At 42.0% G+C, this 288,358-nt stretch overlaps 6 protein-coding genes across 9 annotated transcripts in view; 2 read left to right on the top strand and 4 right to left on the bottom strand.

The window, feature by feature from the left end:
- Nucleotides 1–33,026: 33,026 nt before the first annotated feature.
- Nucleotides 33,027–175,948, bottom strand: birc6 (baculoviral IAP repeat containing 6). 3 transcript variants are annotated; one of them, XM_083922527.1, is made up of 73 exons: nt 175,559–175,948; nt 170,095–170,276; nt 166,794–166,931; nt 165,271–165,464; nt 162,643–162,754; nt 160,450–160,532; nt 160,149–160,374; nt 159,888–160,057; nt 157,726–157,784; nt 155,910–157,562; nt 152,765–152,914; nt 152,404–152,629; nt 150,462–150,622; nt 150,201–150,332; nt 149,194–149,325; nt 148,911–149,077; nt 146,904–147,037; nt 146,559–146,720; nt 146,349–146,480; nt 144,524–144,621; nt 144,286–144,433; nt 143,971–144,104; nt 142,102–142,248; nt 141,832–142,019; nt 140,909–141,220; nt 140,307–140,406; nt 139,628–139,842; nt 139,310–139,518; nt 138,425–138,777; nt 138,041–138,260; nt 135,532–135,668; nt 135,169–135,306; nt 131,746–131,873; nt 131,422–131,550; nt 130,095–130,310; nt 129,824–130,007; nt 128,336–128,539; nt 127,678–127,811; nt 126,327–126,480; nt 126,127–126,243; nt 124,354–124,514; nt 123,836–123,962; nt 123,598–123,708; nt 122,511–122,769; nt 121,793–122,364; nt 121,321–121,496; nt 121,126–121,222; nt 119,643–119,837; nt 119,200–119,400; nt 118,763–119,042; nt 117,648–117,904; nt 116,684–116,792; nt 116,214–116,450; nt 114,343–115,198; nt 113,078–113,221; nt 109,677–109,806; nt 108,634–108,765; nt 107,725–107,886; nt 107,419–107,592; nt 102,120–102,319; nt 100,313–100,646; nt 99,602–99,819; nt 97,476–97,640; nt 95,922–96,093; nt 68,621–68,843; nt 63,839–63,984; nt 58,629–58,739; nt 57,324–57,541; nt 55,017–55,178; nt 52,687–52,764; nt 50,807–50,995; nt 36,846–36,980; nt 33,027–34,106 (listed from the first exon to the last, which is right to left on the bottom strand). In XM_083922527.1, exons 1-73 carry the CDS (start codon nt 175,767–175,769, stop codon nt 33,927–33,929), a joined length of 15,000 nt encoding a protein of 4,999 aa, XP_083778653.1. In that variant the 5' UTR covers nt 175,770–175,948; the 3' UTR covers nt 33,027–33,926. The 3 variants fall into 3 exon arrangements, with proteins under 3 accessions (XP_083778653.1, XP_083778654.1, XP_083778652.1); XM_083922528.1 differs by having other exon boundaries at nt 128,366–128,539; nt 131,422–131,553; XM_083922526.1 differs by having other exon boundaries at nt 131,422–131,553.
- Nucleotides 175,949–199,636: 23,688 nt separating this feature from the next.
- On the bottom strand, nt 199,637–205,185 carry LOC310953451 (excitatory amino acid transporter 3-like; the record flags this gene model as incomplete). Its single annotated transcript, XM_083922489.1, has 11 exons — nt 199,637–199,757; nt 199,863–199,997; nt 201,436–201,627; nt 201,744–201,866; nt 202,455–202,565; nt 202,912–203,093; nt 203,198–203,260; nt 203,347–203,389; nt 203,507–203,612; nt 204,672–204,764; nt 205,059–205,185. The coding sequence occupies 11 exons, from the start codon at nt 205,183–205,185 to the stop codon at nt 199,637–199,639; spliced, it is 1,296 nt and encodes a 431-aa protein (XP_083778615.1).
- Nucleotides 205,186–213,922: 8,737 nt separating this feature from the next.
- Nucleotides 213,923–222,954, bottom strand: yipf4 (Yip1 domain family, member 4). Of its 2 annotated transcripts, none has more exons than XM_083922989.1 (6): nt 220,266–220,555; nt 219,603–219,756; nt 219,150–219,321; nt 217,718–217,795; nt 217,501–217,614; nt 213,923–214,796 (listed from the first exon to the last, which is right to left on the bottom strand). In XM_083922989.1, exons 2-6 carry the CDS (start codon nt 219,713–219,715, stop codon nt 214,659–214,661), a joined length of 615 nt encoding a protein of 204 aa, XP_083779115.1. In that variant the 5' UTR covers nt 219,716–219,756; nt 220,266–220,555; the 3' UTR covers nt 213,923–214,658. The 2 variants fall into 2 exon arrangements, with proteins under 2 accessions (XP_083779115.1, XP_083779114.1); XM_083922988.1 differs by lacking the exon at nt 220,266–220,555 and adding an exon at nt 222,740–222,954 and having other exon boundaries at nt 213,924–214,796.
- Nucleotides 222,955–234,171: 11,217 nt separating this feature from the next.
- exo1 (exonuclease 1) lies at nt 234,172–262,462 on the top strand (the record flags this gene model as incomplete). The annotated part of the gene is made up of 13 exons (XM_083922679.1): nt 234,172–234,332; nt 235,263–235,382; nt 237,269–237,392; nt 239,305–239,442; nt 248,012–248,224; nt 251,993–252,180; nt 253,976–254,078; nt 254,157–254,370; nt 255,008–255,194; nt 256,997–257,549; nt 257,712–257,801; nt 259,852–260,048; nt 262,351–262,462. 13 exons carry the CDS (start codon nt 234,172–234,174, stop codon nt 262,460–262,462), a joined length of 2,400 nt encoding a protein of 799 aa, XP_083778805.1.
- Nucleotides 262,463–278,971: 16,509 nt separating this feature from the next.
- On the top strand, nt 278,972–286,931 carry LOC310953379 (uncharacterized protein). The gene is made up of 5 exons (XM_083922403.1): nt 278,972–279,063; nt 281,132–281,194; nt 282,028–282,148; nt 282,291–282,466; nt 282,786–286,931. Exons 2-5 carry the CDS (start codon nt 281,189–281,191, stop codon nt 286,557–286,559), a joined length of 4,077 nt encoding a protein of 1,358 aa, XP_083778529.1. The 5' UTR covers nt 278,972–279,063; nt 281,132–281,188; the 3' UTR covers nt 286,560–286,931.
- Nucleotides 286,932–288,324: 1,393 nt separating this feature from the next.
- edaradd (EDAR-associated death domain) overlaps nt 288,325–288,358 on the bottom strand; it is a 32,454-nt gene continuing 32,420 nt past the window's right edge. Inside the window, exon 6 of the mRNA XM_083923319.1 lies at nt 288,325–288,358. This exon is cut by the window's right edge and continues 2,250 nt beyond it. The gene's annotated coding sequence lies outside the window, so the exon portion shown is untranslated.

Below are 288,358 nucleotides of genomic sequence, written 5' to 3' on the forward strand. Positions count from 1 at the left end.
ACTTGATTTATTATGTTTAATTGTTATTCAGATTAGGAGATTGGAACCTGTTTTCCATTCCTGTATAAATATTTGAGGCACTTAGATTCCTGAAGTAACTAACTTGCTCTTTTTTATTGCAATCGGTTTGCATGGTTTTAGCAAGTAAGTCACATCACTGTTCTAGTAAATATAACTTAGAAATGCTAAGTTGATAAGTGTGTTATATTGACTAAACACGGAGTAAATTTCACTTGCAATGATTTAGTAGATTAAAATAGAAATTCTGAGTAGTCTTTACTAAGTTGTGAGTACATCTAAAGTAAGTTATCAAGTACACTCTACTTGATTGTTTTAGTTGCTTAAACTCATTTATTAGTGTACTCTACGAAGGAAGCACTAGTTGGTACAACTTAAAACACCCAGTTCTCTGTACTTGTTTTTTTAAGTGCAACCGGATGATAAGAAATTGGATTTTACAGTGTATATTTACGGTTATATATCTAATGTGTATACAGTATAGATGTGCTACAATGGATGTCTATATGTTGGCCTACAAATTATATTATGTTACTTTATACGGTATATATTATATGTTATTTATAAAATTGTATAATAGTTATTATTGTATGGTTAGATTTACAAATTGTACATATAGTGGATGTGTGAAAAGTCTGTTTTCCCCCCTTTTCACCTGGTGCTGTTCCCAGCTGTAACAGTGTTTGGTGTCTATTTGGTCATCATGTTTCTTTTTATTTTGATGGGTGATAATTGATTTGTATAGGTTATACAGTCCTATAGTTATTTATGGGTTTATAGTTGGTCATTCAGTTCTGTGGGGTTAGATCAACTGCTCACTAGTTGCTAATCAAGTTGAGTGCAGGCAGGTTTGTCTGATTAAGTTCTTCAGCAGGGAGGGGCTGGGCACTCCAAATGTGAATGGAGGTGACAGGAGGGGAAAATAGTTCTGCTATTTCACATTCTTGTAAGATTTGGGTTGCTTATGGTTTGATGTGCCCATAAAATGTGTGGATATATATATACACATATGATAGCAGTAATTGATCTGGGTGGATAACTTTAGTCTTCCAATTAAAATGCTAATTGTGATTGTCAGCTTAGCTCACCCTTTACTTACCTGGGTAGGTGGTAGAAGAAGAAGAAGAAGAATTACTTTATTTTTATCCCACACGGGGAAATTCAATTTTCACTCTTATTATTATACATGTTACACACACAGGCCCGAAATACACACATGCACAACCAGGACCTATACATGCAATTAAGGAGAGATGTTAGAGCGAGGGGGCTGCCAGTGACCAGCGCCCCGAGCAGTTGAGGGTTTGGTGCCTTGCTCAACAGCACCTCGGCAGTGCCCAGGAGATGAACTGGCACCTCTCCAGCCACCAGTCCACGCTCCATAATTATATTATGTTACTTTACACAGGGACTTGAACCAGCGACCCTACGGTTCCCAGCCAAGTCACCTATGGACTGAGCTACTGCCGCCCAGAGAGGAGGTTGCAGCAGTTTTTTGCAGTTTATTTTTTTAAGCTATTAATTTCCTTAGCTGCATTTTGTGTTTTTTGGTAAATAAATCACCTTTTTTAGCACGCATCCTGTTTTCAGTTTGGCTTATTAAAGATCCTTTTTTCATGCTTTGACTGAGGTGGCTACACCACATTTGGTGGCAGTGGTGGGATCTTTTTTTCCCCCGTCTCTGACACTGGAGAAGCCAAGTCACCCCAGAAGCGTGAAGAGGGCCATGCAGCGTAAGCAGGAGAAAGCCTTACGGTATACCGTCCCAGAGGCTCTGGTAAGCAACTGTGGAGTCATAGAGGACAAGCCCCTGGGTGGAGATGATGATGATGGTGGTCACCGAGGTCCAGACCATGAAGGCTTCAGCCAGCTTTATGCCTTGATTCAGAGACAGATGCAAGTGCAGGAGAGAGGCCTTCAAATAGGAGCAGTGAGGAGGGAGTGTCCAGGTTAAGCTGAACCAGGTGCGGGATGAGATGGAGGCAGAAAGACAAGGGGCCGGAGCCCAGTGACCCACAAGAGGGGGGTGCATCATTGGGGCTTGAAGCTGCTGGTGGTCTGCCTTCTTCAGTCAGCAATCCTCAGCTCGTGGTAGGGCCAGCAACCTGGAGCAGAGCCACCATCCCAAAATTGAAAGACGGCGATGACTTTGAAAAATATTTAACAACATTTGAGCAATTAGCTACTGCCTACAGATGGCCCAGAGCAGAGTGGGCTGTGCAGCTGGTTCCCTGTGTGACTGGTAAGGCCAGAAGGGCCTATTTTGCTGTGAACAAATCAATGGAATATGACAAGGTTAAAGAGACTATTCTAGTGAAATACAAGATAAATGAATTAATTGTAACGCCAGAGGTTTCAGGAGACTCCCCGAGAACTTTATCATCGCCTTAAAGACCTTTACGAGAAATGGGTGAAGCCCGCTCGGAAGACAGTGAAAGAAGTAGAAGTCCTGATCTTGGAGCAGTTTCTTCGCACCCTGTCTCCTTAAGTTAGAGTGGGTGAAAGAACGTAATCCTAAAAATGTCCAGAGAGCTGCCCTACTTGTGGAGGCCTATCTATCTGCGCGGAGGGGACCGAAAATCTTCTGTTGTAAGTCTGTGGGGTTTGGTGGGGGTGGTCCCAACTTTCGTGAGGAAAGCAGACGTGTAGGCGTAAGATTTCTAGAGGGTACAGCAGGAAAGAAAAACAGAGATCCCCCTATTTGTTACTTTTGTGGAAAGGAGGGTCACATAAAGCCTGAATGTCCAGCCCTTAAAGCTTAAGGTGCCCGCACTATGTGCTGTGTTCCCAGACCCCCTCCACAGGAAGTAGCTGTTATGAAGGGTAAGGGTTAAAATGCAAACTTTCATTGCCTCTATTAGCGGCATACCTGGCACTGCATTGTTGGATTCAGGCAGCACACAAACTTTAGTCATGCCCTACCTGGTTCAGCAGCAGCAGATTGGGGATGGGAGGTAGATGTTTGGTGCGTTCATGGTGATAAACATCCTTACCCTACAGCACAGGAGTTTCTTGAAGACCAAGGTCAGTCATACTTCATGGAAGTAAGGGTAGTCCCAGGTTTGAGTCATCCAGTACTGATAGGCCAAGATTTACCTATTCTTCACCAATAACTGCAGGAGAGTAGACCAGTTAATAACATGGTTGTAACTCGAGCAAAAGCCAGGGAGGTTACCAGCCATTCTCCAGAGGCTAGAGGCCACTCTGACTAGTTAGAACAGCTCCCCTTTAGTCAGGCAGAGCTCCTGGGGGAAAGTAATGGCAAGGTTCAGAAGAGTAAGCAGAAAAAAAAGGAGGAAAAAGTTAATGGGGACAGTCAGGGAGCAGCAGAGGCCTCAGAGCCAGAGCAGCATGCTGAAAACAGTTGGTGGGAGGTTCCTGGGGATTTCAGTCAGCTCCAGAGAGAGGATTCCACTCTAGAGACTCCCTTTAACAAGGTCACAGAGATAGATGGGGTGAGCACAGGTGTAGCCCCCTCCTTAACAGGGGAGAGTTGTGTTACAGAAAGGGGTGTTATGCCATCGGCAAGAAGGGGGTGCCAGAGATTAGCTTGAGACAATGTTTTAACTTTGGGCCATAGCATACCTTGGGCGGGACAGCTGGGCAGGGTTAAAACCTTAAACTGTATTGCCAGCAATTTTTTTTTTGGCCAGGTTTGTACACTGATGTCCAAAGATTTTGTAAAAAATGTGCAGAGTACCAGTTAGCCAGTCATCAGAAAGTCCGGCAGTTCCCATTGCAGCCTATGCCAATAATTGATGTACCCTTGTGAAAGAAATTCTCTAGAGTCCACTGTGTTTCGCAAATCATGTCTTTACTAAGCTGCATGCATACAGGAGAGAAGCTACCAACAACACGGTCAAAATGTTCTCTCCCTTTCTCCAGATAGCTTCAGCATATATACAGTCACATCAAAGCACCTTACAAACACAAGAACATCAAAGTAACAATAACAAACCCAATGTTTGTGACCCCAGTAGACGTTTTACGGCCAACAAATGTCACCATTTGCAACCATCATGTTGACCCTTCTCCACAATCCCCCCAGCACTTATTCACTGCTTGACTGTTAGTTAATTGTTATCTTAACATACAGAAAACCCAAGGCATTTCACACCATAGACTAAGAACATTACAAAGAGAGAAGGAAAAACTGGTTATTTCCCACATTTCCTCCCTTTTGTGTCAACATAGTTTTTTGGAAATAACATGGTATCAACTAACTCTTTCTATGACTACACACTACAAACATTAGTATAGGTTAACTTTTAACTCTCAAAATATAACGAGAGAAAATAAAACAAGAAAAACATTAAAACAAAACAGTTCTATTCATACCATTTCTTCATCTGAACCACTCTCACTATATGGGTTCCCAGGGGCCCATTCTGAAATGTGACACAAATTCGATTCCCAATACTTACTTGGTTCACACGATACTTTCACATACAATGTTGTTCCTTCACCTCCAAGTACTCCCCCTATCCAACTATACACAAAAGCTTGCATACAAGTGAGTGCGCAAGTACAAAAATACAGTTATACCAAATGCGACTAATACAGGAATACACACATGGACAATCATTACACCCCAGGGACCAAATTGTTCAGTTAACCATTTGTTGAAACTAAAACCTGCTGATTCAGATGGACCAAATGCATCACAAATCGTCTCCATTGCTGTAATCACACTAGTAATATCTGAGTTATCAGGGACTACTGTAACACGAGGCATGTGTTAAATCTAAAGTCAGACACAGACCTACAGTTTTTGCCAAAATATAATCAAGAGCCATTTCTTGTTTTAACAAAGTTAACCTATGGGACTTGTCATTTGCCGCTAAGTATTGAAAACCTTTAGTTTCATTAGCAAAAGACATTGAATATGTAATATTATCAATATGTGAGAAATCAGCAAGAAATGTAACACCAATGCCCCATTTTTCTCTGATGAAATATGCCAATGATATGATGAAAGGGTGGAAAACTGGGCCATCTCTTGTTTGGGAATGTGCATTGGGTTTGAATTTTGATTCATAGTAATTGGAAGTATTGCTAAATTAGTTGGCAAAATAACAACACCCAGACCATTCTGGTGGTAAGAACAAAGATGCTTTATTACCACAAAGCCAGTAAAAAATTCCAATAGGAGGTATACCTTTTATATGCCGTAGCATGAAGAGATTCATTAACTAGCACAGTTTCTTTATTTCTAAAAGTTATTTTGATGGGACCGGATTTAAATTGATATGTGCTTAAACTAATAACAGGGTTTGAACAATGTGAGACTCCCATGAACTGACATGGACCGTTTGAACATAAACAAATAGTTCTGCATAGGTTGAGTTTGAAGGGTTGTGGAACCATGTTCTCGCAAAACCAATTTACACAAGATAAATACATATTTGCTTGAGATGATGTATGATTGTAAAATTTCTTCCTCTCTGTATACCATACATAGTGAGAAACCTTACACAATTTCCGATTTGCATTGTCCATGTGGGGACAACCAGCGTAATACTGCACTAAACTAATGACAGGATCTAAACAAAGGACCCAATACTTGTACCCTTTGCATAGAGTGAGCTCATTAAAATCCATCATCAAATTTTCAAAGGGACCTTGAGGTTTGGGATGTGCTGATAGAGGCATTTGCACACTTCTGCCAACATTGTTAGTATCACAAATCACACATTTTTTACAAAAGTTTTCAGTAAACGTTGAAAGCTCTGGCTCATACCCTAGTCTATTTACAATATCTAACATTCCTTCTTTTGACGCATGGTCAGACCATGGGTTAATTTAGCCAGAAAAGGGAATATAGATTTTGGAAGAACTGAAAGACTGTTAACGTCTACATAGACTTCAGATGGGAGTTTTGTGCACCCTTTTTTCTTCCAGAAGGCTTTTTTCCCCCAAGCATCAGCTCAAGCATCTGCATTTGCAACATTGGGGAGGCAGGAGCAAAAGCAGGTCCTTTAGCAGCTGCATCAGCTGTTGCATTTCCCTGTGACACAGAGTCGTTGAAACCGGTGTGGGCTCTTCATTTACATACTGCTACTGAGGCATGCAGGAGTAATGCAGACAAAAGGTTGAGGATTAGTGGTCTGTGAGCAAAAGGTTTTCATGTAGAAGTAAAAAACACATGGTTTTCCCACAGAGTATTAAAGTTATGGCAAACAGTGAAAGCATATTGTGAATCTGTGTATACTATAATGTTCTGTCCATTCAGCATAAGACACACAAGAGGAACCATCAGCTGTATTTCTCATGGCACACCCATCTACAAAGAAAACAGAATCAGCATTAGACAGAGGTGTATCAAACACTGTGCATCCCGTGGTTTTGATACAAATCAACCACTTCCAGACAAGAATGTGGTTCTCCATCTGTAGGAAGCAGAGTTGCAGGGTTAAGAACAGTACATCGTTTCAAGGTAACATGTGACATAGTAAGACATTCTGCCAATTCAGTAGTCGTGCCGGAGTCAGATGAGCTGTTTTAGCCTGTAGAATTAGAGAATGAACAGCATGCGGGACATGAACAGTCAAAGGACACATAGCTACAAAGTCGGCTGTGGCTAAAACTGCTTCTGTAGCTAAAGAACAGCCACTACAGCCCTGAAACATGTTACCATTGCTCTTTCTGTAGTAGGGAGGTACTTTGAATAGTATCCAATTGGTCGTTGTTTGTCCCCATGGGACTGAGTGAGAACTGCTGACATAAATCCATTACATTCAGAAACAAAAGATTAAAAGGTTTGGTCGGGTCTGGAAGTCCTAAACAAGGTGAGCTAGAGAGAGCTTGTTTCAAGTCAGTAAATGCTGTCTCTGCCTTAAGAGTCCAAGTCAACAAGTCAGTCATCGCCAAATGTTTTCCCCCATGTGTCCTGGTCCGGTCAGGTTGGGAGATCTCCGCAAAATTTCTAATCCATGGATGTCAATAACCTGATAAGCCCAAAAAGGAAATCTTTTGTTTTTTTGTTTGTGGTTTTGGAACAGCCAAAATTGCTTGAATGCGGTCAGGACCCAATTTACGACCTTCTGGAGGGATTATATGACCATGATATTGCACTGATTTTGAGACAAGTTGCAGCTTGTCTTTTGAAACCTTGTGACCATTTTCTGCCAAAAACAAAGTAGAGACACTGTGACATTTTTACAACCCTCCCTTGTGGTTGAACACACAAGGAGGTTGTCAACATACTGTACAAGTGTGCTCCGACACGGTGGCTGCGAGATCCTTAGTGTCACATCTTTCGATTGACTGCTCCTCTCATGTTTACAGGATAAGATGTGATTTTCATTGATGGGGTAACAACTACCATTTGGTCTAGTTTGTCAGTCTGACGCCTGTAAAGCTGCCTTAACCCAGGGTCTCATTTAAGTCCGTTCAACATCTGATTTTTTTTTTTCAGTGGAATGTGAGGGAAAGACCCAGGTATTGAAAACAAGGTCAACTGAGATTTAGACAGATTTACTGGCGCATCTGCAAACTCTAAACCCCCAAAAAACTGTATCTATACTTATTACATCATTATCCCCTCCCACATTCCAGGTATCTTCACAAGTGTAATCTTTAGTTATTTGTGAGAAATGTGACACAGTGAGGATACTTAGGTGTCTCTGTAATCTGTGGTAGCATGGACAACAGTTTGTCTATATCGCTTAAATTTAAAAGGCCCCAAGAATACTGATAATCACTCCCAGGAATACAGACAGGATATAGACCAGCTGTGGCACATGTTACTTTGATTTCTGTAGACTCTCAATTTAACATCAATGCCTAGAGCACACATAAGGTCACATGCTAACAAATTAACAGGACTTACATCAGAGAGAAGATGCTCACCTCTGTAATCTCCAATACATACAGTCAGTGGCTCAGACAATGGCTCAAAGCCTGGAACCCTTGAAGCACCTATTGTCTTTAGGAATTTAATTGTTTTAGGTGCCTCAGGGAGTAATTTGGATTGGATTACAGAGACCTGTGCTCCTGACTCTACAAGGAATGTCACATTAATACCTTGTACATTTTAGAATCAACGTAGGGGGTGTTGGTGTTAAGTGTACATATTGTTGATATGTGACAACTGGTTTGTCACTCTCCTCGATAGTTTCTACTTGTGTGTATGTGTCTATGTGCTGAATGCTCAGACCTGCCTCTGCTGTCCCTATGGTCGCGCTACCTGTAGCCCCGGAGACTGCACAGAGAGACCTCTTGGTGGTGTGTGTTGCCATGATTCCTCTTGACTTTGTCCTCCTAGCTGGTTGGATGCCATTGTAGGACAATCGTATGACAAATGTCCATAGCCCCCGCAATTGTAGCACCACATCTTGTATTTGCCTTGGCTGTTGGCGTGCCCCTGGAAGTTCTGGCGTGGACCCAGTCTATGTCTCCCTCTGGTGTTAGGTTGATGAGGCTTCCATTTCTTTTCAGGATTCTGTGCCCCACCCTGCTGGTAATACATCAGTTGAGCAGTTTGAAGTTTTCATGTCTGTTTAGAGTCCAAATCTACCTTATTTTGTTAAGCGTGCTGAACGTGTGTCCAAACATTCGCTATGGTCCCAGTCTCCCATCCGACACATGTAGCCATGACACGATCCTTGAGGCTGGGATGGAGTCCATTAATCAAAGCTGTTTTCAGCAAGTCATTGTATGCCACATTGTCTGCATCAATGCCGGAGTGAGCTGTGAAAACAGATTCCGTGCGATAGTCAGCTGCTAACTCACCCTCCTTTTGTTTTGTGTTTGTGCACACTCTTAAGGGGAAAGCAGCACAGACAGCTTCAGCCAGGCTGATAATCATGTCATTGAAACGCATTGATCTAACAGCTGGGGATGTCGACCAGTTGGCCGGTCGGATATTGGCCCATCTGAGTTTAAGACACCTCCGACACACAGCTTCTACCTCCTCTAGTTCTCCTGCAATCTCCTTCAGTTCATGTGGCTGCAATGGCCTGTAAACCAACACTTCTGAATCCCAGTGGGCATGTGCCTCTTTACCCGTTGTCCGTGGCTGTGGATTTGGGAACATCAGCATAGGCATCTGGTGCACATTCTCTGTCTCTGTGACCCCTGAGCCAGTAATCGAAAGAAGCTGCTAATGAAGAGACAATTCTGGGAGAGGCAGTGTTAGAAAGTTGATTCGCAATTAGTGTGTTTGTTGTCACTCATTGGTGTTGAAAGAGTTGACAGATCAGGGTACAGCTCTGGTTTCTCCTCCTCCTCCCCTTCAGCGCCCTTTGGGCATAGTCAGCTTTAGGGGATTGTCCTGCTGTTTGTGTCTCTGAAGGAGGGGCTGCAGACATGGGGACAACATATGATGGAGGCAGATTCCATTCTCTGGCCCTGCGTCTGTTTTTCCTTTTTATTTCCTGTTTTAACATTAAACCTGCAACAGATTTTGCTTAACTAAAAACTGCTTCTCTTTCCCATTTTTCAAAACTTGCCAATCTTCCTTCTTACTTTCTTTCTCTCTTCTAACAACCATCTACACCTTTTCAAACAGTCAATGCTCAATGTGCCTATTATAGGAAAAACTTCTTCAGTCAAATGGTGCCACAGTGGAACATAAACAACACTTTTACCCCATTTCTCTGCCATCAATTTAGAAGGAACCGTAAGAGGATCAGATACTGACTTGAGTTTTCCAGTTTTGTTCCCTATGTTGCCTATTGATTCACTTAAACGGACTTGCTTTTTACTTTCAATGGGCTTATTGTTCACTCAGACTATTTCACACATGCTGATCGTTCCATACGAACATGGTTATATCTCATCGCACATACACTACCTTTGGATAACCTTTAAGCCAGGTGGTTTGTACGATACCTTCGTTCCGAGCAACGCACCCTTTAATATCAAAAAAAGGATAATGAGACACTGAAATAAAGTCACCAAAAAGTTTTTTTTCATTACCATATCATATGCCCATTGTAGTTGGGAATCTCTACACTCATGCAAACTATATTTGAATTTCAAATTTTGTTACTCCCCTATATAATTGATTCAGAAATCATTCATATTCACCCTAAATGCCTATGTATTTTCCAAAAACACCTCATTTGTTAGGTTGCACCAACCTCTCACACCCCACAGTATATGCATTTCTGTCTAGTTTAAGACATCACTTAAATACCTAAAGTACATAGTTTATGATTTTATATTTTATGGGTTTTGAGCTTCAAAACCACAAAGGAAAATTAAGCTAGTCTCCACATAGGAAACATAAGGACGGTCACAGTACCCACAAAGGAATCACCAGACCTCGATATTCAAACCGCAAGGATTTATTGAAACTCTTGACAGCCAATCCACAAAGGCATTTAGGACTGTCTACCTAGGTTTCACCCCTTTACACAAGATATGATTAAAAAAACACTGCACTCACGTTTAAAATAGATGGAGCGGAACTTTCCTTACCGGTTATAACCTTCAGTCAGGACTCAGGCCTGATCAGCAGAGCGTCCGTCCCATCCTCATCGCCAAATTGTGAAAGAAATTCTCTAGAGTCCACAGCGTTTCTCAAATCATGTCTTTACTAAGCTGCATGCATACAGGAGAGAAGCTACCAACAATGCAGTCGAAATGTTCTCTGCCTTTCTCCAGATAGCACATACATACATACATACAGTCACATCAAAGCACATTACAAACACACTATCCAATGTTTATGACCCCAGTAGATGTTATCAATGTTTTACGACCAACAAATGTCACCATTTTCAACCCTCATGTTAACCATTCTCCAAAATTCCCCCAGCACTTATTCGCAGCTAGGAGACCAGGGTACTGCTTTTCTATCCCAGACCTTCAAGAAAGTGTATAGCTTGTTAGGGATTAAAGGTATTAGGACCACTCCTTACCACCCCCAGACTGATGGGTTAGTGGAGAGGTACAACCAAACCCTAAAGGCAATGCTAAGGAAGTTTGTAGCTGAGGATGGAAAAGACTGGGACTGTTGGCTGCCGTATCTGCTCTTTTCTAGTAGAGAGGTCCCTCAAGCATTGACAGGCTACTCACCGTTTGAACTTTTGTACGGGAGGCGAGTGAGAGGACCTCTTGCTGTTCTCCGAGACACCTGGGGCAGATGACAACGCTGGTACTGGCCAACATGGAGGAAGCACAGAAAAGGCAAAGACACTGGAAAACTCTGGCCTTTGCCTTATCAGCCAGAGCAAGGTGTCCTGCTGCTTCTTCCCACAACAAAGAACAAGCTGCTAGCCAAGTGGCAGGGGCCTTTTAAGATTCTACGGAAGATCGGTCCAGCAACCTATGAGCTGGACATGCCCCACTGTTATGGCCACCAAGTCAAAATGCCACAAAGGCTAATAATATAACAACAAAACCAGGTTCAAATGCAAAAATGATTTATTGTTTCCTAACAAAGAGAACTAAACCTGAACCAAAAGAACAAAAATGTCAGATGGGCTGGTCAAAATAACAATAACAGGTGCTCTGGCCAACCACGCAATGGGCTGTCGGACCAGAGACTCTGAACTACCCAAATAATGACCTAAACTTGAACCAAAACCACAAAAACAGTAAGGCCAGCCTATCCTTCCCAAGCTAAGTAAAATTAAATGACAAATGAAAACTACATAAAGAATATTATGAAATGAATCAAACCAAGACACCAGGCTGCTGCTGCCACCAGTCTGAGTGGAGAGACACTGAGAGAGAGGGAACAGCTCTCTTTATAGGCTGAGGCCTCATTAGGCCAAAATATTGCAGCTTGGGCCAGTCTTCAATCAGCCAATTAGGGTTCAGGAACAGCAAGGCAGCCTGAGGTACTACAGGGGCAGAGAGACCGGTTAATACAATACTAACAATACTAGCAGAGGGAGCGCATAACACCAACCAACGAAAGAAGAAGCAGAACTATCACGTAAATCTCCTCAAAGAGTGGCAGCAGAGAGCCCCTCAAGCCAGCCAGCAGCTGTTGGTCAGGGCTGTAAAGTCTGAGGATGATTGAACTTATCCTGCTTTGCCTGGAGACGGAGGTGAGTCTTTCATCCATGTGAACTTATCTCATCTGTTCCAAGGGAATGCAGCTTGAGCTGTTTGCTAATATTCTGAATTTGTTCCAAGACAAACCAGGTTACACCACTTTGGTGGAACACAACATCCTTCTCCTGTCCGCCAAAAGATGTATCTGGTCCCGGAACAGATGCTGCCAGCCCTAAAGAGTGAACTGGAGGTGATGATGTCACTGGGGTTCATTGGAAGGTCTGACTGTTGTGCTTGTGCTTAATAAAAGATGGGACAATAAGATTTTGTGTTGGCTTTCGTAAACTTAACTCTCAAAGTTTGATGCTTATCCCACTCCCAGGCTGGATGACTTCATTGAGCGGGTTGGCTGCTCTGGACTCATGCAAAGGTTATTGGTGCCCCTCGCTCAGGAAGCCCGGCAGTACTGAGCTTTTAGAACACCTCAGGGCCTGTTTCAGTTTATTGTCATGCCATTTGTTCTGCAGGGTGCACCAGCGGCTCATGGACCAGGTCCTAGAGGGGGCGGAGTCCTTCACAGCTGCTTACCTGGATGACATCGTCATCTTCGGTCTTACCAGGGAGGACCATATGCATCAACTGAGAGAGATTCTTCAGCGGCCAGTTTGACTGTTCATGCCAAAAAGTGTTCCCTGGCCCAACAGGAAGCCAAGTATCCAGGCTATGTGCTGGGCCGTAGAGTGACTGAACTGGAGTGCAGTGATTGAACTGGAGTGTCTGGCAATAAAGTGGGCCTTGGGAACTCTCAAATATTATTTTCTAGGCAAAAACTTTATCCTTGAAAAAGATCACCTGAGTCTGCATTGGCTCTACAAGATGAGAGACTCAAACAACCGGATCTCCAGATGGGTACTGGAGATGCAACCTTATAGGTTTAGGGTTCGATACCGGCCTGGGATCTCCAACGTTGTGGCCGACTTTCTGTTCTTCTGCTTCCGAAGAAGGGGGAAATGTGAAAAGTGTGTGTGTGTGCATGTGTGCATGTGTGCGTGTGCGTGTGCGTGTGCGTGCGTGTGTGTGAGTGCGTGCGTGCGTGCGTCCCAGAAAGGTACGCAGTTCTGCTTCTCTTTGTATTTTCATTGTTTGTTCTAAAAGTGAATGTAGGTTGTTTAATAAAAGATACTTTTAAAGCTGGGTTAGTCACAGTGTTAACTTGTAGAACTGTTGTGTTATTTAATTTCAAGCATAAATTCGCTAATAAGTGGAGAAGTTGTCGCAGCTTGTGTGTGATGCAAGACTGCTACGAGTGTACTGTTGAGACTGGTTGTTAACAGGAGACGTATTGATTTTTCTCTCATGGGATTACAGAGCACAGAGAGCATATGTGAAAATCTGTGAATGTTTCTGCTCCATAATGCAGGTATGTGAGTTTATGCAAGTTAATATTTTTATTTATTTTGTCAGAAATTCATTTAAGTTGTATTTTATTTATTTGTGTTAATGTTTTTGTGCATAACGCTCTCTTTTGTCCGTGATTGTCCCAGAAAGAACACAGAGAGCGTATATGTGAAAACCTGTCAACATCTGTGAATGTTTCTGCTCCATAATGCAGGTACAAAGGTATACCCAGGAATAAACTGTTGAAATCATCCGGGAGTGTCTTTGTCTACTAAATAACACAACGCAGAGTTAGACCCACTACATATATATATATATATTATACAAAATATAGCAGTAACTGATCTGAGTGGATAACTTTATTCTTCCAATTAAAATGTTAATTGTGATTGTCAGCTTAGCTCACCCTTAGGTAGGTTCCAGAGAGGGTGTCCACGTGTGAAAAGAGAGGCTAGAAGGTGGCATCTTGGTTTTTTTGTGTTGCAGTTTATTTTATTAGCTGTATTTTGTGTTTTTTGGTAAATAAATTACCTAATTTGCATGCATCCTGTTTTCAGTCTGGCTTACTAAAGATCCTTTTTATTTCAAAGTTTTGGTGCGCCACCTTTTTCATGCTTTGACTGAGGGGGCTACACCACAGGATAAAAGATACAGATTACTGCAATCACTGAATTGTTAAAAACGGGTAGTATTACATAAGTGAAAACTTCTTCCTACTCGTTTTCAGGCAGAGTTAATTGTATATATGTTGTTACAGGGGTTTTTTTCTCATTTGTTGAACGAATTTAATTTTGTATACTTTCGTATTTTTGACATATCTGAAACAAATTCATAAATTCAATTCAAGAGTGAAATCAGTTCCACTGTGCTTTGCTGCTCTGTAGGCCATGACAGCATTGGGGATCATGAGGTTCCACTCCCAGTGACAGCTTTCAGCTTTTGTAGCCAGAGGTTGGGATTCAACCTTTCAACTTGGCCATTAGACTGAGGTTGGAAAGGTGTAGTGTGTGTTTTCTCAATGCCGAACAGTGGGCACATCTTCTGGAAACTTTTGACTCAATGTTTTGGCCCTGGTCGCTGTGCAATCGCTGTGCTCCATAATGACCTGCCCATTCTGAGGCAAGTACTTTGCAACAGTAACAGCTTTGTCATTGGCTAGGGGGAAGGCTTCCACCCATTTTGTGAAATAGTTCTGTATAATGAGTACTGTCTTGTTCATTGGCCCCATGATAGCCAAAGTAATGCACTTTATTGGTCACCTGACTCTCGCCAGAAGAATTTTGTTCCGCCTTGCTTCACTCATACATCTGGGATCGCTCCACAGCAAAGCGATTTCAGGAGGCTGGGCCTTATAGAAAAACCTTGCATAGGATTGGATAAACCACTTGTCCGTCATCTTAACTGACGTGCTACTTCAACCACTCATATCAAAACCAACCTGTGATGCTGATGAGTGATGCAGGAAAAAGCCAAACAGAACAGTCGACAGTTTTCACCAACAAAAGCCCAGGGAGCCGTTCTCTGGTGTTCTTTTAAAGAAGAACACAGATGAAATAGCAGCATCGATCTTGACGCCTGCTTTCTTGATGCGAGTTGTCTGAATCACAACAGTCGTTTCTCTGCTACATCACATCTATAAAACCTCGCCCGGCGCTCCTGACCGGCTCGACCATTTTTCAAAGACCCTGAAATCCCTCTGCTCTGGAGCGATCCCAGATGGTTGAGTTGAGCTAGGCGGAGTCAAGATGGAAGCAAGGCGGAACAAAAGTTATCTGGCGTTAGTCAGGTTACTTTATTGGGGTGTCTTATGAGGTCTGGCTCTAGATTCACAGCTGGTTCAGTTACTGAACCATAGGATGATGTCCTCTCTCATCCAGTACAAGAAGTATTGGGTCTGCATTGTGTTACAGTGCATTTTGATCCCAAAATGCCCACCAACTTGCCCTTCATGCATCATGATGGCAGGCCATAAGGCACACGGCAGCACAACTTGTGGGTACAACTGTGTCGCCCAGGCAGTAGAACGGTCTAACCAGTATTCTACTTCAGATGTAGAGTCACTTCCACTGGCTCCAGTTTGTTCTTGTGGCAGGACTGCATGGTGAGACCCCCACTAGACTCACTGTTTCAGATGCTGGGCATCCTTCTACCCCCACTGGACTCAGTATCGCACTGCACAGTCTGGTGACAACAGCTTGCATGGACAGAACTGGTGGCGTGGTCTCCTGAAGAGGCTGTCTGCGTCGTTGTGCAGCCGGCCAGAGTGATGGTTAATCTCAAAGTTGTACTCGCCAGCTGTCTCTCAGGTTCCTTCAACTTTGTTAGCCACAGAAGGCTGCTGTGGTCACTGCTCATGATGAAAGGCGACTAGACACTGAAATGTGATGCGAACTCCACCAGAATGAGACATTAGAACAGCCTATAGCTTCAAACACTGTCATGCACTGACCTGATGTCAAGTGGACCGGGTTGAATCCACTGCAGGTCTCCTGAAAATGTACAGACTAAAAGACATCACTGCTCTGATGGAAGAGAATGTGTACCTGTCCTTGTGAATGCCTCTATGTTTAGTTTTTCATTACAGTGTTAAACATAACGTCACCTACCTGATCAGTCTTTATAGTTAACTATGTTGGATGTTTTATTTATTTCCAAAATCAAAAGTGGTGTAAAGTAATTTACTCAATCTTGAGGTACTTGTACTACTTGATTAATTCCATTTATGCAACTTTGTACTTCTACTTCACTACATTCATTTTGGTAACTTTAGTTACAAGTTACTTGTCATGATCTGGCTCTGTCAGTGCCCTCCTCTTCTTTGTCTTGTGTGTATTTGTCTCCCTCTGTCTACGTTTCCCTGCATGTGCTTCCCCCTGTCTGTCTGTAGGTCCGGTAGGCGTTCCCCAAAGCTGCTGCCTGTTTAGTTGATCACACCACCACCTTAAAAGCCTGAGGCTGGCAGGCATGCAGTGCCGGACCGTCGTCGACCCAACCTTGGTAAAACTATTCCCCCCGGACTGGCATCCCCTTTCTCGTAGTGATTTTCACGCTCCCCGTTGTAAGCTTACTAATAGTGTTTTGTGTTCTGTTTTCTCTCCGTAGTTTCCCGTGTTCCCGTTTTCCCGTCCGTCTCCCGATCTCCCGTCGTCTCCCCGTTCTTGTATTTCCGTGTTTGTTTAGTTAGTCTTTTGTTTGATTATCTGTAGTGTGTTTCCGTTTGTTTTATTAAACGTTTAATTTGTAACTTTCTTTTGTCCGTGTCTGCATTGAGTCCATCTTTGTGTTATCCCTGTACCGTTCATGACATTACTTTTCAGATGCAGATTATTAATACAAAATAATGTTACATTTATATAAATATCAATGATTATACTTTTGTACTTTTACTTAAGTAACATTTTGAATGCAGGACTTTTACTTTTAACAAGTATTTCTACATTGTATTGCTACTTACTAAGCCCTGGTACTTCATCCACCATTGCAGTGAACCAAATTGAAATTATGGGCATTTTTCACTGTTTTCTAATGTTTTATGGGCTAAACAAAACAAGTGATTTGTTGAGAAAATCTGCAGATTAATCAGTGATGAAAAGAATTCTTTAATGCAGCCCAACTTCACTTAGACTACCAAGAACCTTTAGTACTTAGTACTCAGCTGCATGCACAGACCTATCATAGGGCATTGCACAACCCAGGAACTTCTGTTGTGTTGGGATTCCCTGAACAACACTGCTGCACAATGTGGCCAGGTACCCAACATTTAAAAAAAATAGGCTAACCATTGGCATCAAACATTGACCGCTCTCCTCAAACCCCTGGCCAACTTACCCCCACAAAAGACAAATTTAGGCCTGATGTGGCTTTACCGTAATAATAGAATAGTTTAGTCTCAACAACTCCTGTCCCCATCTCTCATGAGCTTGCCCCCTGTTGACTCTGCCCCCCCCCCGTCCGCATCTTTCTACATCAACGCCTCCTGACATAAACCAAAAAAGACATTTTTGTCAGGGTTCTGAGGAGGACCCAGAAGCAGATCGGACAAAAGGCAGTGTTTAAACAGTTTATTAGATAAAGTGTGAGGTGGTGAAGAACGGAGAAGCTGGCAGGCGAGGTTTGGATCCCAGAGGTGTGGAAGGTCCAGAGAGTGGCTGGCTCACAGGCGGCGGGGCTAAGCGGACTGGGCTCCCGGGCTGACTTCCTGGAATGATTCCTGAGGCAGAGAGACATGGTTAGTTGCAGATACGGATTCCAAGAGGCCAGCTCCAGCAGGCTGAGGCAGACAGACAAGCAACAGTAGCAACGACAAAAAGTGGCTGGAAAATGCGGTATCATACACAATACTTCACAACGATCCGGCGTTCACTGCATGTGTGGCTGCTCCTTAAGTACTGCAGGGGATTGATGAGGAGCAGGTGTATGGGTGACCTCAGCCAGGTGTGTGAGCAGCCAAAGAAGGACACGCCCCCGAGCACTGTCAGGAAAGTGACAAACACCACAAGACATAACAAAACACCCAAACAGACCTCATGGCCGGGGATTCGTGACAATTTTTGGATTTTGCCAAATAACACTCATTTAGCCTCTTTTTTTTAGATTTTTTTTTGTGGCAGTTTTCAAGCCTTTATTAGATAGGAGAGACAGGAAATGGGGTGAGAGGAGGAGACATGCAGCAAAGGGCCGCAGGTCAGAGTCGAACCTGCAGCCGCTGCCTTGAGGACCTGTCTCTTTACATGGGGCGACTGCTCAAACCACTCAGTCACCAGCCACCCCTCTTTAACCTCTTTTAACCTTTGAATGCAATGACTCTTATTGCACAAAAGCGCATATAAGCTTCTAAAAACATACCAACTTTAAAAGTGAATGACAACTATAGCAGTGCATATAGGATTCTCAAACTCACTCAGCAATGGTTAACGCAAATTGGTCACCGCAGCCAGCTAGGCCTCCTCTCTGGCCAGTGTGGATGCAAACCATTTATTAATGGCCTGAAAGATATATTAAATATAAAGGGGGCTTAGCAAAATCAAAGTGTTAGATTTCCCAGCGTTGGTGTTGTGTGTTAAACATACCATGTCAATTCAACACACGCAGCGTCTATTTAATACTTTCTATGCAGTGGTATTTTATGTGTCGATAATGTCTCACAGAGTCCTGTCTGCATCGTGACCATGAACTGTGATCATGACATGCTCCCATGTTAAGGTTAACATGATTGTTGTATGCTATGTTCTGATGGGTGCATTAATGTCCCTTTTGTACAAAAGTGTTGATGAATATACTGAACATAATTTGCTCAACTTAAGTATACATGTTTGGATAACAGTAGTATTTTTAAAATGAACTTCACTATAAAAGATTTCTATGTTGTGTATATAACACTACACAGTGTTAATATTATTTGAGCCTGATTCAGTGTTAATAACACACTGATAGTGTTCACTTTTGACACTACACACTAGTGTTAGGTAAATTCAACACTAATGTGTGTTAAATCTCAACTATTGAGAGTGTTGTTCCAACTATGTCACAGTGTGAACTGTTTAACACTTTCAAAAGTGTTGTTTTAACTCGATCTAGAGTGGACCAATATAGACACTTCGAAAGTGTTGAATTTAACTCCCACGGAGTTCAATTAACACTTCCAAATTTGCTGTGTAGCCAACAACACAACACAAAAAATAAATAATAAATAAAATACATGATATGACTAATATTGTTGAACTGTTTCAGGACCATGGGCAGCACTGTTTGTTGTGTGTAGGTAAAGTGCAGTGCTGTCACTGAAACAGTGGGGATGTTTTGATTGAGATTGCTATTGCATTGTCAATTTAATGGGTTTTATTTTAATTGCCCCTCACATTTTTTACTAGTGCCCACACTGCTTAGCATAACTAAATAAAAAAACAAGGGTTAGGAATGTGACAACAGTTCTATGAATCCTGGATGAACGCCAGAGGCAGTGCTTAAATCTGAATTCGGTCTTCTGCGCATGTGCAGGTTCAGTATAATCAACAAAGTCACATGAGACTTCAGATGACCCCCTGCTCAGGCATAAGGTTCCGCAAGATCATTTCCTACAAAATCTTCTCAAAGTTCATAGGATTCTAAGTGACCTGGAATTCTGGCGGTCATCCAGGATACATGGAACTGTAGTTACATTCGTAACCCTTGTTCTATTTTATTACTTACTGCTTCACACTGGATGATTCATAACAGAGTCACGAGGAATCCTGAATACCCACCTCATAAAGGAAGTCTGCTGAAGAACCACGCCTAATGGGGCTACAGCCCATGAGGCTACAGCACATATGACTTCCAGTATTGTGCCTGAACGACTTCATTGAATGATAGATCATGAACTCACAACAGCAACGTGTAGGGGACAAAGCAGCAGGAAGCCTACCTTAATTTCCTACATCAGCCTGTTTTTTACTATTTTACTATTCATGTAACTTGTTTGTTGAACCTGGTATATTCTTGCCAGGATTCCAGTATTCCTTTTTAGCAAGTACTGAAATAGAAAATTATTAAAATTGAAAAACATATGCACCTTAAGGATTACTGTCATGTTTTTCTCTTTATAATTCCTCATTAAAAAAGACCATTACAGCAGAAAGTTTTTCCTCATGGTTTTGAGAATATACTGTAGTGGTGAACGCTGCAGCTGCTCGTGTGTGGACTGAATGGACAGCAACAATGGGGAAATACTGTCCCCTCAATTCTAATGCAGGATTCAAAGTCTGATATGAAGATGAAACCTGACGCACAGTTTAAGTGTTAAAACTGTTGTGGAAATAATTTAAAAAAATAATAGTTTGCCGCAAAATATTGGAAAAAAATAACGATGAACTAGCTCATTTTTGGAACTGTGAACTTAGTTCATAATGTTGAATTATGAACTATGAACTGAAGTAGTTCATTTCAAAATTTGTGAACTGAACTTTGAACTAGTTCACGTAGAAAGTGAACTTTCCCAACACTGATGACCTCCAAGGGCACTCCTCTCAGGATGACCCATACTGTGGACACAATCCAGGCATTTTACTCCAGATGGTCTACAGAGGCTTTAAGGCATAACAGCCCCGAGTTATCGTCCTCCTCTCCTAATGGGGGATCAAATTGTGCCGGTTGGATGGGCTGACGTGCGTCCATGCCAACACCTTTTAAAGAAAAGCCGTATTTGGCCATCGAGTACCACCTGAGTCACCTGAGTTCCACCTCAAGCATGAATTGCTCACAGATAAGGCATGCAGCTTACATACAAGCTTTGTTGAAGTGATGGCAAGCAGAAATTAAGTTTTGGCAGACAACCATCTCAGCTCTGCCTGTGCCAAGGGTTCAAAAGGCAGCATGAATAGAGCGTCCAACAACAGGGGAAGGTCCCACGCAGGAATCCTTGGGGTGCTGGGAGGACGCAATCTCAGAGCCCCTTTCAAGGCAAGGGACACAGCCTGGCATGCTGCAAAGAAATAGCAGCCACATACACCCTTAGTGTAGAGAGAGACCGATCGCCATCTAGAAGAGATTACTGAAACCTAAGGATGGTAGGCACAGAGCAATGTACTGGATCTTCGTAAAAACAGCTTCCACCTGTTCACATCCCTCTTCCCTGAGTACTGTTGTCTGGTCTGATTAGCTTGGAGCTTGAGAACCCGTTGAGCATCTGAGCCAAACATCTCCCCCAGTTCCTGCAGAACCTTACGAAGGGTCCTCCTACATGTTTCCGACAAGGGCAACTGCACCAGCCAAACCTGACAGCAAGTCTGTACAAGATTGGACATCAGATGCCCCAGTTCCCTTGACATAAAAGCAAAAGCCTGCAGTGAATCATCACTGAGGCTGGTGGTTGATGAGTCAGCTTCAGCCTGCTGCAGGGAAGCTGAGAGGGCAAGCATAAGACGAGAGAGAGAATTGCCGATACAACCTATATGCGCGGACGTGCCAAAAGCCTCATTAAGAAGGTCATCTGTGACACAACATTGGGTCGAGGGCACCTGGCACCTGGCCTCAGGGCCACATGCTGCATCACTGCCAGAGTCCTGCCATCAGATGTAAGGCGGGAATGAGCCTTAGTGTCCCTCCAGCATGCATGGAACTCCCTCAGAAATTCATCAAAGACAGTGGCAGTCACTTTCCCGCTTAGGCCATATGATGTCTGCTCGATCAGTCGTGTTGTATGTGTGCAATCGTCTTACTCGCCTGCATCCAGTGCACTGTCATTTCTATGAAGCTCTTACTGTGTGCTGTCCACAAGTTGGCTGAAGTGGAAAAGGTCTGGCTGCAGGCGACAATCTCAGGACAGTTCCGATTAAGCAACCTTTTTACGTATGCAGATTTATATTAAATTAACAAGTCATGTACCACACACATTTATTTCACATTCCTTTGTGTACCACATAATATTGGTATGCCAGTGCAGCAACATAATTATAGCCTGCTATCAGTACTTTATTTTAATGCGTTTTATTTGCGTTAAATGGCCCTAATCAGCCTCATAGTTATGGGTAAGAAGATTCCTGCTACACCTCCCAGCAGCTGTTATCATCTATTCACATGATTACGGTCGCTGTTAGGACCCCTTGGCGCCACTTTTTAATAGTCTGGGTCACGTTATGAATTTCAACAAAACAAATGTTATTTGGTTAGGTTTAGGCAATAGAATAAGGGTTTGGAGTAATTCAATTAAATTCAATTTTATTTAATTCACTTCAATTAAATTTTATTTACAGTGCCATATCATAACAAAAGTTACCTCAGGATTCTTTACAGTGTAGGTAAAGACCACACAATTAACAGGTCAAATGCAATGCACATATACATGATTGAAACCCTTAAGGCGTAACAGTAAAGAGCAGCACATCATTCCTCACAACCTAACAGTACTGCCTTGAGCCTGCATAATATAAACAAAACCAAAAAAAATACATACATCCCCACAGGCATTAATCAAACTGCACATACCGATAAGCCCTTAGCTCTTGAAACAGAAACCCAACAAGCATGAGAACCCACCAAGAAAACACAACCCTGACTCAGTGCACAAGACTCACCCACAAATTATGCATACATTGTCATTCACAGATCAGTAACAAAGTCCTTGAAATGAACAGGCTCCTCACAGCTTTCCCAAACCGAGACTGCCGTGTAGGAGGCTCACTCGAACCCGTAACAATATCTGTCCATAGACCGCCAGCGAGGAGTGGTTCCTCAGCCACCCCAACCCCATGTAACAGTCCATCGTCCAGCCGTGAGATGACCGAAGGAGAGGAAGAGCTGCTGGAGGAACCAGGACGAGATAGGTCCTGTGGGAAAGGCAGTAGTAATCATTAACATTAAAGACTTCTATCAGTGTAGTCAAATTATATGGTCATCTGACAATGATCTGGCATGTACTGGTGTAATTGTAACTCTTCTCATCTCGAATATCCTTTGCCTTTGTTGCTTTGTATCGCCCACCCTCCTCCAACAAAGGATTCTATGAACATCTGAAAATCTTGCTAAAAGAATGTGAGTCACGAAAAGAGGTCATAGTAATGGGCAATTATAATATCAATTGGGACGATAAGACAAATAGGAAGGCTCTCAAACAAACAACAGACCAGTTGGATCTAACACAATTAATGGGCCTACCAGAATAACAACCTCTATGGAGCTTAAATTGGTTTAAAATTCCATTGCACGAAATGACTCACGAGCGATGTATTTGATTTCATACGCACAGATATTACCCATCGCGAGCAGATTTGAATCCGTAGAGCTCAACAGGATCTGTTCTCACTCGCGGGAGAGGCAGTTTTGCTTCGCTAGAGGAGTGCAATCTACGCCAGTGGAGAAAGATTTTGACACTTTGGGGGCAGGGCCACTGGACTTTGATTGACAGCTCTAAGGGAGCCTGGGGGGGTTGCCAGGTTGGTGAGTGTCACCATTAGGATACAGGCAACAGACTGCTGTGGTCAAGCCGGCCACGCTTTTAATCTGTTGAGCATCTATTCCTTGACCTATGGTACGGGTGCCTGAAGTTACCAAAATGGTAACAAATCTCAAACCAGACCATTTGCCAACTTCTGGATGTGTGCCTGAACACCACATATTTCCAGTTTAATGGCACTTTTTACAGACAGAAACACGGCTGTGCCATGGATTCACCAGTATCCCCTATTGTGGCAAATGGAGGAGGTAGAGGACAAGGCTTTGAACTCCTTCAAAGGAATAACACCAAGTCATTGGTTCAGATATGTGAACCACACATGGGTTAAAGTCAAATCCAAAGAGGTGCAAACTTTTACCGAACATATAAACTCAGTGGACAGAAACATCAAGTTCACCAGAGAAGAGGTCAAGGACAACAGTTTGCCTTTCTTAGACTGTGACGTCCATATGGAGAATGACAGGAGCCTCCACATTGGGGTATACAGAAAACCCACCCACACAGATCAATATCTACTTTTTGACTCGCTCCACCCTGGAACACAAGCTTGGAGTTATCAGAACAATACAGAGCTGATAACGTACCCACCAGCTCACAGGCCGAAGAGGAAGAACGCAAGCACCTGAGAGGCACCCTCACAACTTGTGGTTACCCCAGCTGGACCTTTGTGAAAATGACAGCTGCTTCCAGAAAGAAAACCAAAGTGGTTGAGAAAGAAAAAGAAAACAAGAGGAACAACATAGTCATTCCGTATGTGGCTTGGGTATCAGAGAAACTCAGGAGGATCTTCAACAAACACTGCATCCCTGTGTATTTCAAACCCAGTAACACACTCAGACAGAGACTTGTACATCCCAAGGACAGAACTCCACACATCCACAAAAGCAATCTGGTTTATGCTGTCCAACGCAATGAGGAATGCAAAGATCTCTACATTGGAGGAACAAAACCACCACTGCATAAACGCATGGCCAAACACAGGAGAGGTTACTCCTCAGGCCTGGACTCTGCTGTCCACTTACATCTCAAGGAGAAAGCCCACTCCTTTGATGACAACAATGTTCACATCCTGGACAGAGAGGACAGATGGTTTGAAAGAAGAGTAAAAGAAGCATTCACATTTTAAAAAGATCCAATATTGTGTTTTGAGTTTTGGTGGTGCAGGTAACTTTAAGTTTACATTTGTATTGCAGAATGTTTCTAACTGTTTTAACTGCAGTTCCTGAATAGAAGAATACATTTATAGTTTGTATATTTTGGAATGTTGGTTCATAGTTTTGTAACTTCTGTATGCAGGCCTAACCATTAATGTAGTAACTGATCTTAACTGCATAAAATGTTTTACAGTAAGACACTTTGTGATTGGTTTTGTAGAATGTCACCCAAATGAGATCATTCATAATCTAAATTCCTCCTCCTTCTGGAAACTGTTTGCTGATGATGGACACAGGTGATGGTAATGGCTTTGTAATGTGCCTGCCACAGGCTGAGCAAATGACCTGCATCTTAGCTGTGTGATGATAGTGCCTGGTGATAGGGACACAATATCTACAGCTAATTATATTAACATCAAAAAGAAGATGTAGGTAGTGATGATGTAATACTTACAGAAAATAACCCAGCTTTAATACTGTCTACAATTGACTATTGTATTTATAGGATGCATTTTTTAAAAACAATCTATTTAGCTGTAGTATTTGCAAGTTGAAATAGGTCAAGTAGTCAACCTTTCATATAAAAGACACCATTCTGGGGTTTAAAAACTACTGAACACTCATCATCAGTGTTTACTAAAGATGAACTTGGTCTAGAAAATGTGGTAACTGAAAGAAGTAAATAGAGTAATAAATGATTTCACTCTCAGTCAACTTCTCTGTGCTCGCTCTCTCATGTGGTTCATTACAGCTCCATAAACCTAGTTGGAAATTATATAATGAAATTCTAGATATGACTTATAACAATCACATGCACATTTGTTTGTGTTATTGGTAAGGATTAATACTCCTGCCTGTGCTATTATTACAATAATATTTTATTTAATGCCCGGTGTAACAAGAATGTTTTGATGACGGCCACTGTCTCTCCTCTTGCCGGTTTCATATGCGTGAAACTCCCCAACCTGGCAAGCCCGGGCTCCCTAAGAGCTGTCAATCAAAATACAGTGGCTCCGCCCCCAAAGTGTCAAAATCTTACTCATCATAGAAAGCACTCCACGAGCGAGCTCAAAGCATTCCACGAGCGAGCGAAGGCTGCCTCTCTGGCAAGTGTATAATGTGCACCACAAGGGCAGAAATAGGCCTCGAGCAGCAAAACTGCCTCTCTCGTGAGGGACAGTAGATCCTGTTGAGCTATACAGATTCAAATTAGCTCGCAATGGTTAATATCTGTGCGTGTGAAATCAAATACATCGCTTGTGAGTCGTTGTTTTGGGCACTGGAATTTTGAACCAATTTAAGCTCCATAACCTGTTCCCAAACCCTGATTGACCTGATCTTTAGTAACTAACCTGAAAGAGTAATTAAGTCATTTAACGTCATTACTGGCCTTTCGGATCATAATCTTACACTGATATGTAGAAAACTAACTAAGAAATGGTTCCAAAGTGGTGGTACAAGGTTTGAGCAATTCAGGATCCCAAAAAATGAGCATGCTAACTTTAAAAGGGCTGTGCATCAAATTCATTGGTCTAACTTAATGCCAGGGTAAATGTGGAAAAAGATAGTAGAATTTTTACAAATGAAATTGAGAATATAGTACATCATTTCACACAAAAAAGGTCAAATGCAAAACAAATCAAAATTCAATTCAATTCAATTCAATTTTATTTATAGTGCCAAATCATAACAAAAGTTATCTCAGGACACTTTACAGAGTAGGCATAGACCCAACAATTCCCCCGTAGAGTACGGTGGCAACAAAAAACCTTCCCTATAACAGACAGGAACGTCGGACAGACCCAGCTCTATGGAGGACGGCCAACTGTCTTGACCGGTTGGGGAGGAAGAGAAGGAGAGAGAAAGAGAGAAAGACAAAGACAGACAAAAGACAGAGAGACTGACACACTTCCAGGTATGCAAGCAGCCAACGAGTAACAGTAACTATAACAATATCTATAGTAATGTGAACATAACATGTTACATTACCACACATGTTATGGCAGTCTACACAGCAGAACAGCAGGAACACGCACATCTAAGGCGACAGAACATGAAAATGATAATAATTATGACAGACATGATCAATGATGAGCAGGGGCAATAGCAGCTATGATACAGCAAGACATACCACTGATGGTGTTTGTATGGCTACAAATTTTATAAGACTAGTGACAGTATAAATGACCGATAGTTATAGAAGTAGCAGGAAGCATCATGCAGGACCCTGGCAGCAGGCACCACCACGATCAGCCGAGACCTGCGCACAGGACCAGGGCAGCAGGCACCACCAACATCAGCAGAGACCTGCACACAGGACCACGGCAGCAGGCACCACCACCATCAGCAGGGACCTGTTCACAGGACCAAGGCAGCAGGCACCACCACCATCAGCAGAGACCTGCACAGGACCACGGTAGCAGGCACCACCACCATCAGCAGAGACCTACACACAGGACCACGGCAGTAGGCACACCCACGATCAGCAGAGACCTGCTAGATGACAAAGCACAAACAACTCAGGAGAAGAAGTTTGAATTAATAACATGCATTGATGAGACATGAATGACACAGAGGAGAGAAGGTCAGAGTATTAGGAAAAGTATTATCCCCCGGCAGACTAGGCTTATAGCAGCATCATTAAGCTGAACAAACTCAGTTTTAAGAATAACAACATAGCTAAGGGCTCGTAAGCCCTAGCTGTAAGCTTGCTCAAAAAGGAAAGTTTTAAGTTTATTCTTAAATATGGGGACAGTGTCTGCCTCCCAAATAACACTTGGGAGTTGGTTCCACAAGAGTGGAGCTTGGTAGCTGAAGGCTCTGCCTCCCCTTTTATTTTTGGAGACTCTAGGAACGACAAGTAGCCCTGCATTCTCAGAGCGCAGCGATCTAGTCGGGTAATACGGTACTAGGAGCCTGACCAATAAGAGCTTTATAGGTAAGAAGAAGGATTTTAAATTCTATTCTAGATTTTACAGGTAGCCAGTGCAAAGAGGCTGATACAGGAGAAATATGTTCTCTTCGGTTTGTTTTAGTTAGTACACGAGCTACAGCATTTTGGACCAGCCTGATAATAAGGAGTTGCAGTAGTCCAGCCTAGAAGTAACAAATGCATGGACTAGTTTTTCTGCATCTTTCTGAGACACAATGTTCCTTATTTTCGCTTACGCAGGTGAAAATATGCAGTCCTGGTCAAAAATAACACCCAGATTTGAAGTTTATCTAACTGATTAGTGTCTTCTGGTTTGATCGATAAATATAATTGTGTATCATCAGCATAACAATGAAAGTTTATGGAGTGCTTCCTTATAATATTTCCTAAGGGAAGCATATATAAGGTGAATAGAATTGGTCTAAGGACAGAACCCTGTGGGACTCCGTGACTAACTTTAGTGTGAATGGAGGATTTGTCATTAACATGTACAAACTGAGATCTATCTGATAAATAAGACTTAAACCAGCTCAGTGCGGTTCCTTTAATGCTGATCAGATGCTCTAGTCCCTGTAGCAGGATGTGATGGTCAATAGTGTCGAAGGCACGCTAAGATCTAGTAAAACAATTACAGAGACAAGTCCTTTGTCTGAAGCTATTAGAAGGTCGTTAGTAATTTTTACCAGTGCTGTCTCAGTGCTATGATTTGCTCTAAATCCTGACTGGAAGTTCTCAAATAACTCATTATTATGTAAAAAGTCGCACAGCTGATTGGCGACTAATTTCTCGAGGATCTTAGAGAGAAAAGGAAGGTTAGATATAGGTCTATAGTTGGCTAGTACCTCAGGATCAAGACTGGGCTTTTTAAGAAGAGGTTTAATTACAGCTACTTTAAAAGACTGTGGTACATAACCTGCTGATAAAGACATATTAATCAAATCTAAAACAGGAGTGCTAACTAAAGGTAACACTTCTTTAAGTAACCTAGTTGGAATAGAGTCTAGGAGACAAGTAGAAGGCTTTTATGATGAAATAGTAGATGTTAATTTGTTAAGGTCAACTGTAGAAAAGCAATCCAAGAATATATCAGGTCGTACAGTTTCTAAGGTTCCTGGGATTGAAGAAAAATTTGTGCCAAGCGAGTTGATTTTGTCTCTAATAGTTATAATTTTGTCATTAAAGAAGGTCATGAAGTCGTTACTACTGAGGGTTATAGGAATACATGGCTCAATAGAGCTGTGGCTCTCTGTCAGCCTGGCTACAGTGCTGAAAAGAAATCTAGGATTGTTCTTATTCTCCTCTATTAAAGAGGAGTAATAGGCTGCTCTGGCATTACGGAGGGCCTTCCTATATGTTTTTAGACTTTCATGCCAAGCTAAGCGAGATTCCTCCAATTTAGTAGAGCGCCATTTACTTTCTAATTTTCGCGATATTTGTTTTAGTTCACGGGTTTGTGAGTTATACCACGGAGCTAACTTCCTCTGTTTCATTATCTTCTTTTTTAACGGAGCAACAGAGTCGAGTGTTGTTCTTAGAGAGCCTGCAACACTGTCAACAAAATGATCAATTTCAGAGAGACAAACGTTAGTGCAGGAATCTTGAATATTAGGATAAGGCATTCAATTAAATGCAGATGGAATCGCTTCCTTAAATTTAGTTACAGCACTATCAGATAAACATCTAGTGTAGAAACTTTTGCCCAGAGGTGAGTAGTCCTGTAATATGAATTCAAAAGTTATTAAGTAATGGTCTGATAAAATAGTATTCTGTGGAAAGTCTATTAAGTCATTGATTTCCACACCATAAGCCAAAACAAGGTCGAGGGTGTGATTAAAACAGTGAGTAGGTTTATGTACACTCTGACTAAAACCAATTGAATCTAGTAGAGAGATAAATGCAATACTAAGGCTATTATTATCAACGTCCAAGTGAATATTAAAATCTCCTACAATGATTACTTTATCAGATTTAAGGACTAAATTTGACAGAAACTCTGAGAATTCAGACAGAAATTCAGAGTACGGACCAGGAGCACGGTACACTATAACGTAGTATTGGCTGCACAGTTTTCCAGGTTGAATGTGAAAGACAAAGAACAAAACTTTCAAATGAATTATAATTTAGTTTAGGTTTATAGTTTATTAATAGGCCTGAGTCATAAATAGCTGCAACGCCTCCTCCTCGACCACTGCCTCGAGGAATATGAGTATTAATATGACTGGGAGGAGTGGATTCATTTAGGCTAACATATTCTTCAGGACACAGCCAGGTTTCAGTCAGACAGAGTAAATCAATATGGTTATCTGATATCAAATAATTTATTAATACAGCTTTAGATGACAGAGATCTGATGTTTAAAAGTCCACATTTTATTTTCTGATTTTTCTGCATTATTGCAGATTTGGTGTTGATTTGTATCAAGTTTTTCTGTATAGCTCCTCTTCTGTTCATTTTTGATTTAATTAATGTAGATCGTGGGGCACACAGTGTTTGTATGGGATACTGAGCTGTAAAGTGATCCACAGAGCGCACGGAGAGTTCTGTAAGACTGCAGCTATGCTGCTGTGCGTCTGTGGTAAGGGCAGCGCAGAGAGGTGTGTTAAACTGTGACTCTGCATCCTGATCCCAACAAAAAGAGGTTGCTACCATGGTTGAACTCTGACATATTGGAGAAAAGTTACAAGTTGTCCCTGAGTTTAAGTACCTAGGCCCTCTGATACAACCAGAAGCTCATCCAGAGGAGACTGTGATGTACCATTTAGAAAAAGTGCCTTTAGCCACTCAGCATTCTCAGTCACAGCATCTCAGGAATGGAATTCAGTACCAGGTGACATCAGAAACATTAGTTCTTACCGTTCCTTTTCAGGACAGCTGAAAATGTGGCTCATTGATAAACAGTTATGTGGACATTAGGACTGCAAATGCTTCCCCTGAAGACTACTTGGTTACAGTCATGTCCTGCCTGTTTCTTATATGATCATGTCCTGTCTTGAGCTGTGCATGTTAGTGTGTAAATCAATGTGTTGGTGGTGCGTTTTTGTACTTTATGCTGCTATACGACACCAAGGGCAGCTCAGTCGATGAAATAGCAGAGACTGTCTTGACCGGAGCATGTGTGAGTGGCACAATCTCTGATTCGTCCCCAGAGAACCACTCTCTCAACAAAATGTACTGATGTTTGGGATTTAACACATGGGCCAGTGTAACCTGTTTCTTCACAGAAGTTACTGCATGAGCCACCTCACACTCACATTTTTTCTGGATGTTGGGGTTTAAATAGCCCACAAAGTCAGGAGACTGGTCTGCGGTGACACGCAGACCGGCACTGAATTTCACTGAGGGGAGGCAGTGTCGTGGCAGTGGTTATAGAAACATTACAACTGCACTATATCATGTCAAAATGTATATATGTCTATTTTCCATTTCTTCCTTTTTTAAATTTAACTTTATTGTTTATTTTTGCTATTTTTTATCTTATTTTGTCATACTCTGTTGCTGCTGTAACAAAAGAATTTCCCCGTCTGCGGGACATTAAAGGTTTTCTGATTCTGAACAATCTGGAATTAAGTCCTTTCCACACAGGAGCGGGATGATCGTGCCCATAGCTGCAGTGTGCCATGAGCATTATCCAGAAGGGCATGGTTTGGAACCAGAAAGTCCAGGCCCAGTAGTGCTGTCTGTGTGGATCCTTCGCAGCATGTGGAACACAAGATGTAAAGTAACCGTTATGGTCCCCAAGGTATCCAGCATCCATCCATTCACACCCCGTGCAGCAACAAAGTCAGCTCTTAGGGGGTGCTTGTGCAGTGTTGGAACTGATTCGCAAAAGTCAGCACTTATAAATGACTCTGTTGTACCTGAGTCCACCGGGATGTTGACTTCAGTCCCTTCAATGCTCCCCCTCACGTAGGAAGTGTGCTGCTGCCCTTTAGTATCCTGTGTCAGTATGTTAATCGTGGGGAAAGTAACTGTTTATTCCCCCCGGGGGCCTATAGGGGATATAGCTGATGTCTGGGCCGCGACACCAGCTACATCTCTTTTCCGGCTGATTGGAGGTGTCCTCCCTTCTGGGCGAGAGGAACCGGCGTCCCTGTGTGTCAACATTAAAGGGGCCCCTGGAAGATCGAGGACCACGGCAGGTTGGAGAGGGCGCTCTATCATCATAGGTAGCCCAGGGAGGCGGTCTGTCCCCGGGGCCCCTTCTGCTCTCTGCTCAGGCCTTTTAGCCTCTGGATATGGGACGCCTGCTCTAACCACCACCAGGCGCCCCACATGTGAGGAGTTTGACAGTTTTTTGTTTCTTTCAATAACCGTACACACTTATGGACTGGGCCAGTGCTTCGGGGGCAGATCCCCAGGAATGTACTAAGGGATTGATAGCACAGCTGACTCAGTATGAACAACATTAAAACAGCAGGTTTGGAGTTAATGAGTTATCATACTTGGCTTCCAGTTGGACGCAGCCTCGAGTGGATCTTGAAACTGCTCAGACTTGGTCTTATCATGACGTGTTTCCCATTTATACCTTGTAACAATGTTATGCATCATTTTTTAAACATAATTATGGGTAATTTATGTAGTATTTAAAAGCAGGAGAGTAAGTGACATGACACCTGAGCAAACTTTAGCAACTAAGACTGTGAGATACTGTTGAAAGCTCCAGAAGCAGCTAGTAAGTTGACCACGAGTGAAGAATTTCTTCTTAAACAGATCCCATCAACTTCAGTCTTCTCAGCTGCAGATGTTTGTGTTTTTCCACCTTGGTAGCTGAAATGCATGTTCAGGAACGATGTATTACCAACTTTTAACTTCACACAAAAAACTGCTGGATCCATGTGCGATCAGTGCAACATTACAGGTATTCATTTATAGGAGCAGAGTTAAAAACTATCACGGTCTTTCAAACTTTGTCTGCTCTCAATAGTGTTTAATCTCTTTATAATGTTTAAAAGGCACATCTTATTTGCATTAATTTCAGTGAACAATTTAGAGTTAAGCAAAAATCTGAGCTTTTCAAAAAAAGATTTGAATATCATGTGGGTCTGGGGATGACTCTTTGTAAAATGAAAGGCTATTAAATGACCTCATCAGCTGTTTTATATCAGTGATGTGTGCCAACATGAGGCGTTTCCATCAGGGTAAAAAGTGTCCACTCGGAAAGTTTCAGGCCACGCCCTCTGTATTCAAGTTTGAAGTTCTTAGGGTCTTTTAAACTAACCGCTGAATTTTACAAGTTGGAAAGACATTCTGAAACTAAACTTGCATCTCTTTTTGAAACAGCAGATGAATACGCCTGAAAGATGAATCCTAATACTTTCATAAAAACTAGAAAGCACTGACAATGAGGAAGTATTCCCTCTATATCCCCATTTGACACACGACACTGACGTCATTATTGCAACAACTTGTTTTCAAAGGGACATGTCTGCTCAGATTCTCTCTCTTTGTCCCAACACACAAAGCGTTCGCATAATCAATCCAGACTTTCAAGCTCCATTTAATGTCCTAGCAAAAGGAGTATGTGACTGTTCTAAGGAGTGAGTAAAATAGAAAGTGCATTTTTTGTTCACTGAAAATCAACATAATAAAAAAGGATCAAAGCCGATTGTTTTATGTCAGAGAGCAGAATTATTAATTTTGTAGAAATAGCAAAGGAATCAGTAAAGGTACTCTGTTGGAGTATTTGGTGGTATGGTGTAGATCAAAGGCACATCACAGCTTTGTATCTCACTGGAGATTGTTGCACACGCACAGAAAACACACACATGCACAAGCCTTCAAAATACATTTGCCACGTGGCTATGACAGTCTTATGATCTACGGTCATGGTCGATGGAAAACGGTCATGGAGAAGTTCTTAGAGGCAACAAATGTTTATCCAGAGCATGGTGCTTTTAATTTGGAGCCTGTAAAAGGGGTAACATAGCATTTAAGAATGTCCATCTCAGCGTTTATTCAAGTGGATATGATTGAAGAGAAATCAAATGAAGCAATGGATGACCAGAGGGGCTTTTTATCTCAGATTCTGTTACGTGTGTGTTTTCTTTTTCTCCCCTTTTTAAATAGTATCCTTAAAGAATGACCAATATCCTTGGTTACAACCGCTCTAACAGTCAAAAGAAAAAAAAAAAAGGAAATTAACATTCAGTAAACATTCTTCTGTTAAGGTACTTTCCCTTATATAATCTGTATTTTTTCTCTGCCATTATGTATACATAAACAAGTTTAATAACATACCAATCAGTGGTTATTTCACAATTGGAAAAAAGCACAAAATGTTTACACTCTTTTACAGGTAAATAAAAATTTTTGTCGACTGTTTTCAATAAGGGCGTAGCATACTTCATAGTTCATCTCATGGCGTTTTGGCTCCCCATACCCCCTGCTATTCTGCTATTAGATCTTTACATACAAATATTGACAAAGTGGTGGCTTGTGCTCTGAAGCCATCAAGTCTTTCCGGGAGTAATAATCATCATAAGGAGGAAGGAGAAGAGGGGAGGGTCGGAGATGCTGGGAAGGAAGGGGTTGGGAGGGTGGGGACTCATAGCTGGCCCTCACTGCAGTGGCTGTCCTGACTGCCACCAGGCTTCTCTGCGTCCTGACTGGGCAGCTCTTTGAGGATGAGGGCTGCGCTCCTCTCGGAGAACTCGTCGCTGTCGGGTTCCAGACCGTCGGGGCAGGGCAGCTTCAGAAGCTCCTCTCTGAGCTGAGCCGTGTGTCTCTGCAGGGACAACACACAAAAACAAACACACTGTTATTAACATGGCCAACTGTTAAATGAAAAATTTGGCCTTTCTATATTGGACCTAAACCAAAGTCGCCAATTATTGAGACTGTGGCTCAGCCCTAAAAGCTACTTAAAAGGGCCAATTCTTACATTCAGACAAAATGGCAAAAAAAGAAAATCTTTACTCCTATAAAAAACCTCTCGGCTGACACGCAGCATCGATTGGAGTAAATGCAGAATGGAGAAACATTCTTTTATTGTCAAACATAGAAGAGTCTAGAGAGTTATCTTCAGTGATGAGCACCTGGCTGTTGTCATTATTCACAGAGGATTCATTGTGCTTATCTGCCAGAGGGAGGAGAGATGAGAGCTGCCAGAGAGACAGGACACACATTGGAAGTGGGTGGAGGTTATTTTGTTTGAGTGTTTGTATCCGTGTATGCTACGAGCTCTTATGTGTGTCACGGTGGGAACTGGGCTGGGGACATGACACAAGGCGACCTGTCAAGAGCCTGCTGTCCCCTGCAGCCGATTCACTCTGAATTAGCAGGACATGAGGGCTCAAACACAAAGTGTGTATACAGTCTGCTTTCTGTATCAACCTTTCTTTAACAGCACGGAAACAGCAAACCTGGCTTCAGTCTTTACTTTATAGGCGGTCCAGCGGGAGGGGGGACTGGATCCAAAAAGAAGTCTGATTGTATAGAAGTCAATGAGAAAATGAGCCTACTTCTCACTGGATTTATTACCTCAGTAAACATTTCCTAATGAGTTTATGGTCTCAATCGCAAGTTTCAAGGCTTCTTCTGTTGATTCATCAGTGCATTGAGATATAATATTTCCCAGTTCAATATCAATTCAGAAAATCCTGAAATCAGCAGCAGCAGGACTTTCAATCGGGAGAGCAGAGTTAATTTCCCGGGTGGTGGCCGTTCATGTCCCAGTGCCGCTCATTCATGGACGTACTACACTGAACCACAGCCTTTTTTTCTAATCCTTACCAAGCGGTTTTCATGCCCGACCCTAACTGTCACCTTTTGTTGTCTAAAATTGGTCGGTACGGAGGTGTTTACCGGTACCTCACTGTCTTACGTCCAGCAGAATCTCTGGAAAATAGTGTGAACTAGTGGAAGTGAACTGTGGAAGAGACTGAGTCAGAATGGACGCAGATCAAACCAGAGCAGTGTGAGAAACTAGTGATGTCCTGTGGGTGCAGACGTGCTGAAGTCATTCAAAGCTGTGGCCTCTACACTTCCTGTTCATTTTTGAATCCTAGAGAAGAAAACATTGTTGAAATCTTCTCTTCTGACACAGTGGTAACTGTTCTCTCATTTTGATCACTTTTTTTTTCTCCACTAAATAAAGGTTTTGTTGAAGACAAACATGCTAGTACAGCAGTGGTATCGCCACAGTTGATATTTTATCAAATTTTGAACAATTCCGAATAAATCAAGTATTAATATTTTGTTCTCCAATTTCGATCTCCAGTGTATATTAACAACATCCAAATGTTTGAACGAGTTAATGTTTTCTTTTTTCATCTGTCATACTGAAATACATGTTACATGATGTTTGGATGGCTCGTGGAAAAATCCTTTGCAATAATGCTGTTTCTTATGTAGCATACGTAGGTTTAACATTAGCCTGTACCTCATAGTAATGCAGCCCTTGGCTAATCAGTTAGCATGACTCTTTACAATTCAGTGGGTCTTATAAACTAAATACCTTTGCAAATCTTTGGATCTTGAAAAATCCATTTTTTAGTTCTCACTTCATCAAAGTTAAGTGTATTGTTTGGGTCGCCTTAAAAATGTCTTGATCAGTGTTTGATGTTGCACCTTGCTTGTACCAGCTCTGTTTCACTGCTGTTCATTCAGATGAACTCACCTGCCGGCAAAAGTCCACTGGATGACTCATATCAGCTAGTTGAAAACTGGTAAAAGGTTCCCTCTTTAGGGTTTAGCTTAGCATCATTCAGTGCGTTTACATGGACATCAGTAACCTGAAAATGGTTTTACCCCGGTTAGGGTAATAATCTGATAATTGAAGTTCCCCACGTATACATGAGAGGGGGTTGAATGGGAAAATGACGGAGTAACTCTTCCTCCGGTACAGTAGGTGGAGCTCTGCCAACATACAGCTGGACTGAATATGGCTTTTTCCCCTGTTCACCTTTGGTAGTGATGTTCCTTTGCATGGTGAATTTCTCTCTCGGTTTAAAGGATAACGCTCTATTGTTGTTGTTTTTTCACATTGTTTTCGGCGCTGTTGCTTCCTGGTTTATTCTATTTTAGGGTCAGAAGCCACTGCCTCAGAGTGGGGAGCATGCGAAGACACGCACGCATGAATAATCAGGGAACAGAAAGAGTTCTCTAGGTCTGTTAGCCGGGTATGAGAACTCTGATTTTACCCGGGGTACTGTGTTTACATGGTGTTTAAGAAACCGGAGTATGCCCTTAACCCGAATATAATAAGGTTTTTAAACTGCTTGTGAATGCACTCACAGCGACTTATGGCTCCTCCCCAGCCCCACTCTCTTGTACAAATATGGTCACTTCTGGCTCCAAAATAACAAGATGGCAATGGCCAAATGCTTCAAAACAGTAGTCCACCAACCAAGGGATGACATTATGGGGGCTACATCTATCATTTTTTATATTCAGTTTTGAAGTCTAAGAGCCCATAATAGCGACCCTGCATTTTCAATACAGTGAGTATATTTAAAAACATTACCTTTAGTGCAGCAGCATGATGAGACATGGTACGGCCAACCCTCTTGTCGCTGCTGTACTGCTGGATGTCAGCGATCCACTCCTCACATTGAGACATGATCTCTGTTCGCTTCAGGTAGAAATGTTTGTGGATTACCTGAAAACACATGACAACAGTGGTCAACCACCAGGCAACAAAACCAAGGCAGCCTTCTATCCTGTAAATTGAAAAAAGTTTTAGTTAATGAGGACAACTTCTATAGTCTTTGGAGTGCAGTTGTGACATTTAGAGCTTGACAAGCCTGAAATGTAGAGCATAATTTACTTACAGCTTATTTTAATCTAATTATTATCCATTATTGGTAGGATTCACCCCAGCGGGTCAAAATGTTCAATAATCCACTAACATTTCTCAACATCTTTTTGAAAGAGTGGTTCAGATATTCATGTTCCTAGATTATAAATCCTAATGACTTTGATGATCCCCTGACTCTTCAAGAAGTTGACGATTTTTAATGATCTCAACAACTACTGGATGGATTGCCATGAAATTTGGTTAAGACATTGGTTCAGTCCCCCTTTGGCAGCGATGGAATACCTTTGATGATCCTCTGATGTTACAATCAGGTCAGAGTTTCAATTTGTTTAATTTGGTTTGGTTTATAATTATATACTATACCTGTATGACTTATAACATTCACATCAGTGTTTGCTGTACTTTGTGTTAACAGTGCTAACATGCTAAACTAAGATGGTAAACACGGCAAACATTACACCCGCTAAACATCAGCATATAAGCATTGTCATTGTGAGCATGCCAACGTTAGCATTTAGCACAAAGCAATGCTGCGCATAAAAACTAGCATGGCTGTAGACTTCAACGCAACACCATTGCGTTTGAAAACCAACAGAACACCAGCAAGGTGTTGCAATCGCCAGTGTTACTTTCATAAGGCCATGTATCCAAAAAAGCATGGAAAGCCAGCTGAAAATGTCAGGCGGACTTCTGAAAAGGCCCAACAGAAACGTCCAGAATGCTTTGGAGGGGAGGAGTTTTTTCCAAAAGGCTGAGATCCCTTGATCCCGCATTATTTGGCGATAACACAAGAATCCCGCTGCTGTGCTGTGATACTGGAATATCTGCGGATGTAAAAACATACGGTGCAGCAGGATTCATTTCTCTGCCGTTATTGCTCAGCCCTTGTACATGCAGGATGTGATGGTTTTTCTTGTGTTAACATATCTATCCTGCCCCTCCTCCACTGTGATTGGATGGCTGGGTAAGAACAGTGACCGTGAAAAGCGCAGTGTTTTAAGTTGGTGCTTGTAGTAGGGTGTAAATACGCAGCTCTTCCATTGAAAATAATATAAAAAGAAAACACTTTTCATGGAGACACAATGCTACCAGGTAAAGTGCTCTCAGTGCACTGTGGATGGTTTAGTTCATCTAGAGATAACGTGCAGATTATTTGAGTCAACGTTTTCTATCTGTATGATGTGTTTAATGCATAGGATGTTAAATTGGGCAACGCCACTGCACTGCAGTCTTGTTCCTCCACAGGGTGTTTGAGTATTTGCCGTATAAAAAGCAATCCGACCAAACGTCCATGTCATCACTGTTCTTTTAGTTAAAAAAAAACATTTTGCAGATGATAATCATTTTATATCTGTTTACCATGAATGTAGCAACAACATGAGAAGACTTTTCACTATCTGTGTAGGAACGCTGATTAGTGGGCCATCCTGTGACAGCTCATGTCTTTTATCAGTGTCTCTGTGACGACTCTATCCACTCCCTCTGTGATGTTTCTAATGAAGCATGTGCTAAACACAGCATATAAATTCCTCTTTTAAAATGACAATGATTAACTTCTCTCTTCATCTCTCCATTACTGAGGGGCTGTTTATTATCAAGGGTGCTTAAGTAACTCTGACATCATATGTAACACACACTGCTCAGAGGCTGATGCCAATCATCTACACTCAAAGCCCCCGCTTCCTGCCCTGTCCAGTCAATTTCCTAGCAACAGTCGCCAGGGCTGGGCAATCAGTATGCAGCAAGTGCTGTAGTGGATGTGTCTGTAGTTGCTGCTCTGCTGGTGGAGGGAGTGGATTAGTTATTTTGGTGACTGTTGATATGTGTTTACCCGTGGAGGAGAAGCAGAGAGGCAGCAGAAAGAATTTGGGGACTGCTTTAATCTCTCTCTCCCTTCTGCATATCCCTCTGTTCTCCTCATCTTCATTCCATTTTTGTCGCTGCTTCCATCCCCCCCCCCACACCAGCTTCCTCTACCTCTCAAGAGACAGTCAGTGAGGTGGGCGATGGTCCTCAGCTGAGAGGGAATGTTTCAAGGTCACTGATGTATGGAAATCATGGTGAGATCAGCTGCTGATTTCTTGAGAAAGAGACAAAGTACAGGAATGGAGACACTGCATACAACCCATAAGAACCAACGACAGAAGCAGATGCCTGACCTTACGCATGGATATGATCAGACGTGGTTTGAAGGGGGCTCCATGTGGCGAGGGCCAGCAGCCGTTTAACTTTAGGTATTTAGACGTGTCCATCGATCACAGCATGGAAGGAAGCTCCATGAGCAACGTGATCATGAAGAAAACATTAGATGAGGGCGGAGAGTGTTTAGACAAATGACCTTTCAGGAAATACATACTCACACACACACACACACACAGACACTGAAATGTACATTCAAGTACATTCAGCTCAAATGTGCAGTCGGAGATGAGGTTCTCTAAAGGAGAGCCCCAGCTGGCAGATAAACCTAGTGACCTTTGAGGTAATGCTGCCCACTCATTATTCCACAGGGCAACTGAGGGAGGAAGAGCAGCCGAGGAATGAATATGTGGAATCGCTCGACACATGAAGGGTCAAGGACGAGACTAAATCATGCGGCCATTAAAAAGTTCCTAATTCTTATTTTTTTTAGTATCCCATGACTAGAGTGCTGAGGCTTTAGGTACCTGCCTTACTGGCACTGACCTAAGCCCTGAAACTCTCACATACTGGAAAGAAAACAGCACAGACTCAATGGCTTGTACGCAACAAACTGTCATCTATTTGGTACAATACTATGTTATCTCCTTGAAACAGCAACCGAGCCTTATGACACCATCCTGATCTCTGAGGTCCGTTGTATTTCTCTCAGATCAGTCTGGTAATGTCCAACAGAGAAAATCTGGAGAAGTTTGCCTAAGCAACCGAACCAATCAGCGTTGTTTTTGAGGTGGATTTAAGTGACGAAACGAGAAGAGAACAACATGGAGGACCGGGCACCTGAAAATTGGGCCGTTTATCTGTAAATTCAAGTTACACAAACGGAACACATGTTTACTGTCTGAGCTTTGCCTCCACGCTGTTAGTATGTCAGAAGCATTCGTCGGTAGCAACTAAGTACAGCTGAGGCTGATGGGAATGTGATTAGTCATATGGTGAAGAAGAAGAAGAAGAAATTTTAGCGGTTATTGCAAAGCGTGTCTTGGTGTGGACGGCCCCTCAGTCAAGATCCCAGGATAGTATGCTTCTGCTCCCGCAACAGAAGATGTGTCATTTTTGGAAACGTACTAACCCTAATGCACACGCTTTCAGAAGAGGTAGAGTGAGTTTGGCAAAGATGTGTCTCTAAAACCAATCAATAATGCAGCCATAAAGAGTACTCATCGGAACAGTCCTATTCGATGTCAGGAAAGCTTCCTACCACTTTGTGCTGCGTGTGAGAGTGTCATGTGTGATACTGTATGCAGTGAATGGGAAGGATTAGTGTGAGAATCAAGGTGTTTCTGCACACATTTCCTTGTTCTGCTCAGCTGTTAACTGTTCATTGAGTGCAGCTCTAAATCCATATGAGCATGGCCTCCAGACATCACGTTGAGGATGATCACCTAGTCAGTGAATATTGCCAAGCTGCGCGCGCACACACACACACACACACACACACACACACACACACACACACACACACACACACACACACACACACACACACACACACACACACACACACACACACACACACACACACACACACACACACACACACACACACACACACACACACACACACACACACACACACACACACACACACACACACACACACACACACACACACACACACACACACACACACAGTATCTACGCAACTGGATCCCACTAATCAATGTAAACATAACCTTTTTTTGTGCAGTTGAAGGAAATCTGTGAGTAAACCCAAAATGGAAACATGCATGGTAAATGGAATTGTACTTATATATTCACCCATTCACACAGATGGCAGAGGACATCTACATAGCATCTAATCTAAGAATTCACACCACATCACACCCATTTACACATGATTGGGGTACAGTGTCTTGCTCAAGGACACTTTGACATTCGGACCGGGGAAAGCTGGGGATCGAACCGCCAATCTCTCGAATAGAGGACGACCCACTTTTCCACTGACATTTCCTATGAATCACCAAATAATCCCAGTTGAGTTTTTAAGGAAGGTCTGCTCTGTTAGTCATCAAAAACAAGCCGCTGGCAGAGCAAAGGTTGACATGGAGGCTTCTGACGAAGCCGTACAGAAAATCAGACACCTACAGCAGGAGAGAGGCCAACTGGTTCATATTGAAGGTTTCTTTTAGGACAGGCTGAGCAACTATTGATTTTCAGTCCTTCTGAAAGACAGCCTTCAAAGACCTAGAGGGACAGCAGTAGGGAACCATACATATCACGATGTACTGGATTTTCAGACAGAAACAACAGTGGGAGCCAAAGAATGGAGAGCTGCTCATGTGGTACATATTAGGCATGGCAATGATTTTCAAACTGTCATTACATGTCACATAAGGGCTTTTTCTACAGAGCTGTGAGATGGGCTTGATACTATGGTACATGTGAAACTGGAAAACGAAGTGAAGTACAAAAGTCAACATCGACTATTGAAAATATCTTTGGTTGAAATACACATCAAATATCTGCACTCGACCATCAAGACAGGTAACTGAGAGGATGCCTCTCACTCCCACTCATACAACTGCCACATTTTAGTGTCAAGTGCTAAAGATGCTGCCTCATCAAGTGTGACGGGATGTACTTGGGCAAGTGAGAGACTTGACAGCATCAGTCTAGAGACACATCAGCTGAGCTGCAGCGGGGACCACCGTGTCAGCAGACATGACTGCATCTTTAGCACCAAGGACAGCAGATGTAAGCCAAATAATAATAATAATAATGTATGTTCAACAAGCATACATGCATTCAGGAAAAGTCTCCTGTCTGACTGTATGTTTGAGCTGTCTGATAGTTTATCACTGCCCTCTGTGAGGGACCTTTGGAAAACATCGTTGTGTGAGGACACGGAAGCAGTCTATTAGGGCTTCAGCTATCAAATCTTTTTGTAATCGAGTATTCTACCGATTATTCCATCGATTAATCGAAAAAAAATATATATATAATTTTGCGAAAAAATATATTATGTCTGGGGTAGGCCTATTTGGTGTGGTAACCTAACAGAGGGGTGTGTGTGTGTGTGTGCGTTTGTTTGAGCTTGAACGTATGCATGAGAGGGGGGGGGGGGGGGGGGGGGAGAGAGAGACAGAGAGAGAGAGAGGGAGAGAGAGAGACAGAGAGAGAGAGAGACAGAGAGAGAGAGAGAGAGAGAGAGAGAGACGACTTGTGTTGAAGGCAACAAACTCGCAATATACCATGAATAAGTTACTATTTAAACAATTTGAAGAGGTGAATAAAATTCTACCTCACGCAAGTGTTTACTTAAACAGGTTATAAAGATAAATAGTTTAGAAAATGAATTAGAGAAAGATATTATCAGGAAGAACACACCCTCTTCCTGTTTACTGCAACAACAAGCAACGAACAAAACTCCACTGACACATTTACTCAAACAAAATTATAAAGACTGATCAGGGAGGTCACGTTATGTTTAACATTGTAATGAAAAACTAAACAGAGGCATTCATGAGGACAGCTAATGTTACCCATTCTCTTCCTGTTTATCCGTCACTACGGCAACTGCCCTCCTTAAACCGGAACAGTGCTCGGCGAAGTGGCGTTAATAACAGGTTGCTTTCAACTCAGACGCTGAATCATGGATGTTGTGCTGTTGTGGTAAGACAGTTCTAGTTAACAATGGACACATTGCACCATATTGGCTTCTCTTTAGGTGTGAAATGATCCCAAACTTATCCTCTGCTTTTTCCGGATGTAGTGGTGTGCATCTGCAAAAACAGTCCTTGTGGAACAATGATCCCTGCGCTGAACAGGCCGCATAACGCGTGCGATAGGAATTAAACGAATTATTGAGGCCTTGATGCATTTTTTTAATCGAGTAACTCGATTAATTGTTTGTCATCGACATCCCCTCCAAACAGAAATGGACCAACATGAACACAGTATCAGTCTGAACGAATGACATGAAAAGGTGCTTCAGTGTGATTCTCATGATAACCCATCGAAAAAGAGAACTACCAAAAGAATACCAAAGCAGTAAGCATTCCCTGTGTGGAATACTAATGATAAAAACTGTCATATGATTTTCCAATAAATATCATACGTCAACATCAATGTCCAAGTTACACTAGAAACAGACTTGATTGGACGTTGTGCACTTCTAACATTTTCACTGCTCTGGATTCATGTTTGGAATGAATGCTCACATAAGCAAAGAGGCTACAGGATGCACCGATTGGATTTGTAAATGTGCCTCTTGATTGGCCTTCTTAAGACAGAACTGTTATTTTACTACTTCCTTAGGCTATGTCCACACGATTCAAAACAACCTTTTTTTTCTCCGTCATTCTTAAGTTTTCCGTCCACACGGCCTCGACTCAAGAAATCTCTGGGTCCACTGGAAACCAGGTGCAGCGACTCCAAATGCTGTAGTTCACATGTCAGGCCTGGATGTGGAGCTGTAACTGCCACAGAAATACACCAACAACGGAGAAGAAGAGACAAATCTGGAGACTTCCCAAATCCTCCTCCTTCCTAGAGAGAAATGTGTCACTGTTTCTGGTGTGAGTGGAGACTTTTGTGCTGTTTTGGACTCTGATGCACCAATCACTCTGCAGTTAGTGTCCTCAACAAGCAGAGGGTGCTGCTGGGAGGCGCCACTTTCTCACTACATTTTGAGATTTTTCACACCTTCTTAGACCTTTATTTATAAAAAGAGACTAGAGAGCAGTTTAGCTTCTTATTCAGAGAATCAGGGAAAAGGAGAAATCTGTGCTCGGCCTCATTCATTCCCATGTATGTAGCTCAGAGTCCAGTTCAGTAAACAGTCTATGGGTCCGTCTCTCTCCTCTCACGTAGCAGCAATGTTGTTATGTGACACCGAGGGGTTAGAGGTCGGAAGTGGAGCGATGCCGGTATCGTTTAACAAAGTATGACGTTTCACCGTCCAGACCACAAGGCCATGGGGGGCGTTTTACTTGGTTTCTAAAGTGTCATTTTCAGGCTCCATTAACGCTGACTGCGCGTTGATGGTCGGCCAAAGCGATACTAATGTCGTGTGCTTATAGGAAAACGCGTTTCTGTGTGGATGGGCCCTCAATGAGCTCTTAACACTGTTCAGGAGACTATTTGAACTTATAGACATGTTTTCCTCACATTAGGTGACATCAGTTTTGAAGTTTTCACAGTGGATTTCCCTTTCTTTTGTTTTCATTCATATAAACATCAAGCATTAGCATTTAAGAAAATGTAGGAATGAAATACCACAACCTTGAACTGGATTAAACAGAATTCTATATGGTTATGCGCAAGGAGGCAACAACTACTAAATCAATTGCTCATGGCTGGTTGACTTCCTCTCTTAGTCCATGCCAAAGCTGAGGACTTAAAGGTGCTAAAAGGCCAGAAGTGAGAAAAGCACGAGAGTATCTCACCAAGCTTAATTGAATTTGTGTGTGTGTGTGTATGTAATGCTCAGCCGGGTGGCATTGCCATGTCCTCCATATCTCTCGGTCCAACGGTCCATTTCACACACTGGCTGGGTAATGACATTGACCCATTTTTAATTTTTTTTCCTTTAATTCCAGCATTGCCTGGTGTGCAAAGGCCAGATAGAGTTATAATATTTCACCTTAAAATCCCACAGAAATACAAGCAGCAATGGTGGTGGTAGCATGAAGAGAATAATGTTTACTATGTATAATAATACTCCAACTCAGAACATTTGACCCATATCCTGAACAAAATCTTTAAAAATTACAATGCATCTGAAAACCTGTGGTTCTGCTTAATTCCTTGATAAATGAAAGAAATCCAAGATCACGTCTGCTTTTACCTTTGTCCAAGTGACTTCATTGCTGTGTGGATATGCAGTGCATATTTCTAAAATTCCATTAAAATAGGGGTACAAGACTCAAGGGGCTACATAGAAAATGCAGAGCAGTACTGACAATCACATGGGAGTTATAGCAAATGGAATGAAACAGACAACTATGCATGTCTACCATATACCTGTCTGTTCTTGTATCTATGGTTGTACTAGCTGTAAATGAAGAGTCCAATTTTCATTATTCATCATCATTATTGTCTAAATAAGCTTTAAAAAGTTTGATGGTGACTGTTGATTTTGCCTGCCATAATGACAAATGTCACCAGCTAAGTCGTAATTTAGCCGTAGCTTACTTGAAGGCCAAACTACCACATTAAATGCTTGGCTGCTGGCTGGTTAGGCCTTCTGCATGCCATGATCTTTATTCTTAACCAAAGATTTATCCTCCTCAAACAAGGAACATCAAATTTGTATCATTTTGACATTTGAAAAGACTGGTTCTGTGGAGTGGTGAGTCCCTCTACATTATTACATACTAGTTTGCTGTTAGCTTGAGGGCTGTTCAGGGAGTGACTAACCTTCCAGTTAAACTTGTTATTTTGGGTCTATCAACTTAAAGGTTATCAGTCGGTACCTTCTGGATTCAGGCTTGTGATAAATCTGTCAACAGTATAATTACACTTGATGCCGGCAGTTATTATTCATTATAGTCATTATTTCCGTAGGGGGGCATCAACACACGTTATCAATACAATATTCTATTTTTTTTTTTTTTTTACCAGAGGGGGTTTTGAGTGTCTGCGGACAGATTTTGTCAACACGATAGTGTCACAAGCAAAACTATACAGGTGTGTAGTTGAGACAGAAATGAAGGTCAACTTCAAAGATGGGTGTGATCAGATAGATGGCGTCACAGTGATCCCACCGTAAGATGGTCTCTAGTTCGTTTTTTCTCTTAAAGATTTTTTGGGCTTTTTGCCTTGAATTGCCAGGACTTGTGTAGTACGATAGGAAAGGGGGGAGAGAGAGGGGGGATGACATTCAGCCAAGGGAAGCTGGTCAGATTCAGCCTACCCTTGGTGCACATCTACCAGGTGAGCTAGAGACCGCCCTGAGATTTTCTAGTTAGCTGAGATAACTTATACCATCATTATCTATTAATTATATTCTGTTTTGTAAATTTGAATCTGCAAAGTTATTAAATCTGTCAGATAAATTGGGGAGTAAAGTATTTAATCTGCTCACACTGCAGATAAAAAAATTTGACTCACAGCAAACTCATCATTCTCACGTACTTCACTGTAGCCTGAGCAGAGTACTGCACTGTAGCCCCTCTCGTGTTGCCTGTTTGTTGCCGAGCTGTTGCACCTTTTTTTACACCCAGCCTTATGTGTGAAAGGCATGGCAGCAGAATGGTTGGTCAGATCTGTTGCGCCTCTGAGCCGGCAGCGGACGTAGTCACAGAGTCCCAACAGCATGTGTGAATGTGAAAGCAGGCACGGAGAAACAACACACAGTAGATGACCCAGAGAATGGTCAAAAAAGTGACAAAGCAGAGTCCAGGATAGCCTAAGTCATTTATAATTAACAGAAAAATTGCGTGCAATAGACCACTATTTCTTCTCCTCTCTCCCTCTTTCGAACATACACATTGGTGCGCAAGTGCCGCAGCACATGTCCGTCTCTTCCTTCTCTCTAATGACAGCTGTGCTAATATAACATACAAAGTTGGCAGTTTGTGGGTCAGGTCGTGTTCGAGTGGTTGATTAACGGAGAGGACTGGCTTATAAACACTAGATTGTTTTTTTGCAAATCATTTTGAATTTGATGCCTGAAACACGTTCCCAAAAAGCTGGGACAGAGGCAAGAAAAGACTGGGAAAGTTGAGGAATCTTAAAAAACACCTGTTTGGAACATTCCACAGGTGAACAGGTTAAAATCAGGTGAGTGTCATGATTGGGTATAAAAGGCGCATCTCTGAAAGGCTCAGTCGTTCAAGAGCAAGGATGGAGCGAGGTTCACCACTTTGAGAACATAAAAAATAAATAACATTTCTCAATGTACAATTGCAAGGAATTTAGGGATTTCATCATGAACAGTCCATAATATCATCAAAGGATTCAGAGAAACTGGAGAAATCTCTGCATGTAAGCAGCAAGGCTGAAAACCAACATTGAATGACCGTGACCTTCGCTCCCTCAGACAGCACTGCATTAAAAACCAACATCATTCTGTAAAGATATTACCATGTGGACTCATAAACACTTCAGAAAACTATTGTTAGTTAACACAGTTCATCTACGTCTACATGGGCAAGTTGAAACTCTACCAGGCAAAGAGAAAGCCGTATATCAAGACTCAGAAACACCGCCAGCTTCTCTGGACCTAAGCTCTTCTGAGATGGACTGACACAAAGTAGAAAAGCGTGCTGTGGTCTGAAGAGTCCGTATTTACAATTGTTTTTGGAAATCATGGAGGTCGTGTCCTCTGGGCTAAAAAGAAAGAAAAAGGACCATCCAGACCAGCATCAATGATTGTTTGGGGGTGTGTTAGTGCCCATGGCATCATGGATAACTTGCACATCTGTGAAGGCCCCATTAATGCTGAAAGGTTCATACAGGTTTTGGAGCAACATCTGCTGCCAGGAGCAACATCTTTTTCAGGGACATCCCTGCTTATTTCAGCAAGACAAAGCCAAGACACATTCTGCACGTGTGAGTGCTGGTACTGGACTGGGCTGCTGCAGTCCACACCAGCTTTATGGCGCTCAAAATACGACAACGAAGACCCCGGACTGTTAAAAAACGGAAGCCGTATATCAAGCATGAGCTCTACAAAGCCTCAACAATTAGTGTCCTCAGTTCCCAAACACTTATCAGAATCAGAAATACTCTAATAATGAAAGGTGGAACGGTTCACAAAATCCACTGTTCGGTTCTTATCACGGTTTCTTTTAGATTCTAAAAATACCATGTATCAGATCTATATCCTAATAATTAGATTAATTATTTATCAGATATTCTTAAGGACATGTCATGCAATCATGCAAAAACTGAAATAATGAGGCAGCTTGTTTAGGGATTACTGTAACAATCTTAAATGAAAGTGAAGTGAAATTTTTTGAAACAGTAGGAGAGACATTGCTGCATTTAGGCGTTTATATATTTATTTGGCAAAAAGGTAAACAATTGTTTGCCTTCTAGGTAAGAATATAAACACTTTTACATTATCAAATCTTCGAAAAATTGAAGAAAAAAGGTTTTCTTTCACTAAAATACGCACAAACAGCAAAACAGCAATCACTGAACTGACTGAATAAAGGCTACATCAGGGGCCGTAAAAACATGAGCATCGCATTAATGGATATTGTAAAACAATTCAGTGACATAGGAGTGCATATATTGTCTTTATTTTATCAATGTAAATATTAGTCATGACCTCAAAGTGCAACAAGCTTGTCAAAAACAATCCTTGTTAAATGAACATACCTGTGAACAAGAGGTTTTCACTCAGTCTCTTGTCCTTTACTTGAGTATTTTATTTACTTTATTCTTCTACTCCTCTACAAATCAGTGGAAATATTCTACTTTTTACTGCACTGCATTTACGTGATTACTTCAGTTACTAGTTACTTTACCAGGCTTACAACTACTACTACATACTTTGTATGAAACATTAGTTTATTCATCAAAAACTGGACTGACACAAATGAACGTAACATAAATGCAGAGTAGCATGATTTTTATTAAAATGCCTTCTCAGCTTATCCTCTTTACACTCAGACATGGCTGCAGAGTAAACTCAGGCTTCACAGTGACAGAAACTAAAACTTCTGTCCATTCTCTGGTGAACTGACGGTTTTCTGTGTCACCTTTTCTTTTTTTCCAGAGTAGGAAGAGACATTGATGTGGGGATTAACCATGTATTTAACCAGACAGAAACGATTGAGAACAACAAAAGAGCGGAGCTCAGCGAACAGTTGCCAAGAGGATTCAAAAAACCCACGAAGAAGAGCGAAGAGGAGCATGCGTAGCGTTGTGGCTGTGTGCCTACAGGGAGCGCTTGGAGCAAGTCTCGCTGAGATGTGTACATAGGTTAAAAAGGATTTTCAAAATCAGTGTATTGTTTTTTTTTTTATACCTTTTACAGAACGTACCAACTTCATTGGATTTGGGGTTGTAGAAACATGATTGTGATTATACTTGGTAAATATTTCACATTCAATAGCATCTACACCATTCACATAGGTTTGGAGAGTAATAAATAGAAAGTAATTTAAATACTGCTCAGATAAATCACAATACATACATCTTTTCTTCAAGTCATTCAATATTTGGAATGTTAGGCCTTAATAACCCATGCATGATATCACCCTATTTCTGTGTTTCTACAGTCAATGTTTGTCTCATGATATCCTGTCAAGATGATTGGATAACTTTTTTTCTCACTGTCTGTTCGCCCCCTCCCCTCTCTAATTTCCTCTCCAAGGTGCTCCTCTTCCTTCGTTCCTTTTTCTTGACATTTCTGGATGAGCAGGTTGAAAGACTATCTTCCCCGGCACATCCATCTCACCGCAGACCATTTAAAGGATCACATTATATCAAAAAACTGTGAGGAAAAGAGGGGGGAGGAGGGATAGGATAACCCCCAGAAGATGTCATCTACTAAGGAATTAATAAGAAGGAGATTTATTATCAGATAGCGTGCCCCAACAACTCTCCAGGAGGAGAGGCTGCTTTTCGTTCCTCTTTTGGTTTCTTGACTAAAGAGGTGGAAATATGAAATATGTATAATAAGAAGGGCAGAGGTGTGTAGCTAATACATTATGCGAATGATTCTTTGTAATATTGAAACTTTGTACGCTATTGAGAGTGGAAGTGAAAGACAATAAAATAAAAGAGTATTGCCTAAAACATAGACTGTCTCTTCAAAGGACCAAAAGCAGTGACTCATTTACTAGCTTGTAGTGAAGACAGGGGCTCATACTTTCTTTTGCTAACTAATCGATATACGGGTGATCCAGTTTGCTTTTATTAAAGAGGACCTTTGATGCTAGTTTTCAGAATCATATTTGTATTTTCCAGGTCAACTTCTATGGGTTTAAATGCTTTTAACTTGCATTCAAAAAATACATTATATTTCTCATATTGTCCATTGCTGCAGCACCTCTGTGTGGCAGGCTTTGTTTGAGCTAACGTTAGCTTTAACAGGTTAACCTCCAAAATAAACAACAAAAAAGCAGAAAAGTGGCTGAACTTACAGCTTACAGTTTGAGCCTCTGTGTAGCAGCATGACCAATAGGGAAGTCAGAATTCTTCTACAAATGCCGGAAATTCGAAGAAATCTCTAATAGCGAGCGACACCCCAGCGTTCAGAGGGCTCACGTCTAAATGCAAGTACTTCATTATTTGACGCTTTGGTTTTATTAAACATGACTATAAAACATTATAACTACATTCATAGGTCAGAAAAGAGCATAATAGGTCCTCTTTAAGCATTTTGTGTGAGGAAATAAAACACGTGTTTTGTTAGTTACATTGTACTGCTCAGTGAATGAATGAATGAATCCATGCCAGTGCAGTACCTCTGTTTTCACAAACAACGGCATCTGAAAGGTCTGAACAAGTATCCTAATATCCTTTTAAACACAAAGAAAATCACCTCGCACTATAGTGACTCCTACCTCTTTGAAGCATGGTGAGGGGTTGCGCATCTGCTCCAGCATAGCCCATTTGACAGTGGCCTGCCGGATGTTGCCATCATATTCCCGTGAGCTCTGAGTGCCACTGGGAGTCCCACGGGAGCGTTCGTACCCTGGCTCATTGAAGTAGGGCTCAGCCACCAGAATGAGGGACTGCACCGACACTAGCACCTACAGCAGATTGACACATTTAAAAAGAGGCAGGGGGAAATGGAATTATGTTATGAAAAGATTCCTAGTTTGGTCCAAATAGAAAATCCCTTTGTGAACAGTTCAATGATATTAAAGAAAGTCTGGTCTGGTTTCCAGAAGGGTTGAGATAAAGAAGACATTCTAATACAATTCATGTGTCCAACTAGTTAGGTATACTCCATCTATTGGTGAATTACACTGTCATCCTCTCAGTGTCCTCAACGTCTGAAGCCTCTTACATAATCTTGGCAGTGGTGGATACTTAGAAGAGAGTGACAAAAGCAAAGAATATTTTGGACCCATAAAGAGATATCCTTCAATATATCTGTATTAACAGCTCGATTAATGCCTTGGTCTATCTCAAGGAGACTCAGGACATCCTCCTGCATCGTTCCGTCCATTCCAAGCCACTACATTACCAACAATGACGATCAGACTTGGAGGCCTGCCTGCTGGCCCCAGCCACACGGGAGCTGGGTGATGTGCACTTGAAATGCTCCATCAAGTGGATACCAATGACCTTCAACTGTTGTGATGTGTCTGTCTTAAACTGGGTTGCCAGGTTCAGAGCCGATATCCACCCCGGTTGATTAGCACTTGATCCAGGCCTACTCCCCTGTCTCCCATTCACCAACCCCCTTATTTTCCATTATTGATCCACAGCAAGCTAACTGGAATGATAATCAATGGAGACATCTCTATGCACTGTCCAACCCTGCAAATGAGGGAATTATAAAAAAAAAAGTAGGAGGGGTCCATTTCCTACAGATGCAGCTCACTTGAATGCAAATGTGTGCATACAAACCACCCAATAATGCTGTGACATCGCGCCTTGTTCAACAGTTTGTGAGTTTATCTAAGCCTATAGCCCCATGTTGGACACCTTGTAGTCCCATAGTGCTATACATTATATATTGCTATACAGTCCTAGAATATCTATTACTAGGGCTGTATCAAATGTTTTTGAATGAAGTTTCAAATGTCTGCAGTTAGATTCTATTTTTATTTAAAAGGCTTTGTGAGCAAACATATTCCCCTACCCATAATTAACATTAGGAAAACAATTGAGTTCTTTAAATCTGTAGCTCTACAACAACTCAGCCTATACACAGCAGAAATGCAGCTGATGGAGCAGGCAAAAAATATTGGCTTACAGTGTAAAACCACAAATATCAATAAAAACTCTTCTAAGCAGATTACCTGACAGAAAGTGCACAATGGTAAACATATGCTTCATCACACATGACATACCCTCCTCCTTTTGCCAAGCCAGTCTCAAAATGTCCCCTTTCCTTTACAGTTTAGCTACAATAGATCTTGGTAAAGCATAATAAAGAAGTAAAAATATTAGAATGTTCAGTGTTCAGGCTTGTCTTAGAAATACACGGTCTAAAAAAAAAAGGGAATTCATTTTTTATTAATTAAATTCAGATTACAGACTTTAAATCAGGGCCAAGTAAATAAACAAGATTTTCAGATTAACACCCACACACTGTCACCAAAGCAAAGAAATAACTTGGCTTTCAAAGAGATCCTTCATGTCAGCTGTTAAAACACAATACCAAGCCCCTGGCAGTGTAATGACAGTGCAGCCATGAACTATAGCCTGTGACAACAGCCCTGTTGATCCATTCAGACAGGTGACTTGAAGTGATTGATCTTCACCTCACCTGTAAAAAACTTGAGGTCTGAGGGTTCCATTTCTCCTCTGGTCTTCCATGCCATGTGTTGAGGATACTTAAACATACCTGGTTGAAACATACAGAAGAAAAACAATGAGATGTTGATTTAAGTCCATTTTTGGGTTGGACTTAATCACATGCGTTGAAATTAAGCAGTTTCTCTTTGTTCCTATTTAAATGGTTGAATATGGGGATTTTTTTTATCAAAAGCTATATTAAAAAAAAAAAATACACCTATGGGGCGTTTTGAGGGGTACAAAATGAAAGTATTACTTTTCCATAGAAAATATATTTATTCTGAATTAATATTTAATTTTTTTTTGACTGGTTTGACAATGACTTTCTGTCATGTTCTGTTTCCATGGTAGCAGCCAATAGCGTTGGGCGTTGCTGGTTGCCAGGGTTGTCTGTTGTTGGGTGCAGCTACTGTAGGCTGGCACTGGTTGAAATGGAGTTTGCCAATCCTGCAGCTACTTCGGAGCCTCAGTGAAGGGGGCGTTATTTGTCCCAGCAGCTGAGTGAGCGGAGACGGGCAAAAACCAGAGTCAATATAGGGCGAGCATTCACTCCATGGACTGAGAGAAAGGAGAGAAACGCCATTCAAACGCATGCCCAAATGGCTACGCTTCTCCTTGATCGCTAACATCACTTACATCTTTACTTAGCTGGAACGGCTAACAGCTAACAGTAACTGTCAGTCAAACTCCACTGCAATACTTGCAATTTGCCGGAGGGGATGGGTACAAACAGGCTCAAACAGACTCTGGTCTCCTGTACGCTACAGGGCCGGATCTGACCAACCTGGCAACCCGACTGCTGGAATTATTTTTTGTTGTTGCGACTGTGATCTTGAGACACTAGAAGGCGCTGTTCTGCTCATTCTACATATTCAACCTTTAACTTTATTGAATAACCCTTTTGTTTGTTAATGAGAACTGTTGCCATAGTTGATTTGACGGTTTACCACGCTGCGGCTGCATCACATTGATGTACTGATGCAATTCAAACCTGTTGCATGGTTGACAGCTGGGTAAGACCAGAAGGCCGCCACTTCAATTTAAACACCCCTCAACAATAAGCTTTTTATGATGCATATAACTTTTTATTCCTCCATTTAATCATCATCTATCTATCCATAGCATGCTGAATGACAGCTTGCTTCCCCCTAGATGAACCCCAGCCCCATGTATGTGTAATAGCATCTGTCTGAGCCAATTATTAAAATACATGTGGACTGGCTGTCTAATGAGGTGCCACAGATGGGTTTGAGCTTTGGCACCTTGACCCCAACTCCTCAGCTGAAGGAAGCCAGGACCACAAAGCGAGAGCTTTACATATTCTAACATATCCTCGAGGGATGTCCACTTCTAAATGTCAAATTTAATTAAAATCTGACAATAAATGTCTTCAGATACACTGGGTTAGTTTGACACTTCAACACCATACTGGGTTCTTGATGGACAGCCAGAGCTCCCTCTATAGTCAGAGGAAATCAAGCCTTCCAGCCTGAGGCAGTTTTTTGTAGATTTTCACTCCATTTGAAGTAACCACATGTCTTAGCTATAAAGCGTTGTGATAGTTTCATCAACAATTGCACTGTACATCATGTAGGGTGATGTCGTCATCAATGTTCAGTATGGTCACAGGAGAGACAGAAACCTTCGCTTTGTGCTGCAGGAAGAGTTGATCTTTATCCATTATATTTTCTATTTTAGATTATTTTATAGAGCATCATGTAAACAGGAAGTTCTTCTGCGGCCATTACGCAGTTAATACTCTATCATCGCCGCAAGTTGCCAGCCTGTTTTCTGCCGTGTGTCACGTAACATGATGACATCGTCAAAAGTGTACAACATGACGCCGCTAAAGACAGAAGCCTGAGCTTTCGGCCGCAAAAAAGAATGAATGTTCCAGCTATTATACCTTTTATTTTAGATTGTTTTTTGGAGCATCATGTAGACAACGATCTGCTGCGGCATTTGTGCGAGTTGCCAGCCTGTTTTCCGTCATGCGTCACGTAACATGATGACATCGTCAAACGCGTACAACTTCAAATATCTAAGCCTTAGCTTTCTGCTGCGAAAAAGAATGAATGCTGTAGTAGTAATGGTTTTTATTCTAGATCATCAGTGCCAATCCATGCATGTCTAATATGCACAGTATGTATTTTTCTGTCAAAGTAGATAGTCATGTCACTTATTATTCAGAGTCTTAGTTCTTAAAGGTTTAAAGGGATCAAAAAGATCAAAGCCTCCATTAGTTTACATTTCCTTAACTGAAGACTAACATTAACAGACTTTGAGTCTTTTGCAACTCACTTTGCCATCATTGTAGAGGTTAGGGTTAAAGCGCACACTGTGTCCACCGGTTGTCTCCAGGTTGACCAGCGGAGGTGAGTTGGGATAGTCTTGGGGAAAATACACATCAAACTCAAAGCAGCCGTTGGCATATGGGGTATCGGCTGGGCCTGTGATGAGAACCTGTAAACACAAAGAGGGGAGAGGCTTTGGTAACAACAGGCCAAGGAAGGGTTATTAATCACACACACTGAAAGAACGTTAATTAAAGAAAGTTGGACCCACTGATAACAGTAAATATGGATTAAACAAAGGGCAAACCGCAAAATATCATGGTGAAATGGTTCTGACTCTCTTTCAGGCTTTTCCACAGCCACAACAATGTAATTAACAACAAGGCTAAAGGGTGAAATTAGCAGAGAGAAAGGAATCAGTCCTATCTACAGTAAGGCATTTGAAGCAAAAAAAACAATTTACTTGTTGAAGAAATGAGATTAGCTCATTAATCAAAGAAACAATCTAATAGCAGGCACCAACAACTTAATACCTTTTTTGATATTAAAATATTCGGCGCTAATGAAATGCGAATATTTGTTGTGGGGGTGGGCTGGGGGGGGGGTCCAGCCCTAGTTGGGATATAAAACTTTGAGAACACATTGCAAGCCCTTTGAAGGTGCAACAAGAGATGTAGGACTACAACTATTCACCAGGACGAGTGGCCGCAGCCTCACAACCATTTCAGTGAAAGTCTGTTCACAGCCAGTAAACACTCTTATTGACATTTGGAAGTGGACCTGTAGATTTCTCAAAGACGTTTGGTCTGTCCTGGATTGATTTTCTTCAGACAAAGAAACCACTAAACATGTGCAAGACTAAACATCTGGAGACAGCCTCTCCTGTAGTGGCTGACTTCAACACTGTGATTTTCTGACCAATGAGAATTTGATAGGACAATTGCATATTAACTCACCAATCAACTAGAAGATTAATTAAATAATGAAACCACATTTATAGCAAAACTGTTTAATCCCGACATCCCTAATCCAGACCCTTGTCAAAACCACCACATCAGTCTTGAGTAATGCTGTCAGGGTTTGTAACACTGAGATGACACTGCAACTACATTTGCAATATTTTTGGAGGCTGTTGAGCGCCGTTCATGCATGAAATTTATTTTGAGATGAACCAAAGTCTGGTGCGGAAGCATTTCAAGACTGAAACACGGTGTGCCTCTGTGACAAGGTTGAATAAATGAAACAAAGCTGTTTTGGTACTAATGTAAGGATGTTGGAGTGAGGTACAAGGATCCACTGACCCTTAACAGATCATTCCACCTCATCAGCCACAGTCACTTTCTGCTGATGCTGCTTCTGAGTCCATGCTATTCTCTGGGAAAAAGTTAATTTTTCTAGCTTTGTATTAAAATGTTTGCATAACAACAAAGTCCACTGCTGTGACGGGATGTTTGGGGTGTAAAGAACAGATCTTCAGGTCCATAGACAATGTGTGGTAACAGCCAGTTCAAAATATATTATGGTTGTTCTGCTTTGTGTCAGAAAATGATACCTTCCTTCTGTGCTTCAAGGTCTTTAGTGATACTTAAAAATGCAGAATTTGACTACTTCTGTCTACATCTATGGCCAATCCAACAGTAGAGAAACTTTTCCCTCACAAGCCGAAAGTTTTTTTCACTTGTTTCCATTCTTTGTGCATCAAACACTCTCTACTAGGGTTGCAGTGATATACCGGTCTTGCAGTATACTGTGTTAGTTTAATTGAAAGTTATCAATATGTGCATTTGCTCCGAAAAGTTGACTTTTTACCCTTACTTACATTTTAAAAAAGGTTTCAAGTGTTCAACCCAAAAAAACCTTGGTTGTAACTGATAATGATTCTGTAAAACTGTAGACAGTGATACCATGAAACTGTGATATATTCTCCGATGGTCATCGTGCTGTGGAAATGTCACTCCTACTTTTACCCCACGTTTCTGACAGACTGTACAAAAAAGGTCTCTGACTGTTGTTGGTATGCTGCTGCATACTGTATCTTTACACTGTTCTTTTGCTGAAACTGAGCTTAACATATGAGGATTTTGACATTTAGCAAAGGGGACTTTGCCATTAATCAACTTCTGAGGTGACAGCCATTTATTAAATGTCACAGGGGGAATGAGAAAGAGCTGCCATGAGTTGTATGGTAGACATACCCAACGCAGTACACAACACACAAATGTTCTATCAGTCTGACTCAGTTCTCAAACTAGTGGTCCCCAAACAATACTGAGACACTTTGAAGAGATCATAACACGTTGAAGGGCTTCTTTACCTTCATGATGTCCAGTCTCTCCTCATCACAGCGGACAAACACACTTGAGGAGGATGACAGGGGCAAAGATGTGGACAAGGTGACGGCCTCTTGGGCAAGGCGGCGGGATCGGGCGGCGCTATTTGTATCGTTGGCGTTCTTCACCTGAGACATGTAGTGGTAGTTAACCTTGAACATCACTTTTCCATCCTCATCTTCCGAGACCATTTCGAAGGTGTCTTGAAAGAGAGGAGACCAAAGTGAGGAAGAGGAGTGAGAGTATCACTGCCCTGTGCCCATTCTCAAATCAACTACAAAAAAACACATAAAACATAAAACTAACAAGTATTGACTGGATCTCCGTGTGCTCCAGCCGTTTTTTTTATAAAGAATTTTTTTTCTTTCCTATTGATCATTTTGCTTACACTTGGAACTGTTTTTGAAAATGACACTTGTGTGATTTTACTGGATTAACTAGAAGTTTAGCATCCGCTAACACACTAGCTAGTCAGTACTGTTCTTAAACATAATCAGTCATCCTTCTGTAATAAAACTTGTTTTGCCTATCCCTAGTCCAATTGCTCTCTAGTAATGCCAATATTCTTTTTTTTTTTAAATATCCAATAACCCTTATTATTACCTTCACAAAACATACACACTTATCCCATGAAGTGTAAATGAAAAGTCCTGTGTAGCCCTCACTCTTGAGTTTTCTATTTTATTCTGCCTGCACATAAAATGACAGCGTTTACAGTCACTTGCAATTACTCTGCAAAACTGGTTTAATAAGTTATGACATGGCTGAATGGAGAGTGATGGTTAGACAAAAGGGATGAGCAGGATGTGAACATAGTCTTAGTCTGCTTCCCTTTCAGAGTCCTGGCATGGGACTGACGTTACAAAGCATTAGGAGCACCATATGCAATGTTATAGAATTAAAAAATAAATAATTAAATGAATAAATGTTAGGGGTGCCCCTGGATGACTCAATCTAAGGAGCCCGCTTCTACTGCGTATCTCACAGTTGAATCGTCGCTGTGACAGAAAATGTGGTTATGAAACAATGGATTGTTCCATTCAGGCTATATGGGGACATGATTGTCTGATTTTAAATAGAGTTGCTTGGTTTCTCCCATTAAGTCATTATATTCATTAATTGGAGCACTCCAATCAAAAATCAATCAATGATCAGTCGACTGTAGTAAAGACTTGACCAATCAGGTTTGACAATTTGAATTCTCTGTTTGGGACACCCCTACAAAGTGTACATATGAATTTGCATACACACGCACATCCATCCATCCCACAGCAAATATGTCAGCTCACCAAACTGCAGTTTCTTCATGGCAGCTACATATTTTTCCTCTAGAGAGCGTAGAATGGACAGGGGCTTGGGCCGACTTGAAACCTTCCTCGAAGACTCCACCAGCTTCCTCTCTGGTTTGGGGCGTGAACAAAAATCATGAATACAAGTGTGAAAAAGAGCATGGTGGACGCATTTAGTGAGTAACCGTGGCAGAGAACTGTCAGCTTCAGAACATCTTTTCTTGTAAAAACCTGCAAGACAAGCCTGCCAAGGGGCTAGCTATCAGAAAACACACTTTATGCCAAGTTCCCATGCCAAGACTTTAGCCCTGACTATACAAACAATGGTCAGAGCTGTGCAAATAAAGGTAATTTCAGGAACCACCTGATGTCATCTGTGTTCAGGTCACAGCTTCGATTCTGCAATTGTTGGCTGTGTCAGTGAGGGGAAGGAGGAGGAGTACAGGGGCGTTGTGGACTCCTTTGTCGACTGGTGTGCAGCTAATCACCTGATTCTAAACGCCACCAAGACTAAGGAGCTAGTGGTGGATTTCCGCAGGAGTAAATCTGCCCCCACACCCATCTCCATCAACGGCGTGACTGTGGATGTTGTCCAGGATTACAAATATCTTGGAGTATACCTGGACAACAAACTGGACTTTTCCAAGAACACTGAGGCTGTTTACAAGAAGGGCCAGAGTCGTCTCTATTTCCTGAGGAGGCTCCGGTCATTCAATGTTTGTAACACCATGCTGAGGATGTTCTACCAGTCAGTGGTAGCCAGTGCCATCTTCTTTGCTGTTGTGTGCTGGGGCAGCAGACGCAAAGAGGATCAGTAAGATCATCAGGAAGGCTGGCTCTGTCCTGGGGGTCAAACTGGACTCTTTGGTGGCAGTGTCTGAGAGGCGGATGCTGTCTAAACTGCACAGCATCCTGGACAATAACTCTCACCCTCTCCACCAGCTGCTGACCTCCAGCAGAAGCACATTCAGCCATAGACTCATTCTCCCACGGTGTAATACTGAACGCCGGAGGAAGTCTTTTCTTCCGGCGGCCATCACACTTTATAATTCATCTCCCCCCAGTCAGGTAAGGAACAGTGGAGACACTGTATCCTGAAAATGTCACTTTGTCACTTTATACCATCACTGCACCACTTTATTCAGTTGTACTTTATTCAGTTGTACTGTCACTTACTTCAGTAAGTAATGCTGCTATTCGCCACTGTCACTTTATACCACCACTACATCACTTTATTTATTTATTAATGGTACTGTAACTATCTGCTGATACACTTACTGTGCTTTAGGACATGCTGCTACATTTCACTGTGGTTTACTGTAACTGACTTAAGTACGAAATGCTGCTACACTCCACTGTGCCATACTGTCACTTAGTTCTGTAGGACATGCTGCTACATTTTTAACATTTTTAACACTTATAACTTATCGCTCCTTCTCACTTATCTAGTTTGTACTTATTTTATTTCAATCTGCTGCTAAACTGCACGCTGCGTATTGTTGTATATTGTATATACCTACGCATAACCACGATGTCTGTTGCACACTGTCACACTTGGTTCATTGCTTGATTTATCTGACGTTAGCTTTATTTTGATTTGATTTATGTTTAGGCTTATTGTTACTCTGATCCTTTTCCACCTTTGTATCGAAACTGTTGCACAATAATTTCCCTCGGGATAAATAAAGCTTCTTGAATCTTGAATCTTGAATCTTGAAGCTTCATCTGAACCTACTAACAACCTGTGTTATAGGATACAGGCTGCTGCTTTCCACCGAATATAATCTCACCACAAGATTCCAATGTAATAATAATAATAATAATAAGTAATAATACCTAAGTATATCACCTTTTACAAAGTGCTCAACATGATAAAATTGTTAAAACAAGACCCAAAGAGTAAAAGGAGCAAGCAAAAATAAATACAACTGGAAATAGATTAAAAAAGATAAAAAACAGCAAATTACAAACATGAGACAAATGTTAGTTCAAACTAGTACAAGTATATAGTAATCTGGGTTCTCTGTTCTTATGTATTCATCATGATTTGAGAAAACTCTATAGCTGTCTTAGAAGCTTTCAACCACATCTTGCCGTCTTCATCAGCACGTGGAGTTTGCCTGTTTATGAAGACTGAGATGTGTTTAAATACTAAGAATTAACATGTTAATATTTTCCATAAAAGCACATTTAAAGAACAGAACTACAATCTAAACTTGGAAGAACAAGAGATTGACAATATTTGGTCTGTTCAGTTGGCAAAGATACATCGATGCTGCAGAGGAATATTTCCTCTCCTCAGTCAACACTGCCATGCTCTGATCGGGGCTTCTCTCTGAGATATTTCTTAAAGCCTTGGTACTGATTAAATGATTATACATCTGTCAAGGCCCTAATGCCGCACACCACACATCTATGTGTGATTCCTCAGGCCTTTCTCATATGGATTTCTTTATGTGAAGGAGTGTACGGTATAAATGGTATAGGACGGTAGGAATTTGGCTACGGTATTGATTTAGACTCTACCGTGTGACCGGCAGAGCAGATCTGACGTAACCACACAATGCGAACAGATCCCGCCCGTGATGGAATAATTCCTGGCCCTTTGAGTAGAAGCCTATGTGAAAAGTAATTCTTGGCCGCAGTTGACTGCTGTCCTCTCTTGCATCTCAGCACAACTGTCTCAGGGCGTCAATACCGGCGTGCTGGGAGACTTGCTCAACGTGCTTCCTGTAGGCCACAACACAGACATCGTGTGCTTCTTCATTGCTCTTCTCTGCACCTGTTGTTGTTGTTCTTGTAATAATTTCAGTCTGGTTAAATCCGTGGTTAAATCACCACCACAATGTCTCTTTTTACTTTGAAAAAACAAAAGGTTGGTACAGAAAACCAGCATTATATTTGTTTATAACTTTCACTGTAAAGCCTGTGTGTTTACTCAGCAACCAGTGTTTATGGTTGAGAAGCAAAAATATAAATTGGTAAAGTAACTAGTAACCTAAAGGTTGAATATGTGGAATCTTTATTAAAAGCAATATTTAAAAAAAAAACACACATCCATGGGGTGTTTTGCTTTTCCATAAAATATATATTTAGTCTGAATTAATATTTCAAAAAACATTTTTGACGGGTTTCACAATGACTTTCTGTCACGTTCTGCTTCCATGGTAGTAGCCAATAGCATGGGGCGTTGCTGGTTGCCAGGGTTGTCCGTCGTTGGGTGCAGCTACTGTAGGCTGGCACTGGGTGAAATGGAGTTTGCCAATCCTGCAGCTGCTTCGGAGCCTCAGTGAAGGGGACGTTATTTGTCCCAGCAGCTGAGTGAGCGGAGACGGGCAAAAACCAGAGTCAATATAGGCCGAGCATTCACTCCATGGACTGAGAGAAAGGAGAGAAACGCCATTCAAACGCACGCCCACATGGCTACGCTTCTCCTTGATCGCTAACATCACTTTCATCTTTACTTAGGTGGAACGGCTAACGCTAACTGTCAGTCAAACTCCTCTGCAATACTTGCGATTCGCCGGAGGGGATAGGCTCAAACAGACTCCGGTCTCCTGTAGGATACTTGGCCGTGTCTGACAAACATGACAACCTCACTGCTGGAATTACTTTTTGTTGTTACAACTACGATCTTGAAACACTAGATGGCGGTGTTCTGTTCATTCTCCATATCCAATCTTTAAATGACCAGATAAAAAGTAGAATATTTCCACTGAATTGTAGTGGAGTAGAAGTATAATGTAGCATGAAAAGAAAAAACTCAAGTCGAAAACAAGAGCCTCAAACTTGTACTTCACAGTACTGTAATTGTACAGTAATTCCGAAGCTTTTATAATTTGAAGATGAATCAATACACCGTGGTATAAATTTTAGACTATAATGTACAGCCCTAATGTGAAGTAAAATGACACTCATCTTTATCCGTTCCGCCACATACACACTTCTACTACATCTAATGGCACTCCCCCACCTACTGTAAGTGATCAGTTAGGCTGTTTATGTGGCCTGAACATGACAATTCGCTGGAGGGAACTGAATGAAACGGGCGGTCATTTGTATTGTATACTGTGTAGCAACAAGGTAATGGGGGAGGTGAAATGCGTTAGACAGTTTATGATGGAGCTGCTTTAAGTAATGTGTCAGAAATCAGTTGTCCTTACTTTAAAGCTGAAGTTGAGCTGAGTTGATTGAAAATAAAAGTGTGCCACAGGCGGGAGCCAGTGAAAGAATCAAAAACAAAGATGGAGGACAGCAGTGAAGCAGGCGGCCAGTGGAGGGAGAGGGAAGGTTTAGATCTCATCAGTATTTGGGATGACACTTCTGTGCACACTGTTTTTAGCTTTAAGCCAGTCCCACAACACCAGTTGCCGTTGCCATGTTTGCTTCCGTAAACACCGCTGTGGTGCAATGTCATCAATGATCAACTGCGCATGCAGGTCACTTCAGGAGCCTCTGATTGTTTTTTGGACTCAAGTACAGCCGACAATCCCATCCCAATCCACATTATCAGTCTCCCCTCTCTGGGCCATTTGCCCTCGGGCTCTTTCGTGAGCTCTTTCCATTAAAGCTTCTGTGTGTGGAGGTGAGCTCAAGCCTCAGATTTCCTGTGTGTGTTTGCTATAAACCTGGTATACAATACCTGTGGATCTGTACATGAAGGAGAAGATGTCTTTAAATGGAAAAGGGTGAGGTCAGAAAGTGATTGATTTATGACAGGTTATTCCCATGAATCTCATTTCTTCCTTTATTTCTCAATGTACAAAACAAGTTAAGACTTGTGAACTTTGTCCAAAGTCTGTGATCAGACAAAGTTCCTGTGTTATGAAACATTTTGATGTCACAGTGAAGTCAACCTTTGACCTTTTGGATAGAAAATGTCAGAATTAGAGAATTAATTCTTGAGTTATGGTCAAAAATGTGTTGTGTGAGGTCCCAGCGACTTTGACCTTTGACCTCGAAGAGGACAAAAAAAGAAGACCTGAAACCATAATACATGATATAATATAAGAGTTAAAATCCCAAACTCAATATCCATGTAACTTGAGAGCGTATTTGTGTTGGCCATGAGTTAACTATAGATGTAAATATGTTGTTATCCAAGTGTTTTTAGGCTGTGATTTAAATCAAACAGTAAAGAGAGCTGTGAAGCTGTGAAGTCAGCTGCCACAGTGTTTGGCAATAAAGTCACACATGTGTTTTATACGTACCCTGGTTGGCCTGTCGTAGGCTGGTAGTAGCAGCATACACTATCTCTGCTGTCCTCTGGATGTCGGGCACCAACAGAGTCAAACCCTCAGGCTCTGGATCTGAGCTATCTGGCTTCACCACACCTTTACTCTTATCTTTCTTTGACCTGAAACACACACATACATTCAGCCATAATGTTATATTGGGTCCTGTTTGATCATTTTGATTCTAGAGAACCAATTAGGTAATAAGGTAAAGTTAAAGGTTTAATATGTAGAACCTTTATTAAAAGCTATATTTAAAAATAAATAAATAATAATAATACACCCACGGGGCGTTTTGAGGCGTATAGAATGAAAGTATTGCTTGTCCATAAAAATATATATTTAGTTTGAATTAATATTAAAAAAGAATGTTGACGGGTTTAACAATGACTTTCTGTCACATTCTGTTTCCATTGTAGCAGCCAATAGTGTTTGTCATTGCCGTTGCCATGGTTGTCTGTTGTTGCTACAGAAACAAGAATCATTCTGAGTTGAGAGCTAGCTAATAGATTCCACAGCACTCAAAGAAAGACTTCCAGCCGAAGACTGGCTGACGTTAAATACTGTTGTAAATTAACCGATTAGTCCAAATGAGTGGTTATCCTGTATGATTCATCACTGACATGGAGCAGGCTGATCACTGACCCACTCAGCAACCAACCTGGCAACCCAACTGCTGGAATTATTTTTTGTTGTTGAGACTATGATCTTAGGACACTAGATGGAGGTGTTCTGCTAATTCTCCATATTCAACCTTTAATCATTTTTTTATTAAAGTCATAATCCGTAAGAATTTAAATATGTTGTTTCTAGCGGCCTCTCTGGCATTGAGATGTAACTGCAGGTCAGCCTGTTATTTCAGAGCCCCAATCTTGTCCTGTCTACGGTCACTATGTATGTTGACTTTCTTTTTTTTTTTTTTTTGCTCTTTTGGAAACTTTATTGAAACACATACACTTCTCTACTTCTGATACGTCCCCTATATGTCCCCCCCCTTAAATCCATATACACACAGGGCAGGAGTGTAATAGGAACACTATTACACTTCTGCCCCTAAAACAAGCCTGACTCAGAAATTGGAAGTTCCCGATTTCTGATTTCAAGTGAACGCAGCATAACCATTAGTTACGATTTGGGTCACTCACTAACATGGCGGCTTATTTACATCTAGAGAGGGAATGTCTCCACAGACACACAGATGTGAATACTGAGCAAAGATGCATCAAGTGCTTTCATTAGTGGGTCATATGATCAATCACCATTGTTCTAACTCACTCTGTGATAGATGTGACTTTGTTGCATTTCCTTTTTAGTGAAATGCCAACATTTCACCTCAGCCATGCATAAAAACATGTTCTCACATTTCTGGCATTATGACTCAGGTTTTTATGTGCAAATTAAAAATGTGTATAAACAAGAGGATGAAAACCCACATGGTCCTGAGTCTGCTCTGATTGTTTTTTGGACTCAAGTAAAGCTGACAATCCCATCACAATTCATATTATCAGCTTCCCCTCTCTTGGCCAATTGCCCTCAGGCTCTTTCCATTAAAGCTTCTGTGTGTGGAGGTGAGATACAGTACAAGTGTGTGTGTTCAGGATTTCCTAAGCCTCAGATGCCCTGTGTTTTTGTGTGTATATATATATCACATGAAGTAACTATAGGAGATAAAGTACAACAGAACACCATTAAAGAAAAGGTAATGCAGAGCTATTCATCTGTCAACTGTCTTCAGTGATTTTTATTTAAGCCTACGATAGGTATTATTTATGTGTAACATAACAGCTTAACAGCTGTATCATGAAGGAAATTGCAGCTCATTGTTCGATAAGGCTGACAAATTACACACAAGTGCCATTGGAAATATGATTCTGTAATGTTCCACTTTTACAGACCTTTTTAAGCAACGTATTAAGTGTTTCCCCTAGGTTAACAGCGTTGAGGGGCGTGTAAAAATCACCAGACAGAACGATCACAATTATACAGCAATGATCAGAGCCACAATGCAAACTCAGTTTAAATCAATGTATTGCACAATGAGCTACACTCAGCATCAGAAAATGTCTTTTAAATAATTGTCCAAAGGGTCCAAATAATGTTCTCCGACAGAACCAGAACAAAGTTAAATCAAAAATCACTTTTAAGTTTCAAGCACAACAAAATAAAGAAAGAATTTCAGTTTGTTTAATTCTGTTTTAGTTGTTTTTTTTGTAGGAGTGAATCATCTTCTCAAACTAAATAGTAAAGCACCTCTGATAAGTTTCAGTTTCATTTTTACCATTAGGAGTGGAGCATCTTCCCAAACAACAACGATCTTTGAAGTGAATCTCCAACGCTTTCTGAGAATAATAATGTAGAGCCATGTAGGAAAGCTGGAGGTAAAAAACAGGAAGCGGTCGTGTCAGTTGTGCCGTGTATGCACATTTTAGCTTCAGTAAACGCCAAACACTGAACATGTGTAATTAGAAAGATCTAGTGTGATTTGATGTACAGAGGTACATTTAACAATTAGGCTTCACGTTCCCACTGCAGTTCCAAGGGACCTTAATGTGATTTTCTTGCTCACATGTGACCCGTATCTGATTTGCTTTCGATAGTGCGAACAGCACAAGGCCCATTGAATCTGCCATTTTCCCTTGAGCAGGACAACCTCATGGCAGTTGGGGACCATAATTTGTCAGGGATTTAATTAATTCACTGGATTAACCAGAAACAGACATTCTTCTTGATTTTTTTATATTGTGATACCAATGTAAACACACATAAACCAGACTATTTTATACCTGTTCTTTTCCATTACACATTTATCCTAACCCTTTGAAAATATCCAAATCCTGAAATCTGCTCCATTTAACATCATATTTCACTTGTATGAACTAGTAGCTACAAACAGCTAATCATATAGTAAGGGCCCGTCTAGACAAAGACCCGTTTTTTTGTAAAAAAACACGACTTGAGTCTGGTTTAGTCGACCATCCACAAGCAGCCGGTGTTATCGGAGCCTGAAAACAGGATCTTTTGAAACCGAGTGCCAGAGTGGGAAGAACTGAAAGCTCAAACCAAATAACAACAGTGCTGCTGCGTGAGAGGAGAGAGACAGACCCAGAGACTGAACTGGACTCTGAGCCACATGCATGGGAATGAATTAGGCCGACCACAGATTTCTCCCTTTTCCCTGCTCTCTAGTCTCTTTTTCTAAATCCAGTTCTAAGAAGGTGTGAAAAGTCTCTAAATGTAGTGAGAAAGTGCCCATCTGTGAGTGCTTTGGGACGGGGAAGGGGCTCCCAGCAGCGCCCTCTGCTCGTTGAGGACACTAACTGCAGAGTGATTGGTGCATCAGAGTCCAAAACAGCACAAAAGTCTACACTAACACCAGAAACAGGGACACATTTCTCTCTAGGATGGAGGAGGATTTGGGAAGTCTCCAGATTTGGAGAGAAACTCTCCGGTGTTTGGATTCGGTCTCTTCTTCTCCCCTTTGGTGTATTTCTGTGGCAGTTACAGCGCCACATCCAGGTCTGGCAAGTGTACTACAGCATTTTTAGTCAGTTTCACTGATTTGTGAATCTTTAAGATTGATGGAGAATAAAAAAGGTCGTTTTCGATCGTGTGGACGTTCCCTAAGGTTGCACGCACACTGTCCATCCGTACCGTGCTCAAACAGGTTTTACGAGTAAAGCCTAGTTCGTTTGACCAGTGTGGAGCGACTGCACCGCGGCTAACTCCGGAACGCTTGCCGGCCACTGCCCGTTTGGGAGAGGTGAGCTTTTGTAAAGCACGTTTACAAATGTACGAGCACGAGCACAAGGCCTACGCCAATTTATGTGCGACTGTTCGGACCATGCGAGAACATTTAAAACAATGGCGGCGAAAGGTTCACGTTAGTGTGATGCGAACATGGAGTGTTTACTGCAGATTTGGTCGGATGAAAATATTCAAAGATAGACAAGACAAGACGCACAAAAACTCAGAGGTCTGTGGAAAGATTTGTAAACAAAGCGACGCAATGACGTCGATCAATGCGTGTGACGTGTTACAGCGGGATGGCGTATAGACAGCAAGAAGCATTCTCCGAGGCCCAGGTAGTGTGAGTACAAACTGGCCTGGCCCGCGGGGGGAGAGGGAGCAAGTACTCTAAAGCCTGGGGCACGGTACGGACAGACAGTGTGAGTGCGCCCCAAGTTTAGAGCTTTCATTGATCTTAAACGTCGCCTGGACCGTGTGTGACAGCTTCAGTAATCCTCTGTCTCTGCAGTCTCATTGACTGATAAGGAAGGTATAGCACTTTACGCAATGTGTTTTCCTCCAGAATATTGAATTTTTATAGTGAGACTAATACCTTTTCCTGCCATAATAAAACACACAACACATTTCTAGACATTCCTGTGACCACCTCCAAAAGCAGCTGAATCTCAATGCGTCCCTGATGCCTCCTGGGGTACATTCACATCACCCAGGGTGCATTTTAATGTGAATATAGGGCTGTAGATGGAGAGACTTGATCAGTATTGCAGAGGAGGAGAGTGAATGATACTGGTCCTACGAGTCCATTTTTTCTGGACTGATGGGGTTATGGCCGGATCAAAGTATGATTCAAATAGTATTCCATATGCATGAAGTCTGTCTCAGCCCAAGAAAATTATAGATATGTGTCAGTATACTCCCTTCAGTTCTGTGTAACATTTGGGTTTGAAATGTAAAAACCTGAGAAAACAAATAAATTAAACCAGTAAGTTTGATGGATTTGGACCCTCTCACCTGAGGCGATTAGTGTATGTGTCCACACATGTCTTCATCTTGGCCAGCAGCATTCCTACAGAGGTCTGTCCCTCGGAGTGTTCTTCATCCTCCTCCTCCTCGTCCTGTCCTGGGTCCCCAGTGAGGGGAAGCAGCAGAGGAACCAGAGCTGTGCAGGTGGAGATGGCTCTCAGCAGCTCCAGTAGTGCCCGATATAGAGGAACATGACGTGCCATGTCAAGAACTGTAGAGATACCAGAAGGAACAAGGGAAAAACCTGTTAGAGACTCCAAAGATAGATGAATAAAAACTCCCTTATAGATATGTCTTAACCTATGGGCTGCCAGATGCCCCTGCATAGCGCTTCTTATGGTTGGGTGAAAACACCAATGGAAGTCCCAGGGATTGGCCCTGGAAATTGGCTGTGAAACCATCACAATCCCAAGATCTCAATCCAACATTTCAGATCCAGAGTTGAATGAGAATATGTTCTACCCTTGCCAATAACAGCAACATAACTAAAAGCAACTCTGTGTGCTGCATTAAGAAATGAGTCAGTTACAATCCAATGAGAAAACATTACAAGAGTGTTTATCTTGTTGATGCTTATGAAAATAAATGGTTTCTAAAATCCAACTTCTTAGGTTAAATTCTGACTATGTATGCCATTAGGTTGCCAAGTAATTACAAGACATTTTTACATACGTAGCTCATATAAGTGAATGAACTCTAAACTGAGACATGTTTAATGCAAAGCATTTTATTCAAACTAAATGCTAAAAGAGTGAAACTAATAACTATGTAACAGTAGGGATGGACACTTAACCAGGAACTACAAAAGAAAACCCAAGTCTGTGCTTTACTGGCTTTAGATGGAGTAAACAGACTGTACATAAATAAAATGATAAAATGTAGGCGACACGTATGGAAAAAATTCAATGCAAATGAACGGTAACCATGGTAACCCGACACCATCTACAGACTACTGTATGTTGCAGTAGTAAACTTGTTTTGGTTTGTATATTGTAAATAAAATATATATTAATATATTTTATTTTATAAATTGAGATAATAGTTTGGAAACAACACAAACATATTTCAAAACTCTTTTCCCTTTTTCCATACTTAGCCAGACCTGGAAATTACTCAAATTAAATTCACTACTTTTTTTTTTATATATATATATATAATGACCACAGACCTTTTTTTAATAACAGAATATTGAATAGTACAATCAAACCATCTTTGTTGACCAGTGTCACAATGCAGCAGAAGGAGGTAGATCGTCTTTAGAAGTTTGTTATAAAAATATCTCCAGGTGCTGTACTAGGGTATACCATACAACAGACACAAGAGGCTGTTTGAATGCAAAGAAAGAACTAGGTAGTCAGTATGAGCAAGGTAATCTACAATGTGCATCAACAGATAGAAAACAAAGAAAAACACCAATAGAAAGTGAAACTTCAAGAGAAAATCCAAGAGAAAGCACTCCAGGGGGGTGCCACACTGGTTGTCAAGTGTTTTCAAGAATATGTAAAGTAGGACAAAAAACAAACTAAATAATAAATGGGATAATATATCGAAAGAACAAGACGAAGAGTCTACAGCTGTGCTGGCAGTTCTGCAAAGTTGTATTTGGGAGCAGTGGTGCTTTGACCTCATTGTTAAAGAAGGGATAGATTATATGACTAGATGATAGCCCTAAATGAAAGTTATTCCAAAAAATTGTGTGTGCCTGTACCAGATTTTGTTATGAGTGTAGTTATGCCGAACCTTCATCACATGTAGGTTCACATTTGTAGCCTCGTGAGCCGATCCTGATCTCAGAGCCTCATTGTAATTTACTGTCAGATCATTATGGTAACGTGCGGTGGAGAAAACTCGGAGAAGTAGGCCCAATCAACCGAACCAATCAGCGTTGGTTTTGAGGTGGATGTAAGTGTGATGCAACAAGAGGAGACTGTTCAGTGTAAACAACATGGCGGCTGCACGGATGAGATGAGCAGCTATGGAGCAAGCAGCTCACTAACACTTTTTTCTCTGGGACCCTTCTGTTGAATATGGATCGGGCTCCTGAAATTGGGCCTTTTATCCGTAAATTCAAGTTACACAAATGGAAAACATCCATTACCAACATGTTGTTTACTTTCTTAGCTTTGCCTCGTCTTACGCTTCATTGATCTGATTGGTTGATTTGGCCCGTATGTTGGTGATAGACAGGTGGTTTATCCAATCAGCCCCTTCACATATCTATAATATCTCCAAACAAGAGTTCCCAGATAGATATGCTGAGAAAATGAGAATCAATCCATCTGGAGGAGTCAGGTTAATACATTTGTGGTTTGGGGTCAACGTAAAGGCATTAATATTCATTGGTACCATATATTGTGTCTAATGATCTGTAGACGTTGAGCTGGTTAAGTAAAACAACAAGATAAGAAGTAAGAGGATCACCAAGGTCATTAGGATTCATCCTACGGAGACCATGAATGCCTGTAAAACTATTGATACCATTCCATCCAATAGTTAGAAATTCCAAACAGAGTCCAGTACAGACAAAAGGTAATGAACTGACAGTCCTGACATTGCCATCCCTAGACCCATGACACTATACACACTAGCTTGGTCTAGAGGTGTTCTGTAACAAATTTGGCATATGGATTTGGAGGAGCAGCGAAAAAATAGGGGTGGTTTTTGTTTTAATTTTGTCTCTGAGACTTATGGTTCAACCGTCACAGGATAAAACTTAAAGTTTGTTGTTAAAGTGCCCCCATCTGGCCAAACTGCACCAAATTCAACAGTGCACTATCCTGGGTACCCAGCAACACACCTTCAAATGTGAAGTAGAACAGAGCGAGGGTTCTCAAGATGTGCGAGTTACAGACATACTCACAAATGGACGGACTCAAAGAGACTGCTTGCTTTATAGTTAATAATAATAATAATAATAATTCAGAGCAGAACACAAACAGGACCAATATTTGGCAAAGTGGTAACAAGGAAACCAATAAGTCAGACTTAATACTGTCCATTTTTTTTTTTTCAAGGAGTAGATGTGATGAATGCAAACGTTTGTTTTACAAAGCAGCAATCAGTTTTTTAGCCTGACCTGAATGATGAGCCTATTCAGATCATGACTTACATCGGGTTCTCAGTGATGTCACTAATGTATGCGTTCACATTGAAATGGCAATTTTGATACAATATATTGTTCAGGCCAAGTTGCCACTTGTGTAGCTGAAAAAAAACCTGTGGAATATGTAATAAAGTCACATTCTTGGAGCAATCCTAGCAAAGCCTGAAGATAGCAAGTTCCATGAGAAGGAGCAAGGGCTTTAGAAACGTGCTAGAGAGAGATTGACTTGTGTCAATGCTAAAACAGTTAGGCAAATGTTATCCAAGACTCCGTGTTGGGTTACTTTGTCAGTTGGCAAGCAGCACTTGAACAGAATCCAATCAAACACAAGGATCTGTTGAGAGAGTGAAGTAAGCACCAACAGGCTGACCATGTAAGCTGTATCAATGTCTGAGAGGGGCTCTCTGGTGTGCGTTGAGGTACTTGTGTGTCCATGTGCTTGACTTGAAGTGTCAGCCTCTAAATAAACAGCTATCGTTCGTGGCTCCCAGACTGTTTTACATTTATATTGAAATTCCCAGCTCCAAACTGTCCTTATCCCAGCATCTGCACAACACTGACCCCCCAGGTCTTTAATCTGCTCTCAAATCCCTTAACCAGTTTCTCTGGATGACACCTAGCATAGAACCCAATCCCATCTAGCCACATCTATGTAATTACTCTGAGCATTGGTGTGCAACTCATCAGAATTCCTCGTCCAACTCTGTGTCAATGTCACACTGTTTTCTCCCCAAACTGTGGGTTATACATGCCAAACAGACTCTAATGGAAAGGTAAAGAATAAGAAGGATGGTGCACTTCAAAAAACACTTAGTAGTTGTCGGCTCTCCATGGGGAAATAGTCTACTATGGGCAGGGGGTGAGGCAGAGAAATCATGGCCACCAGCCTGCTGTGACCAGTGGAAGGGTGGCTATAAACCAATCAAATAGACCATGTTTCTCCTGTATTAGCCTCTTTGCATAGGTTTCCTGTAAAATCCAGCTTCTTACCTACAAAGCTCTTATTGGTCAGGCTCCGTCATATTATAAAGAACTCATAGTACTATATTACCTGTCAAGAACGCTGCGCTCTGAAAATGCAGGGCTACTTGTCGTTCCTAGAGTCTCCAAAAGTAGAATGGAAGGCAGAGCCTTCAGCTATCAAGCTCCTCTCCTGTGGAACAGACTGAAGTGTTGTTCAGGAAACAAACACTGTCCCCATATTTAAAAGTAAACTTAAAACTTTCCTCTTTGATAAAGCTCATAGCTAGGGTTTATTAATTAATGACGCTGCTTTAGACCTAGTCTGCTGGGGGATAATACTTTTCCTGATACTCTGAGCTTCTCTCCTCTCTGTTTGTATCATTCATGTCTCATCAATGCATGTTACTAATTCAACCTCTTCCCCGGAGTTGTTTGTGCTTTGTCGTCTCTCAGGTCTCTGCTGATTGTGGTGGTGCCTGCTGCCGTGGTCCTGCATGACGCTTCCTCTGCTGCGATATATACCATCATTAGTTTTATAAATTACAATATTCATAGGCTTAAAAATTAGTCGTATTTCTTTTAGCGTCACAGCCAGGGCTTGACATTAACAGCCGCCCACCCGCCAAGTGCGGGTGAATTTCAGCTGTGGCGGGTAACAAAGTTGCAAACTTCAATTTAATTGTTGTCTTCTCAAAGGTCATCTGAATTAATAAGCAGTTGGCAAAGTGATACAATGACACTACAACTCCCACGAGCACTCGTGACGGACGACACTTCCGTGTTGGGTGGATAAAAAAAACCCAAAACCAGTTAAGTTGAGAAACAGCTACAACTAGAGAAGTAGATCCAGACATGACTAGCAATTATCTATGTGGTGGAAAAAGAAGAGTCTTCAACAACAAGTTGAAGGCAGAGAGGGGCTAACGAATGACGCCGTTAGGAAAATAAAGTACTGCACAGAAAAGCCAAAAGGGGTTTTGTCTGTGATTTATAAGACAAACTTCAAATGTGAAACTGTAAAAGAACAAAGTTTTAGTAACTCGTCTAATATATGGGGGGGGGGGGGAAATGTCATGGTCTAATGTTTTAAAATGCACCTGTATGTGATTGCTGCTTAGATATCCTGTATGTCATTACTAAGGCTTTTAATTAAAAATATTTAAATGTTCTATGTTTGATGAATTGTATGTATTTGAATAGCATTAGACTTCAGTTTTTACTGTTGTTATCGCTCTAATTAACTTAGAGAGATAACTACATCTACATCCCTGCACCATTTGTTTTGACATGGATAAGAAGCTGCTCTTTATATTTTTTCTTAATATACTATATATACAAATGTGTGGCTAGTAAGAATGCCGAATAGCTAGTAACTTTTGAAAACCACTAGCCAAAGTAGCTGGTGAGCAAAAGGGTTAGTGCCAAGCCCTGATCCCAGCTATTATTAGTACTATGATCATATGACCATATTAACCACTATTATTCATATTTCTATCACCTTAATGTGTAACTCCAGCGAAAAACAAACTCAAAGTCTTTCTCAGCATGAATATACACATCAAATAAGCCATCGAGAAAAGTTTTTGGGTGATCACCTATAAACAGAGTAATCCCGGACAGTCTGCTCGGGGTGGAGGGCTAAACCATGCAAACCGTCTTTTTTAACCACTAATACTGCTCAAAATAATACCAAACCTCTGCAGTAGCATGAGAAGAGTCTTTACACATAAAACAAAGCACCATCAACGTAGTTAGCGAACTAGGAGTTTATTAAAAAAAGACAATACAATGCTACGAGTCTTAGCATCCAACTACGTCCATATTGAGAGGCAGCCCAAACTAGTCGAACAACTTCAATGAACTCCAGCGCATTCGGTATGGGCTTGTATGGACTGCTTCTCATTATGAACAGAGCCGACTGCTATGATTGTAGCATTATGCTCTGAATAGACAAGGACAATGGGATTTATTATTATAAGAACAGGTGCAAACAGTTCTGTAGAATAGTCATGAATCTGACAGACTTTTCCTAGGCTCTTTCTCAAGAACAAATGGATAAAACGTTATATTATTATTTTGGTGAATGACAGTATTTTTCATGATATCCCAAAATCTGGCAACACAGTTCCACGAATGAGTGTTTCTTTTTATCCTATGATAAGAATAACTGTTGTATGGTTTACAACAACACTTGCAGTGAAATTGCAGGGAATTTCAACAACTCCTTGGAATTAAACTTAAAAAAAAACAAAAAACATTAATAGGCTAATGGCTTTCACTATAGCCACAGGACAAACTGCAGCCCAAACAGGCTGGATGTCCATCACATCTATGACCATCTTGGTAGTGCTGACCTGCAGTCATCACAGTGCTACGAACAGCGAGCCACCACTTGCTGTAATTTAGGGCCTTCTGGGGGTCGTACCGAGATGGGTTTCGCGAGCAGCCGCCTTGGATGCTCAGGCTGATAAATAGCTAATGGGGGCTCCTACACCTGAATGCGAACGTCTGTGACGAGTTAGCGTGGCATATTGAAGGGCTGTTTGAAATAAAGGCACTACTGCTGGATTTGAAGGTCTCCCTGGACGCTCCTGCAGCCTTACCTCATATCAATTGCCTCACAAAAGGGAAGGAAGGTGCATCTGAAATCGGGTTATGATTCATCCAGAGATGCATTAAAAGGGAGAAGCTAAGATCAAGCTTTGCACACATAAAAACTCTGAGTAACGTACAGAATAGTGAGATCACTGACGGATCAAAGTAATGCATGAAAGTATCAGATACAATGTGGCTCAAACAGTACACAAGTTGTTCTGGGAAAGTAGCTGTCTGCAGCTGTCCAGGACGGGTGAACTAGTTCTCATTTGCCTGCTTGTCTGTTAACAGTTAACGGTCAATTTACAAGGGTCAGCTATCGGTTAGAAAATGAGCATACCTAAAGGGCAGAGTATACCATTTATTCAGTTAATCGCCATCTACCAAAGTGTTTCTGGACATTTGTCCACAGAACATCGTGTTGCAAGCCTTCCTCTGGAGGGAAATATGAAACGCAATAGATCAGAAATCAAAAGAAATCAGTGGGAGCCTCAAGTACTGTATTTCCTCATGTTGGTTTATGGATGTAAACTAGTCACATTTCTTCATGACTGGAAACATGAACATTACTTTGTAGAATCACTGCTCCTGTCGTGCACCAACAAACATCCAGGGGGATAAGAGTCTCTGAAGTGTGTCAGGCAGCCAGCCTGTGGCTGACAGCTAAGTGTTGGCACTGAAGCACTGAGCTTTGAGATCAGTCTGGCAGTATAAGTTGATGCTACGGGAACTGGTCAAACAGTGGGCTCACATGGTGCTGTACTAAATACAATAACTATAAAAAGAGGAACAAAGTAAAAACAGAATCATCAGGCCAGTGGTTATCTAGAAGTTTGTGGTATACTGTCGGTGAAAAATGACAGCCTTAACGTTACAAACATATTTGATTTGCAGTTATGTCCCAATAATCCTTCTGAATCTGAGTATCTTCTTCATGATGAAATTACAATGTCAGTTCTAGTTTGTTATAATGTCCATAGAAATTGTTTCAGCGCTGTCTGTAGCATTATGGGTGGCTTGTTTTTCCAGTAGTAGAAGTTTAAATTAAATGGTAACTGCACCTTTCTAGTCCTCTGACTACACAATGCACTTTCACAATACTTGTCACATTCACCCCAATCTAACAATTCACACCACATTTACACACCCATGTGCAGCACAGGGAGCAATTTGGGGTTCAGTTCCTTTCCCAAGGACACTTCGACATGCGGACCGAACCATTGATCTCTTGAATGGAGGACAACCAGCCCCCTGCTGACTGATACAAGTGCAGTCAATTTTATTGCAAACTACTGTGCAATTTATTTTATAATAAATCTGTAATTAGCAGTTCAAAATTCCCAGTGTAAAATACAACTGGCTGAGCCTTGTAATCTAGCAGGGGATGTTGGTTAAATGTACAGCATTACGGCCCTGCTGCCTTCATAACTAGGCAACTGCTGGTCTTTTTGCTAATGCAAAATGGAGAAAACTAGCGAGTCGTGCTGAGCAGCCAATTATGACACGAACCCACCTGAGAAGCAATGTGACAAAGTATTTAGTATCTAATAAGTCTTTGATGCTGTTACAGTAATAATGCCAAACAACAAATCTTAGAGTGACACCCCAGACCAATACCAGGACTTTTAAGGACAAAAATATTGATAGTTGACAATTAAGAAATTCACTATCTTCTGTCCAATGTGTTGTATATGTTTTTGAAGGACAAGCAGACTCAGCAGTAAAGTCATCTCATCCCATTTGCCACCTGCCATGAAATGGTATAAATAAGAATAATTTATGTTAGATACCTGCATCTCTTTTTTGCTCAGTGATATGCATCATACACTGGGCAAAAATGTCTTAGCTAGAGAGAGAATAAATTAGGGAGAAAATATTTTTGGTATCTTACATGCATATGAAACATTTGAATCTTCACAGTACAGATTGAAAAAAATGTGAGTGTTTTGATATTAATGCACAGATAACCTGGTGGCTCAGTGACATTAATAACAAATCATGTAGCCACAACATTGGAGGTTTTTAATCTAGTCCATGGCTCTTCTACTTGTATGTTAGTCTCTTTGTACTGTGTATTGTCTAAGAAAGACAAATGGGGAGTTTATAACCTTCTTAGACTATAGACTTCTTTGCTCACCTGTGCAAGGACAACCACAACCTGGAAATAACACTGAGCATCAACCACAGAAAATCCTGCACTGCTTTCATATGCCAAAGAAAGAAGGCTTATTAACAACCAAACCCTGTCGTCCACTCATGACTCCAGTCTTACCTTTCATCACATTGAGTGCCTATTTTGTCCCTTGTGAAAAGATGCATAGATTCCTGCAATTATAGCTGACAGACTGACTTTTGGTATTTTACTGTGGGTAGAAAAAGAGGAACTTGTTTAAAAATGGACACCTCTGTGCAGTTAATTACTGGAGAGACAGTACCACAGAAGGGTTAAGGAGTGAGGAAACTTGAGATGTGAAAACAAGTATCCATATTCCAGAGACAATCCCAGGTAATTTTAGATGGCACAGTGTCAGTTTAAGGGGGGCAGGATCCCTGCTGCCAAAATGTTCCAAAAGCCCACACTACTGATGAGATTCCTTCAACTGAATAGAAATGATGTAAAATACCTCCGCTATGATAAAGCTTTTCCTTCTTCAAGCGGAACAACACTAATCATTTCAGAGCAGCTCCTGGGACCATGGCCCATTTCTAATGAGGTTAGCAGAGATGCATAGAGGCTAGCTTGTATAGAATGAGCACACTTGATAATTGCCCTTTATTGGCTGGTGTTGCAACTGTCTGTGAGTGTGACCACACAAAAGAGAAAGCATGTCAACGTTTCTTAATCCACTGCTGAAATCATTCCAGGAAACTAATGAGACTGCTAAATTCCTTACTTGCTAAAGCTATTACATGCAAAATGATATTGCAAATATAATTTAGGTCTATATTAAATCACGTCAAAACTAGGTATGTGAGCAAGTCAAACTTTTAGTTTCAAAACAGGAACCATAATTTGTTATACAAAATATTAAAGCTTTTTAAAATATTTTTAACAGTAAAAAGTCTCTATGAATCTTCTATAGAAGAGCCCAGTTTAGACCAAAGATTCGCAATGAGACAAGTTGAAACTTGCAACTACCTGCAATGTTTAGGTCTGCAACGTTCTGAAACCTGTCAGTTCAGGCCAGTGGGACGAGCTGAGACGATTTATCATCTCCAAAGCAACGCCTCTCAGTACCTCCAATTTTTTAGGCTTTTTTTGGTAGCTGGATATCATTTTTAGCATTCTAAAATATAAATAAGAGCAGAGATAGTGAGATACTCGCCACAGCTGCATTTATAGTAGTGATGAAATTGTGAAAATAACTTTTTATTTTCCTGATTCTCTGCTTTGTTCTGGATTACGGCACTCCCTCTCATTCATTGTATTGCTCGCTTGACCCTCTCTCTCTCTCTCCGTCTCTTTCTCACTCGCTTGTTGAGCCTCCGTCCGTAACAGCCTTTTCAACCAGCTGACAGTTTGTCAGTGACTTGACGAGCAGACTTTGCTAAGACTAAATTGACTGTTGAAACCGGTGACGTGTGTTACGTCCTAAAACCTGCTGCTGGTGATTTGAAGAGCTGAATCACAACCATCATCCGGTTTGAGTCCAGTCGAGACTTGTCAGTTCACACTGCAGCACATTTACTGTTTTGGTTCAGGTCATTTCAACCAGCTGACAGTTTTTAACTGACTTCGGACTTTGCTACAAGCCGACTGGCTGTTGAAACAAGTGACGTGCCTTATGTTCTAAAACAAGGCTATTCAATTGGTGGCCCCCAGGCTGGATCCGGCCTGCAAAGGAATATTTACTAGCACTTTGAGTAGAAACCTATGTAAAAAAGTAACTCCTGCCATAGTGGCCGATGTTGACTGCTGTCCTCTTTTGCATCTCACAGTAACACAGTCTCAGCGCCTCAAATACCAGCACACTGGGAGACTTGTTCCACACGCTTCCTGTAGGCGTGCGGCCACAACACTCCGCACGCTCCCCCTACTCTCTTCTTTGTGTGCTTCTGTATTGTTCCTCTCCACAACAGCTTGTCAAGCTCCACTTTGCGCCTGTTGTTCTGGCAAACGTTTCAGTCTGGTTAAATCACGTCAACAATGTCTCTTCCTACCTTTAAAAAATGAAAGATTGAGTGTTTACTCGGCAACGAGTGTATATTGGTGTGTAAAGAGTATAACTTAAGATGGCATTTAAGATGGCCCTCATTCCAAACCAGTTGAATAGCACTGTTCTAAAACCAGCTGCTAACATATTGACAAGCGGAGTAGCCGGCGACACTGTCAGCTGGTTTGAGTCAAGATGAGACAGGCTGCTGCAACTTTTCCTGCAATGCTAAAAAACAGTTTTGTCGCATGTAAAATCTTTGCTCTGAACTGGTTTTAGGTGTAAATATATAAATATAAAAATCACTAATGGAGATTCAAGACAAAATCTATTGCATAGCATCTAGATTCATTATTAAATCCACACTAGTGCATTTGTTGTGACCACACTAGTAGTTTGTTATGGTCTTGGTAATAACATATGCAGTGGTGCCAAAGAAAACCCACAGACAACAGAACAGGACAGTCATGCATGCATTCATGTAGCAGTCAATAATAACAATGATAGCAAACATTACCACAGAGTCTAAACCCATGGGTGAACAAAAGAGAGGGTGCATGGGCTGGTAGCAGCTACAAGGTATGGGTGTCTGCTGAAGGGAAGAAGGCGTTGAGCATGCGGGTCACACCAAGTGGGTGGCTAAAACTCTGACTCAAGCTCATGGCATGACAGTGTCAGGTCTTCCTGACCCCTCTAAGGCAAGGGAAAAAAAGGAAAGGGTAGCTGAAATAGTAGGACTGTGACATGTCTCCGCCAACACAGACTGCCTCAGTGGACACTGCAGATAATGTGCATCAAAGCTGTGGAATGACCAGGAAAAAGTGGCCTGAAGCTCTGTGCATTTGCTGCATTTTAGTGGAAAAAGTCACTTTATAAACCCATCTTTACTAGAATAAGCATTGATTGTTCCTTTTACTGTGACCCAGAAAAATCAGACCCTTGTCATTTTAATTTTTAATGATCATATGCACCAAACATTTACTTGAAAGGCACTAACAGTTCTCATGTTGAGAAAAGGAACCTTTCCATTTTGTCCACCAACCTTGCCTTTGGGGTTGAGTACAAATGGATCATTTCAAAACTTTTACATGATTACAAAGAATTTCTATTTGTTTGGGATCATTTTATTTTGAAAAGATAAGTTCAGTTTTGTGTGTTAGACTCTTCTGGTGAAAACAATATCAGCTTGTATCTGCCCTGACATTAGAGAAATCAGTGAAATTACACGATTCTCGATGCCAGTTTGATACCACAGTTAAAAACATGAACTTCTTAATTCACAAATTTGCACACTATTAAAATGCCATTTCTATAACAGACAAACAGAACACAATACAACCACAGTGCAACAAATTAAGATTCATACACAGGGAGTGTAGAGATTGGCACAAGCACGCTACATAAGAAACAGCATAGCAACAGATTTGTCCACGAGCCATCCAAACCTCACGTGTATTTCAGTATGAGAGATGAAAAAAGAAAACATGTTTGGATGTTGTTCATATATATGAATCAAAGATCACCTTGAATTAGTAGCTGTACCAAAGCTGTCGTCCTGAATGCCTCCTTTTTTAGTTTTTCATCACGATGTTAAACATGACGTTACCTAGCTGATCCGTCTTTATAGTTTTGTTTGAGGAAATGTGTCAAACATTGCTTGTTGTTACAGTAAACACTAAAATAAAAGCATTTCCTCCACGATAGCATTGTTTGCATCGTGGCTTCAGCAGATTGATAACGCCACGGTCATCTGCCTCATACACAAAGTACTTCCATACACGACTCATGGTACCTTTTTTAAAAAACGAGTCAGAGGGAAGTGATTGGCCTCCTTCAACATGAGGTTTGTTATGCCATGTGAGTTACACTTCTTGCTGACAAAAGTATGATTGGAACACTCTATACTGCTCCCCTATCAAAGAGGCTGGAGGAGCCTCTCTCTTCCTCAGCGTAATGAGGAGTTAACCCTTGTCTTGTGTCGTGTCAGTCACTTGTCAGCAGCACGGTTTCTGTGTGTGGGGAGGTGGACCCCTGGAGTTTCTCAGAGTGCAGCAGGAGAGCCATGTGAGGAGCAAGTTAGAAGACAGGATAGATTTGGAGGAATAAAAACAAAGATGAAGTTGGTTTCAAAACCGAACATGTCAGTTGTCACGTGGGAGTACTTCAGGTTCAAACCACTTCACCTGAGCGAGCCGTTGTGTTGCATTTGTTATAAAACAGTAGCAACTTAACACACCAGTGTGTTAAAATAGAGTCCATTATATTTGTGGTTTTTGGTTGTTTTGTTTATTTATTTTGGATATTTAAAATGTCTTCTAGTTCTAGTGTTAAATATTCTTTAGAAATAAATGTTTATTGATCTTTAAAAGGGTGTTCTTGCACTATTTATCAGCAGAAAATGGTCTCAAAGTGGCAAAATCATTGCGTCTTGCAATAATTTCTGGGAGAATTTATCGCCCAGAAAAATTTGTTATCCTGACAGGCCTATATGTGTGTTGATCAAACATGCAGCCGCTGAAGACTCAGTCCTTCTTCACCTGGTGAGCACTCACAACCAGCAGGTAGTGAAGTGATGGGGTCATGAGGATGAAAGCTTGGAAGAAAGATTATTGCCGAATCGTTGTTTTACTGACCTCTCACAATTCAGCTGCAGCGCTGAAATACCCCTAAGGTCAAGATAACACTGAAACTATAAACTATTGATCTGCCTGGTGATACTGAAAGTGGGGTAGAGGTGGGGTTGATAGTGTTATAAGCTGAGGCAGCAAGGGAAGCAACCATCTGATATCCAGTATTGACATCAAAGATGATGCCTACATGTTCAACTAATGATAAAAGCTTGAGGTTATCCAATACATTTCTGATCTAGTTATGGCTCTTATCCACCTATGATCTATGCAGACAAAAACTACGATTAAAGAGCAGCTGCAGTACCAGTCATATGCCAGACTACTTCAGACCAAAACATCCAAATAAGAGGATTACTGCGCTGACATATCAGACCCTTTTTCTTGGTGGTTGAGCCATAACAGTTCAGTAAATCACTAAAAAACACACTGTATTTCAACTGGGGCTTGGTGGATTTTGGCTCTTGTTAACCATGTTGTGCAGTGTGACTTAAATAAAAAATGCCCACTGAGAAAACTGAGTGTAGTTAGGTTGGTGGTGTGGCAAATATATTTTATGGTACTGTGGCATTTTTCACAATAACTATAGGATTTCAGTGTTGTTCAGTGAATTTGACATTGTGCATTGGGTGCAGACAGAAGGATTACAAGTATACAGCAATAATCAGAGCCACAATGCAAACTCAGTTTATATCGATGTATTACATAAGGCTGTTTAGATTGTTTACTAAAAAGACAAGAGCTGTTCTATAGGAAAGGGATCCTTAAATGACTCCTGTTGGGATCTGACACTCTTCAGAAAATAAAATTCACTTGACTTTCAACGGAGGCGGGGCACCAGCACCTTCTAACAGTCCAACTAGACTGACCTAGGCTCAAGTTAATAAACTGAAAGGGAATATAGTTTCCCTCATTTGTAAACCTTGACAAGTCAGCATGAAGCTGGGAGACCTAGGCTTGTGCTGGTTGCTGGCTGGATCATATATCGACGATTGGTTCTTCCTACACCGATATTAAGGTGATTTTAGCCAACTTCCCAGGCGTCCCCATTCACCGGACATTATCTGGCTGACTTTTGCCAGTGGGTGAACGGGAAGCTCTGGGCACTGAAAGCATGGAGGGAGGATGGACGGCGCTTATCTGCATGTACTGAAGAGACAAGTTGCCCTTTACTATCAGAACTAAGATAAAAAAGTATCTCCAGAATCTGTACCTTAGCGATAAATGGATTTTTCCTCATCTTAGTTTTCCATATATCTGCTCACCCAAACTTTGCTCTGTGCTCCATAAGAGTTTGATATGATTTGGACTGTGACATTGAAGAAGAGATGATAATGTTTAATGGAACATGGTACTGTGTGATATTGCACAAGCAGAGACTTTTGAAAGGAAGAAGTTGTCTGAACAGAGGAGTCATTGCTTTTAAATATATTTGTGTTGGTGTTTCAATATTTGAACTAAAATGTGCACACACTTATTAATGTTTATCCACATAACCTTAACTGTATTTCTTTCAGAAAGCATAAAGGTTCGATCATTTCAAAGCTCCATCAGACACCCCCCCCCCCCCCCCCAAACTTGATGCTGAGTAGGGACATACAATTTCCCCGTGGGTTACGGGACTGGGAGGGAACGGCAGTCATTTGTTTTTATTTTGTAACTGGATTTTTTTTCCGGGAGCAGGACGGGATGGGAGTAGATTTTCACTCCCGTGTCAGTCTCTAGTGATGACGTAGATTGTGATGTAGATTTCACAAAGCAGAGAAGCAGAGGGTATACCAAGGAGAGGTATACTTAAAAAGGCAGGGAAAGTGTGGGGGAAGTTAAAGGCACAAGTAGAGTATAGACCACTTAGTCGGCATGATGGCTTTGTTTAAAAAAGCCACTCTTCTGAGATAATATCTAACTGAACGCACAGAAATCCTACATCTTTCCACTGCCTCTCTCTTTGTCTCCCACCCAACCCCTATTGTTGCCCCCTCCTCCTCCACTCCTCCCCTCTCCACAGGTCTGCCAGAATAACAGCAGCTGATGAGGGGCTCGACTAAACTCAGAGCAGTGGAGCTGAATTCGCCTCCTTTTTTGCCTTTTTTCTCTTTGTTTTTGTGTGTTGTTTAGGTGCTAGCTGTACGTGTGTGTGTGTGTGTGCGCGCTGAACCAGCCCCCAACAGCAGTGGGAAAGGAGGAGACAACAGTAAGCATGAGCAATGTCGTTTCCCCCTCCCTCCTCCTCTCTTCCTCCCTCCCTCTCATTCTCCTTCATTGCTACAGCCATCAGAATCCATCCTCCCTCTCCCGCCATCATTCTGCTTGGTTATGCAATGCACATTCCTCCCACGGAGAATAACTGGTGTTGGAGACCTACCGTAACACTGCTGTCACTGGCGGTAGATGCAGCTCCATATTGCCATAGCGACTGTCTGGCGCCCGGGCTGCCTTTGCCTCTCTACACACGTCTGCTCCATGGGATTTTGCAGCTTTTCCTCCTCTTTTGGAATATCATCTGCCAGACTCAACTAATTCAGGGACGTGCCAATTCTTACCTAGCTCAGTGGAGGCTGGGTGTCACCGAGACACTATCAGCTGATCCTACAGACACACTCATGCACAGTGGTGGCATGTTTGGCAAGGGGGCTTTGGTGTTGGGCAAGAGGCTTTTTTGAAAGGCACTAATTGCATTGTTCCCCAGAGGAGTAAGAAGCAAGCGGAAGGTACTCTACAGAACAAGGGGGTGTGTAGATTCACTGATAAGCTGGGGAGGGAGGTGAAGGAGTTTAGGGGAAGCACTGATAGGGTCTCAAGAGAGAGAGCAGACAGAGAGGATGGGAGAAGTGGTGAGGAGGCGGGAGGGAGCAAATGGGGAGAGGGTATCTCCTCGCTCCCTGAAAAGAGGCTGCTAATGCTTTAGCAGCAGCAATGCAAACCTGCTGATAAAAATCAACTGTAAAGATTTGTAAGGGAGAACTTGATCAAAAGGGAAGTCAGGGGGGGGGGGGGGGGGGTTGTTGAACCTGACAGGAGGCACTATAGATGTAAGGAGTAGAGAGGTGGCACAAACAAGGTTTCACTAGAGGAGCTTCTCAGCATCGTGAAGTCACTGGGCACTTCTACCTTCTGTTCCCCTCTCTCGTCGTTTTGTCTGTCGCTTGCAGGCACTGGGACTGTGGCCACACAGCCGTTCTCTCCCCCCTTCTTCCATGGGTCTCCACATGTAGCATGCCTTTGAAGCCATGGTTTTCCAGTGAGGATCCAAAAAACATGTGGGATATTGTTGTCTTACACCTTAGACGCCTTAGGGTAAGCCACTTTTTCTTCATACCATTGTTTATTTGACTGTAATTATCTTATTTCTTGAATTTCAGGGATCTCTGTGTATTTAGTGATATCTGTACTGCGTGTTGACATGAGAATTGAAGGGGATGACGATGTTTGTAGTTCTATTCCCATATGAGCCCAAGCCAAGAATGATCCTGTTTACCTTTTTGTTCACACATTTCTCTTTGAGACAACACTATCTTCAGATCCTTATCCTTACTTTCCTCCCTACTTAAAGGACCTAGGGCTGGAGGGGTGGTTAATCATTAATGGAATGTGAAAAGAGGTGGGTGGGTGTGTGAGGGCTCTAAATGGCAGCATTAAATCATGCTTATTTTGACATAGGGGAACGTTATTGAGCAATACTGGTGGCAATTCACCAGTTTCCTTGCAGATAATCCAAGGATGGGGTTGAGTGAGAGCTGGCGTCAAGCCGGCTGTTGTTAAGGAGCTTGGCTTCAAACTGTGGCAGGTCATAAACACTGGTGTTCACAGACTAATCTCCTGACTGCTCTGCAGGGCCGTTGTTTTGTTCGATTAACAATTGATTTCTTTCTGGTCAGAAGATTATGTTAGCTGAAGTGCCCAAAGTCAGTGCTGTTTAGGACTGTTTTTGCACAAAAACAGGAAGATTAACAAGAAGAGGAAAAAAAGAAGCAATGCTAAGCCTTGGAAGCAGCATTCTAATTCAGAGTTCTGTTGTTGCTTTCTGAGCATGTGTAACAACTTCTGACATGGTCTCCATAATTTCCTTTTATTCCAGATTAGTGTCCCCTTGCCAGGTTAGGTGAGTATCAGGATCATGGGCACCACAGTCATCACCATAGAGGATGTGCAGGCACTGGAGGTCAAGGAGGAGCAGGAGGAGTCCATTTTGGCCATGTTAGGCATAATTGGCACATTCCTGAACCTCTTTGTTATAGTTTTTGTTTATATCTACACCACACTGTGAAGTGCTGAAGCAAAACATATAGGATTTCTAAAAACCTGCCATCGAGAAGACTGAGAACTGTTGGGAAGGACGGGTCGATTACAAAGGGACATGTGTTGGGGAAAGAAGTTTGACATGAACTTCTTCCACAGAGAGCGGAGGAGGACACTGGACAAACTGGATAAGGCTGAAGACCAAGAAGCCATATTGCCAAGTCACAGCCAAGAGCCAGGGAGATAACAAAGGGCTGGAAGACATGGCAGAAAAAGGGCTATGCTGGTACCAGGGTGAACAGAGCCAGATGGACACTAGCAAGCCCCCATCCAGAACAGACCACCCTGTGGCCTGATAGGAATACAAACTTCTACCCGATCTCATTTGTTTGGACTGCTGGACTCTCCACAAAGATGAGCCAAACACGACAGTCTTGTGAATAACACTGACGCTCTTCGGTTTATTTTAACTTACTTTTCAAGATGGTGGGCGGGAAGTAATTGCTACTTGCATGGAAGGGCATTTAAAGTTGTACTCCGTAATATTTTCATCTATTTAATTGTCTTTTAAGTTAATATATCACAGAGTGAGTCAAAACAATGGTGATTGATCGTATAACCCACTAAGAAAGCACTTGTTGCCTTTTTGCAGAGTATTCAAATATCTGTGTCTGTGGAGACATTCCCTCTCTAGATGCTAATAAGTCTCCATGTTAGTGACACTGATGACAGCAGCTGTTCTGTCGGCCTAACTCGTCACCAACAGCTATGCTGTGTTCACTTGTGATCAAGAATTGGGAACTTCCAACTTGAGTCAGGAACATGTGTGTATGGATTTAAGAGGGTAACATGTAGGGGACGTACTGGAGGTAGAGAGGTGATTCAATAAAGTTTACAAAAAAGCAAAAATAAATAAATCGTCAAGACACAATGACTTTGAACGTGACACGATGGAACCCAAGAACAGGCTCGCCTACATCTCACTACCAAAGAGGCTGCTAAAAACAATGTAACTCAATTCTTATGGAGTACAACTTCAAGCAACATGATTAAAAGTAGAGAGAGCTATCCTAAGAAGTTTCTCTGGGGACACTTTTGACCACCATATTCAGTCTGTCTTCAGGGCTAAAAATGTCATACTGTAGCTTCAGGCACCCTGTCAAAGATCACCCTTACCCAGAAACTGCCTCTGGGCAATCTCTGCTGTACCATCATCTCCTTAAAAACTGTTTAGGAATTGCCCTGGAAAAAACATAAAACAATAGCACATAGTGCTGAGGATGAATTTCTAGAAACGTTAAATATATTTTCTAAGAAAACAGGTCTGTTATACATCAGCAAGAAATGAAAGAAGGAAACCAACTTGTCATTAAACCATGCAGTGGATTTACATGTGAAATTAAACTGGGCCCATCTTCTTTCTTTTTCTGCATCTCTGTGCACATTTTGAAGTTGGTGTGTGGGAGGGGGAATGAAGAATTCTCTTATTGAATTTGTTCATGTTGATTTTAGGGTATTGGGAGCAATCTTTTTCCTGTATCAAAACGCCTTTTTTAAAAATAAATATTTGACTTAAGTCTAGATGTATTGTGCAATAGAGGACATTTGAACAATAAACATCAGAGCATATGAATAAGGTTAGCCTCAAGTCTTATCTGTGAGATACTACAAAGTGTGTGTGTGAGGATTATGGATCGACCGATATGGATTTCTTAGGGCCGATGCCCCTTTTTTTTTTTTTTCAGCCTTAGCCGATGACCGATACAGACTGCCGATTTTCTTGAGCCGATATTTGGAGCAGTTATTACTTTTGCTCCCTCAATTTACATCATAAAAATTACACCATAACGAAAACAAATGTTATGAGTCTCAATTTTTAAAGAGGACCGTTCAATGAACTTAAAAAAGGTGTCTCCAGCAACAGGGAGCTGCCTGTGTGTTTTGCTTACGTTGCCGACAGTAAGGGCAAGCCCACGTACACCACAAAGCCCGTCTGACCAACTATCATTCTCTCTTTGGCTCTCAGCGGAGGCGGTCGCATTTTTCCTTCCCTCCTCTCCCTTATCTTTCCCTGCTTTGCTTCTCTTGTCTCGTCTAGTCTTCTGTCTTATGTATTTCTTTTGAGAGATTCTCTCCGCACTGCTCTCCGAACCTAAAGAATCATGGAATTGATCAACTGGTCTCTGCACGCTATTGACACCATCTTCTCGACGAGAAGCCCGGGTTCGGGGGAACCTGACTGTCCTGCCGGAACGTTTGCAGCTGGCTACACGATGGACGCGTGGGAGAGGTGGCGGGTCGTGTGCCTGGCGGTTCTTTCTGTGGAGGACGTCGAAGACATCTACCTATTCGGAACCGTGATAACAACTTCCCTGCTGATTGGAATAGGCACGGGCCTGGTTTATCAGAGAATTCGGGAATCCATGGCAGCTGCCAAGAGCCCCACATGGCTGCCTGGAATGATTGAGGCGGTGCGAGTCATGGGCACTCAGACTGTGGCTTTGCAACGTGGACAACTTGAGCCGCGATGTGGGTACCATCAAGGAGACGCTCATGGCTTTGCAAAGGAAAGTGGATCGTATTGCTGACCAGAATGGACAAAGAGAGTAGCCGCGACATTGGAATGTGGCTGCTCGTCCCAAACCCAAACAACCCCAATCTTATCCTTTTCGGCCTCCCCAACCAGCAGTGGCCTTGGCCAAGGCTGCTGCTGGAACAACATCTCCCCTGGAGAACACTGCAGTGAGACGCTCTTCATTCCTTCCCCCACCTCCCACAGACACCTGCTGATTGTTGACTCTGCCTGGGTCATGATCAAGGCCGTCTCCGTTGGATCAGACTGAGGCACCGAGGCTGTGACGCCGGGCGGGGTGACGACCCAGGCTCACACATACAGTGACATTATACATTTATACAGATATGCATCCACCCTCCTCCCCCTCTCCCACGTCTCTGCAGCTTTGTACCCCCCCAGTGAGACAGACGGGTCCGTGACCAGCGCCGACTATGGCTGCAGGTCCGGGTGGGTGCTGTCTCCTGGGTTACACCCCCCACCCTCACCCCCTCCCTGTTGCTAGTCTTGAGTTTTTCTGTTGTAAGAGTGATTATGTGCTTTTGTTGCTGAGGTGTTTTTTTTCCTGTTCCCACACTGCACTCCCTCTGGAGTACAATCTGGGGGTTGCCTTTTTTTTCTCTCCTCCCTCTCCTCATGTTATGCTGTAACTTTCTCAATCCAATCCTGCCTCCTGTCCTGTCTACCCCTCTGTCACATTGTATGTACATGTATGTTTGGACAGGTGGCACTGCAATTTCGCTGGTACTTGTGACTAGTGACAAATAAAGGGCTTCATCATCATCATCATCATCATCATCATCATCAACTTGGAGAAACATGGAGCTGACAGACATGAGGTATTGTTCAAAGAGTTCAGAGAGCTGCAGGTTAGAGATAGATAACATTAATATCCCCCAGATGTAACATGAACTCAAGCGAGTGTTTATTTTGTGACGAGGCAGTCAGGGCTAAAGCTAACTGTTTAACTGTCCAATGTGGTTCAGACATCTCTGTATGTAACAGTTCACACTGGAGACATTAACTTTACCAGAACATGAGCTGGAGTTTACAAGTATGATCAACAACACAACAACGCTAAGAAGATGGCAATGGCCAAAGAAATATAAAGATAATAACAAACATGTATTTGTTTTCATATGTCCATGTTCTGTGACAAATCTTTTATATTTTCTTATGGAACAGCTGCATAATCATTTCATTGTTATAACAAGTTAAGTAGCTATAAAGCTCAGCAGCTTTAACAAATATATATATATATATATTCTTTTAATTTGACCTTTAAGGTTAAGGTGTTTTATTATTAAAAATAAATCATTCAAAGTTTGGCATTCTGTCATCTAATATTATTTTCCATTACTTTTGATGATTACGCCGTGGTATCGTTTCGGTATTGAGATATTTTGGGCAGGTATTGTACCGAAGTCATAATTTTGGTATCGTGATAACACTAGTGGTATGGGAGGTCTTTTCTTGTCAGCTTGAGCTTTACAGGTTATTTACTGCTCTTGTCTAAAAACATGACTTGAAACGGAAGTGAGTGGTGCAACCAGAATGACAACTTCAATCCAATCTAACAAGCAGGTTTGAGAGCATTAGCTGAAGTAGACTGTAACAATAATGATCATTAGTGTGGCACCCCACCTCCCACTCCATCCACTTGAAAGTGCCTATCTACCCATTTCAACTGTGAGGATAAAAGCCTATGGTAATAGAATCAACATTTCCATGGGTGAGCAAAGGCATATCCACAGGAGCGGTAATGAATGAAGGTGCGTAAGAGTTTGTATATAGTACTCCTTCTGTGTGTGTGAGGTCACGCACTTCTGTTAAAACCATTCTTTTCTTACAAGGCTGGGAAAATGAAAAATTGAACAACCTGTCTGAAGCATCTAATGATGAAACCCCACTGTTCACACTTTATTCAATTGTGGGGACCCTCCATTAACACACACACGACTGCCCAGCAATACAGGGATTGCCTTCTGTTCCACATATTCTCCACGGTATCTGGTGTGATGAATCATTACCAACCACCAGTCATGTTCAGATTACCCTCCAACATCATGCACACGCCCATTCAACATGAATGATGGACACAAAATAACCATTACCTAAGTGGTGTGGCCTGCTGCATCTTGGATTAACTTTAAAACGTGTCTGTCTTGGACCAGTAAACAGGGAAACGGAGGTAAACAAACAGATGGCATGTAATGATAAATATAGCACAAACATAAAAAAAAAAAATCCCATATCAGATCCAGAAACCTTTTAGTGTCAAACAAAACATGCAAGAAATTAATTCTTCAATTAAGATAAATTAGTATTGTGGTGACATTCAAAGTTATTAGTGCTCACTAATGGCTAAGCTTCTTGTGATGGAGTGCCAGGCGACAGTGGGAAACTAATGAATCGCAAAAAGCGCTGCCAAGACAAATGATTAATGCGGAGTTACACCGATGGGGCAGAGGAGTACTAGGGCAGTTGATGCAACTAGAAATAAAGGCATGCAAGCTGGTAGGGAAGGTAAGACTCAGGGGCAAATAATTAGTGTTGGGGGTAGTTAGGAGAAATGAGGCTCCATTTGGGTGGGGGGGTTATTTCTCTCAAGGAGGTAGGGCGATGTGGCAGTGAATTTATTCGATCTCATTCACGCCAACACCAGTGTTAATTACAGCCCAGAGGACTGTTAATCGGGCTGTAAGGTCTGACTTAACACCCTTTCAAAATACGATATCCGGGTCCAAATGCTCCGTTGAAACAAAACAGACAACAACAGTCGGAAATGTGAACAATTAGGATCACCTCTTTGGTCAGTTAGACATCTTTTTCATCCATTAGAAAGAGGTAAAATGACAATCACGTTGTTTTTTGAAAACTCAGATCTGTTAAAACAACAGGGAACACGGCACTGCGGTGTTGGAGAAATACGAGGCTTGGACAAGCTTGGAGCCTGAAATCCCTATTTTAAAAGGGTGTTACGTCACGTCTTAACGGTTGGGTTGTCAAGGTGGTTGGTTCTTTTTGGTATTGTGTGCAAAAAGCTCTGCTTCCTGAGCATAATCAGCTGTGTGTGCTGCTTGAGTTGTAGTGAGTAATGAACATTTTAATTTTTTTTTTTTCTTTTAGCTCACTTCGATTAAACCTATTTACACTAATGTATACCTCTACTTAGAAAGCCCATCCCGAAAACTGAGATGAGCCTGACTCAAGACCATCATCAAACTGGCTATCTTAATATCAGCTACAGGTAAGATTTTTCTAATCTTTAACTATCATGTAAATTACATACTCAAAGTTGTTCCTTGCACATTTCTGACATTGTTTAAAGCAAATGATACCCTGGAAATCCAGACCCTCCGCCAACAAATTTCAGTTGGCTCTGGGCACTATCTCTGGAGCTCATTAACTGTCAGAAAATCCAGAATCACACATCAAATCGTACTATGTGTTATGGGCGTAGTCTTGATAGTAATCAACAAAGATGGCGATGATGAACAACTGTTCTTTGAAACGGCTTTGGCCTGACTCTAAGTCCAACTTGGACTTAGTCTTTCCTTTAATAAATGAACAGAAGTACATTTATGAACAGAAGTTCAACTCAAATCTTTTGTTTGCAGAAAGATGTATTTGCTGTTATGCCGACCGTTTACGGCAAAAGTTAGCCCTGCTGGTCGCTAAACGAATGAGGCTTTGTGTTATTTAAAAAAAAATAAATGCTAGTACAGCAGTGGTATAGCCACAGCTGATATTATATCAAATTATGAACAATAAAAAACAATATTTCAGAATAAATCAAGTATTTATAATTAGTTCTCTAACTTTGATCTCCACTGTAGCAACCGTGCCACTGTTTCTTAAAGGTCCACAGTGTAGGATTTAGGGCGATCTATTGTCAGAAATGGAATATAATATTAGAGGTAGTCTGTTTTCTTCACCTTTAAATAATTGTTGTGTTTTCGTTACCTTAGAATGAGGCGTTTATATCTTCATATGGAGAGTTTTTTCCCCCGACGGAATCTACCAAGTTAGTACAAACCAAACACTGACACTAAACAGGGCCATTTGCGTCAGCCACCGTAGTTCTCCTACACACCTGGCACACAGGGAGTTTCGGTTGGTTGCAGTCTGCAACTTCACCACTAGATGCCACTAAAACCTACACACAGGACCTTTAAAGCTGCAGTCGGCAAGTCTGGCATATCAACAGTTGACTCAAATTTCAACTGTTTACAACTCTCACGCCCCTCACCCTCTACCACTGAGCTCCTCAGCGCTCTCCAATCGAGTGCTCGGCACCAGATTCCTGTGAACACGCGCTGTGGATTTTTGCAAAACAAACTTTATGTGCACGTAGAGGCGCGTTTTTTTTTCTAAAACAGGATGATTTATGTTTTTCTATGGGAGCAGAGTGTCAGCTTCATTGAATATGATCAAACAAATGTTGCAGACGGGGACTTTGACATAAGTTTGCCACCTTTGCACTGACATTTGTTTTTACCTATCAGCCGAATAATGTAAAAATAGGATATAAACGCATATAGATGATCAAATGTACAAAATCAAATAAACATATGGTCAATCAGTTACATGAGTCCTTCCCTGATTCTATTCTTCTTACGTGTTGCTTTGCAATAAGCAGAGCACAGACATCATCTGTTGACCCACTAGCAGCTCTTCTGACTGAAGCAGAGAGGCTGTCACGCCTGACAGTTTTTCATCACAGGCAGCTACTCCTGACATTTATTGACAGTTCAGAGCTCCCGGGCAAGTGGCTTTTATTCAGGAGGAGGTCTAGGAGCCCCCGGCTTTCTTTTGACTTTAATGCGCGCGCGCACGCACGCACGCACGCACGCACGCACGCACGCACGCACACGCCTTTACCATATAATGAGTAGCAATTACAACACTCAATGCCTTTTATCAGCTGTTATTTAATCATGAGGCCAGGGGCACATTAGCACACACCAGCATATGCACACAGAGATCCCCCCCTGCAGCATTAGACACACAGAGGTTGCACACATTCAACTGAAACTGGCTCTATGAAATCAGTCCTATCCAAACTCAACACAAAAGGGGCCAGATCAGACAAAATGTAAACTCCTCTGTCTGGTTCCCTTCAACTTGGATCACTGCAGCTGGAGCAAGTGTGTGATAAAAGCAAGGGGAACCTCACTGTTCAATGTGCTTTTCAACAATTTTCTGAAAGAAACTTCTCTATTCCAGGCAAATGTTAGAGATGTTGCAGCTTGGCCACCTGGAGCATGAAATATTCCAAGACAGACATAAAACAAATTGCCAATTTACAATATGATGCAATCAAATATAACAGCACCACAAATTACAAACCAGAATCAATGATGGGGTAATGAAAGGATTCTATATACTACTTTAAAACATGGAATTCAGTGTTAAAGTGTAATTCCGGCATCCCAGGGTCTTTTTCTGCAATTAGATACATCAGATAAGCCACCAAGACAGTTTTTTATGTAAAAACTATTAACGGGAGATCCAGGAGAGTTGCTAACAGCCAGATGTGGCTAGCACTGATTAGCTTGGGGCAGCACGGTGAAGGCATTCAAACGTCTTTTTTAACCACTAATACTGCTCAAAATAACACCAAATCTCTGCAGCAGCATGAGAAGAGTCCCTACACAGAAAACAAAGCACCAACAACATAGTTAGTGAACCCAGAGTTTATTAAAAGAGTGTTTTAAAGACTTACCTACTGGCCCATGTACCAGCTCCTCTCATAGTAAAGTTCATTCAAGTGGATTACCAAAGTCATTCCAAAAGGAAGGAGCCCATTGGTGCTATGTTTTATGGATGGTGTCTCTGACAAGCTGTGTCTCATTTTACTTATACTACTGGAACTTCAGTGTGATTCAACAGTAAGACACGCACATCCACAGACAGTTTCCACTATAACTCAGAACTAGAGAGCGGCTACACTGCAGTGACTCTAGCCTAAAGTTATCACTGACATCAAAGACCAGAGTCATCCAAATCCACGATCTCAGCATCACAGGCCTCCAGCTGGCAGCACTTCATATCATGAGCAGAACTCCACAGACAACTCTTCTCGGTCAGATTTTGAGAGATATTCTAATCCATTTATTTTATTCACACCTTTTAATAGCTGTTGACCAAACAGTCTAAACTCAAACTTACCCAGAGCCTGTTGAGAGACTGTTGGGACTGTTAGTTTTGTCGGACGCCTTTATATGAGCATTGGCCTATCACATAAAATGCAGGGAACAATGCTTGGATTATTTAGAAATGGTGACATATAACCATATATATATATACTGTATTTATTCTTAATTTAAATGGTTACAAATTGCATGATACTGAACATGTTTATTTAACCATTTTTTTAAATGTTTTCTGTATTTTCCTAGTGTTCATTTCTAAAATTAGCCGACAGTGTAATATATTGTACGTATAATGTATGATTGTGTTCTATTATAAAGTTATTTGTGTAGGAAAGCAGTCTTCAGAGTACTTCTGCAGAGTCTTACCGGTGCACAGTCATATCAGTCATTGGTGAAGATGTCCCTCTAAAACTGGTATCAGTCTCAAAAACCCCAAATTGGTCGGGCCCTGCTTTGGTCATCTGGTTTAGTGATCCATGTTATATTTGTCACTAAAGATTCTGCCGTATAAAATGGAACATCAATGTCCTTTTTTGTGCCGGTTAATCCCCATTCTGGTAGAGAAACACATGTCACGATGAACCGGCTAAAGGCACAGTATGATATAGGGAATGTAAAAGGTATGTAGTTTTGCTTTCATGGACACCGGGTCCTCATAAATTGTCCACTGCAGTTTGACAGGTGATCGATCATACATTTTTTTTTGTAGTAGTAACATTTCCAACTTTGGACTTTGCCTCATGCTCTGGGTCTTTTAAAACATTTCTCCTTAGCCAACCAGTAGCACCCAATGTAAAATGCGGTAAGGTCTGGTAGCGGCTGCTATTGTTCTCAGCCTGCCAGATGTCACAGTGCCATCCTTTTACTTTGTGTCCTACCTGAGTCGTTGCGTAGGTAGGAGGACATGGCAGGGATGAGGCAGGACTGACTCAACAGCTCCTGGAGCACCGCTGGCAGTGCTGAGCTGTTGTGGGATCTGCTGTCTGCTGAACAGGCATCGGCACTGTGGCAGCTGCTGGAACCTGCTGGGTTGATGTAGCTTGCCAAGACCTTGTGAACAAAACAATGTAGACATACTGTAAGATGAATGAGAAATAAAACACGACTACCTTTTTTAAACTGACACATGAAAGTCCAGACTTTTGTGTGGATTTTTAAACATGAAGTGTTTGATTTTGTCACAATACAATTGAAGTTTTGTTATTACTCACTGTGCACATACAGAAGTTAAATAAAAATGATTTAGCACGCTTTCACATTATCATCACTTTAACACAGATGGAATAATTAAAGAATGTTGCTGATGAGCTCCAGGTTAAAACTAGGTGCAGTAGGATGAGAGGGGTTGGCCCCCCAGGAGGTGGGGTGCTACAGAGTAGGGAGTGTTCTTTCTACAGGAACTGGGGGTTCAGTGGAGGAACTGTGTGACCAGGGAGCAGAGGATTCAACTTGTGAATGAATGAGAGTCCCTCTAGGAGTGACTGAAATTTTAAAGCCTGAACCAGAGACTGCCTCAGCAACGTTCTGAACCAATCACAAAAACCCAATGAACTTTATTGCTGTATAAATTCTTTGTGAAGGGAGGGCTCTCTGCGCTCTTTCTGGCTCATTGATTGCAGCAACGGATGACTGACCCCAGAGAGAACCTTTGGTCAAGCAGAAAATTCTTTGCTTGTTTTTATAATAAAGATTTAAACTTTAAGAAGTGATCTGGCTTTCCTTGAGTAAGAAAACGACAAATTAAATGACCAAACTGGGACAATCTCTGTATTTGACCATGCTATGTTATCATGGTACAATTGCCTATGAACTAACTCCCTGTTCAGGAGTGTTGATTGTTATTAAGACATTTAAGGTACTTTTATTCAAGAGGCACTTATAAATGGACAGCATTCATATAGTACTTTTCAAGTTGGGGAGCTTAAACCAGGAACTTTAAAAAAGAGGGTCCATGGGCATGCTCCCCTGACTGCTATGTAGGATTCAGTTCAACTGTTTTGTGCACTCCCAAGTCCCTCGCCTCTTTTCAGCTCGCCTACTTTAAACTATTTCTCCCTGGGATTATTAAAGTCTTTCTGATTCTGCCAACAGTGACCACTAAATGGAGTCTGCTACCGTCAACAAGCCATGAACCACTTTCGGGAAATGCACGCTGACCTGCCAAGTTCAATCCCAAAACTGTTTTTATATGAGTTTGTTCTACAATTTGGGACCTTGAATCTCCGTCCAGAGGTAAGGTGCGGAAACCCTTGGAGTAAATAGGCCAAAGATACAGGCAGATGCATACATAAATACATATACATAATATTGTTTGTAATATAACACAATGTGTAGACGTGTTAACTCCTACAGTCCTTGGTAAAGCTAAAGGGCTACAAATACTCTGTGAAGTAACCATATTTCTAAAATCTTGCTTTGATGAGTAGACTTACCTGCAGTAGACAGGTGACATGTTCCTCTTCTAGCCGTTGTTTGGTGAGGGCTTGCTCAACGTCCCAGCCCGAAGCTGTGGATCCAGTACCAAAACCAGTTCCTTTTGCCCAGTACAGCTGCTGCTCTTCACTGGTCCCCGCACCGTGACAACTGGGTATCTGCGGCTGTCAACATATGAGATAAAGTATAGGGTTAGAAGGATGGGATTGAGTTGGGGATTTTTTTTGTTTTGCAAGGGCCGCGGATTGGAATGGAACCGGAGCTGCTGCAGTAAGGACTCAGCCTTCAGTATGGTGCACACACTCCACCAGGTGACCGAACATGTGTCCCTTGGAGAGGATTTATGAGCCATTTAATATATGTAGTTTGTATACTGCCCTTCTATGTTTTTAAGGAAAGTGTTAAGAGTATTAAAATGGTTGCTGCATAGTAACGCAAATGTTGCATTTGACTGATCAGTGAAATTCAGCACTGCACACTGGCAACTATTCTCTGATCTTGACATTAATTAGCTAATTGAGCCTTAAAATATCAACATTGTCCTTCAACATAAAAGCCTACTCTCTCGGAACATGCCGTTTTTTGGGACGGGTATGTCTTATATTCAACAGACTGGCTGTCTATGTCTTATTCTCACGTCTGTTGCAGCACATGGATTGGGGGCTAAAGGACAGCCACCAACACCTTGTTAAGTCTTTACCTCACATTCAAGTCATCTGCCCCATGATCCGTCCTCAGCTTTGACAACTCCATAAATTCACACACAGAGGGGGACAGGGAGCTAGCTTGAAACTGGATGCGTTACCACAAAAACAAAAACAAGGCAGATCCTCATTTCATGGAGTTTCCTTGAAGATATCATTAGCTATTTCAAGCATCTTAAATATATTAAGGGATACATTCACACCCACAGTCAGTCCAAACTTAAAATCTCTCGGGTCTCTTAGGGCAGTGTTTCTTAACCCTTTTAGTTTGTGACCAATTAAAATGAAACAATGTCTGCTTTAGACTTTATCCACACAGGTTGGATGTCTATAAGCAGTTCAGGTTGCCCCTCTGAACCTCTCAGAATCTTTCACCTGCCTAACTGATGGAGGCCTGAAAAGGTCAGCTCTTTCAGTATTTCACAAGAAATATGCAAAGATTGACGATAAAATCTAAATTTGCGTAGCAGAACAACATTTGTTATCTTCTCAATTCCATTCATCATCTTGTTATCCCTCAGATCTATCCATGGTAGGTTTCTTGCTAATCTCTATATACAGATCCTGCATATGAATGTAGAATCTATAGGAAGGGCACAAGATTTGGGTAGTGGAATGTTCTGGTTTCCGTCTGTAGTCCGTGTACTATTGACCAATGTCCTGCCCACAAGTGTCATTGGGAATGACACTGAACCCCAAATTGTTCACTATTGTTCAAATTGTGAAGAGCTTTGGACAAAAGCGCTATATAAATGCAGTCTATTTATCATTTACTTTCAGAACTTCACTTAAAGTCCTAGTAGGGTTAAAAGTAGGGACAATATGACAACTGTGAGTAAACCTCCACATCAGCCAAAGATGTGGAGGTTTACTCACATCTGTCCATAAGATTAAAATATATGTGATCTGGGGCGGCCGGTGGAACAGTGGGTAGAGATGTCGCCCCATGTAAAGAGGCTGAAGGTCCTCGAGGCAGCGGCTGCGGGTCAGACTCCGAACTGCGCCCCTTTGGTGCATGCCCCCCCCCCCCCCTCTCACCCCATTTCCTGTCTGTCCTATATAATGAAAGGCTTGAAAACTGCAAGGCTGAAAAGGCTTGATCTACTACAACGGTAAAACAGTCGGCTTCAGTAAAGAATCATTATTTAAAATACCGTATTTCACTGATGTCACAATGTAAAGTGTGTAGGTTGAAAGATGTCAAGTTCAATATAAATAAACAATATTTATACACACACGTGCTGTACAATATCAATACACATACATATATAAAAACATAATACAGACGCCAAACTTTTTTTGTGTGTGGTTTTGTCTTTACGTCTTTAAAGAGGCCGCTAAACGTAAGGGAACAACTGTGTTCAACTCAATTTTTTATGAATATCATTACTGTTTGTATGGGTGCATGTTCAAGGCCATACCTCAGACACACTGGTGCTGGCGTTGGGATTGCGGGGGGCGTGGTGGCTGAGAGCTGACAGACAGGCCAGGATGAGATGGATGGCTCCGATCTCCAGAGCCATGCGTCGTAGCAGAACGCCGTCATCAGTAGTCAGAGGAGTGCTGCTAAACAACGCTCGCAGCACGTGAAACGGCAGAGTGGGTAACACGTTGGCTGATGGAGACTGCAGGATATGACCTAAGAGGATGCCAAAGAGGACAGCTGAATCTGGAGACTAAGGCACTTTCTTCTGGTTTGGGTTTCAAGAGGGATTTACTGGTATGCCAATAACAGATTTCTCAATGTGACAGTTTTCAACTAAATTGTATTTAGTATTTACTTTTATTTTGTTTGTAATGTTTGTCATTATTTGTAAGGAAAAAAATAATAATAATAAAGATTTGGATAACATAAGTTGGAAATGCTTTAAAGCATTGCCACCAATAATAATGAAGCGAACAATAGTTCATTATTATTGGTGGAAATGCTTTCAAGTGTAAATGCTTTCAAGCTACTATTGTTCGAATAAGCCAGAGCGGTAATAGACTGTGTGCTTTCAGGCCCACAGAAACATAAAAGACATAATTAATATTCAAGACAAGAGTCAGGCACTAGAAACACAAGAACAGAGGATAAAGAACTCTGTAGAAGTGAATGAGTATTGGCAGCTCTGTAGTGCTTTCAGACTTACTGCCCTCTCCATCGTCTGTGACACCCAGCACCAGGCGCAGCAGACACTGGGCATGCTTCCTCTCCTTCAGCAGAACCTCTGCATACCCCGGCAGGCGCAGGAACAGGCCAAAAGCCGCCAGAGAATGGGCAGGGATGGGTGACATGGTCTGCACTGAAGTGGATGATGACGAGGATGACTGAGACTGCTGCTTGTTGATGGGCGGTGGCTCGGCTGCAATGGACTCTGGTGCCTCGTACACCAGCTCACCCGACTGCTCGATGGTCACCCACTCGAACTGGTCGCTGTCCTTGGGCTTCTCCTGCGTTGCAGAGGGCACCACAGGGGCGCTGACCTGTGAACAACCATCCAGGAGAGTGAATATGACACTATGCTGACAGGTGAATTTAAGAGAGCAGGGAATCTGCAGTGTTATGATGTGGCCAAGAGGCTGCTTCTTCACGTACTGTAAATGTAAAATACAGATTACGATTCTGATTACTCTGAGATAATCTGCATTAGCCAAAGCCTGCTTTCACTCGGCCGATGAAGACAAATGTCTGCAGACACAAGACTTCAACCAGCTGGACCTACTCGAAAAACTAAAACAGACCCCACTCCAATCAGATTCGATCAGAGACAATGCTGACAATAACACTGTTAAATAAATAAAATAAAAAGCTCAGCAATCTGATGTCTCATTTGTTATTAAATTGTCGTATTTTATCAGATGCAAAAAAACACAATATCAACAGTATATATCAGCCGCTCTGCTCTCAAAATGTCATCAAAATTTGCTGATGAAAAGTCTTCAGTCAACCACTAGTAAAAACATATGTTCCTCAAAACCCAAGTTGAAACATCTTGTTTTGTTCAACAATCACTCTTAATATTCAGTTTACTGTCACAGATGACTGGGTAAGCAGAAATATTCCCTGTTGAGAAGCCCTTGGGATGACCTGTGAACAGATCCCAACATAAAAATAAACATATATGGACCTGAAGAGAGACTTCTAAATAAGCCAGGCTTATTTTGGCAAGACTGAATCTTTTTCACTTGATTTGAATCCATTTCAACCAATTTCCCAGCAAAAGTTGCCATTGCACCTCAGCTTGAACAATGTTGAATTTGCTTTATGGAACAGATTCAAGTGAAAAAGAGTCAGGCTAACTGGAATAGCCTGGTTTATTTTGTAAACTCGCTTTATGGAACGGGCCATAGACTTTTAGATGTTTTTGTTTTGTCAAACTGTGTGTTTTTAATACCATCCTAAAAAAAGAAATCATGATATTTCCTGTCAATTTGAGCAAATTTAGAAAATGAGGTGAGAGCTGAACTGCAAATAATTTGTCCTTCACTAATATACATCTGTGGCATACTTACTCTTATCAAACACAACAAAACAGTCCCAGCAAAACAACCTACTGGAAGAGGAAAACAATAAAACTAAACAAAAAGATTAAAAAGGCCCTACAAAAGTAAGTATCAATGCCAAAATGATTTCATCACATTGAGGATGACAAGAATTTGCTGTGTGTGAAGGATAGTCTGATGTTTTTCTGTCCTTGAACTTACAGGGTTAAAGGCCCCTTTGTTTGTTCCAGGTAATGATGTTTTCCACCAAGTATGATTTAAAACACAACATATTAATATTTTTTAGTCCAAAACAGTAACTACTGTAGGTCCAAACAGTTAATGCACAATAAAATGGAAGTGCATTTCATTGCCCTTGGTTTCATAATAAAACTGAACATGCTTTTCTTTTTACTTCAATGGTACTTTCATCTGCCATGCATATGCCTGTGTGTGGCAGGCCCTGTGTCGCACCTGCTGAATGACGTCAGGGTAGAGCATGGGCAGCCTCTCTGCGATGAGGGCCAAGCCGCCCATGCCTGCAAAGACCTGCAGCGGTGACTGGATGGGGTTGGTCTCCAGCAGGGACTCGTCAGTGGCGGCGTCCACACATTCTTCACCAGGTGTCATTGGTTCATCCTCAGGACAGCTATTCAGCATGTCACAGTGATCCACTGCAAAGAGAGGATGTTGTATGTTCACGTACTGTCTGGGACACGGGTTAGCACGGTATTTGTTTGTAACCTAAAGTCGACTGTGAGGAGAGTGCCATCACTGAAAAGAGAATTCAATTCTTCTTTCACCGTTTGTTTGAATGTAGAACTTAGTGCTTAGTCCGTCATATAGCACAATATAACATAAGGCACTTCCACATAGACTTGTGTTCAGTTGAGGGGTTTAGCACCTGAGCTATCAATCTATTTCTTGTCCATTCCCCGAAGAACCAAAGCGAGAGCAGCAGGAGGAAAAGAGAACCGCTCCATCACTGGCTATGCATTCATCAGCAGGCCTTAAAGGTTGAATACGGAGAATGAGCAGAACACCTCAGTCTAATGTCTCAAGATCGTATTCTCAACAACAAAAAACAATTCCAGCAGTCGGGTTGCCAGGCTTGCCAGTGTGTCAGAGATCAGCGTGCTCCATGTCAGTGATGAATCAAACAGGGGAACCACTCATTTGGACTTTTCAATTAATTTACAACAGTATTTAACGTCACCCAGTCTTCAGCTGGAAGTCCTTCTTTGAGTGCTGTGGAATCCATTATCTAGCTCACAACTCAAAATGATTCTTGTTTCTGTAGCAACAACAGACAACCATGGCAACCAGCAACGCCCAACGCTATTGGCTGCTACAATGGAAACAGAACGGGACAGAAAGTCATTGTCAAATCTGTCCAAAACTTTTAAAATATTAATTAAGACTAAATATACTTTTTATGGAAAAGCAATACTTTCGTATTGCACCCCTCAAAACGCCCCGTGGGTGTATTTATTTTTTTAAATATAGCTTTTAATAAAGATTCTACATATTCAAGCTTTAACGTTTGCAGTGAGGTGGGCCGACCCCTGCGTGAGCTACAGTATGTGCTGATCAAAAAGGAGATCATAAAACAGCTTTTTAATGTCATTGTTTACACTTACAACATGGCACTGAAAACAAAGTAAGACGGTCCAAATGAACAAAGGGTGAAAGGCAAAATACTCACCCCTCCACAAGTACTATCCCACCACCCTTTGACTGTGTTGGCACGGCCTTTGATGATTATATAAAGCTCTGCATGATTGATAAGTCATCTCCAAAAAGCCACTCGTCATAAATTACAGAAGAGAAGATCAGGCAGATGATTCATTGCTCTCTATTTCTCTCTTAGGGATTGTTTTTTTCTACTCCATTCTGTAGTGGACCATGACTGCCCTGGGTCCTTTCTGTGCTGCTGGGTGTGTGATCTCTGCTAAATTCAACAGCAGCCACACAGAGGAAGGACATAACAGATGAATGAGGATTGGCCACATCAAGCGGTCAGTGTAAAGGCAGTGGGCACATTTAAGAATACCATAGTTCATTGGAAGGTAAGAGGAAAATTTGGATCTGCTCATTTTGGGAATGTCAAGGTTGAAGAACATCATGGGGAATAGAGAAGCTTTAGAACTGAACCTAAACGTCACCTTCTCTCATGGAGGGCTTCAAGTGAACAAGTTTCTACCGCCTCGGAACCCACAGAAATAATAAAGATCAACTGCTCTGTGCTTTGACCAAACTGTTCTAAAAAGGCTTTTTTTTGTCCAGGTAGATAAGAGAAGTCACACATGTAGCGATTGTTGACGGCTCCTGCTGTTCAGTTGTCAGAGCTAGCTTTTCCAGTGAAGACTAAGGTAAGGTAAAGGCCTATGTCTCCCCAGAGATCTTGAGTTACCCATGCTTTTATGACCTTTCGTTAGGTAAACCCTTCTCTGTCTGCAGTTAGTAGAAAATGCAGCCGCTTATTCAGTACACCAGTACTAGCCTCCATCCACAGTCTCAGAATAGATTTTATTGCTGTACCCCTCAAAATGCCCCGTGAGTGTAATTTTTCATATTTTTATTTTTAAATGAGAATATAGCTTTTAATAAAGATTCTATATATTCAACCTTAAATTACAGCCAGTATGTGTCAAAATACCATTCTGATTGGTCTGGTAAGCTCACTTCTTGCTAACACAACATTTTTTTCATTTTCAAACCTGTAGTGTTCAGTGCTGCCTGACACTGACTCTAGTGACATCACCTGAGGATATTTACCTTTACAAAGCTCCTTCAGAGACACTTTTTCCACATAAGTGGTAGTACACCTGCCATTCCCCCTCTCTCCCCACTTTCCTGTGCTCTAATATAGAAATATAAATACTTTACAAGAAAAGTGTCCAAGCAACAGCAGAGATACAGGTTATGTTAAGGCCAATGGTTGAATAATGACATGATCCACACTGTAAAGGTTGCATTTTCTTGTAAGGCTGGTCCAATCACAGTGTGGTTCAGGACCCTATCTTTAAATGAAGTCTTGGATACTTGTGGTGACATGATCAGAATGAGGAAAAAAACTGAAATGCAAGAGAGTGCAAGAGTTTCTCTTGGGTGTTCAATCACTGGGAAACAAAATTCATGATGGTCATTAATTCAATTCAATTTATTTATAGTGCCAAATCATAACAAAAGTTATCTCAGGACACTTTACAAACTAGGTAAAGAACACACTCTATGACTTATTTATGATTTACATAGACCCAACAATTCCCCTATAGAGTACGGTGGCAACGAAAACCTTCACTATAACAGGCAGGAACGTCAGACAGGCCCAGCTATGTGGAGGACGGCCATCTGTCTTGACCGGTTATTACTTCCTACATTACTTCCACCTGAGCACCTAAGGCTAAAAACACACAGATGATATATTCTATTTGGTCCTTCAAACTCTGACATCTATGAGACTGAATAACCCATCCATCACAAAACTCCAAACAATGATTCTACAGTTTTAAATCGGAAACTATGGATCGTGGACTGGACATGATCCGTGGACAAATGGTATGTGAGCAGTTCTGCAGTTTCCCCACTGCTGACTAGACACTGACGTTAAAAATTAATCCGACCTAGTGCTGACCCTGGAGCCTGCAGAATCTGATTGCTAAATATAAGCCGTCCTATAGTCACCACATTTATAGACGAGAAGTGTTGCCTCCTGGCAACAACCTGTCCTCACAAAATGTCCTCCAGCAACAACATTCATTTTATCATCTCACTGGATAAGTGACAAATGACACTATTAACATACTTCCTCGTGCCAAAATATTGAGCACAGCATCCCTTGTACAACACAATCTTTCCATATTCCATTGTACATACATGAAATCTACATTCAGATCTAAAAACCCATGGATATTGTACAAGAGCAACATCTAGAAAGCTTTAACTGCCTGAGGGTTGCAAAGGTAAACAGAAGAGTGACTGATTGAATAGATTGCGCTCAAAACCACTCCACAACCTTTTAGACCTCATAGCTCTGTTCTCAAAGTAGCCAGAGAAATAGCCCAGGTGAAGAGAACAGAGCCCTGAACAGGGTACAAGCTCCATTAAATCTGGATGCACGTGGAGAGAAACAGCCCCTGGACTGGATTTCTCTTGCAGCACAACCCATTTACAATGCACCTGAAGTCTAAAAGTTCGTCCCCACGATCGAAAACAACCTTTTTTTTCCTCCGTCATTCTTAAAAAGTTTTCTGTCCACGCGGTCTTGACTCAAGAAATCTCTACGTCCACAGGAAACTGGTGAAACCGGCTTAAAAACGCTGTAGTTCACATGTCAGGCCTGGGTGTGGCGCTGTAACTGCCACAGAAATACACCAACAACAGAGAAGAAGAGACGGGGAGACGCTGTGTAGAAGAACACCGTAGAGTTTCTCTCCAAATCTGGAGACTCACCAAATCCTCCTCCATCCTAGAGACAAATGTGTCCACTGTTTCTGGTGTTAGTGGAGACTTTTGTGCTGTTTTGGACTCTGATGCACCAATCACTCTGCAGTTAGTGTCCTCAACGAGCAGAGGGTGCTGCTGGGAGCCCCTTCCCCGTCCCAAAGCACTCACAGGTGCCATTTTCTCACTACATTTAGAGACCTTTCACACCTTCTTAGACCTTTATTTATAAAAAGAGACTAGAGAGCAGTTTAGCTCCTTATTCAGAGCATCAGGGAAAAGGGAGAAATCTGTGGTCGGCCTAATTCATTCCCATGCATGTGGCTCAGAGTCCAGTTCAGTAAACAGTCTCTGGGTCTGTCTCTCTCCTCTCACGCAGCAGCACTGTTGTTGTTATGCGACGCCGTGGGGTCAGAGGTCGGAGGTGGGGCGATGACGCCATTGTTTAACAAAGTATGAGGTTTCACCGTACAGACCACAACGCCATGGGGGGCATTTTCAAATCTTCCCACCCGGTTTCAAAAGATTCTGTTTTCAGGCTCTGATAACGCCGGCTGCTGTGTGGATGGTCGGGCAAAGACTAAAGTTGTGCGGTAACAGGAAAACGTGACTTTGTGTAGACAGGCCCTAAGTCCTCAGCCCCTATTTACTCACAGTCATCTTAAAATCCACACTATGCCTTTATTTCATTCTCTTCCATTCTGATGGGTTTACATTGGACTAAGGGCAGAGAATGCTCGATCAATGAACCTGTCCAGTGCCAGCAGATGATAGATTAGTGGACAGTATATTGCAGGATTCTACCATATGTTGAGTGGTGCCTCAGAGTCACAACTTAGAGAGTTGCAAAGATGTGTACTTTAGCAGGAATGGAGCACAATGTGGAAGTGCAATAAAAATAATTTGTCCCAAATCATTTTCTGTCTGTTAGTATTTATGACATACAGGTCCAGAACGGTCTTGGTAAATGATTTTTGTAACCAGCCATTCCTTCAACAGTTTAATGTGACATCTAAAACCCATTTCAGACAAAAAAGTCATGATAGACGTGTGAAAACTCGAAAGCAACGAGAAGAGAGGCTATTTCCATAGCAACAACCCTCTGTACTTCCATTCTAGCTTCTGACCTTTCTGGCTATTTTTTGAAGCTGGATATAATTACGTCATATTTATGTAAATCACACTGTGTTGCATTGTATCATGTATGAAAAGTGCTATATAAATAAAGTAGACTAGATGATGTCAAAGAGCTGAGATGTGAGTATGAATACATAATTGGATTATTATTGGAACAGAAGAAGGAGTACTGTAGAACCGTTTATTGTACCTTTCTCAGTGCGTAACCTCTTGAAGGAGTCTGTCTTGGAAAGGCCAGGGTCAGAGATGACCTTGGAGCCCAGTTTGACTGTCAGGTTGATAGACTGGTAGCCCTGTGGCAGTTTGCGGTCATACAGGAGGGTCAGTAGCTGGGCCAGGGTCATCTCAGGTGGGAGGGGCTGACCTGGAGGGGAGGACAGGGAAAACACAAAAATTCACTTCATGAACACCTGAACTTTAGCTGCTCAGTTGGACCTTGATGCCCTGCTGCCAGATGCTGGCTTGTGTGTTAACCTTGTATTTGTATTCACATTACCTGGAAGCAGCTTGTGGTATAGGTGGAAGACAGGTACACTGATGGTTTTGACTGTAGGGTCCACACCAGACGAAGCAGTCAATTTGTCACTCATCACGCGACCCCTCCTTGATGGAGGTCTGGGAGGGGTTGAAAGAGCTCGCTTGGATTGGGACTTCAAGCCTGAAAACAGACATGGAAACATCACGAGCCTGTTGTCATTGACGAATACAATCAAAACTCAAAAGAGGGAGATCCCTTCGTATGGTACCAAAATGACATTCTTAACTGGGCTGGAGAAATGCTTTTGGCTGTTAGTAGTGTTTGTTTAACCATTTGGCTGAAGTTGTGACACTTAAAAATCATCATTTCATGACAGGTTACACACTTATTTTCATACGCAGCACATAGTACTGGTCTGGAGACCCTCCCACTAAAAAAGAGATGCTACGCTGCCAGTCATTCAAAAAACTCATCTTGCTACGAGCTGAAGTTCCAACCTCTATCTTACTGGGACCAAGCTAAACTGGACCAAGCTAAACTGGACACAAGCAAAAAACTTGGTGACTGAACGCTTTGTTCACGGTCTGCTCAGTTATCGAAAGATACCGCTGAGACTAGCCTGTCATTAAACAGTAGTCTGAGCCGCTAACTGTAAAGTAACAATACCTAAAGCAGTTAGCCAAGGGTAACCGAGTGGCAACACTCTACGGTAGCAATACCTGCCACAGTAGAAATACTCAAACCAAAATTTTACATTAGCTTCACCATAGCTAACACATAACAGTGTAGCAATACTCCTGCTGTACAATCTAAAGCATGTAGTGGGCTGTAGTAGCGGTGGGACACAGCAGCAAGCAGAGGTTGGTTGATTAGCTGATGGCTGCGTTGACAGTGAACAAGGGGAGTGTATGGAACAGACTCAAGTACCTGAGGCCACAACAACACTGTAGTTGTCCTGGAAGCCGCTGTCTGCTTTCATCTTTTCCTTCTCCTCATGATTCTTCTTCTCCTTGTCCTCTTTCTGCTCATTGATCAGCTTGGCTGTAATGCTGGGTGTGTCTGTTAGGATCAAAAAGAGACAGCATATAATATATTCCTTTTGGGATGTTTTTATTTATTGTGAAACTAAGTATATTGGTGAAAATCAAAGCAGCGAAAGAAGTACAGGTGGTAGGTGCGCACGCGTGTGTGTGTGTGTGTTTGTGAGTGAGCTGTTCATCATGTACTGCAGCTCCCAGCATCAGTGCTGCACTGATGACCTTAATGGTCAGAGAGCATCCAGAAAATGAAACAACAAGGGCGAATGGCCGAACCACAGAGCTGACGTCAAACAAGACTAGATGGAAATCTAGTTTATGGCTGGACCATGAATGGTCAATGTACTAAATTGTGGCCAAGTTGATACACGGATAGTAAACTGAAACCTACAGCAAGTAGATCAGACCATACAATCTGAATGGTCAACTAGACATTTAGATGTGCTCAAATCCACATGACAGCACACCGTGTTCATCATTCAAAATATAACAGAAAGATTTAGACCCATTCAATCTGCTAATATTTTCCTTTACTCTGTTAACTTCAGGACTTATAACGGACCGCTGGCAGGCCCAGCCCACTTTTTGATTTTCAGAGCCTGCAGCAGGCTTAGTTTTAGAATCTATTAGTGCCAACATGTCATGCTGGTTTGTCAGAGAGGAGTTTAAATAACACTCCAAAACTGGCATGTCCACATTTTCAAAGGGTTCCCTTGACCACTGACCTCAAGATATTTTATCTTATTTTTTTTCTATGTGACATCCACTGTTGACGCGCTGTCTCCCCCAGAACACCCCCGACCCCCACGCTCAACACTCACCTGTACTTCACCTATTCACATTGATTAGTGTACTAATCCAAACTCTTGTTGTGTTTTGTTGTACAGCAGCTAGTTCTTGTGAAAGGTTTAAGTTTTCTGTGCTCACACTTACCAGACACCCGGTCCAGGACTTCAGCCAGTGTGGTGGAGATGGGCAGATGGAGGGTGCGGTACTTGTGGCCTGCTCCATACGTGGGATGCTGGATCATGTGGCTGGTGGCATTGATGCGTCCTTTATACAACTGAGAAGAAAAAAGGACAAAATAGTTTTGGGTCCGCATGTTCTGAAAATATAACGACGGGCTTAGCTACAGGAAATTTCAGTCCCTAGAAAGTATTTAGGATATTTCCAATTGAACAATAGATGGCACTGATATTGGTCTTTTTGGTTTCTTTTTAAGCAGGTATGGAGCAGTCAATTATTTTGTAGGGTTATCAGAGGGTGATGCTGGTACACAGCTTGACTGAGAGTCCAAATAAATCATGTTGGTTTGCTTCTCCCTTTTTCCCTCTCCCTTTACTTCAGTTGACAATTATTTTCAGCCATCATGAATGTTAAATGTAAGCAACGCTGCCACCTATGCAGATGTTAGAGAAAGCAACACAAATACAACCAACTGGAAAAAACTGACAGGCCAGGGACCCACGGAATTAAGAACTCTATATACTTCATACAGCTGGAATAAGATCGGGGAATCCAACGTCAACCTACTAGTTCAACATAAAACTAAGCTAACAAAGTCCAAGACAAGGCAAGAGACACAAGCGGTAAGATGATCAGACTAGGGCTGAATAGACATCCTGTCATTTCCCTGAAATTCACTGCAAAATGTAGCCTTTCCTAGGGAAAATACTTCTAAGTATGAGGGATTTTTAGAATGTAAAGTGCCTATAGAAAGTCATGATGCCTTTTTGTAATGTTTTACAGCCTGAAATGATATTACATAAAAAAATTATTTTTCCAGCGTGATTTACATATTTTGCCTTCCAACATTCAAGTGTATTTTCTGTTCTGAAAATGAATAAAAAAATTAAAAACTAGAATAGCAGGGTTGAAAAAGTGATGAGTCCCCTGTTGTAATAATTACCGCCATCAGTCTGTTTGGATTTTTCTCTATTAGCTTTGTGCACCTAGATTGGAAATATTTCCCCATTCTTCCTGCAGAACTGTTGGATTTCAGTCAGATTCTGTGGTGAGAGGTGATGGACTCTTCAACAGACTGCTCTGTCTGCAGAGTCAGTGTTAATAAAAAAACGGACTTGCAGATCAAGGGTTTATTAAGCGATATATTGAATATTTGAATGTGAGGACAGTGCATAAAAGCGATAACTTTATAGTCCTGAGTAACAAACTTATATCCAACCAGGATTTTGACTCTGACATTCAGTGAGATCTGCTATTTAAGCACTTTGATATGTGCTTTGATACTGACTGAATGAATGAGGAAATGAAACAGTGTATCTGACTCTGTAAGAGGGAGGAGACGCATAGAAACTCAGGGTTTGATAAAGAAAACTGAAAATACAGAGTTTCCCTCAGCGTTAACTAAGTCAGAGTCTTCACTCATCTCCTGAAACAGGGTCCTGTTGTGTACAAGGGAAAGTATTGACCTAGTGAAACAGCAGGGGGTCACCAAAATTGAAAAAAGTCATCCTCTTAGCACAATAAATATCACTTTCAAATGTCATGACAGTCTGGGCAGCTTGTCTGGATCATCCAAACGACCTTGCCAACCACAGTCTCACTTTGCTAGTGGGCAACAAGAAGGAACAGCTTATATTTAGAGAATAATGAGACAGCTAGGATATTAAAATGACTTGCTTTGGCTAATTAAAACCATTTATTCTATACCCTGCTCCCAGACATGCCCACACAAAGAGAATCCTAAAAGGGCTTTTCTGACAACCAATCATCGAGCTGTGTAATATATGGAGCATTAAGGTGTCACTGAGGACACCCTAATTCTCCTCAGCAGACATGCATCAGTCTGAGGTGAGACAACACTGTGAGGAGACAGGAGGCTTCTGCTTCAGATTGCTGTGCTGCCCCCTAGTGGTCACAGCTCCATTCTACAACAATCATGTAACACACATTAGTTTGAGCTGCTTTATGGACACGGTGGGGAATATTAATATCAGTCATCTATGTACTAGTACCCACAAAGTGTGATCTGCTGGTTAGATGCATTTGGGGAAAAAGGTCAAATTTGTTTGTTTTTTCTTAAAGATATAGTTGATTGTGGTTTAAGTGCCCATCTATCCAAGAGTGAGTTAAAACAATGATGATTGCCATGTTAGTGACGCTGCTGACAGCGGTGGCTGGTGGAGCTGACACTGCCGGTTATGGTGCATTTCATTGTAATCAGAAATAGGGAACTTCCAACTTCTAAGTCAAGCTTGTAGTAAGGGCAGAAGTATAATATGCAACTCTTGGAAATGGAGGACTGGAGTCTGGTTTGTTTAAAGAGGAGTATATGGGAAAACGCCCTAAAAGTTTACAAAAAAGTTGAAAGGGGACTCGGCCCTTCTTCCTTACATATTGTTACTTCATATAAAAGAGGAGAGAGTTCTCTCTCTGGTCCACTTCAACTCTGATGGGGCCTCAGTCCTCTTTCTTTTCATATATAATTTCCCTGGACCTTTACTGCCTTGGATTATGGGTAGTTTTCACTTGGAAAACAATGGGGATATACAGTTTTACATGATTTTGGACCAGTATTATTACTTAAGATGAAACCCAAAAGCTTAAAAGGGAAAAGTTGCTACACATATCACAGCCAAGGTCTGAAAATGTAATTCTTCTGGCAATGATGCCCTGTAAATCATAATCAATACAACAAATTACTTGAGGTTAATTCACACAGAAGTAATTCAAACGAGCTCCATCTGCACCAGCTGCAACATTTAAGTGAAATTCCAACGTAAACTCATCCAATGGTCTTTTTTCGACGCTTGCACACATTAAATAAGTCATCACGACAGTTTTTTTCGTGTAATAACTATTAACGGAGAAAGCCGGTAGAGTCGCTAACAGCCAGATGTGGCTAACACTGATTAGCTCGGGGCAGTACGGTGAAGGCATTAAAACGTCTATTTTAACCACTAATATTGCTCAAAATAACACCAAACCTCTGCAGTAGCATGAGAAGTGTCCCTACACAATTCGCCAAAATTTCACTTTAAAGTGATGAACACATTAATGCATCAATTATTAGAATCTAATACTAGTCTGAAACGGGTCAGTCTGCATAACAACCTGAGGAGGTCTGAGTTCGGTTCACTTCAGACAGTTCTGAGCTCTTTGGGAGTGTTTCACATATGCAAAAAAATGCTGACTAACAGCTGTGTTTGTTTGGAGGGCTGAGAGGGACCAAGTGTGAAAACACAGTTTACAGCTACACTAGAGGTGCTGTGAGGTTGTATGGAGCCAGACGTGATTAAACAGATAATTTTCTCCCCAATCAGCCAAAGAGAGGGAGCAGATATTTAACAAAAAACAAAAAAGGTTCTTACCGGACAGGGCGACTGTAGGAAGACCGTGACCTTCTCGTCCTCCAGCATAAGTTGCAGGAAAAGCCTTCGAATGAAGCCTGAGATATTTCCAGAGATCGGCACGTTGCCTCTCTGGGGCGCAGACTGGAAGAGCTCACACAGAACCTGCAGCCAGAAAACATCTTAGACTCTATATAGAGACAAATTAATTCATCCAAATGACCACCGATGCCTTAACAGGGTTCCTACTTAACTGTATCTACATAGATCAGGTCCCAGACTGTGAGTGTGTGTCTGTGTCACTACAGGCTTATTCCCCTCAATCGCTTCGATGGGCGGGGAATTAAAATCACTGAATCAATACATTTATTTACATCATCAACACTGTTGATTTACTCCCATAAAGCCAACATGAAAACTACTTAGGTTCAGTAAATTTCTGCTGTCAGTCAGCCTGATGAAGGCAGCTGCTTTCCACTCAGACCAACTCGCCACATACAGAGGCTTGTGGTTGGAGACTGACACTGTACAGCTTGTCATGTTAAAACACTCCAACAGTATAAAATGTACTTAGTGTGTTACAGCTTATACTGCTAAGGGCATCATAAAAAGTGTGCTTTGTAGGGTTGAAAAAAAAAAAACTTGTTACATCAGCAAACCTGACATGTCAAAACTCATTTCCTGGTGTCTCAGGCCTAATCCACATGAACACGGGAATTTTGGAAAACCAGACTTTTATGGCCTCTGATAAAAAATATCTCCGTCCACATGAACCTGCAAAAACCGCCTCTGCAGCTGGTCACGTCTGGAGTGCTCCAGAGGTTTCCATGGATACAACTGTTTACCGTCGCACAGTGTGACGGTAAACAATGTCGACAAGAAATTGTGGTTTTCATGTCCACATATGACTGCTGAAACTGGACTTTTTTTTTAAAAGTTCACCCTGGACTTCGATTACAAAAAAAAAAATCTGTTTTCCGGTTCCCACAACTGTGGTTACGTGTGGATTAAAGGCCAAACCTTGCCGCGAAACAAATGGTTTCAAAAATACATATGTTCATATGGACGGCCCCTTAGACCAACCCGTCACATACAGAGGCTTGTGGGTGGAGACTGACACTGTACAGCTTGTCATGTTAAAACCCTCCATCAGATTAAAATGAACTCAATGTGTTTGTGTTAGTGTGCTTTGTGTGACATGTCAAAACTAATTTCCTGGTGTCACAGAGAAAATGAAAGCTTTCATCTTTTCCATTATCCTAACAGAGTGGAATGTAGGAGCCCACCTGAGCCATGAGCCGCTGGTTGTTAGGGTGGCAGGAGATACACTGGAGAAAGAAGGCCACAGTAGCGTTCTCCAGAGCTGTCCTCTGCTGGGTGGTGAGTCCTCCTGCCTGCCCAGAAGATGCCAGGGAGAAGCGTGATCCTGAAGCCTGAGGCTGGGATGGAGGGGGACCAGCCGAAGATCCAGAGCCCAGGGGATGACAGCCTGCATTGGCGCTGGCACTGGAATGGCACAACAGGAATAGCAGTGCCGTCCAGAGAGGGTTTACCTCCGGTCCTCCTAACCAGTCTTTCATGGCATGACTGTTGCCTACTTCAGTCAGGAAGCGCAGCACCGGAGCGGCCAATTCTGCAGCCAGGGGTGGCCGAATATGCAAGGACGAGGAGGATGAGTGGTAGTGGTGGTGGTGATGTCGTCTCTCGGCCTGAGCAGCAGGCAGAGGCAGGTCAGCACTGGCCAGAAGGCCGACACAGAACTGGGCCAGGCTGCGAACCAGCAGTGAGGGTAAGCCTGAGTCCAGCAGCTGTTCTATGGCTCCTGGAGACTGGGAGGCAGCTGCCAGTGTAGTTAACTGGGACTCAGACAGATTAATAGGGGGTCTTGCATGCTTGGAATCGTCTGTGAGTCCTGCAGCGTTGGTGTTGGCATCATGCTGCTTTTTGCCGTCGTCAGTCATGGCGAGACGGTGGTGCTGGGCTTGAGAGTGACTGGCGCTGGGCGCTGAGACGATCCCCATCCAGGACATAAGCAGGGAGAAGTAGCTGGGATGGATGTGACACATGGAGCACAGCAGGCTGTCCACGGCCTTCTTCAGCACAATGTTGCATGGCAACGACATAGACCAATCATACAGCAGCCTGGAGGAAGGGGAAATGATTGGATCAGTCATGAATTATGTTGTTAGTCCTCAAAAGGCTGCAAACTTTATGTTGATAGATGAAATAACCTTTGTGGTACGTAAGAAGGGTTAATTATATTTAAGCTCTCAGACTCACTTTTGTGGATATTAATTTACATTCATTGTTCAACAAATAACATGACAAATGTATTACAGTGCTTGTTACAAGGTGAACAAAACATGCATTTCATGCCTCCCTGTGTGTAGTTAACCTTGTGCTGCTGTGGTTTTTATGTTAGACTGATGACATCCTATTCAGACTTGAGTTGTGTCGCAGAAATTTTATGCGGTAACTGTAGTAAGATTTTATGTAAATTAAGGGTATTATGAGGAGAACATGTCTTAAAGGGGCGACTTATTTCGTTTTCCAGTTGGCAACCAAGTGAAAAACCAAAAATATATATATAAATATTTATTAACATACACACAGTAGAGATCACAATTAGTGAACAAAGTATTAATTCTTGATATATTTTGAAATATTGTTATTTTTAGAATTCAGAATTTGATAGAATATCAACTGCTGTCCAGATCTAAACCCCTATAGAGACTCTCTGGAAAATCCTTGGCAACAAGTGAACTGTGGAAGAGACTGAGTCAGAATGGACCAAGATCAAAACAGAGCAGTGTGAGAAACTAGTGATGTCCTGTGGGAGCAGATGTGCTGAAGTCATTCAAAGCTGTGGCCTCTACAATTCCTGTTCATTTTTGAATCCTAGAGAAGAAAACATTGTTGAAATCTTCTCTTCTGACACAATGAACACTGTTCTCTCATTTTGTTCACTAAGTAAAAGTAGTAGTTGTTTTAGTAGTATTTCAGAATAAATCAAGAATTTTGTTCTCTAACTTTGAGCTCCAGTGTGTGTGTGTGTGTGTGTGTGTGTGTGTGTGTGTGTGTGTGTGTGTGTGTGTGTGTGTGTGTATACATATACACCTATAAAATAACTATATTTATAATAAGGGAAAAGACTGACTCGAAGAGCTCTCTGTTGAGCAGTGCAGGCAGGTCGTAGTCAACAGGCAGCTCGTAGCTGTGCCACAGGATGGCTGCCACACAGTGGAGGTGGGAGGGCGAAGGCATGAGGAGGCCGTACTCCCTCGAAGAAGCAGAGGAAGGGCCAGCACGGGCACCAGTGTATCCTATGGGCCCGCTCATCTTGTGGGCCGCCACACGCGAAGAGTCATGGACCCACTGGAGGAGAGCCTGGATCCTGAAGGATGAAAATCCAGAGCAAGCTTTGTTAAATAACTCGCCACATAGTTTGGAAAACACTGCTTAATCTCCACAGTGCCTGTGTGTGAGGTGCGTCACAGTGGAATTATTATGCAACAAACAGAACCATGCGACAGTAAAAGATGACAAGGAGAGTGGAAGGACACTTTTTACGGTCAGCTTATTAGTCCGTCTGGAATAACACCTTGATGGGGGGGCAGTTGGATGTACCTGTCTTTGGTTCCAGAGTCCTGAGTGGTGCCCAGTTGGTACAAAATGTCGATGGTGGAGTCTGAGGAGAGGCCATTCAGTCGCCCAAACAGCAGAGGACTGTTCAAATCTACAAAGATAGAGACAAAGACTTCAATAAGAATAGCATCATGCTCAACAGTTAACATGTGTTTCTGTGAACTACTGACCTACTGAATCCAAACCTGGCCTAAGCCTGAAACAACACGCGAAATTACCCAAGCAGAAACCAAAACTTTATCGAGACCCAGGTTCAAGTGTGGTCAAGTGTGGCTGCTGAATGTAATCTATCAAGAAATTTCTCCTCTCCGATATGCCACATGTATATCATGTATATATAAAATGCTCACTGGGAACAGACAAAGAGACAGAGTGAGGCCAGTGCTCGATTTGAGACTCAAATGTGGCAGCACCAGTCAGGTCCGGCTGGGTCAGTCTTCAAGGTGCAGGTAGGGTTCTTTAATGCCGCTCCACTTCACTTCATTTCTAATGATAACTGCAATGACCAGTCATTTGTGAGCATGGTCTGCATGACAATATTTGGAAATGCTTCATCTTGCGTAATCTCTAAATATTTCCCGAGCCATATTTTGCAATGTGTCATAATTTATCATTATCGTTCTCAGAAATCCCATATTGGTTAGGCCCTGGTGAGTACCAAATGACATTGATCAGAGAAGTTAATAGGAAATAACAGCCTGTGAAATAAAGTGTAACCAAATATTCCAATTGTTTGTGACGCCTTGCACTTTTACGACCTGGTGGGGCTAAACAACATCTGAAAGATGTCCTTGTCAAAGTCCTTCAAACTCCAACAAGCTAATTTAAGAACCTTTTACGGCAATACATTTGAATATTTTACGACCGTTTGATGCTTTTTAACAGGTCCCGTGGATCTGCTACCTATGATTAACATTCGAGCAGCGAGCAGCGGTGTGTGACTCACTGGCAGGGTCGGTGCCAGAGGCGGAACAGTTCCTCAGCAGAATGTCGATGAGTTTGAGTCCGATGCGAGTTGACTGCAAACCAATCTTGACCAGCACAGCTTCAATGTTGGGTGAGTGCATGCCGCAGTAAGGTGACATGAGCAATGCCGCGCAGGTCTGCAGCAGATTGGCGGTTGGTGCTGCAGCACTGGCCATCATGGCCTCCAGGTCACTGACATGGGTCAGGCAATGGTGGAGGAGACGCAGCCATCCGATGCTGTATGGGGGAAAGAAAAAGGTTACAACATCTACACAAAACCTTGGTGTAGTTATGGACTCAGATCTGAATTTAAACAGCCGTATAAAGACCATAACCAAATCTGCCTTTTACCATCTAAAAAATATTGTAAGAATCAAGGGATTTCTGTCTAAACAAGACACAGACAAACATGTTCATGCATATATTTTCAGTAGGTCAGAGTCCTGACCAACACCAAGAAAATGGACCACATTACACCCGTCCTAAAATCTCTTCCTGTCTTCAAAAGGATAGATTTTAAAATTGTGTTACTGGCCTACAAGGAATTGGTCTGGGTCCAAAATCCATCTCTGAGCTGCTTGTTGGATCTGAAGCTACCCAGACTCCTCAGGTCTTCAGGGACAGCTTTACTCTTTGTTCCCAGGGTCGGAACAAATAAAGCTGAAGCAGCGTTTAGCTTTTATGCTCCTCCCCTGTGGATTGAGCTCCCTGAACACCTGAGGTGTGCACAGACTGTCAGCTCTTTTAAATCAGGCCTAAAAACACTTCCCATAACCCAACATGTAGGTAATCTTTACTTTTTAATCTTAAAGCTTTATGTGCTTTTTAATATCATATTATTGTTTTAATTACTTTGTTTTTCTATTCATGCATTTCTCTTATTGCTTATTTTATAATTTTTAATTATTGGCAATTTCATTGTCTTGTATTGAATGATTATTCTATTGTCTTTTTATGAAGTTATTCTTTTATTTAATTTTTTCTGTAAAGCACTAAGAATTGCTGCTTGTACGAATGGTGCTATATCAATAAATTTGCCTTGTCTTGCCATGTAATACAAATGGACATACCCTGTCCAAAATCAGTTTCTGGTACCTGGTTTTAGAGACCTGGTCCTCAGAAGGCAGGAAGGGGTTGTTGACAGTTGCAGAGGAGGTGTTACCGAACGCAGTCAGGCCCAAGAGTTTAATCTGAGACAGACCCAAGGTGCTGGCATCACGAGGCCTGTGCAGCCTCAGGCAAACAGCCGACGCAACCTCTGCCTTCACTAGCTGGATCTTTATGTATGTCAGGCCACTGGTGATGACTGGCGTGGAGAGCGGCAACATGTTGACCCCATCAGCACTGATCTCCACCGACACTGAGGACGGGCAGGCTGGTGGGTGGGAGGAAGGGGACACGACATAGGAACAGATGAGTTTTCATACACATGAGATTGGAGCTTTTGAAGGCTGTAAAAATAGTGATGGAAATACACTTTCCAAAAAGTACATTTTTGTTAAACTTTCATGATTAAATTGGGTGCTACTCACTGGCTAGAGAGGCGAGGTGCGGCTGGATGTGGAGCTCTTTCAGCAGCACAGCAGCAGGGAGGTGGATGGTGAGGTCACACCAAGCCTCCTCTGGCAGGAAGATGTAGGACCAGGCTGCTGAGCGTGCCCGGCGGTGCGGGGGCGTGGCTTGGAGGAGGACCTCTGCTGGCTGCGCTGTGGGGCTGCTGGATGTGATGGTGCCTGTGAAGAGACAAATATATCATTAAGAATTAAGGTTAGCTGATGCATGGTTAAAACAATGTTTAAAATTATACAATCTCTGTTTTTATATATTATACATTAGTTAGTACTGAAAGTACTAAAGCTATTTAAAAACCGTAGTTAGAATTAGAAAACAGTTGATAGAAGATTGTAAGTACTTTAACTGTAAGACATTTATCTTGGAGGATGGAACAGATTGAATGGAAAGTGAGTGAAAGCACCTAAAGGAGCAAAGTTATGCAGTCCCTCAGCGTTGTCTGGCTCTGAGGTCATCACTCTGGCTTTGAGGCTGCCATCCGCCGTCTTTCCAGGTCCTGAATCTAAGAACTTCATGATGGTGGACACCATGCTGCGTGCCGTGTTCACAATGGCCCGGGTGCTGGTCACCATGTTGTTACAGATTAACTGCACACCACCTGGTAAAATTCAAGAAAACCTTATTTATCCCCGGAGGGTAATTAAAGGTAGGGCACGTAGAGCAAACATTGCAACAATGACAAAAGAGAAGAATGAGTGAGAATAAATAAATAAATAAATAAAGTTAACAGAACAGAACAACAACAAAAAAACAAATATGTATATGTTAAACAAGGTGCAAATGGTCAAAAAAGTAGATTAATACTGCGTTGTGTCCCCCCCTGCGTTGTCGTCTGGACAGCGAAACCATATACTTTCTGGCACCCCCACTGTGTGTTTGCACAGTGCTGCTGCATGAGAGGAGAAACAAACCTCAGCGCCGTAGAGTTGGGTTACTCTGAGCCACATGCATGAGAATGAATTAGGCCAACCATATATTTCTCCCATTTCACTGATGCTCTGATAAGTCCTAAATGTATCGCTAGTCACTTTTTATAAATAAAGTTGCTAAACAGGTCGGGGGAGGGGCTCAAGACAGCAGCTGCTACTCGTTGAGGACAGTAACTGAAAAGCCAGACGTGCTTTCACATCAGAGTCCAAAACACCACAAAAGTCTCCAATTAAACTGGAAACAGTCGCTAGATGTGTCTATAGATTAAAAAAATAATTAATCGAGTGGATTTAGAAAGTCGCCAGATTAAGCGAGAAAGTGTCCAGTGTCTGTTTACTGCGTCTCCCCGTCTCTTCTTCTCCTTGTTGGTGTATTTCTGTGGCAGTTACAGCGCCACATCCAGGCCTGGCATGTGTATTACAGCGTTTTGAGTCAATTTCACTGGTTTCCTGTGGACGCAGATATTTCTTGAGCTGAGGCCGTGTGGACAGAAAACTTCTTAAGAATATTTCCTAACGTGTAGACTTACCCTAAAGGTCTTACAACTGTGTAAAGTTTTAAGTTGCAATCAACATTTTGACATAAGTCAAGTGCCCACCTGTAGTGGGACAGGGCGAGTCCCAGAGGAATCCCAGAGAGAGGAGAAATATTCAGCAAGTAAAACACTTGTCACCTCAGATCTCACTGTGATACATGCTAACTGGGTGATCTGGAGCTCTGGTGACCAGAGACAGCCCAACAGCAAAAGCCACAGATTTAGGACCAAAATCTCACAATGTTACTGCTGCTACGTCTACACTCCAACCAATCAGAATAGGAAATGAAATGACGCACTTTTACTAGACCCATCACACGCAGAACAAAAACAAAAACACCACATGCTGTTGTTGTTGCACTGTCTAAAGGCAAAGCCAGGAGGTAAGTGTTGTATAAAGTGTAGTAGTGTGTATACCAACCCATGTCATGGAAGGCTTTGAGAGCCTCGCTGGTATCCAACACACGGAGGATGAACCACAGAAGAGGTTCTGACAGCTGACACGTGGAAAGAGACCCCTGCAAAAATGTTACATTTAAAAAACATATCAAAGTTTTGGCATTGGTATTTAAAATATATGATATGAAATCATCAAACCCCACAGGCTAATGCTCACCTGTCTGCCCATGTAACCACAGGCCATGTATGTGAGGATAGGCTGTAACATGACCTGCACTGAGGTGGCCCTCTTGCTGAGGGTGGTGAGGATGGTGAAGAGGCCGTCGCCCACTGAAATGGCGTCCAGACCGCCATGGAAGTTCTCATGTTTGGTCAGATGCAAACCGCTGGCTCCTAAAGAACAGAGACAAGAGTATATATTATATAGTATATTAAATAGTATATTTATTAATTATTTCGTTTTTTATTTCGTGAATGAGTATGTCAAAATTTTGATTTATTTTGATCATTAAATCCTACGTCAAATCTTGAAAAATGATTGAAGACATTTTAGTACCAATGCAAGTAAAATTCTTGCGTCGGAGAGTCGCTAACAGCTGAATGAGAACAGTGAGAGTGAAGCTAACCATTAAGTGTTGGGCAGTAAAAGGTGGTAGAGCTGACTGACGTGTTTGTGTGATTCATCTTACCTATGATCATGGCCATAGCACTGCTGTTGCACTGGCCCAGTGCCGACAAGATCTGGCTCATAATCTGCTGATTGGCTAGCACCAGGTCGGCCACACCTGCAGGGGGACCCTGACTGAACGCGGATCCACCACCCATGCTTTCTTTGCTGCCACAGACCTTCTCTTCGTCTGACACGCTGCTATCAGCTGCTCCGCAGCCAGCCGGCGGGAGCCGTCCGCTGAACTCTCTGTCCCCGGACAGAGGCAGCTGCACTAGCACGTTGACCAGCTTGAGGAGGTCGAACATCAACTGGTCGCGCGTCGTCTCTCCACAGACGGCCTTCACGTCTCCTGGCCGGATTATGTTGGCAAACAAACCACCAAAACAAGCCCGAGCGCCCACAGAGCTGTCTGAGCCGCTGCGGGAAACCAATTTGTCGGAGCAGGTGATGTAGTGGTGAACCAAGAATGTGATGGACTCTATGACGGAGGAGATGGTAGCCACCAAGACCACCTCAAAGTTTTGCTCTAGAGTAAACTCCAGTAGCTTCACCTGGGCGTCCAGTGGACCCTGGCCTGACTGGAAAGGACCCCTGAAAGGCCAAGATTAACCATTAGTTCCCAAAAACCACTCAAAGACCATCTACTGAAATTTCTCTTTTTCTCATTATTGCACTGATGACTGTGCTGTAACAACATTATTGATTGAAAACACATTTCCCTTGAAGTAACTGCATACCTCTCAGTTGACAGGATGTGCATGAGTTTGAGCAGAAACTCGCTGAACATCTGCGGACAGGTGGAGGACAGGTGGACTTGGAGACGGCTCAAAAACTCGTGCATGGCCTGGGTGGCGGTGGGTCCCACCTGAGAGCTGTGCTGGCTCGTCCCGTTGGTGCTGCTGCCGGACAGGAAGCGCACCAGGACATGAACCAGGGTGGGGTCAGACACCATCTGCTGTGCTGTGCTTTCCTGAGAGCTCATCCCGTTGCTGGAGCCTGGAAGTTCAAACACAGATTTTATATTAGTCACTTATTGTCTCCTGGTAGAGACTTTTTGAGCAGGGGGCATCTTCAGAAAGAGGATTTCTTGGAGAGTGTGACTGAGGGACCTTCCACACGGAGACTCGTTTTTTCTGCAACCCCACAACTTTAGTATCGTTTTGGCCTACCATCCACACACAGCCGGTGTTATCAGAACCTGAAAACTGGATCTTGTGTAACCACGTCCAAGAGTGGGAAGATTTGAAAACGCCCCATTGCCATTGTCGTCTGGACTGTGAAACCTCATACTTTGATAAACAATGCAGTCATCGTCCCACCTCCGACCTCTAACCCCGCAGCGTCACATAACAACAACAGTGGTGCTGTCTGAGAGAAGAGACGGACCCATAGACTGTTTACTGAACTGGACTCTGAGCCACATGCATGGGAATGAATGAGGCCGAGCACAGATTTCTCCCTTTGCCCTGATGCTCTGAATAAGGAGCTAAACTGCTCTCTAGTCTCTTTTTATAAATAAAGGTCTAAGAAGGTGTGAAAAGTCTCTAAATCTAGTGAGACAGTGCCCGCCTCACACACAGGGGCTCACAGCAGCACCCTCTGCTCGTTGAGGACACCAACTGCAGAGTAATTGGTGCATCAGAGTCCAAAACCAGAAACAGTCCACAGGGTTTGAGTCAAGGCCGTGTGGACAGAAAACCTTTTAAGAACGACAGAGAAAAAAAAAAGCTGTTTTCGATTGTGTGGACGTACCCTGAAAGTGTGACCATTGTAAGACTTTTCACAGATGACACAGAAGGAAACCAATGAGGGTGAAGTACTGACCGCAGGCTGGCATGTTAGTCATCAGGGTGAGAGAGTGCAGCACCAGACACCACGTTCTCAGGGACGTGTTGGGGTACCACGCCAGCACTGTGAGGAAACTGCTGATGGATGCTGGAAACACACGTACACACACAATAAAATATATAACAACAATAAGAAGAATAGAGTAAAAACCAGCCAATGTACAGGGACGTAACAGTGGTCTTGAGAAGGAGAGACAGTGCGGTGGCCTCCTGACCTTGGTTGAGCGGGATGGTGGGCGTTCGGCTGGCATTGAACAGAAAGATTTCTGATCCACCCTCTTCACTGCCACCAGAACATGTGTTGAGACTGAGTGTTAACCACAGCTGCAGCAGAGACTCCAGCTGCGAGAGAAGAACACATTGTTCAAGACACTTTGTTTCCTGCACTACTTCAAATGGCACAGCAAAGTGCAGTTGACAAGGTCTCTTAAGTGAAAGTGATAATGACCCAGACTTTGGGAGAAAATAAAATCAATGTACTGCTTTTATATGACGTCCACAGTTGATTTTTCTGCATGATGAAATACATAATTTAATAAAAATGTGAAACACGGGTACACTAACTGAATACGACCGTTTATAACACCCGACTAGCCTATGATAGTCAGTCTCAGTCTACACCTCAATACAACTCAGAGCTTTCTCTCCAGAGTGCAGAATTAGTAGATGCCTTCACTGAACACTGCAACCAGTCAGCTATTTTTTGTTTTACATACAACATGTGTGTGCTGACCTGTACGTGGTGGACCTGCAGCATGGAGAAGAGCTTGTTGAAACATGCACTCAACATGGGGATGGATGAGGGCTGAATCATCAGGCTGCTGGCTGGAGGAGAGCCTCCTCCGTGGAGAGCCCTCAGAAGGGAGTCATCAGTGCCATTGGAGGCCTGGCTCACTGAAAGCCAGACAACAAGCACATGTTACAGTCATCCTACTGTAGATATAAACAGCCAATAGGAACTCCAACAGGACCTGAGAAGAGCAGTGAGGGCAGAAACATGGTCCACCCAACTACACAGTATTCAAGACAGTTCTTTCCACTATTAACGGAGATATCCCAGAGAGTCGCTAAAAGCCGGACGTGGCTAACACTGATTAGCTCAGGGCAGTACGGTGAACGCATTAAAAAAAATCTTTTTTTAACCACTTATACTGCTCAAAATAACAGCCAACCTCTGCAGTAGCATGAGAAGAGTCCCTACACAGAAAACAAAGCACCAACAACGTAGATGGTGAACTCAGACCTAATTAAAAGAGTGTTTTAAAGACTTACCTACTGGCCCCTGTACCAGCTCCTCTCATAGTAAAGTCCATTCAAGTGGATTAGCAAATTTAAACCAAAAGGAAGGAGCCCATTGATGATTTATTCCAGCAGAACACATAAACCTTGTGGGTTGTAGCAGTTTGGGACTTTTCCAAACCTTTTACATCCATTATTAATTTATATTTCACCAGACAGCAACTTTCCCCACAGCATCTAAATGTCACTCGAGGGGGTGGGGGCGTGTGTTGAAGGGGCTCCAGGTAGAGGTAGCATCAGACATAGCATCAGTCTCTGTGTGAGGGCATTTTTTGGTGTGCCTGTGGGTACTGTAATGTACTAGGGGCGACTGTGGTTCAGTGAGAGAGTGGGTTGTCCTCCTTTTCGAGAGATTGGCGGTTCGATCCCCACCTCCCCCGGTCCACATGTCGAAGTGTCCTTGGGCAAGACACTGAACACCAAATTGCTCCCCCTGCAGCGCATGGGTATGTAATGTGGTGTGAATGATTACATTAGATTAGATGATATATAGATGTCCACTGCCATCAGTGTGAATGTCTGACGTGAATGGGTGAATGTGACAAACACTGTGAAAGCACCTTGAGTAGTCAGAAGACTAGAAAGGTGCTATATAAGTACAAGTCCATTTTTACTGTGAGCACATGGGCACAGAAGAAGAATGAGGATTCCCCATCCCTCATCAACCGCACCGTACTGGACACTTTTTTCATGTCCCCAAACTAAATTGAAAGAGGGGACCGATTCCTAAATAAATCATCAATGGGCTCCTTCCTTTTGGATTGACTTTGGTAATCCACTTGAATGGACTTTACTATGAGAGGAGCTGGTACAGGGGCCAGTAGGTAAGTCTTTAAAACACTCTTAATAAACTCTGGGTTCACTAACTACGTTGTTGGTGCTTTGTTTTCTGTGTAGGGACTCTTCTCATGCTACTGCAGAGGTTTGGTGTTATTTTGAGCAGTATTAGTGGTTAAATAAGACGTTTTAATGCTTTCACCGTACTGCCCCGAGCTAATCAGTGTTAGCCACTTCCAGCTGTTAGCGATTCTCCTGGATTTCTCCGTTAATAGTTATTACACGACAAAAATTGTCTCGATGGCTTATTTGATGAGTGTATTTGCCGAAAAAGAACTTGGGATGACTTTACACTGGAATTTTTACTTTAAGGTCAACTATTGAAAAGCAGTTATTTAAATAACCCGCCCTGCCGGCGCTGTGTGGTTACCTGTGGATGAGCTTGAAGTGAGGGCCTGTAGAATTGAGTCGGCCTGTAGAGTGGCCATCATTTTGAGCATCAGTTCAGCCTGCTGCTCCAGACCCACTTCTAGCCGGGCATCCAGTGCTGTGAATCACAGAGGGAAAATGTTAAAACATTCGAAGGACGGAAATCACAACAGACTAGCCCAGAACCCAGCCTCTACTCACCCTGTGACACAGAGACTGACAGACTCTGGGACCCAGGCTTTTCAGCAGCCACTGGAGGTTTGGACACTGGGATACCAACCCCTCCAATGTATGGGTTGTACCCGTATGTGCCATAGTCAGCGCCCCAGTAGTCATACCAGGTGCTACTTATAGGCTAGGGATGGACATGAGAAGAGGGGGAGATGAAACATTAGGGCAAAAAAGTATAACAGTCACTCAGTGCCAACAGATCAACTTCTCAAAAATCTGATTCTTGATTCCATCAATTCAGAAAATCACTACCCTTTACCTGCTGACTGTCCACATAAGTGTCAACAGGTTAATTTACTTTCATCCTTCAGTTTAATGAACTGTCAAACTTGGCAGCTTGTAGGTTGTTCAACTGTAACATGAGGGTAACGCTTTTATTACATATTTAGCTTGTTCTCTCTCTCGTTCCCAAGATTAGTTCACAGGTGAATTCAGCAAGAAAAAAACGGTTTAATCTTTAATCAAGGTCTTAGCAGAGTCTACTTAAGTGATTGTATTTAAAAAGGAAAACTGATGATGAATTCTACCAATCAGAGTGAGTTCAACTGAAAAAAAAACTGCGAGAAGCTGTGCTGTGGGGCTATTTTGATGAAATATCAAAAGCTTAGTTAGTACTCACTTTTATTAATATTACCAGTTATACTACAGTCATTTTTGACAAATATATTTTCAAATGAGGATATCCAACACATAAAACAGGAAACATTGTAGGATTCATCAAGTTGCTTTTGTCAAATTAAAATACTGATGATTAAGAATAAAGTGGGAACATTTTAAGAAAAGAAATGTAACACTATGCGACAAAGGTGTACATTTGTGAGAAAGTCAGAATAAATAATGCTATAACAAAATAGATATTTGCCAATAATTCAAGAATATTGACTTTCACATAAACATCTTTCATTTGACTCACAAAGCTTTCTACCACCTTTTGACAACTATGTAATTGAATTCCATAATGTTAACACTATTCTAATGTTACTTTTTCTTTTCTCAACTTAAGGTTCAACTACTACAACTACTTACTGCGATTAAATATCAAGACTTTTCTTGTAAAATGATGCATTTTGTTAGTGTTATTATCTTCTGATGAATTCTGATCCTTTACAATTTCATTGTTTTGCTGTAAAAATACAACTATCTTGTAATAGTCTGACGATCTCCTGTACAATTAGAATTTAGTTTTCCTTCATTCTTTTCTATTATATCGAGTAAAAACTTTACTCTGCCAACTCAACACTTAACTGTCAATACATCACTACACAAGCCAGGGCCCAGTAATGACTGAGTAAACAGAGAGGTGAAAAAATATGCAACATACCTTAAACACTTTGGCAGCGAGTGGATCTTTTTCCAAATCAATATCTAAAGGATCAATATCAACATCCATCAGGTCTTGTAGCAAGTCAAAGTCTATGTCTTTATCTTTTTCCAAAGATGACAGAGGTGGAGCACCTTTGGATAATGAAAACAGCCTTAATATTGCCAAGCAAGCACACTAGAAAAACATACAAGCAAGAGAGAATCTTTCTTTAGCACGTTACTGGGCAATTTTAATGCCAATCAAGTCATTAGCTCCTCTACTCCTCTACTGGAGGGAGAGTTCAGACACAGGACAAAGTGAGGACCAGATGCACTGTCTCAGTGGGACAACAACGAGTGGTGTCCCATTGAAGAAAACATGTTTCCAATGGAATGTCAACTTTTAACTACAATAATGCAAATGTCATAATAATTCCACTACTTTGAATGACAAAAATGGCTGTGAACTGTCTGAACTCACTCCAAAAGGCAAAACTAATACAATAATAATGCACATAATCCATACAGTAGAGAAAACAGTAATCATGCAGCTATGAAAAAATAGGGGGCATATTCTCACACAAATACTTTCTATAGTGATGATAAAAGGTGTGGGCTCATTAACATCTGTGTGGTGTGTTGGGGACTGTGGAGAATGGACGGGACTACCCACGCACTTTGGAATACTGAGGAGGTCCCCGTAGTACCTGCGATGATATCAGGCACCAGGGCCTCATCAATGCTCTCTACCAGGGGGATGGGTGCTGGCTGGGGTAGGGAGTCGTCCAAATCGGCCCCTACTGAGGAAGACGATGCCCCGGCCTCCTCACCTACCACCACCTCATCCATGATGTCCAGAGAGCCTGGAGACAGCAATTCACCTGGGACGACATTTACGATAAATTACACACAGTTCAACAAAAATGCTAATAGTGAGAACGGTCAGATCCAACATGGCCCCAAGATGTAAATGCATTAAGCTTTGTATCGTTAGAAACCAGGTCATATTTTTGAATGGTCATGCATCATTCCCCTGAGACGGAAGAGAGCCGTATCTATATCTCACACTTCGAAATGATGCATCGTCACAGAAATTATGTGCGCTTTGTAGAAAGTAAACAAACATGGCGGCAGGTAATCAGTATGAGATGGAAGAAGGGGAGTTTGAAGATCTGATGCTCGAATCAGATTTTCGTGGCAATCAATATAAGGAGCAGCTGGAGCTGATGGAGGAACAGAAGGCGGCTGCTGCAGATGGTACTGAGGCAGCAGAGTTGCCCATGCCTGCTCCAGCTGGGGAGGACTGTGCTCTTATGGATACAGAGTTAGGATCGGTCTGCTGCACAGAATTCAAAGATGTAAATTTCTTCTGGACAAAATCTCTGAGCCAGACGAGGATGTGTTTTCAAACAACCTAGTTTTGCTGGACAGTGGCGTTCTGGACACATATTTCAGAATCCCTAAGGTGAACTGGTACGGACGTCTGACTGGAAAGTGAGTCTTTATTTTCTTCAGAATCAGAATCAGAAATACTCTAATAATCCCAGAAGGAATTTTTTTTTTGCTATATATGATATAGATATACAAACAAGGAGCAGTAACGAGCAGCGTGCAACTTTCGCGCATGCACACTTTGTTACTAACGTGGCATTCATGTTGTTGGGTCTCTGTAAATCATAAATAAGTCAGAGTGTGGTCTTTACCTACTCTAAAAGTAAAGTGTCTTGAGATAATTTTTGTTATGATTTGGCACTGTAAAAAAACTGAATTGAAATGTATGTACACTGTTTTCCAGCATTATCTGAGCTAATAGGTTGATTTATAGGCTGATGGGAGCTTTTTTTCTTTCTTTGTTTTTTTTTACCAGTGGAAGTTGCCTGCACAGCTGTGCATTGTGGTGCATTATGGGAGTTGTTGTTTTCAATCCACAAGCGCCATAAAGTCACTTTCTGCCTTTTCTCTGTCGTGAAGGCACCAAATTAGAAATGTTTGTACATTTTGACTACATATAGGGTCCACTTTCAATACATATGAATGTTTCCACTGGTAAAGTATTCCTTTAACAAGACACAAAACATGTAACATAATATTCACAACCTCAGTGATCAGGGCCATACCACACACACCAATAGATGTCACATCAAACCACAAGCAGACTATCGCACCTGCTAGGATGTCCTGTAGCATACATGTGAGGGAATACTGTGCCCAGGCGCCCCCCCAGGAGATGTCCCCCCGGTTAAAGTCGGTCCCCACAAGCAGGAGCAGCAGACGCTCCAGCTGCTGCTCAGACACCACCTCACACAGGTGGATTGTCGGTCTCGTGGCATTGGCTATCCTAGCAAGGACCTGAGGGGGTTACCAAATCACTTCTTTATAGGTACATTCCGATTACAGAATTTAAGAAGTTCATATAAAAGTGTCAGGGATGAATACCTTGCAGACGAAGAGCAGCAGGTCAGCATGACAGGTGAAGTCCATGGAGAGGAGGAAGAGGGCCAGCTTCTGCACCACTGAGATGCAGCGCTCATGGGACAGTGTAAAGGGCAGAGGTTCTACTTCTGGGGCTTCTTTGGCTGTTGTGGACTCAGTGTCCAATGTGGAGCGGGGCCATTCGGCCGTACGCCGCAGACGGATCAGGTCTTTAAAGTGCTGGAAGAGAGAGGCAGGGCAATCATGCAACTTAGACATTCCCACTGTATTATAAGAGGTAGAATAACCTCTGTTAGCACAGAGACTGGAAGAGTCCAGCAGCAGCTCCATAGTCACACATATCTCATTCTTGGAAGAAAGTGAATAAATCTATTTCCCAAAACTGTTCCTTCAACTAGGGCCTGACGGATATAGGATTTTAAACTGGTATCCGTTTAAGAGGGGGAAAGTCACAGATTACCAATAAGGAATTTTTCCAACGGAATGAAAAGAGACGTGTGTGGATTTTGCACCGACGGACTCTGCAAAGGTCCTCAGGCTGCTATCCTTAACATATAACTTTATTAAAGAGTAGTTGTCATTATTATGTTGAACGGTCAACCCATTCTACAAATGAACACTGCATTATGTGTTCTGTAAAAAAGGGTTTCATATCGAAGCATATTAGAAAACATACCAATACAAATGATACCAATATATGCGATTGGCTGATATAGATAAGGATCCAAAAAGTCAGTTTGCCATCCTGCATTGTAAACACTGTACCTTACTTTAGTGATGTATGACAGATCAAAATGAAACTTGCCAATAGATCTGTAAAATCTTTTGAAAGTCTACCGAAGACAGTCTGGGCAATCCATTTGAATTCATATGGAGCGGTGTCTGTGTCCACCTGATACCTGTCAGTCCAATATTCTCCGTATAAATATGTCTCCTCAGCTGCTAAATGTTCCACCAAGTTCACCAGCTGAGAAAGCTGCAGGTGACTGATATTTGTGAAGTTTTAAAAGCCCATTTCAAAGAATGGGTCTGATATTGTGATGCTTCTCACCACTTTTGATGTTTGCCCTCATGGAAAGATATATCAATAGGTCTTGACTAATTTCACACCTCTACAGCCTGGTGGCTAAAATCCCATCATAATAGCCAAACAACATGATGGCCAGAGCTACAAAACAATATTGTTAAAAAATTAAAGTTACAAGATTGTCTTCATGCAAAATATGTTAGCAAGCAACTCACTCACCTTGTTTAAGAAGCCATTTCTGAGCTAACTGTGAGGGCAGCATCCTGCACTTACAGCAGTGTATGATCAATGTGAGCTGCTCACCTTGGATGTGGCTTGTTTGAGCTTGGCCTGTTCCACCAGCAGTTTGTAGGAGGAGCCTTTGTTGCTCTGGATCTTCTCCTTCTCGATCTGCTCCACCAAAGCTTTCTGTTTTGCTTTCAATAGATTTAACTGCTACAATAAAAAGTGCATGATTACTATAAGCACTGCAAAAGCATAAACTTCGGACAAGCTAAATAAATAAAGTCCTGGGCTTTAATTTAGGACTTGTACAAGACCTTTGTAGTGAGTACCTGAGTATTTAAAAGGACAAATGTGTGAGTGTGGCTTTGAGTGAGTGCTGGTGTTGGAATGAGACACATTTACCTGCTTGTGGTGGACGAGCTGCTTGCGGATTTTGCGCGAGTAGAGTCGATCCAGGCTGCTGCTGCCTTTAGCTGATCTGCTGGAGTTCTGAGACTGAAGGCTGTTATTGATGAAGCTCCACTGAATACCTGAAGGACAGACCAACAACAGCACCCATCACTTCACTGATGTGGAGACACAGGTATATCACACACACAATGTCCCGCGTTATGCTGTCATTTACATTCACGTTTCACTCCTACACAAATACGGCAAAGCAGGGCTGTCACGACATGAGGTTTTATTTACACAGTGTAACCACTGAAACATTGCAAGGCTGTGCCATCCAACTCCTTCTCTGTTGGAGAAATGTCTGGTTGAGTCATGTTATGAGCAAGCAGTCCGATGGTTGAAGTTGTTAAATTAAGTGTTTCTATGCTGTTCTCATTGACAGGTTTACTGAGTGGTGGAGCGGGCTTAACTATCAATAATCAAACGGATGTTCCAGAATCAGAATCAGAAAACCTTTAATGTCCCGCAGACAGGGAAATTCTTTTGTCACAGCAGCAACAGAATATGACATATGATATAAAAAATAGCAAAAATAGATAAAAAAAATGGCAAAAATAAGCAATAAAGTTAAATTTAAAAAGGGAAGAAATAGAAATAGACATATGTACATATTCACATGATGTAGTGCAGTTGTTCTTGTTTTGTTTGTTTGTAAAAATGTGATATGGAGTGAATAAATATGACCAAATAGTGCAAAAAGCAGAAGTGCCCATAGTACAGGCATATTGCACAGTGCAGGGTACAGGGTACAGGATGAGGTCAATAGTCTATTGGGAGCAGTGCTGATTGTAAAGTCTGACAGCAGCAGGAAGGAAGGACCTGCGGTACGTTTCCTTCGCACACTTAGGGTGTATCAGTCTGTTGCTGAAGGAGCTGCCCAGTGCTGTGAGAGTGACCTGCAGGGGGTGGGACTCCTGCACCAGCAGGGATGACAGCTTGTCCAGCATCCTGCTCTCTCCCACCACCTCCCACCTCCATCCTGGGAGTCCACAGGGCATCCCAGGATGAAGCTGGCCTTCTTGATAAGTTTATCAAGTCTCCTCCTGTCTGCTGCTGATATGCTGCTGCCCCAGCAGACTACTCCATAGAAAATGGCTGATGCCACCACAGAGTCATAGAAGGAGGTCAGGAGTGCCCCTTGCACTCCAAAGGACCTGAGCTTCCTCAGAAGGTACAGTCTGCTCTGACCTTTCTTATATGTTGCTGCAGTGTGGTCAGACCAGTCCAGTTCAAGGGAGTTTCTACGTCACCTCATAGCTACTAGCTGTAGGAGTGGAAATGAGGCATGTGCACACAACTCCAGAATGACTGAGACATGTAAAACACAATCAGGTGTATGTAATGTTACGTGTTTGTGCATCTGTCCCCTGCTGTCTGCGTTGATCCCCACTGGGGCTACACTTCTCACCTACGACACAGAGGAGTAACATTAAGCTCAAGGTTATTTCCGGAGACGGCCTCAGACACGGTTCAACCTGCTTGTCATCCATGCAATCATCAGTGAACTTGCATTTCCACAAAAGCTATCACCCAGGCGAAAAGGGACCTTGTGTAGTGTTACCAAGCAGTAGTCAGTCAGCAAGTCACTGCGTGCTAACAGTTGTCCTTTTCAGGTGATGTCAAATCTGGCAAGATTCCACAAGAAAACTACACAGAATCCCACAATCCTGCATTGATTAATTCAGGAGCCAAAATGACTTTTGCCTGTGTTATTTCTTTGTTCTGCACACGCTCTTTTGTTTCCTATCATTTCCCGTAATTAACACATGGGTATGGTTGCACTTTAGACAAAGAGAGTGAGTAGGGCTCTTTTCTATTGACCGTGTAGTTTTGGTTTTCATGTTCTATCATTTCATTAATAAATACTTGGGACAAATGTAGATATTGAAAACAAGCTACAAATTGTAATACCTTGCTAAATGGTATTTAAGACTTTTTAAAGGGCCTTAATTGTTGTTTAATTGATATATCAACTTTTAATACTTCTGAAAGTGTAATTCCGGCGCAAAATCATCCCATGGTCTTTTTCAGCACTTACATACATCAAATCAGCCATTGAGGCAGTTTTTTCCGTGTATAGACTAATAACGGAGAAATCCAGGAGAGTGACTAACAGCCGGACATGGCTTACACTGATTAGCTCGGGGCAGTACGGTGAAGGCTCTTTTTTAACCACTAATACTTTTCAAAATAACACCAAACCTCTGCAGTAGCATGAGAAGAGTCCCTACACATAGAGCAAAGCACCAATGGGCTCCTTCCTTTTGGATTGACTTTGGTAATCCACTTGAATGGCCTTTACTATGACTAACACTCTTCTAATAAACTCTGGGTTCACTAACTAAGTTGTTGGTGCTTTGTTTTATGTGTAGGGCTTATTTGACGTATGTAAGTGCCGAAAAAGACCATGGTAGGATTTTGCACCGAAATTACACTTAGAGCGTGATCACACTGTGCTTTTGGCCGCGGCCAAAACCGGTTTTTCAGCTAAAGTCTAGTACCTTTAAGTAGTGTGAGCGCACCCGCTCCGCGCTCAACTGGGGCCAGCTGGCCCTCCACGGCCCGCTTGAAATAGGTGGGCTTTAGCGGAGCCGTATGCACATGTACGAGCACGAGCGTGCGCACGTGTACGCGCACGAGCACGAGCCCTACGGCAGTAGCGTTATGTTTGCCTGTTCGGACATGTAAATAGAAGGACGGACCATGCGCGGACATTTAACAACAACAACAATGGCGGTGAAAGGTTCATGTTGGTGTGATGCGGAGGTGGAGTGTTTACTGCAGATTTGGTCGGATGAAAATATTCAAAAACAGTCGACAAGACGCACAAAAACTCCGAGGTCTATGGAAAGATTTGTAAACAAAGCCACACACACGCGATCAATGCGTGTGACGTGTTACGGCTTGAAGGCGTATGGACAGCAAGAAGTATTGGCCGAGGCCCTGGTAGTGTGAGTACAAACGGGGCTGGGGCGCGGGGGGGAGAGGGAGGGGGGACAAGTACCCTAAAGTCCGGGTCGTGGTCCGGGAGGACAGTGTGATCATGCCCTTAAAGACCCATCACACACCCTGTACAATGAGTTGAAATGCAAGCGTAAAAAATGAGATAATGGAAAATTTAGAAAATAAAAAAGATGACTGTTTGCCTTTCAACTGCTCATAATGTGTAGTTAATTTTAAAAGTGTACCATTTTCAACCTACAATCTGAATGAGGTCGAGTCAGCAAAAGATATAAAATGGTGATCGATCATTTTTCAATGACACAATCAAGTCCTTGATGAAACGTGCTTAGAATTTGACTACTTCCAAAGGTAAAGTGTCAGACAAAAAATGAATTCATCATGTGAAGAACAGTTGTGCAGTTCAGATACCTGTGAAAGTTCTCTCACGGTCCTTCCCTCCAAGGTGCTTCTTCCCACCTGAGGCCTCGTCTTCGATACTGGCTACATAGTCCAACAGTCTGGAAACCAACATCACTACCCAGCTGATCATGGGGATGTCCAAAACACCTGGAACATGCACACACACATTTGTCAAATGTATAATCTGCTGATTAAATAAATAAATTTAAGTATACACACGTGTACAAAAACATACAACTCATCCATACAACAATATGTAATTTCTGCTCCAGAAAATATCATTAACGTATCAAACTGGGGGCGCTGTACATACCCCATGTCTGGAAAGCTTTGCTATGCATTGTAACCCTGTCACAGTGATGGCTGCTTTACCTTCTGTCCTGCGCTGGGCAGTGGCTTGTGGCTGCTGCAGCGGAGACAGCAGGCTGTCCAGGAGGTTCAGGAGGCCCTCCAAAACACCACTGTTACTTAAGGATCTTTGGCCAATGCAGGACAGGAGCATGAACACCCTGAGGTGAAACGAGACGGAAAATATGGCAATTACAAGGCTAGAAAACCTAAAAAAGCATTGGACTCAAAACATTGCTGTGCCAAAGATGTTTGTAGACTTAGACATCTCTTTACTGATCCCTTTGGGATGAACTCCCGCAAGAAAATTGAATTTCCAGCAGCTTACAAAAACACAAGGGAGATTTAAAAAGATATAGGAAAAAAAATATTTATAGATATAAAAAAATACAGTATAAGATAACCAATAAACTCTAAGCTAAATAATACAGAAAGTACAAAAAAAAAAAAACAGTAAGCAATAAACTCTTAGTCAAATATATGTGAGGTAGATGTAAGAATGAAGGTAAAATAAAATTCACGTAAAATTATATCAGATAAGTTAAATGTAGAGGAAATGTAAACGATAAAATACGTAGGACTGTAAATGCCAGAAATGAGCAATAAGATTAAATTATTGCACTTAAGTGGTGGATTAAGTTATTGCACAAAGAAAAGAAGATAAGTGCCCAGGTATGTAGGAGTAGATTATTAATGTCACAGTGAGTGGCTCCATCTCCTCTCCTTCCCTTATGTCCTCTTTATTTCCTCCTCCCCCCGAGTGAGGAGTTGTAGAGAGTGATGGCCTGAGGGACAAAGGAGTTCTTGAGCCTGTTGGTCCTACACTTGGGCAGGAGCAGCCTTCCACTGAACAGGCTCCTCTGGTTGCTGATGATGGTGTGCAGGGGGTGGCTGGCACTGTCCATAATGTCCAGCAGTTTGTCCAGTGTCCTGCTCTCTGCCACCTCCACCAGCAGGTCCAGTTTCATGCCAACCACAGAGCCGGCCCGCCTGATCACTTTATCCAGTCTGGAGGTGTCCTCCTTGGATATGCTGCCCCCCAGCACACCACAGTGTAGAAGAAGACACTGGTGAACACAGACTGGTAAAACATCCACAGCAGTTTGCTGCAGATGTGAAAGACTGCAGTCTCCTCAGGAAGTACAACCTGCTTTGTGTTTTCCTGTACAGGTGGCTGGTGTGTGTTGTCCAGTTCAGTTTATTGTCCAGCCACAGCCTGAGGGATTTGTATGAGTCCACAGCCTCCACCTCAGCTCCCTCTAGCAGGACTGGTCTTGGTCTGGACCTCCCAAAATCAATGACCAGCTCTTTCGTCTTGGAGGTGTTGAGCTGTAGGTGGTTAGTGTGGCACCAGAGAGCAAAGTCCCCCACCAGACTCCGATACTCCTCCTCTCTGTCACCCCTGATACATCCCACGATGGCTGTGTCATCGGCGTACTTCGCTAGTGACACAGCTCCAAGTTGTAGCAGAAATCAGAGGTGTACAGGGGGAAGAGAAGAGGGGCCTGAGGGGCTCCAGTGCTGCTGACCACAGTATCAGACGTGGTGTCCTTCAGCCTGACGTACTGTGGCCTGTCAGTGAGGTAGTCTCTGACCCAGTCCACCAGATAGGGGTCCACTCCCACCCGGTTCAGTTTGTCCTGAAGTATAGGGGGCTGGATGGGTGTTAAAGGCACTGGAGAAGTCCAAGAAGAGAGGCTGTGCTGCTTCCCTTGTCCAGATGGGAGTGGACTCGGTGCAGCATGTAGAGGATGGCAACCACTGGGTCTCCTCCTCAGCTCCGCTGTGACGGGGTATTGTGTTCCTGCTTGTCCCTTTGTGCGCAGAGCCAGCAGTTCCTCTCTTGACTTATTGAGAAAACTGGCTCTTGGCTGCATTTTAAAGTTAGAAATATCCATAGGATATATATAAACACACAATTCTTTTCACAAGAACAGTAAAAAAGTAGAAAGAAAGAGGTTAAAATAGGGTAAAAGTGCTAAAAAAATACGAACACTCTGCATCAGAGATTCAAGAACTGCAAACTGTTGGGCACAGTGCACTGTAAAGTGATCCAGCACTTTCTCTGTTCCTGTTACTGCATAATAAAGCACCACATACAAGGCCGTCATTGTCCAACTTTTAACACACCTGTTAAATTCTGACTATGTATGCCATTATGTTGCCACGTTATTATAAGACATCAGTTGGGCAAAAGACGTTGAGAGGCTGGCTCTTGATGCTTTGACGAGACAACAGTGCTTTTTCCCCTGCATATGGCTTAAAATTGCCCCCTCCCCCATGTTGGAGAAGTCGAAAGATTTCAAGCATAGTTTGTATCTTTATTTTCCCACTTGGTATCCTTTATCAACAATCTTTTATATTTTTCCTTGAAAAACTTGCATCAACACATGAAACTCTCGCTGCCAAAAGAATGAAAATCTGAAGGATTATAACTTTAAAAGCAATTTAAAAAAATCAAATACTTAATAATCATCAAAGCTTTAAAAAGCACTGGGACAAATGTGAACTGTATGGGAAGTGATGGCCCTACCTGTCCTGAGGGAATATGAGCAGTTGTTCAGAGTTGTAGAGCTCCTGCAACACGTTGGAGAGGAATTGGCCCCACCAACGCTCGCCTCCACACAGCTGCACCAACAGCAGGCCGGCGTGAAGACGGATCTTCGGTGTCCCGCTGATGCAAAGGTGTTTGAAGAGCTCCTCACAGGCCTGGGCATGGAAGGTACTCTGGAGCACCGAGGGCACAGAATGGCCTAAAGATACACACATGAACAAATTAATGACATTTGAATTAACAATGTTAAGCAAGATGCTGTCCATCTTTCACTGGTTGAATTCAGAGGATTTATAACCCTGTCAGCTCCAAAATATTCTTCATGGAGCGGCAGATTCAGCTATGTCCAGTTCCCATGCTCACCGTTGTTGGAGTGCAGCAGGCTGAGCAGTGTGTCCAGAAGGTAGCGGATGATGGTCCTCAGCTGCTCTGTGGAGGAGTTGTGGACCAGCTCTTGGGCCTCCGGAGCCCCGGCTGTGGGGAGCAACTTGCGGCTGGCTCCCAGTGATACGCGCAACCTCTGGACGGCGTGGTGAGCCAGGTTGAGTTGCAGCTGCAGCTGGATGCAGTCCTGGTAGGCTGAGAAAACCCGCTGGTCCTCCTCCACCACCTTGTCTGGTTTTCTTAAGAAGTACTGGGCATTGTTAGCGCTGTTGAGAGGCGGCAGGTCGATGTTCTGCAGAAGGGTCTCCAGCCGATGGCAAGCTAGATTGTATCTAATGAACAAGAACAGGAGAGTGTCAAATGGTTAATACGCCGCTGAAAATAGTCTCCAACAAATGCACTATATCTTCCTGTTTGAATAACATTTGCTAAAAATGGCAGTGGCCAGCTGTTTAGGAAATTACTTATTCAACTTCAGTATGAACCAATGGCTAAAATTTTGAGCATCAAATACTTTTCTCACATTATTGTGAAATAGTGTACATCAATTTATGGTGGTAATGTCTATTTATGTAAAGGAAAATACAACATTCTCAGGTTCAGGGTGACTATTCAAAATACATATTGAAATATATGACAGGTTCGTAGCATTTCATCAACTGAGTCGGACCAGATCAAATGAATAGGTGTGAAAGCAAACCAGATCAGCTGGAGAAGCTTTCACATCTGGTGGACTAGAAACAGAACATCAGGTGTGAAGGTGCCACTTTAAATCACTTTAACCGTGCCAAAGCACCCATAACATAAAACCCACCGATAACATAAAACCCACAAAGAGGACTCAGTAAAAACTTCTAGTCTTACCTGCACTGGATGTCCTCCTGCAGTGCCACCATCATGGTCAAGTGCTGATCAACATCCGGCTGAGCGGCTGCCTCGCTCTCTCCCCGCAGAGGATCGTGCATCAACTTAAGCTCGCTCTCCCACGGCAGGATGTAAGTGTGGCCATAGTAAAAGCCCAGCGGGATCTTTGCACGAGCATTGGTGCTGCCGTAGCGCCCAATCACAGTGATCTAAGAGTTGTAGGAGGGAGAATACGTTATTATGGTAAACTAACAAAAGCACAAGAAGCTCAAAACATCAGGTTGGCCATCCTGCAACGACCCAAAGCAAAATACAGACCTTCATGAACCTGCAGACAGGTGGTGGCAGCAGGTCGTGCAAAATGAGGGAGTGGGTGCTGATGTCCGTAGCCACCACCAGCCTGCGACCGTCCACCTCCTCCCCTAGTGTCCAGATGTCGATGGAAAGAGATGCCAGGTCACCACAGGTCGGGATCAGAGCATCAGTCAACAGGACGGGACGGCCAAAGTCCAGTGTGACAAAGCGACGAGCTCCTAGGAAGAAAGGATTGAGGAGACTTTTACTTTGTTTTTCATGATTTTAGCGGCTGTGGCTCAGTTGATAGAGCAGGTCGGCCGATGTCTGAAGGGTTGGCGGTTCAATCCCCGCCCCACCCTGCCCTACTTGTGTCCTTGGGCAAGACACTTCACCCACCTTGCCTCCTGTGAATGTGTATTACTGCTGTGTGTTTGAGGAGGTGGTCGGAGGGGCCGTAGGCTCTGATTAGCAGCCATGCTTCCGACAGTCTGCCCCAGGGCAGCTGTGACTGCTAGGGTAGTTTAAGACCACCATTTATGTCTGTGTGAATGAATGGAACTCTGTAAAACACCTTGAGTACTGAGTAAGATGCTATATAAATCAAATCCATTAAATTATTTTTAAATAAAGTTTTAATACAATATATTTGTAACTTGATTGAACAAATGTAACTTGATTTGAAAGTACAATATATATATACCAGAGTGCATCCGCTCTATGATGATGGACTGGTGTGGAGGAGGCTGCAAGAAGTGAGATGCCTGAGAAATGGCCAAAGCCAGACCACTGCCCATGGGGCTCTGCAACAGAAAGAAAACATTATTCCAGAATTTAAAAAAAAAAAACTTAAAATATTTTCTAATGCTAGTACACTGACTCTTTTTTCACACCATTTGTTATACAGGCTGGTAATAAGGGTTAGGTTGATGATGTCACTGTACATCGCAAATGTCGGTCATTGTGATCCAATATTTCCAATTAATTATTTTCAATGTTTATCCATTATTTTTAGCTAACTTTTTAAAACATTTATCCCATTCTTTAAGCCAACCATTTAAAAAATGTATCCAATAGTTTAAACTGACTGTTAATAGTATACCCAGTCCTCAAAGCTCACTATATAAACCACAAAGTGAAGAAGAGAACAAATGAGCAGCCATGAAGTGCCAGCTTTTGGTACTTTCTATTGGTACTTTAATTGGTTGCTGCCAATTCTTTTTTACTGAGGTTTGTATCCAGCGCTGTGTGAGAGAAGAGCGAGCTGTCATTAACTAACCAAACATACAGCTGCATGGAACTAACCGGCTTGGTTTTCTGTGTGTTCTTGTGTGCGGCCAGGTTGACAGGGCCTGGGTCCATCATGGAGCCGGGGAACAGGTGAGCCAGCTCAGCGCTGAAGGCCGCTGACACCGCCTCGTTGGGCGGTGTGAGAGGAGGGGTCATGAAGAGGGGCGTAGTCTTAGGCGTTGGGGGGATGACGTCAGATGGGTGAATGAAGAAGCCCGGAGCAGAGGAGGGGTTGGAAGGCACAGAGTTGTGGATGGGCCCCAAACCAGAGGCAGTGGCAGCTGCTGCAGAGGTGGTCTGATGCAGCTTGGCCTCAAGCTTGGCCTTCTATTGTCAGCACAGACAAAGAGATTACTAAGCACAATATAGAAACACCTGACTGGTATCAGAACTGCAGAATAACTCCCAGACACCTGGATACTCCTACGGCACTCATATAAAATCCAGAGGATTGTGATGTAATGTTTCAGTTTGACTAAACCCACAAGGTCAGTTTAAGGGTACGTCTACACAATCAAAACAACCTTTTTTTGTGTAGAATACAAACACCGGAGAGTTTCCCTCCAAATCTGAAAATTTCCCAAATCCTCCTCCATCCTAGAGAGAAATGTGTCCAGCGTTTCTGGTGTTAGTGGCGACTTCTGTGCTGTTTTGGACTAATTTATTCCGATGCTTGTGGCTCAGATTCCAATTCAGTCGGCCAAAACGATACTAAAGTTCTGTGATAACCGGGCCCTAAACTGGGGATTTTCTTGATTTTCCAGAATGCCTCATACATACAAAGAAAGACATTTCTTAATTGGAGATTTTTGTCAATGAAATTCATACTACTGTAAAGTATATTTCCTATATTTAATCAAAGAATTATTTCACTCTGTTACCGATTCAATTTTTGGGTGGCTCAGTTAGTGGAGTTAAAAGGTCTCTTGGTCTTTCACCTGTTGCTGCAGCTTCAGCAGCTGCTGCTGTTTCTCCTGCAGGACCTGCAGCTGCTGCTCAGCAGATACCATGGCATGGGACAGCGACTGGAGCGCCACCTGGGCCGCAGAGCTCAGAGCCGTAGAAGCTTCGCCAACCGTTCCTGTCGATAGGCCGCCAACGGCAGGTGTAACGCCAAATGTACTCACTGGAATTAAAGAGCAGACGTTCAGGCAACAACTAGCTCATGAGCAGTAACACAGCAGAAATGAAAGGAAAGTCATGTTTACCAGTGAACATGCTGGCGTCATCTCGTTCCACCCGTGTACCATCACTAGTTGAGATACAGGTAAAGTGCAAAGGCTCCACCTCCAGGAGTCCTGTTAATGCTGTGAAGCTGCCTTCTGCTGCTGCACAGCTACTCACTTTTCCATTCCCTGCAGGAAACACAACACACACATTCAAGGAAAGATCTGACCTCTGAAATGGCATCACTTCATCATTATTTCCTGTTAGACACTTGTGTGAAATGTTGTCAGAATTAGTGAAGGAATTCTTAAATTATGGTCAAAAATGTGTTTTGTGACATTTGTGCTTTGACCTTTGACCTGCAAAATCTAATCAGTTCAAGTAGACATTTATATCACATTTGAAGAAACTCCCCCCAGAGGTTCTTGAGATGTCTTGTTCTGTGTTGCTAAATTATGTCCAGCAAACTGTGGCATTACATACATAGCTCATCGCCTTGGTTGAAATTGCTTACATTATATAGTATGCTTGCACATAAACGAAATTTGTTGACTGAAAGTGCTGACTGAAGGTTAATTGAATGGTGTTTGCATTTATATCAGGTTAACATGTGGGAACTGGAGCCATCTTTAAACAAGATCTCAATATTAAATGGCCAAAATATACTGCACAAGTGCAAATTATAGGAAAGTAGGGATACTGAGGTATACAGAGTCTTTTATGACCAATAGTCAACCTTCATTAACCGATGACCAGTGGGAATAATGGCGTTACTAACGCCGTTATTTTTATTAGTTACGCCGTTACGGTTACTGGCAAAAACCGTGGCGCGTTCCTATAATTATTAGCTCTTTGAAGCTGTTTTCATCAGACCAACTAGAGCCGAGCAGCAAAGACTGTTCTTCCTTAGTGAGGGGCCGAGACAACCGCATAAATGATGTTGATTTGCTGAGGTAGGGTAAAATTTCATGGTAAGTCAATCAGAGAAAGAGTTGACCGGGTATTGTTGACAAAATCAAAAGCATGCTTGGTTGCACACATACACTTCTCCGTTGTTGGTGTATTTCTGTGGCAGAGTTACAGCGCCACATATGCTGCCTGGTGTTTTGAGTCGTTTCAATGTCATTATATAATATGAGTTTATTATTAGAAGTTCCAAAACATCTATTGTTTTATTTTTATTGATGCACTATATAAACATAATTATTATAATATCTACAATAATACATGACATTTGATTGGAGACTAGGCTCACTTTCCATCAGCTACATTAAAATAGTTCAGATTTGTGTAAACTGTTTCTGTTAATAATTTATTGTTTTAAACTGTGTCCATTTCATTATAATATTCAGATTTCTCATAAATATTTCAACATGCAAATGTATTTTAAGTTCTGTTAAAGAGGGGTGGATGTGTGGTCCAAATTTTCTTTGATACATCTGAGCATTTAAAAATTGACTTGAAAGTAAAGCAAAAGCTACTTTCTATAGTAACTAGTTACTTTTAGAATTTGTAACTCGGTAACTCATTCAGTTACTTTTTGGGAGAAGTAACCCTAACTTATTACTTTTTAAAGTAACGTGCCCAACACTGCCGATGACCGTTTCTAACAAGAAGGCAACTGGGTCCCGGTTCACCCGTCTAGGAGGCTCGGGCATACTTTCTGCGGACAGCTGTGGACTCATACCAGTCGTGCAACCAAAATGTTGCATGTATTGTTGTGGACACATGCAGCCACTTTCCTGGTACTAATTGCAGGTCCACATGACCATCAACAGCAGTCCGTGGAGCGCATTTCTAAATTGTATCCATCTGCCTGCATACTCGTGTATAGAATGGCCAATTTAACCCACCGATCCTCACTGGCTGGATGATAGAAAAGGGGCCTTTAAAGTCATCATCGCTAATACCTGACAAAATGTCAGAGAGGTCAATCTCATCTGACTGGACTCCGATGCTGCTGTTGAAGGCCGTCTTACAGGAGGAACCACTGACCTCCAGGTCAAAGAGCACCGGGTCAAACGGAGAGCTGTACAGTCCGTACCTGGAAGGAAGTGGACAGGAGGGAGGAGAGGAGACGCTTGTATTTAGGTAGAAACATGAAGGAAGTAACAAGACAATACCAAGCAGCTCTTCAGCAGGAGATGGAACAACTTGTATCTCTAAGTTGAGTAAGAAAATCAAATGGTGAGCCAGGAAGCCACTCTTGATAGCTGGAGAAGTACCTGGTCTGCAGCAGTGCCTCCAGTGGAGTGAGGCGGTCCTGTAGTTGTCGAGAGATGGTGGTAAGCAGGGAGGCGCAGGCGGTGCTACAGCAAGCTAGGTCCTCTTCCTTCACATAGTTCAGCAACACAAAGTACCAAAACACTGAGCCTGAAAGCAGACAGGAGAGGGAGAGGGGAGTACCAAGTAGTATATAAAGTATTGTGGCATGTTGTTCTGTATTGGTGTTCAGTTACTTACCACCTGTTGCTGCTGCAGGCAAGTAAGGCATATTGTCAAGCATAGCCTTCAGAAGACTGATGCCAAAACCCTGTTGGCTTGGGTCCCCTTTCCCATTGCTACAGCGAGAAATACAAGCGCATGTTCATTATTATCACCACAGAAACCCAAAATTCACAAGTGATCAAGAAAGAACAACTACCTCATTGTATAGGCCTTTACAACCCATAGCATAAGGTGTAGCCATTCTCATGGTACATTCTTTCCACCTGACTTGCCACCCTTTGTTGAAGAGTTCCTGAACCTAAAGTAGGGCACTGCTCACTGAATAAATCCAAGTTCAGGTGCTCTCACAGGAAGGAACGCAACAGCTCCTTCACACCACAGCAAATTACATGTGTTCTGCAAAGAAGTTGGCTTCAATATACAGGTGATATCCTAATTCAGAAGATTCAGCATATGCATTTTGCTGCCATGCACTGCATTTGCCCATATAAACGGCACACTGTGTGCAGTTGTAAAAAAGTTCTCTTTATTGTGTTTCAACCAAGTTGTTTCAAGAAATCCTGGCGTTTTGTTTGACTGCAATTTAAACTTTGAACTGAATATTACTAAACCTGTACATGTTTTTATCAACTAATAAACATTAAGAAATGTTTGCTTATTTAAAGCTGTAAAGATACAGAAACACTTTTACATGCTTCTATATCATCACACCTGGATTTGCCACTTTACAGTGGTTCCCAGTACGTTTTAGAAATGATTTTAAGGTTCTTTTAATTACTTAAAGGGCACTTAACGGCCTGCTTCCTCATTATAGCTCAGAGCTTTTATCCATGTGTGACCCTGCTCCTTCTTTGACATCCTTGGGCAGAGGCTTTCTATCTTCTAACCCTAACCCTCAGCCTACTCAGGATTTCAGTGTCAAACACTACTGTTTTATTATTGGAGTTAATATTATTATTATTATTAGGATTTTCAAAGAAAAAAGGATTAAGGCTATAGAGCCTGTAGTCCGATCTACACGATATGAATAGCAAACTGAACCAAAAAATCCAATCAGTCCGGCAGCCATAGGTCTGTATAGAAATTGACCAATGGCTCCCATTGGCTCGTCCCCTCCATCCAATCCCCTCACCTCGCCTGCTTCTCGTCCCCTCCCACTCTGTAAACTCTGAGCAGCTAGTGATTAGCTTAGCAGCTCAGGTACTGGAGCTTCTGTTACCATGGAGAAGGAAAAGGTGTTGCTGTCTTCAAATCTGTCTCAGAGGCTAAACTGATTATCAGAATTTAGACCATAGCTTTAATTCATAATCCTAGCCAACAATTCTTATTCAGCTGTTGAATTCATTCAATATAACTGGTAAACGTTACAGTTTTCATCCACTTGGTGGTCTCCTGTGTTTCCACAAGTTGATCCATCTTCATCCACATGTCATTCACTGCTTTATCTGGAGCACAGGGGTCCTCATTCTCTCACGGATTTCAATCTGTTGTATTAATTTATTCATATACCATTGCATTCATTCATTCATTTAATTGATAGTAGTTGTGTTTGTAGTTCGATAAACCTGTAATTGATAAAGATGTTGATGTTTGTCTGAATGAAGTATGACAGCCACTGTTTACAAGCCAAAAACTAACATCACCTCCAGACTGAAAGGAAGTCATTCATTACCTAACATTTCCCCTTTTCAATGGGTGGTGCCCCGAGGTGAACTTACACTTACATTATGTGACTCAGTATAAGTGTTCACCACATATTTTGGTGCCCCAGTATTAAAGTATTTATGCCACACAGTCACAAAGTTCCTGTACTTTAAAAGAAATCCACCATGCTTCTCACCTAATACAAAGTGCAAGAAAGCGAGCACATTTGTGAGCTATACTCCGTCCAGCCTCGAAGAAACACATCCGCACAATATCCGTTAGCCGCATCCGGGTTTTTACCAGAAGGCCTTCCTTTCCTTCTCTTATACTGAAAAGAAGTCAAAGATATATTAGCTGTCTGTAAAATGTAAAAGTGGAAGTAACCTAAATGGAGTTTCAGTCCTACCTGCAAGGTCCGTTGGAGAAAACCCCAGCCAGCCAGCACAAGATGTCCAGGATGAGGCTCTGGGCGTGCTCAGTGGCCGGGCTGCCCTCTGTTCGCCTACACAGCGCGTCCAGCAGCTTGTCGTGGAAGTCTGGGAACTGCAGCATAGCACAGCGCTGGACCCTGAAAAAGCACAGACAAACAAAAAGTTAACCTCTACAATATATACAGTAAAGACAAAGGTGAGACAAGATTAACCTGTTCTGGTGATGTGTTTCACTGCTGCAAGTTTAGTGTTCAATATGACAACATTTTGACAGTGTAAACAGAACCTGATGTCCCATGATCCCTCCACACTGATCTGACCTTTCTTTGGGCATTGTCGTCTTCTTAAACCTTCTGATTGTGACCGAAACTTCCTGCAGCAGGTCACAGCCTCGCAGGTTCTCGACTTTCTTCAAGGGAGCTGTGCTCTCCGTTTTCACTGCAGAGACCTTCTCCTAACACACACACACACACACACACACACACACACACACACACACACACACACACACACACACACACACACACACACACACACACACACACACACACACACACACACACACACACACACACACACACACACACACACACACACACACACACACACACACACACACACACACACACACACACACACACACACACACACACACACACACACACACACACACACACACACACACACACACACACACACACACACACACACCTTTTTTGTTTTTGAGGTGTTGTCTGTCTCACATGTGCTTCACTTTATTTTATTATTTTTTTGTGAAGAAAATGGAAATCGGCAACACATAATTCTGGACACGGTCTGCATTGAATGTTCCACATTCCTGCAATGGATTTTCGCATTGCACTGGTGAGAAACAGCTTTTAACATGTTGTATTATTTGCTTTGCAGTAGAGACTATTTAAAAGGAATGGTTCACAATTTTTCAAGTCTATCCTAAAACAATAGTCACGTACCCATATGCACATTGAAACATATTTTGCTAATCATTCCTCCTGTTCATACCTGCCCTGAGGAGATCCCTTCATACATGACTCAAATGTAAGTGATGCTGGCATTTTGTAAAGGACTTTATACACCAGGGATATGATTAATAAACTACATGAATATGCAAAATGCCTACAAGAGAATGTTCATTCCGGTGATGTGCCAGATCAGTTACGTAGCCTAGGGCTTTTATTGTGAAAGGTAACAAGGGACGAAGTGGATCTTGCATGAAGACTAAAGTTCATCGCCTTGAATTGACCGCAAAGCTTCCGTATTGTTTTTTTATAATCATGTCTTTATTTGCGGTGCGAAATCTCTGAAATCAACCTTGTTCTGAAAAGAGAATGTCAGTGGCTTTATCAGTGTATAATAATTGCATTCTGTGTGAAAGTGCTCACGATAAAAACAACAGTTAGAAAAAATATATTGACATGAATTTGGTGAAAAAGTCCAGTATGAAAATCTTTTAGACCAGGGCTATTAAATTAATGTGGAATAGGGGCCAGTTGATGAAAATTATCCAAAATGAGGGGCTGTAAAAATATGAGCATCACATTAATGGATATTGTAAAACAATGCAGCAACATAGGAGTGCATACAATATATTGTCTTTATTTTATCAATGTAAATAGTAGTCATAGGCCTCAAAGTGCAACCAGCTTGTCTAAGAACAATCCTTGTTAAATGAACAAACCTGTGAACCAGAGCTTTACACCCAATTATTGAGAAAAATTAACATAACGTAAATGCAGAGGGTTTTTTTTACAGTTCAGCTGAAAAGTGGTGTTGAAGTTAGCATGATTTTTCTGAAAATGCCTTAACTTCTCCTCTTTACACTCAGATATGGCTGCAGAATAAACACAGGCTTCGCAGTGAGAGAAACAAAAACGTCTCTGTCCATTCTCTGGTCAACTTTTCTTTTTTTCAGAGTAGAACGAAACATTAATGTGGTGATTTAACCACAGATTTAACAGAAACGATTGAGAACAACAGAGCGGAGCTTTGCGAGCTGCTGCCAAGGCGATTCAGAAACCCACAAAGAAGAGCATGTGGCCGCACGTCTACCTAGTGAACCCTTATACTAACCTAACCTAAGAGAAACTTGTGAATATACTGTTGGACTGAGTTCAGACTGGAGTTTGTCCTCCAGCACTTACTGGCCATTAAGAGATGATCGTCCTACTTTCTGTTGTATGAACAAGAGCATTGATTATAGCAAGGAAAAACTGTTTTAATGTTGACATGGGCATGCGAGCCAGTTATTTTAGAGACATGAATACATATGAACCTACCTTTAAATAAGACTAGAAGCAGTGAAAGAGTACCTTGGAGGCCTGCGCCCGTTGCAGCAGGGTTGACAGTGAGTGGGCTTTGCTTCCCTGGGGCTTGGCACTGGGCATTCTCACCACAGGCCGGGGGCTCTCCTCCATGGCCCTGTCACTCACTGCTTTGATGTGGACCAGGAAGGAGCGGTACTTGCCTCCTGCCATGCCTGCAGAGGAGGGAGCAACAGGACAACTTCATGGAGGATTCTTAACATCATCTTCCTGAGCACAAAAACCTCAAGTGATTTATTTCACAGAAGCTGGTTGATGTGACTGTTGTTACCTTTGACCAGCTTGGGGCTGGTGAGGCTGAGCATGCCCGCATGGCCAGAGAGGTCCAGCCCACTGGCCAGCCACACTGGACCACACAGGATGTCCTCCTTGTGGTCCTCTAGGAATGGACACAGCACAGAACCTGCACAAAGAATGTGGACCAAAATACTCAGGGCAAATAATACAAATGTATACAAATGTTCAACAACCTCCTGGCCTAAAAGATTAGTGCGAGTAGGGCTGTCACAATCAGGACATCTTAGCTGATGATTATTTGTCATATAAATATTTGCAATTCATAATAAATGTACCAATTCTAACCAATTTTAATCATTTTTTTGCCACAATTGTAGTATAATTGTATTTTCATTTACAAAAATGTCCTGGCTAAGAGCCCAGTACATTAAATAACGTTTCACATTCAACATATACTGGAACAGTTACAGACTAACATTTCAAATGAGTGTTATTTAATTTCAAGCCTCAGCTCATGGTATCCTAATCACAGAGGTAAATAGTTTGGTCAAAGCATCAACAAACCAGATGTGCATACCCCTCCAACTCCTTCAATCTACTTTTAATATCATTTAAAGAGATCAGCTCCACTAGACCCAAATCAGCCTGCAGCAAACTCCAAGCTGCAAGAGCAGCAAAAACTAAAAAGCCTTTTTCCCCACTAGGGCCGGCACCAAATGGTTGACCAAAAAATCATTAGCCGACCAAAATATCATTAGTCCATTTTTCGCAGGGAAAAAAAAAAACACATTTGGAGCAGATGAGCTGTTTGGTGTCGTTTACGCAGTAAAGGACTGTCTGTATATGATCTCAGCAGAACTTTCCTCCAGAGCTTTTAAACACACTGCTGCTGCCTTGGTTTAAATAATAATAAAGGGAAATGTAATTTATCCGTGATGCACTGACTTATGGGTGGATTTACTTTAGATTACTTAAAAAACTAAGAGATTTGCTGATGTCTTTCAGAAAGAGAAAAACTGTAACATGTATGAATCTCAAAACCTGATGTATCTTCTATGTCCATGAACTGGATGTCCTCTGTGAAGTCATGCAGCAGAGGCTGGCCGTTCCTCTCCCCGTTAGCATGGAGGACGTTAGAGAGAGGAAAAGAGATCTGTCTGTCCACTGCTATCTCTGTTAAAGACATGAGAGATTCCACATTCAAAACACCCCCATTCATTTGAGCTGATATTGGAAAGAAAAAGTAACATCCTGAAAATTCCAAAAAACACAGTAGAACAATCTTTCACAATGAGTCCTCACCACTGACTTTGCCCAGCCCGGGTGCTTTGTTCTTCAGTAAAGTGACCTGGATCTGAGGAATGTTGACGATGTTGGCATTCAGGACAAACTTGAAGTCCACATGGCCCACCATGCAGGCCTTGGGCAGCACCAGTTCAAACACATGCTCATCCCAGCTGGAGCTGCAAACACAATACGGGTCTTCAACTGCTTAGACATTCCGCTAAAGCACTGTAGATGAGTCATTAAAGAATCAGCCTCTCCATGCCTTTCCATCAGCCATCTAAACATTTATATGTCTTATTTAGGCTTCCTACCGCAATGCTGACTTGGGCTCCCCCGCTCCTAAATATCTTTGAGTTTGGATCCCAAAAATATTTCCAAAACTTATGAAAGTGACTACAGTCCTATTATTGAAGCAACTATAGAATACTCTAAATGATGATCCTATCAAATTAATACAAATATAAAAGAATAAATAAAAAATTGTAAAAAAAAATTTTTTTAAAATGAATGTACCTATTCATGTCACTTTCTCTTGAGATTGCTTCTTAAAGCCCCTGAACACCCACACAGGTGTTTTCAGTTATACTGGCTGATTAGACCTCTACTTGGGTCAAAGGTGGGCGGGGCTTTGATGAGAATTTGATGGAAATTTATGAGGTCATAAATGTCCGTCTACCACTAAGAATGACAAAGGTGTGCTTTCTCCCGCCTTAACAGGTGAAACAAAGCTAACAGGAGACTCAGCAAGATGTCAATCAATCAGAGTAGACACATGCACAGTTCTGAGAAGAGGTTGAATCAACCAGTTAACTGAAAACACCGGTGTGGGTTTAAAGTCCCACTCCAGACTAGAGATGCACCGATCCGATACCCACATGGATATTGGCTTCGATATTGAGCAATTAGCTCGGATATCGGAGGAATGAGGCTGAACCAGCATTCCGATCCAGTCATTTCTATTTTATTAATGTCATACACAGCAATACATTTCTTTTTGCTGCTAATGTACCCTTTATTTGTTAATAAATAATATTAAGTACATTTATATCTGTGTTTATTTGTTACCCCTTTTGTAACAAGGATAAATGTTTATGTCAAGCCTGATGCCTTCACTCACATGGACAGGTATATGCTTCATTTATTCAACAGTAGGACGGACCGGTATCAGATATCGGGCGATGCACTCAGCCCAAGTATCGGTATTGGATTGGAAAAAACTGGATTGGTGCATCTCTAGAAATAATGCATATTTTTGGAAAGAAATGAATTGCTGTTTTATCATATTATATGATACCTACCCAGATAAACTCATGGCACACAACAAAGATCTTTTAAAAATACTTTTTGGTGCCAACTTGAAAGCCATCATGTGGAAATTGCTTCAAGCAAACCCTTCAACAAAAGATGCTGGGTCATTAATGATCAATTAAATAAACTGTTTGGAGAAATTCCCCTTAACTTCGATGTTCACTGTAAATGTCCATGTTTACACTTGATTTTAAAATGCGTTCTTGGGATCCGATCACATGTCAACAGCCATGTCCATCATTGGTCTCAAGCTCACCACTTGTGTTCAGATTTTCTTACTGCAGATGAGATTCCAGTAGGTCAAAGGACACCGTGCACATTTATAATGCACGCATTCTCACTAGTCACTTTGGCGGTTGTATCAGTGCTAGAGATATCGACTCCAACACATCTCCTTCCAGGGGGCAAAAAAATGGACACACACTTTTTCCAACCCAAGACACGTTAGGATTTACTCTCCACGATATATCTACTTGTGATTTGATCTCCCAAGACTTATTTTTAAACCAACTGTAAACAGGGTCCATGTGTCAAATACTGAAAGAAATGGATCACAGATGTGTTGATAGCCCATTACATATGACATTGACAGAATGCTTTTAATGCTGTACAATGACTGCTGCCCCTGTAACAATAAAGTTAGGGCTACCTATCACTCTGCAACTTCCAGGTGCGGGTGTGTTGGGCTGCATCCCCATGGTGTTGCTGATGAAGATGCTGTGGGTGGCGTCGCTGCTGCTGCTCTTGCTGCACCTCCACCCAGCAGGGCGGCACTGTGGCCGAGAAGCGGGGGGTCAATGTCTCGAAGCGTGTCAGCTCCACGAGTGACATCAGGCTCTCCGTGGCCACAGGTTGGTCCACCAGGAGGTCCACTCCTGCACAGAGGACAGATGGGGAGCAGTTGGGGGAAATGAGATGAACAGTATCACACTTATCACACTCTGCTTCACCGTCAGACCACCAAACCAAATGTGAAGAATGAAGAGGACTGAGGTGTCTGTCAGTTTTACCTGTGATCCCAGGGCTAGAGGGGTTGGAGGAGGGCTTAGCCCCCTCAAGCAGCAGTTCAGCCCCTTTAGAAAGGGGGCCATCAATAAACATGTCTCCATCATCTATATCGTCACACACACCTCCAATTTGAAGGAAATGAAGTTCTCCACCTTCAGAGGAGAGAAGACACTAAATGAATACCTACAAATTCTTTCACTTCTATTTCAACACTAACCTCATTTATTCATCTTTACAGTACATCATCTCATCTCCATGCAGATGCTGAACCACCACCAGTATATGAATACAATGAGTTAGATAAACACAATTGCCATAAAGATACCTTAAGAAAAGATATCTTACGGCAGGGCTGGACATTACCCTTGCTGGTGGGCGTTAAAAACAAAAGGTTGTTTCGACATTTCTTTGATATTTAAATTCAATTGACCATTTCACAGTGCAGTACATTGTAAATGAGTAAAAGCAACATCAGTTTGATATCAATAAAACGTCATTCAAAATATACATACCAATAAAGTATTGGACATGGGTAGTGATTTGATGGTTTAATTGTGCATCCAACAACTTAAGATTATGTAATAATGTTTTACACAACCCATATTACAAATATACTTTTTTATAAGGTTTCTTAAATGTTCTTTTTTTCCTCTTCCTAATTTTTTAAGATTTGGGAGTGAGAAATGAACTGGGAAGAACATTTTTCATCTTAAAAATAAACTCCTAACTGGACAAATTATAGAATAATTAGAGATTCAAAACATATATTTGGCATTTCTGTACTAAAATGTGCCATTTATCAGCTGACGTAGTATGTGCCAATACGCTAATATCAGCTAATATCATCCAGTATATGAGCCTGGTGAAATGTATCAGTCAGCAGACTTTAATTGCGAGTGTGTCACAGCCTGACATATCTTCTTCCTCTGTGCCATAGAGCATCATTGTTGTTAAAAAAACATGTCAATGAACACTGGGTGACATGTTTCTTTATTACCATGAACACCATGAACCATGTAGTTTATGTAGACTCGATGCTACACATGATGCTGCCAGAAATACTTAATAGAACACCGACTCTGCATTAATACGCTGTTGAAAAGAAGGAAGAAGTGTTTAGCTAAGAGAAAGGACAGGGTTTACCCTGTTGCTATGGATGCCAGGGTCTTGGGCTGCTTTGGGTCTCTGTCAGTGAATTTGTGATAGAAATACTGCAGTAGGTATGATTCCATATCCAAATAACGAGTTTACAATCAAGTGATTGAAAATGAAACAAAGAGTCATATAGTCTGCTGACTAGTCCAGTATATGTGCAGTTGAAATAGTTAGCTCAAAGTAATGGATAAACAGTAGAAATAGTTAGCTCAGAGTAATGGATAAACAGTAGAAATAGTTAGCTCAAAGTAATGACTAAAGAGATGAAATAGTTAGCTCAAAGTAATGACTAAACAGTTGAAATAGTTAGCTAAAGTAATGACTAAAGAGATGAAATAGTTAGCTCAAAGTAATGGATAAACAGTAGAAATAGTTAGCTCAAAGTAATGACTAAACAGATGAAATAGTTAGCTCAAAGTAATGACTAAACAGATGAAATAGTAAGCTCAAAGTAATGGATAAACAGAGGAAATAGTTAGCTCAAAGTAATGGATAAACAGTTGAAATAGTTAGCTCAAAGTAATGACTAAACAAATGAAATAGGTAGCTCAAAGTAATGACTAAACAGTTGAAATAGTTAGCTCAAAGTAATGGATAAACAGATGAAATAGTTAGCTCAAAGTAATGGATAAACAGTAGAAATAGTTAGTTCAAACTAATGGATAAACAGATGAAATAGTTAGCTCAAAGTAATGGATAAACAGTAGAAATAGTTAGTTCAAAGTAATGGATAAACAGTAGAAATAGTTAGCTCAAAGTAATGGATAAACAGTAGAAATAGTTAGTTCAAACTAATGGATAAACAGTTGGAATAGTTAGCTCAAAGTAATTGTTAAACAGATTAAATAGTTAGCTCAAAGTAATGGATAAACAGTAGAAATAGTTAGTTCAAAGTAATGGATAAACAGTTGAAATATTTAGCTCAAAGTAATGGATAAACAGATGAAATAGTTAGCTCAAAGTAATGTGTAAAAAGTAGAAATAGTTAGTTCAAAGTAATGGATAAACAGTAGAAATATTTAGCTCAAAGTAATTGATAAACAGATGAAATAGTTAGCTCAAAGTAATTGATAAACAGATGAAAGAGTTAGCTCAAAGTAATGGATAAACAGTAGAAATAGTTAGCTCAAAGTAATGGATAAACAGTTGAAATAGTTAGCTCAAAGTAATGGATAAACAGATGAAATATTTAGCTCAAAGTAATGGATAAACAGATGAAATATTTAGCTCAAAGTAATGGAAAAACAGATGAAATATTTAGCTCAAAGTACTGGATAAACAGATGAAATAGTTAGCTCAAAGTAATTGATAAACAGATGAAATAGTTAGCTCAAAGTAATGGATAAACAGATGAAATAGTTTGCTCAAAGTAATGGATAAACAGATGAAATAGTTTGCTCAAAGTAATGGATGAACAGTTAAAATAGTTAGCTCAAAGTAATGGATAAACAGTTAAAATAGTTAGCTCAAAGTAATGGATAAACAGTTAAAATAGTTAGCTCAAAGTAACGGATAAACAGTTGAAATAGTTAGCTCAAAGTAATTGATAAACAGATGAAATAGTCAGTTTCACTCCAAGCAGAAGTAGTAGGATTGCTGACCAAAACAACCTTAATACAGACAATAAAACTGGATAAAGAAAAAGGATCAGTATCTACTTTTAAATAATGAATAGTGTTGGAACATACACTGAAACAGATGAAGGGGTACATGAGTTCATCTGACAGCACTGTGAGGGAACCTCAGACCGAAAGGATGGGAACCACTGCTTTAAATTACTCTTTAAAATATGGATCAGCCAGAAGTTTGTCAATGAAAATACCTTATTGTTATTAAACACCTGCGAGTTACACACAATACATTCAATAAAGTCAAGTAAAAAAGAAAAAATGAATATACATTGATCGGGGCTTGTTAAAGCCAGCCTATGCATCCCAGCAGTGATCAGCACTGCTGTCTGCTGGGAAACAGGTGCAGGAAGGAAACACTCACCTTTGGTACAGGCACAAAGGCGGTCGGTCCCAGAGCAATAGGTAACTGAGACAAAGGGGTCAGTCTCCTCTGCTGACCCTTCCTTCTTAGGCGGCTCCACCTTAGCCAGGACCTCCAGCGTGGACAGGTCCAGTATCATTATGTGCCCAGTCCTGGTGGTCACCACCAGGTGGCCCAGTCCTGCCACCTCTAACCTCTTGCACTCTTTGTGGCTCGAGGTAGAGGGACTGGTGACAGTAGCGCTACTGCTGGTTGTGGCTGCTCCACATGCAGTCCCAGTTCCAGAGCCAGCAGCTGTTCTAAACCCAGATGAGCCATTTTTTGACCCAGAGGGGAGAGTCTCCTCAGGAGCCTCTTCACTGTCATCTTCCCTGCCGTCAAGCACATCTGGAGGAAGTAATATAAGAGAGGTGATGGCATCACAAGGGTCCCAAATCTGCTGCACCTTGACGGGTTCCTCGTCTAAGGTGACAATACGAGTGGAGTAATTGAGCTTGTAGAGTGCAAGATAGCCTCCACTCCCACCACTTGGGGACCTCTGTTGCTGGTGCTGTTGGTCTCCTGGGGGCAGAATGAGGGGCGTTTGAGGCGGTGAACCCCCTGAGTGGTGGCCTTCAACCCCATTGGCCACCGTGTGTAGCGGGTCTCCTTTGCGTTGGCTGCAGAGGGCAGAGTGCAGACGGTTGAGATTGTTGAGAGCCTCCACTTGATTTGTCGCACTCAGAGATTCAGTGCCACATGGCTGCAGGCTGACCAGAAGATGCACACCATCCCAGCAGGGCGTGATAGAGTCCACATAAAGATTCTCCTCTTCCAGCTGTTTGGGCAGCCTCAAGCACTGCACCAGTGCTCCAGGTCGGGGCGGGTTGGAGGCAGTCGCTGCAGCCAGTGTGCTCCATTTGTCCATGTGACCATCTAACCCTGCCAGATTAGTGGCTGCATCAGCAAACTGCTGAATGTACGTGATAGGAGGGTCCTGAAGAAGTAGCTGCTCATGTGTGTCGAACTCCATCTCTATAATCTGTGGGACAGTAAAGCCCTCCTCATGAAGCCCCTTGCCCATAAGGTTGTTCATTTGAGCAAACACCTGTCCTGAGGACTTGTCGTCCACCTCTCTGATACTGTACAGCAGCAGCACAGGTATAGTCCTGCGCACAGCCGGCAGAGAAGAGGGGCTTGGTGGTTGAGAACCGACTAGGTTAGAGAAGCCCTGCTCTTGGGCTGCAGTCTGGGGGCTGCAGGTCTCTATCTCCATGGGGCCCTGATCCTGTAGAGGGCCAGGATGGAAGGGCTCAGGGCCCTGAGTCCTAAGGGGACCATCTGTGGTCCTGCGTGTTGTAGCTGGGGCTGTGGGTGGGAGTCCAGCCATGGGGGTGCTGGATGCTGAACGGTAGCTCAATAGACCACCGGCCAGCAGGCAGGGGAAGGGAATGTTGTGGTGGTCTGGGACCTTGTCCTTTGCCTTAGCCTGGCTGTGGGCCTTAGCTTGGTTTAGTGAGGGGTTGGCACCCAATTCCTCCAGGTCCTTGACCGTGTCCTCCAGCACACTGGTCACCACCTCCCACTGGAGGGAGGGCTTCTCTGGCTGCTGGAGCACACTCAGCGACGTCACCCCTAGGCTGACATCCATGCTCTCCCACTGGGACTGCTGGCCTGGAACAGAAGCAAGACAAGAGGTCTGAGGTTTTTCCTGCCAATGACCAGATCACAATGATGGAAAATACTATCTCAGTAAGGCCTAACGCAAATTTTTTCAAATGTATCATCTGTGGTATATTCAAATGCAAACAACAAGGGCTCCACCAGGACTTCATACCTGTTACTGACTCTGATCGGGAATGCTCATCACTGTCTGAATCCTCCAACTGGTCATCGCTGGAAAAGAAGAAGTGGTTAAAAAAAAAAACAACATGATAAAACACAAATTGACAAGTCAACGTCCGTGTTGCTTAAAAAATGCAACAGCAATTTCAGGAGAAACCATATTTCTTCCTTTGTCCATTTGGCGGGACTTATCATCATCGAGTCTCTATACAACTTCAAAAAAAGACTCCAAGCATAGGCCCTTTTCACAGAGAGATCCCACAACAATGCCACAATGAAGGCACGCCGCAATGCCAGCTTTTAGTTTATTCACACAGAACCCAGCATGGCAGCGTAAAGCCACCCCAGGTGTGATTTCTCACAGAACGCTGGCATTCTGGAAGCAAAAGAGTTGTCTAGTGTGTGTGAACCAATCGGCACCGTCAATCAACCACTCAAACCCGGCCCACAAACTACCAACTTTGTACATTAAAGTAGCACAACTGTCAGAAGAGAGAAGGACCAAGACAGTCAGTGTGTTTATCAGCGCTGTTGCTTCCTGGTTTATTCTATTTCTGGGTCAAAAGCTACTGCCGTGGAGTGGGGAGGGGGAGTTACAACCGACGCTGTTTACATGCATGAATAGTTGAGGTACTAAAGGGGTTATCTAGGTCTGTTAACAGGGGCATAAAAACTCTGATTATACTCTGGGTACGGTGTTTAGATGGTGTTCGAGTTTTGCCTTAACCCGAATCTAATCTGGATTTTAAACTGGATGTAAACACATTGACTGCAGCACCTCGGCACCCGCACCTGTTTGTGTGTCTGTGTGTGTTTGAGAGAGGGGGAGAGAGAGAAAAGAGAGGAAGAGACGGTGAACGATTGCATAGACTGCTTCTGTAAGTTATGGATGACTTAGGCTAATTGGGATGCTGCTTTGTCACATTTTGACCCTCATATGGGTCGAGTACTGTGTTTAGTTCCACCCTGCCAGCCTTCCCACTGATTTTCTTCTACTATCTCCTCTGCCGGCTCAGAGACTGTCTACGTTTATTTGCTGTAAAAAAAAGGCGCAACAGCCCCGCAATGAAAAGGCTGTGTGAAAGGAGCTCTAGACTCCAGGAAATGACTGGTCTGAAAAGACATAGGCTGCATATGAAATCACATGCCATGCACTACATTCCCATGATGTAAACGATCACTCAACATTCTTTTGTGTAGATAGACTATAGAGTAATAGACTGTATGAATGTGTTTTTGGTTGCACTGCTGTAATGACCATGTGAATTCCTGACAGCCTCCTTGCCGTTTAGAAAGGCGTAACTATGGTAACCCGTGCCAACCTCAGCTCTAATGGCATTGCCAGAAAATGCTTAGATGACTTGAAAAGGTAGGCAAGTAGTCCAACAGTTGCAGGTGACAAAATCACTGCCTGGGTCGCTTTCTGTTTGTTATGAACATTGCTGGTACTCCTGAATGTAACAGAAGTAATGCAATTCAGGTACTAAGGTTTCAAACATAATAAAAAAATCTGCTTTACTCTACTTAATAGAAACATGGTATGGAATACTGAACTCAACCATAGTCTGGTAGATTACCTCCTGAAATGTTTTTGTTTCTACACTGATTTTGTATGGAGATTTAACGTGTTATTAGTAAGCTTTAGAGGTGCTGATTCGGTGCATTTTAATGTAAATGGACATGATAGGTAAAACCATTGTTGACAATGACATTCACAATCAGCTAATGTTACCAAAGATTGACTAAATATATGTTTTTCGAAAAAACACATTTCCTTCATGTTTTTCGGTTGGGAAATTATTGCATGGATAAAGTAACATTAGATTTATTACATATCTGACAAAGGCTGACTAAAGAAGAGACCCTCAGAAAATATGAACTCACATTAGATCTTCATAATGACAAACATTGAGCAACCAGACTACGGAGTGGAGCAGTGGGTGTTAGTACGCAAAAATTAGCTAAACATCAGTGGGGGTAGTGGGAAAGTAATGGAATCGCTGTATGCCTAAACACTGTGTAACACCAGTAACACAGTGTGTGTGTGTGTGTGTGTGTGTGTGTGTGTGTGTGTGTGTGTGAGACTGTGTGTGTGAGACTGTGTGTGTGAGACTGTGTGTGTGAGACTGTGTGTGTGAGAGAGTGAGTGTTCACCTGTCTCCCTCTAGCTTGGGCAGGTCGGAGCAGGAGGATGTCTCCTCGAGCCAGGCCAGAGTTGGTCTCCGAGACTCGGTCAGTGTCTGCTGGCTCTGTTCCCCGCCGCACAGAATCAGCTGCCTCAGGATGGCCGGGTCGTATGGGTTGATGTCAAACTTTAGGTGCACCTGTTAAGCACACAGATACACACTCTTGAATCTGGGGTCAACACTAAGACAGATGACAAAGTGCCACGTCTCCTCAGTTCAATGCTCTGACCTTCATCATTTTGGAGACATCCCAGATGCAGACCTTGCCCCTCTTGGTGGCAGTAGCCAGAAACTGCGGGCAGCTGCCGAAGCCATAGCAGGCGATTTTGTCTGAACTGTCGGGACTGTTGGGAAATTGGGCGGGGCTTGTGGCCAGTGTCACTGACAGCGGCACGTTCTGCGTGTGCTCACCCTTCACAAATGGACAATTGGGAGAATGTCGCTCGTGTTCAGACCTGGGGGTAGTGGGGAAATGTTAGTCATAATTGATATAGTAGCCCAATCAATGCGGAATTATGGTCTCTACTCACCATGGCTCATCTGTAGGTTCCCAACAGACCAGACACACACTACACGTGAAACACATGGCTCTGTCATCCCCTGTTGAGGCAGGCTGTGGAAAGAAGGGGAAACAATAGAGCTTACAAACACTTGCACAGCTCCATACTACACTGTTCATTTATCTTCTGGAGTATCCAGAGTTTACAGAGAAGGTGTAAAAACATGACAAGCATAACCAGCATAAACATTAAATTATTGTTCCCAAACTCTTTCAACTCAAGACCCAAAAGGGAAATTTGGTGTTCCCCGGGGACCTTAACTTACAAAAATACTTCATGAATTCACATTATCACGAGTGAGGGAATCAGAGGTACACACTAAACGTTACCTCAGCAAAAGAGTGTGAACACATATTTTTGTATTTAAGACCCACTTTGGGTCCAGACCCTAACTTTGGAAAAGCCTGGTCAAGACTCTAGACGGAGATGGTGGAGCGTGCACGACCCAATGCTCAGCGCCTCGCCGATTCTGCAAATCAGTGGTTGTGCCTATGGGTCAGCTCGCGAACAACAGTCTTGCACACATATACAGCTGACAAGAACTTTCGAACATTAGAATTCACAACTTAAACAACATTATCTGTAATCCCCGGCTTTGGGTCATCTTTTAGTGAGCCAGAGATCACTAACACATTTGCAAAAGTATTTAGTTTATAAGACCCACTGAATTGTAAAGTCATGCTAACTGCAAGGCTGCATTACTATGAGGTACAGGCTAATGTTAAACCTACGTATGCTACATAAGAAACAGCATTATTGCAAAGGATTTGTCCACGAGCCATCCAAACATCATGTAACATGTATTTTAATATGAAAGATGAAAAAAAAAAAATCACATTTGGATGTTGTTCATATATATGAATCAAAAATCACCTTGGATTAGCAGCTGTACCGTAGCTGTCCTCCTGAATACCTCCTATGGTTTAGTTTAGTTTTTTTTTTTAGTTTTTCATCACATTGTTAAACATGACGTTACCTATCTTATCCGTTTTTGTAGGTGAAGACCACGGTAGCATCGTTTGCATCGTGGCTTGAGCAGATTGATAACGCCACGGTCATCTGCTTCATACACAAAGTGCTTCCATACACGACTCATGGTGCCTTTTTTAGAAACGAGTCAGGACAAAGTGATTGCTGTAGTTCATTTCAACATGAGGTTTGTTATGCCATGTGAGCTACACTTCTTCGTGACCACCTACTTCTGAATGCAAGTAGGACTGGAACACTCTATACTGCTCCCATTAGTTCAGGAAGAGTCCCAGCACCGACACTTACTTCTGGTGCCTCAAAAAAACAGGCATCGGGTTATTTTATTTTAGAACCGAAAGGTATCTCATTTCTCGTGATATCCCTAGTGTAACGTAAACAAAGGTGGAGGAAAAGAGGAGGGCCAAGCTACAGCTATGTTGTTGTTTTTTTCTTATCTTAAGAGTAAGAGTGCTCTCAACCACTCCAAAAAATGAGGACACTTGTTCGTATATTGCTTCCTTCATGAGATCCTTTGATTCTTATCCCTTCTCGGTTCTTGACTGACTGTATCAACACCAACATCAATAGTGTCACTAGTAGTGTCACTATAGTGTCAAGAAGTGGTGGATGAACAGAGTGGTCCACCCAGTACACAATGCATGCAACAGTGCTTTCCGATCAGGTGACGTTAAGGCCTACAGTTCATCCATGGTGAACCTGAAGAGGGGCTTCAAGAGGGCACAGCCATGGGGGAAACCTCTCACACTTCCTCCCCTCAGCTGTCACCTGATCAGGTACATTCTTCACTGATTTTTAGGTTGTTAGGGTGCTAAGCTTAGATGCTAGACTGCATTTAGTTGCCTCAGTACTTTACCCTGTGCAATGACTAACACAATCTAATCCAATGGTTGTTGCTGCTGGCAACATTAACATTTATTGTTCCTTTGTACAGACCCTGATGACTCTGCAAAGCTTACTACAGCTTGATGTTGTTGGCATGACAACTACCGGACCGGTAAGTAAAAATGGTTTAACAAGAGTTGTCTGCATGGTTACATTGGGTTAAATGTGACCATGTTTCTTCCTCTAACTGAATAATTGTGCATTGACCAACATGGAAATATTGTGAATGTGCATGAGAGTAAAAAGAGATGTAAAGTGAGTTCATGCATACAGACTAATGTGTGAACCTACCTGGTGGTAAAACCCAGCTTGAGCCATTGGATCAGGCTGAGCCCACCTGTAGCCAGCATGTGGCCACGATGTAAAAGTCTCCCTCCTGTTGGCCTCACTGTACATCAAAGATCTGCAAAGAAGAACACATGTTCACTCTTCTGTATGCTGCTGTGGAATGTGTCACTTCCTGTTTTGCAATGGATTATATGTGTATGTTATAAATTATAGATTATACATTAATACCCCTCAAAATTCAGAATAAGAAATGCTATTTAAAAGTTACTTGTAAGGGGACCACTTAGGCTACGTTCCCACTGCAGTTTCAAGTGACCTGAATCTGATTTTTTGGCTCACGTGTGACCCATATCTGATTTGTTTTTGATAGTGTGAACAGCAGAAGTCCCATTGAATCTGACATTTTCCAATCACAATTATGATTTTTTTAATGCAACCGCAATCTGAAAAGTCAGGTCGCATTTAATGTGACTTAGACGCCATTCTGACCCACGATGCACTGTCTTGTAAATGAATGACAAATAAGTGTGCCAGGGGCGGGAGCCAGGAACAGAATCAAAACAAACAAGAAGGACAGCAGTGAAGCAGGCGGACAGTGGCTCACACACTGTTTTAGCTTTAAGCCATAAAGTCCTACAATACCGGTTGCCGTTGCCATGTTCGCTTCCATAAACACCGTTGTGGCGTGATGTCATCAATGGTTAACTGTACATGCAGGTCACTTCAGGAGCGTGAGCTGTTCACACAGCAATCCGTAGACAGGCCACATTTATGTGTGAACGGCCAAACAAAAAATCAGATTTGAGCAATAAATGGGAATTGTGCATTAAGACCTGCAGTGAGAACGGAGCCTAAATGTTAGTTCCTGATTGACATGGCCTGACTAACTTGGCACCGGTGTAAGAACTGATGTTAGCCCCATATTGCTGGTGTCATGGAGAAAAATAATAATAATTGTTGTGCACTATGACCAAATTTAATTAAGTAAACTGCACTAACAACATATTTGTTCTCCTGGACGACTAAAATTATGCACATGAATAAATAAGACTGTAGTGGTTGAACAATATTACACGGAACTGGAGTGGTTTAAGGAAGTCAACAGAACATTTTTTAAGAGGCGCACAGGAAAATCCAAAACAAAACTGAATTCAATCAAAAGGCTCATTCGGGCTACATTTACATACAAGCAAATGTGACGGATCAAATTTTCTCAGAGTAATATGGACACAAAAATCTGATTTGTTCCAATCAGATCTGCTCCATCAATCCACATCCGGCTTGACAAAGCAGGCACAGATCAGTGTTCCGCCTAGTCCTATCCTACTGTGCTGTGATTGGCTAATACTTTCTGCCATGAGGCATCCTTCTAATTGGATACTATGCATATATGAGTGACAACTCTGTTTGGCTAATTTTAGTTAGGCTAGCTCATTCCACCATACTTTCATGCTACACTTACAGAAAATTAGCCAAAACAGTTGTTCCTCATCAGGCGACAGCAATGTGCTATCTATGCTGTGGTAGAGCATATTGTTGTTAAAGGTTGAATATGTATAATCTTTACTAAAAGCTATATCTGTTTTAATAATATAGCCATGGGGCGTTTTGAGGAGTACAGAACAAAAGTATTGCTTTTCCATAAAAAATATATTTAGTCTGAATTAATATTTAAAAATGTTTTGACAGGTTTGACAATGACTTTCTGTCCCGTTCTGTTTCCATTGTAGCAGCCAATAGCGTTGGGCGTTGCTGGTTGCCATGGTTGTCTGTTGTTGCTACAGAAACAAGAATCATTCTGAGTTGAGAGCTAGCTAATGGATTCCACAGCACTCAAAGAAAGACTTCCAGCTGAAGACTGGCTAACGTTAAATACTGTTGTAAATTAATTGATTAGTCCAAATGAGTGGTTCCCCTGTTTGATTCATCACTGACATGGAGCAGGCTGATCACTGACACACTCTGCAACAAACCTGGCAACCCGACTGCTGGAATTATTTTTTGTTGTTGAGACTACGATATTCAACATTTAAAGTTTACTCATGTAGCAGCTGGCTAGCTATCTAGTTAGCTAGCTTGCTAATTCCTACATGTTTTAATGTTACACTCATCACAGAAAATGAGCCGAACAGCAGGCTGTTGGCCAGCAAAAATTCTTGGTCCTTCCGCCTCCTTTGCTGGGAAGAGAATGGATGGTCAGCAGCTCCAGAGGGCAGAGATGGACCTTCAGTTAACAGCTGTTGCTATGGTTGCTAAAGCTGTGCTACAGCCACAGCCATTATCACTTTATTCATTTTGAAACATTATGCTATTCCTAGGCAAAAAGGTAATCTCTTCCAGCATATTCCTCCATTGCATGAAAATTAAAATTAAAGTATAACGAGAGAAGAGTGTCAAGAGGCAACAAGGAAAGGAAAAACAAACCAATTACATTGCTGGGTTACAGCTGATTATCTCCACCATGGTCTCACAGACAATCTACACATAACATTCCCATAGTGACACCGCAATTGTTAAAAATGCTGCATTTAGAACAACTAACTCCCTGAAAAGGATCCTGGAATGGTCAATCGTTCATATGTTTAATTCTTCAAAAATAATCGTTCATCCTTTGTTTCCCTGCTTGCTCACCTATCTACAGAGCGCCCAGGGCCCACCCCAAGCTCCGGCCTGGCGCTTGACAAGAGGTAGGAGAGCCTGTCCATGATGGATGAGGCCACAGACAAGGCAGCTACGTTCTGATTTATCTTCTTCAGCTCATTAACGATGGTGCTGGCCACCAGCTTCAGCACATGGTGGGGGAGATGGAAGGTCACTGTGGCCCACTGAAAGATCACAGAGAGAACAGAGGGATTTAAGGACAGGAAAAGAAAAAGTAGATCAGAGGAGATGGGACTAATTCAGTACACGATGACAAGTTAGTGGTATTATTCCAAGAAAATGCAGCTGCAAGGAAGAACCCAATCATGAGTGTTCTGTCTCAAATTCAAAGCATTGACACCTGAGAACTGACACTGCTGTCTGCAGTACCACACTCTTATATTGATAGAAAATCAAGTCCAGATGGCAAATTGATAAGATTAATCATATTACTTTGGTCATTTCTTCATGTTTGCATTATAGAGCCAACTGTCAGAATGCCCTTGACTATACCAACAGTCTGTCAAGAGTTTTAGGTGTGGGGACTGGAATGCTGAAGGGACAGAAGATGCATCCCAGGTGCATTTAGATGAGTCATTTGCATTTTAGGGGTGTAACATAAGCAAAATTCTTCATTCAAAATATGACAGTTTTTAAGCTACAGTTGAGTGTGTCTAGTACAGCTGTGTCTAGTATAGTTGTTTTTTTTATTTTAACAAAAGATGTGACTACCCAACACCTAATGCTTATTCTCAATCAAAACAGTCACAGTTACCCTTTAAGGATTTAGTTATTTTACAACCACAACTTCAAAACGTTGTTTTCTTACAAAAACCTAATTTAATTTGCGTTCATATTCTGTTAATTATGCTGGTCAGCTACTGCTTTCACACATTGTGCACATTGTGTTTTTTGTCCTGGTGCCGGTTGGACTCCCATCACTCCACTGGGTTTTTCTGAGGATGCTTGGCTCACTGAAACAAGCTTCTAGCTCGTTGACATCCATAATTTCAAACTAGTCCTCCTGAAGAGTGTGTCCAGTGCCTCTGTGGTTGCAACCATGAACGTCACTGTTTTCCCCTCCATGTCCTCTTGGCCTTGAACTGTAACCCCATCATGCAGGTCAAGCAACTTCTCTTGGACTGTGAAACGAAGAGCTGGTTCCAAAACTTGAAGAAGATAGCCCTAGCTCGCAGTGGCGTGGTAGTGGAAAGAGAGCGAATGCTGTGACTTTATCTAATGTCACTTCACATGATTGTGTAAGTGAAAAGATATCTGGGGCCCAAGAATTAGCTGGCTGGTGGAGCCCACATTCCTTCCACCTCACAGACTGCTTGCTTCACCAGGAGAACACATAACACATGTGGCCCATTCACAGATCACTGCTGCAACCTCATGGCTACAACACTACACCTCCAAAAGATTCAATGAAACTGGCTGCACCAACTTGGAGCACAAACTAACAGGATGTTACAATTAAACAAAATCCCCTTTTGAAAGGTTGTCAGACTAACCTTGGCCACTTTGTGATTTGCTGCCGTCTCGTGTGAGGTATTCTTCAGGCCTTCTTTGAGCTGGCTGACAAAGAGTTCATAGCCCTCTGTGTTAGACACATCAATCTTTTCCTGGCAGGCTGACAGCATCTGTTGAGCCTGAAAAACAAACAAACACACACATTAGAGATGTTCCCATAAAATATTTGTACTTCCCATCTCCGATACCTATAACTTGCGTATTGGCCGATACCAAGTTCTACAGATACCAGCATGTTTTTTTTACAGCTGCATTCTAGGGCTGGCCAAGATGACCAAAATCTCATATCACGATATAGTTCAATTTAGCCTGATTACGCTATATATCACAATAAAGGAAATTTTCTGTAAAAAAAAACGAAAAGAACTGCAAAAAGGGTTTTCCCAGTACATTCACAGACTATTTATTATTAATATAATATATATATATATTATTTTTTTGATTGAACCGTGAACGTAATTAACCCTTTCATTCTGTGTGTGCGCCTGAGAGACAGCAATGCATGCACGTGAGTCGTGTGCTGCGCAGTCACACAGCCAGTTACTGAGTGATTTCTGATACAGGAATCTTATTAAAAGTATTGTTGTTATAAAAGAAATGTGTTTATTTTATTTATTTCTTCGACAATAGCTGACGGTATATTTAGAACTGTAGTTTCACCTTCACAGTGCTGTGTCAGACTGTCAGACTGTCGGCACAGCTGTAAGTAGCCGATCATTTCTCAGTTCCACTGAAACACTGCAGCCTGTGTAGTGAGTCGTGCGTCTGGTGTGTGTGTGTGTGTAGACTGGTCTGTGTGTGTGTGTGTTACAGTTGTTTTGTGGTGATTTAATAAGGGAAAAACAGTCGGCGCTCGGAGTGACTTCGGCTCAATTCATCTTCACACAACCCTTAGCCTGTAAAGTGCATGATTTATGACGCCATCATTGTTGTATGCACTTGCTTTGGTTAAACCCTTTGTAAAACATGAACAAATACATACAGAATGAATGCCATAGAATTTTAATAACTTGTTTTACATTCAGTCCTAACGGAAAAAGTATGATAAAATAACAAGAATTATAATGTTGTAAGATTCAAAATCAACAACCACGATGTCCATAAGAAGCAATCTTGGAGGTAAGCTGTAACTGTTTGCCAGTACCAGCTCAGTGCAGCTGTGTAAGCTACTAAGTAGCAAATTAACCAAACTGGCCTGGGAACGCCTCGGGATCCCCCAGTTAGAGCTGGTTAATGTGGCCCGGGAAAGGAAAGTTTGGGGTCCCCTGCTAAAGCTGCTGCCCCCGCGACCCGACCCCGGATAAGCGGTTGAAGATGAGATGAGATTAGTGCAAAAACTAAATAAACAGACCAACGTGTATGCACGCTGCCTCACCGAAACAGACTAAAGAATAATTAAATAGGCTATATAAAAATGGCATAAAAAACTAACGAATAAATGAAACAGCCCCAACTCAGGTAAATAAGGTCAAACGAAAATAACGCCCACGTTTATAAACAACTCACAGTAGTCAGTCTTCTCATATTATGAGAATTTTAGTTTGTTCACATTGTACTGGAAACTAAATGCTGGAGGTGAGCCACACTGCCAACATAGCGGAGCCACTTGGTGAGGTAACGGCCGTATGTGAGATTACTGCAGAGAAGAGGGTCGCTGCAAATCTGGCTCTAGACCCGCCCTGGGGAAACATACGGGGAGTTTGTTGTGCTGGGAACACTTTGTAGTTGTGTATAAACGTGACTCTGAAACAAGATCAACTCTGTGGAGCCATAACTGCTGCCAGGAGTCTTGTAGGACAATTCAAGAAAAGTGCCATGGCTACAGCCGCTCTCACTGACAAACAAAAGCAATAGAAAACAAAGTAACGTGGACTGCTGGTGAGTGTGACCAGCCACTTCCTGTCTCTGCCCTTTCAAATTAAATTCCCACATGGTTCAGCCGTATAGGATTTGATTTATTTTCACAAGGCGTAAAGTTTATTGTGTGTTTTTTTCTGACCAAGCGAGCAATGAAATCTGTTCCAACCAATGACCTTTCTGGTCAACTAATGTTTGGTCAAGGGGTCAACCCTCACGCAGAGTCAATCATTTCGTTCCACAATGAGCAATTTTAACAAAAATTAAGCTGCCTCGTGTGCCTCAATGTTTCCCCACCATTATATTAAGGGGGGCTTTTTTTTTTTTTGCTCAGCAGCAATTTGAGCAGCCCATACCTGCAGGCTCAGACCAGGCTAAAGCCATTACTCAATCTATTGAGGTGTTTATAGCTGCAGATATAGGCCAATTCACTCATGCCCCCACTACGAAGATCATACCAGAATTTTATGAAATAGAAAAGAAAAAAAAGGAATCATCTAAGGCTTCCTCTGTTGCCCTTACCACAGACGGGTGGACCTCCAGAGCCACGGAAAGCTGTGTGACTGTGACAGTGCACTACATCACAACAGAGTGGGAGATGAGGAGTCCAGGCCTGCAGACACGCCCCCTCTACGAGGCTCATACCGGCACAAATGTGGTGCAAGTACTTGTAGGAGCAGGAGCAGTAGCAGAGTGGAAGCTTGAGAGGCCCAAAGGCAACATCACAGTCACCACGGATAATGCTAAAAACCTAAAACTAATGCAATGAAAGAAGCTGGACTGGTGCCACAGACTGGGTGCTTTGAGCATGTGATCAGTGTAGCAGCATTAAGAAACCCCCTCCTTGGGAGGATCAGAAAGGTGGTTTCCTATTTCCACTTTATTAAGCTTTTGTTGTATGATGAACACAGGCTATTTTTTTAATTCACTGTTCATGTTTTAAATGATATAACAAAATAAATATTACACAGTATTATCTGAAAAATGATCCGATCTGTGACTCAAAAACCGTGACACTAGTGAGTTTTGTGATCCGTTGCACCCCTAGACTATACCTTGTCCTTTAATTAAACAAACTAAATAGCCTTATATTATTTGTCTTATTTACAGGACAGACAGACTTCTGAATCTGGATGTAGATATGATTTTTCTTATACTTCGGTACTTTAGACACAATCAAATGTGGATATCGAATTGTTTTGAAGCACCTGGTATTGAAAAGTATCAATACGATACTTTTGACAACCAATCGTGGAAATAATCATACCTTTAACCCTCATATTCTGACTAAGGGCTTATATTCTGATGGTGAAACAGAGGGTTAACACATCTATCCAGGCCAAACACAACAACTGTCAAATATCATGTGACAACAGAAACTTCCTGGAGTCTCTGAACAGCAAAATAAGAGTAAGAGTATATTACCTCTGTGACGGGCAACTCCAGCTGAACCATATCCTCAGGCTTGGCCACTGGAGGCTGAAGAGCGGTGTCCAGGAGCAAGATGCCGTTCAGGTCCTTCCTACATCCCACTGCATAGTCATCCACAAAGAGCACCTTGTCCACTGCAGGGAAATACTGACACCTGACACGACCACCAGGTTTAGCTGTAACAGGAACAGAGGAGGAGAGCAGACAGTGTCAGGAGGCTGGAAGGAGAAAAGCTCACAGAAGGCCCAAAGTTACTACCTGAAGAGCACTAGGCTACATGTCAGTTAAGTATCTCTGGTGGAGTGTCATTTAAGATAGCAATACGGAGAAACCTTAGCTATTTTCCACCTTTGACAATGTATATCATGCTTACAGACAAAGTGTCTGGGGGTTCACGTTGTGGACAACCTGTGCTGATCCCTGCACACCTTCTCTCTGGTGAAAAAGAATGACCAGCATCTGCACTACCTTTGGTGGCTGAAGAAGGCCCACTTTACTGCCTCCATCCTCACTACTTTCTATAGAGGCTCCATAGAGGCGTGTGTTGACCAGCAGCATCACTCTCTGGCATGAGAGTTCAAACACAACTGAAGAAAGGCCCTGAGGAGAGTGGTGGGGTCAGCGGAAAGACTATAGGGGTCACATTGCCACCTATCCAGCATCTGGCCCAAAAGCGCTCACTGGACCAAAGCCAGCAGCATCCGTATAGACTCCACCCACCCCTGTCACAGCCTGTTCTCCCCGAAGCCTTCAGGGAGGAGATACCACAGCAGCACAGCAAGGTTCAGGAACAGTTTATATTAATTCTGTATTGTAAATAACATTTATTCATATATTCATGCATGTGATTTCGTTCTGCATTACATTTTTTTGTTTTGCTGAATAACAATAAAGAGATCTTGAATCTCAATGTATCCGGATATCTGCGCACATATATGAAATCATGGGTTATGTAATCCAGTTGATGTTAATCACATTGAACTGTGTGCTCAAAACTAAAATGTTATAATTCTATTCCCTCTGGTATTTCAGACTTCATTTTCTGTTTCAGTTGAATTAATGTGCTTGTTATGTTAAAGTAGACGATGTAGCTGTGTATCACAAAATCGCAATACGATTTTTTTCACAATATCGATTCCATTGAAAGACTAAGGGATGGAAATCAAGGGGTGGTTCCAGTTGAGAACTGCTAGCAGAATGGAACCAAAACTAAAATCGTGTGCCTCCATCTTATCAGTTCCTTTTATCAATGCCAGCATTATTTACAGTTTCAAAATAATGTCAACTCATGCGTCTACAATGCTGGAAACTTGAAAAAAGGAGGAGCCATGATGAAGAGGGAGACACGGTCCAAAGCATGGTGTTATAATAACATCAGTGCCACACAGGCAGGCAGGCTGAACAGGTTTTTTCTTTCAAAAAGAAAGCTGTATAAATATTCTCTTATTTCATCGACACTGTGTTCCCACTCGAATAAGAAAACAGTTGTGTTAATGCTGACAAACTGTGTAAGTCGACTCTGTCCACACAGAAAATGTATCAGGAATCAAAAAGTTGGGCTGATAAGCAGACTCAATACCGGCATTGGTAGCATTTAAATCTTAACTATTCCAAATTATCATATTGAATTATGGCCTAATCCTCCTGGACAGACCATGAACCTTAATTCTATTTTTACACTCTTCAACCAAATAATTCTACATGTTGACTCCAGATCAACTCATTCAGCCAGGTAGTATTGTGTCAAGCGAAGTATTTCTTGCAAAGGGAGTGCCACATATTTCCACCATGCTACAAACACCAGCTGCGTCGGACATGAGCATATCAGCCAACCAATCAATCACAGGGTGTGAGATGTGCAAAAAAATGCCATGAAGGCACCAAAATAGAAATGTACAGTATGTTACATTTGGAGTACATACAGTGCACTTTCAATACATATTAATGTTTCCACCGGTGAAGTATTACTTTAATGATCAGTCCCACAGTGGAAAACAGGCGCTCTTCTGGCTCAGAGGAGGCAGGGAACAGCAGCTGCTGCCGCAGACACAACGCTCACTTTTTTGTCCTGGTTTCCTGTTGGACTTCCACAACTCCAGTAGGTTTCTCTGAGGACCAATGCATGGCTCACTGAAAAAAGCTTCTAGCTCCTCGACATCCATATTTTCAAACTAGACCTCCCTGAAGAGGGTGACCAGTGCCTCTGTGCTTGTGATGAAGCGTCACTGCTTTCCCCCTCCATGCACAGTAACCCCGTCATTTAGATCACACAACTCCTCTCGGATGGTGGCAAGAGGTGCTTCGTGCACACACAAGCGCGCACAAGAAAAAATGAGGACTACTCAAGAAATCAATCACTCTTGCCTAAGCCTAATTAGGGTTGGGAAAAAACAAATTTAAATATTGTATAAACACAACAAACATGAGAAACCACCCCCACAAACCACCCGTTTGTAGTTGCTTCCACCCAACTTGGAAAAGGCGAAGCAAATTACTAACTATCAACTTTTATTGCCATGGATTGGCATCCGTATTCAGTTGTTGAAAACCTGTGCTTCCGCACTATATTGCACACTTTGGAGCCGAGATACAAAAGATATTTTCCTGACACAACGATCCCCAAACTCTACAATGAGACCGAATCACTTTAGAAAGCGGGTAGGATATCTTTAACATGTGACGCGTGGACGTCCTTTGTCACAGAATCTTCTGTCACCGCAAGTGAAAATATCACAATGAGTGGCAGCTTGAGTCTCAAGAGAGCAGTGAATGAGAGCCACATGGGTGCAGATATGGCTGAACTGTAGAAATAATTTACTACTGCGGGTAGACTTTATTTTTTCTCTAAATTCTTTACAATGCAGAGATGTATGCTGGCAAATGTAACCTTCCAGTTGCCTTGACACATCACTTTCATTTGTTTTATTAATAAAATATATTGAAAGTTCATTCATTATGGATCATTACTAATACTTTTCTTAAAAAGTACTAAATAGTCACAGTGAGAAGAAAGAAATTCTGTATCGAAAAAAAAGATGCATCAATAATGGTTTTATCACCGAATCGCAGCCCTCTGAATGGTTATGCAATCGAACTGTGATGATGTAGCCATAGAGACAGACAACCGTTTACTCTTCCATTCGTACCAACAGGCAATTCCAAGAAAGTGTGAGGAAGCAGAAGAACCTGGAGAAAACCCCACGCCAACACAGGGAGAAAACCAAACCCCACACAGAAGGGCCCGACCCCTAACCCCTGCACCACCATGTCGCCCATATTCGCAGCATACACCTTCTATTTAGGTGATGGTGTACAACCATGTAGAGCACTGTATAACCACTTTATTGGTCAGATGATTTTATCGCACAATACTGGCTTCTCATAGATATATATAGGCCTGTCGCAATAAGCAATAAATCAATGAATCATATGATAACTTTGAATGAGCTCGATAACTTTTCCAGCCGTGATCATTTCCATTTTTCCTGTGTTTTCCTGGTGTCTCTCTCTATCAGAGTTTTCACTGCGATGCATCTGTTTCCACTGAGCCTCTCTCTTCCTCAGCTTAATGAGGAGTTAACCCTCGTCTTGTATCGTGTCAGTCACTTGTCAGCAGCACGGTGTCTGTGTGGGGAGGTGGACCCCTGGAGTTACCCAGAGTGCAGCAGGAGAGCCCTGTGAGGAGCAGGTTAGAGGACAGGATAGATTTGGAGGAATAAAAACAAAGATGGAGTTGGTTTCAAAGCCGAACATGTCCACTGTCGTGTGGGAGCACTTCAGGTTTGAACCACTTCAGCCGCTGTGAAACTTTTTTGTAAAACAGTAGCAACTCAACACACGAATGTGTTAAAATAGAGTCCATTTTATTTGGTGTTTTTGGTTGTTTTGTTTATTTATTTTGGATATTTATAATATCTTGCAGCTTTCATGTTAAATATTCTTTAGAAATAAACATTTATTTATCTTTGAAAGAGTGTGCTTGCATTATTATGCCATTATTATTATATCAGTTGAAAATGATCTCAAAACGGCCATATTATCGCTGCTCGCAATAATTTCTGGGACAATTTATTGCCCAGTAAAATGTGTTATTGTGACACACCTAGATTTATATGCCGATATGAATTATTTCTTTTTTACAGGATATAATTCTGAAAAAGATGCTTGGGTGCAATGCTTGTATGCATTGCTGTTTGGTTGCCAATGACAGGATCCAGCGAGAGAAGACAGTGTTTGTGTCATGTTGAAGATGATGTCACAGCCATTTCATGCAATGTGGCTATGGTGGTCATCTGGAGTCCCGCCTATGTTGAGGTGCTACTACCTGAGAGCAAAACAAAACTGAGAAAAGCACCTGGTACGACAAATCACAATAAACACTTTATATGGAAACCAGTACAGACACAATTATTAACCCTACTTTTATGTTGAAATATTAATCTCGCCCAATGAATGGATTTCGAGTGAAAGCACTTCCAGAAACACTGACATCCATCAGCAGATTAGCAAAAATTTAAAATGTACACAATTGCTAACAACTGACCACTTTCTATGGGACACCCGGTGTGTTCATGCATTTCTCTATTCGCACATCATAGCACATGTGTAAACAAAGCAGAGGGCAGTGATCGACGTTGCATTTACCAGGCGAGTATGGAGCACAGCTTGAGAAACTCCTTTCTAAGTCTTTGGAAACTTTGTATGCAATGTCTTGGTACACTGTGACTGGGCTTTGGGTGCAGACATGCAAGAGCAACAAGACAAGCTGGTTATTTGAATGAATTAGCCAAGTTAGCCCAACAAGTAAATGTAGCCCCATTACACCAACTCTGCAGCATCATGTCAGGTTCCTTTCAGCATCACGCCAATGCTTCCAAATGACTGACAGTACACACGACAGGCTGGGAAGTTAAGCAGCTAACGTTAAAGTGCCGCTGGATAGCTCAGTGGCTATCAAAGCTATTCCCTCTAACACAGTTACCATGTTGGACTAGGCAAAACGTTAGGTGTGCTACTTTAAATCACCGTGGTGTGATTTGGAATTCTAAAGAAATATCGCGACTGGCCACTAGAATGACACAAACTGACAGGAAATGTTGCCCGGCTAACTAGCGTTGTGCTAAGTTAACCAGCTAGCGATTAGCTTGCGTGGTAGCGTTAGATATGACATGTTGCAACTGTGGTAAACAGAACCGGCATTCAAGAAACGCTTGTTTACATTCGACTACAAACAGATAAACATCCGAAGACAGTGCCCCAGCACCAACAGAACAAGCTGAACGAACCTTGTTGGTGAAATGATCTAACTAGGCCCGAAGACAAGTGCTAGGGACAGCTAACGTAAGGTAGCTGGGGTTACAACTCAGCCTGTGTCGTGTTCAGTGTCTGTTGACAATCAGCGGTTATCTCAGAACTGAAACTGTTGGTGTCCGGGCTGACACGGGGCTCCGCTGCTTACCGTGCAACGCTGAAGCCTGGAGAATGGCCCCCGAAGTGCCGTCAATTACTTTGATATTCCCGCGACTGGTAACGGCCAGGATGGCGTTGAGGGCCGGGTGATAGGAAAGGCTTCGCAGGCCCTCCTCGTCGCAACGCAGGCAACCGTCTCTCAGTACAATCCAGTCTGAAGAGGTGGACGAGCCGGAGCCCGGCGAGGCCGCGGCCGCCATCTTTCCTTATGTTTCCCTTCCCTTCTGTGTTTTATAAGGATCAGATGATACACGTAATAATACTAATTCTAAAAGACTAACTCCGAACTAACTATCACTCCTCTGCCGCTGCTGACTCCTTCTGCGGCTTCTTCTCCTCCGCCCGTTACCGCAGCAGTGGCTATTCACCATCAGCGCTGAGGTAGTCCAGGCTGAGCTCTCTCTGTTACACGATAGGTAAACGGAGCTAGCGTAACTCTCGGCTATTCCCGCGATAATACCAAGTGCAAACGAGAATAACGGATGTAATACATAATAAGAACATCAAAATGAAGGGAAATGTTACCTATTAATAAAACTGTTTTTATTTCTTGCAAAATTTCATATTCTTTTAAGTACATTTTCGAAGAAAACCCCTTGTTTTTATATTTTTCAAAAAGAAATGGAACTTTACTTTAAGCTAATCACCAAATGCAAAGGCTGTTAACACCATATACTTTTTTAGACTGTTTTATATTTATGTTTTTACAAAAATATGTTATCTGTATAATATTATTGTTGTTATTATGTTGTTTGTATAGCTGGAGTTTGAAACAAAAACAATTCCCCCTGGGATTATTAAAGTATTTCTGATTCTGATTCTGATTCTGATACAGATACAGACTATATTATAGGCATACAGCGTTATTCAAGAGATAAAGTCATTATTTCGGGCATTTTACCTGGTTCCTGATCCCCGGATAGACTGCCCCCCATCAAGGAATCTATCGACAGTCCCACACATTTGATGACATCTTTCCTGAGTTGACTACTTGGCCAATTTGATAGATTATTAGAGAATTAAAAACCCAATTAAAAAAGGATTTACCTGGTTTGAAACAAGTAAGACAGGCAAGCAATTATCTAAACTCTAAAAGATAAGACAAAGAGACATCACTAACAATACGCCCTGTTGTAAAGCTAAACTGACACTGGAAGAGCATGCCAAATTAAACATTCTTTAGTCCCAGTTGCAATCTATGTGTGGTAAAAAAGTGAGGGAGCATATTCGTTCAAGGGCTCGTAGGATTGAAGAAGGGGAAAATAACTCTTCTTATTTCTTTAATTTTCAAACGACAAACATATTAAATATTAATGATAATATTATTGAAAATCAAGACACGTTTTTCATAGCAATTTGGATAAATCCAAATCTGTATTTTTTTTATAGATAGGATCAGGGGTTTTAAAAATGTTTTTTTATCATTTCAGACAACTAATGGAAGATGAGTTAAGAATCTAGGAGTTCGATAGAGCACTACAGCAGATTTCCAAGGGAACGTCAGCAGGAATAGATGGGGTAACCATGGAATTTCTTTGTGTTTTCTGGAATGATATCAGGGATCTGCTCCATAACACCTTCTTAAATTTTATTGTAAATCTCAAATGGAAATCTTTCTCCCACTATGGAACATGGTCTCATTAATTGAGGGCACACTCACACTGTCCATCCGTACCGTGTCCAAGCACGTTTCACAGCTAAAGTCTAGTTTGTTTGACCAGTGTGAGTGCAACCGTACCCTGCTAGCTGCGGCCCGCTTGCCGGCCACGGACCGTTTGGGAGAGGGGGGCTTTGTAAAGCACGTTTGCGCATGTACGAGCATGAGGTCTACGGCGGTTCTGACGTCATTTTCTGTGCGCCTGTTCGGACGTAGAAAAAAGAGGGAGGGACCATGCGCGGACATTTAAAACAATGGCGGCGAAAGGTTCACGTTAGTGTGATGCGGAAGTGGAGTGTTTACTGCAGATTTGGTCGGATGAAAATATTCAAAAACAGTCGGACAAGACTCTCAGGTCTATGGAAAGATTTGTAATCAAAGCGACGCATCGCAATGACGTCAATCAATGTGTGTGACGTGTTACGGCGTGATGACGTATAGGCAGGCAAGAAGCATTCGCATTGGGCCCAGGTAGTGTGAGTACAAACAGGTCTGGGTCGCAGGGGGAGGGGGAGGGGGGACAAGTACCCTACGGGGCACAATACGGATGGACAGTGTGAGTGCGCCCTGAATCTCAGAACCTAACAAAGATTATTTATAGAGATAGATAATCTGGCACTTCCCTATGCTTGTTGTCTCCATTCCATTTATCTTCAACCGCTTGTCCCTATCGGGGTCGCAGGGGGGCTGGAGCCGATCCCAGCTGACATTGGCCGTGAGGCGGGGTCCACCCTGGACAGGACGCCAGTCTATCACAGGGCATATACAGACAAACAACTATTCACACTCACACCTATGGGCAATTTAGAGTCATCAATGACCCAACACGGACAGAACATGAAAACTCCACACAGAACACACACAGGCCCCTGCCGGGATTCAAACCAGGAACCCTCTTGCTGTGAGGCCACAGGGCTAACCACCAGACCACCGTGTCGCCCAATGCTAGTTTTCTGAATGACGTAAAAGCTGTCAATTAGCTACATGTTCACACCAGGTTGATTCTTGAAATGACTATTGGGACTTTATTGATATTGATGCTTTTGTTTTATTTCTTAATTTTTTTATAAGGCATCTGATACTGTTGAAACGTAGGCAGTATAATTAGGATGATCCTGGTTTGACACCTAGATTTGAAGTACTTTGTGGTATCAGAGGATTGCTCAATTTCTCCTAAACTGGTTATTTTAGCTTCCCAATCACTTTTCATGCTCATGAATAACAATCCTGTGTTGCATTGTATTCAATATTCGATAAGGAATTGAAATTTAGTCAATTTCAGATGACATGACAATATTTTTAATTAATAAATTGATGGTAGATGTTTCCCTCAGTCTCTCAATATTCTCTAAAGCATTGGGATTATCCTTCATTATTAAAAAATGCTAACTACTACCCATTCATTCATCATCAGATTGCAATATTTCATCAAAGTTAAATGGGAATTGAAATATCTAGGAACCGTTTTATCTTAAAAAAAATTTGTTTAGAAGGGAAGATATACATTTTTCTAACCATTTAATAGATTTGAATAAATCTCTTGGTCGTTGACTAACCAGAGAACTATCTTTGGTGGGTTACTTTACCTAAAGCAGACGGTATTTTCAAAATAATCTATCGATGTAACTTCCTGAATGTCTCTTCTAGCAATGTTAAAAAAACAATTAAATTATTATTCAATTCCTTTGTCTATGCCCTAGACTTTGAATCAGTGTTTTTGGGACTTGTATAATGAACTGGCTGAAAATGTACTTGTCATAGAAGATTCTATGTGATTTCCTATACCTACATCTCTGTTTAAGGAAACAGGACGTCTGTCAGGACTGCTGCCGAGAACTCAGACGCAGACCAGGAGTTATGCACAAAAACAAGGCTTTATTTGAAAAACACAAAGGGGTTCGTCTGGCTGGGGTTGAGAAGGTACTGAGAGTGGAATAGGATCCGGGCTCTGCTGTTCGCGGTGTCGCGGTGCTGGAAGGCTGAAACAGCAGTAACAGTAAGACTATTACTAATAAGAACCAGCAGTGGGTCCCCGGTTCGGTGGAATGCTGTCAAAGGTCCCCTCTGTGAAAACCTTAACATCTCTAACCTTAGACATTGTAAAAATTCACGTATCCAACAGTTGTGAGTCAGTGGAGAAACATGTTTTCATTTAAAAAAATGTTACGTCTGGCTAGCCCGTGGGAAGGGCCACGACATGTTGTGTAGTAATGGGCAGTTTTTTAGACGGAGGGAGCCCAAAGAGAACAGTCAGAGGATTGGGTTTCAAATTTGTGTTAAGAGCCTGTTTGAGGGTTAGGAATATATCAGACCAAAATTCAGCAAGCTTTGGGAACGTCCAGGACATGTGTGCATGGTCGGCTGAGGACTGCATTCAGCGGTTACAAGCATCACTGTGACTAGGGTATATCTTAGCCAATTTAGCGTTGGTGAAATGGGCTGTATGAAGCACTGTCCACTGTAATAGGCCGAGCCTGGCACAAATCGAGGATGAGTGGACCAGTTTTAGAATGATGACTGTAAAACCATCGGGACCAGGAGATTTCCTGTTTTGCATAGACTTGATCGCTTCATGCACCTCCAACAGAGAGATGGGTCTACCGAGTTACCTAGAGATATTTATATCAATCTAACGATACGTTAAACAGTCTAAGGGATTAGGGGGACGCTGCAGTTATTGGGCTGCATTCAGAAGTATATAGTGTAAAAATCAGAAAAAGACTAGTCGATCATCACTGGATCAGAAGTGTGGCTACTGTCCTGTAGTTGAATTTTAGGGATTAGTCTAGAAGCACTAGTTGCACAGGCCTGCTGCGCCAAGAGTCTCCCTACCTTTTCTCCCTGCTCAAAAAATCTTTGTTTGGATTGTCGCAGCTGTAGTAATAGCCATTTCTTATATTAGGGGGGTATTTGGACAGTTCCTCTGCAATTTTCACCAGCCTAGCCCGTTCAGCCCTTTCTCATTTGAGAAACACAGGATATCACTTGTCCCCGGGCAGTAGCTTTAAGCGCTTCCCACAGGGTGGCGCTGCTGACATCAGGGGTGTCATTAAACTCTATGTTAAAGCAGATTTGAGTTGCAACAAAATCTTTAAACTTACTTTGCGACAGTAAGTGTGAGCTGAACCTCCATGGTGAACGATTTGTATCTTGTAGAAAACTAAAGTCAACTATGGTTGTAGCGTGGTCAGAAGTGTCTATTGGGTGATATTCACATGCATTCGCACAGTCTAGGAGGTTGTTATTGAGTAAAAAGAAATCAATTCGGGAGAATGTATGGTGTACATGGGAAAAAAAGGAGAAAGCTTTCCCATGGGGGTTTCTAAACCTCCCGGGATCAGAAATTCCCAACTGTGATGCAAATGTTTTACTGTGTGTTCTGATTTGGATAGTGCTCATTGCCTTAGTATTCCAGGATATCAGACGCACTCCAGTACCTGTCTCTACAGCATTAGCCATAGAAGCAATAATAATAAGTTAGAATGACACTGCATGACCTGAAGTATTCTGTAGTAGTGGAGGAAGAGAGTGGGGAGGGAGGGAACAGACATCAAGAGCACGGACACTCGCACAGAACCAGCATGCAGCTGGATGTTACATTTCGCAGCCTCTTTTCTTCTCTTTTTCTTCCATTAACTCTTTATTGACCGTTAAGGCGAAAACTTCAGCAAAAATAAAGAACATTCTTATGCAAGTAAAGACTCAAGAGTGCAAAAAGGTAGGTTAACATATAAATAAAGATACAAAACAATTAACTCAATTATATAAACAATGGGCAAGGATGAATACACCTGGAGAGGCGTGATTGGGAGGAACGGCCTCCCTAAATCTAAATTCGAGTGGTCGTCTGTTAATAGACTTCTGTGCTGGATTGTCTATAACGAACACCATGTTCGAACATAAGGATGCTCATTAGTGTACATGGTACCAGAGCATCCTAGGCCAAAGGTCGATGATCGATTTTGTGAGCGTATCATCTGATCTGAGGCCGTATGTTTTGGACACTCGGGTGAAGAAAGGGGCAGAGCTGTCAACTCTGCCTCTGTCCGAGAGATCTTCAACTAACACCTCCTGGATCTGGAGCAGGCATATGACCGGTTCCCCCAGGAGATACTGTGGGAGGTGCTGTGGGAGTGAGTGATATAAACAATGACAATAAAAGTCATCAGCGTCTACAGAGAATAATTATTTAAAATATATCAATGTGTGTTCACTTTGTGTGTCATACAGGTTAATATTATATCCATGTACAAACTGAATTAAATGCATTAATAAATGGGACCTCCTATCTCATTGAAAATAAGAAAATAATTGTCGGTTAACAGAAATGTAGAAATAAAGCATTTATTCATTCTACTGTTTTTATTATTTTAATTTTATCTATACATTTATTGATGCATTTATGCATTTATTTATTCAATATTTTATTTATTCCTACATTTAATTATCTTTAATGAATTTTGAATCATGATCTTTAAAAAAATCATGATTCAAAAAGTTGACTATTTTCAGACGTCATGTTTCCTGAAGAGTTTCTAGTTAAAGTGTTAAATGCTGATGCTCTAAGAAATGAAATCAGATCAGTATTTGAGTGTGAGACAGATCTGCTTCACAGTTTAGAGTGTGAGCAATGGTGAACACAGTGAACTTTGATTTCAGCAGCTGATCTTCAGTCAGTGTTTCTGTCCACAGGGTATAGACTCAGAACTGAAGACAGACACTGAAGAACCAGACTGCCAACTGCAAACCCAGGATAAGAGAGAGAAGACTGTGTAGAAGGACACTGCTTCTCTGTGAGGGACAGAGTAGTAGTAGTAGTAGTAGTAGTAGTAGTAGTAGTAGTAGTAGTAGTAGCAGTAGTAGCAGTAGTAGTAGTAGTAGTAGTAGTAGTAGTAGTAGTAGTATTAGTAGGAGGAGGACGAGGAGGAAATGGGTGTTCTTGTCTTATTGTGAATGACAGATTAACCACAACCATCAGAGCACCACAGTCTCCAGGACTGATCATTCAATCCAAACACACACTCATCACTTTTTCCTCTTCTGCCGATTCCTCTGTAACTGACTGATATATCAACTCCCCAGCTCCACATATTATAAGTCAAATGTTCGTTACACTGTCAGATACAAGGGGTGTGAATGTGCGGGTCCAAAAGTGTAGGTCTGGTCTGAATCTGCCGGTCTCCGGGTCTGCATGGCGAGATGAAGCATCATGGAGCATTAAAGCTTTACTTCACTCATGGGCTGAAGCTCCACGGTGCTTAATTTACTCTACTGTGCCATCAAGTGGACAATAAATGTAAAACAGGAGTGATTATAATGACATAATGGCTTTGGTGCGTGAAGCCTTGGATGAATTGTGCTTAAATGATAATGCCAATAAACAAATAATATACTCATTAATATAGTGTATGTTTTTTTCTGATATAATGATGGCAGGGGCAGAGGGGGAAGTTGAAACAAATTGGGGAGAGGGTTGTGATGTGAATATGCCAGTGTTACAAAGGATATTTTATCAATTTATTTACTAGTAACTTTTCAACAGTGCTGGGCTTCTGGCTGTTTCTTTTTATGAAAGGATTTCACCTGCTTTAGAAAACACACTTTCACAGGCCACTGATGAAGTTGCTGTACAGAGAAAAGTAACAGTGAGTTTATACCAAGCCCCCCCCCGAGTTCTACGCAGAAGCTGATGACAGGAGTAAAATCTGTCTTGATGATCAGGATAAGTATGAACTATGGTTCAGTGAACGCGTTCAGGCACACCACTGGAGGTATAATTGAAAAACTGAGGTAGTCAAACAACTCCACAGTGGCAAAGCCACAGGGATTGATGAGATTCGTCCAGAAATTCTGAAATCTTTGGGTTTGGAGGGGCTGTCTTGGTTGATGTCAGGTTTAAGCAACCTAAAACACCCAAAACTTAACAAAAGAGAGAAAGACAAGAGTTATTTTACTTGCAAGGAGAACGGACAGAGATGTGTTCAGCTACAGTCTCCTACCGCTCTGAAGCACACACTGCCGAGCTGCCTGTTTTATTGGCATTTCGTGGTTACAAAGTTTACAATGAAATACCATTCTTAAGGTGAGGGTCACATAGCTGCAACTCAAGACATATGGACAATTCATTGTCTTTATGACTTTACAACTCTAAAGAAGCTTTAAAACATGTCCTGTCATTAATCAGCTGAGCAGGGTCTGAGCAGGTTTTCACAGACCCCCTTTTGGTGACTCATCAACAGTCACGCTTATCTGATTTCCTTGACCTCCATCCACTCAGCACGAATTGGCTTTACACACACACACCAAGTAAGGTTAGACTATATGTAAAGGCAATTTGAGTAAATATGAGATTACTTTATGCACATTTATTCCAACATTTCCCTCCTTTTTATCACATATTTGCTCAAATTCTCATATCACTTTCAGTCAGCCACGTGTTTGATTTTCAGCTGATCATTTTCATGAGCACAAATACATTTAAGTTTCTTAATACTTGTCAGAGCCATAGTCTGTTGAATCAGGATACAGCTTCGTCAAATCAAAAGGAGTTTCCTGGTTGTCGTCATTGTTGCTTTCATCATCACTTTGGGGATCGCTGTCAAGCAAAGGATACAGCTGCTCCATTTTGTTCTTCATGGGTGAAATAGCTGTAGTAATGAGACGGTTAAGCAAAGCACACATACAGGAAACACAACCGCATCCACACAAGGTTAAAATTGCAGCAAAAACTGCTATGGACTAGGATAGAGGACACCAAAGTTCTATACTTCCCAAAAGCATCTATCCAGGAGTCCCACATAGTGGTACAGACTCCAGAATGCTCCTTCATCTTACTGTTGAGAGTACGGAGCCCTGCTATTGCCTTGGTGAGGCTGCCATCAGCAGCAGTGTCGTTAGGGATTTAAGTGCAGCACTGTTCACCGAACATTGCACATACCCCTCCTTTCTCGGCCAATAGCATGTCCAGGGCTATTCGGTTTTGGAATGCCATGAGGGAAGTTGCAGCTAATTGATCATGAACTGCTTCAAACCCACTTTGTGTCCAATTACCTAGCTTTTGCACATTGTAATGGATGTAATTGATTATGTCAACGTTCTTGTTAACTGTACACCACAAGCAAAAAATAGATTCAAAACCTGAAGATATCTAGTTAGCTATTTTATATTCATCCGGCACCCCTCGTGGAACTCCTATAGCATCAATGTATGTTGGATCTCTTACATCTATCCATTTTGCAGATCTTTTCACACGTTGCCACTGTTCAGGCATTTTGTTGGATCGAGTAGCTGCTAAATCTGCAGCAGACATAGGATGAATAGATATTGGCAAGAGCAATGTTATGAGAGCACAGTATCCCGTCACATCTCTCGGTAATTTATCAAACAATCTCTCGTCCCCTCACCACCACCTGATGTCGCTCCCTGACACGGGTTTAAATTGTCCATCTACGGGCACAATTACTTGACACCATTCTTTTGAGAGATTGCGTAGTCGTTTTTCTCCTTCTGTCATGTTTATACATGTAAAGTTGCCTGGTGCTACTTTTTTAGAAAACATTACTTTCTTAAGGTCGATTGCAGTGATCGGGAAAATAGAATCCCAGTATCTACAATTTTCCCTAGGATTTGTGTTATTTATTATGTCAGCTACACATATTCGGGGAATTATAGCTGGGAATATTTGTAAGAGGGGTCTAGGACTCATACACGCTACCCAATTCTGTTTAGACATGTTAGCAGCTTGTTCAACCATTAATAACCAATTGTTATTATGTCCAGATACCCCTGTTGCTGCCTGGAACCATTCATCTGGAGTATATGCCACTGTAGGTTCTCCAAATGCAAAAACTCCTTTCTGTTTTCCTGCCGGAGAGACCTGTGGTTGCACCAGTTGGTGCACTTTCATGTTCACCACAATTATACATGCATAGAATTATTAGGAATGAAGGATCATTATTATTACACAGATAGATGTCACTCAGCAATAAATGGCATCTCCTAACCATCTTTGGATCATTTGGGCTAAATGTATCTCCTCTACTTGGTTTGGTGTCTTATAAACGCGTTACTTAATAACCCTAACCCTCCCCTAATGGAGTCTTTAACCAAAATGATCCTTTTGCAGTGTGTTAAATGGATCCACGTTAATCATTCTTCTATCTTTACTGCTGTGGGGTTTGTCAGCAATACGTGATACGGCCCTTCACACTTAGGTGAATACCAATGTTTCTTTTTATGATTCTTATTAACACCCAGTTCCACTAGGTGGAGTTCCTGCTGGGGGACAGAAAGGTTTTTCATTAGTTTGTTTCTGTTTTTGTTTTTCCAACATGGACCTCATATAGTCAGCTAAATTAGCCTCATCATCTGTTTCCCATTGATTTTTAAATTGGGGTAGTCTATATGGTCTTCCAAACAACGTTTCATAAGGTGTCAATCCAGAAGTACAGGTAATGTTTATGTATAATTTCACTAAATCTAAACATTGTGTCCATGGTCTTCCTGTTTCTTCAATGCACTTCTTAAACTATTTTAATCGTTCAGTTAATTCTTTCTACTAGGCCAGCACTTTGTGGTTGGTAAGCACAATCATTCTTCAGATCAATATGAAACATTATATTATATTATATTTTTTACTATCTGGTTTACAACATGAGTTCCATTATCACTATAGATTTTCTCAGGTATCCCGTACCTAGGAATGATTTCTTGTCAAAGCATCTATTATGAATGGACTACTTTTTCCCACTTTTCCCTTCACTTTGGTTTAATTCTATAAAATCCATGTGGATTATTTGGAACAGATATTTAGGTGTAGGAAACCTTCCGTTACGCGGTCTTAGATTACCTTGTGGATTTTGCCTGACACATGTCAGACATGCTCTACAGAAATCTTTTGAATAAGAGTTAAATCCATAGGTTGGTGTATCTGTCCTACCATCCCTCCTGTTGAGACATGTGTTAACCCATGGCTCAATATTGCAGCCCATTTATACAAGTTTCTTGGTAGGATAGGTTTGTATTCTAGTCATATATATGTTGCCTTGGAATTTTGCTCCATTTTTTTATCCAAACTTCTCTTTCAGTTTGTGGACTTTTTTCTTGCATTTCTTCTAAGGTAGTTTGATCTAGAGTTGAGCATTCTTGCACTGTCAACACAGTTGTGTGACCTGTTGCTGCTGCTTTTGCTGTTTCGTCTGCAAATGCATTTCCTAGGGAAACAGTATCTGTGCTGGACGTATGTGCTGCACATTAACATATTGCTTATGCTTTTGGAAGTTGCACTGCTTGCAATAGATTTGTTAAAAGTTCAACATGTGTCACTAGTTTCCCTGTTATCATGCCTCTGTTCTTCCAATATTGTGCAAAAGTATAAACTATAGCATATGCATATTGACTATCAGTATAGAAAGTTACTTCTTTGTTTTTCATTAAGTTACATGCTTCAGTTAGTGCTATTTATTCAGCAGCCTGTGCTGAATAATGTGATGGCAGTTGTTCTGCTTTTAGCACCGTCGTGTGAGTTACAACTGCATCTCCTGTCAGGGTTTTATGTAGTTCATTCTTTTTAGAAGAACCATCTACAAATATCACTTCTCCTTTTTGTAATGGTTGGTCTCTCAGATCGGCTCTGCTTTTAGCTGTCTGTTTTGCTAGTTCCTGGCAATGATGTTGTATACCATCCTCTGGGAGGGGTAACAATGTAGCAGGATTCAGAGTTGTACATCTTTCAATAGTCAGATGGGGTTGTGACAGCAAAGTAGACATGCAAGACAGATGACTAGCCGGTGACAGGAATGTCATATTTGTTTGTCGTAGTAGCACAAACACAGAATGTGGTACTTTCAAAACCAGTGGATGAAACAAAACTATTGTTGCACTTGCTTCTACAGCCGCAGAGGCTGCTATGACTGCTCTTACACAGTGAGGCAGTGCACTTCCTACACTGTCTAGTTTAGATGAAAAATATGCTATAGGTTTCAATTTGTCTCCATGTTGTTGAGCTAGTACAGAGGTCACAAAATATCCTTTGCAATCTACCATTTGAACAAAAGGTTTCCCATAATCTGGTAATGCTAGTGCTGTGCTAGATACCAAAACTTGTTTTATTTTGCAGAATGCTTCTTCAGCCTCTGCATTCCAGCATAATGGGGATGTCATTTTTAGATCTTCTTCATACATTAATTTACTCAAGGGTGCTGTTATTTCTGCATAGTTAGGCACCCAAGTTCTACAATAATTTGTCAATCCTAAAAATGACATCATCTATTTTTTTTTAGTCACTAGTTTGAGAGCTTGGAGGATTGCAGTTTCTTCTGTCTTCCACTATTATTCGTCCTCCTGCACTAAGATTGTGTCCCAAGTATTTTATCTGTTCTTTGCACATCTGAAGCTTGTTCTTTACTTGTTTTGTGACCTTCTTCAGCTAAATATTTTAGGAGTGCTATAGTGTCTTTTTACATGTCTTCATATCAGGGGAGGCTAGTAAAATATCATTTACATACAGGAGCACTTGGCTTCCCCCTGGAGGTTGGAATTTAGCCATACTTGCACTCATCACTTGAGAGTAAATAGTTGGACCCTCAGTCTTGGGAAAGTCTGGTATATGTGTATCTTTTCCCCCCAAAGGTGAAGGCGAACCAGAATTGACCTATTTTTTTTTTCTACTGGCACCGAAAAAGAATGCATTACTGATATCTACTACAGTGAACACTTTTGCATCTGGTCTCAAAGTATTTAGCAGCGTATGAGGGTCAGGAACACACGGAGCTCTTTGAATTACAGCATTATTTACTGCTTGTAAATATTGCACCATGCGCCATCCTTCAGATGGTGCTTGCTTTTTTACTGGAAAAATTGGAGTGTTGCAGGGGGAGTCTTCGCATATAATTATTACTCCTGCAGCAATTAAATCCTCAATTACAGGTTTTATTCCCTCTTGTGCATCCTGTTTTAATGGATATTGTCTCACACATGGTCTGTACTCAGTTTTAGGTCTTATTTGCACCGGTAATGGACCATAATTTATCTGGAACATTTTTTAGCAGTTCTTCCTCATTTTCCACTAACATAATGTTTCACTGAGCTCTTTGGTCCAGATGAGTACCTCCCTGTACTTGTACTGTCCAAAACACTGCTTTTCTGGTCAGACCGGTATTTGAGCTATACCACGTGTTCACAGATGTGGCAACCCCGTCTGTTGCACTCTCCCCCATTTGCACTATTTTACCCAAATCTTTCCATTGTTGATTTTTTTACTTTTATACAGGGAGATGTGAGGTGGGGTCCACATCCGATACAGCTTGGAGTTTTCACCAGACTGCTGTACTTTCTGAATCTCCATACAAATAAGTTACAGTGATTTTAGCAGGAGTGTCTTTCCCTAGTTTAGCTTCGTATTCTCTATCTGGTCCAGGTGTAGGTATTCGTGCTAGTCCTAACAACAACAAGCATCTCTGCCCAAAAGGTTGACTGGAGATTCTGGAAACATTAAGATGGACAGCTGACAAGACAGTCCAGATGGATCAGGGTCTCTTATCCACACGGGTTCTGTCTCTGGCACCTGAGTCAGCTTTCCACTGGCAGATCTCACAGTGACACTTGTTTGATTTGTTTTAAACCCTGGTATCCACATAGTATATTGTAATATAGTATGTATCTGCGATACAGTACTCTAATTATAGTTCATATTTTGTATTTTATATTGTATTTTATTCATTCTTTATTATTATTATTTTTTTTTATTTATGTTACTTCTGATTGTTTTGTACCGCTGCTACGATGACCTTATTTCCCTTCTGGGATAAATAAAGTTATCTATCTATCTATTTATTTATCTATCTATTCATCTATTTATTAGTTATCTGCAGGTAATCCTGCAGGCACCTATGTCACATAAAAAGGTAAAAGGTTTACCGTTCACATACAAAATGACCTCTGGTTTTATACTATGCATATAGAGCAGGTCCTGATCATTTAACAGCACTTCCCCTGTGTCCCTGTCTGTTCTGCTCTCTCTGAAAACTCCTTGGTTGTAAATCTCCTCTTCCTGTCCTGAAAGAAAATACTAACATAATCCTTGCACTACGACCTTTGGCCCTGCAGCAACCATTGGCTTTGCAGCAGCTCCTTTTTCTTCACTTTCCTCATCCCTATGTCTCTCCTTTCTTCCTGTCACTGGCCCTGTCTCATCATCCTTTCTTCCTATAAAACAGCACCTCTTTTGCTTTAGCTTTCTCTACACTTTCAAGTATCTGTCTTCTACTTTTTTCTTTTTTTTCCCACAGCCTTCATCCAATACTCTGTATCCTCATACCCTTCTTGTTTCATCTTTATGGGTGTCTTTGTTTTTTTTTTAATTGCATCTTGTAGTACAGTTTTTTTTTGTGTGTTCGGCCGGCCTTCAAATTTTTACTGTTTTATCCATTTATTTATTAAATTTTATCAGGATCCTGTTTTTTCTATAACATTCCAATCTTTAATTAACAGTTCATCTTTTAGTTCGATTTTGCTTCCCCCTTCTCCCATTTTTGAGATTTTGGTCCAGTCCTATTAACACATAGGGTGTTCTAAAAACTGGTTTTAGTCAGTAGGGTAGCGATTGAACTACCTTTTGTGGTAACTCTCACTTCAACTCTTTCGAGTGGAGAATTCTTGCCTTTGCATCCACAATAGGCTCGCTACTTGTATTCCTACTGTTTTGCATGAGGTAAAATACCTAGTGGTATTTTGATCTCCAATTACACTCGCAATCACACTTTCAATCACACAATTTTACCGGTTTTTGCTTCTGAACTTTTAAGACGTCCGGACCCCACTTGTCCTTTTACACAGAGCTTTCGGGTCTCTGTCTCCCAGTGGGTTTAGCATCACAGGACCCCGCCGTCCTTTACACGGAGTTTTTAATTTTCATTTATTATCATTTTTTATTTTATTTTTATTTTTATTTATTTTTTTGCGGACCTCCGTTGCCTCTACGGGATTTAAGTGATCGCTTTTACCTGATAGTGTCTAGAATTGTCAGGGCTTTATACACGCAATGATCCTCAGTCATTCGTCATCTTTTTAAGTGTAACTTCACTCACCACTGTGGCACCACTGTTGTCTTTCCCCTTCACGGATTACCGTCAGCCGTCCGATCCCAGCGGGTGAGCTGATTTCCAGTCCTGGAAAAGGATCTTAAAAGACTCACTCTATGGAGTCTGCCGTTGCCACGGTCTTTCCTGGAGTCCCCACACCCGCTGGAATCCTTCAGGCGTGTTGGTATCCGACTCAAAGGACCAAATAAATGTCAGGTTTAAGCAACCTAAAACACCCAAAACTTAACAAAAGAGAGAAAGACAAGAGTTATTTTACTTGCAAGGAGAACGGACAGAGATGTGTTCAGCTACAGTCTCCTACCGCTCTGAAGCACACACTGCCGAGCTGCCTGTTTTATTGGCTTTTCGTGGTTACAAAGTTTACAATGAATTACCATTCTTAAGGTGAGGGTCACATAGCTGCAACTCAAGACATATGGACAATTCATTGTCTTTATGACTTTACAACTCTAAAGAAGCTTTAAAACATGTCCAGTCATTAATCAGATGAGCAGGGTCTGAGCAGGTTTTCACAGACCCCCTTTTGGTGACTCATCAACAGTCATGCTTATCTGATTTCCTTGACCTGCAAAGCACCTCTGCACAACTTGGCTATACACACACACCAAGTAATGTTAGTTAAAATGTAAAGGCAATTTGAGTAAATATGAGATTACTTTATGCACATTTATTCCAACAGTTGACACGTCTCTTCAACATTGCGGGGAAGTCTGGGGCAGTGCCAGGGAGTGGCAGACTGGGGTGGTGGTTCCTCTGTTTAAAAAGGGGGACCAGAGGGTGTGTGCCAATTACAGGGGTATCACACTACTCAGCCTCCCTGGTAAAGTCTACTCCAAGGTGCAGGAAAGGAGGGTTCGTCCTATAGTCGAACCTCGGATTGAAGAGGAACAATGCGGATTCCATCCTGGACGTGGAACAACAGACCAGCTCTTCACTCTCGCAAGGATCCTGGAGGGGGCCTGGGAGTATGCCCATGCAGTCTACATGTGCTTTGTGGATCTGGAGAAGGCATATGACCGGGTCCCTTGGGAGATACTGTGGGAGGTGCTGCGGGAGTATGGGATGAGGGGGTCACTTCTGTGGGCCATCCAATCTCTGTACACCCAAAGCGAGAGCTGTGTCCGGATCCTCGGTAGTAAGTCGGAATCGTTCCCGGTGGGGGTTGGCCTTTGCCAGGGGTGCGCTTTGTCACCAATCCTGTTTATGATTTTCATGGACAGGATATCGTGGCGTAGTCGTGGTGGGGTCTTCAGCACTCACTGGATCGGTTCGCAGCCGAGTGTGAAACGGCCGGGATGAGGATCAGCACCTCTAAATCTGAGGCCATGGCTCTCAGCAGGAAACCAGTGGATTGCTTACTCCAGGTAGGGAATGAGTCCTTACCCCAAATGAAGGAGTTCAAGTACCTAGGGATCATGTTCACGATTGAGGGGACGATGGAGAGTGAGTTTGGCCGGAGAATCGGAGCAGCGGGGGCGGTGTTGCAGTCGCTCTACCGCATCGTTGTGACGAAAAGAGAGGTGAGCCGGAAGGCAAAGCTCTCGATCTACCGGTCAATCTTTGTTCTTACCCTCACCTATGGTCATGAAAGCTGGGTCATGACCGAAAGAACAAGGTCGCGGGTACAAGTGGCTGAAATGGGTTTTCTCAGGAGGGTGGCTGGAGTCTCCCTTAGAGATAGGGTGAGAAGTTCAGCCATCCGTGAGGAACTCGGAGTAGAGCCGCTGCTCCTTTGCGTTGAAAGGAGCTAGTTGAGTTGGTTTGGGCATCTAGTAAGGATGAACCCTGAACGCCTCGGGATCCCCCAGTTAGAGCTTGTTAATGTGGCCTGGTGCCCCCGCGACCCGACCCCGTATAAGAGGTTGAAGATGAGATGAGATGAGATGAGATGAGATGAGATGAGATGAGAATATGCAAATAAAAGTATGACACTTCCAATTCAACTTCAAAGTCCAAATGTGAGTTCAAGTGTTCAGTTCAGGGGTAAGTTTCAGTTCGATTCAGTCCAAAAATAATAATTCAATCAGTTCTCAGTTCAAGGTCTGGGTCTGGCTTGCCATCTTGAATAAACCGGAAACCAATCCTCCTCAGACTACAAACTAAGTAAGGTCATAAACACAATAAATCTCTCTTTAAATCCTCAAATTACACAAATAAATGTTTCACAGTCTTTGAGTTGTAACGTTTCTGCTATGGTGCTTTTTCATCTCAAAATGGCAGCGAAGCGGTCTCTTTGAACTCACGGCTCCATCTCACTCACTAACTACTGCACACACCACGCACCAAAATAGTACAACACGATAAAAATGAAAAAGAAAATCAAGACAGAACTCACCAAGTTAGTTCACATAAAATTGGTCAGTTCCAGACCAGGCAATTTATGTTTTTCAACTGTAAAATCAACTTTTCCACTCTTTTTTCTGCCTATTAACCACAACTCATTCTCTCAGATTTTCTCCTGAGCTCTCTCCTTCAGGTCTCTGCTGAAGCTTTTTAACTATTTATTCTTATCTATGTGTTATTTTAAAATGGGTTACACAAATTATAACTATGTATCAAGAAACACAGGCATAATGCTCAATCTAAGGCTGAAAAAGTTCATATTGATAGCTGTATTTTGTTGTTTATTTGATTGATTGAACAAATATATCCATTTGACAACAAATTGTGTTTTTTTTAATGGAAATATGTTTGTTTCACATGTGTTAAATGTTTTGAGAGTCTGTGGTGTTGTGGAAATTGATTCTTCAATAAAGATCAACAAACAGGATCAGCTTTTTCTCCGTGGTTTATTTTGCCAAAGCATTTTCCTCTGCAGACAAAAATACGTTCATCCCTGCGTCCTCACAAAGTTAGAGTCTAGCAGGAATGACCACAAGCCAAATCATGCCCAGTCTTTTAGAGGAAGAAACAGGACGCGATAAGCCTTGGTTGGGTGACGTCTTTAGACCAAACAAAAACATGCCTTACACATTACAATCCTGAACATTCTGAACCTCTCTCATCACAAGTTCTCTAACACATGGTAAAGATGCATAAATATGCCAATATATCATCATGAGTTAGTTATTTGCATTATCCATTAAGAAGGTGAGACAGAGGAGACCCAGGCTTCGCCCAACCAGGAAGAACACACAGGCTACGGTTAGGGGAGGTAGCAGCCACTGGCCACCTGGCAATGGACACACCTGCAACCAATCAATTGATGATTGAAAGATATTTAAGCCCTGGGCTCACGCTCACTCTGTCTTTTCGAGTAGGAGGAACCTCAGGCAACAGAAGCAAGGAGTTAGTGGAACAAGGTGGCAAGCCTCATCTGCTTCTCTCTCTTTTCCCCATCCAGGAGCCAGTTTTTTCAAAGACTCAGGACTGAGACCTGGTGTCACCTACCCCAGCCGGGAAGAAACTTTAGTTACCATTTCATATTACAGGACTACTCACCTCTGGGCAAAAGTTTCTACACTAGATGTTTATTTGATAGTGCTGTAATTAAATTTAAGGAACAGATTCCATCTGCATTTAATTTAATGCCTTATCCTAATATCCCAGATTCCTGTACTAACGTTAGTTTCTCTGAAATTGATCACTTTGTTGACAGTGTTGCAGGCTCACTTCGAACAACATTGAACTCTGTTGCTCCTTTAAAAAAGAAGATAATGAAAGAGAGGAAGTAAACTCCATGGTATAACTCACAAAACCCGTGAATTAAAACAAGTATCGTGAAAATTGGAAAGTAAATGGCGCTCTTGATGCATCCTTAATGTTGGCATACTTCAGGTCCAGAGTCCTCTCCTCTCTGGTAGGCCAGCTCAATCACTGTTGGAAGGTCGGTAGAACTCTATCCAAGGTGACGTAGTAAAAGTCTCCCTACATGATGATGAGGGCACTGGGACGTTGAGTCTAGAGTCTGCAGATGGTGGTGTGTATGATGCTGCAGGCAGATGTCGGGTTTGCAGAGGGAGGGATGACATGTGGGATGGAAGTGATGACATGTGGGATCTCTCTGGGCAGCATCCGGGCGACAGAGCTGTTCTTTAACCGTGATATGACCAGGATTACGTCATCTGCTGTTTACTAGAACGACAAGCCCCCCTCTTTTCCTCTTACCGCTCTCGGTGCTATCCCAGTCAGCCCGAATGGTGTGGAATCCATCCACAGAGACGCTCTGGTCTGTAATGTCCCTGTGCAGCCATGTGTCCGGGAAACACATCAGACTGCACTCACGGTACTCCGGGTGGTCCACGTTAGCGCTGATAGTTCATCCATTTTGCTGTAAAGAGACCGTACATTTCCCATCACAACAGAGGGAAGATACAGCTTAAATCTTATCACCTCTGCGTCCCCGGTGTGTTCTTCTCCAGAGTTCGGGTGGAATATCCGCTGGTCTGGCCGCTATTAGGGTGATCAGCTGTTCTCCGGAGTAAACAAAGACAGCGTGTCCCGGTGGAAGCGGCATTTATGAAAACAGCACAAAAAGAAACACGAAAACTAGCAAAAGTAACCTCATTATAGAGGGCAGAACTTCACACTAGTTAGGGGGAAGAAACAGAATGGACAAAAAGAGAATAAAAGTTTTAAAAAGCCAACTCAAAGGCTGGAGCAGCAGCATGCAACTTTCCGCTCATGCACACAATTTTTCCCCTGCCTTCGCCCCTTCTTCCCCTGACCATTATGCCATCATGCTCAACTCCATCTTTTTTGACTCCCCCCTTTCTGCCCCTCTGGAAAACTGACACTATTTCACCAACCCTGCCCCCTGTTTGCTTCAAAACCATACTTGGCATTGAGAAACATGTTGGGTAAGCTGACTGGTAAAGAAAAGTCAGATATGTTGAGACTACTACTGAGAAAAAACAGAAAACGCTTTAAGTGTGCATGTGAACTTTCCTCCCTGGACCCCTACAAGCCCCATGCATGCGGGAGGGAGCTCTGCGGTCCTCCCTGGACCTCCACGAAGCCCATACATGTGGGAGGGAGCTTGGCGGTCCTACCTGGACCCCTACGAACCCCATGCAGGTGGGAGGGAGCTCTGCAGTCCTCCCTGGACTCCTACAAACCCCATGCATGCGAGAGGGATCTCTGCGGCCCTCCCTGGACTCCTACAGGCCACATGCATGCGGGAGCTCTGCAGTCCTCCCTGGAAACCTACAAACCCAATGCAGGTGGGAGGGAGCTCTGCGGTCCTCCCTGGACATCTACAAATCCCATGCATGCGGGAGGGAGGGAACCATGACATATTGCTTTTAATAACACACACACCAACACACACTTGCACACTTACACCAAGCAGTCTTAGTGGCTGATAGTCCTGGGAAAACTTGTCACATCCAGTGGCTTTTTACAGCGACACACACAACAATGCCAAAGCAGTAGCAGAAAGCAGGTTGACCGGACCAGGCCGTCGGAGCAGCAGCATCAGGACAGCAGAAGGACAGCAGAAGGACAGTGGCAGACAGCGACGAAGCAGCAGGGGAGGAAGCCGGATCTGAGGAAAATGGGTGGGCCGGGGAGGCAGGAAGCGTCTAGCTTCATTGCCTGGTGAAGTGGGTGCTGAGACAACGTGAACCTGTGTTCAAAACTTCAGGGAAGGCCTCAGGGAAGGCTGTAATCCAGTGCCTCATCCATAGAGCAGAGGCCACCTGCGTAACGTCATAATGGCCGCTGTCAGCCCTCGGCGGACACTGATTTTCAAGATCCAGAAGAAACTTTCAGATTTGAGTGCAAGTCAGCTACTGACACTTGCAAGCGCAATTGATGACGGTGGTGCAGCTCATGACACTCAAGCAGTTTTAATTGTTGAAACGAGTACCAGAAGGCTTAATAATAGGGGCATCGCATTTGGTATGCATTTGGTATGCAGTATTTGCACATCAAATTGAAAAGGTTGTGAGACAAATTGGATGAGACACACGCAGATTAGTCCATGAATGGAAAAGACTCACACTTGACAAGGGAATATTGTACAGACAGACGGGACAACGGTAACAGTTGGTCCTTCCCTGTAGGCTGAAGGCAACTGTGCTTCAACACCTGCATGATTACATGGGGCATGTTGCAGACAAAGTCATGCACTTGCGAGAGAAAGGTTTTATTGGCCTTTTATTCAACGTGAAATTGAAAACTATGTAAGTGTTAAACAAAAGCGGCCAAGCATCCCAGAGAGAGCACCTATAGGTTCAATAACAACCGGTGCCGCTTTTGAGCTCATCTCTGTTGACTATCTTCGTCTTGAACAGAGTAAAGCTGGCTATGAGCCCATTTTAATCCTGGTAGATCCCTTTACTCACTTCGCCCAATCCTACCCGACCAAGAACAAGTCAGGCAGAAGAGCAGCTGAGAGGATCTTCTATGACTTTACTCCACGCTTCGGGTATCCTGAAAAGTTACACTAGATAAGGGACGGAAGTTCGAGAACAACTTCTTCCAGCAGAGATTCCAGCAACTGGGCGAGAATGGCCCACAAACTACCCCCTATCATCCCAAGGGGAATCCCGTTGATCGTGTAAATATGACACTTCTACAGATGCTTCGCACTCTGCAAGAGAAAAAAAAGCTGAGTGGAAAGACCACTTACCCCATATAGTCCATGTGTACAACTGTACGAGACACAAGGGATAAGGCTATTCACCGCTCTTTCTCCTGTATGGAAGAGCCCTACGTTTACCTGTCTTACCTGTCTACTTTATTTGCTCTTTGACCTGAAACCTGAACAAGAGCCACAGTCCATACATGAGTATGCACAAAAAATGGGCTTCTCGCATGCAGGAGTCATACAAGTTTGCCTCAGAAAACAGTGTAATCATTGAACATTGTCAATACGTATTTTACATCAAGGTGTAATACACACTAACGTCAGTACTGTTGCTGCTGTGGATCCACTAGGGAGACTATAGCTAAAGCTTGGCTCATGCGCAGCTCAGAAATAAACAAACTCTGGCATGAGAAAGATGCTAACTTTGGTCCTCTCTATCGATCCACAGAGCTACAGCGTTTAAATCTTATGGTTATGCAGTGCTCCCTAGCCTCCTTTGCTGCTGGTCCAGATTTCCCAAAGGTCTGTTGCCGGTAACATTAGCAACTGTTAGCGTCTGTCCCGGATTTCTACGTTAGTATTTCATACACGGAAAAATTTGTCTCGATGGCTTATTTGATGAGTAAGCTTAAGTTTAATATTCAGAAAAGTGAGTTATTTTTTGTCAACAACTTGGCAAGATCACTCCCACAATCCATATCCCCCTTTAAAACAGCTGACAAGGGGTTCAAGTATTTGGGGGTGTTTATCACCAGCTCCTTCAGGGACCTTTTTCAAAAGAACTTCCAGCTGCTATTAGATAAATGCAAGTCAGACTTGTCTAGGTGGGCAGGCCTCCCCCGGTCCCTTGCAGGCCGGGTTAATCTTATTAAGATGGTAATGGTTTCTGTACCTTTTTCAACACCTCCCAATTTGTCTTAATAAATCGTTTTTCACTAATCTAGACCAACAACTTATCGCCTTTATTTGGCAGAATATACCAGCCGATATCAAAAAATACATTCTTCAACTCCCTAAACCGGAAGGGGGACTAGCAATCCCTAAAAAAAATCCCTACAAATACAGCCTGCCTTATAGCCACTTTTTTGGTACCTTCAAATGAGACATTTTATTCAAACATTTTATCCAACAAAAACTCACTGATATCTGTCATTTATAATAAGATTGCTCTTCTGAGCCCAGCCCCCACTGAATCACCTAAAAATGCATGGGAAAAGGATTTGGGGGTAGACATTACTGATGTCCAGTGGAGGGACATTTTGAAACTGGTTCACTCATCCTTGATTTGTGCCAGGCACGGCCTATTAGAGGGAAAGGTGCTTCATAGAGCCCATTTCACCAACGCTAAATTGGCTAAGATATACCCCAGTCACAGTGATGCTTGTAACAGCAGTCCCCAGCCGACCACACACACACATGTTCTGGACATGCCCGAAGCTTGCTGAATTTTGGTCTGATATATTTCAAACCTTCAAACAGGCTCTTAACACAAATTTGGAACCAAATCCCTGACTGCTGTTTTTGGGCTACCTCCGTCTAAAAATCTGCTCATTACTATTCAACGTGTCGTGGCCTTTACCACCCTGCTCGCCAGATGTTACGTAACATTCTCCTTAAATGACAACATATTTCTCCACCGACTCATAATAGTTGGATACGTGAAATTTTACAATGTCTATGGTTAGAGAAGTTAAGGTTTTCACAGAGGGGATCTTTGACAGCATCCCACCAAACTTGTCTTACTGTTACTGCTGATGATACTGAGGACACTTCCTAGTGCATGGAGGTAGAGAGATAAAGTAGCTTAAGAATAGAATTACTGCATTGTGGTTGACCAAACAGTGGAGTTTATATTCAAACTGTTCAGACTTAAATGATTTGTTAAGTGGAGACTTCATCCCGGCAGCACAGAAGATCTCTACAGTCACTACAGTTTGTAGGTTAGTGTCACCAGTTCAGTATCCTACTACTAATTGTCTTCCCTAGATGGAAACATTTTAATGTCAGTGAAGTTGACCTTTTGGCTATAAAATGTATCACCCACAGTTTTATCCTATTAGAAATGTGTGTGAGATGTTGTTGTAGTTCTTGAGTTCTGGACCAAAATATGTTTGTGCGGTCACATACCTTTGACCTCAAAGTGCACATTCCTGCCACATTTGTAAAAAATAATTTTGATTAAAAATAAATACAATTTCATAAGCACTACCAACAGGTTTATTTAAAGAAACATTTCTTATTTAAAGAAACAAAATCCAAGTGCAAATATGTGACAGCAGATACATGAAATAACCACAAATCAAAGAGGTAATAGTAACTTTTGGCAATTGAGAATTCATTTCCAAGTCAACCCTCTTCTGGCAAAAAAAACAAATTTGATTCAAAATAAATCAAATTAACAAATACTTTCTGGTCAATTAATCAATAAAGTCAATTAAACAAATAAAATAACAATTCGTTTATAATCATTTCCAATCATCTGATTCAGATGTGGTTTATGCTGAGCTGAGGCTACACACACTTGGTCTTCAACAGCTCTGACCTTCGCAGTGTCCAGGATATCGGAGCCTGCTGGTATGGACCTATGCCTGGAGCTCCACACTGTTAGTGTCAAGGTCTTGTATCCAAAATCTGAATGCCATATGGATGTAAATTAGAGCATTATGTTAATGACTGTAGGTAGCTGTGAGCAGGGAGCAGAAACTTCTGCTGCTGTATTCCACTCACATACTCTATAAAGTGTTACTAGAAACAATGTGCCTCGTTCATTTGTCCGTTTCACCTTCCTGTGTCCTGTCCTTGCCCGTCCAAGTCATCCAGTTCTTTTCTTGACAAATGCTCGACAAGCGCCACACCAATGCAGTCTCCCAGGACGTTGACAGCAGTGTTGCCACGATCTCTGAAAGACACAAACCACAGAGCAGCGGATATAGTTAAGCTTCTTCTCACTGTGCTGATTGCTGCCAGGTGTAGTTGTCCCCGCCAAAGCACAGGTTAAACTTACAGCAGCCATTCTATAGCCAACAAAAGGGAAGCGTCCCTCGCAGGAATCCCAACGACTGTCAAAATGAAGAGGGTGGTGACTGTTCCTGTAGCTGGGATCCCTGCTTCTCCAACGCTGGACACTGCTACTGTCACACTGCAGAGGAAACACAGAGCCAGTGATCAGCTGAGTGGACTGTTGAATACACAATAATAGGATGTATTTGTTTTATTCACCAGCTCTAAAAGGGGACATATTGAATATTTTTTCATTCTATCAAATAACACGTTATTGTATGTATCATCCTGTTTCCCCTTCATCAATGTTAGCGTGTTTAATTTCCAGTTTCCCGCTTTTGGTCGTTTGAAACTCATTATGGTTCTCATCCTCTGAAGAGGCAGATATCATGGGACTTACAACACACACGACAAGACAAAACGACGACATCATTGTGAAACAGTAACAGGGACAATAATTGTTTTATCATGATCATGTTGTTTTCATAATCATTGATTCCAAAATAAAATTGGATTAATTGTGCATCCAGGAGTCACTTTGAAAAGCACCACATAGAAAAGCAAATGAGAGACATCATCATAAACAATCTACTGTTAGTTGAAGCAGTCATCAGACAATCTGTTATCAGACACCAACGTTGCACCGTCCCAGCTACTACTACAGCTGAATTTATCAGGTTTCCTACACCTTTTCCAGGGTCAAATTCAAGCACTTTTAAGGTCCATTTTCAAGGTTTTCCAGCACCATAGGGTTGTGATAAATCACACATTTCAACGAATACATATTGAAAATTATTATTCCACCCTTTTATCCCATTAAAGGAGATGGTATAAGATAAGATATTCCTTTATTAGTCCCACAAAATATGAACAATATAAATACAGGGAAATATGAAATATAAGAATAACAGGAACAATATATACACTATTTTAAAAATATTTTAAATTTACACCAAGGCACAGATGAAAATATTAGTATTGCACCTTTGTGAAGTGAACCCAGTTGTATTATAGTGCAGTTATTGTCATTATTTATAATTCTTGTTTTTGGTGTGTGTGGTCTACTGGGAGCAGCGCTGGTTGTACAGTATTTATTATTTATCATACAATATAGTATTGTGCTATAACCAACTAAAGTTGTGTTCTGTAAGAAGAATAAGAAATTAAATACAATTTCTATTCTATAGATGTTTGTTGTGAAAGAAATGTAATTCAGATACATTTTCAAGCCTTTTCAAGCATTATGTCCAAAATCCAAGCACTTTTCAAACCTTAAAAACACAACATTAAAATTCAAGCACATGTATGAACCCTGATTTATACTGAATATGTCACAGAAGCAGGTACATGCTATTATGTTTTACCGCACGACCAAGAAAGCTGAAGCATGTCTTAGGACAGGCCCCATCCTGATCAATAACCTGCTTCTGCACACTGACACTGACGTCATCAAAACGCATTTCATTCTAATATTACTGCTTGAACTAAATTCAGTCTTCTACTGGCAAAGAACTTAACCCAAGTTCCACGAACTACAAAGAGGACAGAGCGTGAGAAAATATTTGATCATGACTTACCCAAGGGTAACCAGCTGACTCCAGTTCAGATTTATGCCGTTGAGTTGGGCAATGAAGACTACAGCCGCTGCTTCATAAAGGGCTGTTCCATCCATGTTGACATTGATCCCAATCGGCAGCATGAAGCGAGTGATTCTTTTGTCAATCATGTTGACTTCCTCACAACATCGGAAAGTCAGCGAGAATGCATAGCTTGGGGACAATGCAGCCCTTGTTAGTTCTTAAATGTCAATCTATCAATCTAAATCCTCTGTCACACTATATATTGTTGAAGGTTCATACAAAGGCAAACATTTTAATTATCTTACCTGCGTGAGATATGCATGGCCCTCATTATGGCAGGAGAAACCCCCTTAATGACTGGAAAGGGGTTCCGTCTGACAATTAGGAGATAGATGAGTGGTAGGACTACTCCTCCATGAATGATGAGCCTGGAAAAGAGCAAAAGCTACTGAGTGGATATTAGGCTTGGGCAGGATCAAATAATTGCAGTACAGGCTATTTATAGACCCAGATGCTACGATTTTCAGTGGCATCAAATATATATGGCTGAATGTGAGTTGGTACAGCAGGTGACTAAAGGTCATGAACTGCCTGCCACTCTCCTCCCAGCGAAGTCTCCCAGTGACGGGGAGGGAGGCGGACGGGCCGCAGGGTGCTCTAGCCGCTAGCTAATTCCTGTCTTATTTGTCATCTGTTCATCAGAGAGACAGTGAAATCCATTTTAAATCGTAAAGAAAATAGAAAATCAACATGTGGTGGTCAATGGTGAAAGTGTGATGGGCTGCCACAAATAAGTCGGTGATTGTAAAACACTGTATGTTACAATGACTTGCAGCTCAGCTTTGACCTTATTATATATTTTTCAAACAAATACCAATTAAAAAAAAAATAATAATAATAATTAAATACCGCCCAAGCCTAGGGGGAATACCGACCATACCAAACAAAATGACTGACAACAGAAAATAGCATTGTTGTATAATACAATGCTGCTAAAAGCGCCAAAGTGAACATACCCAGTAAAAACCACTGCCATAAACTTTCCAAGGTTAATGGCAGTCTCCCAATTGTCCCCAACCTCAACAACATAGCTTGCAGTCATAAACAAGACTCCTATTGGCAAGAACCTGGAAAGAGAAACAGAAACAGAAACAGAATATATGGGAACACATCAGTAACTTGTTAATGGAAAGAACAAGAAGAAATACTTAATTAATAATGTCTCAGGTGGAATTCAATTTATCAAAATTATAAATTCAATGAAAGCATGTTAAAGAGTAACTAAACAACTTTTTAAAGCTGAAAACCAATATGTGTATTTAGTAGTGATGTTGATGGATTCAGGTCCAAATCTTGACATTTTAGTGGAAAGTATTTGAATTATACATATTGTAGAAGCATCTCTATTATACAGTCTATGATCTTGAGTCTTTCACATAAACTAGGCAAAGCAGGCATGCTCTAAAACCTTACCCTATTATCATTTTAACCACATGTTTAATGGCCTCGTTGAGGGAGGTAAGGATTTCGGAGAAGAGTTTCCCTTTTTCTCCCATGGACCTGAGGGCCAGTCCAAAAGTGACAGAGCAGACAATGAGGCCCAAAGTATTGAGTCCATCAACATGTTCGCCCACCAGACGCACTTCTGTCCTTTTCTAAAACAAGGTGAGAAACTCAGTGAGAACAGTCTGATAGCAACTTCACATATCAACAGCTATAACTGTAAACTTTAAGAGAGATGAAGAGAAAAGTGTGTTACCGTTTCCAAGCCAGAAGTTTCATCAACTTCTTCAACTTCAAACTCCACCTTGCGAGTCTTGTACTAAAGATAAGAAAAGAATCACATCTTGAATATTACACTGTCTCCTTCATGGGCCATATATCCTATACCTGTGTAATGAAACTTACCTGTTGAAAGGTAGCTTGAACTATATTTTGTGGCACCATGTTTCTGTGAAGAATACAGAAAAAAACACACCCCTGTCATGAAATTGAACAGTAAAAATATTAGCTTGTAAATGTTGATGAATCGGAAAAATGCAAATGTAAAGAAACATTTTCCTCTCACCGTATTAGATCCAACAAGGCATCGACTGTAGAGAAGGATTCATCATCATCACCTTCACCAGCATTTAGACTGACCCCTGGCTTGACCAACTGTACCAATGTTAATCCTGCAGCACATCATCCAGGGGTGAACACAGGAAGCAAAATATGTATTCTGTTGTGTGTGTTTCATACTGACTGATTACAACACTAGGTGCCTAGTCCAGACCTTTCAGTGCACCCATTTGACCGAGTTGACTGACTTTTCGTGGCATCGTATCAGTTGAAAAAGAATCGATTGAATAAGCACCGTGGAGGGACTAATGATTAACCAATTAGCAATGGAGGACGGGTCTGATAGTGCATTCCATTTACCTCGGATGTTGGAAGTAAGAGCTGGGAATGACATCACACCCGAGTTATCAGTGTTTCAGTTACAAAGTCGGAACAAACACGGCTGAAACTACAACTGGATCATACCATAAAGCCATTGTCAAGCTGTGTTTACAGAGACGCGGTCTTCTCACTGCATTTTGTTTTTACTTCGCTCCACTCCACTATAGGGAAACTGTGCAGAACCTCAACCCGCATGGGTGACACATGAAGGTGGAAAAGCCTGTGCCACGTCACTCGTCCGACCCCCGCTGGCAAGGGAGGATGGGGACAATACAGTGGGACACACTATTGTGCACCCACTGCCCACACTTCAATGACACAAAGCTGGTTGATATGTGAAAACCTGCAGCGTTTCCTTTAAAACCACAACAAAACCAGTACTCTGGCATGGCTACGAGTCGGCAGAGTCGAGTTAAAATGACTTTAGAATTATACGCTGGTCTCTAGTGATAAGGAAAAGGAAGTAGGATAAGGAAAATCGAAACCCCTTCAAGCTGAAATCTGCATCTGAAGATGAGCAGTTTTCTAGCTAAAACTAAGGCAACCTAACAGTCCGGACGTGTTTTAGACGGTGGTGCCATCAAACTGTATTGTGTTATACTGACACTATTCCTATTATTTTGTTCACCCCAGTTCAACAGCAACACAAAACCTCATCCCAAACAATCAAGTTGAATCAGCACCTGAACATCATACATTCATGAAGGTAGGCTTTACCGCAGGACTGAATTAGACTGCATTCGCTTTAGCTAGGTGTACCCAATCAACGGAGCATACTGTATTTCTCTTACCTATAGAAACAGACAGAAGAGTGGTGGAGATAAAGTACACCATGGCACGTATGGTGATTTTTCTGGAGGTGCCACCCATCATACTAGACACTCCTGTTATACACAAGCAATACACATAACAGTAAAATATATAACAATAAAAACACAAGTTGAGGTCTTAAGACTGAAGGGTAGAGCATCAGTCAAATCATTAATCAATCACTGTTAATACATCTCAAGTCAGATTATGTGTGTTATCTTAAACCTGTGTAAGGATCATTTCTTAAAACATATATAGAATTGCTGTCAGCTATATCATTATTATGATGTTATGTGTGTAACGTATGTAACGTGTATGACCTAATGTAACAGCTGACAGTGTAAGTGAAGAATACACCTGTGGCTTACCTGTTATCACACTCGTCATAATGAGAGGAATGGTAACCAGCTGAAGCAGCCGCATGAGGATTTCTCCTGGGAAACCGATGTACTCTTTGTCCAGGTTTGACATAGGGACGTAGGTCTTCAGAGTCATGCCAAGAGCAACACCTGTGAGACAGTCACATAGAAATATTAGAACTTTGCTGAGAATAGAAAGGGAACAGGAGCAAAACAAACCACGTTTAATAACCTTAAATATAAAACAATTATACCCTATATTTTCCCAAATAATACATAAGTTATTTTTAAGCACATTCTCTGAAGACAGTGGAGATGGTTGTGAACTTCAGAAGAAACGCAGCCCCAACCTCCCCCATCACCATGTGTGACTCCCCAGTGGACACTGTGGAGCCTTCCCCTTCCTGGGTACAGTCATCAGCCAGGACCTCAAGTGGGAGCAGAACATCAGCTGCATCACCAAGAAAGCACAGCAGAGGATGTATTTCCTGCGGCAGCTGAAGAAATTCAACCTGCCTAAGGCAATGATGGTGCACTTCTGCACCTCCCTCATTGAGTCCATGCTCACCTCCTCCATCACCATCTGGTACACTGCTGCTACTGTGAAGGAAAACAGACTGCAGCGTATCATCCACTGTGCTGGAAAGGTGCTCGGCTGCACCGAGAAGATCATGGGAGGCCCCTCCCACCCCGGACATGGACTCTTTTAAAACACTCCCCTCCAGCAAGAGGCTGAGGTCTGAAAAGACCAAAACCTCACGCCACAAGAACAGCTTCTTCCTTTCTTCAACTGGCCTCTTCAACATCAAAGCCTGGGTCCACTACCACCCCACCAACCCACCCCCATAGTCATCTGTATCCATCCAACCCATTGGATTTGCACATCTGGGACTATGTATATACTGTGAAATTTTGCACAACATTTTTCACACCCCCTGCTAGTATACTTTATATACACTCTGTGCAAAACTGCACAACTTTATGTAGTTTTTAACTGTTAAATTGTACATCATTTGTAATATACACTGGAGATCAGAATTAGAGATAAATTATTAATTCTTGGTTTATTCTGAAATACTGTTATTTTTTTATTGTTCACAATTTGAATATCAGCTGTGTCTATAGCACTGCTGTAATAGCATGTTTTTTTTAAATAACCAAGGCACGTCAACAAAAATCTTTGTGTGTCAGATCCCTCCCAGTTATTGGTGTTAATCTGCACCTGGTGACAACTTCATTGTTGGACACACCCTATTTATCTGCAGCTCTCCTGGTTACTTTGAAGATGGTGAGCTGCTCTAAAGAGACTGAAACCCTGAGACAGCAGGTTGTCCAGATGAAGGCCAACGGGATGACCCTCTCAGCCATCAGAGAGAGGTTGGACATTCAGAGTCTGTGATTTCAAGAAGACTGAAACTTTACAAGGACACAGATTCCTTTAAGTCCCTCAAAAAGGCCGGTTGTCCACGTAAAACAAGTGCATCAGAGGACAGGATTATGAGAAGACTCTTAATGGGGAATCTGTTCAACACTGCAGCTGGAGTTGGTCTCCAGTTCAGTGCTGAACAGGACAAGGATCTGTCTCTGCACACAGTGTCTCACAGTTTAAGACTTTATGGAGTGAAAGCCCACTCTGCAGTGACCAAACCTCTCATCAAACCAGAAAATCCATGGTAACAAAGTAATGTGTAAGAAACCCACTCCAGTTAGGGAACTGTGGAATAGAGTGAAGAAGAATGGACCAAGATCAAACCAGAGCAGTGTGAGAAACTAGTGATTTCCTGTGGGTGCAGATGTACTGAAGTCATTCAAAGCTGTGGCCTCTACACTTCCTGTTCATTTTTGAATCCTAGAGAAGAAAACATTGTTGAAATCTTCTCTTCTGACACAGTGGTTACTGTTCTCTCATTTTACTCAGTTTTTTAATTTAAGGTTTTTGTTGAAGTGCCTTGGTTAATTACAAAAACATGTTAGTACAGCAGTGGGATAGACACAGCAGATGTTCAAATTGTCCATCCATCCATCTTCAACCACTTGTCCCTATCGGGGTCGGAGGGGGATTCAAATCGTGAACAATAAAAAATCGTGAACAATAAAAAATAACAGTATTTTAGAATATATCCTTTATCATTTGTTCTCTAATTTTGATCTCCGGTGTTTGTCATAGTATCTGTTTCATATTTTTATGGTCATTTTGCTCTTTTGAAAACTTTATAGAAACACATTCACTAACTCTTTACTTCCAGTCCATTCCCTGTATGTTCCCCTCTTTAAACCATACACACACACACACACACACACACACACACACACACACACACACACACACACACACACACACACACACACACACACACACACACACACACACGCACGCACACTATTCCTATTATACTTCTACCCTTACCAAAGAGGTTATAATACTGCCCTTACTACAAAACTGATTCAGAAGATTGAATTTCCGATTTTCTGATTACAAGTGAACGCAGCATAGCCGTTAGTGACAGACCAACCACTAACAGCAGTGTCACTAAAGTCCTGTTCAGACCAATGAGACGAGACGGTGGATCATCTCCATAGCAACGACTCTCTGTACGTCCGTTCTGACCTCCGACTTTTCAGGGTTTTTTTATAGCTTAATATAATTTGTAGCATCTAAAATATAAATGAGGACAGAGACAGTGAGATACTTGCTACAGCCCCACTTCTATAGAGATGAAACTTTTGATTTCCCTGATTCATTTGTTCTGGATTACTGCTCTCTGTCTGTTTGTCTGTCTGTCTGTCTCTCTCTCCCCCTCTCTGTCTCTCTATCTCTCTCTCTGTCTGTGTCTCCCTCTCTCTCTCTCTCTCTCTCTCTCTCTCTCTCTCTCTTTCTCTCTCTCTCTCTCTCTCTCTCTCTCTCAGTGACTTGGCTCAGACCTGATTGGCTGTTGGTCTGAATTGGGTTTAACATGGCGGATTATCCCCGTGTAGAGAGTGAATGTCTCCACAGTCACAGACATTGGAATACTTAGCAAAAAGGCAACAGGTGCTTTCATTAGAGGGTCATATGCTCTAACACCTGTGTTTTTCTCACTCTGTGATAGACTTAACTTAACAGACAATTAAATAGAGTAGATGGAAATCTTACGGAGCACATCTTTAAACAAAAGTCAAACTAAATACAGTGCCATACAAATCATATTAACAAATGATAATTAATCCTTGCATGGCTTGTATTGTATGTGTAAAGTCTCGTGTCTGCGGTGATCTTCTAGACCGAATCCAAACCCTTTTGTTTGGGACATTTGTTGTGCTCCTTCTCTTACAGTATATCGTAATGATTCCAGTTGTCCACTAGATGGCGATGTTACACATCTCTGTGTGTGAGTTAATCCCAGAATACCAGGCCGCCATGTTCAAACAGCAAGACTGATGTGACACTCATCGCCTAAGGCATGTGTGGTAGCTGACCAGCAGGGTGTCCTTGTCTTTTCTACTCAAACTCAACCTAGCTCTTGTGTCAGTAACTGATGTTAACAATGATAAATGAATCAATACAAGTTTTAAAAAAGCAGTAACTTTAGCTAACTTAAGTTACATTTTCTCGGTTAGCTAGCATAAACATTTCATTTACCCAGGGCGACAGCGAGCAGGCTGGAAATGGTTAACATATTCCTGTTCTGGAGGAAGCTGCAACAGGCCCTGAGACAATCCATCTTTAGCAGTCTGAAGGAAAGAGAAAGGCACGTTAGCTATGTTCATGTGACAGAAAGACTCCTATCTGGCCTGAAGCTACACGACTCATTTCCATTATTCAGCTGATGTTAACCATGACATTCCAACAGTGACGGTCAGTACTCACAAAGATAATTAAAGTCCAGTGGACGCTTAAAAAGGTTTTCTGTTTTGGTGAGCTGAGCCTCAGTGTCTCGCTGTAAGGTAACTGTTATCCTCACTTCAAATCACAATCCTCAGTGATAGAACTTCAAATGTCGGTTGACTTTACGAAAGTAAACTGAATATCATGGAACTCTGTTGCCAGGCAACAGTTGCTTATTTCCCTGTCAATTCAATTCGATTCAATTAAGTTTTATTTACAGTGCCAAATCATAACAAAATTTATCTCCGGACACTTTACAGCATGGGTATCAAAGTCAAGGCCCGGGGGCCGGATCTGGCCCTCGAATGAATTATCTCGGCCCCCGGGATGATATTTGATTAGTATTAGAAACCGGCCCGCACGCCACAGCCGCCTGCTTGCCCCCAATAATGGCTTAACTGAAGGTGGACGATGAGAACAGGGTGTTTGAAGCTCGGTGGGAGGCAGAGCACATGTTCACAAAGCTGTGTGTCTTTATATTGATATTAAGGAACATGTTTTATTTTTGAAGGACATTTTCTTTTTTGCTGTTTGCCTGTTGAGAAATGTTTTCACTTGAAATTACCGACAGAGCCATAAGAAAATATTGGATTATTCATTTAATTATGTAATAAAATACACTACACTGTGTTAGATCTTGGTTCAATAGGTTATATGCAATCTTTTTAATATGTTTTAGTAAACATTGAACCAGTCCGGCCCTCGGCTTGTAGCAAATTTGTTTTTTTGGCCCTCTGATGTATTTGACTTTGACATCCCTGCTTTACAGAGTAGGTATAGACCACACTCTACGACTTATTTATGATTTCCACAGACCCAACCTTCCCTTTAACAGGCAGGAATGTGGTTTGAGCCCAACATGCCTGAACCACCCCTGGACCTGGATGACGCTGACCTGGCAGTGAGTGAGGTTTTCAAACCAAAGCTGTTGGCGGGTGACAATATACAATGTCACAAACTCATGTTTTGAGCTCCCCAACCTTCATCGGTGCAGTCTCGTTACTGTCTACTTCCAGTCAGCTGTTTTAGATTGCACTGCAACAGGAAATAAACATGGACACGATACAGCCATGGGAATATTCACAATAAATACAAATCAGCCTGAGGAGAAGACTCAACACACACACACACACACACACACACACACACTGACTCCCACACACACACACACACACACACACGCAAACACACACGCATACACACACACGCAAACGCACACACACACACAAACAAACACACACACACACACACTCACACACGCACACACACTCACTCACACACACACACACAAACTCACTCCCTCACACACACACACACACACACACACTCTAACACACACACGCACACACACACACGCACACACACTCACTCACACACACATACACACACACACTCACACACACACACAAACAGACACACAAACTCACTCCCTCACACATACACACACACCCACAAACACACACACACACTCTAACACACGCACGCACACACACACACACACTCACACACGCACACACACTCACTCACACACACACGCAAACACACACACGCACTCACTCACACACACTCACACACACACACACACAAACACGCACACACACTCACAGACACACACGCACACACACACACTCTGCCGTGGCGTTATTGGTGGGCCTACCCAATATGACACTGGGCCCACCCACATCTACAGTACCATCCATATAAAATGACTGGGGAAAAATTATTATGAATGAATTATTGTCCCATTATGTCTCCATTGTACATGTTTTTAAAAGAGTTATGTGGCCTTCACATGATCAGCTGTTTGCACTGGGCTCACCGCAAGGTTTGGCACAGAGACCCAGCATTATAACAACCATTAGCTACTCAACTGCCTTTTCACAAACCTGGCGTGACTGCTTAAGGCCCCGTTTCATTCATTTCCTATGGAAGAGGCGGTTCATATCAAGTTCAAATCAGTTGAACTTGTTGCCGCTGACCTTTCAAAAGCTCAGACAATGCGAGAGAAGCTTTGAGCAAGTGACGTGCAGTCAGGGGAGGGAAAAGAAACAAAATAATAAAATAACACAAGTATTAATATTTGTCCTCTGGACACAGACCCTGTAACTCTAGTGCTAACTGCTGTAGCTCGGTTAGCAAAGGGTGACCGAACACTGTATTTCCAGATGTCAAAATGTTCCAGTGAAGTGTGATGAAGTGATAACACAGTGAGAGGGTCAAAGTCCAGAGACTTTGCCACAGACAACACCCAAAAGAAGTCACAGATATGTTAGTGTCCACAGTGCCGTGGACACAAACAGCTATGTTTACACAGATCCTGATTGACAGGTGGCTGTGCAGCCCCGCCCTAAAGCGTCCGCTGCGTTATGATCTATTTTACTCTAAATGGGATCATAAGTTACTTAATGAACGGCATTCTGTATTGAAGAAGACTTAAAACTATAGATTGAGAACATAAACAATAGAAATGAAGGTTTACAGCACATTCAGACCCAGAAACCTGTCCACTTATTTTATTATACGTCTATGGTCATAACACATAACACAACATGTCCACTATGACATTAAGACTCTGTAATGTGTAAGGATCAGATTTCAAATGTTTCCAACTCTAGCGCTCCTACCCCTCTACCACCGAGCTCCTCCGCTCCTTCCCAACGAGTGCTCGTCAGTGCACGTGCACCAAATTCCTGTGAATGCGCCTGTGTCTTCTCTCATCAATAAACAGCCTGGAGTACACGCTACATTGAGGTGTAGGCTGGCTAACTTATTCATAGATAGCAACTTCTAACTTTATTTAGCGTATGCTAGCTTGAGGCGTGTGTCTGGGATATTGTAACATAAGATTCATGAGAGTCACTCTGTGCTGAGTGAACAGGATGATACGGGCGCAAAACATACACAGGCTCTTGGTGGACGTAGAGGTGCATTTATTTTTTTTAAACCGTATGATTCATGTTGTTCTATCGGAGCAGAGTGTCGGCTTCAGTGAATATGATCAAACTTAATGTTGCAGACTGGGACTTTAAGCTGTGTTTGCGATTTGAAAGCAAGAAAAAACAGTGTTGCATCGCTTGATCAAATATTGATCATCGCTTCAATCGCTTCATCCACGCAGTACAAACCCGCCTACATACTTTCTCCAGCTATCTTCTTTCTCTCATCAACCATGACTGAGATAACCATCGCTGCAGCATTGCTGTGGATGTGCGAGATGTGTCTTAAAGCCAAACACCTGTAGTGCTAAATGGGAAGTAATACTAGTGCTAGTTGGTTCATAGTACAAATGATGGCTACAAACAAGTAACAGGCAAAAATTCACACAACTTAGCTGGAATTCTCTCATCGCGTTCATCGCGGCAGTGGAATCTGGTCTAAATGCAGCTTTACAGTGTGAGGGGCGTGGCCTTTCCAAAATCACATTTTTGGCTGTTAATTACAGCACCATCATGTGGCCAGTTGGGGTCGTATTTCTTGGGAACCATTTGTACATCATTACTGTCATTGGTCTAAGTTTCATGTTTCGAGCTCATGGCAATTTGAGCTGCGGCATAAGACGATAAATGATAACAAAGCAGCACAAACTCAGTAGGTTGGTGCTGCTTTGTTAGGCTTTGAACCCTAACTCCCTAGAACACTGACAAAATAGGATTTTAGCCCTGTCCCAAACCTCTAACACTGCACTTCACCATGAAATATGATTAGAACCCTTCTGAAATCTTAGTTATTTGTATTATAGTGTGGCTATAGTTCCAATTAAGACCTAAACAATATTTTTCTCATGCAAAATTCACTATTATGTTAGTTCAAATTCCCATTTTAGTCATGTCCCCAGGTTTTAAACCAGTGCTGTTACCCCGACATGTTCCTGGGACATTTCACAAATCACGTGATCAGTAAAAAGTAGCATCATGTCTCCTGAATGCCGTGGGAAGACCAATATTTAGTTATCTCGCTCTCTTTTTGACCTTACTGTAACTGAGACGATCAATATCAACTTTGAGTCCCGTTTCCTAAATGATTTCTTTTTTTCTTTTCATTTTTAAGCAAGGATAGCCTTGGTAAGCCACTTAGGTGCTACATGTTCTCATGCTACTAGCATTGATGCCATGTGGCTCCATTTCATGTATATGCTAATTCTATTCTCAAAGCTCAGTCCTGTATTTGGCAATAAGAAACCGACGCAAACAATACATTCAATGGCTTCAGATTGACCATTACACATTTTGAGTAGTTCAGTGTGAATGTTTTTAGATTCAGGGCTGGAATAATACCAAGCTTAAGTTTCATTTATACTTTTTCAACAGTTTCAACATCCAAATGGCACCAATTTGTCCGAAAGGAGTGATTTTAGACTGATTTAAATTTGAATCTTATTTTTTTTATAAGCATTAAGATGCAGAAATACTCAAAAACGTGTGCTTTTATTACTTGCCATTTTCACTATTGTAATTCCTTTTACTGGATTACAAACTGCTACCCCAACACTACCTTTATTGTTTACAGATATTTTTCTGGTTCATAAAGCTTTAAATTGACCTTGCGCCTCCATACATGAGAGACTTGTTGGATTTTATGATTCTGACAGATCACTCAGTAAATGGTCTTGTCAAGGCGCTTTCACACTAGTCACATTCACACAGACGGCAGTGGACATCTACCTACCATCTGATCTAACAGGGAGCAATTTGGGGTTCAGTGTCTTGCCCAAGGACACTTGACATGTGAACCGCCGATCTCTTGAATGGAGGACGACCCACTCACCCACTGCAGCTCCATTGCGTTTCTTTCAGACGTCAGATAAAAGTAGTGGTTCGAGTGCCTTTGTGAAACAACCCTAAACCGTCTGGATATTCTAATGGCAAACTTTCTGTAATTTTTAAAAAGAAAATGAAAGACCTACATTTTGAATCAGGCCTTTAATATGCATTGTAGATTTTCAGTTTTATTCTGGTGTTTAAAATGTCATTGTCTTATATTTGTTGTTAGTCTTGTATAATTTGAATTTTGCTCTGTGAAACACTTCAGGCTGGATGTTTTTATGAGATGTGCTATACAAGTTGAGTGCGCTGTCTTGAAATACCAGATGTTTAAGTGACAAATAACTATTAATTTACTGTAATTATTGATCAAATTCTTAGATTTCTTGATTAAATAGCTGAGAAACAGGACTCAGGGCACCACATTTAGTAGACAACGGTTTATATCAGTCAAACTGCCCCAGTCCACCTGCTTCTGCTGAAATCCATAAATTAAGAAAACAAATGTGTGAAAAATGAAAAGCATGAATGGATATTTCTCATAGTACATAAGAGTGCATAACAATGAAGAACATTACAATGAATGATCTCCTCCTTCTTTGTGGTGCTGTCTCTTCTTTCAGATTCTTCCTTCAGCATGAACATATACACCACGAATATTTGGCACCACATTCTTCAGTGGGATAGAGTAAAAGCTAAATCATCCACTTAATATACAACCCTATAAATATTACCCGCTGTTTAACCACAAGTCTGCATCCTGAAGTTTAAGCTGTAAAAGCATATGCATTTTATTGACCAAAGACATAAAGGACAAAACTATATACATTGATATATGTTCCCCGCGTCCCCACCATCTAGAATTTTATAGCGTTAAAAAAGAAATAAACACCTTTTTAAAAAATCCTGGTTCCGTAGTTTGACTTCCCCCCCCCACTCCGGGGTCAATGTCCATGAAAAGGTCCACAGCTTCAGCTCGTCCGGTCACACACCAGTATATAATGAGAGGAAGTAGATATACAAAAGGAAAATGGGATATATGAGAAGGGGCTTCTTGGTTTTGAATTCATCTCCGACGAGCAATGAAGCAGCACTGTAAGCGGCCCAGAACACTCCGAACAGCTGAAAGATAAGAACAGACAGCAAAGGATCCTTTCATTCATCCGTCACGACTGTTGAACCTCAAACAAAGGCACCACATTTAGTAGACAACGGTTTATATCAGTCAAAGTGCCCCAGTCCACCTGCTTCTGCTGAAATCCATAAGTTAAGGAAATAGACGCGTGAAAAATGAAAAGCATGAATGGATATTTCTCATAGTACATAAGAGTGCATAACAATAAAGAACATAACAATGAATGATCTCCTTCTTTGTGGTGCTGTCTGAGATTCCTTCTGATTTGTCATTATGGTGACCTACTGAGTGTAGACGATGAGGCGGAACAAAGCAAAAAGTGAAGTAGTCAGAATTCTTTCTGAATGCACTGTATGTTCTAACTGACCAACATATTCATGACAGTTGTGGTGTTTTGATGCAGAGCCATTCATTGCATTCCTGGAACTCCTCTCTCCTGTGTAGACAGTTTAAGTATGAACCATAGAATGTATATATAGATGGACACACGACAGCTCCGCAGGTGAAGTCAGAACATCTGGGTGGCCCTTGGTGGCTGGCTGCAGTATAGGTCTGAATAAAGTGGCGTGGGGTAGAAAAGTTGACCTTCCCCCCACCCATCCATAATCAAACAATCTTTTCAATTTATTCAGCAAAACCGTCAGACATTATCTGTGTCGGATTTCTGAAATGTGAGGATTTGCTTTTCACATTTATATGTTATTATTGGAAATGTTTATTTTGGTATTAGAATGACAAAATAAGTTCTTTGTGGATGTCACCTTGGGCTCTGAATGATTAGAGGATTTTTCAGTGTTAGCTGACATTTCCTCTCCAAATTATCAACTGAAAAAAGATAATCACACATTAAAAGACAATGCAAAAATCAGATATTTTCTGTTCGTATGGTTTTCTCTGCCTTCTAACTGAGATTCCACAGGCTCATTGTTGCTTCTTTCCTGACACTCATGCGCTACACTTCTCTGTGCTTCTCTGGAGGGTGGCTGAAACTGGCCTGTGTGGCACTGCAACAGTAAGGGGCAGCAGTCAAAGACGAGCGGCTGATATGTGGATCTCGGGGAGGAGCGTGTCTGCAGACCCGACCCGCACATTCAGGCCCCTTGGTTTTTTGCTACAGCGCCCCCTGGTTTGTGTTATGCTAATGTTACCTACTCAGAATATGGAGGTGGTGTCTGCAGACCCCCCAAAAAAGGCATTGAACGTTAATCACATTGTTCATTTCATGTCGTAAATGTTTTTGTTGAAAATGTATCTGACAGCGTAACGAAAGTTTGACTTTTAATACGTTTACAATAAGCCTTATGAACGTCAAAAGCAACATTATATTTAGCCTTACCAAGGTTAGCATTTTTCTGCTAGAAGCTCATTTAGTTTTTAATGAGACTGATGCTTTTGACACCGTGTGCGTTAAATTAAACAGAAATAAAACAAAGTAGCCTACGTGTAGGTCAACGTTGGCACTCTGTGTGACATTAAACTAAATTGTGTGTGTGTGTGTGTGTGTGTGTGTGTGTGTGTGTGTGTGTGTGTGTGTGTGTGTGTGTGTGTGTGTGTGTGTGTGTGTGTGTGTGTGTGTGTGTGTGTGTGTGTGTGTGTGTGTGTGTGTGTGTGTGTGTGTGTGTGTGTGTGTGTTTGTGTGTGTGTGTGTGTGGCAGCCTAGTGTGTTTAGGTTTTGCTTCCAGAGGTGAGCAGAACCTTGTGTGTGCTACAGAATTTTAAAAGCAGGAATGAATGGCAGATATGTGAAGTTTATAGTTTGTAATTTCTTAAATTCTGCTTAGGTCATCATACATGGCATCTCGACAGTGAGTGCCATTTCATGGGAGGAGGCAGAGCAGGTCTCCCTGGCAGGGCCTGTTGTCCATTAAAGGTACTTTCTGAGTACATCGATATCGATCGTTACTTCTATTCCATTGTTTATCATTGTGTCTGTTTCCAGTGAAGTGGAAAGGCAGATGAGGAAGGAAGGAGCACTGCCATAATATAAAGGCTGTTTGTGAAAGCCCCGAAAACCTTTGAAACCATTCCATTCATTTCATTGTTGGCTTTTTTAGGACTGTTTTATTAGTGTAACCCCATGCAATAGAACATTTAAAAGTATGCCATTTCATTGGAGGTTAATTATTTTATTTGGTCCAAAAAAATTCAAAAAAAGTTTAAAAGTTGTCTGAGCTTACCAAATAATTAGATCTTGGTGTTTTATTTGGATTTTATTTATTTAGTACAAAATATTTGTAAAAAGTTTTAAAGTGTTCTAAGCTTCACAATCCATTAGACAGTGGTGTTTTACTTGGATTATATTTATTTAGTCCAAAATATTTTTAAAAAGTTTAAAAGTGTTCCAAGTGTTTTATTTGGACTTTGCTCTGTCAACCAGACCATAAGGGCTCTGGTCCATAAGTGCAGGCGTCTGAGTGTTCAGGTCTCCAGGTCTGCAGCGACATACTCAGGTGTGAAGGTGTTAAATTGGTGCTTTTAATGTCCGTCACTATGCTGCAGGTGTGTAGGATTCTTAGGATTAAGGTGTTTTCCATGTTGGCTACAATGCCTTTACAAGCTAATCCCTCTACAGAGCTGAGAGTAGGATTGAATTCCTCTTTCTAGCAACTGTTACAATATACTATCTATCCATTCATTTGTTTTTACACAACATTAATAATGAAACAGTTTTAATGTGTAGCTTTGACTCACTTCGATTAGTGTAGAAACCACCTCAAACCCCCCGATCACTAAGAGCAGAGGTGCTATAACGATGAGAGGCAGGAGGGAATATCCGATCACTCCAAGAACCTGGCCGAAGGAAACCTGCGTAAAAAACAACAGCGAGACATCATGAGAACAAGTTGGAGTCGTGTGTGACTGTGCTTGGACTGGCTGCAGAGGGTAACTTGGTGTCAGCTGAGCTTACCTCACCACCAAGGACACGAGCCAGCAGAAAGATTGTTAGTGATCCAAATATCCAGATGGTGATGATCCAAGACACAACCTGCAAAATAAAGGCAGAGTATCAAACATCTCTACTGAAGAAAAACTTCTCCAAGAGAATTGGGATGTCTTTAAATGGACGCTGCTGGTTTCTCCTCATGCATAAACAGGAGAGCATTCATTCATTGGTTTCTGCTGAAATTTCTTCTGTGAGTGCGGCAAAGGCCCGAGACACTTGGGTCTCTTTCACACCTATAGTTAGGTGAGCCATTCAGGGTTGAAGTTGTAATTGTAGCATTTTTCATTTAGTTTAATTTCACACTGCACTTTTTTTCAAGCACACCAAACACTGTAACGCAACAAAGTCGATATGGCCAAGTAGTTATGGTAACCAAGTCTTGTTAGCTAAAAGGTGAAATAATGGCCACACTTATTATCATCATTATTATTAGTGGTGGGACAAGATTAAAAAAAAGTATTCTAATTAACTAGAGGCTTAGTAATTAATTAATCACAATTAATCGCATCTCAATATTTGATACAAGTAGCAACATTTTTCAATTTAAATAGATTTTGATATATGACTTAATATATTCTAAAAAAAAAAAAACAGTGCTTAGTACGGTATATTCAGGAAAAGTGAAAACCTAACATTGAAAAAATATTTAGAATAATATCCTTAGCATAAAATAAACAGTTAAACATAGAGTTTAACAAAAATGATCCATCAACTAATGACAGTCCCTCAGGAGCATTGTCTGTGCTAACATTAGCTGCAGCATGTTCATCGCTGTCTGTGCTAACGTTAGCTGCAGCATGTTCAGCGTTGTCTGTGCTAACGTTAGCTGCAGCATGTTCATGGTTGTCTGTGCTAACGTTAGCTGCAGCATGTTCAGCATTGTCTGTGCTAACGTTAGCTGCAGCATGTTCAAATTGGTCTGTGCTAACGTTAGCTGCAGCATGTTCAGCATTGTCTGTGCTAACGTTAGCTGCAGCATGTTCAGTGTTGTCTGTGCTAACGTTAGCTGCAGCATGTTCAGCGTTGTCTGTGCTAACATTAGCTGCAGCATGTTCAGCCGTGCTCTCGTCCATGTTTCCACTCGGTCGTTTCTTAGAACTCAAGTGTCGCCCACTGAACCAGCAACAACTCATAATCTGCTTCTCATCCGTTTCATTTCTCACGTGTTGCGTCCTGTGCGTCAGAATTACGAGTCGAGCAACGTTCCCCAATGAGTGCAAAAATTAATTGCGATTAATTGCGTTATTTTTTTGTCGCATTATTTTTTCTGTATTTAATTAATCAATCGTAATAAAGGCGTTAAAGTGCCAGCCCTAATTATTACTATTAATAAATGTAGCGGCACTAGGTGGTGCCTCTGTTGTTTAGTGTGTAGTGTTCATCGTGTCCTGCTCACCCTGAACTGTCCATATATGGAGATCATAGAGAAGAGCAGCACCACGGCTAGAGGGCCCCAGAAGTCTGGGTTATCTCGGACCACCTGCCGGTTATAACCCAGTGATGGCATTGGCATAAGCACACACCGAATCTTGTAATAGATGTCCTTCAGGTCAATGTCCAGCTCCTCCCTTCTCACACAGACAAGACGACATTAGAATGTCAGAAGCTTTGCACTGAGACCTGCTAGAGAAGACAAATCTGTTTACAAAAAAAACAAACAGAAAACAGCAACAAGAAGGACAGTGTTTATTGACATCTGATGTGTGCCAGTTATCTGAATCTGCCTCTGCCTGTTTGGTTTGTGTGCTCCGAAAATCAATATCACAATTAATCGTAGCATGAACCTCAGTGACGATTACTGAGCAACATCTTATTAAATACACGTGTGCACGACATGACATGTACTCACAGAAGAGGTTTGCTGTCTTCACTGTCTTCCTCCTCCACCTCCAGCAGCCAGCCGTAGCCTCTCTGCCTCAGGAAGGTGGTGGCATATGGGTCTTTACCGCTATCACTGCCCATGGTTAGCTTAATATCCGGAGCACTGATGGTGCCGCTGAGCTCTGTGGAAAAACATGTTTGTTTGCAGGGTTTAGTGTTTGATCAGGCAGGAAACACCGTTACAGTACCAGGATGTATGATCAAGGACCACAGACATTGCACTGCATATAGTACATACTGCATTTGCATAAAATATTTACCTGTTTTCAGTCAAAAGATAACAAACTTATATGGGCATTTCACCAATTTAGACAGGAAGATCCATTTTTGAAATCAATTTCTCAAAAGCCCCCACATTAACAATTCGCCCACAATACATTCCTCTTTGACAAAAAATAACCACCTTTTCACCTTTATTTATTGGCAAAGGCTATGTTCATCCTTGTATGCTGTTTGTACCCAGGTGTCGGTACCAACAATGCTATTTTCATTTTTTTTACCTGACCCTAACCATGTAATTTGTTGTCTAAATCTAACCAAACTAGGAAAATAATAAGTCAACAAAATTCCCAGGCTGGATTCAAAACATTGTTTCCTTATAAAAATGTTATTAAATCTGCGTTCTCATTACTTTAATGATCAGTCCCACTGTGGAGAACAGGCGCTCTTCTGGCTCAGAGGAGGCAAGGATCAGCAGCTGCGGCCACAGACAACGCTCACTTTTTTGTCCTGGTTTCCTGTTGGACTTCCACCACTGCAGTGGGTTTCTCTGAGGACCAATACATAGTCCACTGAAATAAGCTTCTAGCTCCTCGACGTCCATATTTTCAAACTAGCGTCTCAGGTCAAGCGCAGAAGCAAGAGGTGCTGCACACACACGCACGCACACACAGAGTACTGCAGCGGGGTGACAGCCTGTCTGTCAACAAACACTTTTACAGCGCCTCAAATCATTAAGGTGCAGTGTTTTCTTTCATGTATCTTGTACATAAGTTGACGTTGTGAATCATATGGGCTACCTTAAATCAAACTACAACTATTCTGTATTTCTCTGGAGGAAGAACGCTCCGTTGTGTCACCTATCAGCTGATCACCGGCGATCCAAACCCATTCAGAGTGAATCGTCACCTGCAGAGTCTCCTAAATCCCTCTGGGGCCTTTGTTAAAAATAAATGGAAACACAGCGAGTGAACGGCCATTTGAAAGGGGGGTGGCCTGAAACTTTCCTGGAGGCCACTCTATAGGAAATGGAAATACGCCTAATAACTGGGAGGGATCTGAAAGGGTTTTACTCCGCTTTCTTCACAAAATAAAGGTTTTTGATGGAGTGCCTTGGTTATTTAAAAAAAAGACATGCTAGTACAGCACTGGTATAGCCAGCTGAAATTCTATCAAATGCTGAACTATAAAGAATAACAGTATTTCAGAAAAAATCAAGTTTTTGTTGTTATGTTAAGTAGCTATAAAGCTCAGCAGCTTTTACAAAAATATATTTTATGATGACTTTTTAAGTGTTTTAATTAATAGGAAAAAATTATGTCATCTGATAATTTATTCCATTACTTTGGTGTCGTTTCAGAATCTGGATCTAGATATTTTAGGCTGGTATCATACCATAGTCATGATTTTGGTATTGTAACAAATCTACTCTCCACTCAGATTTGTCCTGCTGGACCAATGGATTGAACCAGCCACCACTGCTTGTAGGCATCCTTGAACATTAGAGTAGAAAAACACTTACCTAAACTAGAGCTGAAACCATCAATCAACAGAAAATCATCAACTATGTGGATAATGTGAGTATTTACTGCCTTGTAATGTAAACTGAATATCTTCGCAATTTAAAGGCATCATATTAGACTCTAGGAAATTACAGTTGGCAGTTTTTTGATTTTCTCTAGTTTATAGACTGAACAAGTGATTAGCTAACAGAGTAAATAAACAACTTTATTAATAATTAAAGTAAACGTTAGTTGAAGCTCTACTCTAAAGCAGACACAGGTAGGACTTAATTTCATTGGGAGGTCATTCGGGCAAGCTTTCATCTTCTGGCACCTCTTAAATCCATCTGTAGGAGTGTATCATCTCATCTCATCACTCATCGACCTCTTATCCGGGGTCGGGTCGCGGGGGCAGCAGCTCCAGCAGGGGACCCCAAACTTCCCTTTCCCGGGCCACATTAACCAGCTCTAACTGGGGGATCCTGAGGCGTTCCCAGGCCAGTGTGGAGATCTAATCTCTCTACCTGGTCCAGGGTCTTCCCCGAGGCCTCCTCCCAGCTGGACGTGCCTGGAACACCTCCCTAGGGAGGTGCCCAGGGGGCATCCTTACTAGATGATCCTGAACCCCCTCAACTGTATGAGCGTAATCAACATTATTCACACAGTAAATAATGAATATGTCCAATATACAATTCATTCTTTATCATATTCAACCACATTCTGCACATTACACTGCTGCGTTTATTTACATGAACTTGACTTGCATTGATGTGTATTAGCCTTACAGTACAGTATGTTCCTATCATAGTACAGCGTATGCTCAGTAAATGTTACAGTCCAATTTAGTCTCTGTTCTCTATTTACAGTATGCTGGTTTATGTTCTCTTTCGTCTGTTTTAGCAGTAGTACATCAATTGCACTCGTTCCTCCATGAGTTGGTAGAAAGGTTGTGAGTGACAAGTGTAAACATTCACTATTGTGCTTCGTCATAGGGCTAAATGATTTAAAACGCACCGTTAACGTCAGCTCTTTAATGTCTCATTCTAATGGCCACTTAGCCCGGACAATAAGCAATATCAAATCGTTCCTGTTTGTTAGCTACGCTCGTGAACGACACGTATCAGTCACAGACTCTGTTAGTACTGAAACGAGTTAGCAAAGCTAAACGATAGCTTGCACATTTAAATAGGTAGAGTAACAGCTATGCCCTAGTCATAGCACGGTGACGGCCCACACCTAGTGTTTATTTCTGGACTAAATACATGTGTACTTGGGTGACTGGCGCTACTCTCAGGCAACGAAAACAAGTACCGTAAAGTGGTAGGGGTTAGCTCTTTTAAGGCCTGCTAGCCGTGGAGCTCTGCTGGCATTAGCATTAGCTTACCTTCAGCCTCTGTGGAAGAGACGAACGTGAAATCTCCGTTGGTGGGAGAGAACTGCATGGTGAGCTTTAAATAACTGCCACACGCCTCAGGGACACAGATATGACATTTAAATAAGCGGTGAGTGAAATGTGCCGAGGAGCGTTAATAACGCTGTCATTGATCCCAGCTCATCGGTGAAGTTACACTATCGCATTTTGTTTTCCTTCACTCACTTCTGCGGTGGGAAGCAGGAAGTGCAGAGGAAGCTGGGAAATGACACGTCTTATGATGCATTCAGGTCCTGACATAAAGTTGGGATAAAGGAACTTGAAAATGCAACAATTTTGGCATGAATGAGGTTATTCATTTATTATTTTTCCCGATCTTCTAAATGGGGAGAGGATTAGACATTTTTCAAACTCAACATTCCAGAGTACTCAAAAGCATATCCGCCAGTTTGCTGACTCTCATTAAAGTGTCACTATTATCTAGGTAGGATTCCTAGATTGTGGCTGAGTGGAAAGGTTCTCGAGGAACGTTCATGTAATAATGCTCCCATCAGAGGTGTAATGACTTCCACTCAAAGTCGTTGGAAAGCAGCGTTTCCTAACATAAGCAGGAATATTTGGAATTAATTCAATAGATTTTGTGTCACCAATAAGGTTAAAGAAAATCCTATTAAAAATGTACACATAGGTATAGTACCCATGCAATGGCTTTATTCATAAATGTAGACCTGATGTTTCCCCTGTATGTTCCTTCTGTAAAGAGGAGGATGAGTCATTGTCTCTCTAACAGAATATATGGTCTTGTTTTTGTATGTAGAGTCTGACATCAAGGAAGTTGATAACGTGATAAAATTGCTGGGTTTCTGAAGATGCACAGAAATGATCTATTATTACTTAATAATAATATTGCATATTGTCGTGTACTGATGACGTTGTTACGTCAAGTTGGTTTTGCAGGAAGACACACTTTTGCAGGAAGACACACTTTACTAGAGTAAAAGGACAGTGAAATGGCTCTCAGTGTATCTGTGATTCACTTTGATTCTACTGGCATAATACGCAGCTAGAAGTGTAACATTGGTGACGAGGATAATTAAGCTCGGGTAATAGTTAAATCTGAAGTGAGTTTAGTTTGTCAACGAGATGGAGAACATCGCCAACGTGCCAAGTTTGATTGCTACAACGATGCCTGCTACACTGGACCTGCGTTGGAGCCAGTGGCTAACAGCCTTCAACCTGTAAGCAGACGGCAAAGGATTGATCATGGCGGAAAATGTAAGTGATTCCAATAAAATTAAGAGCATTACTCTTACATCACGCTGGGACGGATCTGCAGGACATTTTTCCACCCTTGATGACACGGGAGGTCCGACTGACTATGCCAAAGCAGTGGATGCACTAAATAACTATTTTGTGCCCCAGGTGAATGCCACATTCGCGCGCCAATCTTTCTACCAGATATCACAGAACAATGGGGGAAACGGTACAGCAGTTTGCAACACGTTTGCACCAGACGGCCAAAGACTGTGCTTTTGGAGCTGACACAGCTAACCAGATAAGGGATGTGGTACTGAGTAGATACAACAGAGTATGTGCGGAGAAAGCTGACCTCTTGGGCTTGAGGAGGGCTCGGGATTGACTCTGGCAAGGGCGCTGGAGAATGCTGCGCGGTGTGAAAGAGTTGAACAGCGGATGGCAGCAATGCGTGTGAGTAACACGGACACAAAGGGCACTGAGACTGTGAACCAGATATCCAAAGAAAAATGTGCCAAGAAGAGCCGAAAACGTGAAGGGGAGGAAGAAGGGAAAGAGAAAGTGTGCTATAGATGCGGGCATGGAGACTACTTTGGAAAAGATGAGAATTGTCCAGCACGTGGGCAAACCTAAAGAAAGTGCAATGGTAAAGATCACCACGCAAAAATGTGCAAATCCAAAGGTAGCAAAGGGTCAGTAAAATATGTAGACTCAGGACAGGAAGAAAAAGGGGTTGAAGATTTTGCATTTGTAGTAAGTGACAGTGACAATACTGAAAGGTTAACATTTAATGTGGGAGGTGTAAGCCTAGTAATGTTAACTGACTCAGGGGCTACGACCAATATAATAGATGAAAATACATGGGAAGGACTAAAGAAAGAAAGAAAAAGTATAAGTCATCCAAGTCAGATAAAAAGCTTAATGCATATTCCTCAAATGAATCACTGCCAGTGAAGGTAGTGTTCACATGTGAAGTAAAGATTGGGAAAAGAGAAACCAAGGCAGAGTTTACTGTAGTAGGTGGTCAGGCCACTACTAGGGAGAGAGCCACTGACATTTGGCTATGCCTAGACATGAGAATGGCAAAAAGGGCTATCATCCAGGGAAAATATCCGATCCAGACAGTAGATGAACTGTTACACAACATGAATGGATCAGTTCTGTTTAGATCTTAAATGGGGCTACCACCAGCTGGTCAAGAGCTATAACGACATTGGCTGTGCACAGTTGAACATACCCCTGCAAAGACTCATATTCAGGGTCTCGTCTGTGAGTGAGCAGTACCAGCACGAAATGGAAACAGCACTGGCAGGTATCAAAGGAGTGGCCAACATATCGGATTATATTATTGTCCATGCACCTGACCATAAGACACACGACAAAGACTACACACCGTAATTCACATCTATATCCTGCAAGCCAAATGTTTTTTTTTTACATTGCATCCATTTAGCTGACCCTGTTATCCAAAGCGACTTACAATAAGTGTATTCAACCATAAATATATTACCCAAAAAGTGCAAAAATCATGCGAGTACATATAAATGTATCAAATTGGCAAAATGGCTTCATGCTCTCCATTCAAAAATTTCAGTCTAAAAAGGTGTTTAGGGATTCTGCTGTCCTCAATGTCAATGGTCAATGGGGGGCTTGTTCCACCATTGTGGAACCAGGACAGCCAACAGACAGGGTGTTCTTGAGCGGTAGCAGCCCCTTCCCTCTCGCAGTGAGGGAGTAGCAAGCCGTTTGGCAGTAGCAGAGTGTAGTGGATGTGCCTGGGTATAGACGAATCTGGCGAAGTACCGGAAGTGAACAAGTCACCATTGCGGTGGTGGCGTCTCCCTTAAGTATGCGCAGGATTGAATGGGAGCTATCATTATAAGTGTACCTTTTCTACAACCTTCACAGACCCTTACCTCATGAAGAGTACTTGTAATTATTTACCTCCATCACTGATTAACTCTACATTACATACAGTGCCTATAGAAAGTTCTGATACCCTTTCGAAATAGTCACTTTTTTGTTTGGCAGCCTGAAATGATAATAGGTAAACACATTTTGCCTTACAACATTGACTTTTCTTTTTTTTTTTTTTAATTTCTGAAAATTAATTAAAAAATGCAGTGTTGGAAAAGTGATTAGTCCCTTTAGAATAACCATTATAAACATTCTCAAGTATAACCAATCACCTTCCAGAGTTAATTAGCCTCCACCTGACATCAACTGTGGTGTTTTTGATTTTACTTCAGAGTAAAATCAGCTGTTCCTAGAGGATTCCACTCCTAGTAGTGCATGGTAACACAAAGAATTCACCATGGTTGGAAAGATGCTTTCAAAAGAGCTCCACGATAAAGTTGTGGATAGGCACAAGTTAGGAGAAGGATCTAAAAAGATTCCAAAGGCTTTAACTCTCCCTCTGAGGACCGTTCAGAGTATTGTCCAGAAGTGGAATGCATATGGATCCACCCAGACCTGGCCTAGATCGAGCCGCCCCTCCAAACTGGAGGACAGAGCCAGGAAAAGATTGATCAGGGAAGCTACCAAGAGGCCCATGGTGACCTTGAAGGAGTTAAAGTTTCACAAGTTCTACATGTTTGGCAGGGTGAAGAGAAGGAAGCCTCTTCTGAAAAAATGTCACACTGAGTCTCATAAAAAACAAAATGAAGATTCTGATGCCATGTGAATAAAAGTTTTATGGTCAGATGAGACCAAATTTGAATTTTTTGGGCTGAACTCCAGAAGCTATGTTTGGCAGAAACCAAACACAGCACACCACCCAAAACACACCATCCCTAGAGTGAAGCCTGGTGGTGGCAGCATTATGTTGTAGGCTTGTTTCTCTTCAGCAGGGACTGGGCACTTGGTCAGGATTGAAGGGAAAATGGATGCTGCCAAGTCCACCCAAATTCTTGAGGAAAACCTGCGGCCCTCTGTAAGACACTTGAAAATGTGCAGGTATTTCACTTTCGAGCCTGACAACGACCCAAACACACCTCCATAAAAACAACACAGTGGCTAAAGGACAGGAAGGTGAATGTCCTAGAGTGGCCCAGTCAGAGCCCTGACCTGAATTCTACACAACTTCTGTGGATGGACTTGAAGTTGATGGCTGTAATTAAAGAAAAAAGTGCCTCCACAAAGGATTAAATCTGGGGACTCATCACTTTACCAACGCTGCTATTCGGGTTTTTCATTTTTTATCAATTTTCGGAAATTAAAAAAAAAAATTCACTTGAACTTGTAAGGCAAAATTGTAAATCACGCTGGAAAAATATATGTTTTTATGTATCATCATTTCAGGCTGTAAAAAAACTGACTATACTATAAAAAGCAGCCTCATGCTATTCATCTTCAACCGCTTAACCGGGGTCGGTTCGCAGGGGCAGCAGCTCTAGCAGCGGACCCCAAACTTCCCTTTCCCGTGCCACATTTACCAGTTCTAAATGGGGGACCCCGAGGCGTTCCTAGGCCAGTGTGGAGATATAATCTCTCCACCAAGTCCTGGGTCTTCCCCGAGGCCTCCTCCCAGCTGGACCTGCCTGGAACACCTCCCTAGGGAAGCACCCAGGGGGCATCCTTGCTAGATGCCTGAACTACCTCAACAGGCTCCTTTCAACACAAAGGAGCAGCGGCTCTACTCCGAGTTCCTCACGGATGGCTGAACTTCTCACCCTATCTCTAATTGAGACTCCAGCCACCCTCCTGAGAAAACCCATTTTGGCCGCTTGTACCCGCAAGCTCGTTCTTTCAGTCATGACCCAGCTTTCATGACCATAGGTGAGGGTAGGAACGAAGATTGACCGGTAGATCGAGAGCTTTGCCATCTGGCTCAGCTCTCTTTTCGTCACAACGGAGCGGTAGAGCGGCTGCAACACCGCCCCCACTGCTCAGAATCTCCGGCCAAACTTACACTCCATAGTCCCCTCCATCGTGAACATGATCCTGAGGTACTTGAACTCCTTCACTTGGGGTAAGGACTCATTCCCTACCTGGAGTAAGCAATCCACCGGTTTCCTGCTGAGAGCCGTGGCCTCAGATTTAGAGGTGCTGATCCTCGTCCCAGCCGTTTCACACTCTGCGAACCGATCCAGTGAATGCTGAAGGTCACTGACCGACGATGCCATTAGGACCCCATCATCTGCAAAAAGCAGAGACGAGATTCTCAGCCCACCGAACTGCAACCCCTCCCCACCACGACTACGCCTCCATATCCTGTCCGTGAAAATCACAAACAGGATTGGTGACAAAGGCCAACCTTCACCGGAAACAAATCTGACTTACTGCCAAGGATCCAGACACAGCTCTCACTTTGGGTGTACAGAGATTGGATGGCCCACAGAAGTGACCCCCTCACCCCATACTCCCGCAGCACCTCCCACAGTATCTCCCAAGGGACCCGGTCATATGCCTTTTCCAGATCAGAGCCCCCTCCAGGAGCTGGTCCGTTGTTCCACATCCAGGACAGAATCCGCATTGTTCCTCTTAAATCTAAGGTTCGACTATAGGACGAACCCTCCTTTCCAGCACCTTGGAGTAGACTTTACAAGGGAGGCTGAGTAGTGTGATACCCCTGTAATTGGCACACACCCTCTGGTCCCCCTATTTAAATAGGGGAACCACCACCCTGGTCTGCTACTCCCTTGGCACTGGCCCGGACTTCCACACAATGTGGAAGAGACGTGTTAACCAAGACAGCCCCTCCAAACCCAAAGCTTTCAGCATTTCTGGACGAATCTCATCAATCCCTGGGGCTTTGCCACTGTGGAGTTGTTTGACTACCTCAGGGCGCACTCACACTGTCCTTCCGCATCGGGCCAAAACAGGTTTTTCGGCTAAAGCCTAGTGCGTTTGACCAGTGTGAGTGCAACCGCTCCGCGCAAAGCGGCGGCCCGTCTGAATTAATTTATGTGCGCCTGTTCGGACATAGAAAATAGAAGGACGGACCATGCGCGGACATTTAACAACAACAACAATGGCGGCGAAAGGTTCACGTTGGTGTGATGCGGAGGTGGAGTGTTTACTGCAGATTTGGACGGATGAAATATTCAAAAACAGTCAGACAAGACGCACAAAAACTCCGAGGTCTACGGAAAGATTTGTAAACAAAGCGACGCATTGCGTTGATGTCATCAATGCGTGTGACGTGTTACGACGTGATGACGTATAGGCAGGCAAGAAGCATTGGCCGAGGCCCAGGCAGTGTGAGTACAAACGGGCTGACCAGCGGGGGGAGAGGGAGGGGGGGACAAGTACCCTAAAGCCCGGGGCGCGGTTCGGAAGACAGTGTGAGTGCGCCCTCAGTGACTTCTTTTAATCTTCCTCAGAAATGCAAATGTTTGAGAATGTTGTGGTAATGTGTTATGGGGAAGTGGGTTGGCGAGAGGTGATTATTGTCTGTCTGTGCTCCTTTGATAAATAGTTAAAGTTTTGGAGTCTTGACCGTTCTTTTGACCATGCTCAACCTGTTCACTGTGCCTATCAGGTCCTCAGGAATTATCCACCTGCCTGCACACCTGCCCGGCATTACCGGTCACTCAGTTTACTAACGCTCATGCACTACGATCCTTGCCATATTTTGTATTGTGCCTCTCTGCCATAGTGTTCCAGGATTTTGTCCTTCTTCCCTGCTGCTGAACCCTATAATCTGCTTACTTACCAAACAGTCTACACCCTGTTTTCTTTTCAATTTGCCACATTTAGCTGTCAGAAACATTACAACAGTGGTTAGTGCACGAAGCACAGCGGTGCCACTTGTGCAGCAGAGCCCCAGGTGTGCTGGTAACTGAGTACTCACCTAGGGAATGACTGCCACAACATAAATATTAAGAGCTGAACTGTCTGGCTTACAAGCATAAGTAGGGATGGGAATCAATAACCAGTTCCAGTTGAGAACTGATAACAAATTGGAATCGGAACCAGAATTGTCTGCCTCCAAGCCTTTTAATTACTATTATCAATTCCAGCATGTTTTTTTCCCACAGTTTCAAAACGATGATGTCAAACTCATGTGTCTACACTGCTGGAAACTTGCAACGAGGAGCAAGAAGCCATGATGGAGAGGCGCTCCGCAGATATGTTAAATGTTCCATCCTTTGTGATGTGGTGTCCAAGGAAATCAATGGCACAGTCCAAACTTTCACTCCACATAAACAAACAAAAAATAAATGTGTGGCATTGCAGCATTTGATGTTGTAGTACCTAAGAGTCCAGCAAAGGGCAGACTGAGACAGTTCAAGTTGCTAAAATTCAGGTTATCTGGCCTAGCCTAATGTAACTGTGGATATCTGAAACTGACAGTACAACTGACAGTACAAGTGACGTCATTTGTCCTAGGAAGACTGTCATTGTGGATATGTGAAATGTTGTTTTTGACTCATGGATAACTGCAATGACTATGCAGACAGTCAAGCTTTTTTGTCTATTATGTCAAAAGGCTTGCTTTAGACACACGCGGTGGCAGTGGCAGGCTTTCATCTACAGTCTGTGTCCCCAGAGTCAGGACTAAACATGGGACAGGTCTGTTCTGTGTCCCCAGAGTCAGGACTAAACATGGGAGAGGTCTGTTCTGTGTCCCCAGAGTCAGGACTAAACATGGGACAGGTCTGCTCTGTGTCCCCAGAGTCAGGACTAAACATGGGACAGGTCTGCTCTGTGTCCCCAGAGTCAGGACTAAACATGGGACAGGTCTGCTCTGTGTCCCCAGAGTCAGGACTAAACATGGGACAGGTCTGCTCTGTGTCCCCAGAGTCAGGACTAAACATGAAGAGGCAGTGTTCAGTCTTAATGCTCCACAAATCTGAAACAAACTCCCAGAAAACTGCAGGTCTGCCGCAACTCTCAGTTCTTTTAAATCAAGACTGAAGACTTTTCTATTTGCCGCTGCTTTTCAGTAAACTGCACTGTAACTTCTGTAACTGTAACAGTTGTTTTTTTAAAATATCCTTTTATGTTTTAATTGACCTTTTATATGTTTTAAATTTATATGTTTTATGTGTTATTTCTCCCAATGCTTTAAATTTTTTATGTGAAGCGCTTTGAATTACCTTGTTGTTGAATTGAGCTATACAAATAAACTTGCCTTGCCTTGCCAACAGTCTGATCTCTATGGTGACCGTGCTGACCTGACGTACAGCGGCAGGCTCTCATCTGCAGTCTGATCTCAATGGTAACCGTGATGACCGGACCGTACAGCGGCAAGCTTTGATCTGCAGTCTGATCCCTATCTCGAGTTGGTTGAAACCTGAAACCGGCCCAACACGGTAGTGACGTGAGAGGTCGCACCCCCTTTGCTCGTGTTAACCCCGCCCTCTCGGTCCATGTTGCCAATAGCAGCAGCTCATACTGAACTCCTGCTTTTGGCGCTAAAACTGAACCCGCTCCAGCTTCTTCCGTCCCTGCCCAGCTGTCTGGAACGCTATGTGCGGATAAAAGCAACAGGAGAGAAGTAAGTTTGAATTCGACATTCACACATTTCACATTATGTTGCCTTTGCGGGTTGTCCAGGTCTGCAACGTGTTAACGGATAACTCGTTAACTTCCACTATCGGTTAACGGTCAACGTTACTTGGAAACACCGCCGATGCGTGTCACAGTATGTTTCGATGATAGCCGTTTTTATGATTGCATAAACGTGTGCACTTTACTCAAGATAATGTCACCTGTTTAACACTTGATATGGAGACGTTCTTCCTCTACGTAGACTTGTCTATATTCAAAACTTCCAGTTTACTGTTGGCTTGATTATTAACCGAGATATATATCTTGGTCTTGAATCCTAATTCGATGGCTGTTATACTTTGTTGAGGTTTTGTGTTAAAGTCCTACAAGCACGTCCTCACTTACATCAAATGGGAATTTGAAATGGAGTTTGTTGTTAGCTGTAGCTTTAGCACTCTCCTGTGCTTTGGTGGATGAAGCTAACATCATTAGCAGAATTTGACATGTTGGGTGCACACCATATTACAGCATGGCTCGTAACGGTATACGGTGGTACAGTAAAGTAACTAAGTATTACTTTCCGCCACAATACGAACGTTAGCAAATGCCCGGCTGTCTTTGTTTAAGTCGATCGTTTATAGCAGTGGTACTCAAACAGGACGTACCCCTTCAGAAACCACCAGGCTCTCTCCAGTCCCACGACTAACACCAATGTTCAAACACAGCAGTGTAGGCTGACACTCTTCAGCTACGGACAGGAAGCTTGATTCAGCATCAGAAGATGATTTATTATTTATGTTTACTGTCTTCAGCCACAGCCACGCTGTAGAAGAACATCAGAACTGACATGTCAGTGTTTTAAACCAATCATTTTACCTCTGCTCACTCTCTTCTTCCATTACAGTTTAGCTCCTAACTCATGAACGTGAGGTTCATAGCAGGCTGATATTAAACAAAAATATGACAGGAAATGCTGAATTTGTTTTGATTACATTTAACAGCTCTTAAAAGTATTTTCTTAGTGTTATATTACTTCAGTAATTCATGTTTCCTTGTTTTATTTTGGAGATCCCTTCAAGTACCACCAGAAAAAGCCTGAGTACCAGCAGTTTGAAAACCATTGGCAAATATGACAAGATCCCTGTGCATTGGAGAGCTGCATTCTCAGTGATTAACATGGACGTGTTGGTACTACACCCCCAGAGGAACACATGTCCCAGAGGATGAGCACAGCTGGTGTGTGCAGTGGACCACACCAGTTGCTCAGAAGGAGAACTTCCCATCCTTACCAACTTCAGCTGATGGTTCAGATGGAACAATAGAAAAAAAACCTGACAGATTCACATCTGGAAATGAGGAATATAGATATAGAAATGTACAGAGTATTTTAATGTAATTCTATTTACAAGCTTTTCTAAACTGGTTAATAGCACCAGAAGATATTATTATGTAATATGTAGTTCCATATAATTCCATAATAGGGGGAGGGGGCACAACAGGCTCAGTTTTTGGACTACAGCTAGTGCCTCTAAATGTGATGAATCAAAAGTAAAACCTAGTTTGTTTTCAAATAACTGGATAATATACGTTCGATTCAATGACCAGATTGATGCTGTTGGCATTATGGAACATTTCCATATAAAAAAGTCTAAAAAATGACCAAACCTTTGTTATATAGTTTGTTAAGTTATGGACCAACATATGCCAAAGGTTCCCATCAATGCTAAAACCAGTAAATTTGTCTTTTTATCCAAGGTAATGCTCTTTGACATTTGGTCACCTTGGTCAATAGCGTCATGTCTCCACTGTGCATGTGGTTGCCAGAAGCTTAATCAATTGACTTTTTAACCAGTTAAAGCCACATTTTTACAACACACTTGGTTTTTACCTCAGCATTTTAGTCATCGGACATCTGTATCTTAAATGAGCTGTACATTCACAACATTAATATGGCAGCAAACAAATATTGTCTGTACAGGTTATAGTGGAGTAATGGTGTCCTGAGAAATCACTCCCTGTGTGTGTGTGTTTGAATCTGAGAAGCTCTGTGAAGACAAACCCTGCTCACTTTTTTCAGTGTTTTGAATACAGCTCCTAGAGAAATAAGCTGAGTAAACCTTAACCATCTGAACCATCAGCTGAAGTTGGTAATGACGAGAAGTTCTTCTTCTGAGCAACTTGTGCGCTCCACTGCACACACCAGCTGTGCTCATCCTCTGGGACATGTGGGTGTAATGAAACTGCTTTATAACCAAAAATAAGCCTTAAAAATAAAATTAGACAAATCTTCTTAACAAAATATGTTCAGTTAAGAGAAAGCCCTGGGGGTCCGAGGGGTTATGGTGACCCTCAAAATCTCCGGTTGGGTTCCAGCTGGGAACCTTTATTTCAAGTCCTTCTTCAGCTCTCTCCCTCTTTTATCCTGTCATCTCTTCACCGTGTCAGTCTAGTGAAGGCATGAATAAATCAATCAAATTAAGAGAGAAATCTATAAGATCGCCTGAGATTCCTGTCAGGGAGCCCTACAGCTGAGGGGCTGTACAACAGAGGCTCTGTCTCCAAAGAGCCTTGATTGCAAACATCAAAAAGCATCAATTCTTCAATGTTCAGCACAAGAAAACGGAGCTTGTGTGTGTACCCTTTTTTGTCCTGGTTCTACCTTTCCTCATCCAAAGTGAGCAGTTACTTTGATCAGTATGTTCCTGGTTCTATTACAGTTTCAGGATCACCGTGGCACAAATCAGCAGCTGGCAATGGGAATCTCTGGACTGCTGCAGTTTATCAAAGATGCTTCAGAGCCCATCAACGTGAAAAAATACAAAGGCCAGGCCGTGGCTGTGGACACATACTGTTGGCTGCACAAAGGAGCATTTTCATGTGCTGAGAAGCTCGCTAAAGGAGAACCTACTGACCAGTAAGTCTTTTTATTATTCTAGCTGAATGAAAAAGAAAATGTGTAAACAAGTGTGTTAATATTTACTTTTTAGTTGTTATGGGTTAAAAATGCCCACTTAAGCTATATAGTGCATATAGTTGACAATATAAGCATGTTAAGAACAGTAGACATGTTAAGTACGGTCAAAGACTAGAGTGCTCAAAGCTCCATTATAGGGATGGGCATGAGTAGTTAAAGCCAAGATAGAGGGGTCGCATCAATTCCTTGGGTACTTGTTTTTCCAAATCTATTTTTAGAACACAACGCATCTTCTTGCAGGAATAATGATGCACAGCTTCCACCACTCCAGTGGGTTTTTCCGAGGACCAATGCTTGGCTCACTGAAACAAATCTAGCTCGTTGACATCCATAATTTCAAACTAGTCCTCCTGTAAAGTGTGTCCAGTGCCTCTGTGGTTGCGACCATGAACGTCACCGCTCTCCCCCTCCGTGTTGTCTTGGCCTTGCACAGTAACCCTGTTATGCAGGTCACACAACTTCTCTTGGTCTGTGAGATCTAAAGCTGGTTCCAAAAATGGAAGGTGTTTGTGTCTCGGGTCAAGCGCAGAAGCAAGAGATGCAACGCACACGCACATGCGCACGCACACGCACACACAAAACAACTTGAGTGGCGTTGTTTACCACTCGAGTTGATTTGAAACGAGGACTACACGAGGAATCTATCACTCACGCCCATCCCTACTCCCTACGTTCAACTAAATGCTCCAAGCACAGGCAGCATATTAAACCTTTTAACCAATCAGCTGTCTGACAACCAGCATAGTGCAATCAAACTGCGGAACTTCTTTTCCTTAGCAATTGTATTGTATAAATATGTCCAACAGTAATCTTGTAATAAGGGTTGAATGTCCAGAACTGATATTGGCATTTGAATTGATCCAATCCTAGGTATGTGTGGTACTGCATGAAATTTGTGGACATGATGTTGACCTTCAGTGTCAAACCAATTCTGGTGTTTGATGGACGCAATCTGCCTTCAAAACGAGAAGTGGAAAAGGCACGCAGAGAGTGAGTATTAATCTTTATTGGTCATGAGTGTATGGATGCACAACACATATCCCGGACAGCCTATCATGTGCGACCTCTTAAGTCCTAGAAAAGAGTCTACATCTCTGTCAGCCGTCACTGAGTCCCAAATCATCACTGAGCCTGAGAAAGGTTCCTGAATTAGATTTGAGGGTGCTTTCACACCTAAGCTGTTTGGTCTGTTTTAACCGAACCCTGCAGCATTTAGTTGGATAGTCATGATGACCCCAGTCCAGAAATGCCAGTTTGTAGCTACGCATCTTCTCCTTCATGAATGAGACAGTATTATTGATATGTTGGATGAATGTTTGATTAAAGACCTAACCTCATTGGATCTTCACCAACGCTCACATAACGCTGGCTACAGTAAGTTAGCTACATGGGTAGTCGATTCATCTAATGGGGAGTGTACCTATGTTCCCATGTCACATACAAAGCGGGGAACATAGGACCCTTTTTTAAGAAAAAGTTCTCAGCTTTTCACAGAATGGGTCCTATGTTCCCCGGTCTGTTATTTTTTACAGTTTTTTATCAGTCCCAAATTCCCCGGCAAATAGGCCTTTGTAGACCCTAACACTACTGCCTAACCCTGACCCTAACCGTAACCCCTAACCCTAACAAAATACTGAATTAAATCAGCGGAGGCAGAAGCTTATGCGACCGGGGAACATAGGACCCTTTTGGGGAAAATGATAACATAGGGATGACCCTATCTAATGCTTGTTAGCTAGCACTACAGCCTGTTCCCTCTGCCCACTGCTGTGTGATATTGTTGTGGAGGAAGCCAATGTCAACTTTGTTGTTAGCCTTTGGTTAGCAACAAAGAGATCCACCAGTTGTCACAGACAGTTCTAACAAAGTTTGGTGATCCAGAGGGGAGGGGATGTTGTCTAGGATCAGACCCCTGCGGCTGGATCTGAGCTACTACCTGCAGCTAGATGAAGCTCTCCAGTCTGTCTCCAGAGCTGCTGTCTGTCTGACATTATATGCAATTTATGGGGATAATGTTACGTTTTGTATGTTATTTTTACCACTTAAGTCATTCATTAAGAAAAAACTGCGGAACAATACCTGGGTCCATCATTTCAAGTTTGAAGATTTGCTGCTTTTCTCTGTCACATTTTTGGGAGCAAACCATAAGAGGATTCATGTTAAAACAGAACTGACCCATTAATTGGAAATACTGTATAGCTACCCTAGATTGGATATGTGAAGCCACTGGTGAAGATCCAACATTTAATCCAATCCAGCCCCTACACCCAATAATACTATCTCATCCATGAAGGAGCAGATGCGTAGCTACAAACTGTAATTTCTGGACTGGGCCTATCGGGTTACAACTAAAAAAACATGAGGCCAAAGTGGGTAAAGGAGATATAGCTGATCAGAATTTCACCATCACTCTAACAGAAAAAGGAGTTTCTGAGAGGAAGTGATTGCCTGTGCCGAACACAATAATCCAGTGTTTATCATACCTGGTTACAAACACGCTTAGACAGTGCTTGGTTTATTTGAGGTACTGCATTCCAGAGCAGCAACAGAGCAACATTGTTTGTGTGAAGGTGCAGAGAGGAATGTACAGACCTGTTGACAGGTACGATCAAACAACCTCTGCACAAACAAATGCTTTAACACCAAGGAACAACTTTCCTCTTTGCTGCTTTGGTGCCGCACAATCATTACCTCCAGACAGTTGTTTGTGTAGATTTATATTATTGGTAAGAGACGTATCCTTCTGTTCTAAGACTAATCATCGTCCCCTTGTTCTCATTTAGTTTGGAAATCTCATTTTCTTCTAACTGCCAATATAAATTCTTCCAGGAAAAAGTGTTTCATTAATAATTCTATATCATTCACATACCTTTCAGGCGCAGAGAAAGCAACCTTCAGAAAGGTCGACAGCTATTACGTGAAGGCAAACTGTCCGAGGCCAGAGACTGTTTTACCCGCTGTGTTAACATCACCCCAGCCATGGCTCATAACCTTATTAAGGTGAGGACTTCCTGTCTCCTGCCAGGCTGAAGTAAATTATGAGTACCTTTACTCTGGGGCTCCCCCCTAAAAGCTGATGACTTGAGTCATTAGTCAAGAAGACCCAGAGTCTAGTTGAATGACTGCACTTTTCTTTTAGCTGCGTCACTGTATACAGAGCAACAGCATGGCAGGCTATAAATTTACCTTACGAGTGTCAAAATGACCAGAGAATAGAAATGGAGGGCAGTGTGATGCACTATTAAATGAAATTAAAAAAGGGGGCTTATAATTTAGTGATGGCTAAAAGATTGTTCATTCATTCATCTTCAACCGCTTATCCCGGGGTCGGGGTCGCGGGGGGGCTGGTGCAGATCCCAGCTGACATTGGGTGTGAGGCGGGGTACACCCTGGACAGGACGCCAGTCTATCACAGGGCACATAGAGACGAACAGAGACAGACAACCATTCACACCTAAGGGCAATTTTTAGAGTCATCAGTTAACCTAACACGTGCATGTCTTTGGATTGTGGGAGGAAACTGGAGAACCCGGAGAAAAGCCACGCAGACACGGGGAGAACATGCAAATTCCACACGGAAAGGCCCAGGCCGGGATGCGAACCTGGAACCTTCTCGCTGTGAGGCGACAGTTTAAATATTTAATTCAATTATTTATCAGTTACTTTTTAAAATCCTTTTGAACCACTGTTCACATCCGCATAAATGAGAACTTTAAAAAAAAGAAGCTGCTTCACCTGTCACTCCTCTTATTAATTTCTTCCAAAACAATCTGTCAGTACTTTTGGATTGGATTTTAGAACTGAACTTGGACCAGGACAAACACTTTTACCTTCTCTGACTCTGTCAGAGTTGCTATGCATCCTGGAGAACTTGACTACTGTCTACGCAAAGTTTTTGTGCGCAGCAAGCTTTATAAATGAGGCCCTAGATGTATAGTGTAAAGCCCAGTTCAAACCAAAGATTCATGACGAGACACAACCGTTCTTGAACGTCGCAGGTGAAAGTTGCAGTGGAGTGAAGTCTGGACTCAAACCGGCTGATGTTGTCGCCCGAGACTCAGCTTGTTAAATAGAACTGAACACGCAACCTGTTTCAACAGCCAATGAAGTCTTAGCAAAGACCGCTGGTCAAATGGTAAATGGACTTGTACTTATATAGCACCTTTCTTGTCTTCTGATTACACCTACATACCATCTTATCTAATCATGCACACCACATTTACACACCCTTGCATTCAGTGTCTTGCCCAAGGACACTTCGACATGTGGACCGGGAAGCTGGGAATCAAACCGCAATCAATTGGAGGACTCTACCACTGACCACAGCTGCCCCGTCAAGTCACTTAGAGACTGGCAGCGTGCATGTGCCTGCGTGTGCGTGCGTGTGCGTGCATGCGTGCGTGCGTGTGTGGTAATCCAGAACAAAGTGAATCAGGGAAGTAAAAACGGTATTTTCAACGTTTCATAACTATGCAGCTGTAGCAGTATCTCCCTACCTCTGTCCTCATTTATATTTTATAATGGTACAAATTATATCCAGCTAAGGAAAAAAAAGCCTCGGCGGTTAGAGCGGAAGTGCAAAAAGGCGTTGCTATGGAGATGATGCATCGTCTCCTCTCACTCTTGTGTGAACTGGCAGGTTCAAGTATGTATGATTGTTAACAATTCAAAATAATACACACTACAGAGAACTGTTAAAACTCAACAACATTCACAGGAAAAATTCTGCCCACAATTCAGGAGCCTTTTAGAAAAAAACCTGCGTTAGTTTAAAGTATTAATGATGATGCAATTTCCATTGTCCCAATAGACCTCTTAGTTTCTCTGTTACTCTATGTCATTCTTTGTGGTTACATCTAGTAAAGTTGCATGTTAGAAATATTTTTCTGTTTTTTTTTTTTTTTTAATCCAGGCTGCAAGGGCGAAAGGAGTGGACTGTGTTGTGGCTCCATATGAAGCTGATGCTCAGTTAGCTTACCTCACGAAATCAGGTTTGGCCCAGGCTGTCATCACAGAAGACTCTGACCTGCTGGCATTTGGCTGCAAAAAGGTATGAAGTAGTGGACCCTGAGGATGTAAATACACCCCAGAGTTATTCACATTAGAGTGGAGACTATTAGAGTCTGGATCTGTTGGTTCTTTGAAGCTGGTTTAAAATTAGTTTGGAACGGTTGTCATAGCAACAAGTCCTTAAGTTCAAACCTGCAACATTGCAGGCTTACAGTCAGCTGGATCATCACCCAGATGTCTGAGACCTAGTCCAAGCGAACACCATACTTTTATCGCACCCAGTTAAAAAAAATTCTGTCCACACCACCTCAACCAATGTCATGCACATTCCAAAGCAGTAGGTGATGATGGCACTCCTAACAGGAAGGCCATTTTAGCCAATCACAAGGCTGGAAAAATTCATATAGGAAAAACAACAATGGCAAACCGGGTTCAGGCAGATTGTTAGTTGTATGAGACACACACAAAGTGCTGATAAGTTGCTAAATAGCACCAGTATTTTGGCTCGATCTTCCATAACAGCAACTCCGTCAGCTGATCACGTCTAGAATGCTTCACAAGTCTCCATGGATACAACTGACTGTTGTGTGACGTCAAACAAAGGTTTTCCTGTCCACACATGACTGCTGAATCTGGACTTTTCCAAAAAGTTCAGTCTGGACTCTGGTCACAAAAAACTCTGGTTTCAGGAGCTCACTTCCATTCATTTAATCATAAAGAAAGAGTTGATATTGGGATGATTTTAGAGATTATTGTAAATCTGTAATCATCACAATTACATTTTCATAATGAAAACTTACCTGTACATATAAAAGAAAATTAGATTAATAAAATATGAATGAACAACAGTTTACAAACAAAAAAGACCCATGGAGCAGAGCATATGGCATTAAATTTGACACCAGATAGGAATTTGTCATTTCAACACGAAAATGTATTAAATGATTAATTGCAAAACTTACTTTGACAAATTGAAAATGGTTTAAGTACTTTAAATAGATATCGGTTAAGGTTTCATTTTCATACCAGGCTTATTATGATTTTCACTTCAAAGTGTGTTGCATGTCCATGGGGAGGACCCCACCAATCATGCAACATCATCACTCGTAGTCTGACCACATTCACTGGTAATATCAAACTGTTTAACAGTGATGGAACCATTGTGGAGAGCGATGTAGAACAAAATGACAACAGCTGTAACGGTTCAGCAACACACATAAAGTAAGACCCAGTTCTGATCCGGCTTGTACACCCTTCACTCTGTGACAAGTGTAACACACCTCTTTCATTAAGGTGGAGGGTGAAAATACATAGTTAAGCCTTGGGACCAACTTCCCCCTCCTGGAAATAGGAGGTGTTTATTATTAATAATACACATTCATAATAATAGGCTCCATAAGTAACAGTGAGAAGACAGACCCTTTACGTCCAGTCCACAGTAGGAAAGAAATTAGAATCAGAGGAAATTTGCTGAGGAATTTTTGTGCATAAACAAAAAAACACAAGTATAGAACAGAAAAAAATTTAAATAATATTTAGAAATATTATTCAAAGGTTTACAGAATTAAAAATAAAAAGAATATGCGATGCACAGAGAAACTAAAGTAAATAAATAAAACCTACTCCCAAGCTTCTTTGGGGTCTTTTCTTTTCTTTTTTTTTTTTTTAAACTTGTTTTTTTATTGAAATTTCAAACAATAATTACAGTGTCAGGGTTCACATACTTCTCCAAACAATCACATTCGTATCAGTGGCCTTCATGTCCAATGGTGGTGGTGGTGGTTTCCTCTTTGTGCGTGTTTTTTTAAAAAAAAATTTAAAGGCTTATTAATTGAGTTTCTTTTCATCAATAACAATGTCAGGTTTCACACACTCCATAAGGCGGCAAATCACGTATCTGTGTCATTATTGTCCAGTGGTATTGGTGGTGTCCTCCTGTGTTCTATAATCCGTCCATTTTTCCCATTTATCCTGAAATTGTGTCTCTTGAAGTCGTAGTTTATGTGTAATTTTTTCCATTACATATATTTCTTCCACAGTGCTCACCCACTGCTCCTCAGTCGGTGGTTCCGTTTTATACCATAACCTTGTAATGGCTTTTTTACTAGCAGATAGCAGAACTTTAACAAGATACTCATCTTCTTTTTGTATTATGTCTTGTGTTAGATTTCCCAAATAGAGTATCTTACATGACTTCGGTATCTCGTATCCTATTATTTTTCTTAGACCCCGCCATATTTTATCCCAATATCCTATTATCCCTTGGCAAGACCAAAAAATATGCGTATGGGCAACATTCATGTCTCCACATAGTCTCCAGCATGGTTGATGGTTACCTGTAGTTTCCTTCCTAATGTTCGGGGTTTTAAAAAACCTGACCGTATTTTTCCAGTTGAATTCTCTCCAGCTCCTGGAGCTAGTGGACGAGCACTGTGTTTTACAGATCACAAACCATTCCTCTTCTGTAATTCGTTCCTTCAACTCTTTTTCCCATTTTTCTTTGATATAAAGAGAGGAGGTCTTTCTGTAAGACAGCAAACCTTTGTATAAAGTTGAGATTACTCTACACTTTTTCCCTTCATAGGCTTTCAAAAAAACATTAATAACTTCATTGTCGGTGTCAGTTTTTATCTCCTTCTCATAATAGTCCTTTATCTGTCGGTATCGAAATGTATCATGCTCATCTAAACCAAATCTATCCCTTAGCTTTTCAAAGCTCTGCAGCTTCCCCCGCTCAACCATGGTGCAGAATGCTGTGATGCCTTTTTTCCCCCATTGTTTAAACCCTTTATCAATCACACAAGGTACAAACCTTGGGTCAGACGCAAACCAACTCAGAATCTTTACCTCTTTTTCCCATTTATATCTTTCAACAACTTTGTTCCATATTTCTACTGTAGTCTTGGTTATAGTATCTAATTGGTTACCTAACTTGTGCAATAATCCCTTATGGGCTATTAAGTGTCGTGTTTCGATGTCCATTTGTCCTAATTCTATACTTTTCCATCTTGCGACAAACTCGTCATTACACCAGTGTATCAGAGGTCTTATTTGTGCGGCGTAGTAATATTCCCTAAGGCTGGGTAAAGCCAGGCCTCCTTTGCCCTTTGGCAGCTGCAGAGTTTTGTATCTGATCCTGGGTTTCTTTCCTCCCCATATAAATCTCGATATCCACCTATCCCATTCAATAAACTGGGATAATCACTGGTAGTGACTGAAACAGATACAGAAGCCTTGGTAGGATATTCATCTTAACTATCTCTATCCTTGAGCCGAAATTAAAGTTGGTCATTGACCATCTCTCCAAGTCTCTCCTAATTTCTTGACTTATTTTTGTGTAGTTCGCATCGTACAGTTTGTCCAGTCCTTTTGTGATATTTACCCCTAGGTACTTTATTGACTTGCCATTCCACTTGAGCTTATATGTGTCCTTTAACTCTTGGGATGGAGAATAGTTTATTGACAGAATTTGTGTTTTTGTGACGTTAATTTTGTATCCTGAGTAGATTCCATAGTTCTCTAATAGTTCCATAGTTTTTGGGAAACTTTCATTGGGTTGTTTTAGGAAAATTAATATATCATCGGCAAAAAGCCCTATCTTGTGCTCTTCCTGTCCTATTGTCACCCCTTTAATTTCTCCCTCCTGCCTAATCATCTGAGCTAATGGTTCGACAAACAGCGCAAAGAGACTTGGTGAGAGGCAACAGCCCTGCCTCGTTCCCCTTTCCAGTATGAATCGCTTCGTCAAACTACCATTTATTCTGATCCTTGCCATTGGTTCCTGATATATTGACTTAATGCAGTTTACAGAGTCCTCATTAAATCCAAATTTTTCCAAGACCTTATATAAAAATGCCCAATTCACACTGTCAAACGCCTTTTCCGCATCTATACTTACCAAAATTACACTATCTCCCTCCTTTTGTACCTTCTCAATGACATGTAGAGTCCTTCTTATATTATCTTGTGTTTGCCTCTCTTTAATGAAGCCAGTCTGATCCTCATCAATCAGGTCCTGCATAAATGTCTCTAATCTCTTGGCTATGATGGAGGTGTAGAGTTTATAATCTATATTTAGTAATGATATTGGTCTGTAATTACAGCAATACTCTTTATCTTTACCTTCCTTTGGGATAACAGTGATAATAGCTTCTTTCCATGAGGGAGGGAGTTTGCCTTTCTCGAGACTATAGTTAAATGAGTTGCATAATAGTGGGGTTAATTCCCCTTTAAATGTTTTATAAAAGGAGGCAACCAGTCCATCAGCTCCTGGTGATTTCCCTGATTTTGCCCGACTAATTGCCTTTTCAATCTCTTCTGCTGTTATTTTGGAGGTCAACATCTCATTCTGCTTTGTACCTATTGTTGGCAGATCTAACTGATCTAAGAACTTTCCTAAGTCTTCTTCACCCACTGAGGTTGGCTGTGCATATAATGTACTATAGTAATCCACAAATATTTGTTCTAATTCTTCTGGTTCATATAGGTTTTTATTGGTCTTAGGATCTCTTATTTTATATATATGGTTTAGTGTTTGTTGTTTCCTTATCTGTCTCGCAGTATTTTTTGTGGCTTTAGAACCTCCCTCATAGTAAGTTTGTTTTGTATACCTAGCTTTCCTTTCCACCTCTTCCAACAGGATGTCGTCTATTTTTTTCCTGACTTCTTTTATCCGATTAAGTGTTTTCGAGTCTTTTGTCTGCTTGTGATGGCGTTCCAATTCACTTAGTTCTTCAATTTGTTTCTGGTACGTTTCCAGTCTGTTTTTTTTGGCATAAGCTGTGTGTGAAATCAGCCTCCCTCTTATTACAGCTTTAAGGGCATCCCACAAGATTGTTGGATCTACTTCCCCATTATCGTTTTCCTCCCTATATCTAATTATTTCCCCTTTTAATTCTTCAACTAATCCCTTGTTGTTCAGTATACCTTCGTTAAGTCTCCATACTGTATTTCTCCTCTTGCTATTCAGGTTGATTTCTAGGTAAACTGCACTGTGGTCTGATATATCAGTTACTCCAATCCTGCATTCTTTCACTTTATATATATCTCCTTTGTTCATTAGAAAATAATCAATTCTAGAGTACATTGTGTGGGGGGCCGAGTAGTGAGTATAATCCCGTTCAACTGGGTGGAGTTCTCTCCATACATCTAACATGTTCATTTCTGGCAACATCGCCTTCATAAATCTATTAACTTGTTTTTTATTTCTCTTTAGACTTGTTGTGTCCAGCCTGTAGTTTAACACCACGTTGAAGTCCCCGCCGCATATCAATGTCCCTTCCGTTTCCAAATTTATGAGGTCAAATATTTTCTGAAAGAAAGCTTTCCCGCTTTCCGGAGGGGCGTACACGCTGAATAGTGTCACCAGTTGGTTTTCTAATTTCCCTTTAATCATGATATACCTTCCCTCCTTATCAACAACTTCCTTGATCAATTCAAACTTTATCGTGTTAACAATCAGTATTGCCACACCTCTCTTATGATTTTGGCCAAAGGAGCTGGCAAATGAATTTCTGTATCCTAATTTTTTAAACTTTTCGTGCTCCTCTCGTGTCAGGTGTGTCTCCTGTAGGAAAATAATCTTCATCTTTTCTTTTCTAAACTTAGTTAAAGCTTTACCTCTTTTTCTTTTATTGTTCAGGCCATTAATATTTAGTGACACCACCTTAATATCATTGTGTTGCATAGTTTTTGTCTCTTGCTGTGATACGTGATCCTTCCACTGCAATATTATTAACCCTCATTTTCTTACGAACATAATAAGAACAAACACAGAACCTGGAGCTGAACTTCCAAACAAAAAAGGACCATATTCCCCATAGGCCCTGTCTCCCTGTTGGTGGGAGTGAGGGATAGCCTTTGGTGTCCAAAGGGCCCCCCCTAGTGAGTTGGAGTCTACCTGGAAAGGTTCTTCCTATCTTACTAGATGAGTCCAACAGTTCAATGGGTCTTCTTGTCGATTCTTTTGTTACATTAGAGAAGTCTTGTATTTCTGGTAGAGGGGGGGGGGGGGGGGTTGGTGAAACTCCCCATTTAGAGTCTGTTTCAGTGTAACCCTTCCAGCTGCTGTGGAGGCCTTAACTCAAAAATAGGAGACATTTTATTGTCCTGGGTTTCCTGTGGGTTCTCTCCCCCTCCCGCACAAATTCAACTGAGTTTGCATTCATCGGTCTTCTGTTTCTCTCTTTTTTTTTTTTTTAATTATTATCCGTTGTTTATTTCCTAAATATTTGTAGCCTTTCCCTCGCTCGGCTCCCAGCTTCTCGGTGTTCCTCCGTGGCGGTGTCTCCTCCATTTATCCCCGGGTTCCTTCCAGCGCGCTGCCATGTGGAGGACCTCAGGATGCGTTCCTCCAGCGGGGGGTCGCTGCCGCGGCCCTCCAGCACCTCCAGCCCTCTGTTCCTCACGTCCTTCGCTGCTTCTTCCGCGCTGTTGTAGATCTTGGGACCCTCCGGCCAGTGGATCCTAATCTTGCTCAGCGGAGTTTGGAAGCGGATCTTTTTATTTTTTAGAGTCTTTTTAATCTCCGAGTAGGATTTACGTTTTTTCATCACCTCTGTGGGGTAGTCGTGGTCAAAAAATATCTGTCTCCCATCGATTTGTATTTTCTCTTTCCAGGCTCTGGTCAGGATATTCTCCTTGGTCTCTTTTTCAAGAAGTTGACCACTATGGACCTCGGGGTTGCTCCCGGTGGTGGTTTCTTCCCCAGGCTTCTGTGTGCCCGCTGTATGTGTAGTTCAGTTCCCTCCGGTATCCCGAGCTCCCGGCGGAGGAGCCCGTCCACTAGCTCTGGCACTGATTCATTATCCTGTTCGGCTACATTATAAATTCTTAGGTTGCATCGTCTTCCGTGTCCTTCAACCTCGGTCAACTTTTCTTGTAGTTTTGTTTGTTGTTTTAGTAGCGTAATTATGGCCTCTTTAGCGTCCGTGTTCCACTCCTCCAGCTCTGAAATACGCTCCTGTGTCTCACTGATATCTTTTCGCTGCTGTTGTATTTCCGCGCCATTTTGCGGTTTGTTTCCTCTGTGAAGCCAGCGAACTCTCTCCTCATCTCCTCTTTAAATTCTTCTTTGAATTTTGAGAGGTCCTCTTTCATTTCCCTCCTGAGGTTTCGTATTTCCTTCGTTAAACTCGCGAGGCCGTCTAGCACCGAGCCGAGTTGTTGTTTAGGGTCGCTGTTTCCGTCGTCGGCTAACTCGTCTTCAAAATCGTCTTCTTGGTCTTTGGATGTCATTTTTTTCCGTATGCTTCTCTGTTTTCGTCCCCCACTCATTTCGTGTTAGTGTTAGAATTGACTTCTCTGTTCTTTCATAGTTGAGGGGGTAGTTTTTCTTTAATCGACTCAGGAGCTCTACTCTACTCTGCCATCTCGCTCCGTGACCCCGGAAGTTTGTCTTTTCTTTTTTAAACATATTCTTGTTTTTCACTGATGTTTTTTGCGATAGTCTCTGTAAATATACATCACTTTACGATGAAAAGACAAGCTACTCTCATTCTGTCATACAGTATGTGCATGAAAACAGTATTTTAAATGTCTGCTTGAGAGAAGTACACTTATTACCATTTTTTGGAAAAAACTACACAGAAGTCACCCTTGTAACTGTTAGGGTTGTGTTAGGGTTCCTCCGGACCCTATACTCTCTGGTGGAGGGTTTTTTAACCCACTACAACTCCCTGCTAATTGTTTTGGAATGACACTACCCTCCACATGAAGGTGCAAATGGAGTGAGAGTGTATGTAGGGGCCGGATTGGAATTGGGTTTCCGCTCCAGTTAGACCACACACACCAAATATTATTAACAATGAAAATTTCAATCATGATGTGCAATACTTTTATTTTTCCTCTGTGCCTTAGTGTAAATTAAAAATATTGTATATATTGTACCTGTTATTCTTAGATTTTATAGTTCCCTGTGTCTATATTGTTCATATTTCTTTCTGTGTTCTACAATTTCTTGTCTCTTATCGATGCTTCTTCTATGTTTGCTGTCCACTCTGCTGTTGTGAAAAGTGAATTTCCCCTTTGTGGGACTAATAAAGGAATATCTTATCTCATCTTAAATGACACTTGTGAATAAATCCATTGCATGCTCGGGCGGTTCTCAAAAGACGTGTTAACGGTTATCACATGATCAGAGATTGGCCAATCATAGAACTAATTTTGACTTTATTGCAAAATAAGAGCACACTGTTACCAAGGATAACTTCCTCCAGGATTTTCAAATCAATCCTCAAACGGCTTTCAGAGAGCCAATTAGCTGAAAGAGAATACACAGGATGAGTTTAATATCAGCTTGTTAGCCTAAAATAATTAGCCACATTTGAAGAATAGGGCCCTGATGGTTGTTTTGAGAAGAGTAATGTTATTGACTGTTGAATGATGTCCTCATTGAAACCAGATAACACTACTGTAAGAACAAGTAAATCGGCTGGCCAGTGACAGAGCCACACAACAGACGATATCAGACCAGAGTTAGTCCCTGCAAAAACCCCAACAACATAATCAAACACTTCAGTGTTAATCCTATTTGCTGCATAGCATATGTGCAAGCAAAAGGAATGTTTTGCCACCAGCTTCTTAACCAGTTCTCTTTCACAATCATGCAGGTGATCCTCAAAATGGATAAGCAGGGCAATGGACTGGAGATAGACCAAAGCAACTTGGGCCGCTGTCGCTCTCTGGGGAACGTTTTCACAGAGGAGAAGTTTCGCTACATGTGCATCCTCTCTGGATGTGACTATCTGGCCTCCATACATGGCATTGGCCTAGGCAAGGCCTGTAAACTGCTACGACTGGCCAAAGATCCTGATATCCTCAAGGTAAGACCAAATGGTTGGATCACAAATTTAGCAAGGTAACTACTGCTCAAAAAAAGGGCAACACTTGAATACTTTATTCATCAAGATTTGATGTATGATACAAGTCGCAAATCTTTACTGATGTACATTGTATAATGTGTTCAAAATGTAATCAAAATAATGTAGCAACGGTCAATGGAAACCAAAATCGATCAACCAACTGAGGGCTGGATTCAAAAACACCCCATTAATCGAAATGAGACATTTGACTCCTGACACCATCTGGGTGTCCTGGGGGATCTCCTCCCAGACCTGGATTAGGACATCAGTGAACTCTTGATGCACATAACGTCTTACAGGTGCTGGATTAGATTTAGGTCAGGAGAACAAGAGGGCCAGTGAATGGCATCAATGCCTTCATTATCCTGTTACTGCCTACACACTCTGGCCACATGAGGCCGGACGTTGACCTGCACCAAGAGGAACCGAGGGCCCACTGAACCAGCGCCAAACCAGTCATGCTGGATGATGTTACAGACCACGATGTTTCCAGACTCTTTCATGCCCCTCACGTCGTCACATGTGCTCAGTGTGAATCTGCTGTCGTCTGGGAAGAGAACGAGGCGCCAAAGGCTGACCTGACCATTCTGGTGTTCTCTCGTGAACGCCAATCAAGCTGCACGGTGCTGGGCTGTGAGCACAAGTCCAACTAGAGGACGTAGGGCCCTCATGCCAACCGCATGGAGTCTGTTTCTGACAGTTTGGTCAGAAATGTGCACACCAGTTACCTGTCGGAGGCTTTTGCAGTGCTCCTCCTGTTCCACCTCACACAAAGGAGCAAGCGGTCCTGCTGCTGGGTTGATGCCCGTCTACGGCCCTGTCCAGCTCTCCTCGTGTAACGGAGGGTCTCCTGGTATCCCCTCCGTGCTCTTGAGACTGTGCTGGGAGAGACAGTAAACATTCTTACAACCGCACGTATGGATGTGCCATCCTGGAGGAGCTGGACTACCTGTGAACCTGATTGAGCTGCAGGTACCGCCTCATGCTACCAGTGGTGACGAGGACACTAGCAGAACACAAAACTAGAGAAGCAGCTCTAACGCAAAAACACAATGCGAGCGGATCCCGCCCGTGATGGAATAATTCCTGGCCCTTTGAGTAGAAGCCTATGTGAAAAAGTAATTCTTGGCCGCAGTGGCCGACATTGACTGCTGTCCTCTCTCGCATCTCAGCGCAACTGTCTCAGGGCGTCAAACACCGGCGTGCTGGGAGACTTGCTCCACGTGCTTCCTGTAGGCCTAAGGCCACAACACAGACATTGTGATCTTCTTCATTGCTCTTCTCCGCACCTGTTGTTGTTGTTGTAATAATTTCAGTCTGGTTAAATCACCATCATATTGTCTCTTTTTACTAAAAAACGAAAGGTTGACCCAGAAAACCAGCATTATATAAGTATTTGTTTATAACTTTCACTCTAAAGCCTGTGTGTTTACTCTGCAACCGGTGTTTATGGGTGAGAAGCAAAAATTTAAATTGGTAAAGTAACTAGTAACTGTATCAGATATATTATCAGATAAATGTAGTGGAGTAAAAAGAAGTGAAGTATAAAGTAGCATGAAAAGAAAATACTCAAGTAAAAAACAAGAGCCTCAAACTTGTACTTTAAGATAAATATACTGTGATATAATACCGTTACGTCTCTTCATATTATAACATGATATAAATTATAGACCATACCGTACAGCCCTAGTTTCAACCACATCCCAAATTGCTCAGTTGTCATGGAGATAGCTTAGTCATCAGTTGGCAGTGAAACAAGCCAGAACAAGCTTATACGTATAACCTTGAGTAAAGATTATTTTGTCAGATGTATGACTCTTCTTTACTTGTGCTACCGTTACTGTCAGTTTGCAGTAATGATAATTCTCCCATTTTTTTTCCTCTCTCATAGAAGGAGTAACTTACTGGCGATAGCTTGCAGCTAAAGACCCATGCTAACATTAGCTTACAAGTAGCCTGCAGCTGCACTTTTCCAGACACCATTGTCAAACAACAGAGCTAGAAAATCTTCCTGCTTCCCTGATGGTGTGACAGAATTTCGCCCTCCCTGTGCGTTATGAAACAAACAGTGGACAGTGAAGAGTGTGGGCTCCAACAGGACGTCTTGTTATCGTGGCATAGCCATCAGTACAAAAAAATTAAATAAAATTGATGGAACATTGTGACCTTAAAGGGAAATTCCGGTCTAAAATCATCCCAGAGTCTTTTTTCGGCAAATACACTAATCAAATAAGCCATAGAGACAATTTTTTTCGTGTAACAACTATTAACAGAGATATTCTGGTAGAGTTGCTAACAGCCGAATGCGGCTAACACTGATTAGCTTGGGGCAGTACAGTGAAGGCATTAAAACGTCTTTTTTAACCACTAATACTGCTCTAAAATAACACCAAACCTCTGCAGTAGCATGAGAAGAGTCTTTACACAGAAATCTTTGGTAATCCACTTGAATGGACTTTACTATGAGAGGAGCTGGTACAGGGGCCAGTAGGTTAGTCTTTAAGGTTGCACTCACACTGTCCATCCGTACCGTTCCCAAGCACGTTTCACAGCTAAAGTCTAATTCGTCCGACCAGTGTAAGTGCAACCCTACCGTGCCTTGGAGCGGTACGCTTGCCGGCCACGGCCCGTTTGGGAGAGGTGGGCTTTTGTAAAGCATGTTTGCACATGTACGAGCACGAGCTTGTGTACGAGCACGAGGCCTACGGCGTTTCTGATATTTTATGTGCGCCTGTTGGGACCATGCACGGAGATTTAAAACAATGGCGGTGAAAGGTTCACGTTGGTGTAATGCGGAGGTGAGATTTGTAAAAAAAAGCGACACATCACGATGACGTCAATCAATGCGTGTGACGTGTTACGGCGTGATGACGTATATGCAGCAAGAAGCATTCCGCCAAGGCCCAGGTAGTGTGAGTACAGACGGGCCTGGCCCGCGGGGGGAGAGGGAGAGTGGGACAAGTACCCTAAAGCCCGGGGCACGATACGTACGGACAGTGTGAGTGCGCCCTAAAACACTCTTTTAATAAACTCTGGGTACAATAACTATGTTGTTAGTGCGTCGTTTCACTTAAAATCAAAAGGCAAATTGGATCAGGACACCCCTGTTATCCCATAATTGTTGCTTTTGGCCACTGTTCAATACTCGTTACATAACCATTTTCTCGTATGAATCGGGTGGGCATCAGATAGACGTACAGGAGGCATGGCGTGATGTCATCTGTACTTACTAACAAGTTCCTGAATCTCGTCTCTAGTTAAACATTTTCTGTTCTGTCACCCTTCTTGAACGTTAAAAATAATAATTCATATTATATTACTCAAACACTGTATTCAAATGAGTATACAGGTCTTTACACACCGGAATGCAACTGAATCTATGACATGTTTCTTACCCTGTCTATTATTCATGCTACCTATTCAATAAATGTTGGAAATATACTTATACAACTATTTAGTGACTAGTGAATGACATCATTTATAATTGAATATTAAAGGACAACCATTCCAATTACAAAATTGTAAAAGTGTAACATTATAAAATATATCACAGGTAAGCTCCACGCAATTACTGATATTTTGTGATCAAATGTTCAGGCAAATGTATATAGAAAGTGAGTCAGTGGTAGTCAGTTGGTATTCACACCAACACGAGCATAAAAAATACTGTTAGTAAAAGCTTGTAGCAGTGGTGCAGTGGAAGACGGTGAGCTGTCGTTGCCTTTTCAGGTAATCAGAAAGATGGGCCAGTATCTGAAGATGAATCTAGTCATCCCTGAAGAGTACATGGAAGGATTCGTCAGAGCCAATAACACCTTCCTCTACCAGCTGGTGTTTGATCCTGTCAGGAGGAAGGTTGTACCCCTCAACATGTACCCAGAGAACATGGACCCGGCCACCCTCAGCTACGCTGGACTGTATCCTCCTGTGCTGAATCACACCTGACCCAGTGTCAACTTACAACAACCATGTTTCCTAAAGAGCATAGAAGCGGTGTGAAATATAAATAGAAACATAATGTCAGGATTTGCAAAACATAGAAAAAGACATGTATCAAATGTTGAGACTGAGAAAATGAAATGCTCATTTAGAATTTGATTCCAGCAACATGTTTCAAAACAGTTGGGACAGGGCCATGTTTAGGACTCTTCTTTTAACAACACTCTGGAAGCGTTTGGGAACTAACTGCTGTCATTTTTCAGCTGCTCAACAGTTCAGGTCTCCTTTGTCCTACTTCATGTTTCATAATTCACCAAACATTGTCAATGGGTGGCCAGTTTAGCTCCTGGACTCGTTTACTACAGAGCCCTGCCGTTGGAATACGTGCAGAATGTGGTTTGGCATTGTCTTGTTGAAATAAGCAAGGTCTCCCTAAAAAGACGTTGTCTATCTGGCAGCATGTTGCTCCAAAACCTGAATATGGTTCAACATTAATGGAGCCTTAACACATGTGTAGGTGACCCATGTGCACTAATGCACCCCCATACCATCACAGATGCTGGATTTGAACTGTGCTGATAACAAGCCGAATGGTCCCTCCCCTCTTGACCCTGCAGGACGCAGTGTCCATGGTTTCTCCCAAAAGAATTTCAAATGTTGACTCGTCAGACCACAGGGCAGTCCACTTGGCCTCAGTTTATCTTAAATGAGCACAAGCCCAGAAAAGGCAGAGGTGTTTCTGGATCTGGTTTCTATACGGTTTCCTCTTTGCATGGTAGTTTCAACCGTCATTTGATGATGCAGCGACAAACTATCTTCACAGACGATGGTTTTTGTTCCTGAGCCACAGAGTCTATCTGTTTTTATCACCAACATCCAATATTGGTTTTCATAGAGAAAGTCTTTTAATATATTATGAACTGTAGACATTATGTTACTTTAAGAAACGTTATTGTTCATTGCGTCACTATTTGCCAGCGTAGACTTTCCCAGAGTGGTTAAATTTTCCATTCTATTTTATTTACAGTGCCAAGTCATAACATTGTTATCTCAGGACACTTTACAGAGTAGGTAAAGACCACACTCTATGACTTATTTATGATAAACATAGACCCAACAATTCCTCCATAGAGTACGGTGGCAACGAAAACCTTCCCTATTTCAGGCAGGAACGTGGAACAGACCCAGCTCTATAGTGTAAGGACATCTGTCTGCACCGGTTGGGGAGGAAGAAAAGGAGAGAGAAAAGACGGGTAGATGGACAGAGAGAGACAAAGCCTAGTGTGGTGAAGCCCTCCACATCTTTACTTCAGAAAGACTCCGCCTCTCTGGATGCTCTTTTCTTTTGACCCAATCATGTCACTGACCTGTTGCCAGTTAACCTAATTAACTGAAATGTTCCACCACCTGTTTTTATTTAATATTTCATAGCTTTTCCAGTCTTTTGTTGATACTGTCTCAACTTTTTTGAAAAAGTGTTCCTGGCATCAAATTCCAAATGGGCAAAACATTGAATTTGATGTCTTTGTACTATTTCAATCTCATTCTGATTCTATTTACATTTAATATGTTGTTTTGTGCTATTTCAATGAAATACTGGGATTCAATCATCACATTCTGTTGCTATTTACATTTTACGCTGCGTTACAACTGTTTCGGAATCAGGGTTGTAAATGGTATTAATGATTTGGTTAGATTTTATTTAGAAATGTGAAATTGTAAATTCCTGTTCATCACTTGCACAGTATTCTATTCCTGATGATGTTAATCCAGTAATCTAGGAGATGACAAAGGCTTGCAGATGGCCTTGGGAAACCTCGACATCAACACCATGGAGAGGATAGACAACTTCAACCCAGACAAACCAATAGCACAGGTATCAGTTCACAGCCATTTCCGCCTTTAACTGAGTGTCACATTTAATTTGAAAAAACTTTGCAACTTTCCTTTTTAGCCTTCTAAACCCCGCAGTCACAGCTGGAACCACTCACCAGCCCCCACTGGGCCCAGTATCTGGAGTGGAGGCTTTAAGCCACCATCTGTTTCCCTGCCCCAGTCGGCTGCCTCTCCAGACAGGCCTTCCTCCACCAGGGGGAAGGAGAGAATCATCAGCCTGGTCGGTCTGAAGCTCCCATGCAAAGGGCTGCAGGTGAAGAGAACACGAGAAGGTGAGCCGGTAACTTTCAGTGTTTCCAAGTACACAGTTTACCTTTCCGGCAGCACATTTACTCCTACGGGAGTATTTATGTGTGTGTTTATACTATATGTTGTTTGAATTGTCTGTTTGAGTTGGCAAAATAAACTTTCAAATGTAGTTTGCAGGGATAAGACAAAAATAAGCAAACAAAGTCATCGGAAAATTAAATAAAATGGAAAGAAATAGTTGCTAAATATCATAGTAGATTCCTCATTAAGCCAATGTTGTTGTTTTGTGGCTGTTTTTATTTCTGTTCTTTTCTGTTCTAAATGCTGCCACAGCTGTTAGTCATTCTAGTCATTAATGAGATTACGTTGGTTAATAACTCAACAGCACTTTAATCGGATTCTGTTCAAGAACCATTCTTATGCATTTTCTGAGTCGTTCACCTTTATTTTAGGCACAAAAAAAATCCACCTGCCACAGTGGCTGCTGGCCAAAAAAGTTAACTTCAGGCCCTGACTGTAAATGATTCTTTAAAGATACTTAATCACTGTGCCAGCAAAACACTAGGTAGGATATTCCAAAAAAGCAGAATGGAGTTAGAGCAAAATAATAGCAGCAGTGTAGAGCATATAATGACTGTACTTGTCTTTTGCCTCCCACAGACTATAGTGTAGCAGACCAGGATGTGCTACAGCAGTACTCGTCCTCCAATCAGAAGCGACCCAGGTCAGACCAGCATTCAGACAAGCTGACCTTTTCTCCTCAACCCCGAAGACGCAACTGCTTTGCAACCCTGCTGCAGAGGAGGAACCAGGAAGCTGAGGAGGACGGTCAGGCCACATGCAGCAGGTGACCTCACAGGGATTCATCATATTTGTATTTGACACATACACATACAGTATCTACAACATAACATCTAATGATCATCTTCTTATAAACCGTTATAACACACGCAGTGAGACAGTTTACCCATGTCTACTAACTTGTCACCACACAAAGTGGTGATGACAGCCTGCTAGGTTAACAGTTGGTGTGGATTTGGGGTCTACTAACTCAGTTTGGTCTGGTTGAATTCAACCCTGGAGAGATTACCCCCTTGGTGCGGTTCATTTGGGCCGGTGTGGAAACGGCAATCGCACTTGGGTGTGGACCAAAACAACCGTAAGGTGGTCATGATCCGGTCACAAACAAACACTAGTATGCTTCAGTGCGGTTAGCCAGGTTGTAGTCTGCAATGCGGCAGAGCATGCTCCAAGTTCTCAAAACCAGACTAGAGCAAAAGATGTGAAGGTGGGAATATTCCCTTAAAGAAGGCAAGAGGCCACAGTCTGTCATCAGTGTAAAACAGCACCAATAGGCGTGTTTCCATTAGCCCTATAAAGGGTCCACTCGAAAGTTTCAGGCCATGCCCTCTCAAATGGCTGTTCACTCACCGTTTACCCATTTAAAAAAAAAAAAAAGGGCCCAGAGGGATTACGGAAACTCAGGTGTGTGTGTATGTGTGTTTCACGATGTTGTTGTGGCGTCTGTACTACCACACGTCACACCCCGCTTAGTGTTTTCCAATCATCAGCGGGTAAATATCAGGGGAGAAGAGAGTCAAATGGCCTCCTGAGCGACTCGCATGCAAATTAGGGGCGTTTTTAGATAGACCGCCTCATTCAGGGTAGTCGACCACAGTGGAAACGCACCTATTGACAAGTGTTCTCACATTCAAGTCTGTCTTTAATAGTTGTCTCTGAGCTCCTGTAAAGCCTGCTAGTTCTCATTATAAACATTCTCAGTGTTGACACAGTAATTCTCCTTGACCCGTGTCTCAAACTATACTGTGTTGGGTCCTTGAAATTGAGGGAATTGGGACTGGAATGTCCTTGAAAAGTCTTTGAATTTAATGTTTAGGAAGGTGCGGGAGATCTTAAAAAAATGTTAAGAAGATCCAGATGATGCGGTTTGCATGTTGGACGTGTTTTCATTCACGTCCCCTCAGCAGCAGAGCAGCGTAGACATACTGTAGAGCATGTTTAAACCCAGAGTGAGGAGATAACCTATTCACACAACAACATCCAACAATTTAAACATATGGCAGTAATGAAAATAATAATGAAAATATTAATAATTCAGAAAAGGTAAATAAATGAAATGTCCTAAAGAAATGAATAATTAAAAAGATAAATTAAACCAACAAATTACTGAGCAATAACTATTAAATAATTAAATAAAAATAATCATCTAAAATAATAACACTAATAATCGATTCATATTAATAATATTCTTGATATAAGTTACACCAACAAAAAATGAAATAATTTTGATTATCTTATTCCCCCACTGCCTCCTCCATATCGTCACCATTCAACAGTTCCACAAACATCTCCCACATGTCATAATATTCAGAAGCCCTCTTTCTAACAATATAGGTCAGTTTCTCAAGAGCCAAACTCAATGTTAAGTTATTCAACCAGGGTTTAAAGAGGGGCAGCCAATATAATGCCATACAGCGTTTGGCCTCTTAGGAGGTCATTTCAAGTAAAATCACACCAGTTAGATGTACCAAAATACACAGAGTCCACAAGCTGCTGCCACTCTAGTGGCACCATCTTGCACAACACTATACTGTTTATCCTGATGTGGCTGTGTTTATTCCCATGTAGATTCTTCAGCAGTTCCAGTCCAGCAGCCACTCTGAGCACCAGGAAGTCTTCTCAGGAGGACTTGCGTCAGGATGTAGAGCCCAGAGCTGTGACACCCACTCAGGACAATTCTCCCAGCTCCCATATCAATGACAGCGATGGTCCTGAAATTCCATCTGTGGACACCCCCAGCCCGCCTCTATCACCTGGCACCACAACACCCAGTTCAGCCAGTCAAGGCCTCAGGCTTTTTCACTGGTCGGGGAGCTCTTCCTCGACTGACCAATCAAGAACACCCCAGTCAACTTCAGGCCTGGCCGCCCTGCAGCAGTTTCAGTATAAGAAGGAGAGTTTTTCCTTGTCTTCAAAGACGCACAGACTCCTTGAAGGAATGTCTCCCCCGCGTCAGTCCTCTACTGATGAAAACCCAGAGAAAAGGGATGAGCTCCATGATTACCCTCCTTCTCAGGACAGCGCATACTTCTCGCAGTCACAGCCAAACCACACTTCCTCCCACAAAGAGGAAGTCGTCACCTACAGCTTCCCCTCCTCCTACCAGCAGGAGACTACATTTGTACGTTCACACTCTCCACTGCTTTTATACATGTGTATACATTCCCTGTGGTTGGGTCAGCCTTCACACATGCATCATAACAGTTCCATGGGTCATGAGTGGGTGTGCAAAAAGTTATTTTGGTTGCATGGCTTTATGTTTTAACGTCATGTGCTTCCTCAGGAAATGAATACAAGCAAAGATTCTGAGCCGGAGCAGAGTCCCACACACTCAACAGAAGCAGATAAGAAACCTGACATGCTGAGACTAAAGGTGGGGTTTACATCCAACATGGTCTAGAACTTTAGTTGAATCTTGGTTTTAATTCTTCTTTTAAAGGCAAAAGAGTGTATTTACCATCAGACTGGAGGATGGTTGGGTTGTCTGACCCTTGTTAGCCCTCCTTTTGTAAACTCAAACCAAACCCGTCAACATGGGTTGATCCATGGCCATGACACTTCAGATACAATAAATAATAAATACAGTTAACAGTTAACTTCAACATTAAAGAAACATTGAACTGGTTTGTAGTAATCGAATTACTTGATTGCAAATGCATTTTAATATCAAAATCAAAACAAAACCATCAGCAGCCTTGATGGTTCAGAGGGTTCAAACACAAACCTGTGTCTGTGTTTTCATATATACATCAAGTGGCTTTTTTAAAGCTCTGGTCTACGTTCTGAGAATCAGTTGAGCCTCTGAGACTTGAGATTTGAAAAAAGAACCCCCCCTCCAAAACCAAACACCTGACATGTGCGTTTATCAGAGCGGGACGTTCACAGTCATAAACCAGTATTGGCACAGACTAATGGAGGCTATTTATGGAACATCTACCACAATAAAACACAAAAATGACCTGTTGAACAAAAAGTCTGCTGCCTGGTGTAGCCTTCTCCACCGCTCAGAGGAATCCCCGATGTTGACTCCTCTTTGGTTCCTATGGAGGTCATTTCTGCCTTTTCCTCGCTCCACTTTTGTTTTCTCAACCTTCTCCATTGGGGCGAGTAGAGGACTCTTGCTGGTATCGGTCTTTTCCTTCTCCATGGTAACGGAAGCTCTGGTAGCTGAGCTGCTAAGCTAATCTGCTCAATGCCAATGGGAGCTTTCTAGACCGGATGGCTCCCATTGGTCAATTTCTATGCAGGCCTACGGCTGATGGACTGAATGGATTTTTTTTGTTTCTTTTTGCTATTCATATCGTGTAGATCGGACTACAAGATCATAATCAACATATAAACAATGTTAATCATAATTACCAATATTCCAAATCTTAGAGCATAGCTTTAACCTGTTTTTAAGCACAGAGTAGCATGCAATTCATTTGTAGCTACTGTGGGACTGTGGCCGTAACAATTGGACAGCAGCATCCAAATAAAATAGGAGGTATAGTATCTGACAAATGATCACTGAGCCCGTTATATAGTGGTTCCATCATTTCTGCTGGTGATGGTGTTTTATTTGCTTGTTTGTGTGACCGAAGCTGGAGAGCTGGACGAGATTAGCTTGAGCAATGTGTCCAAAAAAAACCTGCTGCACAGGCCGTCGTACTCCCCTCACCACACTCAAGTGCGGTCTTTGTTTTGCTCATGAACTTCGGTGTACTGCTTTTTCAGTTCATTCAATAATTGTGTTAGCTCTTTCTGTGTACAACGGATACCTCTCTCATTCAGCAGCATTGTTATGTTCACATACAGTGACATTACGTTGTCCCTCACCGTCCCAGTCATCTGCCGGTTCATTTCTTCCTCATCACAGACTGCCAGGAGTTCCCACATCTCAGAGTCTGCCCACATATCCATGTTGTTCAAATCCTCAGCCAATCATCTCTATTGTAGTTGAAAACACTCCAGCTGTCATTGCATTTTGTTTCAACGGATATATGAGATACTGTGACCAGTGAGTAACAACTGCGTCACAACTGTCCTCCCCCATTTGCGATCACTGACATAATTTGTCCTGCCCTGGTTGTTAGGGACCCTGGTTATGTGGCGTTCACATGGAAATGGAAATGCAGGTTAAACCTTTCAAACCCTCTTAACCCTGGCTGAGCCCTTGGTGTGAAAGGGCTGTTAAAGAGCTGTAAACCCATGAATGCAATTAAAAATATTACCATCCAACTAATTTTCGCCACCAGCAAAGTGTGTCATTCATTATGCTGTTAAAAAGAGGGATTGATGTCAGTTCAAGTCTCATGGGAGGGCAATAATTTCCCCATCTCTTTCTTGGATTCTTTAATCAATACACAATCTAAAAATAATGAAGTTCAATTAATTTTTCATTGTAGTAAACCGTTGTGTGTATGTTTTCTTTCTCTCTCCAGGTTTCAGGGCTATCAAAGCCAAAGTCCAGTGGCCAGGGTCGAGCAGCAAAGCTGGGAACATTGGGCCCAGCCAGGGTCAGTGGGCTGAGCAGGAAGTCTGTGGGTTCTGGGAAGAAAACACCTTCTTCTAATAACGAGAACAACCCTGGAGTCCAGGCCACCATCAGCAGCCTCTGGAAGAACTTCAGCTTCAAAAGGTAAAAGAGAAATACTCAAGTTACTTTGTAAATAAACAGAATAATTCAACATTATTCTTATCACTTCCTTTACATGCTTCTGAAAATTTTGGTTTAAAGTTAAGTGGCCTAGTAAACATCATGGAATATTCTCCCTAACAGAGATTCATCAGACTGCATAACAAATGTGTCAATCAGTGGATGAGGCATCCAAGCATACTGCATGCCTCATCCTAAGATAAGACATTTGTCTTTGACACGTACACTAACAGTACCTGCTGTTAAAAATTGCAACATAACATTGTGCATACATGCAGTACATACACAGACTGTCACCAGCCAGCCAACTGCAAGCTGTCACAACACATCAGAACACCCATCATACAAGTGTAATGGTAAGCCGCCTCATTAATATAGAATCATCATACAATGTACCAGTTAAGGTCAAATCAGTGTGAGTGAGCAGCATGAATCAAGAAGGAGCCAGCCAGCTCTGTGCAGAATGGCATTACGCACAACTGTAAACAGTGATTATCTTCATTAAATCACCTGAAAACACCAGTCTGCCCTGCTGACACAGCGCAGCAGTGTTCCAGTGGAAATTAGAAGCTAGTGGACTTCTTCTGCTCCGAATACCGCTGTGAATTTCAGCCTGCACGCATGTTTTTTAAGTCTAACATACAACTAACACTGGTGGCAGAGCAACAACTTAGCGTCACTCAGCTCTCTGCTGCTCACCCAGCTCCAGTGTGAGGAGAGGAGAGAAAAGCAACTGTAAGTGACAGCAAAACACCTCAAAGACTCTCACATTGAACTGAAGTGGAAACACTATGGGCAGCACGGTGGTGTGGTTAGCACTGTCGCCTCACAGCAAGAGGGTTCCTGGTTGGAATCCCTTCTGTATTTGCATCTTCTCCCCGTGCCTGCGTGGGTTCTCTCCTACTCTAAATTGCCCATAGGTGTGAATGTGAGTGTCGGTCTCTATGTGCCCTGTGATAGACGGCCCACGCCCAATGTCAGCTGGGACATCGGCTCCAGCCCCCCTGTGACCCTGTTAGGGACAAGCAGTTGAAGATGTGTTATAACTAAATGAATATCCGTATAACCAAAACCAAATACCTACCCATCGAAAGAATATCTGCTGATTTATGAGAAAGTGATTGAGAGAGAGCTATCAATGAATCATTAAAGTTGTACTCTGTAAGATTTCGATCTACTGAATTGTCTTCTAAGTTCCTCTCTATCACAGAGTTAGTTAAAACAATGGTGATTGATCATATGATCCACTAATGAAAGCAATTGTTGCCTTTTTGCTGAGTATTCACATCTGTTTGTCTGTGGGCTGGATGTAAATAGGCTGCCATGTTAGTGGTCTGACAGTTATGCTGCGTGTGTGTGTGTGTGTGTGAGTCAGTCAGTCAGTCAGTCAGTCAGTCAGTCAGTCAGTCAGTCAGTCAGTCAGTCAGTCAGTCAGTCAGTCAGTCAGTCAGTCAGTCAGTCAGTCAGTCAGTCAGTCAGTCAGTCAGTCAGTCAGTCAGTCAGTCAGTCAGTCAGTCAGTCAGTCAGTCAGTCAGTCAGTCAGTCAGTCAGTCAGTCAGTCAGTCAGTCAGTCAGTCAGTCAGTCAGTCAGTCAGTCAGTCAGTCAGTCAGTCAGTCAACAAATGAGCAAAACAAAGGGTCATAGTGACCATGAATGTGACAAGATGGAGGCTCTGAAAGAACAGGCTCACCTGCAGTTACGGTCTCAAATCTTATGGATTACAACTTTAATATCCGACTGCAGACTCATTCAGCTCATTAGGTGAGGCTGTTGGTGACTCCAGAGATTTTTCACATCCTAGATACACCAAATCAAAAGTTCGTCTAACTAATGGCTTATGTCTGATTTTATAAAGCTTTAGTTGATTATTTATCAACTATTTGTAAGAATTATTTACAGTGTATAAACGTACTAATAAATACATTACATATATAATTTAATGTCATGTGATCTGAGCAACGTGTGCTTTTTTTATGGTCAAAAACATATTGAGTTCAATATATTCTCTTTGAAAATTCAATGGGTCAGTTTCCAAGATGATGTGTTTTTTTTCACTTTGTTTTACTTCCTCACAGGAGCTTTGAGCCCGACTGAAATAGACACCAGGCTGTACTTCGCTAAAAATAAAAAACATTGTAAAGGTAGCAAAGAGGATCTCAGACTCACTCCAACTAAGATATCCAAAGTTATGTAAACAAAGGGACATTGTTACATCATGACTGTGCTGCCACTAACTTTAATCACTGACACAGTTTCTAATGGAAGCCCTTGTGTGTTTCCCAGAGATACCCAGAAGATGAGTGCGTGTAAGAAAGGAGAGCCCATGTCTCCTGTGAAAGATAACCTGCCGGACAGCTCACCTCAGAGGGACATGAACTTAATCACCAGCTTCTGACGGACGCTTTGAATGTCTTGCACAGTGACGGGCGCTCTGTGTGGGAGCAGAGCTTTTAAACATACACTGTACGTTAATGATTTCTCCTCACCCTTTTGGGATCAGTGACATAATTTGTCCGGCTCCGGTTGTAAGGGACCCTGGTTATGTGCCGTTCACATGGAAATGGAAATGCAGGTTAAACCTTTCAATCCCTTTTAACCCTGGTTGAGCCCTTGGTGTGAAAGGGTTGTTAAAGTGCTGTAAACCCCTGAATGAAATTAATGTATGTTCCTTAATGTATAGTTTTAAATAAAGCAACTGTCTTCAGATGAACGTGGGTCTTGTCTGGGGTGTTGAGTTTCCTAACTATACTGAAGTTTGAAGTGGGGTTGCATCACATCGGGCTATTGTCTGTTGCCTCACACAGCAGTCAAAGAATGTGTCACCTAGTAAAAATGCACAATGCATACTTGGAGTGTTTACCAAAAATGCCCTGCCCACATGCAACTGAGGAATGTCGTGATAAGCCTGCTGGCTTCCTATGTCTTCATCAGATGAGTGTCGAGTGCCTTCACCTGTACAACACAGTTAGTTCTCTCACTCAACCAGTGTTCTCAGATCGACTGAGCTTTTACTCTTAAATAATGTTATTAGGCAGAAGAAAATCTGTCCTGGGTCCGTTTGTGTAATCCTGCTTGCAGTTTGGATCCATGTCGACACCCACCTACCTCTGAGCAGATCAACCTGTTTACTCTCTTGATAAGCCGATATAAGACACTGCCTCCCACTCTTTGCCTTAAGCCCCTTTAAATGAAGCAGTGTGGAGGTGTGACCTCTGTACACGAGCCAAATGTCAGTGAGCAGTTCCAATAAGGAGCCGTTTTCCCTTTTCAGATTGTTTCATGAGTCACTTTTAAAGGTCAGAGGAGGGAAAACTGCAAACAATAAAAATAGAAGCTTCTGTTTGTTTGTTTTTTTTAGAAGATAATACATCCATGGGTAGGTGGCAGTAATGTACTTAAAACTCTGTGATTGCTCTCCACTAAAGAAGAACAATATGCATAAATAAAGCAACTTTTTATTATGTCAGTTTTCTATAAATAATATCTTATAAGTCTGTATTCTAACATGTGTGGGCTGTTCGGATGTTTAGCAGAAAGTTTCTGAAGAAAATCTCGATGCTTTATATTTTACTGAAAAATGACTAGAGCAGTAAATATTTAGTCTACTTTTTAGTTTATACATCAATACTTCCTGAAGTTCCTGAATCAAAGATGATGCAGTTGTTGACCAAATGCTGACGGTGCAGACATAATACAATCATCTGTAGAAAGTAAATTCATCTCATTAAAACAAGTCTAAAGGTATTTCTGATTTTTAGTAAGAAACAGCACAGCACTAAACCTACACCTGCTGCCCCATGATAGTTGGGCTGAAGTGAATGAGGGCAGGTTGAGCCACTAATGAAACGCAGCTAAACAGCACCTTTGCAGGGGGAGTAGAATCCCTTGTGATGCAGGAGGACTATTTCCTGCCTGTGTAGATGTCCCTGTTGGTGGTAAAGACTGCAGCCAGTGATCTTCTGCAGTCTTTACCACCGGCTGCAGTGACTGTCTGTCCAAACGGGAATACAGGAAGTGAGGATACTCTCCTCCACACACCTGTAGAGGGAAGTGAGGACCGAAGTGCCAAGGCCAGCTTTCTTCAACGTCCTCAGAATATAGAGGCATTGATGGGACTTTTTATGATGCTGGTTGTATGATGCTCCAGGTGAGGCTGTCTGAGAACCCCCAGGTATTAAAGCAGGAGACCACCTCGACAGCTGCTCCTCTGATGTGAAGGGGAGGGGGAGTGGTGCCACAAGTCCACAATCATCTCCTTTGTTTTCTTGACATTGATGGAGAGGATGTTTACTTTGCACCAGGCCTCCAGACTTTCCACTCTCTGCCTGTACTCGTACCCATGGTTGTGAGTGAAGAGCCCCACCACTGCCATGTCATCTACGGACTTAACAATATGATTGCTCAGCTGCTTAGCTTAACTGTCATGGGTCAGCAGTGTACAGTAGGGAGCTCAGGACACATCCCTGGGGGACCTAGTGTTGAGGATGATGAAGGAGGATGAGATTTTGTGGATCTAACGGACTGGGGCCATTTGGTTATAAAGTCCAATACCCAGTGGCACAACGATGGTCTACAACCTGAATCTTGTCATCTCACCAGTTAGACATTTCCGTTACCATCTTTGTGTGAATGCTTCTTTTTTTAATGTGGAGGCTGTTCACTTGTGGTGTGGGCTGCAGTGTGATACAGTCAAACATCATCAGTTCACCCACTCACTCTCCATGAATACACAGGAGACTGAGTGGCTGTGTTCATTTGCGTTCTCACATACAGCTCCTCCAGGTAATGTCCACAGGTGTACAATGCATGTGTCAAAGGGGCTTATGATGGCGGCATACCTATGTTCCCCCGGTCCTATGTTCCCTGCTTTGTTTGTGACCGGGAAACATTGGACTTTTTTTTTTTTTTTTAAAAAGGTCCGATGTTCCCTGCTTTTCACAGAAAGGGTCCTATGTTCCCTGGTTTGTTATTATTTCCACAATCACTGCTGAATTCCCCCGCAAATAGGCCTATGTAGACCCTAACCCTACCCCCTAACCCTGACCCTAACCGTAACCTCTAACCCTAACAAAATGCTGAATTAAATCAGCGAAGGCAGAGGCTTATGTGACCAGGGAACATAGGGATGACCCCCTTATGACAATAAAATTTACGTTATAAGAAATAAGCTAGGTAGCTAACTTAACGCTACATTAACTGGGTTGACTACAAACCTGTTCTCATTCCCGAGGCATAAAGTACCGCCGTTTTGTCACGGCCCTCTGTGGTTATGTACAAGGGCTTTCAAATGTAAACCTGTGATGGAGGTGGATGGGCAAACCAGGAGACCACAGTTATTGTCTTGTCATTGTCCCGTGTGTCAGTGTAGTTATGTTACAAACACACTTAGGGTCTGCCAAATAATCGAAAACAACCTTTTATTTCTCTGCGTCCACAGGAAACCAGATAAACCATCTCCAAATGCTGTAGTACACATGCCAGGCCTGGATGTGGCGCTGTAACTGCCACAGAAATACACCAACACTGCAGAAGAAGAGACAGGGAGACGCTGTGGAGAATACAAACACCATAGAGTTCCTCGTCCATCCTAGAGAGAAATGTGTCACTGTTTCTGGTGTTAGTGTAGACTTTTGTGCTGTTTTGGACTCTGATGCACCAATCACTCTGCAGTTAGTGTCCTCAACGAGCAGAGGGTGCTGCTGGGAGCCCCTTCCCCGTCCCAAAGCACTCACATGCGCCACTTTCTCACTACATTTAGAGCCTACTCACACTGTCCTTTTGGCCGCGGCCAAAACCGGTTTTTCAGCTAAAGTCTAGTACCTTTAAGCAGTGTGAGTGCACCCGCTCTGTGCACAACTGGGGCCAGCTGGCCCTCCACGGCCCGCTTGAAAGAGGTGGGCTTTAGCGGAGCCGTTTGCACATGTACGAGCACGAGCGTGCGCACGTGTACGAGTACGAGCACGAGCACGAGCCCTACGGCAGTAGCGTTATGTCCGCCTGTTCGGACATGTAAATAGAAGGACGGACCATGCGCGGACATTTAACAACAACAACAATGGCGGCGAAAGGTTCACGTTGGTGTGATGCGGAGGTGGAGTGTTTACTGCAGAGTAACCTAAAGTCCGGGTCGCGGTCCGGGAGGACAGTGTGAGTACGCTCTAAGAGTCTAATTAGAGACTTTTCACACCTTCTTAGACCTTTATTTCATCAGGGAAAAGGGAGAAATCTGTGGTCGGCCTAATTCATTCCCATGCATGTGGCTCAGAGTCCAGTTCAGTAAACAGTGCATTGGTCCGTCTCTCTCCTCTCACGCAGCAGCACTGTTGTTATTGTTATGTGACACCGCTGGGTTAGAGGTCGGTGGGGCGATGACGCCATCCTTTAACAAAGTATGAGCTTTCACCGTCCAGACAACAAGGCCATGGGGGGCGTTTTCAAATCTTCCCACTCTGGAAACTGGTTTGTAATGATCCTGTTTTCAGGCTCTGATAACGCTGACTGTGTGTGGATGGTCGACTAAACCAGACTAAAGTCGTGTGGATACAGGAAAACGTGTCTTTGTGGATGAGCCCTTATTAAAACCCCACCAACAATCTTTTTCTAACCCTGACCATGAGGTTTTGTTGCCTAAACCTAACTAGATAGTGTTATCTGAGTTCACAGCGTAAACAACGTGTTCCCTGTGTGTAAAAGAGCATCAGGAGTGCAATGCTTTTGAGACACAGGGCCACCCAAGGCATTGACAAGTGATGCCAGAGAGTCCTGAAAGAGTGGCAGCATGTGATGAGTTGGGTTGGAACTACAGAGCTCACAACAAGCCTTTTCTCTAGGTGGCTGCATACGCTCCCTCCTCATTTGGAACAATTGAGAAAAGATGCTGGTGCTCAGAAAAAAACCCATTATACACTATACTCCCTCATATTATCTCCCGCCTGTTTGTTTTGATTTTTCTATATATCAGGAGTGAAATCGGAGGGCGCTAGCTACACAAGAAGAGGAGTGAGAGCTGAACAGTCAGCAGGTTGACCTTTCTCTGTAGGAGCTCTGTCTTTAATCTCAGTAGTGATTGCAGTGTAGAAGTGTTGTCAAAGAAGATGGATGTATACAAAGTGAGTTTTATTACATAAGTCATTCCACAGTGCTGTGAGGTAGAATACCTGAGCTCATTCAGATACCAGACATGCTTCAGTCCCTTTTCAACCCCTGTGACTTATTACACAAGGGCCAGTGGCCTCACTGGCTGCTTTATTATTGACACACCATCTACAACACAATACCTTTTAAGGACCGGTGAGGAGACAAAATGACTGTCTGAACACATGGTATACAGGTGTATAAATGAGACCCTGTCATCTTGAAAAACAATGCAGGTATGAAAAATGGTAATCATGAGGACACACTAAGCTGATTCTGTTCTGCTTAATGATGCTGCTTTAGACCTAGTCTGCCGGGGGATAATACTTTTCCAGATACTCTGAGCTACTCTCCTCTCTGTCTGTATCATTCATGTCTCATCAATGCATGTTACTAATTCAACTTCTTCCCCGGAGTTGTTTTTGTTTTGTCGTCTCGCAGGTCTCTGCTGATCGTGGTGGTGCCTGCTGCCGTGGTACTGCATGACGTTTCCTGCTGCTATTATCACTATTACTCATATATACTCATTAGTGTTATAAATTACAAAATTTGTAGCCATAAAAACACCATCAGTGGTATGTTTCACTGAATCACAGCTGCTATTGCCACTACTCATCATTGATCATGTTTGCCACCATAATTATTATCATTGTCATATTCTATCACCTTAGCTGTGCTTGTTTCTACTGTATTGCTGTATTAACTGCCATAACATATAAGTCATATCCACATTACTATAGATATTATTATAGTTACTGTTATTTTTGTGGTCGCTTGCATCTCTGGAAGTGTGTCTGTCTCTCCGTCTGTCTCTTTGTCTTTCTCTGTGTCTGTCTGTCTCTGTCCTCCACAGAGCTGGGTCTGTCCGACGCTCCGGCCTGTTAAAGGGAAGGTTTTTTTCATGGAGAAATTGTTGGGTCTCTGTAAATCACAAATAAGTCATAGAGTGTGGTCTTTACCCACTCCATATCTTAAGTGTCCTGAAATAACTTTTGTTATGAATTGGCACTGTAAATAAAATTGAATTCAATCTAATTATTTTATTCCACGCTGAGTTAAACAATAGCTCCTGGATGATTTGAAAAAAAAACTAAGATGAAACTGTTATTTTTGCAAGATGGCACTTGCTGAGCTCCACCTTGTTGTTAAGCTGCAATTAAAAGAGGAGTTGTTGGGAATGAGCAGTGATGAGGCTGCAGGTGTAACACTCAAAAGGAAATCTACAATGTACATGTTAGGGTTACAGTCTGAGCAATGAAAAGTGGTGGGGACTTTCTCTTTCACATGTAGAGTATAATGTATATGACATGTCCATCTCCTGATTCATGCTTGTGTATATTTGATGAAGACAGGTTTATGATTCTCTAGTTTCTTGTGGCATGCTTATGGAAGTAAAGCTTCTGCTGTGTAATAGATGCAGAATGTTTGGAATGCCTATTGTACTGAATTAGAGTGAGCGGATGTAATTTGTTACTGCGGAGGTTATACGTATCTAACAGTGTTGAAGATTTAGACTGTAACAAGTATGTGTGTACTGTGTCTCTGCTCTGCACAGCAGTGTGGTAAGAATGAAGTTTCCCAGCATTCCCCTTTCAACACATGACACGAGCAGAGACTGTATCAAGACTTGCCTTTCTGGTTGACATTTTCTGTTACAACAAAATCTAGGCCAAACAATACAAAATCAATCAAACACCAATAAGTGCACCATTACATAACATTTACCCGCTAAAATAGACAACACGCTGTACACATACACACCTTTGAGCCAGAAGAAAATGTTTAATCATTAAACATTGTAAAATTTTAATTGTTTAATGAAAAGTGACATGACTCAATGCAGGAAGCACAGAAATGTTAATCTGAGCACTTTATTTCCACCCTGCTTGCACAAAAACTGGTAGTCTGAAGGGCTTAACCTCCCAGAATATGTTAGGATGGAATTAGAAAAGAATTTAAGATACTCAAAACTAGCAGATAAATAAATCTGCATAACTTTCTGCTGGCCATTTTTTTATTGTCTGTTTTATTACATCTGATTCCAAGCCACATAGTCTCATCAACGGTTTCATATGATATCTTACTAAATATGACATTCTATTTAATTCTGTGAAATAGTGACAGGTAGGTGACCATGACCATGACCATGACGTTTAAGTTTAGACAACAAAAGGTGAAGCTTAAGTTTAGACAACAAAAGGTGAAGGTTACGTTTAGATAACAAAAGGTGACGTTTAAAGATATAATCCATAAGATTGTTATCTATTTAATCGTCTTTTAAGTTCCTATCTATCACAGAGTGAGTTAAAACAATGGTGACTGACTATATGACCCAATAATGAAAGCTCTGGTACTTACTGCTTCGCTGAGTATTCCAGTCTGTGGAGACATTCCCTCTATAGATCAAGGCTATGGAAGGCTATGTTGTAACCACATTTGATGAACATGTGTATGTGTAACAACGTTGACTTTGTTTCACCATTGTTATATTACATTTATTTATCTTGCATTGCCATAAAAATGTACATGACCTCAATACTATGCACCCTGCAAACAGGTGTTTAAAAAAAGAGTTTGTATTAAAAAGTAAGATGTGTTTTTCTTTCACCCACTTCTGAAACACAGGCGATGGTGCTCTCTGAAACACTACCACGTTTGGCCACAGGGGCTGTCAAAACCAACACAAACTGCATCAACGCAACCTTGTAGTTGCATGACTCTTATGTTACAGCAACCAGTTTGAATTATTTCAAATCTACTTCTGGGAAATCGTGTTCTGAGGCTCTAAATACTACAATATTCATTAGCCTTGGCTGCTGTTGATATGGAGAAGAGGCCAGTCAGAGCGGCATCCGCAGAGTCCCCCCCCCCCCCCCCCCCCCCAACAAGAGGCTGCAGCTCAGTGCTGATAAATGAAGAATTTTGTTTTGAAGTGAGAAGAAGGCCAGCTATGAGGGGAATGCTGTTCTGGCTGGACTACAAAATCGTCTGCTGTAAAACTTACAACTTACTAGTTAAGTTGACTGGCACAAACAACATTTGTGCTGTTGTAACAGTATAGCAGTGTGTGTGTGTGTCTGTGTGTGTATTTTTGTTTTACAGACCCCAGGCCTGCTCCGCACCGTTCCACAGGTATTCATTAAAGGCACAAGTTTGGACCTGACATGGAGGCAATGAATGAAAGATGAATCGAGAAGCAATGTTCTTTTTCCCTCTCTCTGATTTTACAAAAAGCCGTCGGCTAACAGACGTGTACCAACAACATCACCATCGGCCCCTCACCCACAAAGTACTGGGACTTTTCCTCATTTGACAGTAAATCTGTAGTTAGGATTGTCTCAAATGTAAATCTAAGACATGTGCTGATGGTCTGGAGCTTTACTAACCAGTCTTGTGTCTCATCTGATGCTAGAAAAATAATGTTTTTCAGAATTAGATGAGCTGTATATGAGAAACATTAACATCTTTAACAATCACAAGCTAATCCAGCAGCTTCCATCATACTGTACCTTTCTCTATATTGACACAGTTAAACTACAGTGTCTGTACCAGGGCTTCTTTCTTCTTCATTTCCCCTTTACTAACCCTTTTTCCTAATTTGAAACGCATGCATATATGAGTTTGAATATCAGAGCGCTTTTCTCTGCAGATAAAATAGACTTATTGTGTGATTTAATGTATAAAGAACCAAATAATAAACTACAGATGTCTATCTCTTCTCTCTTCCTCTTTTTAAATATTTATTGATTGAAATTATTCAATCATCATCGTCAATTACATTGGTTATTATACACAGGGTGAAGAAAAAAAAGTAAATAAATAAAAAACAAATACCGCCCCTGATTGTTGAACAGAGAAGTAAGACAGTTTCCTCCTCTCTTCCCTGGAGTGCAGTACGATCAAAGTTCATCCAGCCAGTGCTTTTGTGATGGTGGCTTTTCTGATTAACAATTTATAAACATGATGAAAATGATGATGATTTGTTTTTCTGTGAAAGATACAAAATTGCATTTGCCTACTTTTTTTGTTGTGATTAAAACTGTCCGATCTTTCCAGGACATTTTGCCGTCAGATTTTTTAAAATAATATTCTTATTAGGTTTGAATGGGGACAAAGAGGAACATGAGAATAAATAAATAAATAAATAAGAGGGACATCATGTATACCCATGTATACACACATACCTATATACAAATAGAGCTCTGCTAGTGTGACCTCTTTAAATGTAACACCACAGCCTTTAACTTGCAAAGTATCTAGAGCTATCATATAAATATAAAAGTACTAGTGGAATAGATATCATGACACTGAAAGACAGAATGAACTTCAAAATTGTACAACAGTACAGCACTTGAGTAAATGTACATAGTTACATCTCAGCATTGCCAGGTAATGGTCTACAGGGCAGTGGAAGGAACGGCTCCCTCCTTCCTCTGAGCCCGGCCAAACCCTGCACACAGGCATGAGCAGTGCTTCTCAGATACTCACTGTAGAGCTGGAGAACACACTGGGAGGGATGGAGGCACTCTCTTTGGATACATGTGTCTGCTGAATATATGTAGTGTGGTGTAAACAGTGTTGCATCTGCAGAGGAACTTTGTCCTCGGATAAATTATTTACAAAATGGCAAAACAAACATAAACAGCACTGGAGAAAAGTTAAATCATATACAGTAGATTATTATTATTATAGTAGTATTATGAGTGGAGGGGAGCCCACTGACACCATATATATACTGTCCAGGCCCCAGGTGGTTGGGCTTCACTCCTGGGCATTGCTGCCATTTTTAATGAATTGGGCCATTATATTTTATTATTATTAGTAGTAGTAATAATAATAATAATATACGAAAAATAATAAAATATTATTTGTACGGTCTGTTTCATAACATAACACGCAGCTCAAAGTGCTTAAAAAACAAAATGGAATCAATAACTCAGGTATTCAAACAGAAAATACAAAGAGTGAAAAAAAATAGAGATAAAAAAGATTATATAGGACAATGATAGAAATAAAACGAGTTAATCATAATGTTTTCAAGATACAATCAAATGAATTAATAATCAATATCATCAAAAAATGTGTTTTGAACTGTTTCTTAGAACTTTTAGCAGAATTGTTTGTCCGATTGATGGTGGGAGTTTGTCCAAAGCTACTTCTCCCGGCTCTTCTTTGTAAAGCAGGGTAGGCCGACTGTTCGACATGAACGGCCACAGATGTGAGGGGCCAGACATTTCTTTATCTGGAGCTGGTATTTTTACATACTTAGTTCCTACTAACAATCAGTCTTGACAATCTGTACGTTGAACAATAATGTTAATGCAGTAATGGCACATTCCTCTCCTCTGAACAAAAGTAATCTGCCTGGGGAACTGGGAGGACAGGAACTGAAACACATATTGCTAAAATCAATTTACCTATCACAGCTGGTGTGGTCATACACATGCAAATAGGATTCTTACAAAACTCCATCCACACCTACAGCTGTAACCTGGGGGACATTCTGGTTGAGTAATGTGAAAGACTTGGGGTCATTGGCCGTGTTCAGTGGGTGGACCTCCCACTGGTGTTAGAAGCTGTGATCATGAACTGATAACACTTCTTTCCATACTTGGCTTTTTTCTGGGCATTTTGTAAAACCATGATCTAACCATGGTCATTTCAGCCAGAGGTGTAACCTGTCCGGTCCTGAGTCAGACACACAGGACTCCAAGAAGTTTAGGTGTGTGTTGTTAGTGTTCAATATACTTCACATACAGTGGAGATCAAAATTAGAGAACAAATTATAAATACTTGATTTATTCTGAAATCCTGTTATTTTTTACTGTTCATAATTTGATAGAAAATCAGCTTTGTCTATACCACTGCTGTAGTAGTATGTTGTTTTAAAATAACCAAGGCACTTCAACAAAAACCTTTATGTTGTGAAAAAACAGTGAAAATTAGAGAACTTGCCTTCATTGTTGGACACACCCTATTTATCTGCAGCTCTCCTGGTTACTTTGAAGATGGCGAGCTGCTCTAAGGAGACTGCAGGCGCGCCGTTAGACCTGAGCATTCGGGGCCCCGGACCTCTGTGTCGTCTAATTAAAAAAAAAACATAATGATGATGAAAGTAGCCCAGTACAGTAGACTTTTATGTGGTTGCATTACCAGCACTAGCTAGCGACACACCTGGGTGAGTGAAACCCTGAGACAGCAGGTTGTCCAGATGAAGGCCAAAGGGATGACCCTCTCAGCCATCAGAGAGAGGTTGGGCGTTCACAGTCTGTGATTTCAAGAAGACTGAAACTTTACAAGGACACAGATTCCTTTAAGTCCCTCAAAAAGGCCGGTCGTCCACGTAAAACAAGAGCATGAGAGGACAGGATTATGAGAAGACTCTCAATGGGGAATCAGTTCAACACTACAGCTGGAGTTGGTCTCCAGTTCAGTGCTGAACAGGACAAGGATCTGTCTCTGCATACAGTGTCTCACCATTTAAGACTTTTGGGAGTGAAATCCCCCTCGCAGTGACCAAACCTCTCATCAGCAGAAAGAATCAAAAGGCTAGACTTGCCTTTGCTGAGGAGCATGTTATGTGGACAGAGGAGAACTGGTCCAGAGTGACTTCAGTAATGAGAGGATGTTCAGTTTATTTGGGTCTGATGGAAACGACTGAACCCAAAGTGTGTAAAGAAGTCAGTTCCATTTGGAGGAGGAAGTGTCATGGTTTGGGGGATGTTTTCTGCAGCAGGAGTTGGGCCTCTTGTACAGCTACATGGCAGGGTGAATGCAAATGTTTATGTGAACCTCCTTCAGCAACATGAAATACCTTCACTGCAACTGTCTCCAAATCAGCTGCAATTTTCATGAGGACAATGCCCCCTGTCACACTGCAAAACAGATGAGCAGTTCCTTGAAGCTGAGAATATTGAAACAATGAAATGGCCAGAGTTCAGATCTAAACCCCATAGAGAATCTCTGGAAAACTCTTGGTAACAAAGTATTATGTAAGAAACCCACTCCAGTTAGTGAACTGTGGAAGAGACTGAGTCAGAATAGACCCAGATCAAAGCAGAGCAGTGTGAGAAACTAGTGATGTCCTGTGGGCGCAGATGTGCTGAAGTCATTCAAAGCTGTGGCCTCTACACTTCCTGTTTTTCAATCCTATAGAAGAAAACATTGTTGAAATCTTCTCTTCTGACACAGTAGTTACTGTTCTCTCATTTTTTATGACTGTTTTTTTTTTCATAAAATAAAAGCCTTTGTTGATGTGCCTTGGTTATTAAAAAAAACATGCTAGTAAGGCAGTGGTATAGACACAGCTGATATTCTATTAAATTATGCTCAATAAAACCTAACAGTATTTCAGAATAAATCAAGAATGAATAGCTGAGTTAAATGTTCAGTAATCTCTTCATACACTATGGCAATTCAATAATGTTGATAATGGAAACACATTCCAACTATAATAGGATTCTCAGAAATCTAGTTTACTGGAAACTACTTTTGGTCATGTGACCTGACATGAAGAGAGTCCCCAGGAGGATGGTCTGCTTAAAGGGGAGTGTCTCATCAGGAGTTCTGTCAGCCTGTGGAAACAGTTGTATCCTGGCTTATGTGGATCTGGAGAAGCTTTGCCAAGTCTGAAAAATGACAAGAAGCTGTTGGTTTCATCATGAGATGTGTTGGATCCAGTGTTCGGAAAGACTTGGATTCCATTTCTCTGATTTGACCGTTGTTTTTTGTCTCCAGTGAGTCCCCAAACTTTATGGAAGTGACATAGTAACTAACCAGAGTGACATTTTGATCATTTGATTGGCAGGTAGCTGTAGTTTGGACACAGATCCCTATGGTTGACACAGCTGATATTTGCTGCTGACTGACATTTAGAGCAGCTGCAGTTGTGAAGAGAATTAAAGTTATTTTCCATGAGACATTGCATCATTTTGTCTCCCCCTGTATCATCAGTGTTCTATGACTCCTAAGTGGAAGATGGCTTTGATTCTAGACCTCCTTCCCTTTAGGAAACCCTTGTGCTGGAGCATGCTCACTCACACCTCTGCTCTTCTTGAGTCGAGTTTCTATTGCTCATAGTCTAGCTATTGTCTTACACTGACAACACCCTGCTCAGTCCCTCCTGTGCACAGTCATCACAGTGTATTAATTGATTGCATGGGTTGGGTAGTGACTCATGCTGCATATATTGGTATGCATATTTGTGAGAGAATATGAATCAATATTGTCTTCAAAATAACTGAAATCAGGGCTCATCAGTAGCAGTTGTCTGGTTGCCATTGGCAACCAATTTTGCCACTTATCTCTGTTTTAGAGAGGATGTGGAAGCACATTCAGTTATTTGACTATGGGGTGAAAGGCTGGACTAACATGTCAACATCAGAAACAAATGTGCAGATTGATTCAACTGACAAAGAAACCAGATGAACCTGAACCAAAACAAAAATGTGTGTTATTTTACATCACACATTTTCAAAATATTACGTGACTGAAAATGTCAACCATATTTTCAATGTCCACAAATAAAAGCTGATGCCTGGTTACAGCCTGGCAACCACTTTTAAAATTTAGTGTTGAGCCCTGACTAAAAAGCCACAACACAAAGCAAATTCACTAATGCTATAAATGATGGTCTGTGTCAGGTTCTGGGTTCTGTACGCCTTCTTTCTAGTTTGTTTGGTCAGTTTCCTGGTTTATTTTGAAGTTCTCTCCTCTTGTGCCCTGTCTTCCTGTCTGTGATTGTCTCCCATGTCCTGATTTGTGCCACCTGTGTTGCCCTCCCCAGCTGTGTCTTGTCTGTAATTAGTCTTTATGGACCCTGGTCCCCTGTTGTTCATTGTCAGTAGGTTGAAGCCTTGTCACAGGTGAAGGCTTGAGCGAAGGACCCAAATGCAAAAAAGCAACCAGAAAACTGACTGGATATTGAAACAAGGAATGGTTGAAACAAGGATCCTAAACTGACAGCAGACTGACGATGAACTTACAAAGAACAACAGGGGACCGGAAAGACAAACCAATTACAGACAAGACACAGCTGGGGAGGGCGACACAGGTGGAACAAATCAGGACAAGGGAGACAATCACAGGCAGGAAGACAGGGCACAAGAGGAGAGAACTTCAGAATAAACCAGGAAACTGACAAAACTAACTAGAAACAAGGCGTACAGAACACAGAACCTGAAAAAGTACCACATGGTTTAATCAACACATCTTTGACTCTTGAAAAAAGGTACTTTATTAACATCCCAGAGGTAGTATTTATTCCATTACCATCATATTGTGTTCCATTAGATAACAAGGTGTTATTGTTTCCAGCCTGTATATTCCTGTTGGTAACATTAAAATTGAAACACAATCCGATCATTTACTTATGTTTTATGTATGTGCAGTGTATCAAAGTTAAAGTATTAATTATGAAGAATGTAAGTATCATGAAGGAGCTTTGTAAAAATCATACTTTATATGGGCATATGTTATAAAAATCTTAATTTGCTAAAATAGAAAAGCTATGAAGCTACAACTGTAGCATAGCTTAGCATAAAGACTGAGGGAGACAGCTAGCCTGACTCTAAGCTAACCAACTGTTGCTTTTTTGTCATACACCATGAGAATGCTATCAGTTTTGTTGTTTTTTAGCTTGATAAGTATTCAAATCATTTACTTCAGTAACAATAGCAATACCAAACTATAAAAATACTCTTACAGGATTGCATTCAAAAGTGAAAGTATACAAGTATTAACAGCAACATACAGTATATGTAAAGTATTTCAATTAAAATACTCATTATGCCCTGTTATTGAATCATTATTATTGAGTTATGATAAGCAATACGTTGCTGCTGTAGTTGATCAGCTACTTCATAAACTGTTGGGTAGTTGAATCCATATTTGAGTCTATATTTTATAAACTGATCCTACGTGTAGTCTGTACAGCAATCTCATGTTGGAGTAAAAAGGAGGCGACAATATTTCCCTTGAAATGTAATAGAGTGGAAATCTGAAGTAAAGAAGTTCTTAAATGCAGTGATGGAGGAAAATAACTTTGTTACCTTCCACCACTGGTGAGTTAACTGATACTGTAACATAGTGGGAAGCTTCTGTGTTATTTCCATTGGTATCTTAAAGTCTCTGGAAACCCAAATCCACAAAATCCTTCTAAATATGTAATTTAGGAGTGTATGTACATAGATTAAGCATATAAAAATGATCAAGTAGATTAAATAGAAATTTGATATATTGTCATTTCAGTTTTTACAACTGTCCTGGTTTTGGATATGAAGTGGGCATGGTCATATTCAGAAATATTACACGTCACTACACCTTTCAAGAATTTCATTTTTCATATAAAGCTGTGTGTGTGTGTGTGTGTGTGTGTGTGTGTGTGTGTGTGTGTGTGTGTGTGTGTGTGTGTGTGTGTGTGTGTGTGTGTGTGTGTGTGTGTGTGTGTGTGTGTGTGTGTGTGTGTGTGTGTGTGTGTGTGTGTGTGTGTGTGTGTGTGTGTGTGTGTGTGTGTGTGTGTGTGTGTGTGTGTGTGTGTGTGTGTGTGTGTGTGTGTGTGTGTGTGTGTGTGTGTGTGTGTGTGTGTGTGTGTGTGTGTGTGTGTGTGTGTGTGTGAGAGAGACAGTGGGCTGTGTTTTTAATGAGCATTTATTTAGATAAGTCAAAGTGTTTGTCCTGTTGTAAGGGAGCCTATCAGAAACAAGTTCTCTTGGGCCTTCTATGAAAGAGCGAATGGTACGTGCAGATTTGTTTGGGGAGTGCTAAACCAATCAACAATAATGTTTAATCTGTAATTCACCTACAATGTATTATCTCTGAACCAATTTGTTTCAACTCGCTGCTTTGAGATGATGCTTTTGACTTCTAAAAGTATTGTTCCCAGTCTCTTGGCAGCCACTGGTTTACATTCACGTCACCATGGTATGAAATCAGGGGGTAGATACATGAAACATGATCATTTTATTCTTCGCTAGTGTGGTAATGAGAGTTGAATAATTTGCAGAGTCTGCATGCATAACAAGAGCAATAGAAGCAGACATCAAGCGCTGCAACTTGGCTTTAATAATATCCTAAAGCGAATAGAAATGAGTGCAGCTCAGATTAATGTTTGCATTCCTAAAAACAATCAGCAATATAAAGAATGAATAAATCTGGCAATAACAGCGTTACCATGCTTAAACTACTCAGCAGGAATGTCAAAATAAACTCCCAAAAAATGCATGCAAAGAAAAATGTCCAACCTCCACATGTAGTTTATAAGCGATGTGTTTGTGTGAGACAGTGTTGCTACATGTTTTTCTTTGTAAACCTGGTTAGTCCTGTTAGGAAGGAGTGGTGTGTTTCTCTCCGCAATGGCTTTCTAGTCAGGTTTCGGCTGCCAAAAGGCCTGTGAGACGCTTTCTGTGACATAGTTGAAAGTCGAGGTGTGTGTGTGTGTGTGTGTGTGTGTGTGTGTGTGTGTGTGTGTGTGTGTGTGTGTGTGTGTGTGTGTGTGTGTGTGTGTGTGTGTGTGTGTGTGTGTGTGTGTGTGTGTGTGTGTGTGTGTGTGTGTGTGTGTGTGTGTGTGTGTGTGTGTGTGTGTGTGTGTGTGTGTGTGTGTGTGTGTGTGTGTGTGTGTGTGTGTGTGTGTGTGTGTGTGTGTGTGTGTGTGTGTGTGTGTGTGTGTGTGTGTGTGTGTGTAAGGGGAAAAGGGGGCACAAGGAGAGGCGGTACTGATGCGGCCCAACCTGTTCTTCTGGCTTGCTTTTAGGCATTTAACTGGCAGATCCATCCCATCCTGCCTGACAGAGCAGCAGTGATACAGAGGAGGAGACATCTCTTCCTGGGCTTTCTGTAGGTGGGTCGCTCTGGCTGCAGAATACGGTGAGTCCATCAAATATGTTGCCTATGGTCTCTCTTTGATTGATATGAGACCCCATGTTGAGATCATTTCAGAGGACAATTGAGTTCTTAAAAAGCAAGTTGTTAGTAACTTTAGAAAATAAACTGTATAAACTGAAAGCTTGTTCATTATGAATATTCATATTTTGGTGTTTAGTCTTTTTAAGCTCTGGCTCTTCTTCAGATCATTGATGTTATGTTGATTTAGGAAGAAAACTGATAAATGCAGTTGAAAATAACTTTCGGATTGCAAATGAGGTTTGCTGCAAGGCTTCGCACTGAGTTTTAAGGAATCTTAAGGCAGCAAAACTTCTAGGACCATAATCTTGACATGTATCACAGTTACATATTGTAATAATTTCCAATTGAGTCTTTTTTTAAAAAAAGTTACGGTTTAAAAAAGGGCGTTCTGATACATCATGGCCCAGTTGCAAAGTCAAGATCTCTGGAGTTGCATTGAGGAAGAAGAACAGAAAGTATATCTCATTTTATATTCAGTTTTGCCAATAAGAAGTGCTGTCAGTGGGAGTTTCTGTTGTCCCAACTGGGACATACCAAACCCTGCTGTCATGGGACTCACACCCTGCTGTGACAGTGTGGTTGGCATCAATGTTAATGTTGCCACCCTCTTTAAAATAATACACCTATTAACCACACTGCTCTGATGACTGTTTTTTGGGTTGTTGTTTTTTTTCGAGTCTTTCCCGTTTTCTTTGAATTACTCATTTGTAGTTCAGGGAAGTATGCATGGGAACTGAAGCCACTATGCGGTGTAGTTGTCTGTCAGAATGACTTGTTTCTATGGAAATCAACATGTGCAGGAACGTCAGTGATAACCGTAGACCCCTGATGTGTAGTTGAGCTCTCCTTCTATATAAAAAAATGCATGAAGCATACCTGTCAACAGGCCACTTATTACTTCACATGTGGCCTCTCGTTGCACGCAGCAAAGTTGTGTGTTGTCATTTTGCCAGTGTAACCTATATTAGCAGTTATGATTGCTCAGTTGTTTGTCTGCTATAAGACCTACCTACTACTGATGAGCTCTCTCCAGGTTTTTTTTTTTGCTTTATTGGACAGTTTGGATCTTAGTGGAAGAAGACATCCTTGATTCCCTTTTTTAAGGACTTGTTTCACAACCCAGTATTACTAAAGTCTGGTTCTTTTGTTATTTATGCAGATTTTCTGCAAGTGAATCACACTAGCATTTACATGTTCAGAGGTTGGGGTGTGGTTGAAGGGAGGGCTGTGTATGTGTGCTGAGTGGTGTGGCATGTCAGTCAGAATGCATCCAAACCAACTGGTTTAGATGCATGCATTCCCCTTAGTAAACCTGGCAGAAATGTTGAATTCCTGATGTGTGAATCACCCAGGTGATTCGGTGTGGGTGTCGTTGTTTCTCTGTCAGTCAGGATCAGACAATTAAAGAGCCGCTAAAGACAGGTGAAGAACTCTGAGCACAGCCAGGGATGTGTGGCCAGAGGGACCGCTGATAGAAATTATTTCTAGAATCTATAATTTATCTTCATGATCTTCAGCTCATGCTTTATTCATACTATGGCTTTTGATGGTGTTATTTGTACTATTATCATCTTATGTTCTTTTATAATTCAAGATCAACTGTATGTATACTATGCATACTGTATGTATTAATCTGGGTCAAATATCAGCAATAGACAATTATTTTTGCCTGTACAGGAGTGCTGTAAGTAACAATGAACATGGGAACAAGCCGTAAATATGTTAATTGGTTTAAATGGATCACATACTGATAAACTAATCTGGTGATTTATTAATAGCATGAAAAACACGTTGCTGGCTGTGTTCTTAGTGAGGACTCTAAATAAATGAGAAAAGGGCTTTTTTTTTAAACAATGATAATGACTCAAAATAATCAAGTCAGTATGTAGAGAAGATGGAATCAATGATCTTTTGTTATAATTATGCATTCCTTCCCTGCATCAACCATAAGGTACATAGTACATGTCACTGATTTAGGTAATAATAACGTCAGTTAATAACTAAAGTTGCTTTTTCTGGTGTTTTTCAGGTACCTTTGCTGTGGTGTGGAGTTTCTATGATATGTGGATGTAAATACACCTAAAAAATGATGGTAAGTATGAAAAAACAACATAAAAAGAGCTAACTATAATATATGATTGTCTTAAAGTTGTACTCTGTAAGATTTTCATCTATTCAATTGTTTTTTAAGTTAATATATCACAGAGTGAGTTAAAACAATGGTGACTGATTATATGACCACTAATGAAAGCACTTGTTGCCTTTTTGAGTATTCTAATATCTGTGTGTTTGCGGTTATGCTGCCTTTACTTGTAATTGGAAATCAGGAGTGTGTGTGTGTGTGTGTGTGTGTGTGTGTGTGTGTGTGTGTGTGTGTGTGTGTGTGTGTGTGTGTGTGTGTGTGTGTGTGTGTGTGTGTGTGTGTGTGTGTGTGTGTGTGTGTGTGTGTGTGTGTGTGTGTGTGTGTGTGTGTGTGTGTGTGTGTGTGTGTGTGTGTGTGTGTGTGTGTGTGTGTGTGTGTGTGTGTGTGTGTGTGTGTGTGTGTGTGTGTGTGTGTGTGTGTGTGTGTGTGTGTGTGTGTGTGTGTGTGTGTGTGTGTGTGTGTGTGTGTGTGTGTGTGTGTGTGTGTGGAGACGGACTAGAAGTGAATGTGTTTCAATAAAGTTTACAAAAGAGCACAAATAAATAGTCAACACACAGTGGATGTGACAAGATGGACGCTCTAAAAGAACAGGCTCTCCTATAATTACATCATACTGCCACAGAGACAGCTAGAAACAACATATTTCAATTCTTATGAAGTACACTTTAATAAGAAAATGTCTCCATCAATATGTCAGAGTTTGAAAAGACTAACAGAGCAAATGTGTGAAAATGGTGCAAACCTTTCTCATTGTGTGAACTCTACACCACTTTTCAATATAGAACGGGGACAGCAAGAGTAGAGGTTTCTCAGATAGCCTGGTCCTAGACGACTCTGAGAAAGGAGTCGTCATTACTGGAATCACGGATGACACAATCGCTGCAAAGAGTGGCCTTGAAGCAGGTGAGGAAAAAAACAGTGCATATTGAAACGCATATTATTCTAGCAGTAGTTTGGGAAAAGCTCAAACAGTAACTGTAGATAGCTGTCTTAATGAAAAGATAGAAACATGCTGGTTTTGACGAGTTGTTTCTACTTGTTCCAGGGGATGAGATTGTTGCAGCCACTGTACACCTGGACCACCTCAACAAAACTGAAGTGCTGAACATCCTTAAGGTCCTGGAGCCATATGATAACAACATGACGGTTCTGACAAAAAAGCAGCTGATTGCCAGTGCTGGCCTCGGCTCCTTGGGATTAGATCTCAAAGAACCTGCAAAGGTAAACGTCACAAGGAAGAAATGCTTCTCTAGTCGTGTCGTGTGTAGTCTAGTCGTGGAATTGTGTTTCAAAAGTAGTTTTAATATAAAGAAAAGCAAAGCTATCTTCATGACTACATTACACAAGAGGGAGGCTAGAAAAGTATGTTTTTGTAATTTGGGTGAGGTGATCCAGTCTGATGTGAGCAGAACATTGTATGGACTATAGGTGTTTGCACCTCACCATTACCCTCTGAATGGTATAAGCTTAACTGATTAATGATAAAGGAGCTGCTTTACTCAATGCTAACCTACTTTGTGTATCACTCCGTTACCAACAGATTCTCGACCTAAAGAAGGATCTGTCACTAGACGCATCAGCTGAGGCACCAGTTCTTTCCCTTGATGGCCTGAGTGGAAAGCTAAATGCAGCCCAGGGATGGGGGGGTGAAATAGGTGGTCCCACTCTCAATGGAGACCTTCCCAGTCTCAGTCTAAATAAACCCTCAGCTGATGCCAAGTTCACAATGCCCTCCCCAGGACTGACTGGACCAGATATAAAAGGAGATCTAGATGGCACTCTCAAAGCCCCTGATGTCAGTGTCTCTACTCCCAAGCTCAACACCCCCAGTGCCTCGCTCGACATCGAGAAACCAGAAATCAAGAGAGGCAACCTGAAATACAAGGCCCCAAAATTCACAATGCCTAACTTCAATATGCCTAAACTCAAAACACCAAAAGGAGAAATGGATGTTTCTGGTGATGTAGACCTTCCGTCTGTCAGTGGAAATCTGGAGACACCAGACCTAAACCTGTCATCCCCCAAATTAGACCTTAAAAGTCCAGATTTTGACCTTAATGGGCCAAAAGTGGATCTAAATGGTCCTGATGTTAATCTTGAAACCCCAAATGCTGATATCGAGGCACCCTCAGGCAAAATCAACTGGCCCCATCTAAAATGGAAAGGTCCGAAAGTTAAAGGACCAGATGCTGACTTAAATGGTGACCTATCTGCACCTGATTTCAGTGTCACCAATCCAAAGATCGATGGGAATCTAAGTGCACCAGATGTTGATGTTCAAACCCCTAATCTTGACATCGATGCAAAAACTGGTAGAATCAACTGGCCTCATTTAAAATTGAAGAAACCCAAACTTCATGGCTCAAACGCCGATCTGGACTTAGATGGAAGCCTGAACACAGGTGAGGGTGGAATAAATGCCCCAGACGTTGACATTAATTTGCGGAAAGCTAACCTGAAAGGCCCCAATCTCGACATGCAAACCCCAAATATTGATGTAGAAGCTCCATCTGGTAAAATCAATTGGCCTCACCTGAAATGGAAGAAACCCAAAGCAGACATAGGCATAGATGGTGGTCTAAACACACCCGATTTCAATGTCTCAACTCCAAAGCTTGAGGGTGACATTAATGCAATGAATGCTGAGCTGAATCTCCCAAAAGCAGACCTTAGTGGCCCCAATGTTGACGTTCAAGCCCCAGATCTCGACATTGATGCTGGAACAGGGAAAATTAACTGGCCTCATCTGAAGTGGAAGAAACCCAAACTTAATGGCCCCAAAGCTGAAATGGACCTTAATGCAGATCTAAGCACACCAGACGTCGATCTATCTATTCCAAAAATTGATGGTGGGATTAACACACCAGATATTAATGTAAAAGCACCAGAAGCTGACATTGAGGCCCCTTCTGGCAAAATCAAGTTCCCAACACTCAAGAAGCCCAAGTTCCTACTTTCTAGACCGAAGATAAAAGGCCCAGATGTTGACCTTGATGCTGATGTGAAAGCACCTGACCTCAGCCTCTCCCCTCAAGCATCACTTGATGGACCTGATTTTGATCTGAATTTACCCAAAGCTGATATTGATGTTAATGCACCAGATGCAAACATTGAAGCCCCTTCTGGCAAAATCAAGTTCCCAACACTCAGAAAGCCCAAGTTCTTGTTTTCTGGGCCAAAGGTGAAAGGCCCAGATGTTGACCTTGATGCTGATGTAAAAGCACCTGACATAAGTCTCTTTTCTCAAGCATCAGTAGATGGACCCGATGTTGATGTTAAAGCACCGACTGTTGATGCTGAGGCTCCATCTGGGACGTTCAAATGGCCTACTTTTAAAAAGCCAAAGTGGTCAGTTTCAGGTCCTGACGTTAATGGTCCAGATGTGGATCTAGATGCTGATGTTTCAGCCCCTGACTTGAGTCTCACAGCTCCAAAGATTGATGGTGGGATAAATGCACCAGATCTAAACTTACCAAAAGCTGACCTGAAAGGCCCTGAGTTAGACATTAATGCTCCAGATGTTGAAGGAAAATCTAAATGGTTCAACTTTAAGAAACCCAAATTTGGCACACTGAAGGGTCTTAAGGGTGACTTTGATACTGACCTGAAGGTACCAGAGGTGGACCTCAAGGGACATGATGTGGATTTGAATCCAGACCTCAGTATTGGAATGCCTAATGCTGATGTAAAGGGTCCAGGTGTGGATCTTAATTGTCCAGATATTGACCCACCCGATGGTAAGCTGAAGTTACCGCAATTTAAACTACCTAAATTTAAAGGGCAAAAGGGTCTTTCATTGGATGCTGATTTAAACGCACCAGACATTGATGCCAATCTTGATTTACCTAAAGGTGGCGTGGATATACCTAATGTAGACTTAAAAGCATCAGATCTCTCCCTGTCTGCACCAAACATGGGTATTAATGCACCCAATCTTGAGATTAACATACCAAAAGCTGATCTGAAAGGTCCTGATGTAGACCTTCAAGCTCCAGAGGTTGATGCATCAGCTGGAAAACTGAAGCTACCCAAAATTGATTTACCAAAGTTTGGCTTATCAGGGCCAAAGGTCAAACCTAATCTTGATGTTGAGGCTGGCAATGTCTCTGTTCCTGATGTCAATCTTAATAAATTGAAACTTTCTGCCCCCACTGTTAAAGGAGATCTCAGTAATCCAGATCTAGATCTGGATGGCAACAACTTAGCACCAAGCATAGTAACCACATTGCCAAATACAGAGCTGGAAGCTCCACATGTGGATCTCAACCTACCCAAAGCAGACCTCAAAGGACCTGATGCACAGTTAAAAACTCCAGATTTAGATTTTGATTCCCAACTTGGTGATTTTAATTTGCCTCATTTCAAGCTTCCAAAACTTGGTCTTTCAAGTCCTGAAGTAGAAATTCCCAGTGCTCATCCTTCAGTGGAGGCTGGAATCGAGGCACCAAAGGTCAATGTAGACAGTCATATGGGAGATATCAAAGGTCTTGAAGCTCCAAAAATAGATGTCAATCTTGAAAAGTCCAAATCGTCACATTTAAAGTTTCCAAAATTTAGCTTCCCAGGGTCTAAACCAAAAGGAGCAGAGGTTGATGCCAGTGCAGATCTTGAAGTTAAAGCTCCCAGCATTGAAGGACGGATCAGTTCACCTGATATAAGTGTCTCTGCTCCTGAAGTGAAGACAAGTCTTAATACACCTGAACTGGATACCACAGCTGAAGTCCAAGGCTCTCCAAAAAGTAAGCTAAGATGGCCCTTTAAATGGGGACTAAAGTCTAGTCCAAGTACTGATGAAGATGGCCCTGCTGTTGACTCTGAAACAGATGTGTCTAACGCTGAGATGGATGTTCCTGTATTCAAAGTCCACAGACTGCCCAGGAACAGCATAGATGGCATTGGAGTAATTGAGGATACCTTTGGCTTCTCAAAAGCTGACACAGAGACAAAGGATTATGTTGTCAGTAAAGGGGTCCGCTTGCCAATAGTAAATGCAACATCAAAAGCAGGAGAAAAGATTGACATTATGGAGAGACTGAAAATGGCAAAGGAAAAAGTATCCTCAGCTAATGCCTCACCAACTGAAGCGAAAGCTGACATTGACCTCAAGCTCTCCGCCCCTAGTCTTGATGCCAGTGCCTCTACAGAAGCAGAAGATTCCTCTTTGGTGAGAGGAAGTACTTTCAAAGTAGAAAAGCCAGAGTCTGTACTGGGCCTGTTAGCCCCTGACGTTTCAACATCAGATGAAAATGACAAATTGTCATTGAGTCTCTCCAATATGCTTGGCCTTAATATCAAGGATTCAGATGCTGACTGATTCCTGCTAGACTAACCTGATAAGTAAAGCTTCAGTCCAGAAACATTGTAAATACATGGAACTTAACCAATTATTTGTCTTAGTTTGTTACCATAAAGACAAATCGAATTTACACTTGCCACGGTTTTCTGCAGATAATACCAGCTACATTATCCTTCTTGTGTAATAACTTTAGGCAGCCTAGTGAAGAAACATGTTTTTATAAACTATGTGTATATTCCTGTTATTTATATAAGTTTTTTTTTCTAAACGTTGATTTGGAAGTTTCTTACTTTTCTGAGAAGTGCATTACTTTATCTTAAAAATCTTTTCATGATAAGAGAATTTTGTGAATGGATGTTTGTTTTTCTTGTTTAATAAATAACTCATTACATTCAATATGCTTGTGCTTCTTTACTGAAATCAAGGAAGTTATAAAACGGATGATTAATTTGTTTGTATCCAAAGTAAGTGAATGTATAAAAATAGGTTTTCACAATGCTTTAGTTTACAGTTTGGAAAAAACCCCCACATAATTTGGTATAAGGTATGGTAATTTTATAATCATAGGATACATACAAGGATACAAAATTTCCTTGAAATAAATGCTCGAGTTAAACCTAAATAAATGTTCATTTATAATTGGAAACTTTACTTCAGATGAGTTGAATTTATGTATTCTGGTTAAAACGATGAGTCCGCACACGTCTATATGGAGCAGACTTATCGTTTTATTTCAATTCAAATTCAAAAAACTTTATTTGTCCCCGGGGGGCAATTCAGGGCAAACAGAGCAGCAAATAACGTCAATGCAAATGTATAAAAACATTTTACCTATCAACAAGAATAAAGTGTAAAAGAAGAATAAGTGTCAGGATGTTAGTGTGTTAGTACAGGTTAGAATAAGTGATGGGGGGTGATGGTGTCCAGGGAGGGATGTCCGGGGAGGAGAGGGGGGTTGATGGTGTCCAGGGAGAGGGGGGGGGGGGTGAAGTGTCCAGGGGAGAGTGTCAAGAGTGGGGAGGGGGATGGTCAGAGGGGTCAGGAGTTGAGGAGCTGGACAGCCCTGGGGATGAAGGTTGCTCTTCTCCTCTGTGTCCTGCAGCAGGGACAGCGAAGACGGCGTCCTGAGGGGAGCCACTCAAACGCTGAGAAGAGAGCATGAGAGGGGTCCTGCATGATCCGACCAGCTAACCTGAGTGTCTGCTGCTCATGGATGGTCGACAGAGTTCTAACAGGAAGTCCAATGATCTTAGAGCAGACCGTGGCTATGCTCTGCAGGCGGTTTCTGTTCTGGAGGCTGGTGGAGTTAAGGTTAAAAACTAACCTTTCTACTTGCTTTTCTTTTCATCACCCAGTATTTAACATTTTTGGATTTACTGCTCTTTTTTTAACTTATGCTTATGTATTTTGAAATTGAATCTGGGTGCTGAATAAAAGCCTTTATATGAGTCAATTACAATTCATTGTAATTAATAATTTGGAAGTGTATCTTCTAAACACGACCTCTGTTTTACCCATAATTAGAGCCTAAAGATAATGTTCTGGTAACCTTCTTGAAGATGATTAGGAAATAAGGAGCGGTGAAAATATAAAGTGTCGCAGACAAACAAAAAAAGGTCAAAATAGAATTCCTTGTTAAAAACTAAAAGCCTGTTGTAACTTTGTATGCATTTAACATAGTTGCCTTTGAGGCTTCTATTGTTAGTTTTCTTTTAAAAATGACTAAGGCTTTTACAGAATGACGTTTTATTTGATACTGAAAAAACAAGTACAATAAAAAAAAATTAAATTCAGTTGTTTCTTCACACAGACATTTT

Source organism: Echiichthys vipera, assembly GCF_963691815.1.
Source record: "Echiichthys vipera genome assembly, chromosome: 11".
Taxonomy (NCBI): Eukaryota; Metazoa; Chordata; class Actinopteri; order Perciformes; family Trachinidae; genus Echiichthys; species Echiichthys vipera.

Coding starts and splice junctions, on each gene's coding strand:
- LOC310953379 (XM_083922403.1), top strand. Junction 282,149..282,290: donor AAAGAGTGGCCTTGAAGCAG/GTGAGGAAAAAA, acceptor TACTTGTTCCAG/GGGATGAGATTGTTGCAGCC. Junction 282,467..282,785: donor ATCTCAAAGAACCTGCAAAG/GTAAACGTCACA, acceptor CGTTACCAACAG/ATTCTCGACCTAAAGAAGGA.
- yipf4 (XM_083922988.1), bottom strand. CDS start 222,797: ATGCAGTTCTCTCCCACCAACGGAGATTTCACGTTCGTCTCTTCCACA. Junction 219,322..219,602: donor GAAGACAGCAAACCTCTTCT/GTGAGTACATGT, acceptor CTGTGTGAGAAG/GGAGGAGCTGGACATTGACC. Junction 214,797..217,500: donor TGGTTTCTACACTAATCGAA/GTGAGTCAAAGC, acceptor CTTATCTTTCAG/CTGTTCGGAGTGTTCTGGGC.
- birc6 (XM_083922526.1), bottom strand. CDS start 175,769: ATGGCGGCCGCGGCCTCGCCGGGCTCCGGCTCGTCCACCTCTTCAGAC. Junction 144,105..144,285: donor GAGGCACTGCTGCAGACCAG/GTACTTCTCCAG, acceptor ACTTCCTTCCAG/GTACGGACTGTACAGCTCTC. Junction 99,820..100,312: donor CACAGACGATGGAGAGGGCA/GTAAGTCTGAAA, acceptor GCATCCTCTTAG/GTCATATCCTGCAGTCTCCA.